Genomic DNA, 265155 nt, shown 5'->3' on the forward strand with positions numbered 1-265155 from the left:
AACAAATCCTACTTGGCTACTAACTACCTTCTTTCTCCCAGGTCTTATTTACCATTATTCGCCTATTTCCTCTGATGTTCCCTTCAAACCGTTCCTGGCTTTTGCCTAAATATGCCCCAATGTACCAGCTGCCCTTGCTAAAGCCTCCCTCTTCATGAGAAACACCTTTTCGTCAATCCCAACCTTCAGAAACCCCATTCTCCCTCAATGCCATCTGCTCCTTGCCCCTGCTTTCTTCTCCATTTCTGCAGCACTTGGTTCTACTTTCTTATGCGGGAATCAAATCTGATCTTCTATCAGATCATCTGAGTATATGGCCTAATGCTTCTACTAAAAGCAAGCTATCCATTCTGCAAGTACAATAAGAAATAGTTTTAAGTTAAAACACCAAATTTATTGCATAATATTGAACTATATGCACACACATAGAAAATAAACATTTCATATAGCTGTATATATATTTTTAATCCTGTATTTATAAAGACTGAAAAACTACCAATTTAGTCATTGGAATAGGTTTTAAAAAACAAAAAGAAAAAGCAAAAATCTACAATCCTTCATCAAGATTTGATGCTTTATCACAGTTCATAAATACTTCATTTTATATAAATATTTTCTCTAGTTACTAGGAATTTAAAATTAGACTTACATGGATTCTTTAATCATGTAGAATTTTCTTACTCCATGATAAGGAAGGTTGAGCATGTCATTATTTTTAAAATACATATATTTGATTTAAACACAATCCCCCCTAAAATCCCACTGTAAACAAACATTTCAAATGTGATAAAGGTTCATAATAAAGAATGTCCTTAAGTCTCAGCAATTAGGGAAGAGGAAAAAAATTTGAGTAAAAATTTTGAAATTGAAATAAAAATTGGGGGAAAAAGGCTGCATGCAACCACTAGAAGGAGGAAGGAGCATTGAGTCAAGAAACAAAGAATGGGATAAAATAAAGAAGAAACAAAAGGAAAATCAGGGAGGACGCAGGGTACGAAAAGGAGAAAATGAAGGGAGGAAGGAGAAAGTGGTAGACGACATAAGGTGATAGAAAAAGGGTAAGGAAATTTATTATTTCTACTTTCCTTGGACAATATAGAGACACAAAATAGTTAATGCAACTTGCTCCTTTGGAGCAAGACAGGAGTGGTGGGCCAATCAATTAACCTTATTGTCAAAGGGACAATGATGAACAAGAAACAAAATTAGGTTCAGCTGCAATGAATGCTAAGCTGCTCTGCACATCTTTAGAAGGTCTAGGAAATAGGCACAGCCATGGGAAAGTTGCTCTTCCCTCAAGAACTTTTTAAAAGCAAGATATGTTTATATAGGCTCCCATAAATTCTTAGGACTTCTGCCAGAGTGATGGACCCAGACACAGCTTTTTGGACTTGGGAGTTTCTGAAGCAGTCCTTTCCTCCTTTGGGGTAAAGGAGGGCTGCAACAAGCCAGGGGTGTTTCCAAGGGTACAAGGAAGGTGATATTCTTGCATGCGCAGATAAGAAAGGACAGATCAGTCAAAATCATTCTTATAGAGGAATGAGAAGTTAAGAGAAGGACAAGGAAGCATTGTAAGAAGAGATCAGGGCTGAGAGAGACTTTTGGGAAATGAAAGTTTAAAAATCCACTGCCATTTTATCCAGCAGAGTGCAACACATTCACAAGTGCAAGGAACACTGGGTAGTTTGGTTTGAAACAAAAATAAAAACACCTCCCATACAAGTGCCAATTTTTTACCCCATCCCCAACCCCTAATTTTTCAAAAAGGTTGTTTACTGCTATACAATCCCAGAAATACATCAACCAGGCTCAGGATTTAAAAGTCCCAATCCACTTAGACAATAAAAAAATAGAAATCACTCCCCATGATTTTCTGTATGTCTACATTGAGGAAGGAAGGGAAATCTTGGACAAGCTGAGGAGCCTCAGGCCAAACTAAACCCTTCATAGTTGTCAAGAGCCTGGGTCAGCCGTGCACTCAGAATCTCTTTGCTGCTGTACTTGGGGAGGTCAAGAAGGTTGTAACAAGTGTGGGCCACCGGCAAGTACTCCTCCCCGCTGGCTGTAGACTGGATGACAATCTGTAGGCTGGCCATGCCGTAGATGGGAATCCGATCGCTGCCTGTCAGAAACACTGGGGAGAACGAGAAATGGCATTAGCAGCTAAGCAAATGGAGAATGGATCTTGGAAGTCCTTCTAGCAACAGGAGAGGAAGGCATGACACCCTGTGGCTTGTATGAGAAGTACAACTGCATGTATTTGCCAATATGTATCCTGTGGAATGATGCCCTTAAGAAAAAAAAGGCAGGCCGGGCGCGGTGGCTCAAGCCTGTAATCCCAGCACTTTGGGAGGCCGAGGCGGGTGGATCACAAGGTCAACAGATCGAGACCATCCTGGTCAACATGGTGAAACCCCGTCTCCACTAAAAATATAAAAAATTAGCTGAGCATGGTGGTGCGTGCCTGTAATCCCAGCTACTCAGGAGACTGAGGCGGGAGAATTGCTTGAACCCTGGAGGCGGAGGTTGCGGTGAGCCGAAATTGCGCCATTGCACTCCAGCCTGGGTAACAAGAGCGAAACTCCTTCTCAAAAAAAAAAAAAAAAAAAAAGAAAAGAAAAAAAAGGCCTCAGGCAAATGTATGCCCTCATAAATTTTAGGAGATTTCACAAAATCAAAGAGGGAAGGAATTATTGTCATAGGAAAAGAGGAGCTGATCTCAGGGGAAACCAGGAAGAAGAGTGAAGTCTCTGACCTCAGGGTCTCCTCTCACCTCAAGGGCCTGATGCCTGTACCACCTCGGCTAAGGAATTCCATTTAGGATCTATTTGCTTTCCTTTCCATGTCTCCATTTTTCTTAAACCAGAAGAGCTGACCCAGACATTATGTTAGACATTTCACTCTTCTGACATGCACTGTGACTTGGCAAAACAGAGAGAGGGAGACAGAGAGAGAAAGAGAGCCACCTGTCGTCTTTCCTTGTTTTCTAGTGCTGAGTTACGTTCTCACAGTTGAACTGCTGGAAATTTCTATAAGAAAATCACTAGTTAAGAAGCACTTTCCAATAACCTGCCATTTCCTGAGGCTGTGATACATAAACTTTCTTGGTAAAATTTCCAGAATTAACAAACATTTCCATAAGTCCAATGAACAGAAAGTGCCTTTTTCTAGGAAAATCTCAAGACCATGAGAAGGCTTCCCTTGAATGTCACAGTTCTACAAGCTCACTTGGCAAACCTTAACCTGTCATTCAACTCCTCTACCACTGCTTCCCAATAGCCAATGCAACCAGGCAGAGGAGAAGTGGTTGTCTTTTTAAGAATTCTTGTTTAAGGTCTCCACTTCCTCTCATCCTTGCTCCCATGTGAGGTGCAGAATCTAGGAGTAAGTCCTCAATTACTACTGAAAGATGCTCAGTTTTATAAAGCAAAATAGACTTCCTATCAAACCCTGTGTTTTGGTTTTATAAAACTAAAATTCCATACTATGCACTGGCTAATTTCTGATGCTGATTACACACAAACACAAGCTGAGAAATATTTCAGCTATTTTTAAAAAGCTGAATTTGTTCATGTAAATCAGAATTCATTTTCCTTTCCAAAGGTATCATTACCCTTCTCAAATGTCATTCAGACAGTCACAAAGGTCTACATATTGTATGATTCAATTTATATTAAATGTCCAGAATAGGCAAATCCCACAGAAAGACTGGTAGGACAGTTGGGAAGAAATGGAGAATGACTGATAATAGGTGTGGGGTTTCTTTTTTTGAGGTTATGAACGTATTTTACAACTGACTGTGTGACAGTTTCACAACTCTCTATATACTAAAACACCACTGAAGTATACCCTTTAAATGAGTATGGTATATAAATTTTATCCCAATGAAGAAAAATCAGTGAGATGCTTCTTTTCTCCCTTTCATGAAGCCCCTCCTGTTAGGCAACAGATCTGGATTAACAATCTATATTTTGCCTGAGACATCATTAAGACAAAAAGCACATATATAGTGAATGACCTAGTCTTTACCATTTAAATGAGTGAAGCCTCAGCTGTGGAGCATATCATCCTATACTGTATGTAAGACTAAAATGTAGACAAATACCATATTGAGATTACTGATACTTACAGAGAAACTTCTTCTTCTTTTCCAATGGAAACTCATGAAATGTTTCCCAAAATAGTTTTACAGTGGGATGTGTGGCCGAGTAATCTCCCTTGTAGATAGCAGTCTGTCCAAAAAAGACAAAAAGAAAAAAATGTATCTTAGAAGAATATTATAATAGACATTATGTATCATTTGCATTTGAGGCCAAGAAATAAGTGCTGAGATACAGGACACCTGTAAATCTTACTCCACCACAGTAAGCTTGGAATGGGATCAGGCTCTGGGAACACCTCCCCAGGCTGCTGCTGCTTTGCTGGAGTTAAAGGAGTTGAAGGATCGTTTGTGCTTACCTCTTCCAGTTCTTCCCAGTTGTAGTTGCTGTTCCCCACCATCATAGCCCTCAGTTCTGAAGGCTGGAAGAGCTCAAGTACTTTGCCACCACACACCTTTAGGAAGCCACTAGAGAAGGCTGCGTACCATTCATGAACTGAGAGTTGGAAGACATAATTCACATAAGCATCCACAAATTCCTGCCTGCCAGAACACAAAAGAAATCAAATACATTTAGCTCAAAGTCTTGTAAAGCTAATGAAGTTACCCTTCTACACTGAGTTTGGGAGTGATAAAAAATGGAATTTCATAAAATTCTCTCATCAGGAGGCATCCTAAGGCATCATATAGGTTACCAGCTTTCCTCTCCTCCCTCTCCATCCCCAGCTCTAGCATTCTACCAAGTGCCTCCGGTGATGCAGATAAGCCAGGCAGGAAGGGCAGCAGGCCACACTACTGACTTTACCTCAAGTATTCCAGTTTTTATGTTAAAGTCCTGCTTAAAATTTACTATGGAAAAAAATAATAAGTCATTTTCTGCTTAAAACAAAAGTCTAAGATAACAGTTCTAGGCCACTTTCCCTATCCTCAGAAACAAATAAAGCTAAACCACTTGATATTTGTATCCTCACCTATTTTAAAAGGTTAATTTTATAACTCCTTGTTTATAAAATCTTTATCCCTGGAAAGAATCATCTCAAATAATGGCTCCATCTCACTAATAATCAAGCAAATGCAAATGAAGATGAGTGAACTGTCATTTGCACTCATCAGACTGGTGTAAGTTTAAAATGAGATAGTATCAATTTGGTGAAGGTGTAGAGAAGACAGAAACCTTACAGACAGCTGGTAGGAAGATACACTGAAATGATGGGAACCACATATAGCAACCACGAAAATAAATGAAGATCAACCAAATGAGAAGAACAAAGGCTATTTTTTCAGAGCTGCTATAGCAAGAGAGTCAGCCACTGTCACTTGTGTTGTGGCAGACTCAAAGGCAAGTAGAGGAGAGGAAAAGCTTTACAGCGGAAACAGGGAAGGTATCAGATACCCTCTGACTGGAGGATGCCAGCCTGTGGAAGCTGCAGGTGGGCTAACTAGAAGCGGGCATCCTATGTGACTGGTTAAGGGTGGGTATTTGGCTTTCTCTGGTTCCTAAGTTGGAAGTAGGAACAAAAATTAGGGAAGTTTTTGGTTATTAATCACATCCTGTCCTATTTAGGACCACCATTACAGAAGTTATCAAGAAAGAGATGGCAGTCAGGCTCCCTGCAAGTCTGACTTATAGCAGGCTAGCTTTCTGGGCTGCTTGTTGTAGAGAAGAGGTTGGTTTCCCGGGCAGGTTGCTGCAGATTGTGGGTCTCAGCTCCATTTTTATATATGCCCTGGCCATTGTTCGTAGGTGCATTCAGTCTCTCACAAGTGGAAATGTTAACTGTGAAGCTCAACATAAACATTTTTCAGGTAAAGTCTGTCAATATCTAGAGAAGTTGAAAATGTAAATACCCCTTGACTATGCTTCTGTGCTAGCAGATGGGTAATACAGAGAGACACTAACATGTAGACAAGAAGATGAGTGCAGCAAAGTTTACTGCTGCATTGTCTTGTAATATGGAGAATTTAGAGAAACAACTAAATATCCATTAACATGAGCATGGACAAGGAAAAGATGGTAGAGTCATGATGGAAACCATAAAGCAGAGCACTTTAATGGAATTAACTAAACCTATACTTAGCAAAATGAATAGAATCTCAAGAACAATGCTAAGTGAAAATCAAGTATTTGCATGTTCAGTAAAACATGACACCATTTATGTAAGCTGTGTTTTAACACTTAAAACAATGCTACTTGTAAAAGGTAGTAAGTAGCTCTGTCACATAGAGCTTGTGACCCTTAGGCAAGCTGTTTAATTTTTCCATGCCTCCATGTCCTCATTTGTAAAATGGAGAAAGTAAGGGTAGATAACTCATGAGACTGCTTTGGGATTAAATGAGTGAATACAAGACTGGTGTATAACACTTGCTTTGTGTTAGCTAGTATTATCATTTATTTATGAATATGAGATTTTGCTTATGAGTATGAAATTATACATATGATGCATACATAAGAGGTATAAGTGTTCTTTTTAAAAACAAAGACATTAATGTAAAAAGATGTTTGGTCAGGTGTGGTGGCTCAAGCCTACAATTCCAGCACTTTAGGAGGCTGAGGCAGGCAGATGGCTTGAGCCCAGCAATTTGAGACCAGCCTGGGCAACATGGTATAAGATCCGGTCTCTACAAAAAATTAGCCAGGCTTCGTGGTGCATGCCTGTAGTCCCAGCAACTCAGAAGGCTGAGGTGGGAGGTCACCTGAGCCCAGGAGCTTGAGGCTGGAGTGAGCCATGATCATGCCACTGCACTTATTCCTCAGTGACAAAGCAAGACCGCCTCAAAAAAAAAAAAAAAAAAAAAAAAAGCTGTTTTAATATACATGTTTATTATAAAAAGTAAAAAAAAAAAAACTAAAAAAATACATATCAAATTCATAAGAATCTTGTCTGTGTAAGAAAGAAGGATGGGAAGAGGGGAATGGGATTAAGGGTATGCACAAAAATAAGTTGAACAGTATCAGTAATTTTTTTCTTTTATTAAAAAACTGAAGCAAATACCTGTTGACTCTGGATCACATATACAAATGTTTGTCACATTATTCTATGTACTTTTTGTATTTTAGATTTAAAACAATTTTAAAACTTCACATCATGAAGACAGTTATTTACTACTTATCCATCACCATTATTTAATACTTCATAAAGCTGCATTTGAATTACTGCATTTCCTCTAAGCAGATACTTTTTACATGTTCACCATCCACACCAATAACTAACCAACAAATGGTGTAATACAGTGGGTAAGTGAAGTAGACAGGGGTTCAACATGTCAGCAAATACCTAAAAATGTAGATGTGGCTTTGTAATTAGGAAACAGGTAGATCCTGGAAGAGTTTTGAGGAGCTTGATAGAAAAAGGCTCGATTTCCCTGAAGAGACTATTGGTAGAAATAGCTCAATAGTCTCAGGAAGCAGCTTGAGACTGTCACCATCTAGGTGCCCAATCTTGAACCTTCTAGCTAGCAGCCTCCGGTATTCCTGTTTAGCAACACTAAACAGACTAAAGCCACCTTGTAAAACAGTATGGCAGCTTCTTATGAAGTTAAGCATACATTTACTATATAACCCAGCAATCCCACTGCTAGGTATTTTTACCCAAGATAAATAAAATCCATGCTCACAGAGAAACCTGTAGATGAATGATCACAGCATTATCCAATATTATGAAAAACTGGAAACAACACAAATGGGAGTACTACCTGATAATAAAAAGGAACAATTTACTAATACAGACAGCAACATAAATGAATCTCAAATCCACTCTGCTAGTGAAAAAGGCCAGACTCAAAAGGCTACATTCATATGATTCCATTTTCCTGACATTCTGGATAAAATGGAAATACTGAAATAGAGAACAGCTCAGTGCTCACCAGGGCTGGGTGTTGGGGAAGGGCCATGAGGGACTATCAGGGGGCAATTTACTGTTCTATATCTTGATTACTATACAGCTTACATTACTGTATTTGCTTGTGAAAGCACCCTTAAAAGGGTGACTTTTTCTCAATAAGCCAGACTTTAAAAAATAATAGTCTAGTTTAATACTAAGTTTTAAGATCTGTTGAGACAGGAATATAAAAATCTTGAAAGGTGAGCATATCCTAGATGTTTTAAGCAAGATAAGTTAGTCAAATGAATTTAACCAAAATTTGGGTTTGTTTTTTTTTTTTTTTTTTTTTTTTTAAATTTGGGTTTTTTAAAGTCTGTCACAACTTCCATACTACAGGGGTCAAGAGACCTATTTTCTGTCCCTGAATCTGCCAATTAATGGATACATGGCAACAAGATGATTTCACTGTAGTTGCTTCTAAGTTTACTATCTGTAAAATAAGAAACATCATTCCTAATCTTAAGGTGGCTGTAGCCATCAAAAGAGATGATATATGGGAGTAGAAGAAGGTGGAGAAGAAGACAGTGAGCCAGTAAGAAGATGGTGAGCAGGGTAGAGAAGACGGTGCAGGGGGGAGGGTGGAGAAGATCATCATGCGGGAAGATGGGGAAGAAGGTGGGGGAAGGTGGGGGAAGGTGCGGAAGACGTCTTTGGAAAGAGACGGTCAGGAAGAAGATCATGGGGAAGAAGATGGTGAGCAGGGGAGGAACAAGAGGGTGGGTGGAGAGGAATAGGGTGGGGGGTGGGGAAGATGAGAAGAGGGTGGGGAAGAAGAGGGTGGGGGGGGAAGAGGGTGAGGAGGGTGGGGAAGAAGAAGAGGGTGGGGAGGGTGGGGAAAAGGACAGTGCAGGGGAAAGATGAGGAAGAAGGCCGTGAATAGGGAAGGCGGGGAAGAAGATGGGCAGAACGTGGGGCATAAGACAGTGCAGGTGTGAAGGAGGGAGGGAAGAAGACGGTATGGGGGAAAGGTGTGAAAACAGATGGTGGGGAAGGAAGGGAAGCAGATAGTGTGGGGGGAAGGCCGGGAAGACAAACGTGAGCAGGGTGGGATAGATGACACATGCTTTACGCAAGCTAAGAGGGGCCCCGTGCTTGGAGGCTTGCGTTTTATCAGCCCTCCTCAAGCTTTAGTCCTTCCTACAGGCCAAAGATTCTGTAGAATCTTCTAGAACACATACCAGGACACCAAGAGCTCTGAAATTGCCTACACAAATGGCTCCAAAACTGCTTCCAGGGGCATCCTGCTGTGAAATGACCTTGCCACCAGAATATGTGGGATGGCCAAGTGGGTGTTGGGTGGACAGACAGGTAGAGCTTGTATATGCAGGCTGCTCTAGCCACACACAGGCACCCCAGATCCCCAAAGGGGTGGAATGCAGCCACCTCGTCCGTCCTCCACTGCCTGGAGAAGTATGTAGAGGAATCTAAGAGGTGATCAAATGCCAGCTATGGAGAGATGCAAATGATAGCTAAGACGTCAGTACTGGCATTTGTAGCAAGGCCTGCAAGGGGGGTGAGGGGCACACGGAAAACAGGCTAAGGCCATCTATGCAGTTCCTGAAGAAGCGCCTCGGGCAGCCAGGGACACTCCCAGTCCAGCTCAACAGGGGGTGGTACATGGGTGGACTGAGAACAGGATGTCTCTCCAACAGGCGGGTGTGGAGAGCCCTGGAGACGGCAGGGTAGCAACAGGAGGAATCTGGTGCAGTATGAGCGCACGGCTGTCAGCTGAGAGCGGGGAGCCAGTCAAATGCCGCGAAAGCCGGGGGCGGGGCCGCGGCCCACGTCAGCCCCGCGGCCGCGCGTCACCGCCGCTTGCCGCATCCGCTATATCTCTCTGGACCAGCTCGGGTGCAGGGCCTCTGCGAGAGCACTCCTAGACCTCTGCTCCTTCTCTTCTAACATGGCCGACTCGGAAAACCAGGGGCCCGCGGAGCCCAGCCAGGCAGCGGCGGCAGCTGCGGAGGCAGCGGCGGAGGAGGTAATGGCGGAAGGCGGTGCACAGGGTGGAGACTGTGACAGCGCGGCTGGTGACTCTGACGGCGCGGCTGGTCAGATGGCTGAGGAGCCCCAGACCGCTACGGAGAATGCCACAAAGCCGAAAAATGACTTTATCGAGAGCCTGCCTAATTCGGTGAAATGCCGAGTCCTGGCCCTCAAAAAGCTGCAGAAGCGATGCGATAAGATAGAAGCCAAATTTGATAAGGAATTTCAGGCTCTGGAAAGAAAGTATAATGAAATCTATAAGCCACTGCTCGCCAAGATCCAAGAGCTCACCGGCGAGATGGAGGGGTGTGCATGGACCTTGGAGGGGGAGGAGGAGGAGGAGGAAGAGTACGAGGATGAGGAGGAGGGGGAAGAGGAGGAGGAGGAGGAGGCTGCGGCAGAAGCTGCCGCGGGGTCCAAACATGACGATGCCAACGCCGAGATGCCTGATGACGCCAAGAAGTAAGGGGGGCAGAGATGGATGAAGAGAAAGCTCACGAAGAAAACAGCCTGGTTTTGTTTTTCCCAGAATATTGGTGGACTTAAAAAGGCTCAGGTTTTTGACCAAAATACAATGTGAATTTATTCTGACATTCCTAAAATAGATTAAATTGAAACAATTAGATCCTGGCCAGCTCAATTCAAATTTGACTTTAATTTTGAAGAAATATATCAAAAGGTGTTAAAGAAAACCGAATTAAACCTAAAATTATGTTTTCATGGTTTCTTCTCTGAGGACTGAGGTTTACAAAGGGTGTTAGTAGATGCGAGGTAAAGAACATCACTTTGAAACCCATTCATCACATAGCATACACTACACATGGAACACCCAAGCCAAGACTGAACACGTTCTCAATGCTTAATTCTTAAATCTTTTTACTCATGACATTTCGCAGTGCAGAGAAGGCAGAACCCAAGAAAAACGTCATCTTTGAGACTTTGCTTTTGTAATGCAGACATCAGCTTTACACTTCACAGGAGATTGACAGCATTGAGGAAGACTGCAATGGAGATCATGACACCACTGTTAATAAGGCCAGGAAAACTGCCATTTCAAGTTCTGAAAAATGTTCTGAGTATTTGAATTTAGAGAAACAACACGGTTCTAAGAAGGAGGGTATAAAACCTGTATAATACTGTCAACCTATGTATTCATTAGTTACAATCTCACATTTGTGTTTTCTTAGTAGTGTCTATTTACAAAGACATAAAAAACCCCAAATATGTTTAAGTATTAAATCATTTACCTAGCATTTTAGAAATATTAATTTACTTGAAGAGATGTAGAACGTAGCAAAATTCTGTAAAGCATGTGTATCCAGTGTTAAGTACTTTGATCCTTGTGATGTCTTTCTGTTATGTAGCTTTTAGGGTATAGCTCTGAAAATCATCAGAACTCTTCACTGAAGCTAATGTTTGGAAAAAATTATACTTGAAGAACTAATCTAAGTGTGTGCCCCTACCCCCAGCTCAGAAGTAGAAAGGGTTTAAGTTTGCTTGTATTAGCTGTGCCTTCATTATTTTGCTATGTAAATGTGACATATTAAGTATAACATGGTGCATAATCAAATTTTACTGCTTGAGGACAGACTGGCATACAGTAAGGATTTTTAGGAAGAATATATTTAATGTAAAGACTCTTAGCTTCTGTGTGGGTTTTGAATTATGTGTGAGCCAGTGATCTATAAAGAAATATAAGCTTAAAGTTGTTTACCACTGTGGTGTTAATAAAACAGTATTTTCAAAAAAAATATATAAAAGACTCAGTACTCTGCCTTATTCAAATCCCAGCTCTGCCTCCTATTAGTAATTTACCTTAGACAACTCAGCTTATATGCTCAGTGCTCAGTTTCTCCTCATCTACAAAAAGGAATAGGAACAGTCCCTTCCTCATGGGTTACTATGAAGAGCAAATGGATAAATACATATGAAGCCTGTAGAATACTGTGAATAATTCTTAGCTATTATTACTACATGAAAAATGAAGACAGTGATTGGAAATTCAGTCCTTCTCTCCTGTTACGAAATGGAGAAACGGACATCATGATACCCCTCCCTATGTTTACCATTCCTTATTATGAGAGAAGAATGTGGCCTTTAATTCAGAAACAAAGGAAATTAAATAAACGATCTTGTTTTGGTTTCCTCAATATAATATCAGGTTTTTACTATCTCCCAGAAAGGATAAAAGACTTCAATATAACATTAAAAGTATACAAAAAAAGGCTATTTCAACTTTTGTTTGCTTCATTCATTCTGAATGAAGCAGAAAGTATTTTTTTAAAAACTAGACTCCAAAGAAATAAAAAAATCAGATGCCATTTGCTTCCTTTTCCCTGAAGGGTTAAAATTACAAAGAAGCAAAATGACGTTGCTTTATCCTAGGGAATGGAAGGCAGCACTGACCTGTTGCTAATAACAACAGGTTGTTGAGTACAAACAACCTTAAGGTAATATTAATCTTCCTTATGCTCAGGCCAACCAAAAGAGAAAATCAGAATAATATATTACACAACAAGTTCTGATTATCTTAATCATATGATTATCTTAATTTAAAAAAACCTAATAAAATTGAAAATTCATTTCTTATAATCCAGGAATTAGACAGACCATCATTTTACTATTTTTCTGGGTCCAATAAAAAGCAAAAATGATTGCAACACAACTAAGAGATATACTTATTGGGAAATGATTTTACATATAGAAAACCCAAGAGAATGAACTAAAAATTCAATTTAGTAAGTTTGATGAATTGACCAGTTACCAGATAAATACACAAAAAAACAGTAACCATTTACAGGCACTAATAACGATCAAAATATATGGGAAAGGCTATCACAGTAAAAATAAGAAATCAAAATATTTATAAAAACCTGTAATAAGACATGTATATAACCTATGTGAAAATAAAAGACAAATAAATGTAACATAAGCCTTTGGATGGTAAGATTGAATATCACAAAAGTGTCAGTTCTTCCTAAATTAACTTTTAATTTCTGACAATTCTAATTAAAACTCAAACTGTATCTGGAACTTAATATAATTACCATAATGTTCACCTTAAGAACAGCTATTGGAATTTGGGAAACAGGTTAGATTTTTACCTCAGACTGTAGGCTAAAAAAAAATTTTTTTTAATATTTATCAATTACTGGACAGGAAATGGCTCAGAGTGTTATAAGACCAAAAGAAGTAACAGACATGACAACACAAAAATTAAGAAATCATAGAGTTAAAGACATAACACTGCATTTTCAAAAGGAAAACCAAACTGCGAATAAAACCCACCATAAATATGGATAGCAAAGGGTTAATAGTCTTAAACATAATGAAGAATTCATATGAATCATACAAAAATTATTTAGTCCTACTAGAGAAATACATAAAGGACATCAGGAGAGTGTCTAAAAAGAGGAAAGACTGCAAACCCTGCCTAAGGCAGACAGTGCTCACTTAGTGCTGCGTGTTCCTGAACCTGCAACACTAGGTGAGCCGGGGCTCTGCCAGGGTCTGGAGACAAGTGTTCCCAGCTACATGCTCTGGCCAGCAATCATTCTTTTGTTTACAATAAGACCTTAGTTGGGGTTTTTTTCTAGCTACCGGCTGTACCATCGTTGACCACTTCTCTAAGGATACAGGATGTTTGTGATGTCAAGTGATTTCTGCCATTTCCTAACTGGGCTAATCTTTATACTGTTTCCTGGACTGCTTATTTGATAGTTTCTCTGGCAACCCTAAAATCTGCATGTTAACATTTAGCAGGATACCCTTGCTTCAAGGTAGGTCAAACACTATCATTCATGAACCATTTTTAACTATTATAGACCAAAATTAGTCAACAAAGCACAAAATAACTGGCATAAAGAAAGGCAACATGCAATACACATTCAATCAAATCTCTGAGTATTATACAGAAAACTGGCATGCCGATGCTTACCGTGAAAAATAGCATAGCAGCTTTTTCTGCCTTAGAGTGTACATTCAATGCATACACATAGACACATTTACACATATACACATACATACATACTTTTTTAAATTGAGGTGAAATTTATATAACATAAAATTAACCATTTTAAAGGGAACAATTCAGCAGCATTTTGTACATTCACAATGCTGTGCAACCACCACCTTGGCGTTAATTCATTTTTTAAACAAATTATCTTAGAGGTAAACAGCAGTAAAATAGATCAATACTGTGTAGAATATCTAAAGTAGCCTATGTGTAAAAGAAATGCAGCATTTTTAAAGTGAGATAAAATTTCTTTTTAGTTTTTTTTTTTTTTTAAAGAATACATATAAGGACTGGGTGAAGTGGTGATAATGACATAAAAGGCAGTATAATTCATTAGCAAAATCAATTTATCAAAAATATCACAAATTCAAATGTTATATACTTTAGTTCTATTTCACCCTGAGAACTTATGAAAAAGCAATTTTAAAGGCACGAAATCCTTTATACACAAAAGATACTTGATATAGTCTTATTAAAAATGGTGGTGGGGAGAGAGAAAAAAGAGAATTAAAAAAGAACATACAAACAAGCCAAATATTCAACAGTGAAGAAACAGAAAAATACACATCCACGTAGTAGACCATACAGTCATTATTAAGGGTGTTCATGAGAACTTTGTAACAGCATTTTCAATATAAGCATTGTCTTCACTTAAGTTTAAAAATTCAGACATTCAATTTCATATGTATATAGTTATGTTTTTAACTATTCCAATTTTGCTTTTTAAAAACATTACATAGTCTGCCTGAAAGGAAAAACAGCAGAGAGTCTTCAAAGTTATTTTTCTTACTAGGAGGAAAGGAGCATGGGAACTCCTGAGCCCCAGCCTTAGTCCCTCAGAGGCCCTATGCTGATGCTCATGGAGTGGAGTCTGACTCAAATCACCTGGCTTTGAATCCTGACTCCAGTTTTGAATCCTGGATTTCTAGCTGTGTAACCTTGAGAAAGAGGCTTATGCCTGTCTGTGCCCCAGCTTCCTCATCAATAAATGGAGAGGCTTACCTGTAAAATATTTCAAATAGTGTCTGACATATGGTAAGCACTCAAGAAGTGTTACTGGCATTTTAATTTGGCTGTTCCTGTAATAGTCCAGTACAAATACAATGCAGATCTTAAAGACTGCATCCCTCAGAAACTATCCTGAAAGATAACTGAAGTCTGCCAGCAGTCCTGAAGCAGATCTTGAGGAACAAGAAGTGTTTGTCATGCATGAGTTTTATTCTCAGGTTCTCACTATGGAATCTAGATGTCCTCTGAAGCACTTAAGTCAGGCATTTCTCACTACGTGATCCTCTTACTCTACCTCTTTACCCCCCTACCCCACTCCCCAGCCCCATGTGTGTGCCATCTGTTTGTTTCTTTTTTAATATGGGAAAAACGGGAAGACAGCAATTGCATTTAATTTGATTGCATCAAATTGAGGTAAATTTTAGGGAATCTAGAATGATATGTGAGTTTTCACTAATGGTAATAACATCATGTTATAGACCATGAGAAATGCTTTACCATGAGTAGTCATGTGATATGGTATTATCCAGATGTGACTACCAGCTGGTGGGATTTGTCTATGATGCAGCCATCAGTAATCAGCCACAGATGTTCTTTTACCTGGATGCCTACAACTCATTTGACTGGGTAGTTTCTGTCCAAGGATAGAAAGCATTTGAAAACCAAATGAAATGGAATAAATTATGAATAAAGAATTGGTATTCCTCTGGCATCTTCCCCTGGGGAAGCCATGCCAGCGAATGCCTTACTGTTAATAAAAACAGCTTCAATGCCAGCAGTATCTGTGTATACAACTGCCTAAGTTAAAAGTCCAGTAGGTATACTTCTTACAGTTCTTTCATTTTCTTAGTCATATAATTTAGGACTGCCAATGACTAGATTATGGCATATAACCAAGGAAATAATGACTATAATTATCAATTTTTTATATCTTCATACAACCTTTCTTACCAGGAAGGACTTCAATGTACTTTGCTGGTAAGATTTCTATTTTGTGCAGTATAAAATGAAAAGAAAAAAAAAATCATTCATGTCTTTTTCTGGTGATCCCTAACCAAAACAGCTATGAGTCCAGCAGTAACCATGAATGGGACTGGTGTCCAGCAGTAACCATGAATGGGACTGGTCTCCATCGATGCTCTCCACTGTGTTAGGATACAATAAGAAGTCAGCAGTTTGCAACATGGAAGAAGGCCCTCACCAGAACCTAATCATGATGGCAGCCTAATCTTGGACTTCCAGCCTCCAGAATGTGATAAATACATTTGTGTTGTTTATAAGCCCCCCAGTTTATGGTACTCTTTTATAGCAGCCCAAACAAAGACAAACAGGTAACTGTGACAGCAACAGGGTCTCCTGCCTGTCACAGAGTGGCAGAGACATGTACAGCAGTGTCTAACGCAGCACAGAGGACTTCACAGTGTACTTACTGAGTACTCTGAAAAACCAAAATCTAAATTTCCACCTGGTACAGAAGCTGTTCCATACCTCTTGAACATAGTATATTGCAATCAAAATTCTTTGTCTGAAATGACAACTCAGATTTTTTGCTGGGAACAGGCCCTAGGCCTGTCATAAACAGGCCTTAAAGAAACTAGCCATAAACAAGATATCTATAGCACCGCGACATACTTGTGATGGCAGTGACGCACATTGCTGGAGGTTGTTGGTTTACTTGCCCACCCTGGGCGGAAGACGGCCCAAAGCATTCCTGAACCACAAACAATAGCATGAGCGACCCATGCCTTAATGACATGTTCCAGCTGCAGTAGATACGTGCCAGAGCCTGTTTCTTGCCACTAGTAAAGAATGCTTTGTTCCCTGCGAAGAATGCTTGTAGTTAATCTATAAACTGCAGAAATGATGATTATCACTTGCTTGCTGTCAATAAATATGTGGGTCAAATTCTGTTCAAGGCTCTCAGCTGGGAATGCTGTAGGCCCCTGATCCCACTCTGCACGCTATCATTGTGTCTGTTTCTTAACTCCTTCAGCACCGCCTGGGTTGGTGTCTCCATGACCGAGCTGGTTTTGGCAATATTTCCATCACTTTACAGAGCACCTTTCATGTTTATGTCCTCTTCTCTACTTTCTAGTATCCAAATCTCAGTAGGCTTTCAAACTTAACTCTATCCCATATCTGTCCTCCCAGATGCATCTGTCCAAGTTGATTTCTCTGAACGCCTTCAGATTCAACCACTCAATTTAGTCTTCATATTCCATTTATGGTTGCATCTGAGAACAGCTTATCACCCTAAACAAACTGTGTTATATTTTAGTATTCCTGCACATTTTCTCCCACAACTGTTGAATCAATTCAATTGTTGATTCAAAGAAATGTCTGTTGAATAAGGAGAAAGACAGAGTGACAAGGACAAGCAGATAAATAGAAAAATTCAGACTCAAAAAGAGAGCAAAAAAGACAGAGACAAGAAGTATGCTAAGAGAAATAACTTGACAAAGATATGAGGAGTAATAAGTCCCAGCAACTGCCTCAACTGCAGACTACATCACCAATTGCCTATTCCTGCACTAAGTCATTCATTTCTCCAGCCACTGTATCATACTCACAGAATGCTATGATGACTCACCAGAGAATGAGGACATTCTGAATGTTCCCCTTCCTCAGGATGTTTGCCTAGCCCATTGTTAGCTTCTAACAAATGATGCACACACATTATCTTGTCTGAAACCTAATGCAAAAGCTAAAGCATTGTTTGAAAGACTAAAGGCTATATATCTATCTACGTAAGTGCTTACACACATCTACAATGTTATAAAGCAATTCCCAAAACCAGGAGGGAAGAGAAATCAACTAGGCTAACAAATCTGCTTTATGATCTGCCATAAATTTCCCAGTTCTAAAAGCATTATCTGACTATATAGAATAAAAAGCCTGTTCTTATTAAGGAAATAAACGTCCTGAAAATAAATTATTTACTGTTAAAAGTACCAATGTTACACAGATAAAGGAAACTGCTTTTAGCCCCAGGAGATTCTTATCAAGAGTTTTGAATGCAACATCTTACTTGAGACAAGAATAGCCTCTATATTAGGTTCTAAAGCCAAGATAATTCCATCAACTGAAGCCATTTTTGTTTGGTGTCTGGTGGCTTCTGCATCATTTCACTTAACTCTGATACTATAGCTCAGTTTCTCCAAAGCTGAGGCTTCTTGGATAGTCTGGAAGGTTTACATGACAAAAAAAAAATGGTTACCGAATGCTGTATAGATCATACTAGCTTTGAGTTGTTTTTAAAAATGTCAAGGATGGAAGAAGTCTATCGATATTTTTCTTTTTTTTGAGATGAGGTCTTGCTTTGTTGCCCAGGCTGAGTGCAGAAGCACAATCATGGCTCACCGCAGCCTCCACCTCCCAAGCTCAAGCAATCCTCCCACCTTAGCCTCCTGAGGAGCTGAAACTACAGATGTGCACTGCCACACACCCAGCTATTTTTTTTTCCGTTTTTTTTTTGTTGTTTTTTTTTTTTTTTGTAGAGATTTGGTTTTGCTATCTTTCCCATGCTGGTCTGGAACTTTGGGGCTCAAGCAATTCACCCACCTTGGTCTCCCAAAGTGCTGGAATTACGGGCATGAACCACTGCACCCAGCCCATTCCTATTTTCAAAAGGAAAGATTATGGAAGAAAAACAAGATAGATCACTTACGTAGAGTGAATTTAATAAGATCTCCAAGCCAATAAAATTTCAAAATTACTTAATTTTGCATGTATACAGACAGCATCTAGTTTCTCTATATCTGTAACTTTTTTCATAGCTTAAATGAAACCTTGCTTTCCTCTCTAAAGGCTTTCAAAGGAAGACTCTCATTCTCCCATCTTTCCCACCTGCTACAAGCTGTTTTCTTAAGCCAAGAAGTTTCGTTGTTAGCCTACGTGCATCTTGAGGATGCTTAAATCCTCAAGAGTCTACATTCTAACTTACATAGCTCCTCTAAGAAAGTATGTTTTCTTTGTCCTTGTTTTTCATTTCACCACTTCGTTCTTGTTGATTCTTGTTGTAAATAACCTTAAATTCACTGGTGATTGAGGCTCACATAACGAATTAAATAAACTATTCATATAGGACATTTTTACGAGATGTATAAATTTTCTCCTCCAAACACAATCGCCTGGGTATCACACAGACATATCAAAATCTATATTCAAAATGGAACTTGTCCCATTGAACCTGCTTTATAGACTCTGTTTCCCATTAGTGTTTGAATTAGAAACTTCAGCATCATTATCACTATATGCCTCTCTCATACCATCCATCTATAATCAGACACTAGCTCTTACTGGTTATACAACCAACTCTGTATTCCCACCACCTTCATTCTGGCTTTTACCATTCTTTACCTGAGTTACCTCAAAAGCCTCCTAATGGGTCTTCCCTGCACATGGTCTCTTTCTACATGGCACCCAAAGTTACCTTTCTAAAATAAAGACCAACTGTGTTCTACTCCAAGCCCCATTCAAAGCCTTGATAATCTCCACTCTGATGTTACTACAGCCTCCCTTCATCCATACACCAGTCTCCACTCCACAAGCACCCAACATTCTCTATCATGTGTCAAACTGGAGAGTCCTGATTCACCTAGTACCTAAAATGTTTCCCCAAACTTGCATTCCGATAAAGTGATGCAGCCTCTTACCCTAGTTCCGTGGCACCTGGGCTATAACTTCTATCACATACACTGCAGTGTATCGCAATCGTGTCCATACACTGACTCTTCTCAAGTAATCCCGAGCTTCTAAGGACAGAAGTTATTCACTGTCTATACCCAGCAACATGGCTAGCACATAACAGGCACTCAGTGTTGATAAAGTAAATTGATTTTATGCAGATTAGCAAAATTTAATATAAAAGTAAGCAAAATTGGTATCTTCTTGCCTCTAAAGAGTTAACTCAGAAATTATGAGTCATCCTGAAAAATCAAATGTACCTGAATTTGTTATGAGCCATAGAGAATAATTTAAAACCTGTATTACAAATCATTCAGCAGTAAAATAACAGTGATACTATGTACCTTCATAAAATTCATTTATTCAACACATATTTTTAATATTGAGTATTTTTGTGCCAGGCACTCTATTAGATACCAGAAACTGTGCTACATGCTGGGAGTTCATTCATTCCAAAGTATTTTCCTGTAAATTATCTCACTTCATTCTCACAACCATCCCATGAAGTAGAAAGGACAGTGATTATAATCCCTATTTGGCAGATGGAAAAACTGAGATCAAACAGTTTACATAACTTGCTCAGAGTCAAAGCCAAAGAGATGCAGATCTAGAACTAAAATAGTTATCTCTTGAACTTAGGCCTGTGCTTGCTCTGCTATTAAAAACTATTTAAAATCTGTAAATTCTTGCTCTATCACCCTTACCTCCTCTGAAGAAGGTATTCATATTAAAAGGTAATTTTTATTCTGGTCTTAAAACTGCAGAAACAGGAAGCAGCAGCATCTGCAACAGTCCAAGGTCAGGACTAACCTGTTATCCTTGCACACAGTCACTTTATCTCCCCCAGGTATTAGCTTCTTCTGTTCAATCACTCCATAGCTTTCTCGGCAGATCTTTATTGAAGGCAGAAAAAAAGAAATATTTCAATTTTGTTGACCAATCATCTTTCTAGAACTCATATGACTGAGAGAGGCTTTAGGAACAAATGTAGTTTCACGACTATTACAGAAAATTAGTTGGTGAATAATGAGAACTTGAGTCAGAAAACATTAGCACATTAAAAAACATCTTTTGTTTTAGGACATGAAGTTGCCAATAAATGCAATCAAAAAGAAAATGGGCACGAACTCAAGAATATGTGTCAAGAGTAGGAAGAATTATTTCTTCAATAATTTTCCTAATTGCATAGATTAATCATTCATTCGTTTGTTCAACGCATTCACTGAACTCCTATAACACTCAAGACACTATAACTAAAATAATTTGATATAGAGAAGTCCCTTTTTTCTGTGATTTAGAGAAGAACTAATGTTCATTATCACTCTAAGCATAATAAGAGAGACAGCCACAATCCTAAACTGTGGAAATTCTTACCGTGAAGTTGAGGCAGAAAGTCTCCTCAACATCCTCCCCGGGGTAATCTAAGAGCTCTTGGAGACTCCTAATCATAGAATGGGAGAAAAGGAAAAGCCGCAAGTCAGACCCTGCAACAGTGTTTCTACTTCAGTTACATGTCCAGAGCATTTTCAGGGGGAAACTATGAAAGAAGATTCTGGAACAAACATAAATCCTGATGGACAAAAAAATCATGTACCTATACCTTGAAGAGAATTATGGCACTAGACCTATAAAACATTCTTTATTCTCTCTTCTTACTGACAAATCCTATTAGACTTGCAAGGAAATTCAGATGGATTTTTAATCTGACATACTTGTGTCCTCTTAACACTGGTGTAATTTGCATGTGTGTGTGTGTGTGTGTCTGTGTGTATACATATATACATATATATATAAATGAGAAGATGGTATTGCAGGGGCCATCCAGCCAGCTTCACTGCCTTATGCATTAGTAAAATAATCCCTCCATCACGCACACACACACACACACAAAAGCCACAAGTCACCGCATCCACTTAGAAATCTCAATGGCTTGTTAATGGAGAAGTCTCTGTATAGTAAAGACCAGGGATGTCCAATCTTTTGGCTTCCCTGGGCCATATTGGAAGAATTATCTTGGGCCACACATACACTAATTTTGGATTTTTTAGAGATGGGGAGAGGAAAAGAAGTTGTATTTGAGAGGTTATGCACTGCACAGGCATATTAAGCTGATACTTTGCATGCCAAATGTGTCCTTAAAGATATACTGTTTCTGTGTAATTCAGCATAAAATACTGCTAACTGTCCTTAACAACAGTGTAATTTTAAAAGACTGATTTCAGACACTACAAAAATTCACAAGAAAACTATCATAGTTGTTCACCTTCTCCCTAATGTTAATTGCCAAAAAAGCTTCTTTTTAAATATTTGTTTCTTCCTTGAGATTGAAGAGACATAAAAATAAGTCTAGTTTTGTTATCATTAAATGGAAAAAACATATATTGAAGAAAACAGATCTTTACTATTTTTTTCACCTAGTTGGAATGGCTTTATTATTTTACTTTAAGTTCTGGGATACAAGTGCTGAATGTACAGGTTTGTTACATAGGTATACATGTGCCATGGTGGTATGCTGCACATATCAACCTGTCATCTAGGTTATAGGCCCACATGCATTAGGTATTTGTCCTAATGCTCTCCCCTCCCCTTGCCCACCATCCCCTGACAGGCCCAGGTGTGTGATGTTTCCCTCCGTGTCCAGGTGTTCTCACTGTTCAACTCCCACTTTTGAAAAAGAACATGGGGTGTTTGGTTTTCTGTTCCTGTGATAGTTTGCTGAGGATGATGGCTTCCAGCTTCATCCATGTCCCTGCAAAGGACATAAGCTCATTCTTTTTTATGGCTACATAGTATTCCATGGTGTATATGTGCCATATTTTCTTTTTCCAGCCTATCATTGATGGGCATTTGGGTTGGTTCCATGTGTTTGCTATTGTAAATAGTGCTGCAATAAACATACGTGTGCATCCGTTTTCACAGAAGAATGATTTATTATCCTTTGGGTATATACCTAGTAATGGTATTGCTGGGTCAAATGGTATTTCTGGTTCTAGATCCTTGAGGAATCACCACACTGTCTTCCACAATAGTTGAACTAATTTACACTCCCAGTAACAGTGTGAAAACATTCCTATTTCTCCAGAGCCTCGCCAGCATCTGTTGTTTCCTGACTTTTTAATAATCGCCATTCTAACTAGCATGAGATGGTATCTTATTGTGGTTTTGATTTGCATTTCTCTAATGACCACTGATGAGCTTTTTTTCACATGTTTGTTGGCCATATGTCTTCTTTTGAGAAGCATCTGTTCATATACTTTGCCCACTTTTTAATGGGGTTGCTTTTTCATGTAAATTTGTGTAAGTTCCTTGTAGATTGCAGAATTTGAGCCATTTGTCAGATGGATAGATTACAAAAATTTTCCCCATTCTGTAGGTTGTCTGTCACTTTGATGATAGTTTCCTCTGCCGTGCAGAAGCTCTTTAGTTCAGTTAGATCCCATTTGTCAATTTTGGCTTTTGTTGCAATTGCTTTTGGTGTTTTAGTTATGAAGTCTTTGCCCATGCCTATTTCCTGAATGGTGTACTGCCTAGGTTTTCTTCTAGAGTTTTTATGGTTTTGGATTTTTACATTTCAATCTTTAATCCATCTTTAGTTAATTTTTGCATAAGGTGTAAGGAAGGGGTCCAGTTTCTGTTTTCTGCATATGGCTAGCCAGTTTTCCCAGCACCATTTACTAAATAGGGAATCCTTTCCCCATTGCTTGTTTTGGTCAGGTTTGCTGAAAATCAGATTGTAGATGTGTGGTGTTATTTCTTAGGTCTCTGTTCTGTTCCATTGATCTGTATATCTGTCTTGGTACCAGTAACAGGTTACTATAGCATTGTAGTATAGTTAGAAGTCAGGTAGCGTGATGCTTCCAGCTTTGTTCTTTTTGCTTAGGATTATCTTGGCTACATGAGCTCTTTTTTGGTTCTATATGAGTAGTTTTTTCTAATTCTGCAAGGAAAGTCAATGGTGGCTTGATGGGAATAGCACTGAATCTATAAATTACTTCGGGGAGTATGGCCATTTTCACAATATTGATTCTTCCTATCCATGAGCATGAAATTTTTTTCCATTTGTTTGTGTCCTCTTTTATTTCCTTGAGCAGTGATACACTAACACTATGATGGCTAGCTAATAAACTAAAAGAAAAAAAATTGCAACAAAAATCTCATGATGTTTTAAGGAAGTTAGTGAGTTTGTGTTGGGCTGCATTCAAAGCTGTCCTGGACCACACACAGTCCACAGGCTGAGGGGCGGACAAGCTTGGTAAAGACACTTTATTATCTGTCACCTAACTAAAGAATAAGGGGGGGAAATGTACTCTTAAAAATATGTTTATGGCAACAACAATCATATCCTAGCTCTCAAGAGAATACATTCTTATAACTAGACCTCATGCACACTTTCTTCTTTAGTGAGCTCCAGTGTTGCAATTCCATCAAGAGTTGTCTAGAAAGAAAATTCCTAGTGTGGAATTTAAATCTGCCACCAGTTAATCAGCCAAAGTCATTACTTGAAATAATATAATTCTCAGCCACATAAGCAAAGTAAGTAACACATATTTTTGTTGCTCTCTAGCCTTCTCTTTCAGTTACCAAAGAATTAACTGTCTTGGTCTCCTGTGCCATTTTTTAATATTACTTTTAAGTTTTCTCTTCCACTCTTTGTGCCCTCTCCTCCTTTACAGTTTCTCAGTATTGGTGTCCTATACCAGAGGGATACTCTGATGTAAGGAGGGTATCTTGATCAGTATCCCTTCTCTATAAAAAGATGTTCCCTCCTGTTAAAGTTGTTATTTTATATACTTGATCTGATGTGACCCAAAACTAACACAGAGAAACTCAAAAATAAAAGGGATTTTAAGAGCCAGAAATAGAATAACGTAACCTAAAAATGTGGCTCTACTACTTTGGAAACACTGTGGCAGTTCCTCAAAAGAATAAATATACAGTTACCCAGAAATTCTACTCCTAGGCATATACCAAGAGAAATGAAAACTTGCATTTGTACAAAAACTTGTGCAAAATGTTCATGGCAGCATTATTCATAATAGCCAAAAATTGGAAACAACCCTATGTCCATCAACTGATAAATGGATAATGTGTGGCACATCCACAAAATGAAACATTATTTGGCAATTTAAAAAATAAAATACTGTTGGCCTTTCACATCCACATGTCCCACATCCACAGATTCAACCAAAGGCCAATCAAAACTATCCAATTTCAGAGAGAGGTTGACTGATGGGCACAAATATACATTTTGATAGAAGAAATAAGGCCTAGTATTTGATAGATCAGTAGGATGACCATAATTTACTATAATCTATTGAATATTTCAAAATAGAATAATTTGAATGTTTCTAACATAAAGGGAAATATTTAAGGTGACAGATACCCCAGTTACACTGATTTGAACTTTACAAATTATAGAATGTATTATATTATCACATGTACCCCCCAAAATGGGTACATCTATCATGCCTCAACAACAAAAAAGGTTTAATTAAAGAAATAAAATACAGTATTTGCAGGGTATAAAACCCAAGGATATGAAAGCCAACTTTTCCAATCCATGGGTTCTTCTAGGGCCCCTGCAGGACTTGAACATATGTGGATTTTGGTATCTGCAGGGGGTCCTGGAACCCATATCCCTCAGATACCAAGAGACAAATATATTAATAACACAGGCAATGCTTCAAGCAAGTATCTGTACAGCTACATCGTAAGACAAAAAAGACTCGTATATAACTGAGTCTAACCATAGGATGCAATAAACTCATATTTGTACAAATGGTATTTTCAACCTTTAATCCTCATGCCAGAGGCAGCTACAACAGTTCCAGACACCAATCGCCTTTTAGCTTTGTACCTTCCTTCAGTGGGTGACAACTCCTTTAAGTCTTCCAAGCCAGGCTTCACGTTAAGTAACTTCTTGTAGAGAGCCAATGGAAAGTGGAGATCAACCACAGTGGAATTGTAGATAGCTAATCCACAGGTTATGCCAATCAAGTGAAACCAGTTGTGCTCTACAAAACACTTTTTAGGACATACGCAAACGTGTTAAAAAAAAAGCAATGCTTGTAGCCCTCAAACATTCTACCCAGTTCCCTCAAAATATTTTCAGAATAAAAGAATAAAGGTCTCATTAATATTTAATTAACTTCTATAGCAAAGAAACACCCTGACAAAAGTTGTTATCCCTTAAAGATGCAATGTAGACAGAGTTAGGCATTTGCACCTAGTGATACAGAGAACAGCTCATAGTCATCTAGAGCAGGGCTCTCTAACAGAACTTTCAGCCATGATGGAAACATTCTATTCTGTGCCATCTTATATGGTAGCCACTGGCTACATGTGTCTACTAGGCACAGGAAATGTGGCTAGTACAATGGAGCAAATGAATCTTTGCTGTTACTTAATTTTAAATAAACAAAATAAAAATAGCCACATGTGCCTAGTGCCTAGTGGCTACCTTTTGGTATGGTGCAGATCTAGGAAGAAAACTCTCATAGAAAAAAATGTAAATGACAGTCTGATTGAAATTAGAATGCCTGTAAAACCTTAGCTCTCCTATTGAATTTTCAAAAATAAAGTGTGCATGCATATGTGTGTGTGATCATACATTGTCATTATTATTAAAATCAGACATTATTTCTTATTGACCTTCCGCATGTCACAAAACCAATTTATCATACTGTTTCCTTTTACCGTTCTTAGATAACAAAAACTGGATCTTACCTACTAGAAATGGAAACAGGACTGATGGCTCACAAAATGCACTAAGAGATCTTGGCAACAAGTATAAATGAAAACTGGATAAACATTTTAATTACTTATAAACAGTCTGAATTATTAGCCTTGTTATGCTCCCCTTTGCAACATTAGAAGTTAGGGGATTGGTTGGACAACAAAAAGAAAGTTTCATTTAATCCATAATCCATCTGTTTAATTGTGACACCATTTGTTTACCGTATCTGAAAACCACAAGAGATTTGAATCTTGATAGTAGGTAAACATTCCATAGATGGGATTCAAAAGTTCTTTTAACAGCAAAAGAAAAAATTCCTTTGTAACACCGCCAGCATCCACTGCTTCTTCACCATCAAAGATTACCTTAAAATAATGGAACAGAATTAATGCTTCTGGGAAATCTATGGCAAATTTTATCTCTTTTTAGCAGATTCTTTTCTAAACTCAGGATAAAGGAAGGAAAGCATAACACAGAATATACACTGATACAATGAGAACTGCAAGGTGTGTCTGTTGATTACTGCTGGTAGTGTTAAGTTTTAACAAAGTATTTACAGATTCATACAATTTTTTACTAAGTGCTTCAAAGGATACAAAGTCAGTCCGAAATTTACCACATGTCCTGAGAAAGTCTACCATCTACTGGCTGGGCATGGTAGCTCATGCCTGTAATCCCAGCACTTTGGGAGGCCAAGGCAGGTGGATCACCTGAGGTCAGGAGTCACCATGCCCAATATACTGAAACCCCGTTTCTACTAAAAATACAAAAATTAGCTGGGTGTGGTGGCAGGTACCTGTAATCCCAGCTACTTAGGAGGCTGAGGCAGGAGAATCACTTGAACCCAGGAAGCAGAGGTTGCAGTGAGCCAAGATTGCACCACTGCACTCCAGTCTGGACAACAAAGAGCGAAACTCCGTCTCAAAAAAAAAAAAAAAGTCAACCATCTACTTAAGGGCAGAAAGACAAACATAAAAGAAGCAGAGAGAATACTTTTTATTTTTAAAGAGTCAAATATATTATGAGAGGTAAATATTCTGGCACATAAAAAAAACAAATGATGTTTTTATTTAACTGGAAATAACACTTTCTGAAAGAAATCACTCTCAATAGGGTTCTTGAAGTAACTGCTGCATGTAGAAGGGAAGAGAGTATTCTAATCAGATACAGACATGGGTTCTGTAAGGGACTGGAAATAGGCATGCTGGACCCATAATGGTCATTAAGAGTAACAACTGGCCAGGCACTGGTGGCTCACACCTGTAATCTTAGCACTTTGGGAGGCTGAGGTGGGTGCATCACAAGGTCAGGAGTTCAAGACCAGGCGGCCAAGATGGTGAAACCTGTCTCTACTAAAAATACAAAAATTAGCCAGGTGTGGTGGCGGGTGCCTGTAATCCCAGCAATTTGGGAGGCTGAGGCAGAGAATTACTTGAAACCAGGAGGTGGCAGTTATGGCGAGCCGAGATCGTGCCACTGCACTCCAGCCTGGGTGACAGAGTGAGACTGTCTCAAAAAAAAATAAATAAAGAGTAACAAGTACAGCAAATCAACAAATGACATGGAGTTTACTGTTTATCACATGCCAGCTCTTAAACTCTATTAACCTAATCCTCAGAACAGCCTTACGCTTAAGGTAATATTATCATCCCCATTTCAGAGATAATGACTTGGGCACAGAGCTAAAAGCAGCATTCAAGAAAGCTTATATTTGTGGCTATCTTCAAGATTGCCTAAAGCAGAACAAGAGTAAAAGTGGGACAGAGACTAGAACCTGTATTACAGAGATGCCAGCAGAATACTGTTAGAAAGCAAGAGAACTGCCTCACCTGAATTACTGATTGAAAACAGGCTACAAAAAGAAAAGCTGAATCAAAAATATAACCCAGAAGTTCTAGAAAGAACAACCACTCATACTGATGTGACTGATTCTACTTACTAGAAATTTTGGAAAGGGCAACAATATTATGAAGGCAATCAGTTCAATTTCATGCCTATTACATTTTTGAAAGTGAAACTTATAACAAGATTAGCAATAGGGATATGGATGTTGTCTGAAGGAAAAGATAAATGACTTTAAACAATTTCAAATAATTCACTAAATATTTCTGGAATACCCACTGTGTACCAAGTAGTATGACAAGCCCTGGAAATAGAGTAAGCAATAATACAAATATGCATGGCCTATGGGGATAGACAATTTTTTAAAAATAATTTCCAGGTGCTAGGTGTGCCTATCATAATAGGCCAATAGCTTCCCAGATGATTTTACTATCTTTCTATTTTCCTCTTTTACCTTCTTTCTCTTAAATCCTTGATACCCACAATCTTCCTAGGTGATACCTTAATAGTTTTAATTAGTTAAAGCTTTTGTTTTGTTGTTGTTTGCTTGTTTCTGATAGAGCTGGAACTGGTACACCACAGACAGCAGAAGGAGACAAAGAAAGCACTCTAATCTTTCAAATAATCCACTGGCATTTTTATCCAATGTTATATTGAGATGTTCTGTTTGGTATTTGACAAAAGGAGGTGATTAAATTCTTGTAAAATGAATAAAAGAAACAACGGCTGCACCCCACAATTTTAATAATATCATTGCTGCTTAATCAACACTATTAAATAAAAATTACGAAGGTATTTAGAGGAATAACCTGAAGGAACTCACTTTGAGAGGCTTTTTCAAATCAATATCAGAATGAATGCTCAGCTCTCTTAGGGCATCTCCAACAAGGTTGTTCCTGCGAACGTGAAGGACCAGGAAGGGGCTTCTGGCCAGCAGAGGCTCCAGGGTGAGAAGCATGAAGACATTCTGCAGGTTGGCTCCATTGACAGCCACCTGGAATGGCACAGTCATGAACACCATTACTCAGAGCACACGTGTGAGTGGGGAGAGCAGTCAGCTGTGCTTTTGGACTTGGGGGCACTGACTGAATCTCCATTTTGTTATTATTTTCCCTCTTAACTGCCGCCACAGATTTTCTATGTTACTTATGTTTACACAGCACACAAGTCTTTCTAATCTGGACTCATAGAAATGAACTAAAACAGTTTACGAATCATATGATCTATGACCAGGTCCAGGAAAGTGACTTAAATTAACTGATTAATTCTAAAATAATATCATGCTTGAAGAAACACGGTAGTAACTGGGTAAAAACCATGACTTTCAAAATGGCAGGAAAAGAACGCTAATAACTACTTACTAAAGAGTTATTCTTTGAAAAATGTTCATTTTTCTTGAAAACCTCTAAACTGTCAAAATCAGAGATATAGCAGTATGAAAACAAACATATACAGAGATAGTTGCATTCAGAAATGGAAAGAGACAGACAGGCAGGCAGACAGAGAGATGGAGAGGAAAAGATAAATGAAGTTATATATCTATATTTAACAATGGCAGAAATTGGAGGATTTGAGCTGCTAATTCACAAATGTTTTTGCAGCTTGTCAAAATCAATTATACTTTATAATAAAAACATGTGTTTAAAATAAATTATTTAAAAAATCTCTATAACAAGTTTTTATTCAACAAAGAATTCCCAAGTTGCATCTAATTCTCTAAGACAGGAGTCAGCAAACTGCAGCCCCACGTATCAAATCCAGCCTGCTGCCTGTTTTTGCACAACTTGTGAGCTAACAATGGTTTCCACTTTTTTTTTTTTTTTTGAGACAGAGTCTTACTCTGTTGCCCAGGCTGGAGTGCGGTAGCTCAATTTCAGCTCACTGCAACCTCCACATCCCGGGTTCAAGCAATTCTCCTGTCTCAGCCTCCTGAGTAGATGAGATTACAGGTGTGCATGACCATCCTCGGGCTAATATTTGTATTTGTGGTAGAGATGGGGTTTCACCATGTTGGCCAGGCTGGTCTCGAACTCCTGACCTCAAGTGATAAGCCCACCTTAGCCTCCCAAAGTGCTAGGATTAGCCACGGTGAGTGTGCCATGGTGCCTGGGCCAGTTTCTACATTTTTTTAATGGGTGAAAAAAATCAAAGGAAGAATACACTTTCACTGCATGTAAAAATTATATAAAATGCAAATTTCAACATACATAAAGTTTTGTTGGAATACAGCCATGCTCATTCACTTATATATTGTCTATCACTGCTTTTGTGCTAAAACAGAGTTGAATAGTTTTAACAGAGACCATATGGTCCACAAAGCTTAAAACGTTTACTAAGTGGTCCTTTCGCCAATCTGTAATCTACATAAATGTGTATTCACCTATGTGTGTTATATTCAACATGAAATTACTGAAAAGTTTCAGTTTTAAGAATTAAAATGGAATTTCAACCAAATATGTTTTTAATTAGAAAAAAATTACGAATTAATGTCTCAAATGAGAGAAACACAGTAAAAAGAGGAAATAATTTATAAAATATGATACCTGCATCTGTAGTTCAGCATCTGTCTGTAACATTTTGGTCTTGGCTTGAGCATCAAAGATGAAAGGGTAAGAACAAAGTGTTACAGTATCCTAGAATAAAGCATATTATTGGCAGTATTATAGTATCCACAGAGAGTATAGCTGGAAAAATATAAAAGCAAATTAAAAAAGAATCATATACCTGTATTATTGATGGTCTCGCCTTCTGTGTAAAGAAAAACAAAAAGTCTCTTACTTAAATCGCAAAACCTGAATTTAATCCCTCCAAAAGTAAAATACAAATAACAAAACATATAACCAATCGACTACTGGCCATAAAATTAACACTAAATTTTGAGGGAAAAGATGTTTTGATGGCCAAAAAATGAGAAAGAGAGCAAAAGCGGTTAAGAAACACTTTTTTATGACCTTTACAGGGCATGTTTCTAAGTCTCCACAATTCATAGCATTAATAGAATTCTCTTTTATAAGAAATCTAACTCCAAAACAGAAGCTTTACAATCTTGACTTCAGAGGTTAATTTTTGTTGGATAAGTGGATAATACAGATTACGTTTTATTTGTTAAATGACATTGTATCTTCCTGCACTCAAACACACACACACACACAGAGGCTGCTACTCTAGGAGAAACCAAGTATCTGGGAAAAATTTCAGGTGTTTCTAAAAAGCATTTTATCTAGTAAGCTGTCGCTGACTGGGCACTTAGACTAATGCTTTGCCTACAGAACTGATTCCATCAATATGTGAATACACCTGTGAATAAACTTTGGAGGGGACAAATGGCAAAAACGAAACCTATAACCACAATGAAGGACATCTAGGGGATATGTTATAGTTTCACTTTTTGTTAAGTTATGTAACAAACATTAACTTAACATTAATATTAAGTTCATAGAAACAAAAAGAAGTCAACAGTATAGGTCATGTTATCTGCAGCAAAAGTGCTCAAACAGAAAACCATGGATGTATTCTGAGATCTGGGAGTGCTCTATATGTTTTTTAACGATCTCCTAAACAAATATAGTTAAAACATATCAAGTTACATTTGTTTAGTAACTGCAATGGCATCATGTTATTACTTAATTATCCAGGTATAGTGAGAAAAGAGAGAAGCAGTCTTGGCATATGGATGCTGCATCTGCACCTAAGAAAAGGCCAGTGTGGCCCTGGCTTGCGGCATGAACACAGTTTAACAGCAGTTGAAGAAGAAAGAGAGCTGAGTCATCCCAGCCAGATGGGCAGTGGAACTCAAGCACCAGGGCCTGACAGCAGGCAGGCCACATCCACAATGTAACTGGGGTTTGGTTTCAGTAAGACATGTTTGATGATCACATAAAATCAATGAGGCTAATCTGAATTTTATTGCTGTTGGAGTTTTGTTTGTATTTCATTTATGAATTTAGTTTGGTTTTATAATTGTACTATATAAGTACTATATGAATAAGAAGCATATGCCTCCTTTTGTCCTTATGGATATTTAAATAAAATCATTTAAAAGCAATTTTAATTAAAATCTACCCTGCTAACCCTTTATAATTAGGTTCCTCCAGGGATCTTGGCACATTTCTCTAGACTCAGAAACACTAACCAAAGAAACAACTCCAGTCCAGTGAGACCAAGTATGAAATCCTGTATATGTAATTCGGACCTATCTTACTCACTCTCATGCCTACATATACAATTACTTTGAAGTTAGAAATCAAAATGACTAAAAACAAGAAAACAAAAACCACACCATAAAACGGCATTAAACAAAGCTAAGTCATCTTCTAGTCTAGGTACCTACAAAAGATATAAGTATCCTGGAAAAGAAAGTAGGCTTAAAACTAGTGCCAATATTCAGAATTTCCTAATCTGTTTCTCAGAAGAGACGACGCAAAGCATTATCTGCCTGTTCTCAAGGGAAAAGAAAGATCGTGACTGTGTGTTGGTCTATAAAGCAAGATAAAGTTTTGGATACTTCAAATATAAAAGTGACTGTGGAAGAAGTGATAACAGGGACTAGAAAACAGTTCTGACATTACAGAGTCCAAGCATACCTAGTATTTTTAAGTACATACTGACATTTTAGTTGGTGTAATGCAGTTATTTCAAACATCACTCAGCAGTTTTGCCTGTATTCCTTGGCTCTTTCCCGTCCCACTCCTGTTCTCTGATTCTCTCTCTCCATCCTCTTCCTGTAACCCCTACCTCGAGCCCTCCTTACACCCCTTAAATATCCACTTTCTGCAGCTCGGAGTCCCTTTCATCATCCCTCATCTGACCCCTTCCCATGCCCCAGAGGTGAAAGAATCCAGTTTTGGAAGCAGGCTGATCTCTGGACTAGAGAAGGGGAGGAGTTAAATTGAGGACAGGGTCACCGTTCTCTCAGCTGAGTGGGTTGGCTGGAAAGAAATCTAAAACTGTCTTAGTAGGAGCCACAGCCAAAGCCAGAGACATGCTGCCCAGAGTTGGTGGTCTAGAAAATGTCTCAGGTGAGCCAGCAAGGCAGGCAGGAAGATACGGAAGCCTTACAAAAATGCCAGCTCTAAAGAAGGCAAAGGATGGAGGGGGTATTCAGTCAAAAGAAACTGCAAATCTATAATAAAGGTCTGCTTATACATCCACAGATTTTTCATAAGTCTATAAGTTTTTATATTTGATATATAATTTAATTTCATTAATTGTTATTCTGTGGATGCTGAATATTTTAGAAATTATACCCACAATGGTATTTCTGTATTACATAAAATAAATCTGCATGACTTTGTGCCACTACTGCTATTCATAACCTGGAAGGATGCATATGAACTGATAAGTTTTATGATTATCTTCTGAGAGGCTACTTGTCTTGGAGTATCCATTTCTCAAAAATGAGTTTCACACACTTAAAACTAGTAAAGTACTAGTGGACCATATTTCAAGTCTCCCTACCTGAAACAGGCTGCCCTGTGACCTAAGTTCATTTTTAAAGTATATGAAATAGAAGCAGTGAATATGTAAATGGGATACAACAGAAAAATTGGGAATGTCTTTTTTTTTTTTAATATGAAGTCAACATTTCCTAAATGTGGCTGAAGGTAGGGCAGGGGGTACTACAGGCACACCTGCAGTGCTGGAGAAGAAATACAGCCTCCTCTGCCTTAGGGTCTGTCTGGTCTCACACGTGCACAATACTCAAAACTGGAGACAAAACACTGCCCAGCTGTGTCTCCTTTAACATATACAGCAAAATGTCGAGCTTTATCTAGCTTTTATTTTGGAAGGATTTACAATGTGGCACTGACTTTCCTCACTTGTGCTGCCCTCTACAGGAGCCCACCAGTCACTCACTCTGTGCTATTGTTTTTTTAGTTCAGATGATGGCAAGTTACTGATTGAGGTCAAGGAACCACTACCATCTCTTCTTTAACAGGAAAAAAAAAAAAACCAGCCACTTTAGAATGTTCCTTCTGCACACACATGTTAGATCCCTTGGGAATTTCTTTTTCACTGCTGTTTATGCGCTAAACACTCTGCAAAGGAAGAAACCATATCCATATATGTTTCCACGCCCAGTGACTGGCAGGTAACGGCACACATTAGGTGCTCAAGAACTGCTTAGTGAAAATTAGTTATTGAGGGCTTATGATATGCTAAGTACTCTGCTAAGTAAGGTCTTTCCCTGCTTTCTCCCATTTAATTTCCACAATCTGTTTTAATTCTTATTCACAAAAGAGGATACTGGGCCTACTTAAGTAACTTGTCTAAGGCCACAGCCATTAGACTAGAGTTGGGAACTGAACCCAGGTCATTTTGGCCAGATCATGTGCTCAACAATATGCTACACAGCCTCAGCTAGTACCAAGCTAAAACAGCCAAAACACACCAAAAAAAAAAAATTCATTTATTATTTAAAAGCAGTTTAAATAAACAAAAATAACATATGAAATAGCTTTAGTATTTTCAGTTAAAATCCAAAATATCAAGAAATTTAAAATTCAATTTCTAATAGCATTGTACCTCATACAACAGAAAAAATTCCACAAAAATCACAAGAGGTCACAAACTAATTTCACATAATTTTCCATATTTCTATAATAACTATTTTAGTTATTGAAGAGATGACCATCTGCTATTCAAGATCTGATAAGATATTTGTTTATCAAATGTTAAGAGAAAAGAAGTTTAAAATATTGTAAAAGTTATTTACATATCTCTATTCAGAGACTACTGTCATAATAATCTAGATTTTAACATGAGCAACTTTTTTTTCAGGGTAAAAAAGAATGCCAGTTTGTTAGACTTATTTTATTCAGGTTCAAATCACAGAAAGGGTAGATTAGAAATCAGAAGAACTGACTTTCATTGCTAATGAAATTGGTGGAAAAACAGTTTAACTTCCATTTTCTCACCTAGAAACAAATCAGTTGGCCTAAATAATTCATCAGGTTTATTTTTCCATTCATAATGTTATTATTCAGTGATTATTCATAAATTGATAAAACAGAAAAGCTTATTTTTTAATAATTCCTAAATTTGAAGGTGAAAACAGAGTTCATTACTAGCCTCCATGTTAAATTTCCCAAGTCAACCCATTTAGAACACTCTAATTCATTTATATTAAAAAGTATTTTCTTGGCCAGGCATGGTGGCTCACCCCTGTAATCCTAGCACTTTGGGAGCCCAAGCCTGGTGAATCACTTTAGCTTAGAGTTCGAGACCAGCCTGGGCAACATCACAAAACCCCATCTCTACAAAAAATACAAAAATTAGCCAAGTGTGACAGCACACACCTGTAGTCCCAGTTACTCGGGAGGCTGAGGTGCGAGGATGGCTTGAGCCTGGGATGTAGAGGTTGCAGTAAGCTGAGATGGTGCCACTGCATTACAGCCTGGGTGACAGAGCCAGACCTTGTCTCAGAAAAAAAGTATTTTGTTTTCTCAGGGTAATCATAAAAATCTTATTTAAAAATAAAACATTTTATTCATTTTTTAAGTCTGTAGAGGAAAAAAAAGCATTGTGTCTAGCACTGATCATCTATTATTTAACAAAGAAAACAATCCTGCTTATTCAGTTAGGCAAACCTATTTAAATTTTGAGAGACAACTGCTGAATTCCAAAAACCCCACAGGAAAAACATTACCCTAATATTGGTGAAAAACCTGCTACACTGGCAAGGACTCACCTCAAATATATCTGCTGCACATGGCTTCACAAAATATGTTAACTAAATTATCATTCTGTTTTCTGACCTAATTCAAATTTGCACATACTCCACAGACGAGAGATCTTAAAGAGCCCTGCATATATCCCAAGCCAGTATGCAATCAAAAGAAGCAATTCCTGCCATGCCAGTGGTGGTAGGCAGGAATCTGCTGGCCTCTGAATGGCATATCTGACATACAGTGAGACTACGCTGGGTCAGGGACGTGTGACATTTTCACACACATAGTCCTAAATCAGAAGGGGCCTACGGGGTCCAGATATCTGACATATGATGACTAAAGTAGGCTGCCAGAAGATGATAATTAGCAAATGGTCCTTCCTCAATGTCAGGGATAAATCAAGCTGCAGTAGCAATTGTGGCATACATAGCCTCATCTAAAGAGTCACTCTTGAACTCCAGCCAGTTCGTATCATATGGGAAGACACGTTATGTTGCCAGATCTTCAAAGTTTCAAGGAAAGCTAAAAATTCATATTTGTATGCGCCTTGGTTTTTTTAAAATTATGGTTTAAATTACAGTTTTAAAAAAATCCTAACATAACATGTACTGTCTTAAGCATTTGTAAGTGTACAGTTCAGCAGTGTTAAGTATATTCACATTGTTGTACAGCTGGATCTCCACACTTTCTTATCTTGCAAAACTGAAACTATACTCACTAAATAGCAACTCTGTTTTCCCCTTACTCTAGCCACTGGCAACCACCATTCTACTTTCTGTTTCTGTGAATTTGACTATTTTAGATACTCTGATTTTTTAAAAGTTGGCAATTGATAAAATGTATAACATACTGGGTAACTACTCATTTATGACTCCTTATAATGCTGATGATTATTTAAAGCACTTCAAAGTTTCTAGAATGCAAAAGGCCCATGGGATGATGAATAGGTGAGACACTGCCAACACAGTCAAAGACATATTATATAGCTCAGATGTGTTTTTCGTATCCTGATTTATACCCTGGAAAAAAAAAAGACTAAAGCTTTAAAATATGCTTTATGAATTCTTACCATTCCTGCTTGATGCAAGAACCACATGAGGTAGTCTTCCTGAATGTCCACGAGATTGGAAATCTCAGGAATGTAAAATGTATCATATTCCACATGCTTCACTTTAAGATTTACCTAATGAAGAAAAAAATACAGACAACTAAAAAATGGCTTCCCAGAGAACATCCCACTAGGACATTTACCCTACCATCTATTCACCCCCTCCCCACTAGCACCTCCCATGCTCACCTTATATAACTTCTCCAAGAGTTTGAGAGCTGCTGTAATATAATTGTTAAACAGTACGGGAATTAAGAATGTCTTTCTTCCCCTCAGTAGATAAAGGACTGCACCTTTATAGAGGTTTACCAGCTTCATGAAATATTTCGGGCATACCTGAGACCACCAGTTATCTTAGAAAGAAAGAAAAGACATATTTCAACATGTGATCTTGAGCAAGTATTTATGTCTTCTGCCTGCCAGTTAAAAAACTGATTTGTTTAGAAGATAAACATTAGTCTAAAATACATTTTCCCAAAACTGACTTTAAAACGAACCCATTAAAACATTTTTAGAGAGAGCAGCAGCTGTACCAGAATCCCTGGTGTTTCTTTTTTGTAAAGTTTGATATGATTTTTTTTTCAAAGACTCATTCTGAAGGTTAACTTAAACAAGACTACATGTGGACAAGATACACATATTTTGGGCAGGAGTGATGGCTACTGTATTAATCCAAAAAGGATTCTGTGTCCTAGTGCTTTCAGCCACCACTAAGTCCTGAAGCAGAAATGCAAAGGACAACAAGCCCTAGAAGAGCACGAACATGGCAACCATTCCCTTCTCTTTAACAGGTATCATTAGTTGAAAAACTACAATTTTTATTTCTCTCCAAATAATGCTTCCTCATAACAAGACCAGAAGATTATACCACTGGCTTATACTTTGTTGGAAATAAACTCAGCCATACTGATATACTTAAAGAATGAAATAATATTTCTGAGATTTCCTTTAAAATACTCCGAACAAAAAATAAAAAGGTGGTAAGGACAAGGGACAGATGAAGTAAAATGGGTGAAATACTGACAACTGCCTGTATTCTATTCTCTACTTTAGGGTCTTCTTTTAAATTTCAATAATTGGAAGCTAAAAATAAGTGTAAAATTGAACAATTATGTTCTCTTTGTATTGTCCTACCTGGAAAAATAAAAATTAAAAACTCAAAAACTTGAAAGGTAAGATTTCTTCTGATATTGCCATCTCTTTGTTTCACATCTACTTAGAACACCTGAGAAAATGTGCCCCAAAAGGCTTTTGATCTTAAAAAAAATTAAATACTAACATATTACTAATGCTTTCATTATTATTTCTGTTTTTCTCTCTTCTACAAAGGTGGAGGCAATATAGAAAAGCCAGGATTCCACCCTCAGGAACACAGTCTCTTCATTCATGGAAAGACCACACTCAAGTAACATCCCAGTCCATCTGGAACACAGAAGTTACTGAGCTGCAATGACACCTAACAAAATTTACCAGGGAGGAAAAAAGTAAAAAGCCAGGTGACAGACTTCCTGCACTTGATTAATAAAAACATCTCAGGCGCTACTCCCATGAAAGACACTCTCCAAATCACTGAGGAACGGAAGGTTTTTATCTCAGCAAAGTGTCCGGAGCCTGCAAAAATCAGTGTGGACTCAACTGTCCTAAAAAAGAAAAGACAAACATTTGGTAAGTCCCCACTAGGTCATTTTCTTCCTCTCCTTTTTTGAAGACCTCTGTATCACCAAAACTGTTCACTTCACTCCCACCCCCTAAATTAGACACAGGAGAAAGACAGACCAATGTACACTAATATTGAGGCCCTATTGACTAAAAGCAAATGTGGTAGAAAAAAATAGTTTAAAGTTGAATAAATTATTGTGATATTACAAAATCAAGATTATTCTGGCATGAGTCATCTCAAACAATCTAAATACTGGTTTCATTTTCAACTTGAAAATAGGGTTAACTAAAAATTAACAGCAAAGAAAGAAAGCTTTAAGTGTTAAGGATATTAAATGGTAACAAACAGATTCTTGGATCTCAATCCACTGACAGCCAGGGGTCACACCAACAAAATAAATGAGCATGAAACCACTGGTATCGAGGTTAGCAAATTCACCTAGTACTTTGCTGGGGTTTGTATCCAGCCGCAGAATGGCCATAGCCAAGGGAATAGTCAATGTTATATAATACTTGGAATCCTGGAGTAGGGGAAACTCAGGTAATATTAAATAGATTCTCATGGCTTCAACATCTGGTGGTGAACTTGACAATTGGGGAATCAGGCAACTTTCAAAGCTGTTTAAAATCTGTATAAGAAAAAAGAGTAATGAGAAATTCAGACATACTTGAGATCTAGGTAACTGAACTCTAAATTCATAAGCTATGTGATAGACTCTCAACTCTCACTCATTCGCTATGCACTGAGAACCTACTATAAGTCCGACTCTGGTCTAGACTCTCAGTACACACCCATGAAAGCAAAAGCCAAGGATCCCTGCCAGTGCAAACTGTATATTCTAGAGGGGCATTGCTGCGGAAAGATTTAAGCCAAAAGAAAGCAAAAGGTAGGTCTAATTCCCAAAGTAAATACTTTACAAAATTAAGATTTGGAGACTTTCACCTTTTCATCTTACTCTTTTTCTCCTGAAATTGAATTCATCAATACAAAAATGCATTTTTAAGAATGCACTATACAAATGTAAGGAACATACCTGTTCTAGAATCATGGAGTGCTGAGAGCTCATTAACTTCTCAAACAACACCCTAGTTGAGTTCAGGTCAATCCCAGGGATTTTGGGACTTGTTTTAAAATGTTCATCAATTCTAAACAAACAAAATCAAAAGAAAAACAAAGCAAACACTGAGATAGGGATTATAAACAAGTAAACAAAATACTGTGTTCTTACAAATCAGATTTAAATTTGACCTGGCAGATAAGATCCACAAAAATACTACACTTTGCATAAATTTCAAAATAATAAACCCAAAATAAAGAATATTATTGTTTCTCAAAGAATAAACCTCACTAGAATTCCTTTTACAAGAATTTTCCAATTTTTAAATCTGTTTTCCTTCAAGTCAAAGTACAAGGATTGTCGTATCAAGTTAAGGCTATCTTGAAGTTTATAAACAAATAATTATTTCCCTAGTTTTGTCTTATGTTTTTTTTGGCTTTTTTTCTGCATTTGTGGCTCATTGAACTAGAGGCAGATGCTGTGGCTTAATGCAAATAATATCCCCTGTGCAAACTGGTCCACTTATCAACAAATGACAGTAGAAACTCCTTGCTGAAAGCCTTTCTTACCAAGTAAGAAATTTTTAAAATAAAAATAAGATCTATGGCCGGGCGCAGTGGTTCACATCTGTAATCCCAGAACTTTGGGAGGCCAAGGTGGGTAGATCACAAGGTCAGGAGTTCAAGACCAGACTGGCCAACATGGTGAAACCCCATCTCTACTAAAAAATACAAAAATTAGCTGAGCATGGTGACTCATGCCTCTAATCCCAGCTACTTGGGAGGCTGAGGTAGGAGAACTGCTTGAACCAGGACCCCAGAGGCGGAGGTTGCAGTGAGATGAGATCGCGCAACTGCACTCCAGCCTGGGCTACAGAGCAAGACTCCATCTCAAAACAACAACAACAAAAAGATCTATAACAAATGTAGTTAATAAAGGTAACACAAAGGATACAATTATATTCACCCAAGGATTATTTTCACTGCTACTATTTTTAACTTTCTAACAACTAAATCATTTTTCTAAACTTAAATAAAATCTTAGCATTTTTGAGACTCAGAAAATATCTCATATATCCCGCTCTTGAACCTACCATGTCTATTAACTTACAAAAGAGCTACCTATTTGCAAAGCAGGCTTCTACTTTGAGTAATGGTCACATTTGGAAGATTTTAATACCCTCTGACAGCAATGTTATAATTTTTTGAAAACATAAAAGAGTTTCTAACATTTTAAAAAATCATAATTAGATGTATCGGAACCCGAATGGTCAAATAAATTGCTTGTACTTTGTTGGGTCTTTCATTGTTGTTATTGTTTTTAAAATAAATCTGCCCAAAATATGGAAATAAATTCTGGTTTCCCATATGTAACTTTCCATATGCTCAAAGGCACTTTTTGCTATGCTGTTGAGAAAAAATAAAAATGTTTTATCTATACGTATTTATTGCTTTGTAAAACTGGTCTTCATTTTGATTGGTTTCCTGTGATGCATCCTATATAAGCTGCAGGAGTAGACGTTTCTGAAATAGTACAGATGTCACTTTGAAAAAATAAATAAAAGGCTTTCCCCACAATTCTATACGAAATCCGTGATACTAAGGATAACCAACCTAACAAGTCTGGCCAAGAGCCCTTCCCAAATGTCATGAAAGCTATCCATTTAGAACAGGGTTTCTCAACCTTGGTACTATTGACTTTTAGGGCCAGAGGATTCTTTGCTGAGCAGGTGGGAATGAAGCAGCATCCCTGGGGTCTAGCCATGGGAGGCCAATAGCACATCCTTCCCCATTGTACCAACCAAAAATGTCACCAGAAATTGCGAAATGTCCTTTGGAGAACAAAATCATCCTGGTTGAGAACCCCTGTTCTAGAAGGCCAACATTAGCATAATCCAGAATATCTTTCCCTAGAGGAAAAAACTAATTATGAAATATGAAATTAATTGTGTGAGTTTATTTCAGCTGCCTTAATTATAAAAGTAAGTAACTTTATAATCTCTAAATGTAACCAAAAAGAGTTTCTGAAGTGACCTCCTACAACCTAGTTAGGGACTCATTTGAGGGGAGGAGGCAGTGAAGGTTGAATTTAGGAGTCAGCATGAGTAGATTAAGGGATACCCACCCAGATAGCTGGTAAAGTATTATTCCTGGGTATGTGTGGGTCAGTTTTCTATAAGAGATTGGCATTTGAATTAGTGACTAAGTAAAGAAAATCCATCCTCATCCAGTGTGGGTAGGTGCCACACAGTCAGCTGAAAGCACAGACAGAACAAAAAGGGAGAGGAAAGACAAATTCTTTCCCTCTCTCTTCTATAACTAGGACGTCCTTCTCCTGCCCTTACACATCAGAACTCCAGCTGCTCTGGTCTTCGCACTCCAATACCGCAGCCCCCATTCATTTATCAGGCCTTTAGCCTCAGACAGAGAGTTACACCATCAGCTTCTCTGGTTCTCAAGCTTTTGGGCTTGTACTAAGCCATGATGCTGGCTTACCTGGTTCTCCAGCTTACAGATGCCTATAGCAGAATCTTTCAACCTCCATAATTAGGTGAACCAATTCCCATAGTTAATCCCCTCTCTTGCTTTCCCTCTCTCTAGATAGACAGATCTCTCTATCTATCTATCTCTCTCTCTCTCTCTCTCTCTCTCTCTCTCTCTCTCTCTCCCCCTCCCCCCCCCCCGCCCCTCACCATTTGTTCAATTTCTCTGAAGAACGTTGACTAACACTGGGATCAAGGGGTAGGGGTGAAATTCACACACAGAAATAAAGTCTAATTAATCTTGAGATATCATTAGCCTAGTCACTGGTAGAAAAGGACTGAGAAATAATTAGGACTTGGGATCACCAAAGATCCAAACTCACAACAAGATCATTTTGCTGCATCAGGTTCCTGAGGGAAATATTTATAGAAGGGATAAGGCTAAGCAAATAAACATTCTATTTACTACTGGGAATCTCAACCTCAAATATAATTTTCTGGTGAGCTGGGCTGGGCCTAAATCCAAGGATACCATGAAGCCTCCTTAGACTTTCTCCCTAAATTCACTCCTTTTGAGAGAAAAATAATAATAAAAATTTTAAAACTATGGGAAAGCAAACCAAAGAAATCAAGATTATCTGAAGAATTAAGAATTTAATTACAACACATTTTAGAATACTCTGAATGTCTTACTGATGATTCTACCAACTCTTTCTGAGATATAGTCTCTCTCTTGGTAATCTGCTTTTCTGCTATCCAGGGATGAATCAGCATTGCTCTTCCTGATGCCTTCTCATTCTCCATTATCAGGCATTCCAATTTTTGTGCAAAGCATCAGCTTACCCATTAAATTAAGGCCAACCACCATCAAAGAGAAGAAAAGTCTTTCAAAGCCTTTGCTGAGTAAGTATTTGCATCATATGTGGGGTTTTTAGAAACTTTTTTTTTTTAATAATGGGCCTCACTATGTTGTCCAGGCTGGAGTTCGGTGGCTATTTTTACAGTCATGATCATCACATCCTAAAGCCCCAGAATCCTAGACTCAAGCAATCCTACGTTAGTCTTCCAAGTAGCTGAGACTACAGGTGCACATGTGGGTTTTTTAAGGCTCTAAGTCACTTACTTTTTTTCAAGAAAACTTCCATTCCAACAGGCTGCAGAAGATAATATCTGAACAACACCACTGCTCAAAAAAAAGAAGGGGGGAAGCCTTTAATAATTACAAACAAATGGTTAATTAAGCATCAACAGTAAAGTCATCATCTACTCTAGGATTTCATTAGTAGCAGTTCTTTCTTAGATGAGGCTTTGGAAAATGTACGTTTGTTTTATAAAAACAGTATGTCACATCTCAAAATGAAGAACTTAAGTTTTCCATTAATCATGTTAGGGAAAAAAAGAATATCAAAGGTCCTGAAAGAAAAACTCTTGTCCAAAGAATGTTCTAGAACATTTTTCTACCACCAACCATCTAAGAAGTGCCCTATCTAACACAGAATAAAACCAAAAAAGAGAAGCCAACTTGTTACTTCCTGAACACAAAAGTTATCTTTGCAAATTAGTAACTGAAAAATTATTTCTATTTTGCTGCATATCTGAGAAGGAAGCTAAAAAAATAATTGAAGTAAATGCGTATTCCCATTACCTCCTCTTATGCAGGCTCTGGGGAAATAGCTAATTCTGAGGAACCAAAGTGAAATCCGACATCAGGAAGCCTGGGCCTTTTCACCCAATGTAAGAAAAAGGGAAAGAATAACACAATATAGGGCTGAGGAGGGGATTACAGTAATTTCTCTTAATCACAGAATTCCAGTCAGGAAAGATCTTTAAAGGTCATTTATTCCATCCATTCATTTTATAAATAAGAAAACAGAGAACTAATCATAAAGTGTCGTAGTTCCCCTTGCTGGACCCCAGCTAGCCCTCATCTCCTCTCTTCTGCTTCCCTTCCAGCCTGAGCTCCTTGGCAGAGCCACCCTAAGGCTAAAGGGATTCTGAAGACTGCTACAGAGCCGCTCTAGGGCGTTTCTAATGCTCTCGCTCAAAACGTTCCTAGCTGAAGTGACTCAAAGTTTAGAGTCCTGGTCATTTAGCCCACTATAACCTATGTCATAATGCAGAAACCATTATGTATGTTTCTGGGAATAAACACAACTTAGTGCCCAGAACTTGATTTATTCTTCCCAAAAATTAGACTTTGTAGAAAAAAGTGGAGATGCCGAGGAAAGCCAATGAAAATTTGTAAAAGAAAATTATCCTTTCACTTTGATAAAAGGTCTCAATCCTACTTACTGTTTTTTTTTTCCACATGATGCTAAATTACCATCTCAATCATTTTGAATAGGAAAATGCTAGAAATTATTAAGATTAGGTAAGATAATATCTGTCTCAGATTTGGGATGTTTTAGAGCACGCATACAATAAAACCAATGGGAGTTACACAACCATAACACTAAGCTTTCTTAGCAGAATCACCAACTCAGGCTTTCATCAGTCAGGATTTTTAAGATCTTACAATGAACAGGGCAGGTTGAGGCATATACTGTGTGTGAGAATTGCGGATGCATCCACTGTGTTATTTGGAGCTAAGGAGATCAACTCTGAAATAATAACCAAAAAAACCCATGATTTTCTAAAATGTAAAACCCCATTTATATTCACAGTATCAATATGGACGTAGGGAAAATCACTAAGCTAAAAAGTTCCAATATACTTTGTGAAAACAAAAAATACAAAGACTAGCAACCACATACTTGATTGTATTTGCATTGTTGTGTTCTGAGAGTTTTTGTCTCCACATTGCTATGGTTTCATCATTTATTAAACTGGTATAATGTGCTTGGTTCATAGTCCTGAAGTCAACAGCAGGAGAAGAATTCTGGAGAATTAACAGTAAAAAAGAAGAAATTATGTAGCACAGATCTTTTCTCCTGTCCTTTCTCCCAGATTACTCTCCATTTAGTATTTCATTTATGATCTAAATGCTGTGGTGAACTGCCCAGATGCCCTCCACCCTTCAGAATACAGGCTCCTCACAGATCCCAGCTGGGCTGCTATCCAGGACTTGCCATTGGCTGTTGCTTCACTATCGCATCCAATGGCAGGCAAAGACGTGGTACAAAGGTCCAGCCCCCTTGCCTCAACTCAGGACTGGGTGAAGGGCCATCACAACCTCAGAGCTCCTCATGGGACTGGCTGAGGCCTCTATTATAACTGAACTGCATTTCAGCCTCTCCTTCTGCCCAATCCTGCCTCCTTCATCTTTCAGTAGATGTTCTTCTAGAAAGCACTCTCTCAAAAACCTTTTGAGTCTCAGTTCTGTTCCCAGAGAAATCAACTTTACAACTTTCCCAGACTTCTTTCCTCTTTGCTTTGAATCACCATAACAGCAAGGTTTTTAAGGTATTAGTCATTTGCCATAATTGTCCATCAAACTTCAACAAAATGTATTATAAGAGTCAGAGTTCCGTTATAATCTATATGACAAATAACCTATAAAAACAATGCCTCTTAATTTCTTGCTTCAAATCTATACTATTGTAAGAAAAATGGCAAAAAAAGTCAATAATGTATGTCCTTGAAAATTCCAAATCCTACCCAACACTGTGTATCTTTTATTCAGTGAGATTAAAGAAAAAAAAACAAAAAAACATAAGCACTGTCCTTTTCTAAAATTTATTTAGAAAATAAATTTATTTTAAAATTTATTTAATATGTCCTATTTTCAATTTATTTTCCCCCAGCCTGGTTCTTGATCGAGAACTAAGAAAAACTTGATGGTGCTTTATCCTCCTATCACAGTCTCTAGTAAAGAAGAAGAAGAAGAAAAGCACTCATTCATCAGCTCATGAGATCAATTTTTTTCTCCTTTGTACCTACACGTGAAAACATAACTTTCGAAGTAAATTTTCTTGGTTACTTTCCCAGAGCTGCAAGTTAAGGTATCATTATGGGAAGAAGGAGTAAAGAATGTAATGAAACAGAAAAGCCTGAGATAGTTTTTGAACCTCTGGTTATTGATAACTATGCTACTAAAATGGCCACAGATATGTACTGAGAGAACAAAATCATCTTGAAGTAGAGAGAGGAAACTCAATCCAAAGCAAACCCTGGAGTACACACACACATTGTCTACCTCATTTTAAAACCACTGTTCTTATGTAAAATTTATTTATTTCCCCCATTCAAAGGAGCAGCTGAACATCAATTCTGACACAAACCTACAATAAAATACAGACTTGGAACTTTTTTCTCATTCTTCACCATATGTCCAATAAACCGGAGATGCCTTGGGTGAAGTATAACTTCAGCACCACTTAAATAACCAAGAAAAAACATCATTCTTCCTGTCTTTAATACATACAGGGAAAAGAGGAATAACTGCTCTTGGATCAGTTTTTCTCAACTTTGGCTGGACTTTGGATCACCAAGGGAGCGTTCAATAATCCTGATGACCACGTCATACTGCAGGCGATTAAATCAGAATATCTAGAGGCATCAGTGTTTACAGAGCTCCCAGGTGATTCCAGTGGGCAGCCAAGGTTAAGAATCACTGTTCCAGGAAAAAGAAGATTATGAGATACACACACACACACACACTTACTTCTAACAATCCCAACCACATTCCCTCTTCAATCCTAACCAGGGCACAAACTAAAAGGAAAAGGAGAGGCTATGGTTTACATTCATTAAATTCCCAAGACCTAGAATCAAATGTAGCAAAGGGGTATCTGAATATAACTCCTCCCCTCCCTTCTTTCACTTAGGGCCTGACAGTCATGAATGAGTCAGGCTTTTGTAAAAATAGAGGCTGTGGCTGGGCACAGTGGCTCCTAACTCTAATCCTAGCACTTTGGGAGGCCGAGAAGGGCAGACCACTTGAGGTCAGGAGTTCAAAACCAGCCTGGCCAACATGGTAAAACCCCATCTCTACTAAAAACACAAAAAAATTACCCAGGTGTGGTGGTGCATGTTGTAATCCCAGCTATGTGGGAGGCTGAGGTAGGAAAATCGCTTGAACCCGGGAGGCAGAGGTTGCAGTGAGCTAAGATCACGTCATTGCACCCCAGCCTGGGCAACAGAGTGAGACTCTGTCTCAAAAAAGAAAAAAAGGCGGGGGGAGGCTATAACTATACAGGTGCTTTGTCTTGGTTCAGTAAGTGATACGGTAACAGGGTAAACACATGATTTGATCAGTTTAATAGTTTAAGTAAATGTGTACAGGTTTCAGTTTCAAAAGAAAGAGCAACATCTTCCTAAGTGATGTTTAGTTTCCTTTTTCTTTGTGATCTTACATTTTTCATGCATACCTACCCCTCTTTCCAGTTAAACTCTCACCTGCCCTGTCTAACAGTATGCTACTTCACTTCTTCTCATCAATGTGTTGTTTTCCAGGCCCAACAGTGTTGATTACAATAATAAAAATCAGTTACATATATCAGATACTGTATTTACAAAAGAAAACTAGTTTCATGTTCAATTTCACAGGAAAATTAAAGTTGGACAGCATTATTCAAATCAGTCTCTTGAAGAAATAAACACTTAAACTCTACTACTTATGGACAAAAACTGATTATCCTCCACAGAGTCAGTGCTTTGTGTATTTTGTTTCATTGACATCTTAAAGAAACAAATTATAATCTCAGCTTTCCTCAGGATTTCTCTGTAACACACACACTGAGGCTGGGTCTAAAAACAGGTCTAAAGCAGCAGTTCCAAATCACACCAGATGGCAGCACTAAGCCACCTTCTTCAGACACCTGACCTGGAAAATAGCTAATGATCAGCTTTAGCTGTGCAGCCTACGGCCTCAGGCTCCACCAGGACCTTTTCCAACAAAATCACAGAATCAGAATGACAAGAAGGAAAAAATTTTGTATACTTAAAGATAGCTAAGTATCAAACTAATAGAGAAAGTTTCCAAGACTGGAGGAGCCCCTGGTTTCCACAGTTGCTCATTTTTTCCAGTCAATTATGACTCCTTTATCACCACTAACAGCCCCCTTTCCTTTGCTCTTCCAGGAGAGGCTAAGGATCCATGCACCACTTGGAGCTGGTCCTGTTGACGTGCTTGCTGAATAAAAGCAGGAAGGGTGGGGAGGGAGAAGAAAGAGAGGAGAGAGAGCACAGGGGATGGAGTGCAGCACTGAAAACAAATCTGTGGGGCTTTTCTCAGACTGAATTCCCCCAGCAAGGAAGAATGGAAGGAATTCGAGCCTTGTCACAGATACCTGGATCCACACTCTACCTTCAAGCAGAAAGACAATGTTACACTGTCTTTATCCACTACAGTGATGCAGGAAACAAGAGGAGGGAAATTTTGGTGTCACGTCATGAGCCATGTGCAGATTATAAATAATAACACCTGAAAATCGTGATATCTCATACATACATACATACATGTATATTCAATCACATCAAATAAAAAAACCCACCAAGTTCTCAAATACCTAGCATTTGTTGCCACTTAACAACAAATGCTAAGGAAGGAAAGAAACGGAAAACTGAATAATGCCAAAGTAAGCAAAAACTCCCTAGGCATCCTTTACAGTGTTTTTGGAACATTCATGAATATAAATAAATAATTTCAAATTATAAATTAGAACTCCATAACACCAGGAGAATTGTTGGCACGTCAAGGGAGCCAAATGGAGACAACTTCTTCAAGATTTAGTTTGCTTATTTTAGAAATAACATAAGACTGGTAGAAACAAAGAGTTACATTGCTCTTTACTTTGTAATTACTTGTTAAAATAAATATTGGTTCACCATTATTCCTCCCGAGAAGTAAGAGTCAAAAGAAAATTTTACCTCGTATTTGGAGCAAAGTACAAAAGTTTGGTCTCCTCCAGAGAAGATCTGCTTAACGATATGATATTTAAAGCGATCTGTCAAAAAAAGAATTCCAACAGCATATTTTTCAATAACTGAAGCTTCTCCTTGATCCCTTTTTTCTGCTGTTACAGAATACACTTCAGAGTGGATACCTATCCATTTTAATTGTGTCACTGAAGTAAGAAATCTTCCCTGGCTTGCTGCTTAGGACTGTTTCTACTTCAATTAAAAATAAATATATAAAATGGTATCCTCCACTCTAACTCTACTCTGCCCCTCCCCAGCTGCCAGCTAATCCTGACCTCATTTCTCTTTTTCCTTCTAACTCTATCATGCCACTGACCTGAAATCTGAAATGGGCACTACTCTTTACAGTAACAAATAATTCAGCATGTGAGTGTGGTGGGCCCGTGCCCCTTCAGGATGAAGCTTGCTGTGAAAGGACCTCCATTTCCTGCTCCCTGCTTTACCTCCCATCACACTGTGTCCATGGTGACACTCTCTTGCTACCATGTTGCCTTTATTTCTAATACAACCCACTATTTTACATATCGGTGCCTCTTCCCTCTGCCGTCCCTGGCATACTGGATTCTTTATAAATGAGCTCACCAAGAGCATAACTTGAATGTGCTTCTGGAAGTGAACCTTGGTGGGGCTCACACCAACTCCCTCACAGCCCTCTACACCTGGCTAACTCCAAATCATCCTCAGAGGCACTTCTCAATCCTCCTCTAACCACAATACTCCTCCATGGCTTCCTCTGTGATTCCACATTACCAAGAGCGGTACTAAAATCACATCACTTACATAATTGACATTTACCTGCTTATGTTATAAAATCATTTTGGCAAACATTCAAGCACAAATTTAGGACCACAGAAGTCAGGTTATAATTTAACTTAAAAAATGTGTGGTTTCAAAATAACCTACAAAATACTTGAGTTTCTTAAATTGGTAAACTTCCTAAATAAATGCATTCCACTTGTGAATGCAATGTCTTGGAGAAAAGAAAATTTGCAAATGACAAAGAAGAGGACACAAAGCCATTATTTCGCTTTTGGGAACATCACCCAAACAAAATCTTGTTTATTTTATAGTTGCACTACATTTCAGATGCTCATATATTCATTCCAAAAATGTTTACTGAGAGACAAGTTTATGCCGGGCCCTGTGCTATATCCTAAGTTTACAAAAAGAAAAAGAGTTTGTGTGTGTCCTTGAGTTTCTTATAATCCAGTAGTAACTTATAATTGTTATTGTTTCAGACAAATTCCTGATCAAGCCATAAGTGTGTCACTTTATCGACTTCAAAAGCAAAATTCATTATTAAATTACACTTTTTTAAATGACTGTCTAGCTCCATTTCAGCCTCAGATTTATTATTTCAAGGTGAAACAGTCATTCAATATTAATGACTGCCTTACTTTGATTTCCAGTGAAACCAAGACTGCTATTTATTTTTTAAGAGAAGAAAAAGACATGGCATAAAAAGAAATCACATCATGTTATATACCAAAACACCAATAGCAAAGTAGAAGTTTGTAACACAGTACACAGGATTTAGAATGACCTAGGTTTAAATCCTGCCTCCAGAATCTATGTGACCTTGGGCAAATTACTTGACCTCCTTACAACTTGGTTCCCTTATCTCTAACATGGGGATAACAACCACTAACTATTCGGTTGTTTTGAGTGCTCTGCATGGTAATGAAACTTCACTGGGCATTCAAAATACGCTATCATTATCAGCAACAACAATAAAATGTATACACCACCACCAAGGTCTGTGCAAACAAAATAACACAGTTTGAAGGTATGTTCTCATCAAAACTCATGTTGAATTGTAGTAATCCCCAACGCTGGAGGTAGGGCATGGTGGGATGGGTTTGGGTCATGCAGCTGGTGGGATCCCTGATGAATGGCTTGGGCCATCCCCTTGGTGATAAGTGGCAATAAGTGAGCTCTTGCTCTGAGTTCATGTGAGATCTGGTGGTGTAAAGTGTATGGCACCTCCCCTCCACTCTTTCTCTTGCTCCTGCTTCTGCCATGTGAAGTGTCTGCCCTCTCTTCACCTTCTACCATGATTGTAAGATTCCTGAGGCCTCCTCAGAGGCCAAGCAGATGCCTGCCCCATGCTTCCTGTAAAGCCTGCAGGACGATGAGCCAATTAAAACTCTTTTCTTCATAAATCACCCAATATCAGGTGCTCCTTATAGCAATGCAATAACGGTCTAATACAACAATATTGCCTGCTTTATTTATTCTCTAGGAGCTCAACTGTAGAGCTTCATGCATAGTAAGTACTGAAATTATTTACTGATATTAAAAAATACCTTATCTTCATTCCCTCCAAAAGACCTCAAACTAAATAAGAGATACATATTCTGTAAACAACTGTTTTTGTCACTTAAAATAACATTACATTCCAGTGAAGATCATTCTTACCAGCTCGGGCTGTAAGCTGGCCACTGTGGGCGGCCCAGTAACCCTTGACAGGAGATGGGCACTTAACATTACAAGTGTGCCCAGTTCCTAATTGACCTCTTGCTCCACAACCAAATGCATAGATGAGTCCAGAAGAAGGCACGAAGGCTAGGGTATGTTGTCTGTGAAAAAATAATTCAACTCATCAGCATAGTTTCTACTGACGTGGGTATACACTCTGACTCTGACCTGTAACTTCCACATGAAAGCACAGTGCAGGGTGCTCCTACAGAGCCCTCCCCATGTTAACACGTGACTTTTCTTGCAACAGCTGCTCTCCGTAATACTATCCTTCTCTAACACTCTGGAGCGGGGAGGGGGGCCAGTCAGGAAAGAGCTGAATGATCTGATGCATGTGGCCTCTAAGATGAACAGAAAGAAGCAGGTAGACTCAGGCAAAACTTTCCAAGAAATTCTTTGGGACTCTCTCACTTTCCTTTCTTTATACCTTCCCCACATCCTGCTACCCTTTATCCCAAAAGAAGCCTAATGTCTCCATGTTGCTCTGCTTATCTAAAACCCTTCCTTGCCACACTCTACTAAGGTCTGACTTTCTCCACACTTCACCGTAGGCGTGCATGCAGTTAAGATCTCTTAAAATGATGGTGACTAGGTATAATCACATTCTTAAACGCTACAAAGATAAGACCCATTTCTGGGTCATAGTGAATACTGGGAAGTTTGAGGAGCACTCACCTGCCACAAGCAATCTGAGTTACTTCACTACCCATCAGCTCTAGAACTCTTCTAGGATTAACCTCATCATTCATGGAGTCATGTCCAAGTTGTCCACAGGAACCAGCACCAAAAGTAAACACACCTCCACTCTACCAAGAAACAAACAACATGTGACTTCACTGTATCTTTGAGTTTAAGGATACACCTCCAAAACCTGTACACCAAATGCCTACCACAACGATGTGCACAAGAGCACGGCATTCACTTGACACTTGGCCAAAATCACTTCGTAAGGATGTTTATTAAATAGAAAAATTATAAAAAGGGAATTTCAGACTGCATCTTTATGGAACAAAGATAGCACTGCTCAAGAGAACGTAAGCCTTCTGTAAATTTTAAAAAGAGTTTAAAAGTACAATAATGTGTTAGGAAGCAAAATTTTACAAAAGGAGAAACAAGGAGGTAGGCTAAATCATGATTTTACATGATCATTCACATATAAGAAATTAAGTCCTCTACAAATTCCTTGGTAAGTAAGCTGTTAACAGCTGTATTTCAATAACTGTGAAGGCATTTGTTAAAGTGAACCTACAACAATATTTGTTCAATATAAAAACACATTTTCATTCTCTCTAGAATGTATTTAGAAGCAAAAGTAACATGATTATTTTAAAACATTAATTAAATTGCTGTTTCATGTATTTAAATGACTTGTTTTAAAGGAACACAGGATATTGTTATATATATAAATATATATATATACACACACATATATATACTGTCCTATATTTTAAAGTTATTTATATTGAACTATTCTTAAATGTTACTAAGAGAATCTACAAGATTATCGAAGAGGATAACACAGACATATGAAAAAGTAGTCTTTTTCTATTCCTTTGGAAAGCAGCAAACCCACATTAAAGAGAGGAGTCAAGTTCAAGCCACAATACTGTAATCACATACCATCACTACACTAAAATAATTAAGCAATTCTAATCACCCATCTCATCCCCAGCACCAAAGCAGAATACTATGAGCTCCTTACCTTTGTTAGAACTGCTGTGTGTTCTTCTCCACAACTAATATAGACAACTTTTTGTGTGCGTAAGAGTTTTACATGGCATGGAGACTCTCGATCTAGAATAAAGTAAGTATCGGAATATCACTACCATTTGCCTTTGAGATGAAATATACACAACTATCTTGGCATGAATTTTGGATTCCTGATTCCTGACACATGTTCAGTTTCCTGCTTTCATCTGTACTCGAATATCCAAGACTTCTCAGTTTTAATTTACCTAAAGCCTACCTCATGGTTTCCCTACACTCTCCAACCCTACCCACTCTCCAGCTCACTCCACCCCAGACACAGTTTTCCCCGTTTCAGAAACAGTCATTTTGCCCTTGCAGCTGTTCCTTTATTTCAAACCACACATTCAACAGTGAACAAAACCAACTGACTTCATCTTCAAAATACATTTAAAATCCGACTTTACTCCCACAATCTCCAAGCTGGTCTCCCAGCTTCCCCCAAAGCCAAAGTGGATGATGCTCCTCTTCCAAACCCTCAGTGTCTTCCCCCTCACTAAAAAAAGTAGCCAAATGCTCATCCTGCCCCTTAGGACCCTGCATAACTGGACCTGCATAACCTCTCTGACCTGCATCTGTGCTACTCTTCCCCTTCTTCTCGCCAACTACATATCTTCCCACATCAGCTCCTTTGCACACCCAGTTCCCTTTGACAGGAACATTTTTCACCCAGACATGTCCCATTTCTCATCTAATTTCCTACAGGGTTCCGTTCAAACATTTTCTTATCAGAGGGGCCCTTCCTAACCATCGTATGTAAAGCAGGAAGCTGCACTCGCAAGCCTTCTGACATACTGTGGATTTACTGGTTTTATTGCACCTCCACTCACTAGAATACTGTCTCCACTGAGACAAGGATCTTCTCTGTTTTGTTCACTGCTGCTCCCTTAGTACTTCACATGGAGCTAGCACATAGTAGATCCTCAAGAAATATGTGTTAAATGAATGTGCTTTTAAACTAAACATATACATATGAAGGGCTTGCCTACCTTTTTCATCACTGAGCCCTAGCTGTCCTGCATTATTCATCCCCCAGCCAAAAACAGCTCCTGAGAGAGATAGTGCAAAGCTGTGAGCCCCTCCGGCAGCCACCTGAGCCAGCGGGATCCCCTCCAGGGACCTCACCCTCTGCGGGCTAGCTTGGGAGGGGAACTCCTTCCCTAAGCCAAGCTGCCCGTGGCTGTTCTTTCCCCAGGTGAAGAACTGGCCATCTGAAATAAGAACAGGATAACTGGTATTACCATCAAATGATACAAGCTCCACACACAAAAATAATCTAGTTATTAGGGTCATTTATCAGTTACCCCAATACCAAACCCACCCAAGAGCAAAGGAACAGAGACACATCATGCTGTCAGACTGCCAAAACCAAACTTGCAAGTGATAACAGAGAGGTAAACTGAGTCTTACTGCCTTTCAAGGGCTAACAAAATTTATACACAGAAAATATTAAATGTGTAAGTAAATTCAATTTTAAACAAGCCAATTACCAGGCTTAAGCAAGATGAACTAGCTCTGACCACACTAAGACTATGAAACCCAAGACTTCAGGAGGTCCAGCTATGATCACTTGGTCTACTCTGCAGATGATCAAGCAGGACACAGAAGTGCAAATTTACTTAGGTTTCTCCAACTCCTTTTCTTTCATTTATTTGGGAACTTGATAGTAGAATGTAGCTTGAGAGTTGGCTGTCGCTAAGAAAAACCAATCTTCTCCATGCTCAAGAACACCTAGGTATGGTCCTGTCTCCTGCTCATCTTCCCCTGTGAAAGTTTGGAGCAGCAATGATGACCACCTACTTCATCATCCACACCCTGAGAAAATGATGAGCTATGCAAAGGCCATCTGAGAACTGTCACTGTCCAATAGCCATGCACAGATCCTAATTAGTTAATTAAAAGTTTTGAGTTAGATAACATCACACAAAAAGACAAGGAGAAATGGTTTCAAAATTAACACAGCATTAGCATATGTTTAATGTTACTTTACCAGCTGCAAGAGCCAAGCAATGCCAGTTGCCACAGGAAACTTGTAATATTGTCTGCTGGTTCAGCTTTTGTATTAACCTAAAACAGAAAGGCTTTCTTTTTCAGATGAATATTCACACACAAACACAATTATCAGAAGTATTCCCAACTAAGTAAAGTATCTGTAATAAATAACAACATCTTGCCTACAAGTTTTTTAAAAATCAAATATATAATCTTACATAATGTGATTTTATTAGGTCTTTCATCAGCCTCATCTCTTAGATACTTACTGTTTAAAACAACAACAACAATAAACAGCTTTGCATTTAGACCCATAACCCAAATCCTCCATTACTTCTTACCTTGTCTTCTTCAATTCAGGACCAAATGGAAAGAGCTACAGAAGAAAGATCCTAAGAATATGGCTAGTGTCTACATGGCTTTCAAAATAAGAGTAATGCCACCACCCAAAACAAGTGAAATGTCAATTTCACTTCTGAGTATACACATACAACACGGTACATACGCACAGTGGAGTATTAATTAGCCTTAAAAGGGAAGGGAGTTCTGACACATGCTTCAACATGGATGAACCTAGAGGACATTATGCTCAATGAAATAAGCTAGTCATAAAAACTGAAACTGTCTGATTCCACTTATATGAAGTATCTATTGTAGTCAAATTCATATAAATTGATTTTGTGAGATAAAAAAGTTTTAGAGCCCCGGCGTGGTGGCTAATATTTGTAATCTTACCACTTTGGGAGGCCAAAGCAGGACAATCACTTGAAGCCAGGTATTCAAGATCAGCCTGGTCAACAAATCAAGACCCTATTTCTACAAAAAATATTAAAATCAGTTGAGTGTGGTGGCACGCACCTGCATTCCTAGCTACTTGGGAGCCTGAGGTGGGAGGATCACCTGAGTCCAGGAGTTCAAGACAGTGAACTGTGATCACACCACTGCACTCTAGCCTGGACTACAGAGTGACACCCTGTCTCAAAAAAAAACAAAGGCAAGAAAAAAGAAAGTTCCAGGGATCAGTTATACAACATTGTGAACACATTTAACACTACTGAGCTACACACTTAAAAATAGTTAAGATGGTAAATTTTATAATATATGTGTTTTACCACAATTTAAAAAAATAATAAGGGCCATGCCTCCAAAACCCAAATTTCCTAGGATGGTAAAGAGGAGGGTCACATGATTTCTCTTCAAATCTTATTTCCCTGCTTGTTCATGTGAAAGACAGAGAACACCTACTTCGTAGAGTTGCAGTGAGAATTAAATGAAAAATTCCAGTTAAAGTGCTTGGCACTGTCTAAGAGAGTTGGGTTCCCTGGAAATACCTCTTGCTCTCTATTTGAATAGTTGACAAGTTGTTATATTCACCTTCCATAAGTGTATTGTGCCATGGAAACTAAGGGGTCAGATGGATACCCCTTGGAAGAGGAGTATCTTAGAAGATAAATATCCTTTGGGGGAGAGGATAGAGGATTATTTAGATTAACACTTAGATATTGCTTTTGTTCACGTTTTATTTTCTCAGATATAAAAATGTAAAATAGAGTTCACAAACACATTAAGTACCAAACAGAAATGAACTTTTTTATTCATATAGCTGCAGGTTCATGTGCAATTTTAAGAAATAATATAGAAAAATCCCTTATATAATTGGTCCAGTTTCCCGATAGGATTTTGTAAAACTATGTAGAATATAACCAGGATATTGAGGATATTAACATTAATACAATCTGCCAATCTTAATCGTATTTCTCCAGTTTTACTTGTATTCACTTCTGGGTATTAATTTTATCATGTAAGTTCAAGTATCTACTGCCACAGTCATGTGGGAACCAAACAGTTCCAACACAAGAACTCCTCATGTTAAACTTTTATAAGCATTCCTCCTCTTCTCCTGTTCCTCATCCTTGGAACCACTAATCTATCCTCCATTTCTAAAATTTTGTTATTTAAAAAATGCCATATAAATGAAATCATACAGTAGGTAATCTTTTGGGATTGGTTTTTTTTTTTCCTCAGACTAATTCCCTGTATATTCACCAAGGTTGTATTAATCCATAGTTCGTAGAACACCACTATTTTCTAAAATTGAAAAATGCATTACTGCCAATGAGACCAGTGTTTCTCAAGTTGCTATATAGCAACAACCCTTTTTGCTATCAGGTTTATGCTCAAATTCTCCACCACCATTACCCTTGTCACAATCTGTTGTAGAAAAGAAGCACGTCAAAAGAACAAAGATAGATAATAGAGAAATTGTACCCTTGAGGTGGGGAAGAGGGGGTACATAGAGTGCAAGCACATACTGTGCTTTACCTACTTGTCTCCTTCTATCCTCCCCGTAACTCTGTAAGGTACACAATAAGTAATTCCATTTTTAAGTGAGGAAACTGAGGCTTAGAAAAGTTAAACAACTTGCCCAAGGTCATTCACCTTACATGTAACGGACCCAGTATTAGAATCCAAGGCTTGTTTGATAACAATGCTATGTTACTTTCCACAATACAAAGGTATAAATGAATGAATTTATTTCAATTAACTTATAATAGAAAACCACATATAAATCAAAGTCTTAGAAGTCATCTATAATTGGAACATGACTAATGAATATTAAGCTATTACTGTAGCACAGATTACTTCATTTTTAAAAATGAAATGCCATTAAAAACCTCAATTGTGTTTTGGTCATCAACAAATGAAATATTTTTGGCATTAATGCTATAAATATTTTCCCTAATATTACACACAACATAAAATCTAGCACTTCTTTTTTCTTACTGCAACGCTTCCTCTTGCCACAAAATTAAATCAATTTTTGGAAGAAATGAATCTAAGACGTTACCTGTCCTAAATCAGGAAATGAATCAAATCACTCTTACCTCCATGTTCCTCGTATTTAACACAGCTTTTGATTAAAGAGACAAAAATCTACGAAGGGCAAAAAGGAAGAGGAAGAAGAATATGCTATCCTTTAAAAGGGACAATAATTAGGCAGAGAGGGAGAGGCCATTTAAATTGTATTGAGCAATGTATGTGCCAGGTATTCCTAGCAGATAATACTAAAATAAATCATCCAATTATCCTGCCATTAATAGTTCACAGCTTTGTAATAAAAACAGATATTAAATAATTACAAAGCATGTGACAAGTACTACAGTTGTAGTATGTAGTACATTCATAGCATAAAAGAGTAAAAATCAAATAAATAAAATGGCAGCTCTTTGATCATTAAGAACCTTCAACAAACTGAGACATGACCCCTAAAATGTCCCTCTGCAAGTAACTTTAATATTTGGGGTGTTCTCTTAGTGGCAGCTATTAGATACTTTGACATCAAAGCTATGTTACTTTCTACAATAATTTATTTCAATTAACTTATAAGAGAAAACTATATACAAATCAAAGCCTTGGAAGTCAACCATAATTTGAACACTACTAGTGAATATAAGCTATTACTGTCATACAGATTACTTCATTTTTAAAAATGAAATGCCGTTAAAAACCTTAATTGTGTTTTGGGTTGATTTTGATTGAATAGCTAAATCATCTAAGATTTAGATTTAAGTAAATCTTTAAGAGACTCAAAACCAACTGTATTAATATTTTATTTAGCTGTTTGTAATGCTTAAGGTAATTTGGCCTATCATTAGAGTAATAGGTGAGCCTTGTGATTCTATTTTAAAGTACTTAATTGAGCAATTCAGACTTGCAATTTTCAGTTGGAGGTTAGTAAGCCTACGATGTGAAAGATGTCTTTTTTATTCATTTATTGACTGCCAGGCACTCAGCGAGCAACCAGGCTACTAGAAGAAAGTACAGTTCCCAACGGACTCACATTCTTTAACCAGAGACAGACACTTGTATAAATAATTGCAACTTTTGTGACAAGTGCTATAATAGTATAAGGCACAGAAGCGGCACAAAGGAAATAGCAATTAAATGAAGAAAACAGAAGAAAAGAAGGGAGTCTAACAAATCAACAGCAGGAAATAATATATAAAAAGACTAACATTTGAAAACCAGATTCCTCTCTGTGACATTCTTACCTGGGCACTGCCACAGAATCCTCAGTAGTCATGAGTCCTAGTTGACCATCACTCCCTGCACCCCAAGAAAACAGCTGACCCCGGTCACTGAGGGCCAGACTGTGGGACTCTCCACATGCCACATGAATGATGTGCTGATCGGCCAGAGCGCCAATTTGTTCTGAAAGAGACCAAACCAAAGGAGGAAAATGTACAACCTGGAAAAAGGAATACCACTACCATTTCACAGGATTATCTTCCTGGGCAGTTTTACTTTTTAACAAGAACCACTTAATCTGAATATTTATAGAGACCATAAATTTCACATATTTCTAAACTCTATCAATTTACATTCAGTGACCCTGGGTAACATACATAACTATAGTAGCACACATATCCCAGATGATACCTGAACCTATACAGCCATGTATATGCCTTGTGCTTCTCTATCCAGGGAGAAGCCTGAAGGTTTACTATTTGGAGATATTCCATCAAAGAGGCCTAAATGTTGTGTGGAAATGAAATATATTCCTAAAAGTAGTGGGAGTGAGTGAAACTCTGCCTGGTACAATGAGACCCTCTCCCCAACACACAAACACACCCACAATTCTAAACGGCTTTCTCCCCTCAGTTCTGGAACACAGTCATGTATGTATCCAGCCAGGAAACAGAAGGATTTCTCTCTGTGAAAACTGGCCCAAAAGAAAAGACCCACAGATAGTGACATTGGTGCATCCCTCAATGAAATGTCCAGCTTCCCACCAGTCAATAAGAATCACCCACACACACACACAGCTCCACTCACATTTTAGCCCCTCACTCTTAAATGTAAACCCTATGTATGAGGAAAACTTTAACATGAAAGGCAAGAACAACATAAACAGAAGGAAATGAACTCTGAACAAACAGATCATGCAGGGAGCAGTTTCTTAAAAGTCTTTAGAGAAATAAATGAAGATATTTCCATTCATGAACTAGAAAGAGAGTGCTATAGGAAAGTATTACTCAAACATTCAGAAAACAAACAAAAATATCTTGGAAACCAAAAATGTGGCAGCATAAATGAAAAAAAAAAAACCTTCAGAGCAGGATTGAAAGTTAGAAATGAGGAAGTTTTCTAGGAAATAGAAGAAGAAAGCAAAGAGAAAATCAGAAGGAAAAAAGATAAGAAATTAAAAGATTATTCCAAGAGGTTCAACATCCAGAGAGAGAATAAAGAAAACACAAGATTAAAATATTACAAAAAAAAAAAGAAAAAAATTCATACTGAACGGATCTATTAAGTGTCCGGAAAAATGACCAACAAAATATCTACTGTAGAACCGTCTTGAAATTTCAAAATACCAAGAAAGAGTCTACTAGTAAGAAAGTGTTTATATACAATAGAACAGTGATCAGAATGGCATCAGACTTCTCACAGGCAACACTGAAGACTGTAAGACAATGGAGTGATGCCCTTACAATTCTGAAGGAAAGTGACATCCAATCAAGAATTCAATACCCAACCAACTGTGAACGAAATATGAGGCAAAGGGGGCATAGGGCAGCTTCGGAGATGTACATCTCTCAAAGTATTTTACCTCCCATACTGCTTTTCTCAGAAAGCGACTGGAAGGTATGCTTCCAAAATAAAGAACTCAGGATTTAGGAACCAAGAATCTCACACAGACAGGAAAGAGGTGAACAACCTTTCTAGACAGCTATGCAGCATGCCTACAAAGCAAAGGTGAAGGGATGCCTCCAAAGTGAAAAAAAAAACACTATTAGTTTTAGAGCATTACGAGTTTTACAATTCTACCAGAGACACACAGGTTAGATACAGATTACTGTGGGGCGGGAGGGACTGAAGTCATTAACTTCAGGAAAAACTAAATGATTTACGAGAAAGAAAAGCAATCAAAAGCAATCATGGTACATGCAGTCATAATAACCAAACAAAAATACTTTCCATAGTTAATAACTGTCAAATTTTATTTACAAGAGTAACTATTTAGGGAAGGATCAGTGCCTGGTGGTGAGGAAGAGAAAAGGGTGGGTAGAGAATATAACAGAACTCTAATCTTTCCCAAGTGTGAAGTTTCCATATTATGTCCAATATTGAAAAATAAATCAAGAAGTAGTATTATAAGCATGTTATTAGAAACATAAAGGTAAACAGAAAAAAAAGCTAAGGAGTTGAAATGACAGCCTCTGGGATTGAGATTCAAGGATAAGGACAGATGAGGCAGGGAACTGTTATTTAACTAAACACAGTTTGCATATATCCTTCAAAATAATGACACCTTTTTTTAAAGCTAACTGAAAATATGATAATGCCAGGGAAATTACCATAATAAACAAAAAGATTCTATAATTCCTGTTCCCATTATCCATCTTCTTTAACCTCTATTCGCTGCTTACTTCCCAACTCAGCCTTGCACCAGGCACAAAGAATAGTCCTATCCTTACCTTGCAAAAATGTAAGAAACTCTATCAAAGGAGCCCAAGTGGCTCAGACTCCACTCTAACCAAATTTCCACCTGCACCAATTCCAGGACTTGGATGGCTTTTCTGTTCTCTAGGCCTGGGACCTAGTCTGATACCTCAGTCATGACTGAAGCCTGTCCCTCGGTACCTAACCTTCCTGTTACTGACCAGCAGCCTTACCTGTCTGAATATTAGTATAATGACCTAAAACAACACTAATAAGTCTCCCCATTATCCTGACAGGACATTGTTGCTCTGATCTGTCTGCCGTCTTCTTGCCCTCAATCTCTCAATAGCATCCCTCTCTTGATCTTGTCTTACTACGTCTGAATAGCCTCAAAAGGGAACATCTGGATTCCAGCAACCACTGACTCCCAGTCAGGTCAATCTCTAGGCAAACCAATTCCTGTCCCATCACTCTTCAGCCACTAAATAAGACTTCCAGCTACCCTCACCACAGTAATAAAATCTGCAGCCACAAAGGCAGAAATACTGTTCAGCAATACAAATGTTGATGGAGAAGCAAACCACTGGTTACACAAGTCTAACTTATTCTATTTCTTCCTAGCCAGAAAACTGTGCTCATCTAGCTCATGCTGGAGATCTGTCACTTTGGAGCTATAATCCCTCTTCTAGAATCTACCCTCTAGGTCTGCCCAGTGTGCAGATGAATGCCTCATTCATGCCTCTCTCTGAATACACCCCTGCCCCACTTGGGAACATTCAGGCTGCAGTGTCCTCTGATTCATTTTCACATGCAGTCTCTTCTGATTCATTCCATCAAGACTATACACTATATTTTGCAGATCATGATAGAACCTCAACCCACACATTAAAACAACTAAACACACTGAAGAAGCATTTGGCATATTTTGAGGATAAAAAAAAGTATATTTTCTCTCTGATCCTTTCACTGCAATACTTTAAGGTCTTCAGAAGTCTTTAGTAATGTTTCCAATTCTGAACAAGTCATGGTAGGTAGGGCAGCACAGCGGCCAATGTGGAGTGCTGCTTACAGCTAGTCAGCAGTTCAGCTGGACTTGCATTATTAGGGTTGGTTCTACTTGGCTCTTGAGCCCATCATAACTTTTAAGTGTTTTTTGAGTTAATGGTAAATTTGTCATTTAACCACCAAAAGATGATAACTGAGAAGGATGATATGAGTCTAGAGGGTAGATGGATGATGCAGATTCTTGAGCCTTGCAACAACCCTGTGAGGCAAGAGCACCATAGCTGTCTTAGGCTCAGAAAGAGGATGTAATTTGGCCAAGACTCACAACTAATGAGTGGTGGAACTGGGATGGACACCAGGTCTGTCTGATTTCAAAACCTATTATACTTAACTAAGCTATATTATCTTCCCTCAAGGAAGAATTAGATAGATTTTAAATTGGTAAAAGTAACCTATAAAGTGAATACCCTACTTATAAATCATGGAAAATTAACTCTCTTTCCTCATCGTCTGTTCAGATGAGAAACACATCCAATAGCTTATGGTTAATAATATCAGAGGCTGGATGGAAAGGACAGTAGTTCACCTTTATCTGAGGTTTTAATTCCAGAGTTTCAGTTACCTGCAATCAGTGCAGAGCAAAAATATTAAATGGAAATTTCCAGAAATAAGCAACTCACAAGTTTCAAATTGCACACCATTCTGAGTCATGTGATAAAATCTCTTGCTGTCCCACTCTGCCTGAGACATGACTCATCCCTTTGTCCGGTGCATCCATGCTGTATATGCTCTCTGCCTATTAGTTCCTTAGTAGCCGCCTTGGTTATCAGATTGAAAAAACGTAGTATCTGTAGCATTTGGTACTATCCAGGGTTTCAGGCATCTACTGGGGGTCTTGGAACACATCTCCTGCAGACAAGGAGGGACTACTGCATACAGTATATACAAAATTAGTGATTAACAGTTGGCACTAAGGTTTTAACTAATAAAACTATAACAAAATAAATGTAAGCAGTTGGTAGGACAAAGAGGGTTAAACTTTCACCACTTAGATGTCTCCTTTCTGCTTTTCCCCAAATTGCCTACTCTACAATTATACTTTTATTTAGTAGTAGAAAATAAGACAGAGACATACTGTAGGAAACCCAGCTCTTTGCCCTACCATTCTACACATTCTAAATCCTCACATTCACCCTAACTATGATTTCCTGTTCCCACTGAACTCTTACCCTATCTTGCCTCTCACTACTACACTCTGTTCTCCCGACTACTTTTCCTCCAAAGTACTATCAACCCAGTCTGTGGGGTGCAGCAGACTTTTACAGAAAGTCTCGGTGATGGAGGTACACTGTATCTCAGCAAACCACTCAAAACAAAATATTATAAATCCAAGTACCTCTGCAGTTCCCAAGACAGAAGACGGCCTGGTATCTAATTTTCATCCTTGAGTCTCCCCACCTCCCACAACATGACTAAGCTCTCTCTCCCTCATTTCTTTGTTTCTGTATCTAAAAGGTCCTTTTCCAAAGCCATATTCCAATTTCTTTCTTAATTAATTACTTTTGTCTAAACATTTTGGGGTATCTGGACTATTTTCATAAAAGGTATTCTATCTTGTATCTGAGCCAAGGCACTGAAACCAGAGTTAGCTTTTAAAAATTTTTAATTATCATAGAATAAACCTGACTTTTTGGTATATAAAGTTTATGAATTCAAACACATGTAACTACCACCACAGTCAAGATATAGAACAGTCCCATCACCCCAAAAATGTTCCTCATGCTATTTCTTATAGTCACACCCTCTCCTCATCCTTAACCCCTAACAACCAACAATTTGTTTTCTCTCACTACAGTTTTCAGTTTTTTATACTGTCCTGTAAATAGAATCATATAGTGTCTAACCCTTTGAAACTAGATTGTTTTACTCATAATGCCTCTGAGATTCAATTAAGTGGTTGCATGTATCAACAGTTTGTTCCTTTTTTTGGTGAGGAGTATTCCACTGTATTATGGATGAACTACAGAGCAATGTTCCCAGTTTTTAGTGATTATAAAGAGAGACACAATGAACATTCATATGCAGCTTATTGTATAACAGTAAGTTTTCCTAGTACTGGAGTAAATATTCAGGTGTGAGATTGCTAGGTCATGGGGTAAATATATGTTTAATTAATTTCTTTTTAAAAAATCTGCCAAAACATTTTCCATTAACACCAGCAATTAAGAGTTCCAGTTGCTCTGCAACCTTGTCAGCACTTGCTATTATCAGTATTTCATTTTACCCACTCTAAAAAGTATAATGGGTTTTCATCATGGTTTTAATTTGTATTTCCCTAGTGGCTAAAGATGTCACACATCTTTTCATGTGCTTATTTGCCATCTATCCTCTTTGGATAAATGTCTGTTCTAAGTTCTTGCCAATTTTTAAAATCAAATTTTTTTATTTCACTATTGTTGAGTTGTTTTCTAAATATATTCTGGATACAAGTCCTTGGTCAGATACGTGATTTGCAAATAATTTCTCCCAGCCGGTAGACAGTCTTTTCATTCTCTTAATGCACTCATAGATGAAGTCCACTTTAACAACTTTTTCATTTATGGATTATGTTTTTAGTGTCATGTCTAAGAACTCTCTGCCTAGTCTCAGGTAATGAAGAACTTCTCCTCTGCTTTCTTCTGAAAGCTTTATATTCTCACATTTTACATTGAGATCTGTGATTCGTTTTGAGTTGTTTTAAAAAGGTGTGAGATTTAGATCAAGGTTCTTTTTTTTTTTAACATACGTATGTGCAAGTGTTCACTACCCTTTGCTAAAAAACAATGAAATTCTTTCTATATGGAATCTCATTTACATTTCTATCAAAAGTCAATTAACCACATTTCTTTGGATATATTTCTGTGCTTTATTCTGTTCCACCGGACTATGTCTACACCTCTGTCAGTACCACATAGCCTGGATTACTATACCTTTACAGTAAGTCTTAAAATCAGGTAATTCCTTCAACTTTATTCTTGTTTTTCAAAATTGCTTCAGGTATTCTAGATCCTTTACTTTCCCATATAAACTTTATAATCAGCTTGTCTATAACTACAAAAAAAAAAAAGAATCCTACTGTAATTTTAGCTGAAATTGTGTTAAATCTATAAGCCAATTTGAGAACTGAAATATTTACTATGTTAAGGACTTGAATCCATGAATACAATACATGTCTCCAGTTACAGAGGTTTCTGAGTTCTTCTATCAGATTCTTGTAGTTTTCAGCATATAAATCTTATACATGTTTCTTTAAAGTTATACTAAGCATTTTATTTGTTTGGAACTACTATAAATTGTATTTTTTATTCCAGTTTCCAACTGCATATTGTTAATATATATAGTTGATTTTTGTGTACTGATCTTGAATCCTACAAATTTAACTAATAGTTTTAAAAAATTTTTCAATATAGACATTTCAATTTTCAGTGGATTTTTTTTTCTGAAAACAAAGACAGTTTTCTGTTTCTTCCGTTCCAATTTGTTTGCTTCCCCCCAGCACCTGCCCCCATTATGCTTTCCTTATTACACTGGCTACAATTTCTAGTATGATGTTGAATAGGAGTAGTGGGAGTAGACATCCTTGCCATATTCCTAATCTTAGTGCAATGGTCTGAATGTTTGAATCCCCCAAAATATATATGCTGAAATCACCCCCAAGGTGATGGTGTTAGGAAGTGCTGCTTTTGGGGAAGTGATTCGGTCAGAGGGCAAAGCCCTCTTGGTTGGCATTAGTGCCCTTATAAAAGAGACCACAGAGGAGCTAACTAGCCCCTTTCACTACATGAGGATAGAGCTAAAAAGGTGCCATCTATGAGGAAGACAGTGCTCAGCAGACACCAAATCTGTTGACACTTTGACCTTGAACTTTCCAGCCTCCAGAACTATAAGAATAAATGTTTGTTCTTTATAAGCCAATAAGTTTGTGGTGTTTTTGTTACAGTACCCCAAATGAACTAAAAGAATACAATCTTTCAACAATGTTTGATGTAGCTATAAGATTTGTTGGGAGACGTCCTTCATCAGGTTGAAAAGTTTCCTTTTACTTCTAGTGCTTTTCTCATGAGAGTTCTTACCATAAATAGATGCTGCATAATGTCAAATTCTGTTTTCTGTATCAATTGACATAATCATGTGAGTTTCTTCTTTAGACTGTTTTTCCTATTGTTTGGAGGAGATTTTATTTCATCAGTGTCATTTCTCATTTAAATGCTTGACATTTGGCAGAGAAACCAAGTGAGTCTAGAGATTTTATTTTTTTATTTATTTGTGAGTCTAGAGATTTTAGTTAATTAATTAATTTATTTATTTATTTGTGAGTCTAGAGATTTTATTTATTTATTTGTTTAGAGACAGAGTCTCACTCTGTTGCTCAGGCTGGAGTGCAGTGGTGCGATCTCGGCTCACTGCAACCTCTGCCTCCGGGGTCAAGCAATTCTGCCTCAGCCTCCTGAGTAGCAGAAAGTACAGGCATGCACCACCATGCCCAGGTTAATTTTTTGTATTTTTAGTAGAAATGGGGTTTTGCTAAAAATACAATATGTTGGCCAGCCTGGTCTCGAACTCCTGGCCTCAAGTGATCTGCCCACCTCAGTCTCCCAAAGTGCTGGGATTATAGGCATGAGCCACTGTTCCCAACGAGGGAAATTTCTTTTTAAGGCTTTAAACCCTGAATTTCATTCTTTATACTAATAGATAACCTATTTAGATTATCTATACCATCTTGGGCGAGTTTTTGATAGTCTGTGGTTTTGGAAGAATTGTCCATTTGATCCAAGCTGTTAAATGTATATAGAGAGAACATGTATGTCAGATTCCATTGCTAAGATTTTAATGTCTATAGGGCCTATAGGGTAATGATACCATCTGTTTCATTGATACTGGTAATTTGTGTTTTCTTCTTTTTTTTACTCTTTGACTCTCTTGTTAAAGGTTTATCATTTTATTGATCTTTTCAAAGAGCTAGCTTTTGGTTCTACTGATTTTCTCTATTGTTCTATTTTCAGTAACATAGATTTCTACTTTCACCATTATAACTTCTTTCCTTGTACTTACCTTTTGTTTATTATGCTCTTAATATTTTTCTTAGTTCATAAGTGAAGGCTTAAATTATTGATTGGATATTTTTCTTTCTAAATAAGATTTTAATGCCATAAAGTTCTCTCTAAGCACTGCTCTAAGCTACATCCCACAAATTTTGATATATTGTATTTTCATTTTCTTTCAGTTCAAAATATTTTTAAATTTCCCTTGAGAATTCCTCTTCGACCCACTGAATGACTCCTGGGTAAATATTGAAATTAAGGCAGAAATCAAGAAGTTACTTGAAACCAATGAGAACAAAGAAGCAATGTACCAGAATCTCTGGGATACAGCTAAAGCAGTTTTAAGAGGGAAATTTATAACACTAAATGCCCATGTCAGAAAGCTAGAAAGATCTCAAATCAATACCCTAACTAAAAGAACTAGAGAAACAAAAGCAAACAAACCCAAAAACTAGCAGAAGACAAGAAATAACTAAATATCAGAGTGGAAGTGAAGGAGATAGAGATATGCAAAACCCTTCAAAAATATCAATGAATCCAGGAGCTGGTTATTTGAAAAAATTAATAAAATAGACCACTAGCTAGACTACTAAGGAAGAAAAGAGAGAAGAATCAAATAGACACAATAAAACATGATATAAAGGGGATATCACCACTGATCTCACAGAGATACAAATTATCATCAGAGAATACTATTAACACCTCTATGCAAATAAACTAAAAAATCGAGAAGAAATGGACAAATTCCTGAAAACATACACCCTCCCAAGACTAAATCAGGAAGAAGTTGAATCCCTGAATAGACTAATTACAAGTTCTGAAATGGACCCGGTAATAAATAGCCCACCAATCAAAAAAAAAAGCCCAAGACCAGAGAGATTCACAGATGAATTCTACCAGAGGTTCAAAGAGGAGCTGGTATAATCCCTTCAGAAACTATTCCAAACAATTGAAAAGGAGGGACTTCTCCCTAATTCTATGAGGCCAGCATCATCCTGATACCAAAATCTGGTGGACACACACGGAGCTCAGGCAGCTTAGAGAGCAGGCACCCATAGCAGTGGTGGTGGCTGCCCCTCCCCCTGGGGATTCCGCTGGCTTAGGCCAATTCTAGCCCAGTGAGAATCTACACATCTCCGTGGTTCGTACCCAAGGCCCCAGTGACGTGGGCTCAGGAGTGGGACCTTCTGATCTGTGGGCTGTAGAGTTCCATGGAAAAAGCACAGTTTCCCAGGCTGGGTAGCACACTCACTAACCACCTCCCTTGGCTGTGGATGAGGGCTCCCCTGCCCCATGTGGCTGTCAGGTGAGCCCCCACACTGCTCTTCCTTCCTCTTTATGGGCGATGCCAGCTGCGTAGTCAGTTCTAATAACTAAACCTGGATACCTGGATTGCCAGTACAGGATTCACACACTGTTTTGGATTTTTTCCAACGGAGCTTCCAATCACTGCTGCTTCTAGTGGACCAACTTGGCCCCACCCCCCCACTTGACTGTTTAATCATTATATAACATTCCTCTGTATTCCTGGTCATTTTCTCTGCCTACTTTAAGCTTTACTCACTAAACCTTAATTATGATTAACATTTGAATAATATATATTTTTGTATTCTTGTAATAAACTTCCTATATCATTATTTTTGAAGTCAATTTCTTTTGCACAGTAATTTGTTGGAGTTTTTTAGAATCTAATAATCTCTGTATTTGGATTGTTTTTAGACTATTTCTATTTGATATAATTATTGATATATTTTGATTTTTACCTACTTTGTTATTATTTCCTCTGTTTCTCATGGTCTATTTCCTCTTCCTTTGTGTTAATTAATTTTAGTGTTCCATTTTAATGTATCTATTGTGTTTTCTCCTACATCACTTTGTATAGTTTTTTTAGGTGACTGCTCCAGGAATTACAATATCAATAATTATCTTTTCAGAGCTTACTTAGAATCAGTATTTTACAATGCAAAATATATTACAAGAAAGAGACCCTACCATCATATAGGTTACTCTACCATCCCCCCTTTAAGTTACAGTAATCTTAAATAATGCTTTCAACCAAAAAATATATTTTGAAGAACTCAAGAGTCTTTTATATTCCCATAAAAATCTGCTATTTCTGTTGCTCTTCTTCATTCCTGATGTGCCAGTATTCCTTCTGATATCACTTCCCTTCTGTCTGAAAAACTTCCTTTCGCTATTATTTAGTACAGGTCCCTAGCTGAATTCTCTTGACTTTTCCTTCACCTAAAACTGCCTTTATCTTCATTTATAAAGGCTATTTTTGCTGGATACAGAATTCTAAGTTTACAATTCTTTTCTTTCTATGCTCTGCTATACCACTTCCTTATGGCCTCCAGGGTTTCTGGTGTGAAATCCACAGTCATTTGAATCATTGTTTCCTTATACGTAATATGTTCTTTTTTCTGGGCTTTCAAGTATTTCCTTTGTCTTAGTTTTTAGAAGTTTAATTAGAATGTTTCTGAAGGCAGGTTTCTTTGGGCTTATCTTGCTTGGGTTCACTGGGCTTCTAGAATTTGTAGGTTTATGTCTTCTACCAACTTGGAAACTTTCCAGATTATTTTTGCACCATATCCTTTGTCCTCTCCTCCTGGGACTCCAAAGACATGAATATTAGACTTTTTGTTCTCATTCCACAGGTCCCTGAAACTCTGTTCATTTGTCTTCCCATCTTTATTATCTCCGTCATTCAGACTGCATAATTTCTACTCATCTATCTTCAACTTCGTCGACTCTTTCCTCTGTCACCTCTGTTCTGCTACTGAGGCCACGCAGCGAGCGTCTCATTTTGGTGTTGGTATTCGGTTCTTTTCCACATCATCTATTTCTTACCTAAGAATTTTGTTTCTCTATTTGTTTCACATGTATTTGGGCAAGCTTGTTGAAATATTTGTATACTAGATGCTTTAAAGTTTGTCAGATAATTCCAATATCTACATTACTCAACAATGGCATCCACTGTCTCTTCCCATGCAAATTGAAATTTTCCTGGTTTTTCCTATACTGACTAATTTTGGATTATACCATGAACATCTTCGATATTACGATACAAGACTCTGGGTGTTCTGGAGAACGTTATCAATTTAGTTTAAGTTTTCAAAGGCTTTACACTGCTTATCAGATGTGTGCTCTGTGTACACTACAGAGTGGCCAGTCTGGGTAGTCACCTATCTATTAGTTTAGTTCTCAAGATCATTTAGATTCTAAGTAGAATAAATCCATGCATGCAGAACACAGAGGTAAGCCAAATAAGTTCATGGATAACCACATGGAGTTGCTTTCATGGGCTCCTCCAGCTTTCTTAGGGATCCTTTTTAGTCCTCGAACCTGCGTACTTCTGAAGCTGCACCTGCCTCTAGGTCCAAATGGCAGGAGGGTAAGAGAGGAAAAAATGGTAAACTCACTGCCAGTTTAATGGTACTTCAAATTCTGGTCTTCTTACCCAATATACCTGCTACTATTTGTTTTTCAGAGTTATTAAATAGTCGCTCCAGGTATTCTTTCCAGGTTTTACAGTTGTATACATTCGAAGACAGGAAGGCATATACTTATCCATCCTTCCCAGAACTGGAAACTCAGGGCCAGATTTTTAAAATAAGATATTTTTCTCCCTTCTTTGTATCTTTTTAAATATCAAATAAAATCCAAAAACTGTCTTTGTTCAACTTGACTAAACGAAAAAATAAAAGGCACAACTCCCCCATGAATGTTTCATAAACTGAAAATGGGTTTAATCTTTCTGTATAACAAAGGACTGGATTCCTGGAAGTGGAAAGTATCCATGAGCATCTAACACTTCATTTAAGTTATCTGAACATATCACTCACTCACTTGCTTAATACTCAGTATTACTGACTAACTTTAAACAATCATTAAGCCAAATCTTTTCAACCAAAGAATCAGAGAGAGAAAGATTATGATAAGCATTTCTTTTCTTTTTTTCTTTTTGAGACAGTCTCACTCTGTCACCCAGGTCCTGGAGTGCAGTGGCACAATCTTGGCTCACTGTAACCTCCACCACCTGGGTTCAGGTGATCCTCCTGCCTCAGCCTCTCAAGTAGCTGGGTCTACAGGCACGCACCCACAACACCTGGCTAACTTTTGTAGTTTTAATAGAGATGCGGTTTTGCCATGTTGGCCAGGCTGGTCTCAAATGCCTGACCTCAAGTGATCTGCCTGTGCCAGTCTCCCAAAGTGCTGGGATTACAGGTGTGAGCCACCACGCCCAGCCCATAGTAGTATCACATTTCTCAGTTCAGAGACAGGTGACTTTAACCTTGGCCTTAATGTAAACACATGTAACTCCAAAACAAATATTATGAAAAATGTTTCTCAGTGTCAGGAAAAGTTCCTAATGGCTTCCCTTGGCTAGGAGAGGGAGTTTTCTAGCCCCTATACATCAGTAATAGACAGAGAGTCAAATCATGAGTGAACTCCCATTCACAATTGCTACAAACAGAATAAAATACTTAGGAATACAACTAACAAAGGCTGTGAAGGACCTCTTCAAGGAGACTATAAACCACTGCTCAAGAAAATGAGAAAGGATACAAATAGATGAAAAAACATTTCATGCTCATAGTTAGAAAAAAATTAATATTGCGAAAATGGCCATACTAACCAAAGTAATTTATACATTCAATGCTATCCCCATCAAGCTGTCATTGACTTTATTTACAGAACTGGAAAAAAAAACACTTTATACTTCATACGGAGCCAAAAATGAGCCTACATAGCCAAGACGATCCTAAGGAAAAAAAAAAAAAAAACTAAAGCAGGAGGCATCACACTACCTGACTTCAAACTATACTACAAGCCTACAGTAATTAAAACAGCATGGTACTGGTACCAAAACAGAGATATAGACCAATGGAACAGATAGAGGCCTCAGAAATAACGCCACACATCTACAACCATCTGACCTTTGACAAACCTGACAAAAACAACTATGGGGAAAGGATTCCCTATTAATAAATGGTGTTGGGAAAACTGGCTAGCCATATGCAGAAAGCTGAAACTTGATTACTTCCTTACACCTTATACAAAAATTAACTCCAGATGGATTAAAGATTTAAACATAAGACCTAATACCATAAAAACCCTAGAAAGCAACCTAGGCAATACCATTCAGGACATAGACATGGGCAAGGACTTCATCACTAAAACACCAAAAGCAATGGCATCAAAAGGCTAAAGTAGACAAATGGGATCTAATTAAACTTAAGTAAGAGCTTCTGCACAGCAAAAAAAAAAAAAAAAAAAACGATCATCAGAGTGAACAGGCAACCTACAGAATGGGAGAAACTTTTTGCAATCTCTCCATCTGACAAAGGACTAATATCCAGAATCTACAAACAACTTAAACAAATTTACAATAAAAACAACAACCCAATCAAAAAGTGGGTGAAGGATATGAACAGACACTTCTCAAAAAAAATCATTTATGCAGCCAACAAACAAGTGAAAAAAAAAAACCTTATCATCTCTGGTCATTAGAGAAATGCAAATGAAAACCACAATGAGATCCCATCTCATGTCAGTTAGAATGGCGATCATTAAAAAGTCAGGAGACAACATGCTGGAGAGGATGTGGAGAAATAGGAACGCTTTTATACTGTTGGCAGGAGTGAAAATTAGTTCAACCATGTGGAAGATGGTGTGGAGCTTCCTCAAGGATTTAGAACTAGGAATACCATTTGACCCAGCAATTCCATTACTGGCACATATACCCAAAGAATTATAAATCATTCTATTATACAGACACATGCACACATATGTTTATTGCGGCATTGTTCACAATACCAATGACTTGGAACCAACCCAAATGCCTGTCAGTGAAAGACTGGATAAAGAAAATGTGGCACATATACACCATGGAATGCTATCAGCCATAAACAAGGATGAGTTCATGTCCTTTGCAGGGACATGGATAAAGCTAGAAACCATCATTCTCAGCAAACTGACACAAAAACAGAAAACCAGATACTGCATGTTCTCAATTATAAGTGGGTGTTGAACAGTGAGAACACATGGACACAGGGAGGGGAACATCACACACCAGGGCCTGTCAGGGAATGTGGGGCTAGAGGAGGAACAGCAGGGGGTAGGGGTTAGGGGAGGGATAGCATTAGGAGAAATACCTAATGTCAATGACAGGATGATGGATGCAGCAAACCACATGGCACGTGTATACCTATGTAACAAATCTGCATGTTCTGCACACATACCCCAGAACTTAAAGTATAATTAAAAGAAAAATGTTTGAATATATTTTCTTCTTAAAGCCATAAATCTAAATTTACTATGTATGCTCTCAGATGCAATAAGCAAGACATACTGACAAAGTCAACAATAACATATGGAGCCCTGTCACAGGGAATGGGAGTGGAAAAGACTTTGGAGTTTTGAGTCACTAGCATTCTACTTATCAGAATAAGATCAGCTGCAGTGACTCAGCTATTTTCAGGAACTCAGAATTGCCAACCATGGCATGATTTAATGCTTTAAAGAGATTTTAATAAAGAACAAAAATTAGAAAACCATATGTGGGTTCTCATAGAGGAAATCCTAAAAACATAAAGGGTCTCTGCACCGGTGGTACAGTAGTATATATAATTTTGTAATAGTTAAATACATAAATCCTCTAGGTTATAATTTAAGACCCCTCTAAGGGGACTGAAATCATAATTCTCAGGTGCAAAATACTAATAGTCCCTTCAAAGTTCAGCTCACATGCTATCATGAATGCTTTATCCTTTACCAATGTTTCCTTTTCTGTAAAATGACACTACCTGCTTCTGTACAACCACAGCCTGCTTGGGTACATAAAAGAACTAGAGTGTAAGCTCCAGGGAGGCAGTTTCATATATTTTAATGCAAGCGTATGACATTAAAGAAATGCTAGAAAACACCTGTTGGCTGTATAATGTCTGTAATAATCAAAATCAAAATCAATAGAGTCAGGCTTTAAAATGTCTTCAATCACTACCGAAAAAGTCACAGACAAATTCCTATGCTATAATTCATACTAGAGGAGGGGGAAACAAACTGTTTTATTTTAAAATCACTGGGGAAGCTATGGACATTTCAAAGTATCATCATTCTTTACAGGAGAAATGGAGAATAACGGAGAAACTAAAACATTTTCCAGGCCCGCCGCGGTGGCTCCTGCCTGTAATCCCAGCACTTTGGGAGGCCGAGGCGAATGGATCATAGGTCAAGAGATCGACACCATCCTGGTCAACATGGTGAAACCCAGTCTCTACTAAAAATATAAAAAATTAGCTGGGCATGGTGGCGCGTGCCTGTAGTCCCAGCTACTCGGGAGGCTGAGGTAGGAGAATTGCCTGAACCCAGGAGGCGGAGGTTGCAGTGAGCCAAGATGGCGCCATCGCACTCCAGCCTGGGTAACAAGGGCGAAACTCCGTCAAAAAAAAAAAAAAAAAAAAAAACCATTTTCCAAGGGTATTTTATCAGAGAAGTAACAAAACCAAGACAGGTCTATTTAGAAAATATATTAATCCGTGCTAGATCCACTAACAGAAACAGAAGATTTATTCTCCACTCAGAATAAAAATCTACCCCTCCCAATTTTTACCACATGCTATTCTTAGCCACTAATACTGTTCTGCCTACTTAGAGCTCAAATATTTTAACTTTGGCCTCCTTGGAAGGCAGTCAATACCCATGGACTGACCTCAAAAAGAATAAAAACATCTGTATACTAAGTCAGAAAATACACACTGAGAAGCTGACATAGTTTAACTGTAAAATCACAACAAAATACTCACCACTCCAATTTTTTACAAAAAGAGGCTATGTAAAAGAATCTCTATATTTGACTTTGCATTTAAACTGTTTGTAATAAATATAAAAATTATCTTTGATTAAACCAAAGATACAGAGATAAGTTTAATTGCCTTTCAAAAAAATGAAGAACTGGCAAATTGAAGTTATGATGCAAATCCAACCTATTTCTCCCAAAAAAGTTATGCTCAGTGTTAGTACACTATCAGTACAAACTTTAAGGCTGGCATTTTTATAATATACCACCAACCTTAGTATTTTGAATTTTGAATTTGATCCAGCAGTTCTATTTCTACTAATACATCCTAAAGAAATAATGTATACTGCATTGCTATTAACAGGAAAAAAAATAGAAACTAGGATTGTATCCTATAAAATTAAATATGCAATCATTAAAATGGCTGACACAGATCAGTATGAATATGACCATCACAGAAAAATAATTATGAGATAATAAGTGGAAAAGTAGGTTATAAAGTGGTATTTCTGATATGACCTCATTTTAAAAATTACACTGCTGTTGAAAAAAATACTGGAAAGACATAAACCAAAGTAATACCAATGTTGGTTTTGTTCAGGGTGGTAGAATTAAAGAATATTTTTTATTTGCTTATTTTTGCTATGAGTATTTAAATTGTGAGCAATAAACACATATGTATTACTTTTGTAATATGGAATTACTTTTAATTTTTTTTTTTGAGACAAGTCTCATTCTCTCACCCAGGCTGGAGTATAGTGGTACAATCTTGGTTCACTGAAACCTCTGCCTCCCAGGTTCAAGTGAGTCTTTGTGCAGATTTCACCATGCTGGCCAGGCTGGTCTCAAAATCCTGGCCTCAGACAATCAACCGTCTCGGCCTCCCAAAGTGATGGAATTACAGGCGTCACTGCGCCCAGCCCTATTTTCAAAGTTTTTAAAAGGACTTCTTATCACTTCCCTCTCCTATTCATAATTTTTTTAATGATTCAGACCACATTCATTCAATGTGATTTAAGAAGAGGTCATTCCCAAGCCTGCAGATTGCTTTTTACTATTTTAAACTGTAGGCTATTCTGCAAACAATGTCACTACAGATTATAATACAAGACAAGATGCTTCCAGAGGGCCTTGCTAAAGATAGTTAATCCCACTCAATTTTTACAACAAATGTGAAACATTTAAAATAAGGCAAGAAAATGAAATAATAGGCACACAGATTGGAAAAGATTGCTGATTTATAGACATTATCATTTATGTAGAAAATCCTAAGACTGTATAGAAACAAGCTACTAGAGCTAATAAGAGAGCTTAACAAAGTAATTCAAGATCAATATACAAAAATAAACATATTTTTAAATACTAACAAAATAGTAGAAATTAGTTTAAAAACACCATGTGTAACATAAAAATATGAAATATGTGCAAGATCTGTATACTGAGAAGTAAAAAACACTGGTAAGAAAAATTAAAGGAGACCTAAAATATAGAGACACACCATGTTCACAAATAAAAAGATTCAAAATTGTTGAAATGTAAATTCTCCCAAATTTGATCTACAGATTCAGTACAATCCTAATGAAAATCCCAGTAGCTTTTCTTCCAAAACTGAAAAGTTGTTCTTACACTTATATGCAAAATCGAAACACCAATACTAGCCAAAAAAAAATTCTGAAAAATCAAAACAAAGGTGGAGAATTTATACTATCTGCAACTACAAACTTCCAAAATTTAGTATAAAGCTACAGTAATCAACACCGTGTAATACTAAGGCAAGACATGTAAATGAACAGATACACAGTCCACAAAAAAGACGAGTACACACAGCCAACTGTCCTCCACAAGTTCAGGATAATGCAATGGGGCGAGGGGAATACAGTCTTTTCAATAATGATGCTAAAAATTGACTATCTACATGCAAAAAAATTAACCTTGACCATTATGTCACCTACATATAAAATATTAATTTGAAGTGAATCATAGACTTAAATGTAAGACTTAAACCTAAAATTTCAAGAAGAAAACTTAGGAAAATAGTCACATGATTGTGGGTTAGGTAAAATTCTTAGGACACGAAAAGCATAAACTGTGAAAGTAAAAATTGAAAATCTGACTTCATCAAAATTAAACTTTTGATCTTCAAAAGGCAGTGTTAAGAAAATGAAAAGGAAAACCACTGATTGAAAGGAAATATTTGTAAAACATCTCTCTGATAAAAGATTTGTATACTGACTATATAAAGATAAGACAAGCAAGTTGGTTTTTTGTTTCTTTGTTTTTGTTTTTTTGAGACTGAGTTTCACTCTTGTTGCCCAGGCTAGAGTGCAATGGCGTGATCTTGGCTCACAACAACCTCCACCTCCTGGGTTCAAGCGATTTTCCTGCCTCAGCCTCCCAAGTAGCTGGGATTACAGGCACATGCCACCACGCCCAGCTAATTTTCTATTTTTAGTAGAAATGGGGTTTCTCCATGTTGGTCAGGCTGGTCTCGAACTCCCGACCTCAGGTGATCCGCCCACCTCGGCCTCCCAGAGTGCTAGGATTATAGGCGTGAGCCACCATGCCCAGCCAGAGCTTGTTTTTTTTCCAAAGAACAAATATTTGAACATATACTCTGCAAAAGATAAGATATCTGAATGGCAAAAATAAGCACAAGAAAAGCTGTTCAAGTTCATTAGTCATTAAGGAAGTGTATATCAAAACTACAATGAGATTCCACTACATACCAACTTGGATGGCCAAAATTTAAAAGACTGGCAATACCAAGTGATGGTTAGGAGCAACTAGAACTCTCATAAACTACTGGTAGTTTCTTATAAAGTTGAACATACACTTACCATATGAACCAGCAATTCACTCCTAGGAGTTTATTCACAAAAAATGAAAACATATGTCTACACAGACTTGTAATCGAATGTTCATAACACTTTTATTCAAAACAGTCCTAATCTGGAGAAAATACTCAAAGGTCTATGAACTGGTGAGTTTATCCATAAAATGGGAATACTATCCAGTAATAAAACACAAAACCTGCAGACATGTGTAACAACATAGATCAATCTCAAGAGCTTTATTCTAAGAAGCCAGACACAAATGACTACATAATATGTGATTACATTCATACAAAAGTTCTAGAAAAGTCAAAGCTATAGTGACAAAAAGCAGGGGGAACAAAAAATTTGGTGAGGATATAAAATTGACTATAAGGGGAAATGAGAAGTTTTGGGGGTGATGGAAATGCTATTATGATTGTGGTAGTAGTTACTTGATTCAATGACTGTCAAAACTCATTAAATTGTACACTTAAAACTGGTGAATCCTACTGCATGTAAATTATCTAAATAAAATTGATTTTAAAATAATAAAGCACCAACATACCAAAAAATACATGATTTATCACATACAAGATTCTTTATAAATACTATGGGTAAGAAGATAAGAAACATGTGATTCGGCACCCATGTTCCTTGACTGACGAGGAAAATAAGACATATGTACCGATGGTCAATGTTTATCACAGTAATGGAATAAAAGAAATGTGTGCTGGCTGAATGGTAGGCCATGTGAGGGACAACGAACCCAGACTGTGAGTAGGAGACAGAGAGAGTTAGGAAAGGCTTCTTGGAAGAAGTAACATCCAAGATGTGCCTTGAGTGATAATGAGCTACTCATCCATTCATCTAAAGTGACTCAAAGGCTATAACAGAAGACAGATTTAAAAATTACAGTATAGTGAGGTAAATCTAGTGACAAAATTGTGCACAGCGCATTATGAGAGAACAGAGGATGAGTCATCAAACCAGCCTAAGTGGGCCCAAGGACCGCGTCCTAGAGGCAATGCCCAGAGTGGAGTCTTTAAAGCAGTGATTCACAACCAAAAATGAGCATCAGAATCCCTTGCGAAACTTTTTCTGAACAAATATGACTGATTGAGTCCACCCTAGCCACTTGCATCAGAAAACTTCAGGAAGACCAGAAATCTGAAGTTGCCCTGGTGAATCCAATGTTAAGTTTCATCATTATATAAGAAACTAGCTTATATAGAGAGCACCCACTATATCAATAATAAGAATAGTAGCCAACACTTACTGACTGCTTTCTACATGCCAGGCACTATTTTAAGAACTTCATATACATTTTATCTCAATTAATCCCCATGATAACCCTAGGAGGAAGGCACTCTTATGAACAGATCTGCAGTTTCAAAAGATCTCTCAGGCCCTCATATACTTCTTAAGATAATTTAAAATGGCACAATCACTTTAGAGAACAATCTCAAGGTTCCTTCAGAGGCTCAACACAGAGTTACCATATAACCCAACAATTCCACTCCTAGGTATATACCTAGGAGAAATGAAAACACATATCCATACAAAAAAAAATGGTGTACAAATGTTCACAGCACCATTATTCATAATAGCCAAAAAGTTAAAACCACCCAAATGTCTACCAGTTGATAAAAGTATAAACAAAATGTGGTATGTCTATACAATGGAGTATTTTTTGGAAATAAGAAAGAATTAAGTACTGACACATGCTACAATATCGCCATCCAATATGGCCATGGAAAATGCTTTATTAAAGAAGCCAGTCACAGAAAACCACATATCATATCATCTCATTTACATGAAATGTCCAAAATAAGCAAATCTATAGAAACAGAAAGTAGATTAATGGTTGTCCAGGGCTGAAGGGGAAAAGTAAGTGACTGCTAACAGGTGTGGGGTTTCTTTTGAAAGTGATGAAAATGTTCCAAAAATTGACTGTGGTGGTGATTATACAACTCCGTAAATATACTAAGAACCATTGAACTGTACATGTTAAGTGGGTAAATCATGTGGCATGCAAATGGTATCTCAATAACTTTTACCATGAAACAAAGACGTCTCAGAGTGGAGGATGGGTCACAGGCTGTCATGGCGTGCAAGCACAATTATCTACTGCAGACAGAGTCATATTGCTTCTAATTTCAGAATACTTACAGTTTTAAGGTTACAAAAAGAAACTTCCTACAGATTTAGGTAATGGAACTAACACACTGTAGGATGTCAATATTCAACGTATTTGTGTCCCTAGCATCACTGGCATAATTCTAACCAATCTCACAAATCAGGCAAACCTGCTGCAGTAATGCAGGCCAAATTTCTAGGGGGTGACCTTTCTCCTCAGCTTCACACATGTTAAGACATGCAGATCATTACAGGCCATCAAGCAAAGACCTGATGGCAAAAACTGTGTGATCCTGTCCAGAAATGTATTCTAAATAACAGACAGATGAAGGAAAAAATCAAAGGAAAATAATTTTATAAAACAGTTTCAGCTTGATTTTATTTGTTAAAAAACAAAGACAGAGATTCCATACTCCTTAATTGGAAAGTTTTGTTTCACAACATAATCATTCATTTATTCAAAAAATACTTACTGAGGCCAGGCACGGTGGCTCACACCAGTAATCCCAGCACTTTGGGAAACCGAGGCGGGTAGATCACCTGAGGTTACGAGTTTGAGACCAGTCTGGCCAACAAGGCAAAACCCTATCTCTACAAGTTAGTCAGGGGTGGTGGTGGGTGCCTGTAATCCCAGTTACTCCAGAGGCTAAGGCAGGAGAATCACTTGAACCCAGGAGGTGGAGGTGGCAGTGAGCTGAGATCGTACCACTGCACTCCAGCCTGGGTGACAGAGCAAGACTGTGAGTCAAAAGAAAATTTGCTGAAAGCAGCACTCACTATGCACCACACAATGTTCTAGATGTTGAAGATACAAAACAGTGCCCTGATTCTCATGGAGCATAAACAAACAAAAGAGGTAGGAGAGATATTGATTGTGATTGACCGAATAATATCAGATAGAGATAAATGCTATGGGGGAAAAAAAAAAACAACCAAAGCAACGAAAGGAGATACAATGCTGCGAAGGGCAGGAAACACCGGGTAGTAAATGGAGGCATCTCTAATAAGGTGACATGTGAACAGAGGCCTGAAGGAATAAAAGCATCAGTCATGTAGGAACCAGAGGAACACAGGTCTCAGATAGTTCCCAGATTATAGAACAGCAGGGTAAACACTCTGAGGAGGGACCAATGAAGCCAAGGAACAGAGTATGCCAGGGGAAGACTCATAAGAGATGAGCTGAGAAAGCCCTGGAAGATTTGGGGGAGACAGATAATATGATCATTCTGCGGAGAGAGGGATTAAGGGAGGAAACAAGCACAACAATTAGGAATTACTGCAATGATTCAGGTGAGATTCAATGGTAATTTGGACCGGAGAGGCAGGAAGAGGTGTCAGACCCTGGATATATATTCTCAAGACAGATCCTATGTAGATGGGCATTTTCTTGATAAATTAGATGTGGAATGTGAGAGAAGAAGACAAGATAAATCAGGGTAACTCCAAGGTTTTGGACCTGAAGAATGACAAGGCCATTTACAGAGATGAAGAAAATAGGGTGAGAAACAGGTTTAAGATAGAAAAATCAGTGTGGCTTTGAATATCTTAGGTTTAAGATATCAGTTACATATCCAACTGGAGATTTTAAGCGAATATCAAGTCTGAAATACAGTAGTCGAGGCTGAAAATGATCTGTGAATCAACAGTATAAAGATGCAACTTAAAACTTTATCTTATAACCTGTTATAGTTATTCAATCTATTCCCTAGAGGATGAGTAGGCTGTTTCCGTTACTTTGCCATTAACAGCACTGCTGCAATAAGCATACTTAGAAACATGTCCTTATGCTATATACTAACATTTCTATTTGCATAAGGAAGCTTCCTAAAAATGGAACTGTTCATTCAAAAGGTATGAACATTTTAAATTTTACTAAAAACAGCCAGTTGACTGTATTACAAAAAGACTGCAGCAGCTCACACTTGCTCAATCAGAACAACCCATTTTCCTACACGAGTGATCACTAGGTATTACTCTTTTAAAAATTTCTTCCCAATGAAATGGATGTTGAAAAAGTGATATCTCATTTTAATTCCCATTTCCCTGAAAATATATGCATAAATTGGCCATTTGCAAACACTCCTTTGTAAAGAGTTGCTTATCTTTTTCTTATCAAATTAAAGGTGCTCTAGTTTATCAAAAATATGAAATCTTTGTCTGGCAATGTGTGGCAATTATTTCTCCCAGTCTATCTCTCACCTTTTGACTTCATTTACGGGATGCCTTATGCCATAGGAAATTTTAAATCTTCATGCAAACCTGCCAATCATTTATTTTATGGCTTCATGACCACCTGTCTCCCATTGAAACCCTCACGGTTCTAAACACATTCCCCTAATTCTTTTTCCTATTATTTTTATAGTTTTATCTTTTACATTCATGTCTTTCATATATCTGAAATTTAATTTAGATTCTGGAGAGAGCCAAGGAGTCTAGTTCTGTATGCCAGGTGAATAGCCCCTTATACCAACACCATTTATTAAGTAAACCATCATTTCCCACTGAAATGCCCTGTTATCATATGCCTGACTGACCTGGGCAGCCATGCAATCTTGACCAGAAATGAATACTGCATAAAAGCCTGACTAAAAATAAGTCAAAGTGCCCTAGTACTTTATATAAATATGCAAATTACACAGAGCAGTGACATATAAAATTCAGAGTCAAGAATGCTCTAAGGAAAGGGGAACAACAGAAAAGGTTGTTCAAAAGAATTCAAAGCTGGGTGCGGTGGGTCACACCTGGAATCCCAGCACTTTGGGAGGCCAAGGCAGGCAGATGACAAGTTCAAGAGATCCCGACCACCCCAGCCAACATGGTGAAACCCCATCTCTACTAAAAATACAAAAATGAGCCAGGCTGTAGTCCTTGCTACTTGGGATGCTGTAGCAGGAGAATCACTTGAACCCAGGAGGCAGAGGTTGCAGTGAGTGGAGATCCTGCCACTGCACTTCACCCTGGCAACAGAGTGAGACTCCATCTCAAAAAAAAAAAATTCAAAGTATGGCTCCTCCTTGCCCTGTGGCTCTACCTCACCAGGATGATCAGCCACAGGAAGGAACGCAAAGCAAACAAGCAAACAAACTAAAAACAGAAAAGGATGAATACACTCTGAGTCTCTGACTCCCTCCAGTCTCTCCTGTCACACAGTTGTATGGGTTAATTCCATCCACAGGCACTACAGCTCCCCTGGCTCAACACACACTATCAGTCTAAGAAGGTCTCCAGACACCGCTGTTTGGCTGGAACAGGTGTGACCTGCCAAAGCTGATGGTTCATTTAAACTGAACAAATTCAAAAATAGTGTTAGTTGTTTTCTGACCCTAAACATCTAAATCAAGGCAGTTAAATGGTAACTCATAAAGTGATTTAACAAAAGGATGGCAGTAAGGAGATGAAATAAGACTTTGTTTTGTTTTTCTTGAGTTCACAAAATGCTGAGGAAAAGGAATTCTGTGGGTACTGAGGTCCTGCCCAACCTTAGGTGAAATGTAGTGGCACCTTCTCTCCACTCAATCTATGTCCAGTGACACAGTGTAAGGGAAAGATCCCTCATTGCTCACCAGGCACTGATCCACCCATTCCTACTCCTAATCACATTTTGTCAGTTTAGAAATACCAAAACCAGCTATTTACAAGTCCTTGACCAAAGATGAGTCCCACTCTGTATGAAAAAAGTAGCACAGGCTTTATGACAAATTAGAATAAAGAAGAAAGGAGAAAGGTAGCTAGCCAATCTGAATTATACCTCTGTGACCAGTGGAAAGCCTCTAATAGCCAGAAGTACTACATGCCCATTCACCACTAACATCTCTGCACTGCAAATACTGAAGGCATTCCCCAGCACTTTTCTACTTTAAAAGCTACCCTTAGGGAATCATGAAGAACCAAAAGATGACTAAAGCACGGGCTGGCACTCATAAAGACATTGCCAAAAACGTCCAGCTTTTTTCACTGATGGCTAACCTGGTTTAATGTATCCCCATTAAACACCACTTCAAAGAAAATAAAAAATTCCATAATTAGTTCAGCCTTCTTTCCTCAACTGAAGGGAAAGAAGAATGTAACTTGTTCCTCCTGGTGAGCTCAGAACAGGTGTTATCTCCATTTTCCTACCGTTCCTTTCTCTCCAGCTTGTTTTCAACATCCTTGCTTCCAGCAGGTCCTGGAGGAGACCCAGCATTCACTGCCTGCCTGCTGCTTCCACTTCCTTGAGGGAAACCAGGTGACTTGCTGTCTAAGGGCATAATGGTCCTCACTTTGCTGCACTCCCTATTTCGACTTTGTGCCCAGACAGCCTCTGTGTATAGTCAGAATGTAGAACTTGCTGTCTCAATCAGCACAATTTACTTAATTTCATCATTATCAGCACAGTTCATATAGCATGAGGTCAATTCCAAACCAATAAATGAAAGACTCCTTTCATGTGATAAATTGATTAATCACAAATCTATTTGCAGTGGAAAATGTTAGGGGGTCTTGGAGGGTTTTTTTGTTTTTGTTGTTGTTGTTAAGGGCTCTCTGCAAGCTCTTACTAGTATGACTTTGAAAAGAAGAAAAAGAGACAGAGTCTTATAACCCTCTTCCTAGCAGTATGAACAACTCCCAAAAAGAGTCAGCAGGTTGAGATGCTGTTGAGATGTGACTTGTCCTCAGGGAAAGTTCTGACACCCCCCATTATTTTTTATTTTATTTTTTTAGAGACAGGGTCTCACTACATGGCAAAGGCTGGCCTCAAACTCCTAGGAAGCTAGGCCTACATGCATTTCAACAGTTAAGAGTATTAAAGGAGAAAATATCATGAGAGAAAATAATACTTTCAACATAACAGGCCAGTTCTTGCACCCAAAAAAACATGGCATAGTGGCAAGGCTGACCCTGGCTGGAAAAGCAGTTGGGGAATATATGCAGGCTTTAAATGAGGCCTGAAAAATCTTACACCCACACCAGTAGTCTAGAGATTTGGCAGGAAGAACAAATTTCTGCATCACTACAAAATTCCACTTCAGAACAGAAAGATGGGGCAACTGTGCTACTGACTTGGCCTAGCCTAGAACTACCTCTTCTCAGGTGACATACATTTTACTCATTGTTCCTGACACAGCTGACTTATCATTCTGTTGTTATTTGAAACTGAAAGCATAATGAGTGATACATGACCATTAAAACACACACACACACACACACACACACACACACACACAAACACACACACGCACACAGAGAGATCATGTAGGTTTAGACTCCAGAGTGATCTCTCCTTAGGCAACTGCAGAATGCAGAAAAAAAAATCACTTACATTCTTTCAGGCCATTTATATCTCTCTCCAAAGATCCACCCCCATCAGAGCTAATTGGAAGCCTAAAGTAACTGCCCAAAGATTGCAGCTGGGCTAGGAGCCGGTAGACTGCACTCTATTTACTAAGCCTACGGCAAGATCATACTACCTAACTGTTGCCAAACCACTTCAAGACTTTCAGAAGCACCACAAAGTAATCCCCAGTGTACCACAATGTCCACAGCAACCTAATTTGATTCCCTTATCTTGGCCATTTTGGACAAGAATGCTAGAGGTAATGGTAACAATTGCATAGAGAGAAGATACATCTATGCATGTCCACACGTGTATAATCAGTTTTATAAAGTTCCCAATATATGTAAGGTACTTTTCATGGGAACAATAAGGTAAAGAACTGCAAAAATTGAAAATAAAGAAAATAGACTTACCCTTTAAAACTCAGAATAAAAGTGAACACAATATGAACTTTCCCTTAACAACCCTAAATTAAAACATCTGCCTCAGCTGAATGTCCACATCATTCATCAGATCCTGTAGTATTAAGGGAATCTATAAAAGTGATCAACACAATTTATAGACTTATAGATGTATATGTTTGTATATATCTATAAATTGTATTTATTTGTAATGAATTCATTAATTTCTTAATATGCTGGAATAGCAGGATCAAAACAATTGTAATGAAAAGTGTTAACACAAATTATTATTACTATTGCACTACTACAATCATAATAGCTAGTGTTTGCTTCAGCAGCATGTATACTAAAATTGGAACAAAACAGAGATAAGCAATTATTTTTTCAAATTAAAAATAAAAATAAATAATAGCTAGTACTGTTTACTATGAGCCAAGCATCATTCCAAATATCTGATATGCAACTTATTAAATCTTCACAACTCTAATAGGTAGATATTATTAACCACATGTACAACTAAGGAAACTGAGACACACAGAGTTTAAGCAACTTCCTCAGAGTCACACAGCTAGTCCAGGCTATACTGCTTCCATAATTAGCTAATACTCTAAGATTATTCACAGTCATGATTTCAACTGCTGCAAGTCAGTTAATAATTATAATAGAAATTTTGACGCACATTTTAATAATGAATGGAAAAATGAAAGTCTACAAGGATACAAGACCATATATCTGTTGAAGAGATGTAAAATATCAGCAGACCAGATATACCCCATTCAGGCTGATAAACTACCACATTCTAGCAACCCTAGATCTATAAAAATCATAGATCATCAGCTTAGATGAAATCATCAAAATTGCCAAACTACAAAACTGCTATTGCAACACAAAAATTCAGAATTAAAGGTGGACTTACTAAAATCATTGAACATTCCTAGAACCCTGAAACCATCTCCAAAACTGCCTCTTCTCCAAAATGTTCCAATTCACTTCTCCAGGCTGGGCGCAGTGGCTCGCGCCTGTAATCCCAACACTTTGGGAGGCCAAAGCAGGTAGATCACAAGGTCTGGAGATGGAGACCATCCTGGCCAACATGGTAAAACCCTGTCTCTACTAAAATACAAAAAACTAGCTGGGCATAATGGCACACACCAGTAGTCCCAGCTACTTAGGAGGCTGAGGCAGGGGAATCACTTGAACTCAGGAGGTGGAGGTTGCAGTGAGCCAATACCATGCCACTGCCCTCCAGCTTGGCGACAGAGAGAGACTCTGTCTCAAATAAAAGAAAAGAAAAAATTTACTCCTCCAACAAGCTCAAAAACTTAAGATAAATGTGAATCTTTTAATGTGTGTCTCCTCACTGCAGGACAACACTTATTTTGACACACATGGGACCTGTGTCACCTGCTTGACACCCGCTGAACTGCATGATAGAAGCTCTTGGGGTATATCTTATATTCCCACCTAGTCTATAAATGCCCAAAGGGTGGGATCTGCACTAAATCTGTTGTGTTGTAAGAGTATCTAAAACAAATGAGGAACCTAGAAGTTCAGTCACACTCAGAAGTTTTATCTGTTGAATCAATGACTGAATAAGAAGTAAATAATCCAAGGAAATAAAGAAACAAAGAGTAAGAAGCAAACAGCAAGGCAAAATGCATCAGCCTAAAATATAAATTATCATGTGTGCTTTTTATTTGTACTCAAAAGAGCCTAAAAAAGGCAGCTGACAAACAGTAGTCAGATTTTCAAGCTAAAAAGGGAATGCTTAGTACCTTTTACCAAAGTACTTTGATCATATTTGTATTTAAACAGTAAATTAAAGAATACAAGCTTCTGGATAGGCAAGTTTATATACTTTTTCTTTCTTTAATATGTACTGAGTAGAAATTAAATGCAAACAAGAAAAACAGTTTGACAATAAAATCTTATCAGGCATTCTTAATTAGCCTGAGATTATAAAAATGTCTGTAAACAAAATTCTAGGATTATTAAACCCAAACTGTCAGTATTCAAGCATGACTCAAACTCAACTCCCTTTTCTTTTTTCCTTTACATATAACTTGGATAATAATACTGACCTACTTTACAGGGCTATCATGAGGATTAATCAGCTTAAAAATGCTAAGCACATCAGAGATAAAGAGAGCTTATATATGTATCATTAACCACTTTTATAATTAACAAATTAATTGAAACTCTTGTTTCATGATGCAAACAATTTTGCTAATTACTTAAAAGTAATACTGCAGGTTTTTAAAAGTCACAAATACCTCACACTAAGAAGTATGCTCATTAATAAGTATACATTTTCTAAAACACTGGAATATCTTTACAGACAGAAAAAATAACTTTCAATTAATTATCCCAGAATAAAATTGAACCAGAAAGGCATCTACCCAGCTATCAAAGGAGGCAGGACATCCTACTAGTTTTGATTAGAACCATTATTACCAAAATCAGAAAGGGGTGTGCAGCATCCTGAACCACCTGCCATTCCTAATAAGGAATAGATGGGGCCCTAACAAGTGCAATGTTGAGATCTGAACACTTACTATGGCACATTCTGCCTTTTATATTAGTGTTATGCCCATGGAAACATGCACTTCAATAACAGGAAGTCATTACAGGGTTCCTTCTATTTCCTTTCAGCTCAGCTGGTTTGCTTTTCAGCAAGAGCTGATTAACATGACAGAGTTATTGCGTCCTTCAGATGCCCGAGAGCAACCTGAGAAGCTAGTTGAAAGCATTATTTCTACCAGGGATAGAAGCAACCACAGTTTGAGAATTGATGCTTTTGGACGTTCTGCTTTATAAACCTCATTTATCAAACAGCAGGAGAGCTGTTACATACGGTGATGGGCATCATGGAAATGCTTAGACTGAATACAAAATGTGAATGTGAATTTGATTAAATTACCTGCAAGAGGGAAACTAACTCAGGAGGAAGTAAAAGGAACCAATCTTAGAGACGAATCAAATAGAATTGCACAGAAATGTTAGAGCTTGCTTATAAATTTTTACCCTTGGGCTTTGCTATAAGAAGGTTTCCTGGTATGTCTAAAGAGAATTTTAAAACCTAGCAGAGTCAAATTAGATTACACTAAATAACTGCCCCTACTGTCTACTCAAGATAGGGAGAAAGATTACATTTATGTAAGTTCAGATATCCCTAATAACATACAGGTTAGCTTACCCTAAAATCCCAATATTGGAAATCAGAGTACGTATGAGAAAAAGAGAACTATTCATTTAGCTGAAAAGTATTGTTTACAATGTGGCTGGGTGGGAATACAAGGGGCATGGTAAATTATTTTTTTAATTTTTTCTATGGACAACCAGCCTCCAGTTTAATAAGAGCTCAAGATTTATTTAATGTTCACTTAATCACTTTACTTATAAAAAAAATTCAGAAAAAAAAAACTCATGTTTTGTTTGCTTGTTTTATTAAAAAAAAAATGGGGAAGAAACACAAGACTTCGTAAAATTCCAGCTCTGTAATTTTATGTCTTAGAAAATTATAAAAGAAATTCATGGACAAAAACAGTAAGGAAATTAGTAACAACCCTACGATGCCTCCAATCACAAAAACTATGCTTTGCTGGGGAGGGATGAGGTACATGTTAGAATGCAAAGGCGAGCATGAATGAAGGAGAGAAAAGTCATGAGAGAGGAATGTGCAAAAGACTTATAATCCAATACCTTTTTTAAAGTTGGACATTGAGTTTAGATGGGGCTTAATACACTGCATCTAAAAAATGCTTCTGGGAATCACAGGCCTCTTTACCCTTGGCCAAATCACAAATGAGTCATGAACACACCCAAACTAGAATCCTGTGTGCTGCCTGACACTCTGGGAAAGTATCCGGGACCTATATAACCAGGAGTTTCAGAATTTGATGTGTCCTTGAAATGTCTCCTTCCTTCACAACATACACACACATACACACACACACACACAGTTGGTCACTTAAGAAACCACAGTAGTCTCAGGGTCAGCAACAGCAATAGTTAACTGTTAGATAATCTTGAGGAAAAAAAGGATCTCCAAAACCCTTAGAATCATTGAGCAGTGCTTTATATCACTGCTCTGGCACATCTACAGAATGCATCCCCAAAAAACAAATTGATGTGTCTTGCAGCTGAACCAAGTAGAGAGAGAGTGTATAATATGGTATATGATGATTGGCAGGACAGACTCGAGGTACACATTAGAAGACTTGTCCAGGTGCATCTCCAACACCACTACCTTCTTTCAACTTTCCTACCCCTCAGCAAGGTCAGATTATGTGACTCCCAGGGTCGTTTGCATTTTAACAGGAAATCAAGTTTCAATGCAATGAAAGAAATCCTCCTCCAGACTAGTGCTAGATGACCACACCCATGCTGGTGGAAGCCCTGATAGGACTAGAAATATTCACAAGTCCAATCAGCACAGTAGGTGTTGATGGACAGGCATTACTCCATTCATGGACAGCACTGCAAAGCAAGAAAAATAAACCTGTTTGCCACTTGGGTTCAAAACTCTCTAAGCCCCTTGGAGGTAGGCCACCAAAGAATTAACTTCTTCGACTTACTTCTTCACACTCTCAGAGCCTTAGAGGAAACAGTCATACACTCACTTTTTAAAATCCTTCATATTTCAAAGTCAATTGATCTAGGCAATGATACCAAGCTGAAATCACAGACCTACCCATAGCCCCCAGAAAAATCCTCTTTTAAGGAAGGGGCCTTCCGTCATGCTCCCTCCCCAAATACCACAGAAGCTACTTAGGGTTAGCATTCCTGTAGGTCAAGACCAACACAGGATACCTGTAACAAAGTCAGCCCGCCACAGACATCCCTTCCATGTCTAGCAGCTCTCCAGGTCACGGTTCTCAATAAGCAAACACAGAAAACAACCTCATTCTCTTCTTCCCACTCATTAAAAACAAACCCAAATGGTATCCAGATTTAGAGTACACCTACCAATGAAAAAGTTAAATGAAGAAAGGGAGGCACCAACCCACATAATCTTTCCATTCAAAGAGGCACTATTCCAAGCTGCTGTGGAGTTTATAATTAACAGACAAGCTTAACCAACAATAGAAATTTCTGGAATCTCTTGTAATTTACACTAGAGTCTGCCTCATTCCAAATTTAGATCACAAGCATGGGCTGGATTCCGAAGCTGAATACCAAAGCCTTCTTGGCACACCTCTAGCTTGGGTTTCTTGCAGTCACTCACCCCTGCTGGGGAGAGCGTCTGCAGGATGACTGAGGGCCAGCTGACCTAGTATGCAGACAGAGGCAGAGCGGCTGCTTTGCCAGAGCTCACTCACATCCAGAGGCCCAGCAAACACCCACCATTAGCTCCTCAGAGCTGTGTTAGGAGGCTGTGCTGCAGAAATGTCTGGTTGCACTCAGATGTATTCATTATGATGCCTTCTACAGATCTTTGCTGTTCTGTGAGGGTTTTGTTTCCTTTCCCACCTGCTACCCCAGGGTGAACCCTCACAACCAGGTTCCAAGAGCAAGGTGTGCAGTGAGGCATATCTGAGCACCTGACTCTGCTGTGAGGCTGCCTGACAGACCAACCCACAGAGAAGACAGATAAGGAGGGTAGGAAGAGGGCGGCCATCACAGGCTACTGTCAGAGGCGTGTGAACCAGAGCAACTCCACCTTAAATAGGAGATAGGTAAAATGAGGCTGAAACCTACTGTGCTGTATTCCCAGATGGGTAGGTAAGCCATTCTAAGTCACAGGATGAGACAGGAGGTCAGCACAAGATACAGGTCATAAAGACCTTGCTGATAAAACAAGTTGCAGTAAAGGAGCCAGCCAAAACCCACCAAAACCAAAATGGCCACAAAAGTGACCTCTGGTCATCCTCACTGCTACACTCCCACCAGCGCCATGACAGTTTACAAACGCCATGGTAACATCAGGAAGTTACCCTATATGGTCTAAAAAGGGGAGGCATGAATAACACACCCATTGTTTAGCATATCAACAAGAAATAACCATAAAAATGAGCAACAGCAGCCCTTGGGGCTGCTCCCTCTATGGAGCAGCCATTCTTTTATTCCTTTACTTTCTTAATAAACTTGCTTTCACTTTGCATTGCAGACTTGCCCTGAATTCTTTCTTGCAAGAGATCTAAGAACCCTTTCTTGGGGTCTGGATTGGGACCCCTTTCCTGTAACATATTTCTCTGTAACACTACCAGCTGCTTTGTGGTGTCTTTTTTATCACGTGAATCCACTTCATGAAGAGCTATCAGATTAAAACAGGAAGTCTACTCCTTTTACAGAAAAGGGAACTGTGACTCAGAAACAGAAGAAACTTGCTCAGGGCCACGCAATTATTTCCTGGTAGATAAAAACTAGATCCCAGTTCTCAAACTCCCAAGGCTTAGGCTTCTTTCCCTATAACTCCAGAGACAGTGCCAGCTTTTACAGGGGATGATGGTAAAACTGCACAGTAGCATAATTTCTGAGGCATAATGTAAAACTGCCAGATATTACATTAGAAATTTACACAGATTACTCCACCTATGAAAGAGTATTATAATTCCCTTATTTATCTATTCATTCATCCATTTATTTTTTTGAGGCAGGGTCTTGCTCTGTTGCCTAGGCTGGAGCACAATGTTGCAATCATGGCTCACTGCAGTTTCAACTTCAGGGCTCAAGCCATCATCCATCCTCAACGTCCCAAGTAACAGTAAGAACAGGTACACAGCACCATGCCCAGCTAATTTTTTTTTTTATATCTCTATGTTGCCCAGGCTGGTCCCCAACTCCTTGGCAAGCAATCCTCTGGCCTCAGCTTCCCAAAGTGATGGGATAACAGGCATGTGCCACCAGCTCAAGACTATATTCCCCACTTTAGATTGGAGAAGCGTAATGCCTCCAATAGTTTTATCTGATTCCAAAGTTCACCGTAACCTTGCTGTCTATATAGGACTAGAAAGATCTCTTCCCAGTTCCCAAAATACTTTCTTCAAAGGCTGGCTAGGATGCTACAAATCCTTCAAAGACCATTGGAGTGAAGTTCCTAAGTCCTGGGTGAATGTAGGCATTCCCACGCGAAGAGCACACTGCTGGGCCGTGACCTGCCATTAATCCCTCTGAATGCACTAGCTGTTAGACACTGGCTCTCGCCTAGGGAAACAGAGGACACACTTAGGAGTTTAATGTGAGAAACAAGTGAGTTTTAACAGGAGGAAAAGAAAAAAGACGTGGTTTTTAATCTGTTCCAATATGAAGACCATTTATAAAAGTCAAGCTTTTTCCTGCCACCTCCATGGTAGTTGTATATGATACTTCTGTATTCTATTAAAATGCATAATAAATAGGATTTACTAATTTCTGAATTAGTGGCACTTTCAACTGAAATTTTATTTTAGTAAACGACAGAATCATTTGAAAACACATAGTATTGGGTGCACTGTACATGGAAGGGTGTCCATCTGTAGATGACTCTACAAACCCCTTCCTTGAAATCCTAAGATTTCAGGGTCCACGGGGGACCTCAGCTAGAACATGGGGTACTGCCCCCAGATGAGCAGGCCTGGTGCATGTCTCAACCAGGCTTCCTGAAGGAACCTGGTGGCACAGAATGAAGAAGTGGAAGCCCATAAGGCACACTTCACATCCTTCACAATTTTGCCCAAGCCCTGCAGCCCTCTCTCCAACAGTCAACATAAAAATTAACAATTACACATTTACACTAACATTTGGGCAGGGAAACTATGGAACACAGTCACTTACGTTGGAAGGGAATAGAGAAGAGGGAGACAATGTCAGAGAAAAAATTTAATTCATACTGATGCCAAATAAAATGGTAAAATCATCTAGAAAAAACTGCAAGGTTATTCTTTAACGAAGCTTCAGTGTCTGGAAGGATCTGAATTGAATGAAAAGGACAGCAGGTAACAAAAAAAAGGCACCCACCTATGCCAGTGTGACAAACATGTGGCCACAATTTAAGACCCTACCTTGCAATTTCTCAGCAAAAGGAGACTCACTTACACATCATAGCTTCTAAGAGGACCTTATAAATCTATGCTACACATATACTGAAAGTCAAACTTAGATTCTTTAAAAGTAAAAATAGGGCCAGGAGCAGTGGCTCACATCTGTAATTCCAGCACTTTGGGAGGCCAAGACAGGCAGATTGCTTGAGCTCAAGAGTTTGAGATCAGCCTGGACATGGCAAAACTCCGTCTCTACTTAAAAAAATTCATAAAGTAGTGGGTGTGTTGGCGCATGCCTGTAGCTCTAGCTAATCAGGAGGCTGAGAATGGAAGGATGGGTACAGCCCAGGAGGCGGAGATTGTGAGTCAAGATGGCACCACTGTCCTCCAGCCTGGGCAACAGAGCCAGATCCTGTCTCAAAAAAAAGTAAAAATAGAAGGAAAAAACTCAAATCAGCAAACTTTAAGTATGTGCAGCACCTGTTATAAATCAATTAAAAGCATTCATATTTAAGAAAACCAATTAGCCCTGTACCTTTCCAGCTTATCCTCTTCTATCACCCTCTCTTCAGAATCTCACCACACTATTCAACACGCCCTGAACAAGTCTTGCACCTTTATATCCATACCACTGGGTATCAGGTGTTCAGTAAGCTTAGTCATGCTGCCACATTCATTCATACACCCAAGTGCACACGCATGAACACACTCACCAACGTTCTACTCAAACCCCAAAGGCAGAACCAATCTCCCCTCCCCTACACCTCCGGTGTATTCTTCAACTTACATCACACATACTTCCATGACAGCATTTGCCATAGGGATCACTGCAGCCACATCATCACTGTATTTCATTCATCCCTCCACTCACAACACCAATTACACTGCTTAACACAAAACATATAATAAGAGCACAGTGCAGAAACAAAGAAATGAATATAGGTAATCAGGAAGTAAAACTTCTAATCGTGATTGTGTGAGGATTACCTGTTCAAAAAACTGTCATAATTCTCAGCATTAAATTACTGGGTGATATGGTTTGGCTGTGTCCCCATCCAAATCTCACCTTGAAATCTCAAGTGTTGTGGGAGGGACCCAGTGGGAGGTAACTGAATCATGGGGGCAGGTCTTTCCCATGTTGTTCTCAAGATAGTGAATATGTCTCATGAGATCCAATATTTTTAAAAATGGGAGTCCCCTGCACAAGTTCTCTTCTCGTCTGCCACCACGTGAGACATACCTTTCACCTTCTGCCATGATTGTGAGACCTCCCCAGCCACGTGGAACTATAAATCCAATAAACCTCTTTCTTTTATAAATTGCCCAGTCTCAGGTATGTCTTAGCAGCATGAAAACTAATACACTGGGGAAAATCTATTTCTCTAACTCTGAACTAACTAGTCACCTCCCCTCCCCGGATAACTGATATTACATACGTTTGCTAACAAGATGAAAAATAAAAAGTCTTGTGGTGGCCCATGCCTGTGATCCCAGCTACTGAGGGGTCTGAGGCATGAGAATCACCTGAACCTAGGAGGTAGAGGTTACAGTGAGCTAAGATTTCAACACCGTACGCAAGCCTGGGCAACAGAGCAAGACCCTATCTCGAAAAGAAAAAGAAAGCAAAAGGAAAAGGAAAGGAAAGGTCTGTTTTTCCATCAAAAGGCTTGAATTAGACACAATGGTTCAAATCCCTGCACTGTTCAAAAGAGCCTCCCTGAAAGCTAAATACTTGGTGGAGAAAGCTCCAACCAGCTCCTCTGCCAACTTTCCATTCTCACCGAAAATCAACACAGACAAGCTGTACTCACCTGGCTTGTTTCCTTCCCTCTCATGGCCAAGCTGCCCCTTGGTGTTCAAACCACATGTGTAAACTTCCCCATCTTCCAGCAGAAACACAGAGTGGTTTCCGCCACAGGCCACTTCCTTGACACTTCTGTCAGATATGAACCCACACACCTGGGGCTCAGCCACAATTCCCTGCAGGTTGGTGCTGATACCAGGTTGGCCCAGAGACCAATATCCCCAACATAACATTGTTCTTATCTTTCAGGGAATCATGTAGCCTAGGAGAGAGTTAAAAAAAAATTTTTAATTAAAAAAAAAATAGGTCATAGAAAATCAAATAATGAATGTAACCAACTTAAGAAATAACTCTCTCCTTAATATTCTTCAGATATCTTACATCTCAAAATAAAGTATATTAATACTGTTGAAAGCAGTTACATTATAATGATGCAATTTTATACTTTAACAAAAGTTTAAAAACATGTTTAAACAAATTGCATTTATTTAAATGAATGAGTGAACAGACAGAATATGGTTTTCAGATGACTGCTAAGGAATCCTGAGTACAGGAGAGGGGTTGAAACAAACTTGGCAAACCATTAACTTAGTAACAGTTTGAAATTACTCTCAAGACTTCACCTTATCCTTTTTCTGAATGCACCATTCCTTTGAATTTTCTGCTTATTTAACTTCAAAAAAATTTTTTTAACCAATTAACTACTTTAGGTACCCTAATATTAGCTTGGTTAGTAGTATTTCACCACTTGAAGTGAAGATGACAAATGGAAGAAAAAAAAAAGTTATCTTCTCTGCCATTCCCTTTTGCCCTTGGTTCCAGATCTGAGTCAAGCTGCACTTCCTACCTGAGAGACTCTGGAATTGTTGCAGCGACAGTCAGCCTGCATCCCCCTGACATGTCTACTATACTGCATAACCTGTAGCTTTCTCCTTATATCTTTATAACTTAACTCCCCAAACAGATTTTAATCTCCTTCAACAAATAGTATAACACAGTATAACACAGGCCTCTTCTATTCAGCAAGTAATCAACTTTTAACCCATTACTGCTGACACTAGCCTAAAGTTTCAGTACCTTTTAAAAATTCATGTTTCCCTTTCATACAAACAAAAAAATCTCATCTCTCTCTACCAGTTCACACCATATGGATGGCCAGGTAATAACAAGTGTTGGTGATAATACGGGGCTATCAGAACCATCCTACATTGGCTTGTAAAAATGTCAAATGGTGCAGCTACTTTGGAAAAGAGTCTGGCAGTTCCTGAAAAGACTAAACATAGCAATACCACATGATCCAGCAATTTCACTCCTAGTTATAAACCCAAGGGAACTGCAAGACTATGTTCACACAAATACTCATAAAGGAATGTTCTCAACAGCATTATACACAATATCAAAAGGAAATAACCAAACTACCTATCAACTGATGAATGATTAAAGAAAATATGTCTATACAATGGAATATTATTTGGCTGCAATATGGATGGACTGTGAATAGATTACGCTAAATCAAAGAAGCCACTCACGAAAGTCCACAAATTAAATGATTCCACTTACATGAAATGTACCGAACAGGCAGATCTACAGAGAAAGAAAATACACTAGTCTCTGCCTAGGACTGGAGGGAAAGAGGAAAATGGAGTGACTATACCTGTTCTTTTGGAAGGTGGTGAAATGTTCTAAATTGAGGTTGTGGTGATGGATTTACAACATGCCAAATATACTAAAAACCCCTAAATTTTACACTTTAGATAAATTTTATGGTATGTGAATTATATCTCAATAAAGACTTTTAAATTGTCTTTAAATCTCCTTTCTCTTGCTAAATGTCTACTGCCTCTGCATGTCCACACCAGCAAATAAGACTTTCTTGAGTTTAATTGTGAGAATGGTCATTACCAAAGTAACAGGCACAAAAGCCTTCATGAAAGTATTTTTCCTAGAATGGAAAAGAGGAGGGAACAACCCCTAGAGTTTAACATGGGGGAGGCAGCAATGTTTTCAATATTTTATTCCTGCCTACAAAGACATAAGAGAAGAAGCTTTATGTAATGCTTTGGTCAGAAACGAAATACTGTAACTTCAAAAGTTCTTCTGACTCTTTATGAGTAAAGTTGGAAATATTAAGTCAGTGGATCTTCTGTTTGGAAAATACCCCATGCACCTCTCTGGTTTTGAAAGAAAGGTCCAGGATTTAGAGAAAAAAGGAGATGGGGAAAATCCCAAGCCTGCTTTATAAAATAGTAGATGCTCCTATTTAAGATACTAAATTAAGAGAGAGCAACTGGCCAGATTCATGCCTGTAATCCCAACACTTTGGGATGCCAAGGCAGGTGGATCACCTGAGGTCAGGAATTCCAGACCAGCCTGATCAACATAATGAAACCCCATCTCTTCTAAAAATACAAAAACTAGCCAGGCATGGCAGCAGGTGCCTGTAATCGCAGCTGCTAGGGAGACTGAGGCATGAGAATACCTTGAACTCAGGAAGTGGAGGTTGCAGTAAGCCAAGATCGCACCATTGCACTCCAACCTGGGTAACAAGGGTGAAACTCCATCTCAAAAAAAAAAAAGGCTGGGCACAGTGGCTCGCACCTGTAATCCCAGGATTTTGGGAGGCCAAGACAGGCAGATTACCTGAGCTCAGGAGTTCGTGAGCAGCCTGGGCAATACAGTGAAATCCTGTCTCTACTAAAATACAGGAAAAAAAAAATTAGCCTGGTGTGGCAACGTGCACCTATAGTCCCAGCTACTCAGGAGACTGAGGCAGAAGAATCGCTTTAACCTGGGAGGTGGAAGTTGCAGTGAGCCGAGATTAGCCATATGCACTCTAGCCTGGGCAACACAGTGAGACTCCATCTCAAAAAAGAAAAAAAAAAGAAAGAAAGAGAGAGAGACAGACTGAATGAAACCTGTATTATGGCTGCAAGTTTGGAACCTGGCCAGTAAACAGTAGATTCTCTGTGGCAGATTAATATTGAGTACAGTGGTGTCTAACACTGAGTTTGAAGTTGTTGCCTATTCTTTAACTACTTTTGAGAATCCCAAACTTCTATCAAAGACACAACACCCTTACAATAACTGTTATTTTGCCAAGCATGAAGAAAAAGAATCTTGAAAATAAGCCAGCAGAACCCCTCCTGAAAACTGACAACTGAGCAATAGTTTTGGATGAGCCACAATAGGAGAACCTAAACATTCTTCATCCCCTCAGAAATTCTGAGAAATTTATGGAAGACACGAAATGTCTAATCAGCATGGCTTTGGGCTTGAATCACTTTATCTGGATATTAAAGAAAACAGTGACCAGGCACAGTGGCTCATGTCTATAATCCCAACACCTTGGGAGGCCAAGATGAGAGGATAGCTTAAGCCCAGGAGCTTGAGACCAGTTTAGGCAACAGGGTGAGACCTTGTGTCTGCAAAAAAATAAATCAGTCAAGTGGATCAGCACACACCTGTAGTCCCAGCTACTCAGGGGGCTGGGGTGAAAGGATCATTTGAGTGCAAGAGGTCAAGGCTTCAGTGAGCTGTGACCACACCATGGCGCTCCAGCCCGAGAAACAGAGTGAGACCCATCTTAAGAACAAATAGTGCAGAAGATTGATCTTAAGTACATTCAGATTACATTTCAGTTTCCAAATAATACATTTTATTTTTTTTGAGACCAAGTCTTGCTCTGTTGCCCAGGCTGGAGTGCAGTGGTGCAATCTCAGCTCACTGCAACTCTGCCTCCCAGGTTCAAGCAATCCTCCTGCCTCAGCCTCCCAAATCGCTGGGATTACAGGCATGTGCCATGCCGCCCAGCTATTTTTTTGTTATCTTAGTAGAGAAGGGGTTTTGCCATGTTGGCCAGGCTGGTCTTGAACTCCTGACCTCAAGTAATCCACTCAAGCCTTGGCCTCCCAAAGTGCTGGGATTACAGGTGTGAGCCACACAATCTAGCCAGTTTCCAAATATACATTTCAATTATAATTCTGAATATCCTTTTCTAACCATATTTTCTTTTTTTTTTTTTGCCTAAGGAGGACAGTCAGACCTCCATTCTGCAGAGCAGTTTTGCCCATCAGATAGGACCACTTTTATTTATTTTATTTTATTTTTTATTTTTTTGCTTAGATCATCTTTCTCATTTTTTTTTGAAAGGAGAGAAGGAAAGAAAAAAAAGGAGTGAAGGAGAGGAAGAAAAAGAGGAAGAGAGAACGGAAATGTTGCTTTATTCTAAAAATGGGTATTAATAATGGCTGATCAATATATCATTTAAACCCATGAGTAGGTGTGATGCGGTCCTGACAAGAATGTATATTTTGTGTATTTAAAGCACAGAGCTCTATAGATATTTATTAAGTTTACGTGTTCCGGATCTGAGTTCAAGTCCTGGATATCCTTATTAATTTTCTGTCTCGTTGAGTCTAAATCTCTTTATAGGTCTTATGTATCTGGGTGTTAGGATCATTAGCTCTTATTGTTGCACTGATCCTTTTACCACTATATCTTTGTTGCTTTAAAATCTATTTTATCAGATGCGAGAATTGCAACTCCTGCTTTTTATTTATTTATTTATTTATTTATTTATTTTTGCTCTCCATTTAGTTGGTTAATCTTTCTCCATCACTTTGTTTTGAGTCCTTGTGTATCCTTGCATGTGAAATGGGTCTGGATATAGCATACTGTTGGGTTTTGGCTGTATCTTTTGATTGGGCGATTTAGTCAATTTAAATTTAGGATTACTGCCATTTGATGGTAACTGGCTGTTTTATCTATTCGTTGATGTAAATTCTTCTTTATGTTGATGCTCTTTACTTTTTGGTATATTTTCAGAAAGGCTAATATTGGTTGTTTCTTTCTATGTGTAATGCTTCTTTCAGAAGCTCTTGTAAAGCAGACCTAGTGGTAATAAAATCTCTGAGTACTTGCTTGTTCATAAAAGATTTTCTTTTTCCTTCAGTTGTGAAGCTTAGTTTGGCTGGATATGAAACTCTGGGCTGAAGGTCTGTTCTTTAAGGATGTTGAATATTGACCCCCACTCTCTTCTGGCTTGTAGGGTTTCTGCTGAGAGATCTGCTGTGAGTCTGATAGGTTTCCCTTTGTGGGTAACCTGACCTTTCTCTCTGGCTGCCCTTAGTATTTTCTCCTTTATTTCAGCCCTGGTGAATCTAACGATTATGTGCCTTGGGGTTGCTCTTCTTAAGGAATATCTTTGTGGTGTTCTCTGTATTACCTGGGGTTGAATATTGTCCTGCTTTGCTAGGTTGGGAAAGTTTTCCTGAATATCCTGAAGAGTATTTTCCAGCTTGGATTTATTCTCTCCGTCGCATTCAGGTACACCTATCAAACATAAATTCGGTCTTTTCACATAGTCCCATATTTCTTGGAGACTTTGCTCATTCCTTTTTATCCTTTTTTCTCTATTCTTGTCTTCTCATTTTATTTCATTAAGTTGGTCTTCAACCTCTGATATCCTTTCTTCTGCTTGATCAATTCGAGTGTTTAAACCTGTGCATACTTCTCAGAGTTCCTATATTGTATTCTTCAGTTCCATTAATTCACTTACATTCCTCTCTAGATTGTCTATTCTCATTAGGTTTTCGTCAAACCTTTTTTCAAAGTTCTTAGTTTCTTTACATTGGGCTAGAACATGTTCTTTTAACTCACAGAAGTTTCTTATTATCCACCTTCTGAAGTCTGATTCTGCTAATGGAATGCACTCGTTCTCCATCAAGTCTTGTTCCCTTGTTGATGAGGAACTGTGATCCTCTTTAGAGGGAGAGGCATTCTGATTTTGAGTATTCTCAGCCTTTTTATGCTGGTTTCTTCCCATCATTGTAAATTTATCCACCTGTCGTCTTTGTAATTACCAACTTTCAAATTAGGTCTCTGAGTGGACGTCCAAGTTGTTAATTCCCAGGGCCGAAATCTGAGCAACCCACTGTGCCAGCCAAAACAGTGGTGTTAAGACTGATGGTGATTTTCTGGCGGGAATCTCCAATCTGGCTTCCTTCTTGAGTCCGTAATAGGTGACTCTGCCTTCCCAGAGCTCCAAACGTTGGTCAGAAGGGGAACCAGTCCCGTTTACTCTGCACCAAGAGCTGCCCCACCGAGGTGTCGGCAAAACCACTGCACCAGCCACAAGAGTCACGCTGGCAATCCGTGAGGCTCCTCCACTGGGAATCTTCTGGTCCGTGAGTGACAAAAATTTGTCTGAAAGTGTGGCGTCCTCTCATTTTCTGCGCTTTCACTGGGAGCTGCAATCCCGAGATGTTAGCGATCAGCCATCTTGGATCATTCTCCCTAACCATATTTCTTAAACATGCTACTCTCTCTGTATTGAGAATCACTCTTTTAGTCCTACAGGTCAAAATATCAGGATTTCAAGACAAGATTGCAGACTTCAAAGGTGTCTTGCCTAATCTTTTTATTGGGATAGTCATTTCATCCAAATGAAAAGAGGATGGATTCTAATGGAAATGGTGAAGAGTTACTATGAATTATACTACCAGGAGAACACATCAAAGCTGAATATATCAGCCAGTCCACAGGAGAGAACTGTCAACGTATGAAGGACACAGCTAACTGGCTGTTCTGCGCAAAGTCAGCTTTTAAAATGACAAACTCCTTTCTCCCAAGGCAAATGCATGGCCAAATGGCTACAAATTAAAGATTACAACACAGAAGAAGCTAATACTTTCAACTTTTTTTGACAATAATTAAAGTACTATGGCTTTAACTCAATGACCTTAATTTGTATATAAGTTAATTTTAAAACTGCCTGATTGTAATCCTGATGTATGCTTTGAACTCTTCAGGGTTTCAGGAAAGGCATGAAAAGGCCCAAAATAAAATATAAAACTGAATCTCAATTTGCTGTCTTAACCAGAAAGTTCTGCTTCTTCCCAAGACTAAAAAAGTATTAAGATTAAATGTTATCCTTTAACTTAACTGCAAAGATTGTGGGGAGGGAAGCAGAGATAAAATGAAAAACTGGCAGGGTAGTGGTGGTGGTTGGTGGTGTAAGGATTTACATTTAAATAGATAAGCAAGATAACATAATCTAGAAATAATTTATTTTTCCCAACTTGCTCAATTGCTGTTATCCATATTAATGGCTTTTTTCATTTTTGACATTTCATAAATGTCTTATCTCTCCTACCTGTCTAGCGTTCTTAGGTGCAAGAAGGTTGTGATATGCCTTAACAGAGAAAAAAAATGTGTATTAGGTAAGTTTCTTTCATGCATGAGTTATATTATTGGCTGTGAGTTCAATGTTAATGAATCAACAAGTAAGTACATCCAAAAATGGAAAAGGAAATCTGCTGATCTGTAATATAAGGCCTCTCTGGAGACACTAAAGTAACATCCATAATGCATGATGAAGCTATAGATATGATGGAAAAGCAATTAAATCTGTGGATTCATGAGATGACAACCAATGAAAAGCAGAAATCACAGTGGAAAGCACTGATGCGAGACTGAAAGTCAAAAACACGTCACATTACACAGGGCCAAGAAAATGTTAAACCTTTTCAACTAATGTTTTATTACCAAGAAATATTGTGTATAATTATTAGTAAGAAATACATATTAAATAGGCTGTCTAGACAGAAACATACATAAAACAAGGTCAGCTGCCTGATAAAAATCTCTTGACCAGAGCCTAGAGGAACCTAACTCTGTATTTCCTCAGAAACAATGGCTCTGTATTCACGAATATGGTATTCACCTAACAACATACAGAGTATAACAAGTCCCTTCTTTGTTTATGCTTGTTTGAATTGGGTTTCTTTCACTTGCAATAAAATAAACTTTCACTTGCAAAAAAATAAACTCCTGACTGATAATATTAAAAATTACATTATTAATAATAATAGCAGGTAAGATCTAATTTGAGCTTACTCTGGGTCTGGTGCTTCACAGATATTAGCTCATTTCATCTTCTATGAGACAGGTACTGTCATTATCGTCTCTAATTTACAGATGAAGAAAGTTAGACAAACAAACAAAAAAAGATGAATTAAAGTAAAAAACAGAGACACTATGCTATGCTGTATAGTAAGGAGCTTAGAAAGCAGATAACCAAACGGCCAGATATCCCAGTGTGTCTGCAGCACTCTCCAGAGAAAACAGGGACCCTGATCAACCTGGCTATCTGATCTGCTAAGGAAGTATTTCCTAAAAGTGGATGGGTGGATCAGATTCCATAACACTTGACATTAAATTCACCCGACCAATTGCTTTGCTTAGCAAGCAACCTTAAATAACTTGGCTTCTAGGGTAAATTCTACTCCTGGGATAGAATATTGTGACCAGCTAACCAAAGCATCTCAGTCTTATCAGAATTTCTACTTCTCATTATTAATTTTGTATCCTTGGTCTATTAGCTTTTTGTAGTTTATCGGGCATGAGTCAGTCCTTGAGAGTCATCTGAGTTCTAGGTTCTTTGGCCAAGAACAATCCTGTGTAAACAGCCTGAAGTATGGCCTCATCCCTGACTGACTAGTAAAAACAATTTACCCAAAAAGATAATAAAAAGGACTACTGTTCAAGAAAACTTCAAAAATTCTTCCCAACTGAGTTACAGTAATGGAATCTTCAAGTAGTCAAATAAAAACTGCCTACCAAGAGAATTAAACAGCAACCACAAACAAGATGTATGCTTGTGAATCAACTATCAATCCTAATTATAAATATGGTCTAGGTCATCACAATGCTCTGCCAGAACTAAAGCAGAAGGCAACTAAAATCATCTAACTTTCAGGAGAGAAATTCAATGTGGAGAGAAACCAGCCATTAACACAGCTTTCACTTCAAAGTACACTCCAGTTGGACCCCTAAGTCTTGTAGCTGCTGATGTCCATGACTTTAAAGGTCTAGTTTCAGCAAGGGTCTGCATCACTGGGCGTTTTGATGTCTAAGATCCTTATACCCATTTTTCCTCATTCACTCTCCTCCTTGCTCCTCGAAGAGCAGAATCATTTTATTTTCCTTCAAAACACACTATTATGAAATGTGCTGCAAAATGTAGAACTACACTTCCCTCAGCACCTACATGAGCCCCCTTGGCTGCATCTCCTGCCTCTTATTTCCCCATGATGAAACAGCAGAAGGACCACATCTGAAGGACAACTTTCTCTCAATGTCAACCTGGCACTTTCCTGAGTCCCTCTCATCTATTCTTGGTAAGAGATTCAAGATAATCTTAGCAGGGCTTACGGGTCCAAAGGACTAAAATCCAAGCACTATGTTAGCTGTGAAACCTGGGGAAAGATGTTTACCTACTTTAACCTCATTTCTCGCCTCCAAAATTGGGAGAAGGGTGCTAGAGTATTGTGAGGATTAATGAGGAAATGCATGTAAAAGGGCTTAGCATGGTGCCTGGCCCATACTAGTAAGTGACCAGTAAATGTCAGCTGCATTAGTCAATGTTACTCCTACTCCTGGTGCTCTTCTTTGAGACCTCAGCCGACAGGCCAATTCCCAAAAGAGGCTGGGATTGTGACTCCTGTCTTCCTCACTGCAATTAGCACTAGCTGCATTCTGCCAAATCTGTACTACAGCAAAGCAGCTTCACTACCATCTGCCATAACTTTCATGAAGGGGATCTGAGGTTGCTAGGAGGATGTTTTTTCATGTGCATTTGCTTTTAAATACTGGTGAGGGCATGGGTGGAGGGCAGTGGAGTGATAAATCTCTTTTTACTACCTCTAGTGAATTGAATGCTAAAGACAACCTTCAGTTCCTAAATTTTGTCTTAGACTATGCGACTACAACACAGCAGCCTAACTCATTCCTATTCCTTTGTTTGAAAGGCTCTGAGACCTAAATAACACTCAGGCACGACTTCTAATCTCATTTAAAACAGAGATAAGCTTCCTTTCAAATAAGCTTAGAAGCAATTACCTGAATATTGTATACATGTAGAGGGTCTCTTTCAACAGTAGGAAAAGACGATGTTGAAAACCTTCAGTGCTTTTCAGGTACTTCCAAATTCGGGCTTTAAATAAATTTGGGGCCAAAACAAAAATGCAGAATCTCTGATAACAAAAAAGATTCATTTTAATGACTTGCCTTATTATCAATGTTCCTACCAAAGGGAGAAATGGTATAGAAGGCATAGAGAAGTTTTCAACAATGTGAATCCACTCCTTGCTGTGTTCTCTTTCCTCCACTTTAGCTGGACTTTGGTCCTCTGACCCCTTCAGCCAACACAGGAAACATTCCCCTCTCTCTCCTGATCATCCCCTCACAGGTGGTGCCTTAAATACCTGGTGCTGGGCTTTGTGAAGCTGGAAGAATGACATCTCTGCTGTCTGCTTAAGCTGTGGGCTGCCTTCAAAAGATACCAACCAGACTGGCAAGAATTGAAAAGTCTAACAATACTAAGTCAAGGATATAGAACAGCCAGGACCCTCATGGGCAGCTGGTGGGAATATAAACTGGCATAACCACTTGGCAAAACAAGTTGGCATTCTCTAGTGAAGATGAAGATGTGGATACCTCCCCACACAGTAATTTCACTCGTGGGCATATGACCAGCACTGTCCAACTTACTAAGCATCTATGCTGCTCCTGTACTACACTAAGAAATGGAGACACAAAGATGAGTAAAATATGGAAACTTAGAGCTTTCTGCGATAATGAAAATGCTATATATTTGCACTGTCCTTTACGGTAGCCAGTAGGTATATGTGGCTATTGAGTACTTGAAATGTGGCTAGCACAAGTGAAGAACTGAAATTTTAATATTTTAATAAAGTTTAATGTAAGTAGCCATACATGGCTAGTGGCTATCTTACTGTCCAATGAACATATGTGCCAAGATATATGTATAAGAATGTTCATTCCAGCATTATTTGAAATAGAAAAAAAAAACACATATATTCATCAATAAGAAAACAGATATGGTGTGGCACATGCGTAAAACAGAACACTGTACAGCAGTGAAAAATAAACTCCATCTATAAGCATCATTGTAACTAAATCTTAAAAAGTGTTGAGTCACAGAAGAATTCAGAGTATGATGCATTTTTACAAAGTTCAAACACAAGTATAACAAATATATTATTTGGAGATTAACAGTCATCAGTGGTAACAAAAACTATGAAGAAAAGCAAATCACAAACACAAAATACAGGGAAATGATTGTAGAGGCAGTAGGAATACCGGGAACCATCTGGAAAGGGAGGAAAGGGAGACATTTGACTATCATGGCTGATGTTCTGCTTCTGTCCTTTTATTGTTGTTCCTTAATATATATGACATGCATTATTTTATGGTCACAAACCCTTCACAATACAAAAAAATGCAAAGTACTGTAGAGGCAGTATGGCTTTTCCCGTACCTCCTCCACTAACACCCTGACCACGTGCTGACCGGGAGTTTCTCCATGAAGGAAGCAGGTTTGACTCATCTTTGTGCCTCCCATTCTCAGCAGAGTACAGGAGCACAGTAAAGGCTTGATAAATGCCTAGTGAACTGACCCCCATTCTGAGAAAACCAAAACTTTTACCATCTCAACTTGTTACCACTTTTATTTTCCAGATCATGTTAAAGATTCCCCACCCTGACTAACAATAAAACCCAGCTCACTTAACAGAGAAATACATGTCCCTGCCACCAACAAATACTATTTCTAAATGGAGTAAATGTCTAAAGCCACAGAATTATATTACCAAATTTACCATCTTATTAAAAGTCCATTTGATCTACCTCTAAGCAAGAGACTTACATTCCTAAATTCATTTTAATGGCAGCTAAGGCCTTCAGAGGCCAAGTAACTTTGGTCCTCTTAGAATTAAGTGGCTAAAGCAGAGACCGGAAACCAGGTCTCCTACTTCTTGGGCTCACCATGTTTTCTTCACTATCTTAGAGCAGCAGAAGACACTGACATTTGTTTCGGTCTCTCTCCTGGTAGCTACCCTAACCTGAATTGATTAGAGATTAAATAGGATAATGTATGTAAAGGACTCCATTTACAAGATGAGAAAACTGAGGTCCAGAAAAATTAAGTAACTCACCACAGGTCACACACTTGGCTATGGACTAGGAGCCAGAAGTATTCCACCACACCTTGCAGATCTGCAAATTAAAGAAATAATAAATAACATTAGTACAGAACTCTAGAAAGTGTCTTCATGTTATCGTAAACAAAAAGACAGGAGTTAACTTCTGAAAATAAGAATATCTTTAAATTATTCAATCTTGAATATTACCACGTATTTCATCTCAAGACAGGAGTTTGGTTAAATACCAGTAAAATAACCTCTAACTAGTTATAACGATGTCAGTCATCTCTAGAAGTAAACTAGAGATATAGATATCACCTTATAAAAATTCCTGACATTTGATAGGGAATAGTAAAAACAGAATTACTTTAAAATCTCCCTTTTTGTTAAAAAGAGAAATTTTGGGGAAATAATTTAATTTTGTCTATTTTATTTATTTTTCCATGTATCATACATATTATAGCTTGTTTTGCCACAACTGTTATGAAGATCGTCTCCTTTCATTCCTTTTTTCTTTTCTTTTTTTTTTTTTTTTTAAAAAAAAAAAAACAGAATCTGGCTCTTTCGCCCACGCTGGAGTGCAGTTGCCGGTTTCAGCTCACTGCAACCTCTGCCTCCCAGTTTCAAGCAATTCTCCTGCCTCAGCCTCCCAAGTAGTTGGGATTACAGGTGCCTGCCACCACTCCTGGCTAATTTTTGTATTTTTAGTGTTTTTCGTAGAGACAGGGTTTCACCATGTTGGTCAGACTGGTCTCAAAACCCCTGACCGCAAGTGATCTACCAATCTCGGCCTCCCAAAGTGCTGGGATTACAGGTGTGAGCCACTGCGCCAGCCCTTCCCTTTTCATTACCACATCCTCCATCATGCAAAATGAGAAGAGATTATCAGAGTGGGACCTAATGTATCTCAAAGGAAAAAATCCTGCATGGTATTAAGACATTTTTTGTCAAGCACTTTGGGAGCCCAGGTGGGTGGATAGCCTGAGCCCAGGAGTTAGACATCAGCCTGGGCGACATGTCAAAACCCCATTTCGTCTTTTGGCAAAACCAAAAACTACAAAGAATTAGCTGAGCGTGGTGGTGCACACCTGTGGTCTCAGCTATTTGGGAGGCTTAGGCAGGGGGTTTGCTTGAGCTTGGGAGGCAGAGGTTGCAATAAGCCCAGATCACACCACTGCACTCCAGCCTAGGCAACAGAGCGAGACCCCCATCTAAATAGAAAAAAAAAGGATATTATTGTCAGAACTTTATTTCTACCTCTTTATGCAGAACATCCTATTCAATCTGGAGAATATTACTTTAATTTATAAAACTGAAGCATAACTATCTTGTGTCTCCAGTAGGGGTACTACTACACTCATTAAATATAAAAATATTTTAATTGATCATACAAATCTTAAGAAATTAAAATTTGGTCTTCAGAATGAAATGCTAAAACCAATGGCTTCAACCACATAATATGGAACATTCTGAAATCCCTGTTTCTTTTTTCAAAAAAGTAAACTCCAGCTACTTACTGAACAAGTATAACTGGATGCTAGTGCTAATTTTGTTTTCATGCCAAAGGAGTTCTGCCAGAGGTTTCTAACCTGTCCTCCTTGTTTCCTGCGTTATACTTTTTACAGAAGGTTCCTAGCCTTGAAGGGGGTGCGACCACGATGTAGAATATGTAATTGAACTATTTTGCTGTAGAATATGCAATCCACATACTTTGTTTTTCTGATTTATAATGCTACTCCCTTCTTCCCCAGGGTAAAAGGGAAGTACAAAAGGTGAGTTTCACAGTAATCTGCCGACTAAAACATGATACCCTCTCTATCACTGCATTTAAAACTCATTTTATTTTTTTCTTTCTCCCTAGTCCAGAGTTGAAAAATCAGCTCACTTGATCTTATCAAATCATCAAATAAAAGGTTCTAGAAATAGCTTCCTATTTGTGGAAAGCGCCAGAAGACACATAAAAATGGAAGAGAGCTCTGAATCGTCTTTCCCAAAGCATTCTGTGCGTGATGAATGCAAGCAAAATCCTGGAAGGCTTTTCTCTGAATTTAAGGTACTTCCTAATGGGGCTGATTTGAAAGCTAATGTAAATGCAATCAGAAAGCAGCCAGAAACAGTGACAGATCAACAGCAAAGTTCCAATACTTATTCCCCGGAGCTCATGCTTCAAACACAAATTCCGTGCACAGTCGCATTTACAGCCTGTACAAGCTCACCTGTTTCAGGTTACACATGTTCCTCTCGGTCTGGTTGTCCTGGTTTGCCCACTCCACACGTTCACATATGACTCGAAGTCTCACCTGCCCCCGGACGTCCCAACCCCGACACCCCCGACGTCTCGGCGCGCGCACACACACACACACACATGTCCACATACGCGCGCGCGCGCGCGCACACACACACACACACACACACGTGTCTGCACACACCCTCGCCCCCGGCCCCGCCTAGGAGGCGGACCCAGAAGAGGCAAGCCTGCCCGGCCTCCGCGAGGTGGGTGGTGCCGAGCCCCGCCACCTCGCCGCCCCGCCGGCGCTGTCAACTCGGACGTCTTGCCCCCGTCCTCGGCGCAAACTCCTCGAGGCTGCCGAGGTTCTCCAAAATGCCGGGGCCTCACCGGCTCCCATTTCGCGTGAAAGCGTCCGCGAAACTCACTGCACAGATGTCCCTGGAACCCCAGAATTTAAATAGGGGCAGGGGGCGAGCAAGGGGAATATCCTCCTTTTGACTTTCCGCGTCGCAATTCCTCCGGGGCGGCGGGGCGGCGGGGCGGCGGGGCGGCAGGGCGGCCGGGCGGCCGAGCGCGGGTGGGAGGCGCTCCCATTTTGAAGGCTTGCCTAGCTTTTCCCGGCACTGGGCTCTCTGGCCAGAAGGCAAGCCCCCGAGGACGCCAGGGAGGCGCACGCGAGGTCCTACGGGCGCCGCGCCGCGCCCCGACCTCCCCGCGTCCCAGCCCCAGGTCGTCAATGGAGGTGCCTGCAGCCGACACCGCCGGAGCCGCGGGAGGAGCCGCAGCCGCCCCTCCGGGAGCCGCGCGCTGACGGCAGTGCCAGGGCGGCACGCGGCCCCGCGCGGTTGCAGCTCCGCGTGACCCTCTCCCTGGAACCCCGGCCCCCGCCCCGCGCACCTCGGCAGCCGCAGAACCGCAGCTTAGGACTCCGACTGTCACAGCCCCTCTCGCCGGGCTCGGGGTTTCTCCGTTTTCGGCGTCACAATAATAAGGAAGTTTCCCCGCAAGCCTGCGGGCGGCGGAATGCGCTCGGTAAATGACTTCGCACCGGGCCAATGGGCGCCGTTATGGGGAGGGCCCGCGCCAATGGTGGCCGCCGCGGGCCGGAGGCGGGGCGGGGAGGTCCGCGGGCGGGAGGAGGGGAGAGGCCCAGTCCCCAGAGCCAGGCGCCGGCAGCCGGAGGTGACAGACTCGCTGGCCCGGCGCGGGGACCGCGGTACGGGTGTGTCAGCCAAGATCCGACTGCAAGACACAGAGCGTTGGCGCTGAAATATGATTGCTTTTCACTGGTGGGGAAGAGAGCGGGACCGATCAGAGATTGCCTTTTCAGATTCTGGGCTCGGGATATTATTTATGCAGAGGTGACCGAAAGCCTTGGTCACCCGGGGGAAAGCTACAGGGTGACAGTTGAGGGAGAGTGCGCTAGTCTGCTTTACTCGCCTTCGTTGGACAGTGGGAAGCGCGGCGGCGCTGAGCTATTGGAGAGGCAGGAAAGGAGGTCCGCCGCGGCCGCCGGCGCCTCTCTGGAGAGGTGGGGATCGAAGACCCGCACGGGGCTGCGGAAGAAAGGCCGGACTGGGGGAGGCTGGAGGGTGGACGCGGGGGGAGCCTAGCAGGAGGTGTCTCAGAGCACCGGATCTTAAATCTTGTAATCTGAAAGACACCCTGTGGCCTAAACCCAGTAACGGATTTTTTTTAAAGTTTGTCCTCTTCCACTTTTCCCTAGCACCGAATCCCAGAGCTTCCTCCTCCTCCCCAAGGTCACTAGTGCTTTCATACTTCCCCTAGACCTGATCTGATCCACAGCTAATCTTTTGCAGAAAACATCAGAAGGGTGACTTCATGTGTCTGCCCCCCTTCAATGTGAAATGCAGAACACTGGCACAGTACTGCTTGAATCCAAAGGAATAACTCTCCTAATTGAAGAATTTCTATAACCTGGCATTTGAACCAGGAAGGCCCTTTGAGGATGGATTCTTTTCAAGGACATTCAAATCACCTCAGGTCTGCAATCACTTGTTCTGAGAACCTAACAGACTAACCAAGTAGAAAAGAAAGTTTCAAGGAGTAGCGTATCCTGAGGATGAGACATCGTTGGCTGACTGACAGTGTTGAGCCCTCTGTGAAATAATGCAAATTGTCCAATACTGCGAGACAAGAAAGCTAAAAAAGCAGAATCTCAGTTATCAGGTCATCTAAGAAAAAATACAGACTTTTGAAATTTGGATTACACTGGACACTTTTAGAAACACTGGAGATGACTGGGTGCAATGGCTCACACCTGTAATCCAGCACTTTGGGAGGCCTAAACTGATGGATCAGTTGAGGTCAGGAGTTCAAGACCAGCCTGGCCAACATGGTGAAACCTTGTCTCTACAAAAAGATACCAAAATTAGCCCGGCATGGTGGTATGCGCCTGTAAGTCCCAGCTACTTGGGAGACTGAGGCAGGAGAATCACTTGAACCTTGGAAGGTGGAGGTTGCAGTGAGTTGAAATGGAGCCACTGTACTCTAGCCTGCTAGGCAGAGGGAAACGCTATCTCAAAAAAGAAAAAGAACAAAGAAACACTGGGGGCAAGAGTAACACAGTTCACTCATCTTCCAGATGTGTGACAGTTTCACAAAAGTTTATTCTGTTACAAAGATATAATCCCAGTTTAGAGATGCTGTTAGCAAAGGAAGTGGTGAAAGAGCTAAAGAGGAGTCTGGTAGGAAGAAGGGTACTTGGAAAGGAGAAAGTGAGAGGTCCTATTGTTATGTGTCACATGTGAGGTTTGTAATCAATCAGTGTTTCGGTTGATATGTCTGACCCATGGCTTAAGTGTTTTTTGTATGAAATTTCATCTTGAAAAGGATAGTTATCAAAGACTCAAGCCTAGACGTGGGGTAGGAGTGATGTCTAAATAACACAAGCTCGGATACTGTAAGCTTCTTTTACCAAATAAATAGCCAAACCCTTGGAACTTACATAGAACTTACATGGAACAGTAAAGATACCAGAGTACTTCAATTTATTTTTTTTTCATTGAGCTAACATATAATGACAATTTCCTTAGCAAGCTTGTCCTGTTCCCATTATCAAAATGTCTTTAAATGGCTCCAGTATCAACAATAGTCTTGACAGCATCTATATAAACTATTTTTAAGAGACCATGTTTTACTTTTTCTTTGCATTTCTATAGCCCTGTCTTCCATCCATGTTTACATTCTTATATATTCTCTAACAAACACACCAAATACTGAATATAATGTCACCCCCTGTGAATATATCAGTAAGCAAAACAGCACAGTCTTTGTTGCCATGAAAAGGAAGACAAATGGACTGGTGTGATATAAAAAAAGGGGAGACAAACATTAATCAAATAATTGCACCAAGGAATATATACTTGCTAACCTTGATAAATTTTGTGAAAGAAAAACATTCATGTTAAAAATAAAAGGCTTAATAAATTCTAGGCTCGTGCCTGTAATCCCAGGGCTTTGGGTTACAGGCTGAGGCAAGAGGATGGCTTGAGGCCAGGAGTTTGAGACCAGTCTAGGCAACATTGTGAGACTCTGTCTCTCAAAAAAATAAAAATAGACATGGTGGTGCATGCCTGCAGTTTTAGCTACTTGGGAGGCTGAGATGAGAGAATAGCTTGAACATAAGAATTTGAGGTTGCAGTGACCTTTGATGGCACCACTGCACTCCAGACTGGGCAACAGGGGAGACTCCAAATACACACACACACACACACACAAATATATATGTAAACATATAACCATAACTTTTTTTTTAAGAGACAGGGTCTTGTTATGTTGCCCAGGCTGGCCTCAAACTCCTAGGCTCCAGCAGTTCTGCTACCTTAGTCTCCCAAGGAGCAGGGATTCAACTAACCATAACTTTTGATGGGGGACAGGACCATGTGATTCAGCTCTATCACTGGTTAGACAAGGTATGCCCAGTGGCAAGAGGATGGTGGTGCCCAGGGCTGCTTCACTTCTACCTGAACACATGCTGATTTCCTCCGTTAGTTACAGTTCACTTCTTAAAATACTTATGTCTATTTTGAAATGAAACAAATTCTCAATAGAACAGTAATACTATTTAATGATAATTGTTTTCCTTTCTTCTCTGTGTTTAATTTACTTGCCTTGCAGACAGATATTTACTTGGTAAACTTAGAAAGAGACAGATAAATTTCTGATATATTGGATGAAATCTGCAGGAAAAAAACAGGCCAGCCAGGACATTCTATCTCTCAGATACGCTATTGAAGAATAAGTATCTTTAGCTGTAGGAGGGAAAAGCACTGGCTGATTACTTGACAAGTAAAAAATATGTGTACCCTGTATGGTTATGTAATGACAAAGGTGTTTCTTGGTCCCCAACCTCCAAAAGAAGTTCTTATTTTCTCAGTCTAGTCAGTACTTAAGGGAAAAATCAGTCTATATATACCCTTTCTAAACTTATTTAAAACGGCCCTGTAACACACACCATTGATTTATTAATGTGAAATAACTTAGAAGAAAGACATCATAGGAAATCAGTATTACCATCAAATAATATTTGAATAGTATTGAATATGTTCTCCCTGTAGTACTGCTAGACAAGAAGCATCATTCCTGACTACAAAGAGCTTTCAGCCATTGTGATTATTTCTCTTTCTTCAAACTATTCATAGCTTGCATTTTTTTTCTTATCAAGCCATTTGGATGAAGCATAAGAACCTTACCTTAAGTATGAGAAACTCATTGTTTTCATATAACTTAAAATTTCTTAATGAAAACAGGATTGGATGGCTGAGAATTTTCTAAGAAAACCTTTAAGTTGAGCATTGGCTGGTCTCTGAAGATTTCATGCAAGAATGCCTTTAGGAAGTAAATATTTCATGAAGCGTCCTCTTTTTAAAAGTTCCCATAATTTTGTGCTCTTAGAAATGGCACCCAACATTATTACTGTGACTGGACTGGCAAAATAACTGTTTGGGCAAATGCAACAGAGGTCACGTTTGTCACCCTGTAGCTGCGTAGAATGCATGCATGTAACTGCCAAAAAACAGGCAGCTGTTTCACCCTTCTAGAGGCAAAGAAACATAGTCTTCCAAAATCTCCTTCCTTTGAAGTTTTACTAAATCTGGGTCTAAGGAAATTTAAAGAATTATGTTATTTCCTAGAAAAGCTAAAGTGAACCTGTGGAATTTCAAGAGGACATGCCTATAACAATATTAGACAGCTTTATAGGTTGGCCATAAAAATCTGGAAGCACAGGAAATATACCTAATAAATGGTTTGTTGTTATTACATGATATGTTTAGTGACATTACATGATATGTTCAGGGACATTACATGATATGTTAAATGTGCTCCTTGTAACAATGTTCATGTTACAAAGCATGGTGCATTGATAAAACATTTTTCTCAATCCAAGCAAAAGCAAAAGCAGCTGCCATGTGTTGCCTCCGTTGATTTCTCCGTCTGATTTTTCTGGAATAAACTATACTTTTAGCACCCCAGAAGTTAGTCATCAGGGAGTTCAATGTGTAAAATCAATATATACTGCTATATAATTTACTTAAATCTGTAAAAAATAAAATAACATCGTCTGTTTCCAGACTTTATGGCCACCTTTTTATAAAGGTCAACTGGTATTTAACTTTCTATTGACCTTCAGCATTTTGTTTTCATCCTACATGTAGGTAAAAGTCCAGTGAAATCTGCCATTATATTTACTTTTAAGTTGTCAATTAACAGATTCTTCTTGTCACAGATACTATAGATACTGTAATTGATTCTCTTTCCCTCTTTCTGTTGGCTCTCAGAAGCCTAGAGCAAAACGTGTGGCCCATCTGTACAGAATCTTAATTGCTTGCATTTTTAGAAGTAACCTAACCTCAAGGTTCATTTTAACTTTCTTATGTCATTTTCCCATTGTACTCATTTCCTTACCTACTTAAAAAAATTAAAAGCAACTTGTTTTTCTCTTCACAAATGTAATATATATTTACTATATAAAATGTGCTAAATACATATAAGAGAAAAGAAGGAAGTTAAATGATCTATCCTTTCACTGACCATATTTAGTTCTGGATAGTTTGGCATTTCCCAATGCATATGGTTACATTTTTAAAAGTGGCTTATTCTACTCATAATATTTGTCATTATTCTTTCTGAATTTAGCAGCATATATTGAACATCTTTGATAGAATCATATACTATTCTGCAACATAATTTTAAACAATTGCATGGTATACACAAAACATATATGCTGTCATTTAACCAACGTCTTCCTGTTGAATGTTTAAATTGTTTTCAGTCCTTTATCATTCTAAACAATTGTGCAACATAGCTAAACACAGTGAATATATCTAAATATTTGGCCTCACCCTTGATTATTTCTGTAAGATAAATTCCTAAAAGTGGAATTTCTAGGTCAGGTAGAATGCAGACTCTTAAGATTTTGTAGTTTGCCAATTTTCCCTAACAAAAGATGGCACCAGCCAAACACACACACAATATCTGAGTGGCTTCTGTCTATCCCCCTTGCCAGTAATTTTTTAAAAATCTTTTTTATTAATTTTTAAGTCATCTTAAGTCTTTACTGATGTATGTGAAATATAAACAAAAATGTTAAAATCTTCAAGTTAAGTAAAAAGCAATGGGCACACATCTGAACATTAGCTTAGGTAACATGTTTTTAAATATTCATATCAAAAATTACCTAAATGCCTAGATATTTATGATTAGGGTTGTTGTTCCTTTGCCAAAATTTTGTTTAGTATCATGAAATTCCCCCACTCCTCCCACATACCTGCCAAAAATAAAGGTTTCAGAAAGGAAGTTCTATACAAATTCAAACTGTGGTTCATCATTTTCATCTTCAGTACACATGCGCAAGCCAATAAAAATGAGTCAATATTTCACCAAGTTCCATAGCAAAAAAAAAAAAAAAAAGCAAAGTATCAAAATTCATCTCATCAGCAATAGGATAATAGCCAGCGAAGACATTTTATTGTCCATTTCTTAAAAAGAAAACTGAATGTCATGATTTATACTATCCATCATGGTCCAGTCACCTTCACCATCAGTCACTTCATCAATGTGTCCCGTGCTTTATATAGGAAAACAATCTACTAACCAACTACAAGATGGGCATGTACTTTGAGTTCTTTTGTAACCTGCCATGGTCGAATGTTTATGTCCCCACTAAATTCATATGTTGGAATCCTAACACTCAGGATGATGGTATTTGGAGGTATGGGACTTCTGTAGGTTATTATATCATGAGAGTGGAGCCCTTGTGACCAGAATTAGTGGCCACATGGGCAGGGTATGGTGGCTCACAACTGTAATCCCAACACTTTGGGAGGCTGAGGCAGATGGATCACAAGGTCAGGAGTTTGAGACCAGCCTGGCCAACATGGTGAAACCCCGTCTCTACTAAAAATACAAAAATTAGCTGGGTGTGGTGGTGGGTACTTGTAATCCTAGCTACTCTGGAAGCTGAGGGAGGTTGCAATGAGCCGAGATCATGCCATTGCTCTCCAGCCTGGGTGATAGGGCGAGACTCCATCTCAAAAAAGAGAAGTAGTGCCCGCAGAAGAGAGACCCTATAGAGGTAGCTAGCCCCTTCCACTATGTGAGGACACAGTGAGTAGGCACCATCTATGAACCAGGAAGAGGTCCTTACTGGACACCAAGTCTGCTGGTGCCTTGATCTTAACCTTCTCAGCCTCCAGAACTATGAGAAATAAATTTCTGTTTATAAGTTATGCAAGTCTATGGTATTTTGTTATAGTAGCCTTAACATACAAAGACACAGCCTTTATGGGTGTTAATTGGGCTATTCCATTCAAGTTATTGCCCAGATCCCTTTTGAATTAACTGGATAACATTTCAAGATAGGTGTCTTAGTACATTTTGTGCTGCTATATTAGAATACCACAGATGGGGTAATTTATAATGAACAGAAACTTACTTGCTTACAGTTCTGGAGGCGGGGAAATTCAATATCAAGGTGTTGGCATCTGGCAAAGGCCTTCTTGCTGTGTTAACAAATGGCAAAAAGGTAAAGACGGAGGAACTCTGTGTCCTCATGTAGTGGAAGAGCAGAAAAGCAAAGAGGCACAAACTCACCCTTTTTAAATGGCCTTAATCCCCGCCTGTGACAACTAAGCCCTCATGGCCTAATCACCTCTCTAAGATCCTACCTCTTAATAATGTTACACTGGTAATTCAATTTCAACATGAGCTTTGGAGGGGAGAAACGTTCAAACCATAACAGTAGGTACATAACTGTCAGCATAGAATCAACTTACATGACTTGCCCAATAACCTGGAATGGAACATGCACTCTGGGCTATGTCAGCTGTGTTCTAATTAACTGTGCTGACGTTTCTGAGGGTAAATGGCTTAGAATGTATAGTCAGTTAAATAGTTTCTCTCCAAATACATGTCTACCTGGAATCTCAGAATGTGCACTTATTTGGAAATAGGGTTGTTGCAGATGTCATTTGTTAAGATGAGTAATGCATCTACATGCCAAAGAACACCACCAGAAGTAAGGAGAGAGGCACAGAAGATTCTCCCTCAGAGCCTCCAGAAGAAACCAATATTGCTGACACCTCGATTTCAGACTTCTAGCCTCCAGAATTGTGATATAAAAAAATTCCTATTGTATTAAGCCACACAGTTTGTGGTACTTTAATATAGTAGCCCCGGCAAATTAATATAAAAGGTAAGTATGATGCTTTAAAAAGCATCAATTCTAGGCTTCAACATAGTGTAGCTATGGCATCTGTCACCAGGTTAATTGCCAGAATTGACTGACTGCTCTGGCATCTTCCTAGTCCAGAGTTCCCTTCCTCTGAGAGCTCCATGTGTGTTCTTCCCAAAGTGTCAACTCAGTCAAAAAGAATGACATTTCCAATCTGACAAAGTCTATTTTTAGTCAAGGTATGTGGGGAGCTGTACTTCCCGGCTAGAACTCTCCAATAAGCACTGATCCCTTTGCAAGCAAATGTAGGTTAGCCAAATCTGTTTTACAAAGTGCCTCCCTCCACCTGTGATTTTGTTATAGTATCTGTCAAGTCACAGCTCCATATCGGTTTCACAGAAAGCATGTAAATTTATAAGATTAAACTTATATAAGCCTTGACCTTGATGAAGTCCTAATCATTTCCAAGACAAGCCTTTATATTTTCTTTGATATTACATCAGAGCATGTACTCTAATTTATCAGAGTAGAAGCATATATATATATGAGAGAGAGAGAGAGAGAGAGAGAGAGAGAGAGAGAGAGAGAGAGAGAGAAAGAGTCTCGCCTTGTTGCCCAGGCTGAAGTGCAGTGGCACAATTTTGGCTTACTGCAACCTCCGCCTCCTTGGTTCAAGCTATTCTCTGCCTTAGCCTCCCGAGTAGCTGGGATTACAGGCACCCACCACCATGCCCAGCTAAGTTTTTGTATTTTTAGTAGACACAGGCTTTCATCATCTTGGCCAGGCTGGTCTTGAACTCCTGACCTCATGATCCACCCACCTTGGCCTCCCAAAGTGCTGGGATTACAAGCATAAGCCACCATGCCCAGCTGCTGAAAAATATTTACCTCTATTTTACTTTCTTATTAAAATATTATTTATACTATAAAGCAAGACTCTAAATGTTAAGGTAAAACTTAATGTTGTAAGGAACTTCAAACTTTCCCTCTGGGAGTTCTATAATGAGTCTGCCGAAATAAATTGACAATAGACAAATTAACAAGAGAAGGCATACAAATTTTTTTTTTTTGAGACAGAGTCTTGCTACCTGTCACCCAGGCTGGAGTGCCATGGGATGATCTCAGCTCACTCTGCTTCCCAGGTTCAAGCAATTCTCCTGCCTGTCTACTGAGTGGCTGGGGCTACAGGCATGCACCAGCATGCCCGGCTAATTTTTATTTCTTTAGTAGAGACAGGGTTTTACCATGTTGGCCAGGCTGGTCTTGAACTCCTAACCTCGTGATCTGCCCACCTCAGCCTCCCAAAGTGCTGGGATTACAGGCGCGAGCCACTGCACTCAGCTGGCATACAAATGTATTAATGTGTGCATATGCACAAGAGTCACACAAAATATGAGACTCAAGGAAGAGTCAGATGGCTGAAGTTATAATACCCTCTTTATAGGAGAGAGGGAAGTGGGGAATGTAGGCAATTTGAGAAAAAGAGTAAATGATTTTTAGGTAAAATTAACCATCCCAAAGGACAGACAGTAGCCTGAAACAAAGTTTCCCTGTGCTCTAGAGAAGGTGGCAGCAAGTTACAGGAGAGGAACAGAACTGCACTGTGAACAAAGGTTGCCCTATTATGTAGAAAAAGTCTCTCAGGCTGAAAAAAAAAAAAAAGTCTCAGAGCAGCCTCCAGAAGAATAAGAATAGCCTGTCTGGGCATGGTGATGACTTTTAATCTTCACTCGTGACTAATCTTGACTGGTTATTTGATGCAATTCTTAAGGAGGCAGTTTAAGACAGTAGCATTTATTTTAGAAGAACTTCCCTCAGTCAGATAATCTCTTTTGTTCAAATCACTCAGCATGCTAAAGCTCCATATTTTGGGATAGTGTTTTCTGAGCCTCAACACTGTCTATGGAGAGGACCCATGAAAATTAATTATACCCTTAGGAAACTCATCACGTGCAGACCTAGTCCATTCCTCTTTATATTAAAAGGAAATTTTGACATTAAAATATTTCTATCAAGCTTCAACATACTATAAAACAAAATGAAAACTATTCATTTTAATCTGTACAGAAGTAGAAAACCAGTTATCTTAATAAATTGCTTAGGGGATAAATTCTGATCCCAGGTCAGCCTCTAAAGCATCCAGTGAACTTGGCTGTACAGAATCTAAAATGCACTGAGAAGGATGTCTTTAGTGTACAGGGTTGACATCAAATTTAACTGTAGAAACATTTCAGTTATACATCAGGTGGGCAACTCTTGATGATTCCACTGAATTAAAAAAAATTGCTGTTAATTAGAAGCTACTTTTTTTTTGTCTCAACTAATCTTTGAAAAGAGATTCCCAGTGATATTATTTATTGTTATTTTAGTATTCACTTTGTGAAGATACTAGTATTTGTCATATTCAGAAAAAATCCTTTAAGAAACATAGATGAAATATTCTATAAAACACTGGAATAAAATATTTTAAAGAATATATTTTCAGGCCAGTCACAGTGGCTCATGCCTATAATCCCAGCACTTTGGGAGGCCAAGGTAAGCAGATCACTTGAGCTCAGGAGTTCAAGACCAGTGTGGGCAACATGGTGAGACCCCATCTTATTCTTTTTTTAAAAAATAAAAAGAAAGAGGGCTAGGTGTGGTGGTTCATGCCTGTAATTCCAAAACTTTGGAAAGCCGAGGTGGGTGGATCACCTGAGGTCAGGAGTTCAAGACCAGCCTGGCCAACATGGCAAAAACCCATCTCTACTAAAAATACAAAAAAAGTTAGCCAGGCATGGTGGTGGGTGCCTGTAATCTGAGGCTGAGGCAGGAAAATTGCGTGAACCAGGGAGGCAGAGGTGGCAGTGAGCCGTGATTGCGCCATTGCACTCCAGCCTGGGCAAGAAGGGTGAAACTCCATCTCAAAAAATAAAATAGGGGAAGATGGTGGAGCTGGATACCAAGTCTGTGCTGTTTGTGTGTCTGGGTAACATTTGTCGATCACCCATTGCAGAAGCAGTTTTCAGGAAACTTGTAACTGGTTAAAACATCTCAGAGAACTGGGTCATTGACAGTGGTGCTGTTTCTGACTGAAACTTGGGCCAGTCCCCAGACCCAAGAGCTGTGAGCTGCCTAAGAAATCATGGCATTCACACAGCCCATAAAGCAAGACAGATTACCAAAGAAGATTTTGCCACATTTGATTATATACTATGTATGGATGAAAGCAATCTGAGAGATTTGAATAGAAAAAATAATCAAGTTAAAACCTGCAAAGCTAAAATTGAACTACTTGGGTGTTATGATCCACACAAACAACTTATTATTGAAGATTCCTATTATAAGAATGTCTCTGACTTTGAGACAGTATACCAGCAGTGTGTCAGGTGCTGCAGAGAGTTCTTGGAGAAGGCCCACTGAAGCAGGTTCATGCCCTGCTGTGGCCAGCCTCACTAGACCCCACTCTGAGGCCCTGTGTTTCTCAGTCAGTGTGTAATAATGTTCCAGAGTCCAAAGCCCCAGCTCTTTGTTCAGTTAACTTACTGTTTCTTACCTTGAAAAATAATTGTAGATGGAAGTCAGTTGTGTTTGGTAGAAGAGTAAATAAAAACCTTTGATTCAGACAGTTTATGGGGTGTATTAAGCATTCTTAGGCTAGTTGAACATCTCACTTTGCCCCAATTACAAAAATAGTTGAACAAACAACATAAAATATAATGAAGGAAAACCTCACTTGAAGGCCCAGGTCAACATCTAAGCCCACTGAGACTTAGATCGTCGAGTCTACCTCTTCAGTAGGTGTGTATGGATGGCCTGATAGAGGACAGGTGCCCTCTGCTCCCCTGCACTACCTCTCCTTTCCCCAGGGCCTTTTATGGATTCACAGTAGCCCCTCTGTGGGAGCTCACGGTATAGATTAGAAGTGTTTTAATTTATACACACCTGTAGTGCACACTTGTATATTGAAAAGATAGAGAAGACAGAAAGATTTATGGAATCAGTCATTAGCACCTTTAATACTTCTTGATTTTGTCGAGTTTACTTCATGAGGAGGTCAGCTCATTTGTTCTCATCTGAACCACTTTGCCTCTGAAACTTAATTCCTCCAGAAAGAAGGACACTTGTATGCTAGTCTGTCTGCAGTCAGCTGAGGAATACGACTTTTGTATGCACATGTAACCCAAATGTCCAATATAAATTGGCTTATTTTTAAAAATAATTTTAAAAGTTGGGAAAAGTTTTATTTGGCATGCATAAATATTGATTATTAAGTATTCTTCATCAGCATTTAATAAATGTATAGGCAGATACAGGTAATTTTTGTATATTTTGAGATAATGTCAAAATCATATATATTTCAAAATAAACAGGGGGTTACAAAAATACAGCTAAAGATATGAAAAAAATAAAATTAAAATAATATATTTTCAGCAAATAAAATAACTCTCAACACCATAGGTTCTGCAGCCTTTTTGCAAGCTGGCTCTAGAAACACAAGAAACCCTGAAATGGGTCTAGTAAGGGAAAAAGAGAAGCAGGAATTATCAGTACCAAGCTGCAGCAAAGGAACGGGGAGTTTTCATGTGTTAACCTTTCTGTTTTCTCTTTCCCTCTTCCCTTCCTCCTTTGCCCTGCAATGTCCCATGCCATTAGAGCAGCATAGTTGACTTTCTTTTTTAATCATCTATCCTCTTCAGGAAGCTGATGAAAGTTATACATTTTCTCTTCAGAAAATGATGCATATACTCATACAATTATGAACAGCATTCTAGGAGTATTCATAGATTCTCTGCATTTAGGGATGACCTAAAACACTCCTCTTTCCTCATTATGAGCCTCTGCCTCAACCTCTTACCAAATCTTTCAATAAAAGAATCTGATAAACTCATTCGTACCCAAATACAATAAGGCTTAATAGTTGGCCATTCTCTCATGGAAGAGAATTATAATTGAAGTGACATCATCTGTAACTGTAGAATATAGCATCATTGTACTATGTGGGAGCACCATTTACACCCTAATGACTCCTTCCTGGAGACCCAAAATCAAACCTTCACATAAGGTTAACTTGATTTTGGGTACCCACCCTTGGAATCAATTCAGAGTATATAGAATTGAATTCATCTTTCCCCTAGAAAATTAATTCCACTTCATTTTTTTCTTTATTTAAATTAAGACAGTCTCCCTCTGTGGCCTAGGCTGGAGTGCAGTGGTGTGATCTCAGTTCTCTGCAACTTCTACCTCCCTGGGTTCAAGCGATTCTCCTGCCTCAACCTCCCAAGTATCTGGGGATCACAGGTGCCCACCACCACACCCAGTTAATTTTTGTATTTTTAGTAGAGATGGGGTTTCATCCTGTTGGCCAGGCTGGTACCGAACTCCTGACCTCAAGCAATGCACCCACCTCAGCTTCCCAAAGTGCTGGAATTACAGGTGTGTGCCACTGCACCTGGACTAATTCCACTTTCATTGCTTTCATAATCCAAGTTCAGAATCTTGGAATTACCTTGATCCTTCACTCTTCTCTCATGCATCATCAAACACTGTCGTTTTTTCCTGATAATGTCTTTCACATCCATCCCTTCCTCTATGTATTGGTTTCTTATTGCCTCTGTAACAAATGACTCCAAACTTAGTGGCCTAAGACAACACAAAATTTATTCTCTTACAAATTCTGGAGGCCAGAAATCTGAAGTGAGTCTTACTGGGCTAACATCAACATATTGACAAGGCTGGCTTCCCTCTGGAGACTCCAGGAGAAAATCCACTCCTTGCCTTTTCCAGCTTCTAGAAGTCACCCATATTTAATAGTTCATGGCTTTATATCCCTTTCTCCTGACTTCCACTCCTCTGATTCTTTCATGTAAAGACTCTCATGATTACACTGTGTTGACCATGATAATCCAGGATAATCTCCTCATCTCAACATCTTTAGTCATATTTGCATTTAAAACACATATGCACAGGTTCTGGGGATTAGGACATAGACATCTTGGCAGAGGGGGACACATTATTCAGCCCACTGTACTCTATAATATCCACCTTTCCTACTTCCAGTCCTTATCTGTACCACTGAACTAGTTCAACATTTCCTGAATTGGTTTTCCTGATCCCAGCCTTTCTCCAAATTCCCCATCCATTCTACATACCAGTAACAAATATTCATCAAAACTTAGTTTTTCATCCTATTCCCCACACCGATTCCAAGGCCCTGAACCTAGTTTACTTTAGCCTGGCATTGGTCACTTGTTTATTTGTTTGTTTTTTCAGACAGTCTCACTCTGTCACCCAGGCTGGAGTGCACTGGTGCCTCGGCTCACTGTAACCTCCACCCCCAGGCTCAAGTAATTCTTCTGCCTCAACCGCCCAAGCAGCTGAGATTACAGGTGTGTGCTATCACACCTGGCTAATTTTCATATTTTTTTTAGTAGAGACAGGGTTTCAGCATGTTGGCCAGGCTGGTCTCAAACTCCTGACCTAAGGTGATACACCTGCTTTGGCCTCCAAAAGTGCTCGGATTACAGGCATGAGCCACTGTGCCCAGTCCACTCTTAACAAACTAGCTCCACACTGTCCCACTACCTATATAATTATTTGTTCAGATCATACCCCCTTCTTGCCTTCAAAATTCTCCCATTATGCCAAAGTTTATATAAGTCCCACCTCTTCCATGACTTCATCTCAGCAGTTCCAAGTCACAATGTTTCTACTTTCTTTTACTTCCTACAGCATTTTTTGTTAGGGTGATGCCTGTAGCATTTATCACTTACTACTAAGTATAGGTCCTTTCTCCACCTCTTTCTCACTGTATGATCTGAGACAAGTCATTTCCCAGCCTCTGTTTCCTTGTCTATAAAACTGACAATATTTATGTTCTAATTATAGGATCAGTATGAGGGTTCAAAGAGATAACAAAGCATTTAAGATAATTAGCATGTAGTGTTACCTCCTCTCCTTTTTCTTCTCATTTCCCTTCTTTAATATATGACCGAAATCCTTTGTCATATTAAAAATTCCTTGAAGATTCTATTTATTTTTCTTTTCTTTTTTTGAGAGTCTCTCTCTGTTGCCCAGGCTGGAGTGCAGTGTTGTGGTCTCAGCTCACTGCAACCTCTACCCCCTGGGTTCAAGCGATTCTCCTGCCTCAGCCTCTCAAGTAGCTGGGACTACAGGTGCCCACCACCACACCCAGCTAATTTTTGTATTTTTAGTAGAAACGGGTTTCACCATGTTGGTAGGCTGGTCTCGAACTCCAGACCTCAAGTGATTCACCAGCTTCGGCCTCCCAAAGTGCCAAGAATATAGGCATGAGCCATAGCGTTTGGCCCATTCCAACTATTTCTTATACATTATGCCATATACATTGGAGGCTCAATAGATACTTTATCACTATTGTTATGTTGACAATTATGATAATGTAAAAGGACAATCTGATATTTTCACAACGTTGATATGGTCCTTGAGATTTTTATTTCTCATTTTTATTATATAAGTGAACTCCTTTTCTCTTAAACTGTTTATACTCCTATTAACTGTGTGGAGAGATTCATGCTTAATTCATTGTGGAAACACCTAAAGACAATGCTTGGCAAACAGCTGGGCTTCATCAAATATTAGCCGAAGGAATGAATCTTCTAGTGTTGTAGAATCTGCCTGTCACATCACCTCCTTTACCCATAATTGATAATATGAAAACTGAAGAAATTGTATTTAATGATCTCTAGAGTCGTTTGAAGCTCGAAAATTCACTCTTACTAGTAGAATACAGTGAATGGAGCCAGAAACCAATTTGACCAAGAAAAAACCTTTCTTAACTTTTGAATTGTTTCCTTAAACAATGCTGTCATTTAACATCCCATTCTGTGGTGCCAATTTATAATGTATATCTGTTTATGGAGGCAGAAAGGCAAATTTTTGCACTAATTGCTAAATATAAATTAAGTCAGCCACTATTCAGTAGCTATTATTTGCAACTATTTTTGGTATTACAAGCCTATCATACATATATATATTTTTACACTGTGTATATACACACACACACATACACACACACACAGTATAAAATATATTTTGTTCTAATGCAAAAAAATTTCAATCAAATATATATGTGGTGCTTATATAAATGTTCATTTGATTGAAAGTAATATAATAAAATGTTCTTTTAAAGAAAAATGTAAAATAAGGGTTGAAAATGTGAAAGTGCAGTTAATACAGGCTTTGGCCAGAAATAGCTAAGTGCCTGTCCTACGTCAGTAACTTCTCTCCTTAAGGTCCACAAGGAAAATACATGCACCGAGGATTAAGCAAATTAAAAAAACATTTGCTACTAGCTAAGGCTTTAACGCCAAACTTCAATGCAGAATTTTAGGGTACTAGTTTGGAACTTGAGTAAGAAGTACCTTTGCCTTAACTTCATTAGTCTAAAGGACCTTGAACCAAAACAGAGGCCTGTTTTCTCTACATCTTCCCCATAGCTTAAATCCACGTCTTAGATTTTGCTGTTCTAACATCCACTACATTCTTATGTATACCCCTACCACAACACTCTACTCTGAAAAAGCATGGCCTCAATGGTGTCCTTTAACTCTGCCAATCTGTAGCAGCAGCTCCTCCTCCTTAGAGAAGAAATTGCCATGGCTAAAAACTGGGGTGGTCGGGGGGGGACATAAATTCCTCCCTTATACCACATAGCAAAATAAATTCCATATAAATTTGAGAAATAACAACAACAGTTTCAGAAAAAAACTGAGTGAGTACAAAATTTTGTGGCGGGGAAGGCCTCTGTAAGCACGGTACTATGAAACAAAATGGAAAAGACTGACAGGCTTTATTACGTGAAACTTAAAGCAGAAAATTAAACTCTAAAAAGGTTCAAAGGCACCATCCAACTGGGAAGATAGCTGTATTCAGAGCTTTTTAAAATAAATTTGAAGAAATTCTTCAAAAAATAGCAGAAGCCTTAATTAGGTAATCACTACCACCACCCCCCGCCCCCCGCCCTACTGACACACACGCACACATTAATGGGGAGACCTATCCAGCATTTTCCGTGAATTCTTCCCTGAAGAGAAGACATTTAAATTAAAACCTTAGGGATGTGAGGAATTTCCAGGTCGGGGAAGATCATCCCTGGCAGAGGGAACAGCATGTGTGAAAGTTCTGAGGCTGGGAAGAGCTTGTCATGTCAAGGCACTGAAAGGATTGTGGGATTGCCAGAATGGCTGGAGCAGAGTGGGCAGAAGGGGTGGCAGAAGGTAAATTTAGAGAAAAGGGCAGAGACATATCATGCAGAGCCTTCTGCAGACTTTGATTTTATTGGACGTGCAATGAGAATCCACTGGAAGGTTCTATAAAGATCACTGATGCCTGGAAAGATGGCAAGGGTGGAAGAGAAGCAATAGTAGAATGAGAAAGAACAGTCAGGAGGTTATGGAGGATATTGAAGTAATCTGGGCTAGAATGCTAGTAGCTTGGGTTCAGATGATGGCTGTAGAGATGAAGAGAAGTAGATGGTGAGAAAATTTGAAGATAGAAGAGAAAACAGCTAGGAGAAGAGGGTTGGGAGTGGGAAAATCAAAGAAAAGTCCTAGATTGCTGTCTTGAGCAGCTGGTTAAGGTAGTGCTGTCCTTTAATAAGGTCAAGACGATTGAGGAAGGAACAAGTTTAGAATAGAAATCAAGATCATTCTCTAAAAGTGTTAGGCCCTTCAGGGAGTATCTGTGTTTGACTTTGCTTACCAGCATCCACCCAGCACCTAGAATACTGCCTAACAAAATAGGCATTTGTTGAATTAATGGATACAAATTGAACCAGGTTCGATGACAGTCCTGTAACATCCTAACCACTTAGCTCTTACAACAATAGAAGATTTTGTTAATTGAAATGAAATATTAAATGAATGTGGAATAAAGTTTTAAGATTCACATTTCAAATTCATGCATAAATTGATAGTGGCAAGTTAATATCTTCTACAAATATGAGCGTGCTGTAAAGCAAAGGATGTTTTCACTGAATGTCTGATGCTGTACAAGGTATTTCAGGAAGGAAAAAGTCCCAAGAACTTCACTATATTTGATGGCTCTTTGTTATTGCTGAAGCTCTTAAATTTTATTGTTGTAGAGAGTTGACCCTTAAAAGCACTGCAGCCTGGTACCAGTGACTTATTTTAGACAGGGGAGCAAAGAAGAGCAAGTGACATCATCTTTGTGTCAGCTGTTAATGCTTGTCAGCTTTGAAAAGCTAAGGAGGAGCTCTAGAATGACATTGAGACCAAATCAGTATTCAGCTTTTAAACTCCTAGGGCAGCATGGTTTTTAGCATAATCATATTAACATGCTATTTGCATATCCCAACTCTACTAGAATATGGATTATTCATTGTGTGAAAAGAAAAAATCTTATAGAGGAGGACACAGAAGTGTATCTTCACTGGTGTTCCACCAAAAGTTACTTTTCAATAGGTAACTGGCATCTAGTATCTTTACTATTCCAATAAAGGCTTTTCAAAAATTGGCACTATCATTGAAAATCAAATTTGGTCAGAGACCAGACTCAGTTATATATATCCAGAGCTGAAGCTTTGTATCTGTCTACATGAGTTTTAAAGGAAATAGTCTATAATAGCCAAGCACTTTTTAAAAATTCTGAAATCATTATATTAAATATAATTACTAATTCCATATGACCCAGCAATTCCACTTCTGGGTATTTATCCAAAAGAACTGAAAGCAAGGTCTCAAAGACAGCTTTGTAGACCCATGTTTACAGCAGCATTGTTCACAATAGCCAAAAGGGGGAAACAACTTGTGTCCATCAGCTGTTCAATGGATAAACAAAAGGTGGTATATGCATAAATGGAATATTATTTGACTTTGAAAAGGTAGTATCAAACACATGCTATCACATGGATGAACTTTGAGAACATTATGCTTAGTGAAATAGAAGTCACAAAAAGATAAACATTCTGTGATTCCACTACTATAAGTTAACGAAAGCAGTCAAATTTATGAAGACAGAAAGTGGTATGATTGTCAGGGCCTGGAGGAAGAGGAAACAGAGAGTGGTTGTTTAATGAGCACAGAGTTTCCATTTTGCAGGATGCAAGAATTCTGTAGATAGATGGTGGTGATGGTTGCACAACAATATGAATATACTTAATACCACTGAACTGTACACTTTAAAATGGTTAAGATGGTAAATTTTATGTTTTATGTATTTTACCACAATTTAAAATAACAACTATTAATTAACTTTGAGTAGAAATTTTGACCAGTATTACAATAATCTGACGTTATAAGACATTAGATAGGACACTATATTCTCCTTCCTTTACTTTCCGGATCCCTAATACTCTGAAAAGATGGAATGTGCATAAAGCTGCAACCTCTGTGCACTTCCACAGGACTTCCCCTATCCTTGTCCCTTCTTCCTATCACTCCCTCTGGAGTTGGGAATGTGGTGGGATTTTTACATCCCAGGATGCAGTGGGCCGCTTTAATTCTTTCTAGATTCTGCCCAGTTGCTTTCAGGGAGCTGCAATTTTCAAATGGCTATAGATTGATTTTGGGGGTGGAGGAGGTAAAGGTAGTTGCGGATAGGGAAACCTGTGACCTGGCTGCCTCAGAAGATAGTGCCTGCTCATTGCAGGCATGGCATAGAGGAAGAGAGAAGAGTTTCAGTTCTACTTTCAATTAAGAAGGATCATTCTGTTTCTGGCAGTAAAATTTGGGTAGTCTGTCAACTGTGTTCATTTTTCAGTTGTGTTTTGTTGCTTTTCAATGTGTTTCATTGCTTTATGATTGATGGAAATGATTTTTAGATCCTGGCAACAGACTGACAAATCCTACCATTTTTGGAGGGGAAATGTGAAATTTTCATATTTTTTGGACCATCACAGGTCTTTTCACTGGCAACTAGGAAAGGCTGTCAGGGCTGTGAGCCAGGTGCTGTTTTAAATCATTACCTTTCTCTTTATTCTTCCTACTGCTTTGTTTTGGAAAGGGCAGATTCAAGCATGGGAATCTCCTTTGGGACTATCAATGAATCTGTAGTGGAGATCTGCCTTTTCTAAGATTCATTCTCAGAGAAATTTAGAATTGCATTTCAAACCAATACAGAGGTGACAGGGTAAAGGGAAGCTCTGAACTGCTTAGGTCACCATCCTATCATGTATCCCAGAATTCCAGAAGTCAAAGTAGGCAAACAGTCCATACTTCTTGGGTCCCTAGTGACACTGACTTGTTGCAGTGTAAATAAATGGTTATATTGTGCATATTTCCAATTTCAGATTTTCAATATTCAGTTAAAATGTCATCTAATCAAGAGATTAAGCTATATAATGACTGGAATAGTGGCTGGATTCTAAACTCGATGAGCTTTATGTCACATGTGCACACAAAGAATTTTTTTGTTCTGAGATGGAGTCTTGCTCTTATTGCCCAGGAGTGCAATGGCATGATCTCAGCTCACTGCAACCTTTGCCTCCGGGGTTCAAGCAATTATCCTGCCTAAGCTTCCTGAGTAGCTAGGATTACAGACATGCACCACCTTGCCTGGCTAATTTTGTGTTTTTAGTAGAGACGGGGTTTCTCCATGTTGGTCAGGCTGGCCTTTAACTCCCAACCTCAGGTAATCCTCCTGCCTTGGCCTCCCAAAGTGCTGCGATTACAGGTGTGAGCCACCACGCCCAGCCAAGGATGTTTTTTAATGACTGATGAGTAAACCAAATTTTTTCTTCTCCAAATGGCTATGGATTTTCTTTTCTCAGTGAACACTGATCTTGAATACACTCAGAGATGTTAAAACCCAGCTGTTTCTCTTTGTGAACAAAAAGCATCTTAATTACTTTTTATAACATATACATGCCTTTCACTTTAGAAAAGTGCAACACTCAACAAATGACATTTTAATTAAAATCCAGTGAATGCTTTTTCCTGTTCTTTTTCTCCGTGTGTTGTTTTGCTCCATAGTTTCTGCAGCTGATACACAAGGGAAAAGCATCTCCAAAATAAAACTTTTCAGATAAAAGAATCAGTTAAGAGAATCATTAACCACACCAGGCATGGTAGCTGATTGGAAGACCCTCTCTCCAAATATAGTCACATTTTGAGGTACCAGGGGTTAAGACCTCAACATATGAATTTTAGGGGGACAAAGTTCAGCCCATAATACCAACTCACAGACTTGCCATGCTTTTTCATTTGGTTGCGTTCCTTGTAGATTATGGATATTAGTCTTCATCAGATGCATAGCTTGCGAATATTTTCTTCTACTCTGTGGGTTGTCTGTTTACTTTGCTAATTATTTCTTTTGATGTGCAGAAGCATTTTATTTTTTACTTTTTGTTTTTGTTGCCTTTGCTATTAAAGTCTAAGTCATGAATTCTTTGCCTACGCCAATGTCTAGAAGAGTTTTGATGTTATCCTCTCGAATTTTTATGGTTTTAGGTCTTTGATCTATCTTGGGTTGATCTTTGTATAAGGTGAGAGATGGGAATCCAGATTCATTCTTCTATATGTGGTTTGCCAGTTTTCCCAGGACCATTCATTAAGTAGGGTGTCCTTTCCCCAGTTTTTTTTTTTGTACTCTTTGTCAAAGATCAGTTGGCTGTAAATATGTGGCTTTATTTCTGGGTTCTCTAGTCTGTTCCATTTGTCTACATGCTTATTTTTATACCAGTACTATTCTGTTTTGGTAACCACAGCCTTGTAGTATAATTTGAAGTTGGGTAATGTGATACCTCCAGATTTGTTCTTTTTGCTTAGTATTGCTTTGGCAATGCAGGTTCTTTCTTGGTTCCATAAGAATTTTAGGATGTTTTTTCCTAGTTCTGTTAAGAATGATGATGGTATTTTGATGGGAATTCCGTTGAATCTGTAGATTGCTTTTGGCAGTGTCGTCAAGTTCACAATATTGATTCTACCCATTCATGAGCACAGGATTTGTTTCCATTTGTTTGTGTTATCTATTATTTCTTTCAGTAGTGTTTTGTAGTTTTTCCTTGTAGAGATCTTTCACCTCCTTTTTAAGTATATTCCCAAGTATTTTAATTTTTTTGCAACTTTGGTAAAGGGACTGAGTTTTTGATCTGAACCAACCTCAGATTGATTATTGTTGGTGTTTAGCAGTGCTGATGATTTGTGTATATTGGTGTCATTTCCTGAGACTTTACTGAATTCATTTATCAGATCTAGGAACTATATGGATGAATCTTTAGGGTTTTCTAGGTATATATAATCAGTGAACAGTGACAATGTGACTTCCTCTTTTCCAATTTGGATATCCTTTCTTTCTTTCTCTTGTCCGATTGCTCTGGATAGGACTTCTAGTACTATGTTGAATAGAAGTGGTGAAAGGGGGCATCCTTGTCATGTCTCAGTTCTCAGGTGGGATGCTTTCAACTTTTCTCCAATCAGTATGATATTGGTGGTGGGTTTGTCATATAGTTTTTATTACTTTGAGATAAGTCCCTTCTAAGCCTATTTTGTTGAGGGTTTTTATCATACAGGTGTGCTGGATTTTATCAAATGTTTTTTCTGCATCTATTGAGATGATCATATGGCTTTTATTTCTAAACCTGTTAATTTGATGTATCACATTTATTGATTTACATATGTTAGACTACCCCTGCATCCCTGATATGAAATCCACTTGATCATGACATATTATGATTTTGATGTGCTATTGGATTCGGTTAGCTAGTATTTTGTTGAGCATTTTTGTGTCTATGTTCCTCAGGGATATTGGTCTGTAGTTTTCTTTTTTGTTATGTCCTTTCCTAGTTTTGGTATTAAGGTGATGCTGGCTGGTTTAGCAGAATGATTTACAATGGATTCCCTCTTTATATTTTGGAATAGTTTCAGTAGGATTGGTACTAGTTCTTTGAATATCTGACAGAATTCAGCCATAAATCCATCTGGTCCTGAACTTTTTTTGTTCAAATTTTGTTTGTTCTTTTGGAGACCGGATCTTACTCTGTCACCCAGTCTGGAGTGCAGTAATATAATCTTGGCTCACTGAAACCTCTGCCTCCCATGTTTAAGTTAGTCTCCCACATCAGCCCCAGAGTAGCTGGGACTACAGATGAGCACCACCATGCCTGGCTAATTTTTATATTTTTTGGTAGAGATGTGGTTTCACAATGTTGGCCAGGCTGGTTTCAAACTTTTGACCCCAAGTCTTCTGCTCACCTTAGCCTCCCAAAGTGCTGGGATTACAGGCATGAGTCACTGCACCTGGCCATTTTTTGTTGGCATTTAAAAAAAAATTACCAATTCAATCTTGCTTCTTATTATTGCTTTGTTCAGGGTTTCTATTTCTTCTTGATTTAATCTAGATTTTCTAGTTTGTGCATGTAAAGGTATTCATGGAGCCTTGAATGAACTTTTGTATATCTGTGGTATCAGTTGTCATTATCTCCTTCTTTGTTTTGTTTTGCAGAGCTAGCTGAGGTTTTATTTTGGATCAAAAAAAAAAAAAAAAAAAGCAATTGAATTGTTTTGTGGCTGGAGGCATGGGCAAAGGGGATTACTGAGTAACAGCTCAGCCAGGAGACCCCCACCCAGGCAGTGCTCAAGGAAATGACAGGCAGATGCCCAGATAGAACAGCAAAGTGTGTCTACTTTGGGATATCTTCAGCTTCATCCTGGGTTCAAGCCTCACATCTGGGTGCCACTTACCAAGTACCAGCTTGGTTGGAAGATCCTCACCCAGGTGGCACAGAAGGAAATGAGAGGCAGACACCCACACAGAACAGCAAAATGGGTCTATCCAGGGGGCCAGCAGCCTTCCAAACTGAGAGCCTCAGGGGCTGACAGCATTCCAGGCTGAAGGCCCTGAGCAGATTCAGATCCACATAGCTATGCTCTCTTAACAGGTGAGTATTATTAACAAACAGGTGTTCTGCATTTTCTCATAACTAAAAAATATACCAAGTAGGCAGCTGTTACCCACTTACCATTGATTACAGACAAATGAAAAGATATTCACTAAGAGGGAGCCATGGGGGCAGGGTCAGATACCTCAAAGAACTGTTTTTACTGGTGTATGATATTTATACATTGTCTTGCCACTTTAGAATGACCCAAGTGGTTTTCCACTTAGGGGTGGGGGGTCGGATAGGTTTTCCTTGTCATCGTTCTTCCTAGCAAACAATATATTCTATTATACACTCCGTATTCATCAGTATGCATAAACTTAATGTCTCTTAACATCTTCCCCCTTTTTTAACAAAGCTAGGTAAGCAAGCAGATTTATCTTGGTGAACTATTCCTTGGAGGATTCTAGATCTGCACCTGCAGACTACACAAAGAGAAAACAGATTAATAACATAATCACAACAGCAATCATAGATCCTCCAAGTGTTTTCATCCAAATTTTAGGGCTGCCAATCTATCAGCAGCTCCCTCAAGCACCTCGGATTCTGAAATCAAAGTTAAATGTGCTTGAGAAGCTTGAAAACCTTGTTCTTTTAATTTTCTCATATCCGGTGATATTCTCATATTCCAACATGTCCTTTCCTGGTGATGTTTTATTCTCTCCCAATTATGTTCAGTCTCATTACACTTTTAAAGTTAATAAAGTCAATCTATAACTTTCCCACCACCAAAAGATATGGGGGTTTTAACACAGCTCTGAATCTAAAGAGCTTTTATTTCTTATAAACTTGCAATGAATAAGAATTAGGGCCTGATTCTCTATTCTATTTTCCTTCCCAGACTTTTATTGGTTTTAGGGCCATAGGTATTTTTCAAAGTTCTTTATATTCAGCTCTTATCATCAGCCATACTGTTTTTGATTGTGGTTCTAGTAATGCCCCATCTTCTCTGGACAATAGAGTTGTTCATCTCAGTATGTGTAAATTCTAAATAATTGTTGTTCTATATTCATAATGTTTTCAACTTAGGGGACTATTTTTTTTACCTTATCTGTATTCAGGTTTTGATGGCTGAAACACTGTTTTTTTGTTTTTTTGTTTTTTGTTTTTTTTTTGAGACGGAGTTTCGCTCTGTTACCCAGGCTGGAGTGCAATGGCGCGACTTCAGCTCACCGCAACCTCTGCCTCCTGGGTTCAGGCAATTCTCCTGCCTCAGCATCCTGAGTAGCTGGGATTACAGGCACAAGGCCACTGTGCCCAGCTAAGTTTTTTTGCATTTTTAGTAGAGACGGGGTTTCACCATGTTGACCAGGATGGTCTCGATCTCTTGACCTCGTGATCCACCTGCCTCGGCCTCCCAAAGTGCTGGGATTACAGGCTTGAGCCACCGCGCCCGGCCTAACACTGTTATTTTATTTCCTAAATTATTATAGGAAATACTAAGGCCATAGATCATACACCCATAAAGGAAGGAAATAACATATGCCCAATATGTGAAACTTTCTTTACTTCCACCCCAACTCCAGAAATACTCACTGTAATAGTGATAACTGTCATCATAATTACTATAACAGGCTGTCCTGCTTTCTTCAGATTTTCCTCCACTATTTGTGAAAGTCTTAATTTGACCCCAAGTTGGTGGTGATGTTTGGCGTGTTCTCCTTGTGGGAACAGTACTCTGCTTCGATGTTAGTCTTGCCATCTCTGTGACTGGGGGGTCCTCTGCAAGTCTCTTTTTCAGTATCTGGCTCATAGTATGGCTTTAAATGTCTGGATGGTACCCACAGCGGTTGTTGATTTGGACCTGAAGAAACAGAAGCAAATCCTCTCCCCCATGTTATTACATTACCTCTTTCCCAATTTTCTGTGAGTGGATCTTGCCACCAGATCAATTGCCCTAAGTTCTTTTCCCTGGATTGCTTTATCAAATATTGTTCAGCCCTGTTCATTGCCATGCCCTTGGCAGGCTTAAAAAATTCAAAGCCAGCAATGCCAGGTTTAACTGCATTTGTGGGGTGCTATGTTCCTTGTCCCCTCTTTGTTGTTTCCATAGCTGCTGTTTAAGGGAAAGATTCATTCGTTCCACAATGTCCAGTCCTTGAGAGTTATGAGGAATACCTGTATATGTGTGATTTCCATTGAGTAAAAAATTCTGTTAAAGATTGACTAACATATCCTAGGGCATTATCAGTTTTTATGGAGGGTGGAATACCCATAACAGCAAAACACTGTATAAGATGTCTTTTGACACAGGATGATGATTCACCAGTCTGACATGTAGCCCAGACAAAGTGAGAAAAAGTATCCAAGCAAACATATACATATGCTAATTACCCAAAAGATGAGAGGTGAGTAAAGTCCATTTGCCACAAAGTGTCTGCTTCTAGCCCCCGGGGGTTTACAACCCCTGAGTTGGGAGAAGAATTGACCAGCTGACAAGTCAGACAATTCTGAACAATCTTTTTAGCTTCTTTCCAAGTTAAGTCATGTTTTTTCCACAGCCCTGCTGCATTTAAGTGTGTCAGTGTGTGGAAATGTCGAGCATCAGATAGAACTGTAGCAACTAACCGATCTGCAGATTGATTGCCTGCCCTGAGAGGCCCTGGGAGAGCGATATGAGCCCTAACATGCATAATGTAAAAAGGATATATTCCTTTTCTAACTTCGATCTGTAATTGGTAAATAATTCTTTTAGTTGATCATCTGTGTTAAAACATAATTGGGCACATTCAATTAGACGGGTAGAATGAACAACATATGGGGAATCAGAAATTATACTTACAGATTTCTTAAAGTTTGATAATACTTCAATTACAGCTACCAATTCTGCTTTTTGGGCTGATGCATAAAAAGTTTGAATGACCTTACTCTTAGATCCCAAATAAGAAGCCTTCCCATTGCTGGGTCCATCTGTAAAAATATTTTCTGCTCCTTCAATAGGATTAGACATAGTAATTTTCAGTAATATCCAGTGGGTCAACTTCAAAAATTGAAAGAATTTACGTTTTGGATAATGATTATCTATCATGCCCATGAAATTTGCCAAATGTGTTTCCCATATAACGCTGTTAATATATGCTTGATGAATTTGAATTTTTGTTAGAGGTACTATTATTCTTTTAGGATCAAATCCATGGAGCTTCACAATTCGGGATCTTCCTATTCCAATCATAGTTGCAATCTGATCTAAATAAAGAGTAAGAGTACGAATGCTGTTGTGAGGTACAAGTAACCATTTCACTAAGTCCTGATTTTGGATAATAACCCCTGTTGGAGAATGTTGAGTAGAGAAAATCAGCAGTTTTAAAGGTTCACCAGGATTAATCCCATTTACCTGGGTGTTGTGTATTTGTTCCTCAATGAACCATAATTCTGCTTTAGTTTCCTTAGTCAATTCTCGAGGACTATTTAAGCCAGAGTTTCCTCAGAGAATAGAGAATAAACTGCTCAGAGCATAAGTTGGAATGCCCAAAGTAAGTGGTATCCAGTTACTATTCCCAAGCAATTTTTGGAAATCATTTAAAGTTTTCAATTTATCCATTCTAATAGACACTTTTTGGGGTGTTATAGTACTGTTATCCACCAACATGCCTAAATATGAATAAGGAATTGTAGTTTTAATCTTAGCTGGGGTTATTACTAACACAAAGCATTGGATGGATTTTTCTCAGATGATCATAACATCTTCTCAGAAGTTCTCTCTTTGGTGCAGCACAAAGAATGCATTCCATGAGTAAATGATAGAACACTGAGAAAAATTCTTTCTAGTAGGCTCAATAGCTTGGCCTACATAAGTTTGACAAATTATGGGGCTATTTAGCATCCCCTGTGGGGATGATATCTTTTAGCAGGTTTCTAATTATGGATGGAATGGTGGATTCAAACAGTTCACAGTCTTCATCTACCAACAGGATAGTAAAAAAGCAATCCTTTAAATCAATAACAATTAATGGCCAATTCTTTGGGATCATAGTTGGAGAAGGCAAACTGGGCTGTAAAGTTTCCATGGGTTGTAGAACAGCATTGATTGCTCTGAGGTCTGTTAACATTCTTCATTTTCCTGATTTTTTATGACAAAAACAGGAGAATTCCATGGTGAAAATGTGGGAGCAATATGTATGACCTTTTTCTAATTGTTCAGTAACTAAATTCTCTACAGCCTCCAGTTTTTCTTTAGTTAGCGGCCATTGCTCTATCTATATAGGTTTGTTTGTCATCCATTTCAAGGCAATAGGCTCTGGAGGCTTAACAATGGCCACCATCAAAAATAATATCCTAAGTCCTGGAGTGAATTTTGTCCTTTAATTTCTAAAGATTCCCTTGGGCTCTGCAAATTTTCTTCCAATCCCATCCCCAGCACATAGCCCTTATCCTGCATCATTTGGTGGCTTGGGGGACTATATGATTGTTCAGGTATTAAAACTTGAGCTCCTCATTGCTGTAACAGATCTCTTCCCCATAAATTAACGGGGATTTGTATCATTATAGGATGAATAGTTCCAGGCTGTCCCTTAGTCCCCTTGCAGGTTAAAATGTGACTGCTTTGATATACTTCAGAGGCCTGCCCTGCTCCAAGGACATTGACCTGAGCACTTTCCATGGGCCAAGAAAGTGGCCAGTGTTGGAAAACAATAAGAGAAACATCTGCTCCAGTATCTACCAATCCTTTAAATGTATTTCCCTGAATTGTAATTTCACATTTAGGACATTTACCAGTAATTTCATTTACCCAATACGCTGCTCTGTCTTGTTTGTACCTCCAAATCCTCTTGTTCTTTTAATTTCACTTTTTCCTATTTTTTCATATGGTATAACTAAAAGCTGTGCAATGCGTTCCCCAGGCTCAGCATTCCAAGGAATGGAGGAAGACACTACAATTTGAATTTTCCCTATAAAGTCTGCATCAATAACTCCTGTATGAATTCTAACTCCTTGAGCAGTAAGATTAGATCTTCCTAGAAGTAAAACCACAGTTCTGGGGAGTGAAGGGCCACAATCTCCTGTAGGGATTTTTTTGTGGTGGATCTACTGGTAAAATGCTTACTCTTTGAGAGCTGCACAAATCTACTGATGCACTCCCAACTGTGGTGGGGAACAAGCATTGTACAGGGATGAGGAAATCATTCATACTGGATAGGCCCCAGTTGGGATCAGGCCGAGGCGGGCCCCTCAACCTGTTTCCTGAAATCAGATTTTCTTCCTTTTCTACATCTGGGACATACTCCAGGCTCAGTACCCTTTTGCTTAAAAAAAGATAAATACCTTGTTTTTTGTCCTTTTCTACCTTTCTTTTAGACTTTTTTTCCCACAATTGTAACAAGCTCCAGGGAAAACCACATCCCTTTTAAGTCCAGCCATAGCTTGTGCCAGCAAAGTAGCTGTATGCAAACTTCTCCCTATTCCATCACATGTGTTAATATGATCTACTAAGTGAGCTTTCCCTTTAAGAAGCCATAAAACAGCCTGGCATTCAGAATTAGCATTATCAAATGCTAGTAAGTATAAAACAATATCCAGAGCCTGTGTCTGATATGGCCTTTCTTACGGCTTCTTGCAATTGAGCTATAAAATTGGCATATGGCTCTCTCGGCCCCCGCTTAACGGCTCCAAAGGAAGGATTTTTTTTCACTTCCTGATATGATCTCCCAGGCTCTTAAACACTTTCCTAATGTGCTCTATGACCAAATCAGCCATGGTAGCTTGTGCCTGCAAAGAAGCCCATGCACCAGTTCCTGTAAGCTGTCCCATGGCAATATTAATTGGAGGTTGAACATTAGCATTTATATTAGCCTGAATATTAGCCTTATTAGTCTACCAGGTCTTAAATTGTAAAAAGTGATAAACAAGTTCGGGTTTAAGTATCCCAGTCTATTGGAATCAGCCAGTAAGAAGTAGCCACGTTCTTTAATAATCATAGCACAAATGGAGATCCAGGCTCATATTGGCTAATGACCTGTTTAAACTCCTTCAGCAATTTGAAGGGAAAGGGCTCAAAAGCAAACTGAACTTGTCCCTGCTGATCCTGAAGGCATATAACAACTGGAAATTGCCATGCTGCTAAATCTCCCTCTTTTCTTGCTTGTGGAATTCCCGCTTGGATGGAACCGGTTACCATATTACACATGGCAACAGGAGCAGCTAATTTCATTTTCGAGGTAGTTTCCTACTCCTTTAATGGAAAAATATCAGGAGGATCTGGCCATCCCTCGACAAGATACTGAGAGGCGGGGTGACAGGCACAACTTTTCCTCGTTTGACTTCTCATCCTTTTGCTCTATAATTCTCTACATACTTCATCACACTCCCTTTCCTCTCCTGAATCCTCTCCCTCATCATCTGCCTGAAACAGCTCCAGGGCAAAATGCACCAAAGCCCAAACAGACCACACCGGAATAGAAATGTCCTTGCCTCCTTCTCTGTGTAGCTTCCTTCAAGTAGTACCCACTTTTTCCCATTCCTCTATGCTCAACCTTCCCTGCTCAGGAAACCAGGGACAAAATTCCTCAACTACATAAAAAAAAACTGTGTTAAGCTATCAGTACTAGTTTTAATTCTCCCTCTTTTAAGCAGCTGATGAAGCAAACCAGAACAAGCCTCTCATTTGCTCAATCCTTGTCCCATGTTACCCTAATATTACCGACCTCCCCCAGCTCACCCTGGGAGATTTTTTTCCAAGAGTTCTTGGGCTAATTCTGAGCTCCCCCAACTAACCCTGGGAGATTCTCCTCCTTTTTTTCCTTTTCCTCAAAAGTTCTCAGTCTAATTCCGGGTTCTCCCTAACTCACCTGGGAGATTCTTTCCAAAGTTCCCAGGCCTCTTTCAAGCTCCCCAACTGACCCTGAGGATTTTTTCCAAGAGTAGTTGGGATATCTTCAGCTTATTCTGTGGCTTGGGCAACTCTTCATCCAGGTTCAAGCCTCATATCTGGGTGCCACTTACCGAGTACCAGCTTGGTTGGGAGTCCCACACCCAGGTGGCACTGAAGGAAATTAGGGGCAGACACCCACACAGAACAGCAAAATGGGTCTATCCAGGGGGCCAGCAGCCTTCCAAACTGAGAACCTCAAGAGCTGACAGCATTCCAGGCTGAAGGCCCCTGAGCAGGTGCTGATCCACATAGTTATGCTCTCTTAACAGGTGATTATTATTAACAAACAGGTGTTCTGCATTTTCTCATAACACAAAAATATACCAAGTAGGCAGCTGTTACCCACTTACCACTGATTACAGACAAATGAAAAGGTATTCTCCACTAGGGAGCCATAGGGGGTAGGGTCAGATATCTCAAATAATTGTTTATACTGCTGTATGATATTTGTACCCTGCCACTTTGGAATGCCCCAAGTGGTTTTCCACTTGGGGGTGGGGGGTTGACTAGGTTTCCTTGCCATCATTCTTCCTAGCAAACAATATATTCTGTTATGCCCTCAGTATTGATCAATATTCATAAACTTAATATTTCTCAACAGAGGGTCCCCAGGCAGTACCTCCCCACAGTGGGCTGAGAGCTAGGGCTGAGCCTCAGGTGGGTCTCCCATTCCCTGTGCTACCCTGCACAGGGGCCTCCCTCCCAGGATCTGGGGCAGCTGCAGGAGGGGCAGGCTGGGATGGGCTACCACAGCTGTTCACTTGGGCAGGACATCAGAGGACTCGGACACCAGCTTCCCATCACAGGTCTCCATCTTCTTCACAACCAACTGGTGTGGCTGAAGGAGCTGGAGCCTGTGCCAGAGGCAAAGCTGGAGCCCAGGCATTAGCTGACGCTGAGGCTTGTGAGGCCCCCACAGGCCGAGCTCAGACAACCTGCATAGCCGCTGGTGGTCTTTGTATGTATACTTGAGTTCTGCACCCCAGACTCCAGCGGGTTCTCCTCGCCCTCCAGTAGCTTCTTGTAGGTGGCAATCTTGATGTCCAGGGCCAGCTTGATGTTCGTCAGGTCCTGGTACTCATGCAGCTGCCACACCATGTTCTGCTTGGCCCACTACAGGGCAGCCTCCAGTTCGGACAGCTTGGTGTTGGCATCCTTAATGGTCAGCTCCCCATGCTGCTCGGCATCTGCAAAGGCAGCCTCCAGGGAAGCCCTCTGGCCTTTGAGGCCCTCAATCTCAGTCTGGAGCCAGCTGATGTTCTGATTCGTCTTGGAGATCTCAGTCTTTGTACACAGCAGGTCATCTCTGTGCTTCCCAGACAGCATCTGCAGCTCCTCATACTTGATCTGGTACATGCTCTCAGCCTCTGCCTGGCTTCATTTGGCAATCTCCTGATATTGCACCTTGACTCTAGCAATGATGCTGTCCATATCTAGGGAGCAGCTGCTGTCCATGGATAGCACCACAGATGTGTCTGAGATTGGGGACTGCAGCTCCTGGGTCTCCTCTTAATACAGCTGCCCGAGGAAGTTGATCTCGTCAGTCAGCCCTTCCAGGTGAGACTGCAGCTCTACCTCGTTCATGTAAGCTTCATCCACATCCTCCATGATGAAGACAAATTCATTCTCCATCTCTGTGTACTTATGGATCTCATCCTCATACTTGTTCTTGAAGTCCTCCACCAGCCCCTGCATGTTGCCAAGCTCTTCCTTCAGCTTCAGCTTCTCCTGGTCCAGAGTCTCCAGCTGCCACCTAAGGTTGTTGATGTAGCTCTGGAACATGTTGTCCATGTTGCTCAGAGCCATCTTCTACTGCTGCAGGAGGCTCTACTTGGTCTCCAGCATCTTGTTTTGCTGCTCTAAGAACCCTACCTTGTTGATGAAGGAGGCAAACTTGCTGTTAAAGGTCTTGGTCTGCTCCTTCTCCTGTATGCACACAGCCTGCATGTTGGGGTCCACCTCCAGGTTTAGGGGGCTCAGCAGTCTCTGGCTGACTGTGATGGCAGTGATGCCTCCCATGCCACTGGCCCCACCAAAGCCTTCACCTAGGCCACCCCAGAAGCTGCTGCTGCGCACTTAGGAGAAGATCAAGGAGCTGATCAGGCACCAGGCCCACTCATGTAGGAGCAGCCGCTGAAGGCCCAGGGGCCACAGGTGGACACCTTGTAGGACTTCTGGGTCACCTTGATGGACATGGTTGAGGCAGGTGGGCTGAATCAGGTGGAGATTCCAGAAGGAATGAAGAAGCTGCTTCTTAGTCCAGTTTCATTTCTAATTGAACTTACATTGATCTTCTCTCTTTCCTTAATCTCACTAGTAGTCTGTCAATTTTGTTTATCCTTTCAGAAAAACCAGCCTTTTGTTCTGTTTATCTTTTGTATTGTTTTTTGCTTGTTTGTATCAATTTCATTTAGTTCTGCTCTGATCTTTGTTGTTTCTTTTCTTTTGCTGGGTTTGAGTTTAGTTTATTCTTGTTTCTCTAGTTCCTAGAGGTATGACATTAGGTTGTCTGTGCTCTTTCAGACAGAATTTTTAAATAAGTAAATGAATGCATGATCAATATAGTATAGTAGAATCATGGAGTTTGAGCTGAATGTGGTGGTTCATGCCTATAATCCCAGCACTTTGAGGGGCCAAAGCGGGTAGATCACTTGAGGTCAGGAGTTCAAGACCAGCCTGGCCAACATGGTAAAACCCCATCACTACTAAAAATACAAAAATTAAACTGGTGTGGTGGTAGGCACCTGTAATCCCAGCTACTGGGAGGCTGAGACAGAGGCAGGAGAATCACTTGAACCTGGGAGGCGGAGATTGCAGTGAGCACCACTGCACTCCAGCCTGGGTGACAGAGCGAGACTCCATCAAACAGAAAAGAGAAAATAAAACAGAGGAGAGGAAGGGAGGGGAGGGGAGAGAAAAGGAGGGGAGGGAATTATGGACTTTTTGGATGTAAAAGTTCAAATCCCAGCTCTGCACCTAAGGCAGCTGTGCCCCAGTTTTCTTACTTATTAAATGACAATTATAACACGTACCCTAAAGATTGTGTTGAGGATTAAATGAGCTAGTATCTTTTTAAATATTTTATTTTTTATTATTATGCTTTAAGTTCTGGGGTACATGTGCAGATTGTGCAGGTTTGTTACATAGGTATACAAGTGCCATTGTGGTGGTTTACTGCATCCATCGCCCCCATCATCTACATTAGGTATTTCCCCTAATGCTATACCTTCCCAATCCCCCCACCCCCTGCTATTCCTCCCCTAGCCCCCCAACCACCAGGCCCCCTGTGTGATGTTCCCCTCCCTGCATCCAGGTGTTCTTATTGTTCAACTCCCACTTGTGAGTGAGAACATGAGGTATTTGGTTTTCTGTTCTTGTGTTAGCTTGCTGAGAATGATGGTTTCCAGCTTCATCCATGCCCCTGCAAAGGACATGAACTCATCCTTTTTACAGCTGCATAGTATTCCATGGTATATATGTGCCACATTTTCTTTATCCAGTCTATCATTGATGGTCATTTGAGTTGGTTCCAGGTCTTTGTTATTGTGAACAGTGCCACAATAAACATATGTGTACATGTGTCTTTATAACAGAATGATTTCTACTCCTTTGGGTATATACCCAGTAATGGGATTGCTGGGTCAAATGGTATTTCTAGTTCTAGATCCTTGAGGAATTGCCACACTGTCTTCCACAATGGTTGAACTAATTTACACTCCCACCAACAGTGTAAAAGCATTCCTATTTCTCCACATCCTCTCCAGCATCTGGTGTCTCCTGATTTTTTAATGATCGCCATTCTGACTGGTGTGAGGCGGTATCTCAATGTGGCATCTGGTGTCTCCTGATTTCTTAATGATCGCCATTCTGACTGGTGTGAGGTGGTATCTCAATGTGGTTTTGATTTGCATTTCTCTAATGACCAGTGATGATGAGGGTTTTTTTCATATGTTTGTTGGCTTCATAAATATCTTCTTTTAAAAAGTGTCTGTTCATATCCTTTGCCCACTTTTTGATGGGGTTGTTTGTTTTTTTCTTGTAAAGCTGTTCAAGTTCTCCATAGATTCTGGATAGTAGCCCTTTGTCAGATGGGTAGATTGTAAAAAATTTTTCCCATTCTGTTTGTTGCTGGTTCACTCTATTGATAGTTGCTTTTGCTGTGCAGAAGCTCTTACATTTAGTTAGATCCCATTTGTCTGTTTTGGCTTTTGTTGCCATTGCTTTTATTGTTTTAGTCATGAAGTCTTTGCCCATGCCTAAGTCCTGAATGGTATTGCCTAGGTTTTCCTCTAGAGTTTTAATGGTGTTAGGCCTCATGTTTAAATCTTTAATCCATCTAGAATTAATTTTTGTATAATGTGTAAGGAAGGGATCCAGTTTTAACTTTCTGCATATGGCTAACCAGTTTTCTGAACACCATTTATTAAATAGGGAATCCTTTCCCCATTGCTTGTTTTTGTCAGGTTTGTCAAAGGTCAGATGGTTATAGATGTGTGACATTATTTCTGAGGCCACTGTTCTGTTCCATTGGTCTATATCTTTGTTTTGATTACCAGTATCATGCTGTTTTGATTACTGTAGCCCTGTAATATAGTTTGAAGTCAGGTAGCCTGATGCCTCCAGCTCGGTTTTGTTTTTATTTTTGTTTTGCTTAGGATTGTCTTGGCTATGAGGGCTCTTTTTTGGTTCCATATGAAGTTTAAGGTGTTTTTTTTTCCAATTCTGTGAAGAAAGTCATTGGTAGCTTGATGGGGATAGCATTAAGTGTATAAATTACTTTGGGCACTATGACCTAAATGAGCTAGTTATCTTAAAAGGATCTATCATAGTTCCTGGCATAGGACTCTGAATTATTAGTTCCCTTTCCTCTCTGCTTCATTCTCTTCCACTGACTACATTAATAAGACATATGGTTTAAAGTAAAGTATGAAGGAATGACTTTATATAAAGGCACAAATTTCCTGACAGTGTGCATTTTCCAATATTAAAATAGGTATATAAAAAATAATAAGCAGGTAAACTAAGAAATTTAGGGCTTCAGGAATTTCTCATTTCCTTCAGTAGAGATGCATTTTTTAGAGGCAGTCCATAGATGGGAGAGAATTAAGTGAAGGCTTATTGGAATGAGGGGCGAATAGGAGTCTCATGATTAGGACTTTCCATATTAAAAAGCTTAGCTTGTGTCCAGAAGCATGACTTCTCATGTTCCAGTTTCTGATTTATAAGCTGTAAGAGTGGAAAGAGAACAGGCTAGGGAGGCAGGAGTTTGTATCCTGGCCATGTGTGACCTGGGATGTATTATTTAACTTCTTTGAGACTCACTTTACTCCATTTATAAGTCAAAGATAATACTTGCCTCCAAGTTTGTAATGAATTACATGAGATAGAGAGATCCAAGATGGCCAATCTCTAGCAGCTCAGGCTTGTAGCTCCCAGTGAAAGCGCAGAGAACGAGAGGATGCCACACTTTCAGATGAATTTTTGTTGCTCACAGACCAGGAGATTCCCAGCGGAGGAGCCCCACGGTTGCCAGCACGACTCTTGTGACCAGCACGGTGGTTCCCGGTGCAGAGTAAATGGGACTGGGTCCCCTTTTGCTCAATGTTTGGAGCTCCGGGAAGGCAGAGTCACCCATTCAGCTGATTGAAGAAGGGATTCAGGAGGGAAGCCAGACCGGACACTCCCAGGAAGAAAAGCACCAAGATTCTTGATGCTGCTGTTGTAGCCGGCGCAGTGGGTTGCTCAGATTTTGGCGCTGGGAATTAACAAGTTGGACATCCACTCAGAGACCTAATTTGAAAGTCGGTAATTACAAAGACAACAGGTGGATAAATTTACAATGACGGGAAGAAACCAGCATAAAAAGGCTGAAAATACTCAAAATCAGAATGCCTCTCCATCTACAGAGGATCACAGTTCCTCATCAAGAAGGGAACAAGGCCTGATGGAGAAGGAGTGCGTTCCAATAACAGAATTAGGCTTCAGAAGGTGGATAATAAGAAACTTCTGTGAGTTAAAAGAACATGTTCTAGCCCATGTAAAGAAACTAAGAACCTTGAAAAAAGGTTTGATGAAATCCTAATGAGAATAGACAATTTAGAGAGGGATATAAGTGAATTAATGGAACCGAAGAAGACAATACGAGAACTCCGCAAAGTATGCACAGACTCCGCGAAGTATGCACAGGTTTTAACACTCGAATTGATCAAGCAGAAGAAAGGATATCAGAGGTCAAAGACCAACTTAATGAAATGAAATGAGAAGACAAGATTAGAGAAGAAAGAGTAAAAAGGAATGAGCAAAGTCTCCAAGAAATATGGGACTATGTGAAAAGACCTAATTTACATTTCATAGGTATACCTGAATGTCATGAAGAGAATGAATCCAAGCTGGAAAATATTCTTCAGGATATTATTCAGGAAAATTTTCCTAATAGTAAGGCAGCACAATACTCAACTCCAGGTAATACAGAGAACCCTACAAAGATATTCCTCAAGTAGAGCAACCCCAAGACACATAATGTTAGATTCACCAGGATTGAAATAAAGGAGAACATTCTAAGTGCAGCTAGAGAGAAAGGTCAGGTTACCCATAAAGGTTATCAGACTTATAGCAGATCTCTCAGCAGAAACCCTACAAACTAGAAGAGAGTGGGGGTCAATATTCAATATCCTCAAAGAAAAGAATTTTCAACCCAGAATCTCATATCCAGCCAAACTAAGCTTTATAAATGAAGAAAAAATAAAATTTTTTTCCAACAAGCAAGTACTCAGAGATTTCATTGCCACCAGGCCTGCTTTACAAGAGCTTCTGAAAGAAGCACTACACACAGAAAGGAACAACCAGTATCAGTCATCCCAAAAACTTACCAAACGGTAAAGAGTATCTCCACAATGAAGAATCTATATCAACTACTGGGCAAAATAGCCAGCTAGCATTAAATAACAATATTAAACTCACAAATATCAATATTAATCCAAAATTTAAATCAATTAAATGCCCCAATCAAAGACACAGACAGGCAAACTGAATAAAAAGTCAAAACACATCAGCACTCTGTATCCAGATCCATCTCATAAGCAAGGACACACAAAGACTCAAAACAAAAGGTTGGAGGAAGACTCACCAATCAAATGGAGAGAAAAACAAAAACAGGAGTTGTAACTTTTGTCTCTGACAAAATACATTTTAATAGTAACAAAGACTAAAAGAAACAAAGAAGGACATTACATAATGGTAAAAGGAACAATGCAACAATAGGAGTCAATGATCATAAATATATATGCACCCAATATAGGAACACCCAGATACATAAGACAAGTTCTTAATGACTTATAAAGAGACTTGGACTCCTGCACAATAATAGCAGGAGACTGACACCACATTGTTAATATTCGATGGATCAACAAGATAGAAAATTAACAGGGACATTGATGATTTGAACTCAGACCTGTAACAAGTAAACTCAGTGAATAGTTATAGAATTCTTCACCCCAGGTCCACAGAACATACATTTTTTTTATTATCATATTACACCTATTTTGAAAGTGACCACATAAATGGAAGCAAATCACTCTTCAGCATTTGCATAGCATTTCAGATTTAAATGAAATATTGATTGGCTGTTTGTTTGTTATTTTCTTTCCTTATTCCTTCCTGTCTCTGCTCTTAAGCACAATTATCCGCTTAATAAAATTAATTTATTAAATATTAAAAAGAGGTTTTAAATACCTACTTTTAGATTGCATTCCAGCCTGGGAAATAGAGCAAGACTCCTGTTCTCTCTCCCCCTTTTCTTTTTCTTTCTTTCATTAAAAAAAATATGCGGGAGGAGGACTCAAGATGGCGCTGTGAGAACAACCCAGGATTGGAGCTCTTCTCATTGAATCCGCAAACGGTGAGTCAGAGCGGCATTTCCAGACTGATCTTTGTTGCCCACAGAACGGGGAAACTCCCAAGTATAAAAAAGACACGGGATGCCAGGCAGTAGGTCTGCCTGGCGAAGCCGGCAGCCGGGGCGGCGGCGGCCAGCCCTACCCAGCAATCCCCACAGGGCGCGCTTGTCCGGGTGCCCTGTTGAACCGGCAACCTGAGACTTGAGAGGGCTGGACTTGAGACTGAACGAGACTTGGACAGTAGGCCACCCCAGGGGATTGCAGGGATTGGGATACCCAGTGGGATGAACAAAACCACGATTTCAAACTATCCTGAGCAGACGGTCCGAGACGCTCTGTGGGGGAGGGGCGTCCACCACTACCGAGGGAACCCGCCCCAACTGAGATACACGCCCACTGCTGATGCAGCCAGCCGTTGCCGAGGCAACCCACCCTAACTGAGATACATGCCCACTGCTGACGCAGCCAGCCGTTGCCGAGGCAACCCGCCCCAACTGAGATACACGCCCATTGCTGACGCAGCCAGCCGTTGCCGAGGCAACCCGTCCCTACTGAGATACACGCCCACTGCTGACGCAGCCTGCCGTTGCTGAGGCAACACGCTACAACGAAGAGACTCCGCCGCAGGGCGTGGCGGAGACCACAGCAGAGCCAGCAGGAACAGCGCGAATCACACAACAGCAGGGCGGAGCCTCGACAGCCAAACAGTGGCTAGTCTGCCTTTGAGCTGGGCAGGACACCTGATCGGACATCCGAAAATAAAGCCCAAACCCCTCAACACAGAGCATTTGAGAAAAAAAAAAAAAAAGAGTTTTTTAATGAGCTCTGTTGCAGCAGAATAAAACATAGCAGCCTAACAGCCCTGAATGAACAACAGAGTGAACAGCTCAGCAATTAAACCCCTATAAAGTACAAACTGTCTCCTCAAGCAGCTCCCTGACCCCTCTATATCCAAAAGACTGACATTAGGCAGGCATCATCCTGGGACAAAGAGAGCAGAAAAAGAAACTGGTAGCATCCCTCGCTGTGCCACAGCTACTAGAGGTGCACCCCAAGCAGGGTCTGGAGCGGACCTCAGCAGTCGTACAGCGAAGGGGCTAGACTGGTAGAAGGAAAACCAAGCAACAGAAATACTTCATCATCAACATTCTGGGTGTCCACTCAGAGACCCAAACGAAAAGTCAGCAACTACGCAGACGACCAGCGGACAAATCCACAAAGATGGGAAGAAACCAGCGCAAAAAGGAGGAAAACACCCGAAACCAGAACACCTCGCCTCCTAGAAAAGACCAAAACTCCTCACCAGCAAGGGAGCAAAGCTGGACGGAGAATGACTGTGACGAAATGACGGAATTAGACTTCAGAAAATGGATAATGAGAAACTTTTGTGAGCTAAAAGATCATGTATTAAATCAATGCAAAGAAACTAAGAACCTTGAAAAAAGATTTGAAAAAAGATTCAAGGAAATGATAACAAGAATGGATACCTTAGAGAGGAATATGAATGAATTAAAGGAGCTGAAAAACACAATACGAGAACTTCGCGAAGCATGCATAAGTTTCAATAGCCAAATTGACCAAGCAGAAGAAAGAATATCTGAAGTCGAAGACCAACTCAATGAAATAAAACGAGAAACCAAGATCAGAGAAAAAAGCGCAAAAAGGAATGAACAAAGTCTCCAAGAAATGTGGGACTATGTGAAAAGACCTAACCTACGTTTGATAGGTGTACCAGAATGTGACAAAGAGAATGAATCCAAGCTGGAAAATACTCTTCAGGACATCATCCAGGAAAATTTCCCCCATCTAGCAAGACAAGCCAACACTCAATTGCAGGAAATACAGAAAACACCACAAAGATATTCCGCAAGAAGAGCAACCCCAAGGCACATAATCGTCAGATTCAACAGGGTTGAAATAAAGGAGAGAATACTAAGGGCAGCCAGAGAGAAAGGTCGGGTCACCCACAAAGGGAAGCCCATCAGACTCACAGCAGATCTCTCGGCAGAAACACTACAAGCCAGAAGAGAGTGGGGGCCAATATTCAACAGTCTTAAAGAAAAGAACTTTCAACCCAGAATTTCATATCCAGCCAAACTGAGCTTCAGAAGTGAAGGAAAAATAAAATCCTTTGCGAACAAGCAAGTACTCAGAGATTTTGTCACCACCAGGCCTGCTTTACAAGAGCTCCTAAAAGAGGCACTACACATAGAAAGGATCAATCAGTACCAGCCATTCCAAAATCACACTGAATGCTAAAGAGCTTCAACATAATGAAGAATCTACAACAACTAACAGGCAAAACAGCCACTTAGCATCAAAATGGCAGTATCAAATTCACACATAACAATAGTAACCCTAAATGTAAATGGACTAAATGCACCAATCAAAAGACACAGACTGGCAAATTGGATAAAAATCCAAAACCCATCAGTGTGCTTTATCCAGGAAACCCATCTCACATGCAAGGATACACAAAGGCTCAAAATAAAGGGATGGAGGAAGATTTACCAAGCTAATGGAAAGCAAAAAAAAGCAGGAGTTGCAATTCTCATCTCTGATAAAATAGACTTTAAAGCAACAAAGATCAAAAGAGACAAAGAAGGCCATTACATAATGGTAAAAGGATCGATACAACAAGAAGAGCTAATGATCCTAAACATATATGGACCCAACACAGGAGCACCCAGATACATAAGGCAAGTTCTTAATGACTTACAAAAGGACTTAGACTCCCACACAATAATAGTGGGAGACTTTAACACTCCACTGTCAATACTAGACAGATCAACCAGACAGAAAATCAACAAGGATATCCAGGGCCTGAACTCAGACCTGGAGCAAGCAAACCTGGTGGACATTTACAGAACTCTCCACCCCAAATCCACAGAATACACATTCTTCTCAGCACCACATCACACCTACTCTAAAATTGACCACATAATTGGAAGTAAAGCACTGCTCAAAAATGCAAAACAACTGAAATCATAACAAACAGCCTCTCAGACCATAGTGCAATCAAGTTAGAACTCAGAATTCAGAAACAGACCCAGAACCGCACAGCTTCATGGAAACTGAACAACTGGCTCTTGAATGTTGACTGGGTAAACAACGAAATGAAGACAGAAATAAAGAAGTTCTTCGAAACCAATGAGAACGAAGACACAATGTGCCAGAACCTCTGGGACACATTTAAAGCAGTCTCTAGAGGAAAGTATATAGCAATAAGTGCCCATATGAGGAGAATGGAGAGATCCAAAATTGACACCCTATCGTCAAAATTGAAAGAGCTAGAGGAGCAAGATCAAAAAAACTCAAAACCCAGCAGAAGACAAGAAATTACTAAGATCAGAGTTGAGCTGAAGGAGATTGAGACACGAAAAACCCTTCAAAAAAAATCAATAAATCCAAGAGCTGGTTTTTTGAAAAGATCAACAAAATAGACCACTAGCTAGACTGATTAAAAATAAAAGAGAGAACAACCAAATAGATGCAATAAAAAATGATAAAGGGGAAATCACCACAGATTCCACAGAAATTCAAACCATCATCAGAGAATATTACAAACAACTCTATGCGCATAAACTAGTAAACCTGGAAGAAATGGATAAATTCCTGGACTCCTGTGTCCTCCCAAGCCTAAACCAGGAGGAAGCTGAAACTATGAATAGACCAATAACAAGGTCTGAAGTCGAGGCAGCAATTAAGAGCCTACCTCACAAAAAAAGCCCAGGTCCAGACGGGTTCACAGCCGAATTCTACCAGACACACAAGGAGGAGCTGGTACCATTCCTTCTAAAACTATTTCAAACAATCCAAAAAGAGGGAATCCTTCCCAAATCATTTTATGAGACCAACATCATCCTGATACCAAAACCCGGCAGAGACCCAACGAGAAAAGAAAACTTCAGGCCAATATCCATGATGAACATAGATGCAAAAATCTTCAATAAAATATTGGCAAGCCGATTGCAACAGCAAATCAAAAAACTTATTCATCATGATCAAGTAGGATTCATCCCGGGGATGCAAGGCTGGTTCAACATACGCAAGTCTATCAACGTAATTCACCACATAAACAGAACCAAAAACAAAAACCACATGATTATCTCAATTGACGCAGAGAAGGCATTTGACAAAATTCAACAGCCCTTTATGCTAAAAACCCTCAATAAACTCGGTATCGATGGAACGTATCTCAAAGTAATAAAAGCTATTTATGACAAACCAACAGCCAATATCATACTGAATGGGCAAAAACTGGAAGCATTCCCTTTGAAATCTGGCACTAGACAAGGATGCCCTCTGTCACCACTCCTATTCAATATAGTACTGGAAGTTCTAGCCAGAGCAATCAGGCAAGAAAAAGAAATAAAGGGTATTCAAATAGGAAAGGTGGAAGCCAAATTGTCTCTATTTGCAGACGACATGATAGTATACCTAGAAGACCCCATTGCCTCAGCCCAAAAACTCCTGAAACTGATAAACAACTTCAGCAAAGTCTCAGGATATAAAATCAATGTGCAAAAATCACAAGCATTCGTCTACACCAATAACAGACTTAAAGAAAGCCAAATCAAGAGCGAACTGCCATTCGCAATTGCTACAAAAAGAATAAAATACCTTGGAATACAACTCACAAGGAACGTAAGGGACCTCTTCAAGGAGAACTACAAACCACTGCTCAACGAAATCAGAGAGGACACAAACAGATGGAGAAACATTCCATGTTCATGGTTAGGAAGAATTAATATCGTGAAAATGGCTATACTGCCCAAAGTAATTTACAGAATCAACGCTATCCCCATCAAGCTACCATTGACTTTCTTCACAGAACTGGAAAAAACCACCATGAACTTCATATGGAACCAAAAGAGAGCCCGCATAGCCAAGTCAATTCTAAGCAAAAAGAACACAGCGGGGGGCATCACACTACCGGATTTCAAACTATACTACAAGGCTACAGTAATCAAAACAGCATGCTACTGGTACCAAAACAGAGATATAGACCAATGGAACAAAACAGAGGCACCGGAGGCAACACAACATACATACAACTATACAATCTTTGATAAACCTGACAAAAACAAGCAATGGGGCAAGGATTCCATGTTTAACAAATGGTGTTGGGAAAACTGGCTAGCCATGTGCAGAAAGCAGAAACTGGACCCCTTCCTGACACCTTACACTAAAATTAACTCCAGATGGATTAAAGACTTAAACATAAGACCTGGCACCATAAAAACCCTAGAAGGAAATCTAGGCAAAATTATCCAGGACATAGGAGTAGGCAAGGACTTCATGAACAAAACACCAAAAGCATTGGCAACAAAAGCCAAAATAGACAAATGGGACCTAATCAAACTCCACAGCTTCTGCACGGCAAAAGAAACAGTCACTAGAGTGGATCGGCAACCAACAGAATGGGAAAAAATTTTCGCAGTCTACCCATCTGACAAAGGGCTGATATCCAGAATTTACAAAGAACTCTAGCAGATTTACAGGAAAAAAACAAACAAGCCCATTCAAAAGTGGGCAAAGGATATGAACAGATACTTTACGAAAGAAGACATATATGAGGCCAACAATCATATGAAAAAATGCTCATCGTCACTGGTCATCAGAGAGATGCAAATCAAAACCACATTGAGATACCATCTCACGCCAGTTAGAATGGCGATCATTAAAAAATCTGGAGACAACAGATGCTGGAGAGGATGTGGAGAAAAAGGAACACTTTTACACTGTTGGTGGGAGTGTAAATTAGTTCAACCATTGTGGAAGACAGTGTGGCGATTCCTCAAGGCCTTAGAAATAGAAATTCCATTTGACCCAGCAATCCCATTACTGGGTATATATCCAAAAGACTATAAATCGTTCTACTATAAGGACACATGTACACGAATGTTCATTGCAGCACTGTTTACAATAGCAAAGACCTGGAATCAACCCAAATGCCCATTGATAATAGACTGGATTAGAAAAATGTGGCACATATACACCATGGAATATTATGCAGCAATCATAAATGATGAGTTCGTGTCGTTTGTAGGGACATGGATGAATCTGGAGAATATCATCCTCAGCAAACTGACACAAGAACAGAAAATGAAACACCGCATATTCTCACTCATAGGTGGGTGATGAAAAATGAGAACACATGGACACAGAAAGGGGAGTACTAAACACTGGGGTCTATTGGGGGGAAAAGGGGAGGGCCAGTGGGAGGGGGGAGGGATAGCCTGGGGAGGGATAGCCTGGGGAGAAATGGGAGGGATAGCCTGGGGAGAAATGCCAAATGTGAGTGAAGGGGAGAAGAAAAGCAAAGCACACTGCCATGTGTGTACCTACGCAACTGTCTTGCATGCTCTGCTCATGTACCCCAAAACCTATAATCCAATAAAAAATTAAAAAAAAAATATGCACAGAACTCTGAGCTAAACATGTTATATGAATTAACCCATTTAATCTTGTAAGGTGATTATTGCTCCCTATTACAAAAATGCAAACCTTTGCCCAAAAGTCTCCTAATTAGAAAAAGGCAGAGCAGAGATTTGAACTGAAACACAACACCCCTCGTGACCATTTAAATCAGAGGAAGGAAAACAAATCAGTTACTGGATTTTTTTTTTCCTGATATGGAGTCTCACTCAGTTGCCCTGGCTAGAGTGCAGTGGCATGATCATAGCTCCCTGCAGCCTGGAACTCCTGGCCTCAAGCAATCCTCCCACCACAGCCTCCTGAGTAGCTGGGACTACAGTACATGCTACCAAACCCTGCTAATTTTTATTTTTGTAGAGATGGGTTCTCACTGTGCTGCCCAGTCTGGTCTCAAACTCCTGGCCTAACGTGACCTCCAAACCTTGGCCTCCCAAACTGCTGGGATTACAAGCATGAGCTGCCATGACAGCCCCAGTTATTTTATTTATTTTATTTTATTTTTGTTTGTTTGCTTGTTTAGACACAAAGTCTTGCTCTGTCAAAAAACAATGAAATATATGAGATAACATAGGCATGGTGCATCATGCTCAATAAACAGATAAGGTTTCAATAAATCTCAACTGTCCTTCCCACCCTCTTCAGGGTGTCTTTCCTTATTTCTGTGCTGCACCCAGGCACTGTAATCTCTCACCTGGTTTCCTTAGCTCTTGTAAAGGTATTCTTTTATGAATAGTTGTTCAAATTGATGTTTCTGTGAGGGGATGAGGCTGATCCATCCTATTCTTCTATCTTGCTAGCATCACTCCTAATGGGAATATTTTTAAGACTGAACAGCTAAGGAAAAAAATCAACTCTAGCAATAGTTTATGAGTTTATAATATGGAACATAGTCCATATTCAAAAAGAAATTTTTTTTGAAGCAGGATCTCACTCTGTCACCTAGGCTGGAGTGCAATGGCACAGTCATGGCTCACTGCAGCCTCAATTTCCTGGGCTCAGCCTCAGCCTCCCTAGTAGCTGGGACCATAGTTAAGTGACACCACACTTGGCTAATCTTTGTATTTTTTGTAGAGATGGGTTTTTGCCATGTTGTCCATGCTGGTCACAAACTCCTGTACTCAAGAGATCCACCTTCCTTGGCCTCCTAAAGTGCTAGGATTACAGGTGTGAGCCATTGTACCCATCCCAAAAAATGTTTTTTAGGATAAATCAATAAATATAATTATGACACTTTTTTGGGCCTGCTGTTTAACTGAGAGCCTAAAACCCTCTGGGGGTTCTTAGATAAACAAAAAGTTTTTTTTTAAAAAATCAAGTATAATTGAAAATTAAAAAGTAAATAAAATTCCAGTCTTACATATCTAGTTACATTAATCATATCCTTCATTTACTTGTTCAACAAATTTTTGATTGGAAATTAGAGAAATGAACAAGACAAAAATCTCTATCATTAAAGAATTATGTGGGAGAAAGACTAGAAAAGCAACCATTGCAACATAGTGGATGTGGGGACAAAGGGTAGACTGTGTGGAGCATGAAGTGCATTTGAGAGGATGAGAGGATGTGTTTCTCAAAGAATGATCAGGAGTTAGCAATAGTAATAGTGACAGAGGCAGACAAATCCTAGGCAGATAGGCAGACAAATCCTAGGCAGATAGAGGTGGATCTTCAGTGAAACCCCACCATCAAGCCAAAAACAGCTTGAAACCTGAGACCTGAAGTGAGAACTTCTTTTCTCGTTTGCCTGTTCTTTCCTAATTGGTTCTTTCTAAATAATGCTTTTTAACCAATCAAATATTACTTTTTCCAATGCTACCTATGGCCCACTGCTCCCCATTCTGTGCCCATAAAAGCCCCGGACCCAGCCACACTGGAGAGAGAAATCACCCAACTTCGGGTGGTTGACTATCCATGTGTCCTCTCTCTGCTAAGACCTGTTTCGTTGCTGAATAAAATTCTTCTCCACCTGCCTCACCCTTTGAGTGTCAGTATATCCTCATTCTTCTTGGACATGGGACAAGAGCTTGGGACTCACCAAATGTGGGTACAGAAAAGGTTGTAACATCATGCCCACTGGTGAAAGATAGCCACCCCAAGCAACAGAAGCAGTGGTGGGGCCAAGCCAGCTCTGGAGCTGCAGGCCAGGGCAGAACAATGGGCTGACAGAGTTGTTAACACACTGCCATCCATTAGGTGGCAGACAGAGGAACTAAAAGAGCTAAGTAGAATGCTGTTACATCCCCTCTGGGGTTTCAGAGGCATGGGCACCCTGCCTGGGCATCACTGTGTTCCTGTTGTCTGGATGCTGGAGTCCAACACAGGAGTGGCTTGCAATGCACCTGGTCCAGCCTCAAGCACCACATGGAGCCCACTTCTGTGCCAGCACTTAGAATGGCCAACCAGGCCCTGCACTCATTTGCTCACATACTCCCTCCTGCCAGGGGCTGAGCACACAGTTGTGGCAACCTCTGGATCTGTGCCAGGGTGCCACTGGGCACAGCATGGTGGGTGGAGTGGATGGGGCATCCCCTGTGGTGAACTGGGCCCAAGAAAATCCTGGGCAAGGGCATTGCTGGCCAGGTGTCACTGGCTGACAAATGACAGAGAAAAATCCTGTGTCAGTTGTAGAGTAGGGGAAAGAGAGTACTAGCACAGCTAACTCTAGAGAACAAGACACTTTTGGAGTAAAGCATGTGGCTGCAATGAGTATGAGTCATAGTGAATGATGAGACTAGAAAGGGAAAGCCTTTCCATCCTGAAAAGGCTTTCATCCAAGGGCTTTCCAATCCTAAAATCCCTTGGATGCTTTGCTAGAGTTGGACATTATTCTGAAGATAATGAGACTACACAAAATGATTTTTAAGCCATTCAGTGAAACGATCAGTTCTATTCTATATTTGTATATGTATATGTACTTGTATATGCACACACACACACACACACACCTGTATAAATATATCAGTGCTGGCAATATAAAGAATGAATTTCCACCAAAAACATTTGGTGACAGAGGTTGTTTTAGGAATCTAGATGATTAGTAAAAACCTAAGTTAATACAAGGTAGCAGTGATGAAGAAGAGACCCATATAAGTGAAATTTAGGAGGTAAATTTGACTGTATTTATGACTACTTTTTGAGTCCATGTGATGAGCCAGGCTAACTACTAAGGAGATAGAAAAAAAAATAACAGCTCTTAACATTAAGCAACTTCTAGTCCAGTGATGAATGCAAACAGTTAAACCACTACAAGTCAATAGGGAAATCATTATGATAGAGTATAATCAGGTACTATGGTTGCCTAGCAAAGATGTGATTAACTCAACCTAGGGAAAGAAAGGTAAAGGAATGGAAAGATAAGGTAGGGAGGGGAGACAAAAGAAGAGGTGGGTGCTTTGAGATGAAGTGAATCTGGAAGGGATACATGGAGGAAGGAGGAGATGTATGGTCATTTTGCAGAACTGCAAATAGCTTGTTATATGTAATATAAGGTACATAAGAGCATGTGGTGAGAAATAATGCTGAAGAAACTAAGAATAGAAAAGATCCCAGCACTTTGGGAAGCCAAGGCAGAAGAACTGTTTAAGGACAGGATTTTTAGACCAGCCTGGGCTGAACAGAGTGAGACTCTCACACTACTGAAGGAAAAAAAAAAAGTAGAAAGGGCTTGGTGCCATGCAGAGGAATTTGAAATTACTTTGAAAGCTGAAGAATCATGGCAGACAGGCAACAGGATCTAATTGGTGTCTGAGGAAGATGGTTGTGGTGATAGAGTAGAAGATAGATTGGAGAAGTAGAAGATAGTAGAAGATAGACTGGAGAAGCTGGATCAGTAATAATAATAGGTTTGAGTGCAAGTAAGGGATTAAATGAAGCCTAGGATAAAGAGGTAGAATTTATAGGACTTGTGGCTGATCTGATGGGGAAGTTTTAGAAAAAGGAGGTAGCTGTTACCACAGTGATTATTTTCACATAATAGGCTCTCATAAACGCTGATAGAATGTAAATAAATTCCTTCTTTTCTTTGAATGGATTTGTTTCCACCAACAAATTCTTTCAAAATAAGAGTATTTGTTTCTTTTAATGCTGCTAAAGGGTGTGGTTTTAGAGCTATTAGGGTTTACTTCCATTTTATTCATGTCTTAATCCATTATCGCAAATGTTTGCACAAAGTTTTTGGACAGCTAAACAGGCGCTAATATTCAGAATGATTGGTTTGCACAAAGGCACCTGGGGTTTAGCAGCTCCAGGACACCTCCTATGTAACAGTTGCTCCTACCTGGGATGCTTCATTTTTCACTGAGGGATATTGGAGAATGGCAAGATGTTTTATGAGGCTAGAAAGATTTTAAATACCATGCCAAGGAGTTATAGTCTGGAAAGCAAACATCAACAAAGCAAAAATAACTGTGGGTCCTTCGTCATACTTTTACAACTTCTAACATCATCAATTTCAAAGCTCCTTTAACTCTTCTTCTGACCCCTCTCACAAAATCCAACCCAATTATCAATTGGAGACCACCATGGATATTATATATCTAATTGGTCAATCCAGTCTAGTCTCTCATCTAGATAACATTACCAGCTTACTAGCTTCTCATTGGAGCTTAACAGGTCACCAATTTCATATAGAGTAACATTCACTATAATTTTCCTCTCTCCTCATCACATCAAACTTAACCAAGAATAGAATATTCCTGCCCAATATCTGCATCCCTACTTCAGCAACCATTGTCATACAAAACAGTAAGTAAATTTTAATTTACTTCAGGTTATATAAAAATTCTTCATATCCACTTGAAATATTTTATTAATAGAATATGCCAATATTGTTTTCAATAAATATACAAAATACCTTTTTAAAAGAACCTTTTATATCAAATCATACCAGTTAATGATAATTAGTCATAAAAACATACAACCTAATTCCATTCATTTAATCAAATTCTCACTCATAGCATACCAACAGCCACAAAATTTCTCCATGTTAAACAAATCAGATGTTTTTAAGATATCTCAAACTACCCCCATAATAACCTGCAAAACTTCCATGCTATCATACTCAACTACAGTTAAATGAAGTCAGTTAATTAAATTTTTGATTTCACACTCCAAAATGTTGGTTTATGCCATACAATTTCTATACTGAAGTTCCCCTGACTGATAATTGTTTTATTTAGTTTAATTCTAGATGTAATCCTATGTTTGGCTCTCCATAAACGTTAGCTTGAGTAAACCTGGAAATTAACACTCTACCTGAAAATCATCCAAAATCAACAAAAGCAGCAGCACATTTTAGTATACTTGCTATACTTAACAAGGCCTGATTACTGGCCCAATAAATAGAATGTGAGCCCCGCACCTCAATCACCATAATTCTGACTCTACCCATGGAGCTAGGCCTTATCTGTTTTTTCAGTTAAATGCCAAGGTATCCCACTTACTTCTTCATATCCTCCTCTAACACGTCAAAAATTTTCCCCAGTCTCAACCAATTCTTCCCATCATTTTCTCTGCCTATTTTCCATTATGAAACCCCTTAACTTTATCTGGCAGCTGAGAAGCTTTAATCAAATTCAACTGGGGAAAACTGTAAGCCTCAGTTGCTCACAAAGACTAAATAGCAGTCATTATTGTTTAAAGCCCAACTTTGATTAACCTCAATTGTTTTGTTTACCTCATCTTCACAGTTATTTTATTCTTCATTGAAAATTACGTGCCTGCTACCAAGACACAGCCTCTTGTCCCTTAATCTATAATTGGTATTGCCAGGATACCATTTTAAATCCTTAGGAGATGTTTGCCATTAACAAGGTTTCTTCCTAACGGTCTTATTTTGAAGAATTTATTAAGCACCACATGGTCATTTTAACAATTTCATTATTACCCCCTTACCAAATATTTCTCACAAATAGGAATCTGTTAGCAAATACTAATTGCATTTCTAACACCATAGGTTTATTAAAGGCAAGGATCCTAAGGTTCTCCTATTTTCCTTCTTAATTGTTTTCATGAATTTCATCCTTTACTAACCCCGAAATAATTTTCACTCTCTTTTCCCATGTCATTCTTTTAAGAGTTCAGGACACTTGAGAAAAATATTATTGTCAAATGTGACAAGTTTATGCTGAGTGTTTTTAGTTATTTCAATTACTCTGTTTCAACAACTCTGTTGTTTACAAGCAACAAAGACCCTTTCAAGTTAGCATATGTGGAAGAATAAGCAGACTAGGAATTCATGGAAGTTCAAGAACTGAGGCTGGATATTGGTTTCAGATTCAAACTTATTCTAGAAACCTTAGATGCAGGAGTTAAAGAATCTTTCCTCACAAACTCTGCTGTTAGTGTCACTCAGCTCTACGCTGTTTGTCTACTATTTTGTGCTAATAAACTTCTGTCTACTTATAATTTCTATTTCCCCATAATTATATTATACGTGGTCCATTGTGGACTCTTAATCTTGGGTTCTGTCTCATAGATTTTTAGCTAAAGCATTCACCAGTAATAGACAAATTCACTTTTGTTCCTTAGGTCCAATTCATTAGAAAAATTCATTTGGTCAAATTAATTTTTTTGAATCTGGCCTTAGAGGGTAAAGATTACTCTCTCACGTAAAGATGAGCTGTTCCTGAGACAGATGGTTAATCCAGTCCAATAGATGTGGTTGGATGGTAGGGAAACAGGGAAGACATCACTACATACCAAATATGGCTTCTGAAACAACAGGGCCCATTAGTAGGTCAGTTTTCCTTGGGGGAGGTTATGGACAGGGCAAGCACATGAAAAAGGTGTCCAGTAATTACAGATGAGACAAAATGTAACCCTATTCTTTGTTTAATGCTTATCTCAATTTCATCAGATTTTATTATGCTACTGTGTATTAAGTAATAAAACTGTTTAAGAGAAGAATGTAACAACTATAAATTCTTTAAAAGGTTATTTACAGTGTCTGTGAAAAATCCATAGCTAACATCATCCTTAATGGTGAAAGACAATGTCATTCTCCTAAGATCCAGAACAAGACAGAATGTTTGTTCTCATCATTTTTGTGCAACATTTTTCTGAAGTTTCTAGAAAGGGAAATCAGGCAAGAAAATAGAATAAAAGGCATCTAAATTGGAAATGAAGAAACTATTTCATTTGAAGATGACTTGATTTTCATATAGAAAATACTAAGAAATCTAGTAAAAAAAACAAACAAACCAATGCACAAGTTCTGCAAGATTTCAGGATACAAGATCTGTGTGTAAAAATTAGGTATATTTCTACATAGTAGCAATACAGAAATTGAAAATGAAATAAAAAAAAAATCCGTCTACAATGACATCCAAAAGAAAAACATACTTAAGAAAAAATTTAACAAAAAGTGTAGAACTCATACTATAAAAACTACGAATCATTGTTAGAGAAATTTTATAAGACCTAGATAAATGGGAAGACATCCACTGCCCATGGATCAGAGGACTTTATAATATAAAAATGGGAATACTCTCTACCAAAAGTCCAGTTGGCTTCTTTTCAAAAATTGACAAGATGATCCTAAAATTCATATGAAATTTAAAGGGACCCAAAGTAGCCAAACAATGTCATAGAAAAAAAGAACAAAATGAGAGGACTCATACTTTCCAAATTCAAAACTTACTATAAAACTACAGTATTAAAGACAATGTGGTACTGGCATATGTACATATATATGGATCAATGGAATATATTTGAGAGTCCAGAATAAACTCTCACATTTACAGTCAACTGGTTTTCAACTAGGATCCCAAGATTATGTATTAGTAATAAAGTAAAGGATAATCTTTTCAATAAATGGTGCTAGCATATACAAAAATTAACTCAAGATGGATTAAAGATTTAAAAATGTAAGACCTCAAACTGTAAAAGTCCTAGAAGGAAACCTAGGAAAAACTTCTGGACATTGGCCTAGGCAAAAAATAAATGAGTAAGATCTCAAAAGCAAATGCAGTGAAACAAAAATTGAGAAATGGTACTTAATTAAACCAAAGAGCTTCTGCACAGCAAAAGAAATAATCACCCAAGTAAACAGACAACCTACAAAATGAGAGGAAATATTTTCAGAGTATGCATCTGATGGAGAACTATATCCAGAATCTATAGGAAACAACGAAATCAACAAGCAAAAAACAAATAACCGCATTAAAAGGTGGGCAAAAGACATGAACAGACACTTCTCGAAAGAAGACATTCAGGCAGCCAACAAACATGAAAAACTGCCCAACATCACTAATCATCACAGAAATGCAAATTAAAGCTACAATGAGATACCATCTCACATCAGTTAGAATGGCTATTAAAAAATCAAGAAATGACAGATATGAACAAGGATGCAGAAAAAAGGGAATGCTTATACACTATTAATGGCAATGTAAATTAGTTCAGCCCCTGTGGAGAGCGATTTGGAAATTTCTCAAAGAACTAAAAATTACTCTTCAACCCAGCAACCACACTACTAGGTACCTACCCAAAGTAAAAGAAATCATTCTATCAAAAAGACACCTGAACTTATATGTTTATTGCAACACTATTCACAATGGTAAAGCCATGGAATCACCCTAAGTGCCTATCAATGGTGAATTGGATAAAGAAAATGTGAGCTGGGTGTGGTGGCCCATGCCTGTAACCCCAGCACTGTGGGAGGCCGAGGTGGGCAAATCACTTGAGGTCAGGAATTCAATACCAGCCTGGATAACCTAGTGAAACCCCATCTCCACTAAAATACAAAAATTAGCCAGGCATGGTGATGCATGCCTGTAATCCCAGCTACTAGGGAGGCTGAGTGTGGGAAACAAATTCACTCATCCAAACCCAAAGAATGGACTCAGAGACACAAAGAACAATGGAAAGGAGACTTTTAATGGCAGTCTTGCAAGATAGGATGTCTGCTAGACAGGCACATCCAGAGTAGTCACAGTACGTAATTTACCTCCTAGCACACAAGTCCCTCCCCCAGTTCCTCATTGGTCGAGTACTATGGGGTTATAATCTTCCCAGAGGTCACCTAAGTTTCATTGTCCCCTTATACGATCATACCCCATTCCTCTTTCCTGCTTAAGTTTTGATTTCCCAATAAGGAAACTTTCTCCCCTACTCCTTTTTTTTTGAGACGGAGTTTCCACTCTAGTTGCCCAGGCTGGAGTGCAATGGTGAAATCTTGGCGCACCACAACCTCCGCCTCCTGGGTTCAAGCAATTCTCCTGCCTCAGCCTCCCGAGTAGCTAGTATCACAGGCATGCACCACCACCAAGCCCGGCTAATTTTTTTGTATTTTTAGTAGAGACGAGGTTTCTCCATGTTGGTCAGGCCAGTCTTGAACTCCCTACCTCAGGTGATCTCGCCTCGGCTTGCCAAAGTGATGGGATTACAGGTGTGAGCCACCAGGCCCGGCCTCTTTCCTTTTAGGGATTGATACATCCTCTACATCCTGTTTGTGTATCCTGTCTAGGTGCATGAGCCATGAGGTTGGTCACATCCACAGGCTGGCTGCCAGTACTTAGATTTCTATGCCTTGAAAATGGACCATTCAAAATGTTTTCTCACACTGAGGCAGGATAATCACTTGAACCTTAGAGGCAGAGATTTCAGTGAGCTGAGATCAGGATACTACACTCCAGTCTGGGTGACAGAGGGAGACTCCATCTCAGAAAAAAAAAAAAAAGTGGTACATATACACCATGGAATCATGGAATACTACACAGCCATAAAAGAGAAAGAAATCATGTCCTTTGCATCAACATGGATGCAACTGGAGGCCATTTTCCTAAGTGAATTAATGCAGAAACAGAAAATCAAATACCACATGCTCTCACTTATATGTGGGAAATAGACAATGGGTTCACAGGGACATAAAGATGAAAACAATGTGTATTTGGGGACTCCGTAAAGGGGAAAGCACAAAGAAGAGGAAGGGCTGAAAAACTACTTATTGGGTACTATGTTCACTATTTGGATGACAGGTTCAATAGAAGTTCAAACCCCAGCATGCATTATGCAACATTCCCATGCAGCAAACCTGTATATATACTCCATGAATCTAAAATAGTGCTTCTTAAAAAAAGATACTATTAAGTAAAAAAAAAGTAAGGAATGTGTGAGATTTATAATATAATGCAATTTATTAAAACCCCACAAAAATGGTGCTAGGACAAATTTCATCCATATGCAAGAGAATAAGATTTTATTTCTACCTTATTGCATGTAAAAAACTTCACTGACGATGGTTCTAAGGAATAAATGTGAGAGATAAAACCATGAAACTCTTAAAAGAAAATATAGGCGTAAATATTTGTGAACTTGGATTAGGCAATAGTTTCTTAGATACGAAACCAAAAGCACAAGCAAACAAAGAAAATAATAGAAAAACTGTGCTGCAAAGAACACCATTAAGAAAGTGAAAAGACCCACAGAATGAGCGAAAATACTTGCAAACCATATGTCTGATAGTGGAATTGTACCCAGAATATATAGAACTCAATAATAAAAAGATAACCCAATTGAAAAATGTGCAGAGGATCTAAACAGACACTTCTCCAAAGAAGACAAACAAATGGCCAATAAACAGATGAACAAAAGATGCTCAATATCATTGGCTCTCAGGGAAATGCAAATTAAAAGCACATGGAGATACCATATCATACACACTGAGATGACCATAATCAAAGAGACAAGATAACAACAAGTCCTTGCAAAAATGTGGAAGAATTAAAAATCCTCATATATTTCTGGTAGAGGTAAAATGGTGTAGCTGCTTTGGAAAACAATCTGGAAATTTCTTAAGACATTAAACTCAGAGTTATATGGTCACCAATTCTAATCCTAGGTATATATTCAGGTGAAATAAAAACATGTACATATAAACAAAAAAATTTGCTCTCATAGTAACATTATTCATAATAGGCAAAAATTGGAAACAACCCAAATGTCTATCAACTGATCAATGGATGAATAAAATATAGTATATCTACACAATGGGATATTATTTGGCAATAAAAAGGAATGAAGTACTGATACATGCTAAAACATGTATAAACCTTTAAAATATTATGCTAAATGTGGCTGAGCACAGTGGCTCATACCTGTAATCCCAGCACTTTGGGAGGCCGAGGCAGGCAGATCATTTGAGGCCAGGAATTCTAGACGTCTGGCTAACATGGTGTAACCCCATCTCTATTAACACTACAAAACTTAGCCAGACATGGTGGTGTGCGCCTATAGGCCTAGCTACTCGGGAGGCTGAGGCACACGAATGGCTTGAACCCTACAGGTGGTGGTTGCAGTTAGCCAAGAACATGCAACTGCATTCCAGCCTGAGTGACAGAGCGAGATTCTATCTCAAAAAACAAAACAAAACAAACAAACATTATGCTAAATGTAGGAAGTCAGTCACAAAAGATCACATATTGTCTGATTTCAGGTATAGGAAGTATCCAGAATAGGCAAATCAGTACAGAGAAAGTAGATTTGTGGTTGCCTAGGGCTGGGAATGGGGTGAGACTGGGGAAATGGGGAGTAAGTGCTAATAGGTATGGGATTTCTTTTTGAGGTAATGAAAATGTTCCAAGGTGAATCTTGGTGATGATTGTGCAACTCTGAATATACTAAAAACCATTAAATTTTACACTGTAAGTGGGTGAATTATATGGTGTATGAGTTTATCCTAATAAAGCTATTCAAACAAATTTATAAGTATAAATTGCTTTGATATTTCTTATGATAATGCAGTGATTACCTACATGTTATACTTTCTATCCAAAAAATTGTTAGACAATTCTTATACCAATACCCTAGTAAAGAGTAAAAATTAAGAATTGGAATTTCACTAGAGTAGTGACATTTTATCAGATAAGACCAACTAGTTTAATAAAATTTTCTACCATTTCATTATTAAACATAATATTGTCTTCAACATTGCATTATATTATATATTGTATTATAAAAGTTTGGGATGAAAGAAAGAAAAGAAGGTAAAGGAACTACTGAAACATGGTTTCTTCAATGTCTGTTGCAGAATTTCAATTACAGACTAAGAAACAGTTTTTAAAAATCACCTTAGCCTAGGAACTATGTCACATATTCTAGGAGAATGTGACATGTTATTGAAGAATAATAACTCAGGGAGCCTATTATTTTAATAATAACAAGGTCCAAACTGAAACTCAATGACAGACACTACTTAAATACATTAGATTCATCTGGGGTTAACAATGCCCAGTGAGTTTCAATTTGTATAATGCATGAAAACAAAAATAAAAACAATCACCTGCACAATTGAGCCATATGATTTCATTAAAACAGGTTACACATGTATGAAAGGACTAGATTAGCCAGGCATGGTGGTGCACATCTGCAGTCCCAGCTTCCCCAGGAGTCTGAAGCAGGAGGATCACTTAAACCCAAGAGGTAGAGGCTGTAGTGAGCCATGATTGCACCACTGCATGGCTTAAACCCTAGGGGTGGAGGTTGCAGTTAGCCAAGATCATGCCACTGTATTCCAGTCTGGGTGACAGAGCGAGACTCTGTTTCAAAAAAAAAAAAAAGTCGCATTATCTTCAAGCATATGAAAAGAGAAAGAGAAACCAGCCTGGGTGACAGACCAAGACCTTGTCTTTAAAAAAGGAAAGAAGGGGCTGGGCACGGTGGCTCACGCCTGTAATCCCAGCACTTTGGGAGGCCCAGGCAGGTGGATCACCTGAGGTCGGGCGTTCAAGACCAGTCTGACCAACATGGAGAAATCCTGTGTCTACCAAAAATAAAAAATAACAAATTTTTTAAAAATGAGCCAGGTGTGGTGGTGCATGCCTGTAATCCCAGCTACTCGGGAAGCTGAGGCAGGAGAATCGCTTGAACCTGGAGGGTGGAGGTTATGGTGAGCCAAGATCACACCATTGCACTCCAGCCTGGGCAACAAGAGTGAAACTCCATCTCAAAAAAAAAAGAAGAAGAAGGGAGGGAGGGATGAAACAAAGGACTAGAAAAAGCATATAAAAGAATCATTATTACTTGATGACACTGACTTCAACACTACTAGATTTGGTAGACAATAATATTCAAGTTCTCCTTTTTCCTGGCACATGGATAGCACTATCCTACCTCACTGAAGTTAGATACAGCCTTATAACTGTTTTGACCAATAAAAGTGCAGTGTTAAATGACATGTACTTCTTAAGTTCCTTTCCTTCTGCCAAGGTAACCAGCAATATCCTAGCTGGTGGAACTTCTGTTAGACTGTGCTTCTCAGTACAGACAACATAGAGCAGAGGCCCTAATCATTCTGTGATTGATATGGATTACACCAATCCATATGAATTTGCAATATCTCTAGTTAAAAATTTGTGAAATACTGGAAATTTCAAGTAATTCAACTTAACAGCATAAACATGAAATACATTTGTTCTTTTAAGCCACTAAGATTTAGTGACTTTTTTTTTACTGTAGTATACATAGTCTATACTATTAATAAGTGATTTTTTTTCCTTAAAGAGCAATGAAGTCTCTTCTAAAATATTTGGTTGAGATTCACATTTATACCACTATCAAAGAGGATAGAAATATAAAGAACACTTGAATGATCACATCTTCATATTAGGATAATTTAACATTGGATTTTAGTTCAGAATTATTCCTGAAAAACATTTTTTTTTGTTCAGATTTAAAAGCTCTTTATAGTCGAGTTATCTTCAAGCATATGAAAAGAGAAAATATATTTTTTTCTTGGAGCCATCATTACTTTACAAATGAAACAGATGTGATGGTGTATATCTTTAGTCCCAGCTATTCGGGAGGCTGAGGTAGGAAGATCCTTTGAGCCCAGGAGTTTGAGACCAGCCTGGGCAACACAGTGAGACCCTGTCTCTAAAAAAGAAAAAAAATTATCATACATAATTCCCTAATCATTAAGAATTCTTGAAATGCTGAGGTGGTAGGATCACTCGAGCCCAGGAGGGTGAGACTGCAGTGAGCTGTGATTGTGCTACACTTCAGCCTGGGTGACAGAGCAAGAACCTATCTCAAAAAAAAAAAAAAAAAAAAAGAATTCTCAAAAGGAATGGTTTCCTTTAAAAAATTAAACAAATTTAAGTATGTGTTGTAAAGTCTATTAAGGAATGTATGAAACCTCCCTTTAAATCCTTGTAAATTTGGTAGAATAACCAAAACGTTTTTTATTTTATTTAGAAAAAAATTTTATTTTAAATTTTTGTGGGTACATAGTAGGTGCATATATTTATGACTTGGGTACACAAGATGTTTCAATACAGGCATGTAATGTGAAAAAAAAACGTTTTATACCAAGCCGGGGGGGCTGGAAGAGTAGTGGTATGGATGGGACTGTGTCCCCCTACCATTCATATATTGCAGTCCTAACCCTCAGTGCCTCAGAGTATGAGTCTATTTGGAGATAGCACTTTTAAAGAGGTATGAAATGAAAGTAAAATGAGGTTATATGGGTGGATCCTGATTCAATACGACAGGTGTCCTCATAAAAAGAGGAAATTGGGACACATACATGTACAGAGAGATCACCATGTGAAGTCAACAGAGAGACAGGCATCTATATATAAGCCAAGGAGAGAAGCCTTAGAAGAAACCAACCCTGCCAACGCATTGATACCTAGCCTCAAGGATTGTGAGAAAACAAATGTCTGTTGTTCAAGCCATCCAGTCTGTGGTACTTTGTTATAGCAGCCCTAGCAAACTGATAGGCAGCTGTCGCCACCATACTCCATGGTGTACAGTGCCATCTTAAAGAGCATCACAGTGTGAAAGGGGTCTTTAGTAGCTGGATCTAGCGACGGAAGGAAATGTTGTGCTTGAACTGCACAGTTCCTTTACTATGATGCAGAACAATTTGAAAGAATAATTTAAGAACATCCCATTGATGGTGTTAGATTTCTAACGCCACAAAACAAGTAAATATCCATCGAATCACCTGTTCCATTTCAATATAGTTCTCCCTTAAAGGACATGTGGGTTGAAAAAAGAGGCTGAGAGTTAGGACTCACAGCTTTAACACCAACATAAGCCTATTCTTTGATTATAAAGTATGACTAATAACCAAGGACATTATCTTCCTGTCAGAGGGTTTTTGAAGAGTGATCTAGCTGTGAGCCAAATGCACAATGTCGCAGAAACATTTCTGCTGCTATTCGAGCTTCATCCCCCTGAGGAGCTAAATGCAGATCGCCCATCTACTTAAGGCTTTAATATTCAGCACTATGGATTTCAGAGCTACATCTTGTTTTTATAAATAATTTTGCAGCTAAAACACTAAAAATGTCAGAAGATCACCATTTTAAAGTCTTTCAATATTTTTTTTTCACTCTCAATACCACTACCACCATTTTTCTTTTTTTTTTTTTTAATTTTTTATTGCATTTTAGGTTTGGGGGAGTCTTTCAATTTTTATATGTAATTTCTAAGAAGGCCAAATAACAGAATTAAACAATTTCCATTTAGACCACAGAGGAACACTTGGTCTCTCTTTTATTTGGCCTTCAATAAAACCTCATCCCCACATGCTACTTATTAATTACATGGAGGAAAATAGTAATTTACAGTAGTGACAACTTGCAGCTACCACTTTAATAAAATGATCAGAGTTCGCATAATCAGTAATACCTCGTGGTAGGATGCATTAAAAATGACACAGTGTTACTTCTGTGGTATCTTGGCAATAGTGCATAACTTAAAAAATGCATAACCTGAATATAATAATGAAGAAATATCAGACATATCCAAATTGATGAATGGACTTGCTGCAAGTGGACTTCCCATAATGCCTCAGAATGTCAATTCAAGGTCACGAAAGACAAAAAAAAAGACCAATGAACTGTTTCAGATTACAAAAGATGAATGAGACATGATGACTAAAAGCCATGTTTCATTCTGGATTGGATCTTGGACCAGAAATCCTTTTCCTTTTGCTATAAAAATACATCAATGAAACAACTGGTGAAAATTAAATTCATAAGTTATACAACAATACTGTATGAATATTAATTTCCCAATTTTGATAACTGTCCTGTGGTGAAATAAGAGAATATATTTTGTTTTTGTTTTTGTTTTGTTTTGTTTTGAAGTGTAAATGAACCTCATGTCTGCAAGTTACTGTCAGTTTTTAAAAATCTAGATACAAAAAGCAATTAAGAAATCCAGATGAAAGTATATAAGAATTCTTGGTTGTATTTTTATAACTTTAGTTTATGTTTTAAAAATATATAATCTCAGGCAAAAAAAGAATTTAGAAGACAGATTTGATAGAGTACTTCTTCTAGCACCTCCACCCTAACTTATATTACTCAAAATTATAATCAGATTAGGAGTTTATAGGTTTTGAATTTCTCTAAATTGAAAAAGAAATACTCATTGTGCTTTTCTTTTCACAGGTAGCTAAATTCCAGCAGATTCTATGACTGTGTGATATTTTTTTCTGTTGGCAAGTTAAGAGGAACAACATTTTATGCTAGACATATTACATTAATATTATAAATTATGTGCCAGTCACTGTGCTAGATTTAGGGATATAGAAATAAAATACACACAGTTTGTGACCTAAAGGATCTTCTAGATTAGTATAGGAGATAGACATATAAATGAATACTTTCAAAGAAGTAGTAAGTGTTATAAGTGAGTGAGTGAGTGTGTGTGTTGCAGGAGAGGGGGCGGCGGGTAGTTTACTATTGTATACGAGGGATTGATGGGCAATTCCCAAGAAGCAGGGAAAAGGAAGGAGTTAGAAAAATCTTCCTAAGAGAGACTGTGTTTGAATTGGGTCTTAAAAGCTGAATAGTGGTTTAGATGGACAAATGGAGTAAAGATATGAACAAAGGACATGGAGCTACGAAACAGGCTATTATGGGGACAGTAAATAATTCAGAATGGCTGAATTCAAGATGGGAAGTGACCACAGTGAGAGAAGATGCTGGAGACAGGCAGGGGCCAGTTTCTGGAGGGCCTAATAAGCCATTGTGCCAGAAGCTTTTGCACAATCCTAGAGAAATCATCTGGGAGCTCTTGGCCACTTGAGTGCATCTGTGAACAACTAATTTGTTAAACTATCACATGCAAAGCAAGCTACATTGAGGTAGGTCATCCTAGTCCCATGATTTGTGTTTATTGTAATAAGGGAATGGAACCAAGAATGGGATACTCTCCCATATTTATATCTTATATTAGACATAAGAAACATTTACATTCTTTCTACTCTGTAATATTTCTGTAAGAGATTTCAGGAGTGCTGTGGTTTGAATATGTTCTCCAAATTTCTTGTATTGGAAACTTAACTACCAAATTCATATATTGATTGGCGGTGGGGCCTTTGAGAGGTAACTGGGATTAGATAAGGTCACTCGAGTAGGAACCCCATGATGGGACTGGTGGCTTTATAAGAAGAGGAAGAGAGACCTGAGCTGACACACTTGCTCCTGTCCTCCTGCCATGGGATGCCCTTCATCATGTGATTGGATGTGGGTGAAAAAATAAAGTCTACCATGACTTCAGACCTGGGCCCAGATGATTCAGTGTATGGTGGTGTCATTTACCAAGTTTAAGAAAGAGGAAGGAGAATTTATGGGGAAGTGTAGGTGAGTGGATAGTAAGTTTAAGAGGATCATTCTGATTTAGTCACCTTATATAACATTTTTCAGTTGGTGAATTCTCTAAGTTGGTGACTGAAGTACTTTTCAGTAAGATCTTTACATTAAAAGAAAATGTCCCCAGTGACTAAACCAAACTCAAACTACTCAAATATTTCCATTGCAATGAAATCAAGAAGAAAGCAGTGCAGAGTGGGAATCCCAGGGCAGTGCCCCAGGTGCTGGCAGGCCAGGTGTAAGTTCAAGATTGGGCTCTGAGTCAGCCAAAGATGCCTGACAGGCTTAGAAAACTAGGAAAAGCAAAATTTCAAAAACCTGGAATTGTGACCACAGTTTCAGCAAAAATACTAGGGACTCAATTTACTTTCATCTAGTCATAATTCTGGTAAAAAATCATCCTATTTTTTTATATGCAATAACTGTTGTGTAAGCTACATTGCTGGAGAGTCAAATCAAGTTGTAGTTGTCAAATTCCTGACTCTCCTCAACTATGGAAAACACAGCTTTCTGTAATAAAAGAGCTTTTAAAATAGCCACCATCTTCCTCATCTGAATAAAAAAAATACTTATTTTAGAGTTTCATTTCCTTTTACACTATGGACTAGTTGATTGCTCCAATCTGAAGAGTCATTGAAAACACACACAAAGTAAAACACCATTGATTACTATTTTGAGAATCACTTCAGTTGTTTTCTAAGGCACCATAATCCACTAGCTTAAACACGGATAATAAAAAAGTCATATAGGATCACACATTTCAAGGATGTAAACTTGCTGTCTTGATTTTTTATCCTTTTCTGAGAGTATTGACAGTTTGGGGCTTTTTTTTTTCCCTTTGGAGACGTAGTCTCACTCTGTCGCCCAGGCTGGAGTACAGTGGTGCCATCCTGGCTCACTGCAACCTCCACCTCCCAGGTTGGAGCAATTCTCCTGCGTCAGCCTCCCAAGTAGCTGGGATTACAGGCCCACACCACCATGCCTGGCTAATTTTTTTATATTTTTAGTAGAGATGGGGTTGCACCATGTTGGTCAGGCTGATCTCAAACTCCTGACCTCATGATCCGTCCTCCTCTGCCTCCCAAAGTGCTGGGATTACAGGCATGAGCCACCGTGCCCAGCTGAGTATGAGGCTTTCAAAATCATGTTAATGCCATGAAAAACTCCATTCATAACTTTCATTTAAAAAATTGGAAAAGGAAATGGTAGACTTCTGGGGAAAAAAAGTCTTGCAATATTAGATCATTTTAGTCACAAGAACTAAGAGAGGGAAGAGGACTGGGAAGTTTCTTTCTAGAAAAAAGCAAACAAAACTGTTAGACTCATAGAAGATGCCACTGGGTACTTACAGTGTTTAAGATCATTCTAGAACAGAATTTTTCAGCCTGGTCACTGTTGACATTTTTGGCCAGGTAATTCTTTGTGGTGAGGGGCTGCTCTGTGCATGGTAAGATGCTTGGTGGCATCCCTGGCCTCTGCCCAGGAGCACCACCCCAGTTGTAACCATAAAAAATCCATCTACACATCGCCAAATATTCCTGGGGTCCAAAATCATTCCTGTTCAAAAACCAGTGTTCTGAAGTCTTGCTACTAAAAATGTGGTCTGCAATTCAACAGCAGCAGCCGGAAGCTATTAAGAAATAAGAATTTTAAGCCTCCTATTCAGTATGATCCTAGTCATAATGAGTCAGAATTTGCTTTTTATCAAGATTCCCAGGTGATTCACATGCATATTCAAGTTTGAAAAGCACTGTCAGATGATATGGATCATATTTATCCATTAGCAGAAGGGTAGTGGGGAAGAAGGAGGAATGGGAGGTGGAAAGAGGGAGGAAGGGAGTTAAAAAAAAAGATAGAAGATAAGAAACCTGGTTGATATAGGAGATACACAGTACTTTAAAACCAAGCATAAATAACTTTTGTTTTTGTGAAATTTTGGACAAAGTTTCAGTGAGAATGATAAAGAAGTAACTTTTATTATTGGGATTTTAAAGGGAAAAAAATCAGAAAATTAGAGATAAAGAAGTTAGGACTGTATATACAGTTAGCCACAACTTTAAATCACTGAGGCCTAGATTAGAACTGTGACTATTAAGATCAAAGTGCTGAAAGCCAGAGGATTGTGAAGAAACACATTGTAAGAAATGGTGACCAGCTGGATGTGAAAGAGAAATCACAAAGGCTTTAGGCATGCTGTTTCTCGCATGGTCACCTTCCAAGCTAGTCTGCATCAGGCCAAGGAAAAACTTGAGAAAGGGCAGGAGATAGTACTATGAGTACCACTAAATCACTCACATAGGTCTCCCGTCACATCGTTTTGCCTTCTTTTATTCCTTCAATTTTATTTATAAAATCTGAATTTTCCATGGTATGTGATGGTTAATAATGTGTCAACTTGATTGAACTGAAGGATGCAAAGCATTGTTCCTGGGTGTGTCTGTGAGGGTGTTGCCAAAGGAGATTAACATTTCAGTCAGTGGACTGGGAAAAGCAGACTCATCCTCAGTGTGGGTGGGCACCATCCAATCAGCTGCCAGCATGGGTAAAATAAAGCAGGCAGAAGGTAGAATGAGCAGGCCTACTGAGTTTTCCAGACTTCATCTTTCTACCATGCCGGATGCTCCCTGCCCTTGAACATCAGACTCCAAGTTCTTTGGCTTTTGGACTCTTGGACTCACATCAATGGTTTTGCTAGGGACTCTCAGGCCTTCGGCCACAGACTGAAGGCTGAACTGTCGGCTTCCCCAATTTTGAGGTTTTGGGTCTCAGACTGGCTTCCTGGCTCCTCAGCCTCTTGCTGGACTTCACCCTGTGATTGTGTGAGTCAATTCTCCTTAATAAATTAGCTTTCATATATTCATCTATCCCATTAGTTCTGTCCCTCTAGAGAACCCTGACTAATACATATGGTATTAGTACAAGAGGTAAGTTATCTTGCCTCTTCCTCAAGCTCTCCTTTGAATCCTTGCAAAAAGAAAACTCCCCACATTGTTTATCTAAATATTACAACTCTACGTCCAGCAGATGATTGTTTTCCTGAGTGCTTCTTAGTACTTCTACTCTTTATTGTTTTCAGTAATTCTGATCAGGACCTTTTATTTTCTATTAAAATGGGCCAATGTGATGGTTAATTTTATGTGACATCTTGACTGAGCCGAGGGATGCCCATTTAGTAGCTGGTAACACATTATTTGTGTGTGTGTCTGTGAGGGTGTTTCTGGAAGAGATTAGCATTTTAATTTGTAGATTGAGTAAGGAAGATTTGCCCTTACTTAATGTGAATGGACATCATCCAATCCTATGAGGTACTGAATAGAACAAAAAGGTGGAAGAAGGGTGCATTTGCTTCCCATTTGAGCTGCGACAGCCATATATACCCCACTACCCTCAGACACTGGTGCTCTGGGTTCTAGAACCTTTGAGCTCTGATCTGGACCTACACCATTGGCTCCCCTGGTTCTCAGGACTTTAGACTCAAACTGAGTTACATTACCAGCTTTATCCAGATGGTTTTCCAGCTTGCAAAGGGCAGATTATGGAACGTCGAGGCCTCCGTAATTGTGTAAGTCAATTCCTATAATCTCCTGTTTTATAAATATATCTATAGAGATATTTCTTATTGCAACTGTTCCAGGCCACTATTCTTTACTATATATAAATCACTATTCTAAGTGATTCACATATTTTATTCAATGCTCACATCTACACTCTGGGGTAGTTTACCACTCAGGGTTCAGTGTAGAAAAAGAAATCATTCTAGGAATTTCCAGGATATAGGAATTTTAATATACAGAAGTATGTGTTTATAAATTCATTAAAATGGCTGGAAGAGCAGAAACAGGGGGCTGCTTCTGGAGTTTTGGTGTTAAGCTCATGCCCTCATATCTATGACCAAGAAGAAAGCTACTGCAACCACTGCTGTGGCTGTGCTGCCCTGTGCTAAGAAGACACTGTCCCTTGCATAGAGTGCAGCATTCATCCAACCCATGCAAACCCTGTGTCTGTCAGAGCCTGCATGCCAACTCTCCCTGCTGCAGGAAACTCACCTCTGCCTCCCTTTCAAATTTCATGTGTGTGTATCTAACTGGCAGAGTCTACTTCATAGCCAGAACCCTATCTATAAGGGAGTCTGGAAAATGTACCTGTTTGTTTTCCAGCTTCTTCAAATAGGAGGGTTGAGCAAGCAACAGCTCATCTCCAGATGGAGGTTGAGAGAGCAACAGCTGCCCCAGATTTCAAACTGAGTTGGAAAGAAGTGCAATTTTTTCTTGATTTCATTTGTTCTAAATAGACAAATTAATATCACATGGAGTGGCTTATCTGGATATCTTCTTGTGACATATTCATAGTTTTAGTGACCTCTTTTCTTATTTTTAAAGTTTATATTTCAAAATATGTATAAATAGGATATTCTAGAGAACAAAATAGTGGTGATGACTCCCATTAAGAAACACTATTGGCTGCACATGGTGGCTCCCATTAAGAAACACTATTGGCTGCACACAGTGGCCTGTAACCCAGAACTTTGGGAGGCTGAGATGGGAGAACAGCTTGAGGCCAGTTCATCTAACCTCAACATAGCACAACCCCTGTCTCTACCAAAAAAAATTTTTAAATATTATTCCTGCCAGGCTCAGTGGGTCATGCCTATAATCCTAGTACTTTAGGGGGCTGAGGAGGGCAGATCACCTGAGGTGAGGAGTTTAAGACCAGCCTGGCCAACGTGGTGAAACCCCATCTCCATCACAAATACAAAAAAATTTAGCTGGGCACTGTGGTGCATGCCTGTGGTCCCAGCTGTTTGGAAAGCTGAGGCCAGGAGAATTGCTTGAACCAGGGAGGTGGAGGTTGCAGTGAGCCAAGATAGCACCACTATACTCCAGCCCAGGCAACAGAGGGAAACTCTGTCTCAAAAAGAATAATAAAAAAAAAAATACTGTTCCTCTTTCCATATATTCATGTGTTAATCATGTTGAACTTTTAGGCTTAATTTCAAACTTGGCCATTTTTGTGATCAGTTTTGAAATATTACAGAAGCCATTTAAAATGCATATTAATATGCAGCCCTACAACATCTACTCAAGTCCATATTATTCCCTTTACCTGAGCTGTAATATGATATTGATGGCTCATCATACTCACCTCTGCCTAGCAAACTTTTATATTCTACTTGCAAAGTTAAAATTGTTTTTGTGGATTAAAAAAAGATTATAAAAGGAGATAAAATGGGTGTCTCCTGAGGTCTCAGTAAATAATTTGTTGGGGCTGTCAGACCCTTACTGACACTCCCCTAACCCTTCCTTAGGCCTTAGGCCTTAGGCACAGCCTTCTTTGTGAGCTTCATGCACAGTATAAGTTCAACAAATGTTGAATTAATACATAAAATAATGTAAATCTGAATTTTTTATTTAACTGTATCCTGTGCTGTTTACTCCACCTAAGATTATAAACATCTTGAAAATAGAGATAGTTTTTTTTTTTTGGAGACAGAGACTTGCTCTGTTGCCCAGGCTGGAGTGCAGTGGCAGAATCTCGGCTCACTGCAACCTCCACCTCCTGGGTTTAAGCAATTCTCTTGCCTCAGCCTCCTGAGTGACTAGGGTTACAGGCTCCACCACCATGCCCAGCTAATTTTTTGTATTTTTAGTAGAGATGGGGTTTCATCACGTTGGCCATGCTAGGATGGTCTTGAACTCCTCAGGTGATCCACCTACCTTTGGCTTCCCAAAGTGCTGGGATTACAGGTGTGAGCCACCATGCTCAGCCAAAATAGCATCTTATATGCCTTTATACCCCTCTTCTTCACCTCCTAAAATAATATGAGAATACAGGAAGTGATCAATATTTACTGAACTGAATCAATAGTTTTGAAATAAAGTATACTTTTAACAATTATGAACTGGTAATGTTTATATTTTGAAACTACTTTATTAAAGAAAAAATTTTAAATAGAAAAACATTTAAATAACAATTCAACAACATTTCAACCAGCTAAAGAGAACCAACTTTTCTTTTTTTTTTTTTAGAGACAGTTTCTTGCTCTGTTGCCCCAGCTGGAGTGCAGTGGTGCCCTCATATGTTCCCATAACCTCGAACTCCTGGACTCAAGTGATCCTCCTTCCTCAGCCTCCTGAATAGATAGTACTACAGGCACCACCACAGTCAGAGAATTTTTTTATTTTGTGTAGAAATGGGGTCTTGCTAAGTTGCTCAGGCTAGTGTTGAGCTCCTAGCCTTAAGCAATCCTCCTGCCTTGTGCAGGATTGTAGGTATAAGCCACAGCACTCAGACAACATTTTGGTTGTTATTTGTTTTTCTCCCCTATGCTAAAGTTCTTGGTTTAAAAATATAATTATAATCATTGTCCATTTGTTTTTTGTGTCCTGCTTGTTTTTCACTTATTATACTTTTCTGTGTTGTTTATAAGTTTTTATTTTTAAATGTTTATAATGGTGCATGCCTGCCACATAGTGGACATTCAATAAATTAATAAATGAATATTTTATTCATGTATTCATAAATATTAAGAATTAAATTTTTAAAATATTTACTTTTTTGATAGATGTGAAATGGAAACTTCTTTGATTTTTTTTTTAAAACATTAAGTTAACTTTTATTTATTGAAGAGTAAAATGGTATACTAACAAACCTTATCTAATAGAGAGATAACACCAGAAGTCTTGTGAATGTGATTATCAGCTAAGTGACTGGTTGAAGACAGGATATAAATCACTGGATAAATTTTTGTGGAAAGACAGAATAAATTGATAAGGCCCTTTAATAAAGGAATGGAAATGAAGCATTGCCCTTGAGAGAAAGAGCACTCTGTAATTCCTGTAGCCACCACCCTTTGTCAAAGAGGAACAGGGTTGTGACAAGGGTCCCATGAGCTTGGACCTAGAACTCCCTTCAGCTTGTCTCTTGCTTGACTTTGGAGAGCAGACTAGGCATGCCATAGAGGCCAGAGACAAATTTGACAATGGGAATATGCAAAAATTCATATCCTGGCCCCACTCATTGATCTCAAGCCATTAGTTCCACAGTTTCTCTTGGCCTCTCATTTCTAAAAAGATGTCCAAGTATTCCTGTTACCACCTTGAGAGACGTGGCTGCTGGCATCAGTAGGTGAAAGGTTGTCTTGCTGACTGAGACGGAATGTCCCTGGCCAACACCTTCTTTTCTGGTTGTAGAGGACAGCATCCCCAAAAGCAAAGGGATGGGGGGAGGATAGTCCAGCAGGTGACCATGTAGAACCTCATGCTATAAATGGTTTTGGATTTCCAGAGATGGAATGAGTCTCCCCCAGCACAGAGCAGTTGCAGGTCATACCCCCAGGGCCTGACTGGTTTTATCAATCTGGCTGTTTGGGGTCAGTACAAAGGACACCCTCACCATCTGTATCGCACATATACACAGATGGTGATGATTCTGCTATACAGCAATTGGAGTGAAACTACAGTCTTGCTTTTGCATAGCAACATTTCACTTTTGGCTCTGAGGGGCAAGATGCTTGTTGGCCGCTGGTCCAATCACTCATGCCTTTTATACCACAACAGTGCAGAAATGACTGGATGAAGTCCCACATCACCTTGGTGCTGCTGTCCCAGTGGTAATGGTAAATGCTACCAGTCAGGCCCTCAGCTACAAACACATTCAGCTTCTGTTAGTAAACAAAGTGCAGGATGGCCAAGGTCACCTCAGCAATGAGAATGAAAAAGGACATAAGGAGGCACCTGTTTATCTTGATAGAGCCTATGCAGCTCAGGAAGGCAACCACCGTGATAACAAAGCCCATAATGAAAGCACATTGCTCAGCGTGAGGAAGGGGAGCTTGTGGAAGAGCACTCCCTAGCTGTTGTGGATCAGTGGGCACATCCCCCAAAGTGTAGCAGCCACAGAACCAAAAGAGCAAGTTGTGCACAGTTGTGTATGATGGCTCACGCCTGGAATCCCAGCGCTTTGGGAGGCTGAGGCAGGGGGACTGCATGAGCCCAGGAGTTCAAGACCAGCCTGAGCAACATAGTGAGACCCTGACACTACAAAAATATTTTTAAAAATTAGCCAGGTGTGGTGACGCATGTATGTGCCTATGGTCCCAGCTACTCAGAAGGCTCAGGTGGGAGGATTGTTTGAGGCCAGAAGGTCAAGGCTGTAGTGGCCTATGATGGAGCCACTTCACTTCAGCCTGAGAGACAGAGCAAGATCTCTCTAGAAAGAATGAGAGAGAGAGAGAGAGAGAGAGAGAGAGAGAGAGAGAGAGACAAAAGAAAGGAAAGGAAAGAAAAGAAAAAACAGGACATAATTCCTGTTTTGGCCTTTTGCAGGCACTGGTCCTCAGTCCTTCAGACAGAATTTGTGATTATCCTGCAAATGGCCAAAACAAGGCTGGTTACATTCGCGTCTAGGGTTATTTTGGAACTTTGATTTTTGAAACTAGCATTACTACTTTAATATTGAGGATAATTTTTTAACGTGTTTATTGATCAACTGCATTTTCTCTTTTGTGAATTTTTCTTTTGAAATATTTTGTCCATTTATCTATTGGAAAAACTTGGTTTTAATAAGCTCATTATAATTGCAATTTAATAAGACTTTCATGATTTTTATTTTTAAAATAAGTGTTGGGCTGGGCACAGTGACTCATGCCGGTAATCCTAGCACTTTGGTGAGACACTGATCACCACCTGTGAGTGATCCTGACTCAAGGACGGATGAATGAATGCACTCTCACACCTATTTCAGTGATTCGAGTGGGGTAGGGTTGGTCGTTGGCTGCTTTCAGAAGGCAAACTGCAGCCAATCGACCAAGACTCCCTCTCCATCCTCACATTTATTCAGTATGAATTTCATAGCAGAGGTTTTAAGTCAACATGCTGTGGATAATTAACATGGTTAAAAGAGTGGTTTTATGAATGATAACAGCTTTAGGTTCTGGGGCCCAGAATAAACACCATTAACAAGTAATTCCCCTTTCACCTCCCTTGAGAGGGTCATCCAGCACGAAGTTACATGAGTAAACAGAGTAGAGACAAAGTGATGGGGGGTAAACAAATTAAACTGGGAAAAGCCTCTTATTGTCCCTATCTTTTCCCTCACATAATGGACTGGCCGCCTGCAGCCTGTTCCAATAAAACCTTTCGGCCTTCCAATTGGTTTGAGACTATAATTTATAATTTTCCCTAATATTTCCCTAATAGTTTGCCAGCCACCCTGAGTGAATCGCAACACTTTGGGAGGCCAAGGTGGGTGAATTGCTTGAGCACAGGAGTTCCAGACCAGCCTGGGAAACATGAAACACCATCTCTACAAAAAAAAAAAAAAAAAAAAAAAAAATACAAAAATTAGCTGGGCATGGTGTCATGCACCCATAGTCCTAGCTACCCAGGAGGCTGAGGTGTGAGGATTGCTGGAGCCTGGGAGGTGGAGGCTGCAGTGGCCCACAACTGCACCACTATACTCCACCCTGGGTGACACAGAGATAATCTGTCTCAGTAAAATAAAATAAAGTAAGTGTCATCAAATTAAGAAACAATTGGCAAAACAAAAGTAAATCTTTGTGATCACATAGAGAAAAGATCAAGCAGAGGTAAATGTTAGTTCAAATACTAAATGATGCCATCTAGTGGAAAATTTATTTTGACTCATTTCTCTGAATTATGGGTTCACAAATTTTAATGCCCCCAAATTTGGAATTTATGGGTTTTGTTAAAATACATAGTCCAGCCCCTCTAACTCCATATGTGTGATAATCCAAGAATTGTGTTTCAATAGTATCCATATTGTAATTAGGAAAATTCCATTTCACTTAAAAAGAATGTCCCAGAAGTACCTCGTGCTTTCCCTTTTCATCAGAATGTTTACCAGTTTCACCATAATAAATAATTTTATTGCTAAAAACATTTTTTTAATCTGTTAGTCCCTGTGCTAATTGTTTTACTTATATTGTTTTATTTAGCCTGCTCAAATGCCTAAGTTAGATACTGTATTTCACAAGTGAGAAGGCTGAGGGGGAGAACTTAAGTATCTTCTCCAAGGTCACACAGCTAAAATTGTACCTGAACCCAGAAACCATCAGGCTATTGTTCACAGGCCTATGTGACAGGAAAGGTCATAGTCATATGAATAGTGAAAAGGGACTAACTTTAAAAGACCAGTTCCAGTCCCATGAGCCTATATACTGTCACCTACATTTAGCTTAGTATACTATAGGCAAAAATGAATCATTATTTCTTCATTACCGAGGGCTATTTAGGGGCATTTTGCTTTGATATGTTGCAACTTAATATGCACATGGTAAGACAGTCACACATTCAGATATTCCTTAAATATTGGTGTTATAAATTTGGGATGTCTTCAATACTTTGTTGTTACTCTCTATTCTTCCCCTAAATAAAATAAACTGAACTGCTTTAAACCCTCTATGTGGAGGCAAGCTGAAACTAATTTATTTATAACTGGTTAGAAAACCCCCAGCTGATAGAGATCTGCAGCCAAGCTAGGTGAAGCTTAAGCATGGGTGCCTTCCCAGACTCCACAAGGGCCAAGGGTTGGGCCCACTCAGGCTGGCAGAAGTCAAGTGCTGTTTCCCCTTAAGCAGAAACTTATCTTTCCTACAGCTCACCCCCTCCCTTGAGCCCAAAGTATCAACTGACTTCAACTGAAAAATTAATTCCTGCTACTGCCCTAGTCAGAAACAGCGTGAAGGAGACCTAGGAACTTTGAGAGTATGTCGGTGATAACTGCCCTATTCTCTAGTCTATTACTGACTCTAATAATGGAAAGTTATAACTATGAAGGATTTCTTTGTGCGGGAAGGAAGGCTTGGTAACCAGAGACTTTCATTATCTTTTAAATATCTACCCAGTAGAAAGAAGTGTTTCCTTTTTGGTATCTTATAAGCTACATTAGTCTTAGAAATCTTCAGAGTGTTAGTGAACAAAGAACATCAAAGAATTAACTTAAAAAAAAAAAAAGGATGGCCCAAAAAACAAATAAACAAAAAATTAGGATGAACACAAAAATTTCTCAATTTATTTCTACACTGGAGTGGAAAATAAATTTGAAAATATAAAAATATTTTTGTATTCTTTACTTCCACCCCCAGGAACTCAAAATGTTAAATGATAATGCCCCGTAATGCAAAAAAAAGTTCAGACTGATATTCAGCAGTACAGAAGGAAAAAATTTATGACTAACAAAGAATCTTGGAGTCTTCTCACATGGAAAAACTAGATGAAATAAAACTAAAAATAGACAACATTAATGGAGCATTTTAATTTGTGCCGGGCACTTTTGTAAATGTTCCTTGAATGCACAATCCCATTTATCCTCTACCTTGAGGGTCTCAAGGTAGGTACAATCATTCTTATTATTATACAAATGAGGAAAATAAGCAGTTAAGTCATTTGCTGAAGTCATCCAGCTACTAAATTGTGGACGGGGAACCAAGGTGTCAGGCCCCAGAGCCCAAGTTCCCATCTACTAGGCCGTAAGAAAGACACCTAAATGGCGTCACTTCCTCAGAGTCGGAAGCAAACTTGGGATACAAATTAACTGAATGGATCACCCATTTGACTAACAGACATCTGCCTGATCACACAGTTTTTTTAGACTCCTTGTGGCCTCCAAGTTCATTTATAGAAGTAAATTAGTTGTGCTTTATTATGCAAATACTTCACAATGACTGGGTCTTGGGCGGGAAGAATTTATATATTTTGGAGGGTCAGAGACCTAGGCCATTCCTTTCAGGTTCACAGTTTTTTGTGTTTTTTTTTTTTTTTTTTTTTTGAGCCCGAGTTTCGCTCTTGTTACCCAGGCTGGAGTGCAATGGAGCGATCCCGGCTCACCACAACCTCCGCCTCTTAGGTTCAGGCAATTCTCCCGCCTCAGCCTCCTGAGTAGCTGGGATTACAGGCACGCGCCACCGTGCCCAGCTAATTTTTTGTATTTTCAGTAGAGACGGGGTTTCACCATGTTGACCAGGATGGTCTCGATCTCTTGACCTCGTGATCCACCCGCCTCGGCCTCCCAAAGTGCTGGGATTACAGGCGGGAGCCACCGCGAAAAAGCCAAACAAGATTACAGAAACTAATGGTGTAGTGAATATGTACATGAAACAAATGAACGCTTTCAATAAAGCCAATACGATAGTGTGTTTGAAACTTCACCTGGCGGTAACCACGTAGGTCCAAGCCTAACTCCCCACAACTCTGAGGTCCTGCCACTGGCTTCCTAGCACCCCTGCGACAGGACCCCGTGAAAACCCAGATACCTCGACTTAAACACTGGTTTAGTTTGTAGTCGGGTAAGGCGGTGGGGCACCCATCTGAGGCCTCTGCCCTTGGGGCTGTCGTCCCCGCGGGATAGACGCCCGCGGGAAAACCAGTCAGGGCAGGAGTACCCTCGGAACCAAAGCTCCCGCTTCGCCTACTCCCCGGTAGCGTTTCCCGGAGCACCAGGGGGCGGGGGCTGGCTGGCTGGGCTGGCCGGGAGGGTAGCCAGGAGCTCGGTCCCGGCTGGCAGAGATGCAGTGAGGCCCAGTCTCGGGCTGCTTGACCATGCTGAGCGGAACGCGCGGCCGGCTAGCCTCAGAACTGCGGAGAACATGCACGCAGCCGTCCGCAGTCGCTCGTAGGTGCCTGCACGCGTCGGGCTCGCGGCCTTCGGCCGACCAGAACAAGAGGACGGAGAAGACGCCCCGTACCTTCGATCCCGCGCTCCTGGAGTTCCTGGTGTGCCCGCTTTCCAAGAAGCCGCTCAGGTGACTCGCTGGTTTGGGCCCTTCCTTCGCAGCTTCCGGGTTGGGGGAAAGGGAGCGGTGGGCCGCGGCCTCCCGCAGCCACTGGGGCCTTGTAGGTCAGGCAGGTACTCTCCGCTGCCATTTTCTGGACTCTGGCCCCGCAGGACCGGGAGACCGGAGGCCAGGGGAGCCGCGTCCCACATCTGCCCGACCACATCGCCAGACTACGGGAATGGCTTGAAGCGTTTTAGGTTCGCCACCGGCTGCGCAATGCAATCACCCGGGGACCGTTTTAAAAATGCCGATTCCCCGACAGCCCCCAAGACCAGCAGACTCGGAATGTCCGAGGGATGAGACCTGAACATTTGTATTTTTTTTTTTTTCTTTTTTCCTGTTAAGAGACAGGGTGCTCCTTACGTTGCCCAGGCTGGCCTAGAACTCCGGCTTCAGCCTCCTAAGGAGCTGGGGGATACAGGCGCCGCCCCCACTCCCAGCTTATTTGTGTGTTCTTAAACGACCCCGAAATGATTTCTAAGGTATAACCAGGTTTATGAACCACTGCGATTCAGGACAAGGCCAAAGCCTTCTGGTTTTTAAGCCAAGATGATGAAAAGTATTGTTGTACCCTCCAGATTCTTGTGAAGGTGTCGTGTACAACTGGTGCCTGACAATCTTAAGCATTTCACCTGTGTGTGCTGCCCAGTGGCTCTTAGTTGTGGACTAGCAGGTTTCGTAGAAACCTCTTTAACCTAGTTTTTGGGAAAACAGCTCTACAGTTTCCAAGCTACCAGAATTGAATATCAACAACATTAACACTAGTATTACAAATCGCATAAACTAAACACCAAAATGTTATCAGGGACTATCTTTGAATGGTAGATTGCTAGCAGTTTTTTCATATTTCTTTTTTTCCCATAATATTATTCAATTTTCTCAAACCTTGAAATTACTTGATTTGCCTTTATAACTAGCTCACCGCAGACTCACTGCTTTCCAGTGTTTTCTCATTTCTGCCCTCTCACCTTTTCCAGTTATTTCCTTCTAATGGATTAGTTAAGTTTCTCTATTTAGCATTTATTCTAAAATGAAGAAGTTGATTTTTCTCTAGTGTTTGTTCCAGTAGTAAATTTACAGAGATGGTTTGAGGGTTGACCGAAGTAGTGAAGGAATATTTGGGTAAGAGGGGGATCTTTTCTGACTACTATAAAAACGAAATTAAGGAATAACTTGTGAATAAGGCGAAAAAGAGAATATGAGAGAAACCGACTAAAATGGGAATAATTATAGATTCTAAGAGAATTTTTTTTAAGATAAAAGGTTGAATTGGCTATTGTTGCTTTTAGAATTGAAGAAGACTACTCTGGGATTAACTAACTCTATACCGAGAATTGGATAAATGGTGGTATTTGTTGAAAATCAGGCTCTTCAAGCATTTTATTTTTCACAATTCATTTTGTTCTTTTTTTTTTTCAACCTCAGATATGAAGCATCAACAAATGAATTGATTAATGAAGAATTGGGAATAGCTTATCCAATCATTGATGGGATTCCTAATATGATACCGCAGGCAGCTAGGATGACGCATCAAAGTAAGAAGCAAGAAGAACTGGAGCAGCGCTAGTTCATAATTAAAAAAAATAAAAAAAACCCAACAGCTGACTTTTCTTAATACCGTATACCTTTTAAAACATAGTGGAGGGTAATAATTGGAAGAGAAGAATGTTTATGTCTCTTCCTACGTTGACTGTTCTTATTCCACTGGTTTCTTTAGCAGGACTGTTCTACTCGGCCTCTGTGGAAGAAAACTTCCCACAGGGCTGCACTAGCACAGCCAGCCTTTGCTTTTACAGTTTGCTCTTGCCTATTTCCATACCAGTGTATGTATTCTTCCACCTTTGGACTTGGATGGGTATTAAACTCTTCAGGCATAATTGATGTAACTAGTGTCAATATGCTATATTTATTAATAATAGCTCTTGGGCATCTATCTCTGAAAGCTCAACTGGATGGAAGTTTGCAGGAAAGAGGCTTTGCTTTGTGTATATCAGGCTTAGGACTGTGGGAGACTTAAGTTGCAGATGCTTCTTTTGTTGTACTCTTGCTCTGCCCTTGTGTTTTGCAGGCTCTGACTTATAACTGCTGTATCAGAGAAAACATTTTGACAGTGTCTTGTTGGAGATGAACATCCCCAATTGTCATGTCATGAGTATTTCTTATTCTGTTCATCTAAAAGTTATTGAAATTTTGTTTTGCTTGTTTGTTAAGTTTAAGGTCTTTGGTAAAGTCACATGTTAGGAATGACTGAAATAATTCTAAAGGAGTGATGTTGAAATACTCTCTCTAAGGGAGACAAATGCATTTGAACAAGTGTGATATAAAACCATATCATCAAATAGAAATTTCAGGTACTTAACAGAAATTAAGTTTGTAAAATTACCTTCATTTCTTTGACATTAACTGCTTATATTAGCAATAAAGATGTTGACACTTTACCATAAAAGATGAAATAAACCAGTTTGCAGTAGTCATTTGTTTGGTCACAGAAGTGTGATTGATACAAAGGGAAGTTGTAAAACTGCACTAAACATAGGCTGTGTTTAGAGAGGTACTTCCTCTCTAGAATCATTTCCCAGGAAAGTGAGGGGTCGAAGACTTGCAAGTAGTAGTTTGTACCCTTTTGAGCTTACAGCCACATTTTGAGCCACATTTCAGTTTATTTTCCCAGGAGACTGAATAACACTACAACGGGCATGAGCATCAACACATGAATAGCTCCTGATTTTCCAGAACTTTCAACAAGACTCATGGAGCATTGAACAATACTTTTAAAGTATAGTGTAAGTGTTTCAGTAGTTAACCCAAAGAAACCTAAAAACTGAATACAAACTTTATTTTTATTGGAATCTTATTTTAACAGAAACTTTAAACAGTGATTCTAACATGTTAGATGTGTTTTCTGTTGAGTTAATTCAAAGTGTACTGTAGTACAGACATTTTTAAATTACCCTATGGCAACATGCAGATAACCTGGAAGACTACAGGTTCCCAGTTATTTCCTGAAGAGTTGTTCTTTTCAGTTAACCCTAAATCTCACACTTAACCAGTCAGCAAAAATGAAATAATTCTTAAAAACCAGTAGATACTATGTCTCAGGAAGTCAATTCAATTTCAGCTTTTGAAAGTTCAGCGTTTTACCTGACAAGCATATCCTGGGGGAGTTTAGTATTTAACACCATCCTCTCACTAATAGAATTTATTTAGCAATTAGTTATATAGTACAAACATATACCAGATACAATTATGAGCACAGTGCTGCTGTCTTCCTTAATCTTATTACCCTAAGGAGTAGATAATACTAGCATCATTTTACAGATAAGGAAACAAGCACAGAGAGATTAAGTGACTTACCCAAGATAAATAGCAATAATTGGACTGAAATATAAACTAGCCATGGGGCTTCAGTCTTTTCTTAACTACCATGCATGTGCCACTTTATTTTGTGCTATTTGGCCCTTTCTATTTATAAGAAAAACAGTAATCAAAATGCTTAGTTTCTAATTCCTATTCTAGACTAGGTGACCACCCCCCCAAACTTTTTTTTTGAGACACGGTTTTTACTCTGTTGTCCAGATTGGAGTGCAGTGGCATGGTATGATCATGGCTTACTGTAGCTTCAACCTGGGTTCAAGCGATTTTCCCACCTCTGCCTCCCAAGTAGCCAGGACACATGCCACCATGCCCGGCTAATTTTTTTTTTTTTTTTTTTTGGTATTTTTTTGTAGAGATGGGGTTTCACCATATTGTCTAGGCTGGTCTCAATTCCTGGGCTCAAGCGATCCACCCACCTCAGCCTCTCAAAGTACTAGGATTACAGGACTGAGCCACTGCACCCAGCCAGTACCCTTCTTTTTGCTTAGGGCACCATATGCTTTATTCTAGCACTTAACTTGGTGCTGCAATTGCCTGGTTTTGGTCTCCTGTCTGTACAGTAAATGCTGAACATTTAAAGTCTAATGTTTAGCACAGAGTAATCAGTAAGTACCTCCTGAGTGAGCAGATGGCTCTGATAAGCCTTTTAACTTCAGCCAAGTTACTTAGCATTCTCGGCCTCATTTTTAGAGAAATCCTTATCCTTGTTTCATAAAATTGTGAGGATCAAATACAATTTTATATGTGAAGGTACTTTGCAAAGAACTAATAAGTGATACTTCTAGAGACCATGTGAGGAACTTTGTGGACCCATCTGCCAGTGAAACAAGCCTAACCAGTGAAAAAATATAAACAAAACAATTTAAATAGTCTGGAAATTGTCCTAAGGGCATACAGCTCATTAAATGAAGAAATATTCAAGGAAGTCTACTAAAACAGTAAGAACAGCAAGTTTGTGGCATTTGACCTACAAACCACTTGTATTCTCCTCCCTCTTAGCTGGGCAATAGCCACTCCAGGAGCCTGTAACATATGACATATTTAGTATTAATATCACAAAGGAAATTGAGGTAAGCAAAGCTGTATTTGCAGTATGAAGATGATACCAAATAGTAACTTGAATTCATAGGAATACATGAAGAGAACCAGAAGAGATAAATAAGATTAATGTAATGAATGCTATAATATATACTTGCTCTCCTTTCATTTCTCAGTTTAAGAGACATCAGATTATATAAAATAATTTAAGTATTGGGTTTGTAACATACAGATGTGATTGCAGAACAATAGCACAGCAAGAGGGAAAAGGGAATCGAGCAGTTGATATGTGGCTGTATAAAAGTAATGCTTCTGTATCTTTTTTTTTTTTTTTTGAGACGGAGTTTCGCTATTGTTACCCAGACTGGAGTGCAATGGCACGATCTCGGCTCACTGCAACCTCCGCCTTCTGGGTTCAAGCAATTCTCCTGCCTCAGCCTCCCGAGTAGCTGGGACTACAGGTGCGCACCACCATGCCCAGCTAACTTTTGTATTTTTAGTAGAGACGGGGTTTTACCTTGTTGACCAATATGGTCGCAATCTCTTGACCTCGTGATCCACCTGCCTTGGCCTCCCAAAGTGCTGGGATTATAGGCCTGAGCCACTGCGCCCAGCCGATGCTTCTATATCTTATCAACACTTTGTTTTTTGAGATGGAGTCTCACTGTCTCAGGCTGGAGTGCAGTGGCATGATCTCTGCTCACTGCAACCTCTGCCTCCTGGGTTCAAGTGATTCTCCTACCTTAGCCTCCCCAGTAGCTGGGATTACAGGGGTGCATCACCACATCTGGCTAATTTTTGTATTTTTAGAAGAGATGGTGTTTCACCATGTTGGCCAGGCTGGTCCCAAACTCCTGACCTGAAGTGATCCACCCTCCTCAGCTTCCCAAAATGCTGGGATTACAGGTGTGAGCCACCACACCCACACTCTTATAAAGGGATCAGCAGTTTTAAAAGACCTGTTAAGACTTCATACACTGCTGGTGAGAATATAAAATATTGCAGCTTCTTTGGAAAACAGCAGGACCACAAAAGGTCAAATGTAGAGTTGCCACATGACCCAGCAATTTCACTCCTATGTATATTACTCAAGAGAAGTGAGAACTTAAGTACTCAGGACAGCTGCTATGCAAATGTTCGTAGCAGCATTATTTAGAATAGCCAAAAAGTAGAAACAACACAAACATCCATAAACTGATAAATGAATAGATAAAATGTGATAGGAAGATAATGAAATAATATTTGGCAATATAAAGTAATAAAATACTGATATATGTTAGACTATGGATGAACTTTGAAAACATTATACTAAGTCACAGAATCCAGTTGCAAAAGGTCATATAGTTTGATTTCATTTACATGAAATGTTTGTAATAATCAAATCTCTAGAGACAGTAGATTAGTAGCTGCATAGAGCTGGAGAAGAGGGGGAGATTGTGCAGCTGTGGCTAAAAGGTACCAGGTTTCTCTTTGGGGTGATAAAAATATTCTAAAATTGACTATGGTGGTACTTTGGGAGCCCAAGGTGGGAGGATTGCTTGAGCCCAGGAGTTTGAGACCAGCCTGAGCAAATAGGGAGACCCTGTCTCTACAAAAAATAAAAAAATTTAACTGCTGTGGTGGTGTGCGCCTGTGGTCTCAGCTACTCAGGAGGCTGAGATGGGAGGATCCAGCCCAGGAGGTCAAGGATGTAGTGAGCCATGATCATGCCACTGTACTCCAGCCTCGGCAACAGAGCAGGACCTTGTCTAAAAAAAAAAAAGAAAAAAAAAAAGAAACCAAAACAGAAAAATTGACTATGGTGATGCTTGCACAATTCTGTGAAGACACTAAAAACCATTGAGTTGTATACCATATATGACTGAGTTACATGCTATGTGAATTATATCTCAATGAAGTTATTACAGGAAAAAATTTAAAAAGCAGTATCTCAGTGTCCAGCCTAAGACCTCTGGCAGGTCACTTGCCAGAGGTCAAATGCTGGTTAGAGGCATGGCCAAAAGTGAATGCAGGTCTTAAACCTAAATTTTGTCCACCACATTCTGCCATATTTCATAGTGGCCCTGTGAAATACGACACCCGTATTGGGAATTCAACAGGTTTCTAGTGTTCTTTTCCCAAGCTTCTCACTAGCAAATCATCCTGGCTTCCTGTCTGTTCACAGGGACACAAGCTGCCCATTGTGTACCTCATGTTGCACGCCATGGCTTTGACCCCACCATTTACATTTGTTGCCCTGTAAACTCACCACAAGGAACACTTATTCCTACATTGATGAATTTTTCCCCACTTCTCCTCCTGGATAATTCGCTGACTTGACAATGCCAGGGGACCTACTGCTTCCTTAGAGACTCTTAACAAGATTCTTTTTTTTTTTTTTTAATTGCATTTTAGGTTTTGGGGTACATGTGCAGAACATGCAATATAGTTGCATAGGTACGTGGCAGTGTGATTTGCTGTCTTCCTCCCCTTCACCCACATCTGGCATTTCTCCCCATGCTATCCCTTCCCAGCTCCCACCCCCCACTGTCCCTCCCCTATTCCCCCCAATAGACCCCAGTGTGTAGTGCTCCCCTCCCTGTGTCCATGTGTTCTCATTGTTCATCACCTGCCTATGAGTGAGAATATGCGGTATTTCATTTTCTGTTCTTGTGTCAGTTTGCTGAGAATGATGTTCTCCAGATGTATCCATGTCCCTACAAAAGATGCAAACTCATCGTTTTTGATTGCTGCATAATATTCCATGGTGTATATGTGCCACATTTTTCCAGTCCAGTCTATCATGGATAGGCATTTGGGTTGGTTCCAGGTCTTTGCTATTGTAAACAGTGCTGCAATGAACATTCATGTGCATGTGTCCTTATAGTAGAACGATTTATACCCAGTAATGGGATTGCTGGGTCAAATGGAATTTCTATTTCTAGGTCTTTGAGGAATCGCCACACTGTCTTCCACAATGGTTGAACTAATTTACATTCTCACCAGCAGTGTAAAAGTGTTCCTATTTCTCCACATCCTCTACAGCCTCTGTTGTCTCCAGATTTTTTAATGATCGCCATTCTAACTGGCATGAGATGGTATCTCAATGTAGTTTTGATTTGCATTTCTCTGATGACCAGTGATGATGAGCATTTTTTCATATGTTTGTTGGCCTCATGTATGTCTTCTTTTGTAAAGTGTCTGTTCATATCCTTTGCCCACTTTTGAATGGGCTTGTTTGTTTTTTTCTTGTAAATCTGTTTGAGTTCTTTGTAAATTCTGGATATCAGCCCTTTGTCAGATGGGTAAACTGCAAAAATTTTTTCCCATTCTGTTGGTTGCCGATTCACTCTAGTGTCTGTTTCTTTTGCCATGCAGAAGCTGTGGAGGTTGATTAGGTCCCATTTGTCTATTTTGGCTTTTGCTGCAAATGCTTTTGGTATTTGGTCATGAAGTCCTTGCCTACTCCTATGTCCTGAATGGTTTTGCCTAGATTTTCTTCTAGGGTTTTATGGTGCCAGGTCTTATGTTTAAGTCTTTAATCCATCTGGAGTTAATTTTGGTGTAAGGTGTCAGGAAGGGGTCCAGTTTCTGCTTTCTGCACATGGCTAGCCAGCTTTCCCAACACCATTTATTAAACAGGGAATCCTTTCCCCATTGCTTGTTTTTGTCAGGTTTATCAAAGATTGTGTGGTTGTAGATATGTTGTGTTGTCTCCGATGCCTCTGTTCTGTTCCATTGGTCTATGTCTCTGTTTTGGTACCAGCACCATGCTGTTTTGATTACTGTAGCCTTGTAGTATAGTTTGAAGTCCAGTAGTGTGATGCCTCCTGCTGTGTTCTTTTTGCTTAAAATTGACTTGGCTATGCAGGCTCCCTTTTGGTTCCATATGAAGTTCAAGGTGGTTTTTTTCAGTTCTGTGAAGAAAGTCAATGATAGCTTGATGGGGATAGTGTTGAGTCTGTAAATTACTTTGGGCAGTATGGCCATTTCACGATATTGATTCTTCCTAACCATGAACATGGAATGTTTCTCCATCTGTTTGTGTCCTCTCTTATTTCATTGAGCAGTGGTTTGTAGTTCTCCTTGAAGAGGTCCCTTATGTTCCTTGTTAGTTGTATTCCTAGGTATTTTATTCTCTTTGTAGCAATTGTGAATGGCAGTTCGTTCTTGATTTGGCTCTCTTTAAGTCTCTTATTGGTGTATAGGAATGCTTGTGATTTTTGCACATTGATTTTATATCCTGAGACTTTGCTGAAGTTGCTTATCAGTTTCAGGAGTTTTTGGGCTGAGATGATGGGGCCTATCATGTCGTCTCCAAATAGAGACAATTTGGCTTCCTCCTTTCCTATGTGTATACCCTTTATTTCTTTTTCTTGCCTGATTGCTCTGGCTAGAACTTCCAGTACTATATTGAACAGGAGTGGTGAGAGAGGGCATCCTTGTCTAGTGCCAGATTTCAAAGGGAATGCTTCCAGTTTTTGCCCATTCAGTATGATACTGGCTGTTGGTTTGTCATAAATAGCTTTTATTATTTTGAGATATGTTCCATTAATACCGAGTTTATTGAGGGTTTTTAGCATAAAGGGCTGTTGAATTTTGTCAAATGCCTTCTCTGCATCAATTGAGATAATCATGTGGTTTTTGTTTTTGGTTCTGTTTATGTGGTGAATTACGTTGATAGACTTGCGTATGTTGAACCAGCCTTGCATCCCCTAGATGAATCCTACTTGATCATGGTGGATAATCTTTTTGATGTGCTGTTGCACTCAGCTTGCCAGTATTTTATTGAAGATTTTTGTGTCTATGTTCATCATGGATATTGGCCTGAAGTTTTCTTTTCTTGTTGAGTCTCTGCCGGGTTTTGGTATCAGGATGATGTTGGTCTCATAAAATGATTTGGGAAGGATTCCCTCTTTTTGGATTATTTGGAATAGTTTCAGAAGGAATGGTAACAGTTCCTCTTTGTGTGTCTGATAGAATTTGGCTGTGAACCCATCTGGACCTGGGCTTTTTTGTGTGTGGTAGGCTCTTAATTGCTGCCTCAACTTCAGACCTTGTTATTGGTCTATTCATAGTTTCAGCTTCCTCCTGGCTTAGGCTTGGGAGTGTCCAGGAATTTATCCATTTCTTCCAGGTTTACTCGTTTATGTGTATAGAGTTGTTTGTAATAATCTCTTATGATGGTTTGAATTTCTGTGGAATCTGTGGTGATTTCCCCTTTATCGTTTTTTATTGCATCTATTTGGTTATTCTCTTTTCTTTTTTATCAATCTGGCTAATGGTCTGTCTATTTTGATGATCGTTTCTAAAAACCACCTCTTGGATTTATTGATTTTTTGAAGGGTTTTTCGTGTCTCTATCTCCTTCAGTTCTGCTCTGATCTTAGTTATTTCTCGTCTTCTGCTAGGTTTTGAGTTTTTTTTATCTTGCTCCTCCAATTTTGACGTTAGGGTGTCAATTTTGGATCTCTCCACTCTTCTCATGTGGGCACTTATTGCTATATATTTTCCTCTAGAGACTGCTTTAAATGTGTCCCAGAGATTCTGGTATGTTGTGTCTTCATTCTCGTTGGTTTCGAAGAACTTCTTTATTTCTGCCTTCATTTCATTGTTTATCCAGTCAACATTCAAGAGCCAGTTGTTCAGTTTCCATGAAGCTGTGTGGTTCTGGGTTGGTTTCTGAATTCTGAGTTCTAACTTGATTGCACTATGGTCTGAGAGACTATTTGTTATGATTTCAGTTGTTTTGCATTTGCTGAGGAGTTTACTTCCAATTATGTGGTTAATTTTAGAGTAGGTTTGATGTGGTGCTGAGAAGAATGTATATTCTGTGGATTTGGGGTGGAGAGTTCTGTAAATGTCTATCAGGTTTGCTTGTTCCAGGTCTGAGTTCAAGTCCTGGATATCCTTATTAATTTTCTGTCTGGTTGATCTGTCTAATATTGACAGTGGAGTGTTAAAGTCTCCCACTCTTATTGTGTGGGAGTCTAAGTCTCTTTGTAAGTCATTAAGGACTTGCCTTATATATCTGGGCGCTCCTGTATTGGGTCCATATATATTTAGGATTGTTAGTTCTTCTTGTTGTATTGATCCTTTTACCATTATGTAATGTCCTTGTTTGTCTCTTTTGATCTTTGTTGCTTTAAAGTCTATTTTATCAGAGACGAGAATTGCAACTTCTGCTTTTTTTTGCTCTCCATTTGCTTGGTAAATCTTCCTCCATCCCTTTATTTTGAGCCTTTGTGTATCCTTGCATGTGAGATGGGTTTCCTGGATACAGCACACCAATGGGCTTTGGCTTTTTATCCAATTTGCCAGTCTGTGTCTTTTGATTGGTGCATTTAGCCCATTTACATTTAGGGTTAATATTGTTATGTGTGAATTTGATACTGCCATTTTGATGCTAGCTGACTGTTTTGCCCATTAGTTGATGCAGATTCTTCATTTTGTTGATGCTCTTTAGCATTTGGTTTGTTTTTAGAATGGCTGGTACTGGTTGTTCCTTTCTATGTGTAGTGCCTTTTTCAGGAGCTCTTATAAAGCAGGCCTGGTGGTGAGAAAATCTCTGAGTACTTGCTTGTTCACTAAGGATTTTATTTTTCCTTCACTTATGAAGCGCAGTTTGGCTGGATATGAGATTCTAGGTTGAAAGTTCTTTTCTTTAAGGATGTTGAATATTGGCCCCCACTCTCTTCTGGCTTGTAGGGTTTCTGCCGAGAGATCTGCTGTGAGTCTGATTGGCTTCCCTTTGTGGGTTAACCGACCTTTCTCTCTGGCAGCCCTTAGCATATTCTCCTTCATTTCAACCCTGGTGAATCTGACGATTATGTACCTTGGGGTTGCTCTTCTTGCGGAATATCTTTGTCGTGTTCTCTGTATTTCCTGGACTTCAATATTGGCCTGCCTTGCTAGGTTGGGGAAATTTTCCTGGATAATATCCTGAAGAGTATTTTCCAGCTTGGATTCATTTTCTTCGTCACATTCAGGTACACCTATCAAACATAGATTAGGTTTCTTCACATAGTCCCACATTTCTTGGAGACTTTGTTCATTCCTTTTTGTGCTTTTTTCTCTAATCTTGCCTTCTCGTTTTATTTCATTGAGTTGATCTTCGACTTCTGATATCCTTTCTTTTGCTTGGTCAATTCGGCTGTTGAAACTTGTGTATGCTTCGCGAAGTTCTCGTGTTGTGTTTTTCAGCTCCTTCAATTCACTCATATTCCTCTCTAAGTTGTCCATTCTTGTTATCATTTCCTCAAATCTTTTTTCAAGGTTCTTAGTTTCTTTGCATTGAGTTAGAACATGTTCTTTTAGCTCACAGAAGTTTCTCATTACCCACCTTCTGAAGTCTGATTCTGTCATTTCATCACACTCATTCTCCGTCCAGCTTTGTTCCCTTTCTGGTGAGGAGTTGTGGTCCCTTGTAGGAGGCGAGGTGTTCTGGTTTTGGGTGTTTTCCTCCTTTTTGCGCTGGTTTCTTCCCATCTTTGTGGATTTATCCACCTGCCATCTGTGTAGTTGCTGATTTTCCGATTGGGTCTCTGAGTGGACGTCCAGATTGTTGATGATGAAGTATTTCTGTTTCTTAGTTTTCCTTCTAACAGTCTGGCCCCTCTGCTGTAGAACTACTGAGGTCCACTCCAGGCCCTGCTTGCCTGGGGTACACCTGTAGCAGCTGTGGAACAGTGAGGGTTGCTACCAGTTTCTTCTTCTGCTATCTTTGTCCCTGAATGATGCCCGCCAAATGTCAGTCTGATCAGTCCTTTGTGAGGTGACTCTTTGGATATAGGGGGTCAGGGAGCTGCTTAAGGAGACTGTCTGAACTTTATAGGAGCTCAAGTGCTGAGCTGTGAGCTCCGTTGTTCATTCAGGGCTGCTAGGCAGGTACATTTGTCTACTGCTGCAGAACTCATAAAGCCCCTTTATTTTTTCCTCAGGTGCTCTGTCCTGGGGAGTTAGGGCTTTATTTATGAGTATCTGTTGCACTGTCCTTCCCAGCAAGGAGGCAGTCTAATCACTGCCTGCCTGTAGTGGCTATGCTGAGCTGTCGTGGGCTCCACCCTGTTGCCGTGGGCTCCCCACTGCTGCTGTGGGCTTCCCCCCTACTGCTGTGGGCTCTGCCCTGCTGTGGTGTGTAATTCCCTGTAGTCCTGTTTATATGGGTGTGGTTAGAGCTGCTGTGGTGATGATGGCCCGCCTCTGTAGTGGCAGACTCTCTCTGTTATGGCGGGTTGCCTCGGCAATGGCAGGCTGCATCAGCAATGGCAGTGTATCTCCGTAGGGGGTGAGTACCTCGGTAATGGCTGATGCCCCTACCCCTCCAAGCTGCACCGTCCTGGGTTCAGCTGTGCTTGCCGTGAAACTCTCAATCCTGAGTGTTTCCAATTGCTGTTTTGTTTGTTTTTGTCGGGGTGGGACCCTTTGAGCCTTATCACCTGGCTCCCTGCCTCAGAGCCCCCCTTTTTTTTTTTTTTTAAGTTGAACGGTTGACTCTCTCCCAGGTGTTTCAGTCACCTGCTGAAAGGGCGCCGGAATCTGTGTGATTTCCTGTGCAGTGACCCATTGCGCCTGCTGGAACCACATTGCTACCCGGGAATCTCCTGGCCTGGCTTTCTGTTTAAGTCCCATTTAATCAGATGAATGTGCTAATCTGCCTTCCAAAATCTCCAATTGCCGGTTTAACAGGGCAACCAAACCAGTGTATTTTGTACGGAGTGCCGCTGTGCTGCGGCCCTGGTCCAAACAGCTGCGCCGGCCCAAACAGTCGCGCTGGTGGCCCATGGGGCTCCTACACCTGGGAATCTCCTGGTCTGTGGGCAATAAAGATACGTCTTGACATGTGGCGTCCACTCACCATCTGCGGTTTCACTGGGAGCTGCAATCCTGAGTTGGTCCTATAGCGCCATCTTCTCCTGTGATGTTAATTCTTGCTCTGCCTTCAGTTACCAGCTCACGTGTCTTTTTCTTAGGAGAACCTTTAGTGACCCCGGGTCCCTTGTTATATCAACAAGATTCTCTTTTTAAGTGCCCTCAATTGCATCACTAACAAATCATCTTTACCCTGTTAATGAGATCCTTCCCACCAGCTCTAAATGAGAAATTCCCATCATGAGGGAGCAAAAACTTGCCTATTGTGACCTACTCTTTATTTGCAGCCAATCCTGCAAAGGGGATTTTAAGGAGTCCCCTCTGAACTTGAGACTGCATCTATAAGATGAAAATGATGATACCTACTTCCAGACAAAGTGAGAGTTTTAAGTTAGGTAGAAAATGTGAAACTATCTAGGAGAGCCAAGAGCTACAGTAGATTCTCCCTACTGTGTGTAGCAGTGGAGAAAGGCCTGTCTGGTATTCCAAGTTTTGTCCCTCTTAATGAAATGCTCCATTTGGAGGCGATTGTTGTCATCTGCATTTACCACTAGATGGCACTTTTGGTTAACTCATGGGACCACTGGCAATTGAGCCCTCAGGAGCAGAAAGAGAATAGGTAGTTTCCACCAGAATAAATGCAATGACAGCTGAAGTGAATCCTGAAAAATGAATAGGAATAACCAAGACAGAGGAGGAGGCAGAATTGAAGAGAGGAGGTAAGGAAGAGGGAGAGATAGTGGTGCAATTGGCAGAAGGTTCCAGGCAAAAGAAAAAGCATATGTGAAAACAGAAAAGACACTGGCCCATTCAGGGAACTGAAATAGAATCACGGACTGCTTAATGTTTCTGTTAACAACAGACCACATATACAATGGTAGTCCCATAAGATTATAATATGAGGAGCTGAAAATTCTCATCATCTAGTAGCATCATAACTGTCGCAATGTTGTAAAGTAATTGCTTTATTTTTAAAGTAAATTAATGTAGCCTAAGTGTACAGTGTTTATAAAGTCTCCACATTCACTCACCACTTACCTCACTGACTCGCTCATAGAGTAACTTCCAGTCTGGCAAGCTCCATTCATGGTACCATTTTTTATCTTTTATACCATGTTTTTACTGTACCGCTTCTATTTTTAGATACACAATATTGACCATTGTGTTACAACTGCCTACAGTGTTCAGTATATTACCATGCTGTACAGGTTTGTGGCATTATGCAAACAACACAGAGTGTACTTACAAACATGGTATGTAGGTATACTCTGATGTTTGCACAGTAACAAAATCGCCCAAAACAGTAGGAGATGAGGCTGGAGCTGTACACAGGGCACATCAAGAAGGATGTGGGAGGTGTAATAATAGTGTCAGTAAAATTAGACTTTATTGCCTGACTTTTTAATTGTTTGAATTTGTGCAAGACTCCTTACATGGAGTCAGAGCAACAGTAGGTAATAATTGTCCTATGTGAAGAATAAAGGAGGAAGCAAAAAGGCTCCAGTCAGTTGAAAAGATTTCCTTTAAAAGGCCTCCTCAGGAGTTTTATGTGGGGCTGTGTCTCTGTGGAGAGGGATTGGGAGCTGGGGCACTGAGCAGAATAAACACCTCACATGACCAGAATGGTTGCTCCAATAATAGAGAACCCCTTTTGAGGTAGTGATGCATGGAGGGACTTGGAGCTTGCTATTGGTGGAGTTCTCTGGGCCAAACAGCAAATTAAAAATAACTTGTAAAAGTCAAAGCTGAGATTCACAGTTGTATAAGCTGTCACCTGGAATGCCTTAGAAACTGTGAGGTGGCTGTATGAACAGGTAGACCTCATCTATCAACTTAAAGAGGAGACACTTCAGGCCCAGCTGCTCTATTGGTTATTAGGCCAATTCAGTGGTCTTATTCATTAACTGAAGTGCACCCAAAACAAAGATCTAGCCAATCAAGTCTTTGTGCCTGGAGAGACTGGACAGTTTGACCCTTAAGTTGGAAGATTCAACTGTCCTGCTCTTCAAAGCAGACACACTGCTCTGCATGGCTATCACCACATTGGGGTTTCTCAAAACCATTCAAATTCCTAAGCACTTCATGCCTCATGCTGGTTCATCAAATATCAGGCCCTTCATGGAGAAGAGAGGCTATATCCTAATGCCAGAGCAGAAGTCAGCATCTAGTATCACAGATGTCCCTCTCAGCCAATGGCTCCTTGGAAGCAACCATACCAGTGGTCTTCAGGAACAACCCCCCAGGACTGACTCACCCAAAAGCAGACCTTGGAGAATAGTCAGACTTCTTCCAGAGCCTGAAATTTCTTCAGTAATGTCTGGGGCAACCTAATGGGCTTAGAAACTTGCTCCTGAAGAGTCAGCAACAAGAAGTTTCTGAAAAATCAAGTTATTCAAAGTGACGCCATTTTACCACCAGTTCTTTCTACATTGACTTGAAAAGGTGGAAGATCTAGAGCTTTCTGATCAAGATGAGAAGGATCTATATGGCTGGCTGGTGGCTCCCCAGGAATCCTATAAGCTGGAAAAGCCTGAGAATGGTAGTTGTGAAACCAGTGAGAAATGTAGTAAGTTTTGTTCCTGTCCTACAATGTGTGAATAATTGGCTTGTCAAAACCAACTCCTATACCAACTGTTGGGGCAAACAGCCCAATGGCATGGAGGCTAAAAAAGCCTGGGCAATGTGAAGTGCCTCAATGACTACTTGGAGGCCAAGAAACTGTCTACCCTCAGCATTGTTTCTGAGGATTGACTTGTCCAAAACCATCAGGATCCATGTAAAATAGAAGACACATGCAGAGCCAATGAGCCCTGCACAAGCTTTGCAGTGTGTATGATAATTGAGAAGGAAGGTCTGTATAAGTGGCTTCTAAAGAAAGATGGACAAAAAAATGGGATGCCTGTGGAACCCAAAACTGAGCCTGAGAAGCATCAATTCCCTGAATATGTGGCCCTGTCCTTCCAGAAAAGAACAAGCTAAGGCACCAAAGGCAATGGCTCCTTCTAGAATTGCTAATTCCTTCCAAGTCATAAACAACAGTCCCTTGTCAGAGTGGCTCATTGGGCCCCCATATAAGGAAGGAAGTCCCAAGGAAGTGCCTAGTACTGAGGACAGGGCTGGCCAACAAAAGCTTAAAAGCCCCACAGTCCCTTACTGGTGTCCCTGTAATACAGGTGACTAGGTCCTGCCAGGAAAGATGGGTACCCTCAGCCAGTGATCCTCTGGAGAAGACAAGTGGCAACTTCAGAAGGGCCCAGGAAGTATTACTTAATCCACCCCTATAGGAGGAACACAACTTCCTCTAAGACCATGATAGCTACCCTGCAGTTTGTGATCTCTTTGCCTGTATGAAGCTTAAAAGTCAATAAAGAGTAGTAGTTCTATCAAACTCCCCTACAGATGTGAAGGAACAGACAAGAGTTCAGCAGCTGTTCTGCAGATTATCACATAGCCACGAGCTGCGTGACTGCGGCTTGCCAAATCATTGCGTTTCTGGGTCTGATCAATTAGCTTAGTCCCTTTGCTGCCTAATTTTGAACTAGTGAAGCAAAATAAGTCATCAGATTATTATGAGTTACTATTTAAAAGAAAAATGCTATTTGATGCTGAGGTGATTCAGTTTGTTCCTTTTTACAGAAGTATTAATTCACTCCCACACTAGAAATGTAGCACCTTGGTAGAGCGTTTCACAAGCCTCTCAGGCTCCTTAAATTGGGTTCTTACAAAGTACATTAAAACACTGTAGTTTTAAAAAGGAAGTATTTCTGTAATTGAAGTGTATTGTATTCTAAAGCTAGTAAACTTCCCTAACTTTTAATTGCCCTTTAGCTGCTTCTCTTGCTGTGGGTTTTCTTCTATTAGGGGCTCAAACAATTTTTCTCTTCTATTAATACATAATATATTTTACACACAAAAAAATCTTGCCAGTAGTGATTACCAAAACATGTAAAAATAACCTTGGTAATTTTTGACATTAATTACCAAACATTTTAGCCTACATGTTAATTTTACAGTATTTTTCTTCACTTGAAAGAAACTGAGCTACTACGAATTTTGTCTTTATTCCTTTTTCTAAATCAAGCTTGTCCTACCCACAGCCCACAGGCCCCAGGATGGCTTTGAATTCGGCCCAACACAAATTTGTAAATTTTCTTAAAACATCATGAGATTTTTTTTTTGTGATTCTTTTTTTTTTTTTTCAGCTCATTAGCTATTATTAGTGTATTTTATGTGTGGCCCAAGACAGTTCTTCTTCCCATGTGGCCAAGGGAAGCAAAAAGATTCTAAATGTTACTAGAGTATCCCCTGCTCTTAATGTTATTAGAGTATCCAGTGAGCTCTTTTAGAAGGGCTCTGTATTAAGACCATTTTCAAGGTAGTTTTAGTAGACTCTTGCAAAATATTCTATAGATCTATATAGGGTTTAAAAGTGCCCCAGGGCTGACTAAGAACAAATAGGCAAGACATGTTGGAAATGTAGTATGGTAGTTGAACCACTCACTATCCTAGGGATTATTGGTGCATCCTCTGTAAATGGAAGCTGAGCTTGATCCCTCGTGTTTTTAACTAGGGATAAAGTTGTCTTCTCACTGCAAGCACAGCATACTTGTACCTCCAAAAGTACAATGCAGTGACATTTTAGTTATCAGGCTGTTTTCAACACTGGTACCTTGGGGTGTTCACTGAAGCTTTATGAAAACTGCTGATGTTTTCTCAGTATCCTCAAACTCATGCCCATGCTTAAAAAAGTCTGCAGGAGAGAAATGGGGTTTATGTTTTAAAATTCTCTAAGATATCTTTACCACTTTCCAGACTTTGAAACTATGAAGCTTTTAAACTGCCTATGTTATTGGAAATACTTTTGGGAAAATGTCATGGTCCCACAATGTCACTGTCATATAGCTTCACTAAAGTTCTTTGAATCACAGCTGAAAAGAGCTTTGTATTATTCTTTACGCTCTACCCAGATATCATTTAGAACTATTACAGTAATAAGGTGATGGGTAAAAACAACTTAAGAGCCTTTCCAGTATCTTTAGTTGAAGCTAACTTTGTAGTTTCTTTCTGGGGCCTAACACACTATATTTTATGTTATCAAAATGTAATTTACATAAATCACTATGTTAATGAGCACAGAAAACATTCTTTTGCATGGATGGATTTTGTACCTAACTCCATTCAAAGCATAACAGCCATTTAAATAAAAAAGCTTCCTCAGAAGCTTCTCCCAGTGACTCTCACCATTGCCACCTGTCCCTTGAAGAGAGGCTCGGAAATGTATGATTTTAAAAGACTGAGCACAATACCACTATCATATAGGGAATCTGTGCCAAAAGAAGGGGAGAATAGATATTAGGTAAATAATTACAACTTCAAAAAAATACTTCTAAGCGAAAGGGTCTCTCTTCAGGCCAAGTCATATAAACATCTGTGTGAGACACACAGCTTAATCTTTATTATAATTGATACAGCTTACATGCAATTATAGTTATTCCAAAAGAGCTGGTAAACACACTGAGTAGTGAATGACACTTTTATGTTAATTTTTGAATGATTTTATTTTTGAAAAATATTTCCCAAAAGAGGTAAGGAATATGATGTAGGCACAGGGGTGTCCAAGGAAGAGAATATAGTCATGGGTTCTTAGTTTCTGTTTCTGGTTAGGCAAGTAAAGCCTCTTTTTCATCTCTCCTTCCCATATATCACTAGAGACAGAAACAAAAAACCATGGCTTCAGGCTGTTTAAGGCCTGAAACAAAACAAAGCAGAGTAACAACAAGAACAATAACAACAACAACGACAACAACAACAAAATAAGGGCAAGCTTGCTGGTCAGCCAAATCCTCTGTTGTTGTTGATGGCTACTTGAAGCGCTTCTTCCACCCTTTCCATTGTAGAATACTTAGGGAGGAAGAGAACACTGAAACATGTCAGTGCTCTCATAGGTTCTCTTTCATTCCAATTTTCAGGACAGCAAAACGTTATTTTCATATTCTTTAAATCTTTGATTTGTATTCTGTCAGTTCCTGTAAGAAATACTAAAAAGAGGAATAAAATAAGGCAATCTGTTTTACATAGAGACCAAAATCTCTTTACAGATAAAAAAAATCTATTCACAAAACTATTGTGAGCCCATGTGCAGTGTCCTACATTTGACAGTACATCGTAAATTATATTAGGACAATGTTCGCCACATAATCACTGCCCTCAAGCAGCTTAAAGTCTGACTGGGAATATTAGATTCTTGTGAAGAAAAAAACACATAATAGCAAGAGAAAAGCTGTAAGGTATACAACAGCCCAGTCAATGCTGTGCTTAAGAACAGGGAGAGAAAGCCAGGTAAGATGACTGAGGGGACTTCCAAGAGTTCAGAATTATGCCAGGCCTTTAAGTATGGAAAGGTTTAGAAAGGCAACAAGGAGGTAGGTGAGGTTCAAGGCAGAAGAAAGAACTTTAGAGAAAGACCTGGAGGTGGAAGATGCAAGGTGAGCTCTGAAGTGTTCAGACAATAGGATTGTTTGGTTGCAACAAAAATTTCCTCTAAGAGTTAAGACTAGAAAGGTAGGCTGGGCTTCTGTTAAGTCTGAATATCATCTAACATGTTATCTACAAAAATAAAAATAGAAGATAAATGTTTCTCAAAAGTAAGGAAATAGAAAATGAGAGTCGTTAAGCTTAGTTAAAGATACAAGTAAAATAGCTGTGTACAGTAATAGCAAGCATAGTATTAATAATATAGCAACAGTAAAAATTAGCCAAATAAACTATCTTAGTTAATCCCACAAAGGGTGAATAAGTGAATGATGACAGGGCTACAGAAAGAAGGCTTGATATTTTAGCTTGGATGAAGAAACAAAAATTTTAAAAGCATTAAGAAGGGATGAAATCACAGGAGAAAACATTGCTTATATATATTAACATTTGTTTTTTGATATTGGGACACAGAGGATGTTCAACTGGACTAGGCATATCTCTGACACTATCATTTATTGCAAATGGTACCTATCATAAAGGAAATTTTTATCCCATTAAAAAAACACACAATTACAGATCTATTCCTTGATATAATATACTTACCAAGGAATTTTTTCTTTTCCTCCAGAGTCAATTTGTGGAATGCCTCCCAAAACATCACTATGGTGGGATGTGAACTGTCATATTCTGGTTTATAATGTGCATTCTAGAGAAAATACAAAAAGAAAAGTTACTGAGGAAATAGAAAGAAAAACTGAATTTAATTAACTTAGACTTTATGATGTACCTTTTCAAATGTTTTCCAATCGTAATATGTATTTCCAACAATCACATCCTTCAGTTCTTCAGGATGAAATAATTTGATAATGTCCTCTTCACACATTTTGTAAAATCCTCTCCGAAATTCTTCATAAACCACCTTTACAGAGTCATTGAAAATGTAATCTATATACTTAGAAACATAGTCTCTCCTATAATAAAACAAAATGTTATTTTCACTTAATGCAGTATCCTGAACAAAACAGTTAGGGGCTAAAAATAAAAGCCAGAACACCTAACAGTTTTTGAGAACTTACCATGTGCCATGGACTGTCATTGTTACTACTTAGAGATTATCTAATGTAATTTTTATAAAAACTCCATCATATGCTGCTCATAACATATATAACTTAAATGTGAAAACATAAAAAGATTAAAGTCAAAGAAGGGAAAAAGATATAGTATGCAAACACCAACCAAAATGAATCCGGTGTAGCTATACTAAAATCAGACAAACACAACTAGGAAAGAAAAGTACATTTCCTAATGACAACTGGGTCACATTATCAGGAAGGTAAAAAAATTCTAAAATTTGTTACATGCTTAGTAAAACAACTTCAACATATAAGAATTAGTAACTTAACAAAACTTAAACAGTCATATCCACATGTATAGTATAGATGCTAATATACCTCTTCTAGTAACTAGCAGAAAAGCTGCTGGGAGCAGTGGCTCACGCTTGTAATCCCAGCACTTTGGGAAGCCCAGGTAGGCTGATCACAAGGTCAAGAGATGGAGAATATCCTGGCCAGCATGGTGAAACCCTGTCTCTACTAAGAATAGAAAAATTAGCTGGGCGTGGTGGCTCCTGCCTGTAGTCCCAGCTACTGGGGAGGCTGAGTTAGGAGAATTGATTGAACTGGGGAGGCAGAGGTTCCAGTGAACTGAGATTGCACCACTGCACTCTAGCCTGGCGACAGAGTGAGACTCTGTCTCAAAAAACAACAACAAAAAAAAGAAAGCAGACAAATTTTAAGGACCGAGAAGATTCAAATATAATAAATGATCCAAGAAACCTACTTAGAATACTGTAGCAAGATCTCTACATAGAAAACTACATAACTTTTTTTCAAGAGTGACTAAACAAATGGAGATTCTATATTCATAAAGACTTATTATTTTAAGATGTTGCCAGGTGCGATGGCTGGTGCCTGTAATCTCAGCACTTTGGGAGGCTAAAGCAGGCAAATCACCTGAGGTCAGGAGTTCAAGACCAATCTGGCTAACATGATGAAACCCCACTTCTACTAAAAATACAAAAACTAGCTAGACATAGTGGTGTGCGCCTGTAATCCCAGCTACTCTGGAGGCTGAGGCAGGAGAATTGCCTGAACCTGGGAGGCAGAGGCTGCAGTGAGCAGAGATCGTGCCATTGCACTCCAGCTTGGGCAACAAGAGTGAAACTCTGTCTCAAAAAAAAAAAAAAAAAAAAACTTTCAACTTCCCAAAATTGATCTATATAGATTTAATATAATCAGTTTTTTTTTTTTTTTTTTTTGAGATGGAGTCTTGCTCGGTCATTGGGGTGGAGTGCAATGGCGTGATCTCAGCTCACTGCCACCTCCATCTCCCGGGTTCAAGCAATTCTCCTGCCTCAGCCTCCCTAGTAGCTGGGACTACAGGTGCATGCCACCACGCCCAGTTAAGTTTTGTATTTTTAGTAGAGACGGGGTTTCACCATGTTGGCCAGGATAGTCTTGAGCTCTTGACCTTGTGATCCGCCCACCTGGGCCTCCCAAAGTGCTAGGATTACAGGTGTGAGCCACCACACCTGGCACAATCACAGTTAAATGAAAAAAATAAAACCTGATTCATATCTTGCATCTTACTAAAAAATCAATTAAAGTGGATTATAGATCTAAATATGAGAAATAAAATAAGCTTCTAGAAGAAAATATAGGGGAATATATTCATAGCCATAGGATAGGGAAGTATTCAGAAAACAGAAAAACACTAAGCATTAAGGAACACTAAGGAAAATATTGATAAAGAAGACCCCATTATGTACTAAACATTTTCAAACTCTTTGGCATACATGTGGCATCATCCATATCAATATCCAAATGAATTTCAGGTAGGAGGGTTGATCCTGCTCTGCATGGGGCAAGGGGCAACCACAAGGCACTGAGCACTTCTCCCAGTTACATACCAACAGAAATGCCTGCACATAAACAAAACACATGTACAAGAATGTTCACCATAGCATTATGCATAATGGTACAAAACCTGAAATACTACAGAAATATAAACTGTGATGTATTCATACAATATACAACTATACAGATGGAAATGTTCTATTTCTTGATCTGGCTAGTAATTACAAAGGCATGCTTGCTTTGTGAAATTCGCTAAACTGTGCATTTATGATTTGTGCAATTTTCTGTTTTATAGGTTACACTTCAATACGAAGTTTTTAAAAAAGATTAGGAAATCATGGAAAAAGATGTGACATAGGCCAGCATGCCTCCTAGTGATCTCTTTGCCACTTTGACCAACTATCAAGGGGAGGTTCTATAATCCCAAACTCCATGGCTTTAAATGGCATTCTATAAGATATTGGGAAGTCAAAATACCATAGTAATGTTTTCAACAAATACTTAAACTGTGTGCCTGCAATGTACCAGGCACCACTGTAGACTACTCAAGGTACTGAATATACAGTGATGAAGAATACAGACCAAGCCCCTAACACATTTACTATCATGGGGAAAAAAAAGAGAAATAAATAAGCAAACAGACTCTAAGGGTAGGTGATGTGTGATATGAAAAGAAAAAGTTAAAGCAGAGTGAATGGATGAAGAGAGACAGATGTTGGTGTTCTAATTTCGGACAGGAAGAAAAGGAAAGGTCTCTCTGAGAAAGCCATTTCCATTCTTTACCACAATATAAACTCCATGATATATATGTAAAAACACATACAACACACACCAAATTCTCTGCCTTTGTGAAAAATGATTAATGAGAATGAAAAATTACAAGAGCTAAAAGGAATTTTTAGAGCTCAGTGAAATAAAAATAGTATATATACAAACCAAATATTTTATTTATTTGTACCTACTTATTAGTTTGGTTGACAATTATGTTTCTTCCATTAGGAATTAAGTCCGTGTCATTTCTGTCCCAGTGTACCTGTAACCACAATGAACTCAGATAATATCTCCAACATAATTTTGAACAATTTATCATCAACAAAAACACTTTGGAACATGCTACCTTTTCTAAAGAATTTTTAAAAATGTGTATTTTTGCCACAAAAGATAGCAAGGAGTATACGAACAAAAAATTATACCCTATCATACTGAATAAAAATGAACTTTTTCTAAGCTTGAGTTCTCTTATTGTAACTGATCAAGTTAAACAAATTAATTGGAAAACTGCCATATCTCGGTATTCACTTCCTATTGTGTAGACCCAGTATGGTAGATTTACAAAAATGGCCATAAATTCTTCCCATCCTGGTTCTCCTGACCTTTTGCCTAGTGACTTGCAACACTTCCAATCACGCAGGGAGGCTATCTCTTCAGCCACTGAATCTGGGCATGGCCATGTGAAGTACTTTAGCCAATGGGACCTAACAGAAGCAGAAGCTTGTGTGCTGGAGCTTGCTATCTCTTCCTCTCTGTACCCCTAAGGCCACCATATGAAGAATAGACTGCAGTCTTGCTTCAAAAGCCTCAGCTAGCTTATTGGAGAATGAGAGACCACAGGGAACCGAGACAAGCTGTTCCAGTTGATACCCTTTAACCCAACCAGCCTCTGCCAGCTACTAGGCATGTGAATGACACCACTGTAGAACATCCAGCCCAGTTAAGTTGGCCTAGTTTGGAAACCTACAAAATTGTATTTGTTGTTTAGGCCACTAGGTTTTAGGGCTGGCTGTTATATAGTAAAATCTAACTGATGCACCCAGATCATGATGAAGAACGATACCCACTAATTCAGGTTTTTTAAGTAAAAGTTGACATGTTTGGTTAAATATGTTGAGGATTAATCAGATTAAAATTAATCTGTTATCTGCTTTTATTGTTACTCACATTAAAATAGATGTAAAATACTTCTTCAAAGTTATCACCTTCATCATCCAGAATTGTTTGTAAATTCCTAAGGAAAAAATAATCTTGCCTTTAAAAAGGTAATAACCATGATCACTAGACATATCATCTAAAATAAAGAATGTATAGCTATTCTGAAGGTTGGAGGTCAGGTATAGTTCACAGCACCTCTTTCTCTGCATACTGATAGTCTAAACAGAGCCAGACCTCAACTAAACATGTCAAATTTAGGAAGTTTATCTGCAATTCTGCAGGCTGCCTACTTTACAGCTCTCTTCCCTTTACCCTAAATTCCTTACCTAATGATTGTAGGTTTCTATTCAGAAAAAGATTCATAACATGTTCACTAATACAGAAAACTCATTCAAACTTGAATAGTGTTACCTTTATTGAAGTTTTTGAACTTTACAGAATAGGTCTCCTATTAAATATCAGGTATCAGTAACTCTGAGGAGTGGGTGGGTCAAATGACCTCTGCATCTCTTGTCCCAATATGATCAAGCTTAAGAAACACCTGAAATTAGACTACCTTAACAGTTTCAGGGCATTTGTGAGAATAGAGGTCACATCGAAATGGACAGTAGCCAATTTTTAAATATTTCCATCCTGTCATTCTATGATGCTTTATACATGTGTTGAAGTAACATGTCTTGTATTTTCTCATTCACTCCAATATTTATTCAACAAATATTTAAGCAACCCCTACTGTAGAGGGCACAGGGGATGTAAAGTTGAGACTAAGATACTACTGCCAATAAACTCTGGAACTTGAAGGTGAGGTATACTGATAGGAGTTCCACCTACAATACAGTGTGAGATATGTGGGGACAGAACTATGGAAATCACACAGGTATAGGCTTAAAAGAGCACAGCCCACTAAGGCAGTACCTAGTGGAGTCATGGGGGTGAGGCTGCTCTAGAGACCCCAGAAGAGCCACTAGTGTGCAATTCTTGCCTGAGGGAGAACCACAAGCACTCAACACTAATGTGTAAGAGCTTCCAGGTGGGCTGTGCCCAACAAAGCCATGGGGATTGCGCTGCCTAGAAACTTAGGAGCCCGACCCCAACCCTAGTGTGTCCTGAAGGTCAAAGATTGTTCTCTAGCCTTAAGATTAAATGCTGTATGCCATGTTGGGTTTTGGACTTTGTTGGGACCTATTACCCCTTTCTTCGTTCCTATTACTCCCTTTTGAATTGGGAATGTCTATCCTCTGCCTTTTCCATCATTGTATTTTATTTAATTAATTTATTTTGAGACAGTCTCACTCTGTGGCCCAGGTTGGAGTGCAAAGGTGTGATCTGGGCTCACTGCAATCTCCACCTCCCAAGTTCAAACGATGCTCATGCTTCAGCCTCTTAACTGGAATCACAGGCACATGCCAAATCTTTAAGTTCGGTTTCTTTTCTAATAATAAATTCCACTTTAAATAATTTTCCTTGCTTGCATTTTGGTATAAGCAGTCAAGAAAAGCCATAGTACTCCTTTACTACTTTGCTTAGAGATTTCTTCTGCCAAATATCTTATTTTGTTGTTAAAAATCTTACTTTCCACAAAATACTAGGATACAACACAATTCAGCCATATTCTTTGCCACTTGAGGTAATAACAAAGATCACCTCTCTTCCAATTTCCAATGTGTTCCTCACTTCCATCTGAGACCTCTTCAGAATTGCCTTTATAGTCTGTTTCTACTAACGTGCTGATCACGACCACTTAGCTAATCTTTAAGAAGACTGGGGATTTCACTACAGGTCTCCTCTTCTTCTGAGCTCTTGCCAGAACTGCTCTATAGGGCAATACAGGATTTTTCTAGCATGCATCTCAAAACTCTTCCACTACCAACTCATTACCCAGTTCCAAGGTTGCTTCCAACATCCCACTTCTTGGTACCAATTTCTCTTACTCCATTTAGGCTGCTATAACAAAATACCTTAGACTGAGTAATTTATAAATAGAAATTTATTGCTCACGGTTCTGGAGGCTTAGAAGTCCAAGATCAAAGTGCCAGCAGATTTAGTGTCTGAATCTAAAGAAAATGGGTGATGACCCATTCCTTTTCAATGGTGCCTTCTATGTGTCCTCTTATGGTGGAAGGGGCAAACAGGCGCCCTTGAGCATTGGACCTCTTTCATAAGGGAATGAATTCCACTCATAAAGGCTCTACACTGGGGATTAGGCTTCAAAATATGAATTTTGGGGGAATACATTCAGACCCCCATAGCACCTTGTCTTTTACATTTTTCTAATACCCTCTTGATGAAGAGAAGTTCCTTAATCTTATCATAGTTAAATTTATTAATCTTTTCTTTAATACTGGTGTACTGCATATCTTCTTTAAGAAATCTCAAAAGATAATTCTTCTATATTTTCATGATTTTTGCATTTAATATCTAAATCCTTCATCTACATGGACTTGACTGTCATATATGGCATAAAACAAGGATCCACTTCTATTTTTTCCCTAGGTAGATATCATTTTTTTCCAGCTTCATTTATTAAGTAGTACTCCTATTCCCCTTGATCAAATATGTCACTTCTAATAAAGTTCCATATAGTCATGGGTTCGTTTCTGAGATTTCTCTTCTGTTCTATTGGAAAACCTGCACCAATATCATACTGTCCTAATTAATACAGTTTTCTAATAATTCATGATAGCTGATAGACCAAGTTCTCCATCTTTATTTGTCTAAAGAATTATTCCTGGCTATTCTTGGCCCTTTGTTGTCCGTCCATATAAATTTTAGAACCAGGTTGTCAAGTTTAATAAAAAGCTTCCTGGGATTAAAATTAGAGTTTTACTGAATACAGAGATCAGTGGATCTGAGCCAGTAGAGCAATTCTTGGGAATCCTTGGGCCTTTATAGAGTTAATGAGGTCAAAACTATTTTTATAACATTATTAAGATGTTACTTGCTTCTTTCCACATTCTGTTGTGACAAGAGAAGAGTTTTCTGCCGGGTGCGGTGGTTCACACCTGTAATCCCAGCACTTTGGGAGACTGAGGGGGTGGATCACAAGGTCAGGAGTTCAGGACCAGCCTGGCCAAGATGGTGAAACCCTGTCTCTATTAAGAATACAAAAAATGTTAGCAGAGTGTGGTGGTGGGCTCTTGTAATCTCAGCTACTCGGGAGGCTCAGGCAGAGAACTGCTTGAAATCGGGAGGTGGAGACTGCAGTGAGCCAAGATTGCACCACTGCACTCCAGCCTGGGCAACAGAGCGAGACTCTGCCTCAAAATATATACATACATACATAATAATAAGAGTTTTCAAGAGGCTATATGATATTGTGGAATTCTCTGATAGGTAACAGAATGAATATCTGTATATTCCTGTGTTTAAAATATTTAATTTCTAATCTTGTAAATATTGACAGATGTAACCAACCTAAGTAAAAGCCTTTTGGAGTCCTCAATAATTTTTAAGAGCATCTTAAGACCTAAAAGTTTGAGAAACAATGATACGAATTTAAAGATCTTTTAGTTCATGTATATTGTTATTAAGTTTATTAAGTCTTTTGAGGCATAAGCATTATTTGGGTTATCTTCAATGTTTCCAGTAAAATAATGACTAATTTATCTCTTTCTTTCTAAATATTGCGCTTTTGATATTTTTTTCTTTTTGTCTTATTAGTATAGTTGGTATAATGATTGACAGATTCTGGAGCCAGACTGTGTTCAAATCATGGTTCTGCCATTATGGGGCCTTGAGCAAGTTACCTAACCTCTCTGTGTTTTACTTTCTGAATCTGTAAAAGAGGGATGATAATAATACTAAAATCATATTATTGTTCTTATTTATTTTTTTTAATTGAGACAGGGTCTTCTTCTGTTGTCTAGGCTGGAGTGCAGTGGTATAATCATGGCTCACTGCAGCTTCGACCTCCTGGGCTCAATCTCTCCACCCACCTCAGCCTCCTGAGTAGCTGGGACCACAGGCATGTGCCACCATGCCTGGCTAATTTTTTTTTTTTTTTTTTTGGAGAGATGAGTTCTCGATATGTTGGCCAGGCTGGTCTCAAACTCCTGGGTTCAAGCAATCCAACTGCCTAGGCCTCCCAAAGTGCTAGGATTACAGAGATAAGCCATCATACCTGGCCTGTTCTTACTCTTTAAAAAAAAAATCTCTGTAGTATTCCATTGCATAAGTATACCAAAAATATATCATTCCCTTATTGAAGGACATTTAGGGAGTCTTTATATTACAAACTATAAATACAGTGTATTTTAGCTTTAAATTAGCATACACTGATCCTTGCACAGTTAGGTATTTCTGAAAGTTAAACGTCTAGAAGTAGAATTGTTGAATCAATAAGGCAAACACGTTTTGATTTTGATAAATCCTGCCACACTGTTCTCTGAAAAGGAGTACCAATTTATATTTCCACTAATAATACTTGAAATTAGAATAAAACTTTTCAAGCCCTTGCTATACCACATAGCATCAACACTTCAAAGCACTGTCAATTTGAAGTATAAATTAGCTTCTCCTTCTAATATGGCATTCTATGAGCACTGGTGAGATTGAAGACATTTTTATTTAGGAGGCATTTCTATTGCGTCTTTCCCAAGTTGCCTTCTTTGATACTTTATCAATATTTCTTATGGATGTGTAGGAATGCTATACACAGCAGGGATATTAAAACCCTTCTGCTGTTGCCATTTTTTTGTGAGGTGGTGGCTTGTCTTTTAACTTAGAAATGAGTTTCCATTTTAAAGGTGATAACATGAAATAGCATTTAATACAACCATCACTAGCAGATTTGGCACCAAGGTGCAACCTGTGCTCTGTGCATGACTGCTTCTACACAGAAAAAGTTGAAAGATTAGTGCAAACATTGAAGACTAGTTATGGAAATAATCAACACTTCTTAATAGAAAATGAACTGTTATCCAACAATTCTTGTCAAAGTTAAAACTGGTCTAAAGTACCTAAAATGCTGCTGTTGAACATGAAAATATTATGAAGTGTGTGAATTTAAATATTTGCCTAAATATATGTTAGACAGGGTCCTTTCTTAGGAACTACATTGACTTACTTTCCCAAATCAGGACTGAGTTCTTTTAAGTCTTCTAATGATGGCATTTGGTCCAAAAGTTTCTTAAAGAGTGCCAGTGGGAAAGGGAGGTTGGCAACACTGCAATTGAACAGGGAAAGTCCACATAGCACCCCAAAGAAGAAGTATCTTTTCTTCTCAAATTTAGGCTGAAAAGCAGAAAAAAGTCTTAAGGTATTATGAGTTTTATCAGTACAATAAAAAATTTATATTAAATAAATCTTTGTTCCTCTTTCATAAAATCAAATCTCAAATTGAAAAATTTAAAGCTCAAAATAGGAATATTTAGGGTTTATATTAGGTTGGTGTAAAAGTAATTGTAGTTTTTGCCATTAAAAGTAAAGGCAAGGCCTGGTGTGGTGGCTCATGCCTGTAATCCCAGCAATCTGGGAGGCTGAGGCAGGTTGACAGTTTGAGACCAACCTCACCAACATGGAGAAACCCTGTCTCTACTAAAAATACAAAAATTGGCCAGGCATAATGATGCATGCCTGTAATCCCAGCCACTCAGGAGGCTGAGGCAGGAGAACTGCTTAAACCCGGGAGGCGGAGGTTGCAGTGAGCAGAGATCGTGCCACTGCACCCTAGCCTGGGCAACAAAGCAAGACTCTGTCTCCAAAAAAAAAAAAAGTAAAAGAAAAAGACTGCAGTTAATTTTGCACCAACCTAATATTTGGCCATTAAGTCAATTTAAATCTCTGCCACTTTCATGCTTGTAATCCCAACACTTTAGGGGCTGAGGTGGGCAGATCACCTGAGGTCAGGAGTTTGAGACCAGCCTGGCCAAAGTGGTGAAACCTCGTCTCTACTAAAAACACAAAAATTAGCCAAGTGTGGTGGTGGAAGCCTGTAATCCCAGCTACTATAATCGTCAGGTTGAGGTGGGAGGATATCTTAAGCCTGGGAGGTGGAGGTTCCAGTGAGCTAAGATCATACCACTGCACTCCAGCCTGGATGACAGAGTGAGATTCCATCACAAAAAAAAAAAAAAAAAAAAAAAAGAAGACGTTTGAACTGGACAGAGCCCACCACAGCTCAGTAAGGCTGCTGCAGGCAGATTGCCGCACTAGATTCCCTCCTCACTGGGCAGGGCATCTCTGAGAAAAGGCAGCAGCCTGTCAGGGACTTACAAATAAAGCCCCACCTTCCTGGGACAGAGCACCTGAGAAAAGGGGCAGCTGTGGGCACAACTTCAGCAGACTTAAACATTCCTGACTGGCTGCTCTGAAGAGAGCAGTGTCCCAGCACAGCATTTGAGCTCTGATAAGGAACAGACTGCCTTTTCAAGTGGATCCCTGACCCCATGGTATCCTGACTGTGAGACACTTGACAGTATAGGCCAACAGACACCTCATACAGGACAGCTCTGGCTGGCATCTAGTGGGTACCTCTCTGGGACAAAGCTACCAGAGGAAGAAACAGACAGCAATATTTGCTGTTCTGCAGTCTCCACCAGTGATACCCATGTAAGCAGGGTCTAGAATGGACTTCCAGCAACTCCAGCAGACCTGCAGCAGAGGGGCCTGACTGTTGGAAGGAAAACTAACAAAAAAAAAAAGAAATAGTTTCAACATCAACAAAAAGGACACCCATTCAGAGACCCCATCCAAAGGTCACCAACTTTAGAGACCAAAGATAGATAAATCCACCGGGAGAAACCAGTGCAAAAGGTTGAAAATTCCAAAAACCAGAATGCCTCTTCTCCTCCAAGGGATAACAACTCCTCTCCAGCAAGGGAACAAAACTGGATGGGGAATGAGTTTGACAAATTGACAGAAGTAGGCTTCAGAAGGTAGGTAATAACAAACTCCTCTGAACTAAAAGAGCATGTTCTACCCAATGCAAGGAAGCTAAGAACCCTGAAAAAAACAGACGAATTGCTAACTAGAATAGCCAGTTTAGAGAAAAACATAAACAACCTGATGGAACTGAAAAGCATAGCACAAGAACTTCATGAGGCACAGACAAGTTTAAATAGCTGAACTGATCAAATGGAAGAAAGAATATCAGAGACTGAAGATCAACTTAATGAAATAAAGTGAGAAAACAAGATTAGAGTAAAAAGAGAGAAAAGAAATGAACGAAGCCTCCAAGGAGTATGGAATTATGTGAAAAGACCAAATCTACATTTGATCCATGTACCTGAAAGCAATGGGGAGAACGAAAACAAGTTGGAAAACACTCTTCAGGATATTATCCAGAAAAACTTCCCCAACATAGCAAGGCAGGCCAACATTCAAATTCACGAAATACAAATAACACCACAAAGATACTCCTCAAGAAGAGCAACCCCAAGATACGTAATTGTCAGATTCACCAGGGTTGAAATGAAGGAAAAAATGCTAAGGGCAGCCAAAGGAAAAGGTCGGGTCACCCACAAAGGGAAGCCCATCAGACTCACAGCGAATCTCTCAGTAGAAACCCTACGAGCCAGAAAACAGTGGGGTCCAATATTCAACATTCTTAAAGAAAAAAAATTTTCAGCTCAGAAATTCATATCCAGCCAAACTAAGCTACATAAGCGAAGGAGAAATAAAATCCTTTACAGACAAGCAAATGCTGAAAGATTTTGTCACCACCAGGCCTGCCCTACAAGAGCTCCTGAAGGAAGCACTAAACATGAAAAAGAACAACCAGTACCAGCCACTGCAAAAACATAGCAAATTGTAAAGACCATCAATGCTATGAAGAAACTGCATCCATTAATGGGCAAAATAACCAGCTAGTATCATAATGACAGGATCAAAGTCGCACTTAACAATATTAACCTGAAATGTAAATGGGCTAAATGCCCCAGTGAAAAAACACAGACTGGCAAATTGGATAAAGAGTCAAGACCCATTGGTGTGCTGTATTCACCTCACATGCAAAGATACACATATACTCAAAATAAAGAGATGGAGGAATATTTATCAAGCAAATGGAAAGCAAAAAAAAAAACCCAGAGGTTGCAATCCTAGTCTCTGATAAAACAGATTTTAAAAAAACATAGATCAAAAGAGACAAAGAAGGGTATCCCATAATGGTAAAGGGATCAATGCAACAAGAAAACCTAACTATCCCAAATATATATGCACCCAATACAGGAGCACCCAGATTCATAAAGCAAGTTCTTAAAGACCTACAAAGAGACTAAGACTCCCACACAGTAACAGTAGGGGACTATAACACCCCACTGTCAATATTAGACAGTTCACCAAGACAGAAAATTAACAAGGATATCCAGGACTTGAACTCAGCTCTGGACCAAGTGGACCTAATAAACATCTAGAAAACTCTCTACCCCAAATCAACAGAATATACATTCTTCTCACCACCACATCGCCTTTATTCTAAAATTGACCATATAATTGGAAGTAAAACATTCCTCAGCAAATGTAAAAGAATGGAAGTCATAACCAACAGTCTCTCAGACCATAGTAAAATCAAATTAGATATTAAGATTAAGAAACTCACTCAAAACCACACAGCTACATGGAAACTGAACAACCTGCTCCTGAATGACTACTGGATAATGAAATGAAGGCTGAAATATAGATATTCTTTGAAACCAATGATAATGAAGACACAACATACCAGACTCTCTAGGACACATTTAAAGCAGTGTGTAGAGGGAAATTTATAGCACTAACTGTCCATAAGAGAAAGCAGGAAAGATCTAAAATCAACATCTTAACATCACAATTAAAAAACTAGAGAAGAGGAAACAAATTCAAAAGCTAGCAGAAGACAAGAAATAACCAAGATCAGAGCAGAACTGAAAAAGATAGACATGAAAAACCATTCAAAAAATGAATCCAGGAGCTGGTTTTTTGAAAAGGTCAACAAAATAGACTACTAGCCAGACTAATAAAGAAGAAAAGAGAGAAGAATCAAATAGATGCAATAGAAAATAATAAAGGAGATATCACCACTGATCCCACAGAAATACAAACTACCATCAGAGAATACTATAAATACCTCTACTCAAATGAACTAGAAAATCGAAAAGAAATGGATAAATTCCTGAATACTTACACCCTCCCAAGACTAAACCAGGAAGAAGCCAAATCCTTGAATAGACCAATAACAAGTTCTAAAATTAAGGTAGCAATTAATAGCCTACAACCAAAAAAAGTCCAGGACCAGATGGTTTCACAGCCGAATTCTACTAGAGGTACAAAGAGGAGCTAGTACTATTCCTTCTGAAACTATTCCAAACAACAGAAACAGAAGGAAACCTTCCTAATTCATTTTATTTGGACAACATCATCCTGATACCAAATCCTGGCAGAGACACAACAAAAAAAGGAAACTTCAGGCCAGTATCCTTGATGAACATCAATGTGAAAATCCTCAATAAAATACTGGCAAACTGAATCCAGCAGAACATCAAAAAGCTTATCCACAACGATCAAGTCAGCTTGATTCCTGGGATGCATGGCTGGTCCAACATACACAAATTAATAAACGTAATCCATCACATAAAGAACCAAAGACAAACACCACATGATTATCTCAATAGATGTAGAAAAGGGCTTTGACAAAATTCAACAGCCCTTCATGCTAAAGACAAGCAATAAACTAGGTATTGATGGAGTGTGTATCAAAATAATAAGAGCTATTTATGACAAACCTACAGCCACTATCATACTGAATGGGCAAAAAACTGGAAGCATTCCCTTTGAAAACCAGCACAAGGATGTCCTCTCTCACCACTCCTATTCAATATAGCATTGGAGGTTCTGGCCAGGGCAATCAGGCAAGAGAAAGAAAGGGTATTCAATAAGGAAATGAAGAAGTCAAATTGTCTCTATTTGCAGACGACATGATTGTATATTTAGAAGACCCCATCGTTTCAGCCCAAAATCTAATTAAACTGATAAGCAACTTCGGCAAAGTCTCAGGATACAAAATCAATGTGCCAAACCCACAAGCATTCCTATACACCAATAACAGACTTAAAGAGAGCCAAATCAAGAACGAACTGCCATTCATAATTGCTACAAAGAGAATAAAATACCTAGGAATACAACTAACAAGGATGTGAAGGACCTCTTCAATAAGAACCACAAAGCACTGCTCAGTGAAATAAGAGAGGACACAAACAAATGGAAAAACATTCCACACTTATGGTTAGGAATAATCAATATCGTGAAAATGGCCATACTGCCCAAAGTAATTTATACATTCAGTGCTATCCCCATCAAGCTACCTACTTTCTTCACAGAATCGGAAAAAAAAAATACTTTAAATTTCATATGGAACCAAAAGAGAGCCTGCATAGTCAAGACAATCCTAAGCAAAAGAACAAAGCTGGAGGCATCACACTACCTGACTTCAAACTATACTACAAGGGTACAGTAATCAAAACAGCATGGTACTGGTACCAAAACAGATATATAGACCAATGGAACAGACAAAGGCCTCAGAAATAACGCCACACATCTACAACCATCTGATATTTGACAAACCTGACAAAAACAAGCAATATGGAAAGGATTCCCTATTTAATAAATGGTGTGGGGAAAACTGGTTAGCCATATGTGGAAAACTGGTTAGCCATATGCAGAAAGCTGAAACTGGATCCCTTCCTTACACCTTATACAAAAATTAACTCAAGATGGATTAAAGACTTATACATAAGACCTAAAACCATAAAAACACTAGAAGAAAACCTAGGCAATACCATTCAGGACACAGGCATGGGCGAAGACTTCAAGACTAAAATACCAAAAGCATTGGCAACAAAAGCCAAAATAGTCAAATGGGATCTAATTAAACTAAAGAGCTTCTTCACAGCCAAAGAAACTATCATCAGTGTGAATAGGAAGCCTACAGAATGGGAGAGAATTTTTGCAATTTCTCCATCTGACAAAGGGCTAATATCCAGAATCTACAAAAAACTTAATTAAATTTACAAGAAAAAAACAAACCACCCCATCAGAAAGTGGGAAAAGGATATGAACAGACACTTCTCCAAAGGAGACATTTATGCAGCCAATAAACATATGAAAAAAAGATCATCATCACTGGTCATTACAGAAATGCAAATCAAAACCATAATGAGATATCATCTCATGCCAGTTAGAATGGCGATTATTAAAAAGTCAGAGACAACAGATGCTGGAGAGGATGTGGAGAAACAGGAATGCTTTTACATTGTTGGGACTGTAAATTTGTTCAACCATTGTGGAAGACAGTGTGGCAATTCCTCAAGGATCTAGAACTAGAAATGCCATTTGACCCAGCAATCCCATTACTGGGTATATACCCAAAGGAATATAAATCATTATATTATAAAGACACATGCACACATATGTTTATTGAGGCACTGTTCACAATAGCAAAGACCTGGAACCAACCCACATGTCCACGAACGATAGACTGGATAAAGAAAATGTGGCACATATATGCCATAGAATACTATGCAGCCATCAAAAAGGATGAGTTCACGTCCTTTGCAGGGACATGGATGAAGTTGGAAACCATCATTCTCAGCAAACTAACACAAGAACAGAAAACCAAACACCTCATGTTCTCACTCATAAGTGGGAGTTGAACAATGAGAACACATGGACACAGGTAAGGGAACATCACACACTGGGGTGTGTCAGGGGGTGGGGGTCTCTAAGGGAGAAAGAGCATTAAGAGAAACACCTAATGTGATGCAGCAAACCACCATGGCATGTGTATACCTAAGTAACAAACCTGCACATTCTGCACATGTACCCCAGAACTTAAAGTATAATTAAAAAAAAAATTCCTGCCAGTTTTGGTTCCTAAAAGTGTACCAGCAATAAAAACACATTAGGCTCAGTAATACTTATAAACAGTTTTTACAATTTCTTTCCACAGCCTTTGTCTTCAAATTCATTGGGAAAACAGAACTGACATGAAGAATGAGTATCTAAAAAAGACAGTGTTTCTTTTTATCCTTGAATCACATAAATGATCAAAAAGTACATTGCTTGAGTTTTATGTGGATGGACAGATATGGGAACCTAGGAAAAGAAAATTTCATTTTAAAGAAAATAGTCACCTTATTAGAATTAAAGATTATCTCCACAATTATATCAATAACTCCTCTCCTAACATGAAATAGTCTAGACAATCTAATTTTCTATGGTATATAATGTACTTTTTCTGTCACACAATACCTTAAGCAAAGAAAAGGGAACTTACCTTGACAGGAAACCACATGCAGGAAGCCCCTTCAGGATACATGAACAATCCATATTCTGGCTGGGTCATTTCTTCAAACAGACAGTAGAAGAACTCTGTCTTGACTCCTCCGAGGTCATACCCAATTTCTCCACTAAATGAAACCTGAGGAAACACAGCAAATAATACATCACATCCAAGGCTCCATACTGCTGTGCATTTGGATCTCATTTAATGATAGTAAACAGCTAACATTAATTGTGGATCCAAGTATTTGGTAGGCACTGAGGTAAGTATCTTACATTATCATATTTAACCTCTATATTAATTCTGTGAGATAATGAGGCCTTGAGAATTTAAATAACTTTTCTAAGTTTATACAACAGCTAGATGGTACAACCTAATTTTTTTGTTTGTTTGTTTTGTTTTTTGAGATGAGAGTCCCACTCTGTTGTCCAGGCTGGAGTACAATGGCCTGATCTCAGCTCCCTGGAACATCCACCTCCCGGATTTAAGCGACCCTGCTGCCTCAGCCTCACAAGTAGCTGGGGTTACAGATGTATACCATCAAGCCCAGATAATTTTTTTGTATTTTAAGTAGAGACAGAATTTCAATGTGTTGGCCAGGTTGCTAACTCCTGACCTCAAGTGATCTGCCCACCTCAGACTCCCAAAGTGCTGGAATTAAAGGCATGAGCCACCTTGACCTGTCTACAGCTTAGATTTAATCCTATGTCAGTCAAATCCCAGAGCCTAAAGTTTTTATCACTAAATTGACCTCAACTGTCATCACAATTAAAGTCATCAGATCCAAGTATAATGAAAATAAACAGAAAGAAGTCATAAAAAACTGTCGGTTGTGGTGGCTCACACTTGTAATCCTAGCATTTTGGGAGGCTGTGGTGGACAAATTATGTGAGATTAGGAGTTCATGACCAGTCTGGCCAACATGGTGAAACCCCATCTCTACTAAAAATAGAAAAATTAGCTGGGTGTGGTGGTGCATACCTATAATCCCAGCTACTTGGGAGGCTGAGGCAGGATAATCACTTGAAACCGGGAAATGAAGGTTGCAATAAGCTGAGGTCACACCACTGCACTTCAGCCTGGGCGACAGTAAGGCTGTCTCAAAAAAAAAAAAGCAAAGAAAATAAATCATAAAAACCAGGATGTTCAAAAAACCAGAGCACACATAAGTGTTTTCTGAAGTGACTATTTGCTTCCTGAGGAGGCTGCATCCCTACTGCTGACACCAATCCCTCCCAAGAGGATGCTATTATAACCCTTCAGTTACCCCTCCATTCCTGCCTTTTCTTGGAATTCTTCGCTTCTGTTTATAAACATGTTAAGGTCCCCCTTATTCTTTAAAGGAAAAAAAAACCCAACACATTGTCTCCAATACAGACACACAGCTCCTTCTACTCTTGCCAAACAGCAGAGATATATGCCAAACTTCCAAACCCACTTCTCCACTTAAATGGTTCTCTCCAAGAGGACCAAGAACTGTAAATCCCCAAGCTCCAAGGATATCTTATCTCCTTGATGTCGTTAACTCATTTTCCACTTCTAATCATGGCCTTTTTATTGACACACGTTTCTCCCTTGCTTTCTTGTATAAAGCACTCTTTACAGTTGTATTTCTCTCTTCTTTTGCCTGCTGGCTTAATTTCTATAAACAGACTTGCAGACAGTTCTATTCTGGCACTACTGTCCATTCTCTCTGTTCTTTCCCTGGATGCTCATTTTCTCCTTAAACGTTACCACTTGTAGGTATATAACCTTCAGATCCAGTGCATTTTCTCTCCTGATTGACAGTCACTTCCAAAGTCCTGTTCAACATTTCTACCCAGATGTTCTACTACCATCCCCACAAAGCTCCTCTTATCCGCCTCTTTATTTAGATGCATGCCTCTTACATTCCTCACAGTGAAATAGTGAAATATTTAAAATCTCTGTAGAAAGATCAGGTGTCAAACCCTTCCCCCTCTTCTTACTATGGACAAGCTGCCCGATCTCATAAAGCCTCAGTTTTCCCACAAGATAAGCAGAAAGATTACAGGAGTCATACATATAAAATGCCTCACACAGTACCTGCAAATGGTAAATGCTCACTTAGTGTTACCTGAATTTAAAAACTGGATGAATGATATAAAAGTGGAACTCAAATAACTGAGTGGACTGATTGACTGGTGAAGGACAGAATCACATAACAAGTTCTCTAATGAAAATTTCATCTCCTTCAGACGGAATCTCACTCTGGTGCCCAGGCTGGAGTGCAGTGGTGCAATCTTGACTCACTGCAACCTCTGCCTTCTCAGTTCAAGCGATTCTCGTGCCTTGGCCTCCCAAGTAGCTGGGATTACAGGTGCCTGCCACCATGCCCAGCTAATCTTTGTATTTTTAGTACAGATAGAGTTTTACCACGTTGGTTAGGTTGGTTTTGAACTCCTGACCTCAGGTGATCTGCCCACCTCGGCCTCCTCAAGTGCTAGGATTACAGGCATGAGCCACTGCGTCTGGCTGCAATATACTTTTAAATCAGTATCTTGAGACTTAGTAAAGTCAATCTTTCTTTAATCTGGGTAGAAGTGATAAACTAGGATCTCCAATCAAAAATATTCTATTTACTAAATATTATCAGGCCAATCTTTATCTGTCTTGAATAAGCGGAAAGTCTAGTATCTGATGGCTGGGCCTATCCTGGCTCTGATGCTTATCAGTTGGGTTAGTCTTGGGTAAGTTACCTAATAGTTCTGTACCTCAGTTTCCCCATCTGTAAAGTGAGGGAAAAACAGAACCTACCCCATAGTGTTGTTGAAAGGGTTAAACAAATATGTATAAAGGACTTAACAACAGTTCTTGGCACAAGGACAGCACTCAAAATATCTACTGGTCATTATTATTTGTTATCAAATATTTACTAATAAGGCAAATTATATGGTAATTAAACCAAAAACCATTTAAGGGGCTTCTAAACATGGTCAAATCTACAATTAGACCCCCCAAAATAACCATAGGAATTAAAGAGAAAGTCCTCTCTTCTACAAAGCAATTTAGGTTATTTTTTTTTTTTGAGACAGAGTCTCACTGTCGCCCAGGCTGGAGTGCAGTGGCTGATCTCAGCTCACTGCAACCTCTGCTTCCTGGGTTCAAGTGATTCTCAATGTCTCAGCCTCCTGAGTAGATGGGATTACAGGCGTTCGCCACCATACATGGCTAATTTTTGTATTTTTAGTAGAGATAGGGAGTCATCATGTTGACCAGGCTGGTCTTGAATTCCTGACCTCAGGTGATCCACCCGTTTTAGCCTCCCAAAGTGCTGAGATTACAGGTGTGAGCCACTATGTCTGGCCCAAGTTAGGTTACTGCATAAGAACAGAAACAACCCCTTAATTCTCTATGCTAACCCCATCTTGCTAAAACCCTTCAAGTTTGGTGCTAGCCAGGCTAGGCCAGACCTCAGAACGGACTTGACCTCTTATGGCCAACACTGAACTATCTACCTGAGCAGGGTGGGGGGAGAACAACCAATTTGTTTGCTGCTCCTTAGCCCAAACATACTGAGTGAGTGCCCACAGCTACCACCCAAAACTCAAAGGTAACCAGGGAATTAGAGGAACCCCAAAATAAACTTCATCTGTGGCAAAGGAAGATAACTTCCTCTCTATGAAACCCTTTGTTACATTCTTTTGTTTTTCTTTTCTCAGTAGCAAAAATATTAAGTAAGAATTATACTTTACCCATAACTCTTTCCTCAGGTCTTCATTCTCAAATTGACTTAGCTGATTCAAAACATCCTCAATCAAGTGATTCCTTCTGACTGTTAGATCAAACGTGGGCAGCAAAGCAAATTCAGATTCTCTTTCTTCCTCAACTGCTGCCCACCTAAAATAAGCTTTATGTTTTTTACCCTAAGAAAAGAGAAATATTACACTTCATTTTACCATTGGCCCTAAGTACAAATTGGTAAAGCAGAATAAACTGGTTCTGCTTATAAGTACAGGTTACATTTATGAAAAGAACCTTATATTCACCACTAAAGATAAATGATAAAATTCAGTCTCAGTGAGCAGAGAAAACAAGAGGCCTAAAGAACCAAAGCCTTTGTGGAGCCAATCTGGATGAGGAAGTAAGTTACCAACTGGAGGTTTTATCAGACCACTTTCTTGTATACACACAATTACTAATGCTTAAGACACCAAAGCTACTTATCATTAACAGGCTAAGAGATTTATTGGTATCCACTGAAACACTGCACTGCAACATGATGCTCTCATTCAGAAGAGAAGTTCAGATGTTTAGAAAGCAAATAGTCTGCAGGAAAAATCCAGCTATGAGAGACCTCTCCAAAAAGCTTATTCCAGGGAAAAAAACCAAGACAAGAGATTTTAAGGGAAAATTTACCTATGAAGTTTATCAAACAGAGACAGCGTTGTGGGGGGGGGTGGAGAGGGAGGGACAGACAGATATAATGTTCATTCTGAAACCAAATGGCAATTTTTAGGTCATTAAAGTCTATGGCTCTTAGCAGAAAAAGGAGTAGTTAAATATTTACTTCTATGAAATTATCTCTGGAACCTTGTTATAAAATCAGGAGAGAATAGGTTATAAGAGTTGAAGGAAAACCAAGTTCTTATATCTTTTTTCTTTGATTTCCCTTTGTTAAATATTTCATTACAGTCATACTCAGAACTCATAAATCAATTTCCCATTTTTATTATGGTAAATGCATTATATAAACTATCTCTTTTAAGGACATATATCTTCATATTACACAAACATATAACACATGACTGCATATGTAAAAGTGATAATAATACCCAACCCTTTGGGTATTTTGTGTGAGGCAGTTTTAAATGCTTTACCAATATTAAGACATTTAAACCTTATAGAAATGCAATGACACAGGGATTATCTGATACAATTCCTTGGGAATTTTCAGTTGCCTAATTTTACTACTTCAGTAGTATAAGTAATTTCAGGAATCCTCTGCCACCTCTATTCCTGCTACTGTATCTTTTCATTAGATTGAGCCTCCTTATATATTGGTGCTACTCCTAATCAAGCCCAAGTTTATTATACCTCTTTGAATATTACCCAGAATACTACAGGCTGCCACTGTCAACTTCAGGTAAAAACCCAACAACTGGGCCAGTTGTCCAAGCTCCATCCCTTGCTACCAAGGCCCTAATTTGCCTCAAGATAAAGATGATCCAAATTATGACACTCTGCCTTGCTTTCTTCATTAGAGTGTAAGCTCTTTGAATGCCAGAACCATTGGTTTCACTGGTGGGTGGCTCTCTTATCACCCCCAAAATACTGCATGATTAAGAAGGCACTTAGCATGTGATTTATGCTAATGAAGACAAACAAATAGGCATACATACCTGTATTTTTACAAGTGTGTCTGTACGTAGTAGTTTAATTTTTGACAGATTATTAAAGATAAATGGAAAGTGACTGAATATGACACAGCATCCTACATTTTCTAAAGTATCCTAAAAATGGAAATGACAATATTTCTGATGAGTTAAAGGACAGAGAAACCTTACACTTTACCTTATAGCCTTACACCCCTAATGGCTTAAGGTCTCAGTACTGCCAGTGAAAGCAGTCCAAATTACCAGTCCATAGTTTTAGTAGAAAATGTATTTTATAAGTATCAATGAAAGGTATACAAACAGAATGTTCAGTGCCCATTTAATTTAGCAATTATAAACTTCAGATGCTTTCCCAAAGTCTGTTCTGCAGAAACCTGAGTTTCTGCTATGTGAATTAGAATTCTGCTATGTGGTTGCATTTGGTAAATGGGAAATGATGTAAATGGGTAGCTGGTTAGCTCATACATGAGTTTTGCTGGGAAAGAGTTGATGTGCTAGAAGGAGAATTATAACCTTCACCTTCAGAGAAAGGAAAAGATTTCAGATCAGCTGCTACCTTGGCAGCGGGAGCCCTTCAACTGTATTTTCAGAAAATAAAGGAGTGCTTATGCCCAAGACAAACTTCCCACAGGGTCTTGGCTCTTGGCTCCTGATGAGTCTCACTGCCTTCCATAGCCACTTTAAGGGTATCAGAGTTCCACTAGTCCTTCTCTAATTACAGTGTAGATAGATTTCAACCCTTTCATTTTTGTGCATTTCTCATACTCCCACAGTCATCCCCCAAGGTGTCAACTACTTTTCTGCTGGAACTCTGACTACAAAATTGCATAGATTTTGAGGAGTCTTAACATTTCCCATAAGCCCTGCTATCTCTATTGTGCAATTTTGCAGAGGACAAAAAATGCCTGTTATTAACTCATTGATTATCAATTTACCCATTTAAACATGTTATACTTACCACAGTCATTTTCCACAAGTACCTTCTGCATACTTCTACAAAAAAATCGAGACGGTACAGGAGTTCATCTACTTGGAAAATACTTTCAGGCAGTAGACATTTCATCTGGTTTACCTTAAATAAAATATGACTTGTGAGAAAATGGTCGTTAATTAGATTATCCAATTAAATTGTAAATGAAACACTCTTATAATGACCAGAAAAAAATTCTATCCAATTCCTCCATTTGCCAAAGCCCCAAATTTTTGTGGACATAAAGAGAATCTAAATTTTAATAGTAGAGACTGATGATAGAATGATAAACTTCTAGTTATTTTTAATTCATAGGAAAATGTTAAAGAACTTTCAATGCAAAGAAAAAAAACAGTGCAATATCCTAAAGTACTCTGAGGCCAAGGTCTTCATGTCTTAGTCTTCAGAACTTAGCAATATGCAACTTATGGATGTTCACTCTGCTGAGGCATTTGTGAAACATTCCCCTACTGAGAGGAAATTTTCCAACCATCCATCCCATGATATGATCAGGGTTATTATGACAGACACATGAATGCCCTGGCATGTCAGTGAAGACAATGAATAATAATGACACTAGACACTTTGGACATTTGTGACTGTTAGTATTTGACCTGGATGGGTATTGTCCTAGAATAAATTACTCTCAGGTGGTTTTCTAAAAACTCTTCTTGGTTCTATGCACTGAAACCACGTGTCTAGAATGTTCTTATTGACTCTCGTCCAAACTTCAACTGATCCAGGCCTCCCAGTACAGGTTTCTCACCCGAAGCCTGGTGAGACTGTTTCACCCTGTAACTATGGCCCTCTAGACCTGATGATCTTGGCTTTGCATCATCATTATTAGCCTCAAGGTCCCCAGAGTCACAGAGAAAGTGGGTGCTTCATCTTCATGGTTCCTGGTGGCCCCCTGCTGAGGTGGGGTCCTGACAAATATCAAATATTCTGACATCACCTGTTAAGGTCAAAGGACAAAGCAGGATCCCCTGAAGATTTCTTTTGTTGCTACTTCAGTATTTCTTATGATTCTCTTTGTAAGTGGCAAAAACTTTTAGAATACACCTTCCCAGAGCTCTTCAATAAATTTCTCAATTTTTCCAGTTCTGTGACAAAGGTCAATGGTAGCTTGATGGGGATAGCACTGAATCTATAAATTGCTTTGGGCAGTATGGCCATTTTCACGATACTGATTCTTTGTAACTATGAGCATGAAATGTTTTTCCATCTGTTTGTGCCCTCTCATTTCCTTGAGCAGTGGTTTGTAGTTTTCCTTGAAGAGGTCCTTTGCATCCTTTGTTAGTTGTATTCCTAGGTATTTTATTCTTTCTGTGGCAGTTCTGAATGGGAGTTCGCTCATGATTTGGCTCTTTGTTATTGGTGTATAGGAATGCTTGTGATTTTTGCACATTGATTTTGTATCCTGAGACTTTGCTGAAGTTGCTTATCATCTTGAGATTTTGGGCTGAGACGATGGGGTCTTCTAAATATACAATCATGTCATCTGCAAATAGAGACAATTTGACTTCCTCTTTTCCTAACTGAATACCCTTTATTATGGAACCAAAAAAGAGCCCACACAGCCAAGACAATCCTAAGCAAAAAGAACAAAGCTGGAGGCATCACACTACCTGACTTCAAACTATACTACAAGGCTACAGTAATCAAAACAGCATGGTACTGGTACCAAAACAGGGATATAGACCAATGGAACAGAAAAGAGGCTTCAGAAGTAACACCACACATCTACAACCATCTGATATTTGATAAACCTGACAAAAACAAGCAATATGGAAAGGATTCCCTATTTAATAGATGGTGTTGGGAAAACTGGCTAGCCATGTGCAGAAAGCTGAAACTGGACCCCCCTTACATCTTATACAAAAATTAACTCCAGATGGATTAAAGATTTAAACATAAGACCTAACACTATAGGCGAGGTGTGATGGCTCATGCCTGTAATCCCAGAACTTTGGGAGGCTGAGGGAGGCGGATCACCTGAGGTCAGGAGTTCAAGAACAGCGTGGGCAACATGGTGAGACCCTGTCTCTATAAAAAATAATAAATTAATTAATAAAAATAAAGAAAATAATAATAAAAGACCTAACACCATAAAAACCCTAGTAGAAAACCTAGGCAATACCATTCAGGACATAGGCATAGGCAAGGACTTCATGACTAAAATACCAAAAGCAATGGCAACAAAAGCCAAAATAGACAAATGGGATCTAATTAAACTTAAGAGCTTCTGCACAGCAAAAGAAAGAAGCATTAGAGTGAACCAGCAACCAAGAGAATGGGAAAAAATTTTTGCAATCTACCCATCCGACAAAGGGCTAATATCCAGAATCTACAAGGAACTAAAACAAATTTTCAAGTAAAAAACAACCCCATCAAAAAGTGGGCGAAGGATATAAACAGACACTTTTCAAAAGAAGACACTTAAGTGACCAACAAACATATGAAAAAATGCTCATCATCACTGGTCATTAGAGAAATGCAAATCAAAACAACATTGAGATACCATCTCACGCCAGTTAGAATGGTGATCATTAAAAAGCTGGAGACAACAGATGCTGGAGAGGATGCAAAGAAATAGGAATGCTTTTACACTGTTAGTGGGAGTGTAAATTAGTTCAACCATTGTGGAAGACAGTGTGGCAATTCCTCAAGGATCTAGAATGAGAAATACCATTTGACCCAGCAATCCCATTACTGGGTAATATACCCAAAGGATTATAAATCATTCTATTATAAAGACACTTGCACACATATGTTCACTGCGGCACTGTCTACAATAGCAAAGACCTGGAACCAACCCAAATGCCCATCAATGATAGACTAGACAAAGAAAATGTGGCACATATACACCATGGAATACTATGCAGCCTCAAAAAGGATGAGTTCATGTCCTTTGCAGGGACATGAATAAATCTGGAAACCATCATTCTCAGTAAACTAACACAAGAACAAAAAACCAAACACCGCATGTTCTCACTCATAGGTGGGTGCTGAACAATGAGAACACACAGACATAGGGAAGGGAATATCATGCACTGGGGTCTGTTGAGGGGTGAGGGGCTGGGGTGGGACAGCAGGGGATGGGGAGACTGGGGAGGGATAACACTGGGAGAAATACCTAATGCAGGTGATGGGGGGGATGGAGGCAGCAAATCACCCTGGTATGTGTATACTTATGTAACAATCCTGCAAGATCTGCCATGTACCCCAGAACTTAAAGTATAATAAAAAAAATTCTCAATTTTTCAAAACACAAATTATTTTCCACTAACCTTTCCCTTTTGTAAAATAACCTTTTAAAATAGTTGAAAATACCCATTGTTTATAATGGTGTGGCAGATTTTTTTCTTCAGCAGTATGATATATTAGGTACCCTGATCCACTGAAAAGACGTAGAAATATAGGAAAAGCTGTAACAAACATTTTTAAAGGAATTACTGATTTTTTAGGTCGATATGGAATCATCAGGTCAATAACTAAGTGAAAGTGGCATTTGCCTTGAGAGTATCTGCCCTACCTGGTGAACATGAACTTCAATTTTCAATGGTTGGGGCTTTGGGGAAAGGAGACAAATCCCAGACTGTTCAAATTAGGGAAAGCTTATTTATTTCTAGTTCATCCTCACCTGAAGTTATCCCCATAAGTCTGTGATCCAAAAGGGTTAAACCTTCAGGTGAGGATGAACTAGAAATAAACAAGCTCTTTCCTCCACTGCTATATTGGTCACTTTACCTCCACCTTGATCCCAGGACCATAAGGCAAACTGTTCCAAGTTCAAATGGTGCTGAGCTAGGGAAAAATTATCCCCCACAGAATCTGTAATTACAAAAGCGCTCTCCTTCAACTTTGCCACCAAATTCATATCACCTAAAGATCTAAAAAGCTTCAAGCAAAAAATTTAAAGTACTACCAAACTGGGGGTATCTCCAGGAGCCTGGCAGAAGAAAATTCTCCATGAAGAAACCTAGCCCTCAGAAAATTCCAAAATATAAATTCCAAGAAAAATGGACAGCTCTCATACATACACAAATCACAAAACATGTGATAATAAAGATACCAGGAGGAAGATTCAGCAGAAATTGACCTGTAAAGACTCCAGATACCTGAGTTATAAGGCATATATATTCAGATAAATAAAAGAAAAGGGTGAAAAGAATGAAGAAATTATAAATAATGAGCAAGAAATTAATTTAAAGAACAAATCAGAGCATGTAAAAGTGAAAACCATTAATATTTGAAATAAAAACTTAAAAGGCAGGCTGGGCATGGTGGTTCACGACTGTAGTCCCAGCACTTTGGGAGGCTAAGGCGGGTGGATCATTTAGATTTAATATGTGGAACAACTTCTAAAAGGAGGTAATATCCTTAACCTACAAAGATTATTTTCAAAAACCTAATAGAAGGCCAGGTGCAGTGGCTCATACCTATAATCCCAGCACTTTGGGAGACCAAGGAGGGAAAATCACTAGAGGTCAGGATTTGTTCGAGACCAGCCGGGGCAACAGGGTAAAAACCTCATCTCTACTAAAAACATAGAAATTTGCCAGGCAGGATGGTGCATGCCTATATTCCTAGCTACTTAGAAAGCTGAGGCACAGTGATAGCTTGAACCCAGGAGGCAGAAGCTGCAGTAAGCCAAGATCATGCCACTGTACTCCAGTCTAAACAACAGGGTGAGACTGTCTCAAAAAAAAAAAAAAAAAGCCTATAGAGCCAGTGTGGTAGTTCACCCGAGCAATCCTTGCACTTCGGGAGACCAAGACCAAGGCAGGAGAATCACTTAAGGCCAGGAGCTCAAGACCAGCCTGGACAACATAGTTAGGCCCTGTCTCTCCAAAAATGAAAAAATTAGCTGGGCATGGTGGGGCATGTCTGTACTCCCAGCTACTCAGGAGGCTGAGGTAAGAGAATCACTTGAGTCCAGGAGTTCAAGGCTGCAATGAGCCATGAGCACCACTGCACTCCAGCATGGGCACAGGGTGAGACTTCCACTGAAAAAACCAACAACAAAAAACCCCTGCAAGTTAATGATACTAAAAGCATTTCCTTTGGAAACTAAGAATACTCCCTGAAAAAAACTTTCCTTTAAAATCACAAACAAGTACCTACTGTTACCCCACTTCCATTTAACATCACATTAGAAGCCCTAGCTAGAGCAAGATTTAAAAAAAAGTAATAAAATGTATATGGACTGGAAAGAGAAAACATTATCAAAAATTCAAAAGAAACTATAGGTAAATACTAGATATAACATGAGGATTTGGCAAGTTTGCTGAATATAAGAATCAATATTCAGGCCAAGTGCAGTGGCTCATGCCTATAATCCCAGCACCTTGGGAGGCAGAGGCAGGCAGATCACTTGAGGCCAGGAGTTTGAGACCAACTTGGCCAACATGGTGAAACCCTGTTTCTACTAAAAATACAAAAATTAGCCAGGCGTGGTGGTACGCACCTGTAATCCCAGCTACTTGGGAGGCTGAGGCAGAAGAATTGCTTGAACCCAGGAGGTGGAGGTTGCAGTGAGCAGAGATCACACCACTGCATTCCAGCCTGGGCAACAGAGGGCAACTCTAGCTCAAAAAGAAAATCAATATTCAAAAATCGATGCATTCCTATACACCAATAATAGGATAACATAGTTTTTAAGACACTATAATAGTCTGACAAATGTTAAGACAACTAATAAATGGAGAAACAGATGCTATGAAGATTCACAACAATAAAGATGTCAATATAATAAAAGACAAATATAGATAAACAGTTAAATATATATTCAATGTAACTCCAATCAAATTCCTAATAAGACTCTGTGTGTGTGTGTGTGTGTGTGTGTATATGTGTGTGTGTATCTGTGTGTGTGTTTGTGTATAACTTGACAAGGCAATTTAGAAATATATGTGGTAAATTTTTAGCAAAATTTATATGTCAAAAATATTCAAGATGCACTTCAAAAACAAGGCTGGGGTACTTCTCTTACTAGATATGAATGATCAATGTACAGCCATTCAAAAGGACCCATGATACAGCAGAGAGCCCAAAACTGAATCCCACACATGGAAACTTGATTCACACCAGTTTGCATTGCCTATCAATGGAGAAAAGGTACCATTTCAATAAGTGCTGCTAGGGTAACTTTTTCATATTAAAAATAATAAAAATTAATTTACCAAGTAAGTTTCCAATTGTATTAACCACTAAATTGTGAAGTGCAAAGCTAAAGTCAGTATTTCCTTTAGACCTAGATAAGAGTGTCCTCTGCCCCAGGATCATGGTTCTTACCATGGCTCTCCTCCAGCCAAGCCTCTTTTCCCAGAATAAGGGGTCTGCAAGGCCAGGAGGACCTGTCTATTTTCAGCCCACACATCCTCTTCCAGACTGGGCTGCATATACTCAAGACCTGGGATTCCATGTTCAAAAGGTTACAAGCCTGCTTCTGGCACAGGTCTCTTCCCCTGCTTGGTCTCTGGAGAGTGGACCCTCCAGCCTCAGGGTTGGCTAAGGAGGGTCTGTGGTGGAAGGTGGGATGGAACTCAGACATATGGGCTGAGGGGTCCACATATGAGCATGTGACACCCCTTGTGGTGTGGGACAAAACCAAGGCAGAAAAAGACCAGAGAGCTGCATTTATGCCACCACTTTTCAATGCAGAATTTTAAGGAGATTGAGATTTCTAAATTCAAACATGTCCTCCCCTGTCATTATGAAGGTTTACTTGTAAAAGGAGGACAGTATATTTTATTTCATTTTAACAGTCTGTTAGGTTTTTAATCTTTTAAATATTAGACATATGGTATATAGGCCTCCATTTGTATTCTTCCTCTGGCCTTGGCTATTGTCCTCTTAGAAGACTATCTAGGGCAGCTTTGGAGACCTAATCCAGCCCTCTGCTATTTTTATAGTCTTACTGGAAGATAGCCATGCCCATTCATTTTTGTATTGCCTGTGGCTGTTTTATGCTACTCCTGAAGAGCCGAGTAACTGCAGTTCTGACAGAAACCACATGCCTAATAAAGCCTAAAATATTTACTATCTGGTCCTTTCCAGGAAAAAACTGCTGACCCATGATTTAGGGTAATAATTGACAACATTTACGGGAGAAAAAAGTTTAAAACAAGACACAAGGAGTAAAATTATATAAAGAAATGGACAAACTTATCTACATTAAAATTAAGACTGTGTTTGCAAAAAACACCATAAAGCAAAAGACAAGCTATAACTGAGATACAATATTTGCAAAACATATCACTGACAAAGAAGTAGAATCCAAAATAAAATATTTCCTACAAGCGGTAAGAAGTCAAATATTGGCCGGGTACAGTGGCTTATACCTGTAATACCAGGACTTTGAGAGGCTGAAGTGGGTGAATCATTTGAGCTCAGGAGTTTGAGACCAGCCTGGGCAACATGGTGAAACCCCATCTCTACAAAAAATACAAAAATTAGCCAGGTGTGGTGGCTTGCACACATAGTCCAAGCTACTCTGGAGGCTGAGGTGAGAGGATTACTGGAGCCCAGCAGGCATTGGTTGCAGTGAGCCGAGATTGTGCCACTGCACTCCAGCCTGGATGACAGAGGGAGAACCTGTCTCAAACAAAACAAAACAAAACCCTTTATGGGGGAAAAGAAGTTTAAAACAAGATACAAGGAGTAAAAGTTATAAATAAATGGAGTGACAAATTTATCTATAATAAAATTAAGAATGTGAGTTTCTCAAAAGATACCATAAAGCAAAAGACTGGGATACAATATTTGCAACACATATCATTGAAAAAGGAGTAGTATCCAAAATAAATGAATTCTGTAATCAGTAAGAAAAAGTGAAACATCATTTAAATGAACAAAAGTGAAGGATAGGCATACCACAGAAGAGAAAACAAATATTTCAATTATAAACATAAATATATGCTCTAGTGCATCTGAACCAGCAAAATACAATTAAAATCATAATTTGGTATCATTTCATATCAAAAACATTTTCAAAATCTTAAAGTCAGACATGGAGCAACAAGAATTCCTATCATCTCTTGGAGAAAATTTAAATTGATCCGACTGCCTTTGAAGAGTTTATTACTACCAGTAAAGAACAACACACACATATCCATAACTTATCAATTCTAGAATTAGGTGTGAAAACCAGAACCAACTCTTGACACATGAAGACTGAGAGATATGTACAAAAATGTTTATAGCACCATGTTTTCTCATAGAGGAATCCCCAACAAGACACACACACACACACACAAAAAAAAAAAAACCAAAAAAAAAAATTGCAAACAGCATATATATATATGTATATATACATATGTGTATATATATGTATATATGTATATATATACATATATATCCATCAATATTGGAATGGATAAGCAAAATATGGTATATTCATACAATGAACTATAATGCAGAGTGAAAACTAATGAAATACAGCCATAAGCATTAATCTGAATCAATCTATAAAACAATGTTGAGTATAAGAAGCATGTATTCCATTCACCTAAATTTTGAAAAAGCAAAATTAAACAACATAATTTCTAGAGATACATATACATAGTTCTAAAATAGTAAGAGCAAGGGAATGATTATCCCAAAATCCAGGATCACAGCTACCTCTGGGAGATGGAGGGGTTGTAATCCATGAGGGGTACACAGGCATTTCTAAAGTACTGGAAATGTTTTACTTTTTTAACATGGGTAGTAAGGACATTAATCTTTATTTTATTATATTTCTTTGAATTCTACAGAGTATTATATATATTATCCTTTCATACATATGATGTAATTCACAAAAAACAACATTAAAAAAATAGCAATAGAAACTTTGTATGTCTCATATGAGTCTGCTTAAGATCCAAGCCAGTTGAAAGCAAGGGAATTTTTATTGCTAAAGTCATGGAGGTTTCTAAAGGAACTCTTACCCTGTGCAGCTTCTTCAACATTTCTAGGAGAGCCTGAACATTACCGTTCTCCTCAGCATTCTCATTCCAGTAATCCAACTGGCATATGACAGCTGTTTTAAACATCTGGACTAATTTGCTGAAAGTGGATTCTTGCAGAGTTGCCCAATACTCTTCTGAGGAATACAAAGAAAGTAAATTTTTTTAAAAATGAGTTTTATTTATTTATTTATTGAGATGCAGTCTTGCCCTGTTGACTAGGCTGGAGGGCAGTGGCATGATCTCGGCTCACTACAACCTCTGCCTCCCAGGTTCAATCGATTCTCCTGCCTCAGCCTCCCAAGTGGCTGGAATTACAGGAACCCACCACCATGCCCGGCTAATTTTTGTATTTTTAGTAGAGACAGGGTTTCACTATGTTGGCCAGGCTGGTCTTAAACTCCTGACCTCAGCTTCCCAAAGTGCTGGGATTACAGGCATGAGCCACTGCGCCCAGCCTATTGTGTATATTTGAGCTCTACAAAATGTAATGGGATACATATAAATAGTAAAATTGTTACTATAGTGAAGCAAATTAAAATTTTTTTGTAGGCCTGGCACAGTGGCTCACACCTGTAATCCCAGCACTTTAGGAGGCTGAGGTGGGTAGATTGTCTGAGCTCAGAGTTTGAGGTCTGCCTGGGCAACATGGAGAAACTCAGTTTCTACTAAAAGTACAAAAAATTAGCTGGGCATGGTGGCACATGTCTATTGGGAGACTGAGGTGGGAGAATCACTTGAGACTGGAAGGTGGAGGCTGCAGTGAGCTCCAACCTGGAGTAAGTAAGACCCCATCTCAAAAAATATAATTATTTTTGTAACAAGAATAGCTAAAATCTACTTATTTAATAACAAAAAAAACCCTAATATAATGTGTTATTAATGATAGTCCTCATCTTGTCTTGTCTATAGGATCTCTAAACTTGTTGATCCTACACATCTGCTTCTTTGTGTACATCTGCTTCCTCTGACCTACATCTCCCCATTTCCTTTCTACCCCCATCCACTAGTAACCACTATTGTATCATCTATCTCTGCATATTTGTCCTTTACAAAGAAGGTAAATTTAATTATCATGTAATTTCACTTAGATTCTTGAAGGTAAAAAGTAAGCAATACGTTTGGAAACACATAAAATATTTTAGCATGTATTACAATTACAAAAGCACACTTGTGATAAACTTTTCACTGAATAAATACAATTACTATTACAAGTTTATAATTTAACTTCCTGGTCGCTTGAGCCCAGGAGTTCAAGAGCTACAATTGTACCACTGCACTCCAGCTAGGTAACAGAGTGAGGCACTGTTTCTATTAAAAAATACTACTAATAATTTAACATCCTGAAAAAGTTCCTTTACAGCTAAAAGAACTACAAACTTGATGTAATTAATTTGTGAAAAAGTATGAACAAAATAAATCACATTCTTTGCCCAGATGAAATAGTATATGTGTAAAAAATTAAAAATTGTTCATGATCGCACAACTTTCTTTTTGTGCTCCTTGTCTGAGATTTTGAACTCTTAGAAAACATATTTTGGGATTTTAAAAAAACAAAAATCATTTTAAAGTAGCTTTTTATCACTTACAATGTTACCCAGATTTAATAAAACATAAAGAATGGACTTCCTTGAGCTGAATATGGTATGCATGTCAAAAATCCCATTAAACTCTTTTCATGGCCCTAGAACTAACTTGCAGTGTACTGGAAATATAGGGATAGGAGGAAACAGACTATCTGGATGTGTGACAGTGGACAGAAGACAACTGACCTGGATTCTTCCTATCTTTTTTATTTTGAGACAGAGTCTCTGTCACCAGGCTGGAGTGCAGTGGTGCAGTCATAGCTCACTGTAATCTTAAACCCCTGTGCTCAAGCAACCAGGATGTTAAATCTAAACTTGCAATAGCAATTGTATTTTTTCACTGAAAAGTTTATTACAACTGTGCTTTTGCTATTATGATATATACAAATACCCATGTACCCTTTACCTTAGAGTCAGCAAAAATAACTATGTTGCCATTTGTATTTCTGTTCATGTACAGATTATATTTTATTTTAGCTGAACTACTTGAAAATAAGTTGAAGACATGAGATTTCACTCATAATATTTTACCATTCATCTAAGAACATAGAATCCGGCTGGGCACGTGGTATACTGTCCTATTCTTTCAACTTCTTATTCCACATGGTATACTGTACTATTCTTTCAACTTCTCTGTGAAATTCCTTACAGTGAAAAGTTGGGGACTAAGGAAATCATGACCAAGCCATGTGTGTATCCTTTCCAAGGAATCTAAAAAGGTACTAGAATAATCTATTTTAGATGAATCATGGTAATTAATTACAGTATCTTTAGAGTATCTAACAATAAGTACGAAAAAAATGAATATATTTATAATTATCTAAGTTTTGCCATAACTTTACTAGGCATGTCTTTTCATTGAGAAAATCATCAATCTTACCCAGAACCAGTGAAGACTGGTCACTCATTTTACAAACAGCCTTTGCAAATGCAACTACAATGCTCTCCCAGTTGTTAGAATTATGCATCACAGGACATTCTGGGAGAAGGAAGAAAACTTCTAAAGCTTCTTGGTATGGAGAATGAAATGGAAGTCTTTTGAGCAGATTATCTTTGAGGCAGGTGGTTATCTGTGGTCAGAAAGGAACAGGGAAAAGGCATTCAAAATTCAGTAGAAACGGTGCAACTTATGGTACTAAGACAAAGTGTAGAGGCTGGAATTCATTCTAGTACTAAATAAGAATAATCATTTAGTTTTTCTAAAACCTCTGTTTACATCCTTTCTAACCTAGCCTCCCAAATATTGGTGGTATTTAGGATATACAACAAGTATTCTTTCCATTCAGTTGCTGGGGTGAATGAAGGAGATCAAGAGAAAAATCACGTGTGCAAGAGTTACACTGGATGAACAATGGATTCAGAACTAATAGCCTTCTCAATAATAAGCACCATTTTCTACCCTCTAGTTTACAGTATCACACTTTGGGTTTCTTTCTTAAGAGTAAGAATGCATCAGAACCCCAAAAAGCAAAACAAAATAAAACAAAACAAACTAAAAGAAAAAAGATAAAAATCCAACAATTTCAAAAATAAAATTTAACATGATTCTCATTATCTTCCCATAAGAGCAACTGTCTCTATCACAAACTCTAATTTCTAGCCCCTCCAATCTCCTTGTAGTTTCCCCAATTCAGAATGTAACTGTTTAGGAAAAATTGGAATGGAATTCTGAATTTTTGTTATGTGTGCTTAGATCACAGTAATCATTTGTTTAAAATCTCACTATGAAGATAAGCTAGTATTTATGGAGTACTTATTACTTGTCAATTATTATGCTAAATTATGCACATATAATAATTAGATCATTTAACCCTTATTGTTTCTCCACAACATAGATTATATTAATCCCATTTTACAGATGAGAAATATGTGATTCGGAGAAATTAAGTGATTTGCTCAAGGTTACACAGCTAAGTGGGACTTTCTCTAGATCTTTCTGACTCCAAAGCCCAAATTCTTAATCATTATATTATGAGATAGTGGCTAAATGATATCTCTAAATATACAAATTCTTATAATTATTTTTATATTAAAATATTATATTGAATTCTACAATGAAGTTCAGTCTTTGGAGTTACATATACCTAATAACTCTATTTCAACATCTTATTAGTACCCGTTTTCTACCTCCTTGCTCATTATCAGACACAATAAACCTCCTCACCTACTCAAAACCTTTAGAATTACTGTGGTACCCTCAAGCCAGTCCTATTGTTTTACACACTGTGCTTTGGCATACACTTTTCTAGCTGCCTGGAATGCCCTTCCTTGTGTGAGCACCTGGTAAGATCCTAATTCCTCTGGGCAACTTGTTTTGAGAAAATAGAGCTAACCATTCACTGTCCTAATAATGACTCAATTCATCCAAAAATATTATACACAGACTACGTTCTGAGCTAGACACTAGTGAAGACAGTAAACTGTAAAACACACCAGGTCTTTGCACTAATGTATGCATGTATGTATCTGTCTCCCTTACTATACCATGAGCTTCTAAAGGACAGGGGGCATGTCTCTTTCATTTTTCATCAAGAGTCATCAATACAGTGTCCAGCACATATCACGTATTCAAATGTTGGTTAAATAAATGAACACATGCCAAAGGTCTGAGAGTCCATATCACAGAACCTCAAAATAGAAAGAAATATTACAGGTCTTCTGTTCTAATTATCTTATTCTGAAACAATGAGGTCAAGGATGCGCTATGATCATTTCATTTACGTACCATATGTCTTTTTTTCTAACACAATCAAGGTATAATTAGTAAACAGGCAGAGCCCTTAATAATGAACTGACAGATGCTTTCCTTCACAGATGCACAAAAGGGCTTCTAGTTTTCGTAATCTTTCCACAGTTGTATTCAGTAGCAATGACTCAGAATCTTACAGAAAGAAAGTTTAAAATACTCCTAACAAGAGGATTTTAAACAAACCAAAGAAAATGACCACTAACAAATGTTGATGAAACAGTCCACAGCGTAGTTCCTGGGTTGTTGATAACAGGTAGCAATAAGTGCTACAGAGTCCCAATAAAGGTACAGAATTAGGGGACCATTTCACCTCAGACCCCCAGTGGGGCTGTGGTTCTGCCAAAGTTAAGAGAACTGAACTTTCCATCTTCCCTTGAAAGAAAGGAGTATATGAGAAAACCTGCAGCTGAAATAGAGAATGCTTATTGTGGCAGACAGAGCAAGTATGGGAGCTGAAAGAAGGAAGGGTGAGAGATTAAAGATTGCAAGGGAAAAAGAAGAGAGCTACAAATACAGAGACAGACTAGAAAAAATGGGGGGGTGGCTAGAGGGAGGAAGGAAGGGAGAGAGAAAAAAACTACAGTGAGACCCAGAGAGAAAAAGATGGAGAGAAGAACAGAAAGTAGTATCCCTATATCAACCAGAATAATAGAAAAATAATGAAGACTACATTAAGAAAGGCTAAATTAATAAAGGAAGCATGTTTGGAGCACCTGCAAGAAGAAAACCTATAGACAGTAGTAACAGTGCTGAAATGGGAAACAATCATCTCATAAAGAACAAGAACATTCTAGAACCTACAGAAAAGTGGAATGAAAAAAACAGAGAGAAAGAATCCAGGCAGGGATATTCATATCAGAAAAAAACTGTTCTCATTTCTACATTTACACTTAAAAGGATTGCACATAAAATGTTCTTATTCTAGTGTGCCAATCTCAACAAATCCTTAATCATCTTTCTAAAGCCCTGAGTTGGAAAATTTCCTCTAGGAATGTGTATGCATATATGTGTATTTGTGTTTGTGTACAGACACATTACTTAGAATATTTGTAACCTGTGTGACTACTACACCAACTATTTCACGCTAAAAGGGCAAACACCTAAATGTTATCTGAGTCTAACTTAATCTGAATATGCTACAAGGTCTTGGAGAATCCCTTAACACAAAACATTTCTTCTGAAATTTTGAGTTCTTATAAGAAATATTCTGGTAGATTTTCTTTCTCGACATAATAATCTGAAGATACCGTGTTAGTAATCCAGTCCTTTTGGATTAACTCCTTGAAGATGTTCCTTGCTTTACTTAAGTCCAAATAAACAGGCAACATTTCTGTAGTTCTTCTGTAGAAGACAAATTTAGTATTTTGTTAGATTATCTCTCTAGATGTAAAGCTGCTTGTAGAGCTTGCCTCATTTCAATAAAATTACCTTTTTTCTCAAGTGTATAATAACTGTAACAAATTATCTAAATACAAATGCAATTTAAAGTGTAGTAGACAACATGATTTTTTCTAAAATACAAAAAAAAAATCAAGGCTGCATTAACTATATATACTATAAGACTTTAACTCATGCTATCTATAATAGATTAAAAAAATAAATATTTCCCAGTTTAAAAAAATAGCCACAGAGGGAGGCTGAGACAGGAGGATCACTTGAGCTTGCAAGGTCAAGGCTGCAGTGAGTTGTGAACATGCCACTGTACTCCAGCCTGGGTGACAGAGCAAGACCCTGAGGACAGGAAAGGGAAGAAGAGGGGGAGAGGAATGGGGAGGAGAGGGCAAGGGGGAGGGGAAGGGAAGGGAAAAGAAAGAGAGAGAGAGAGAGAGAGAGGGAGGGAGGGAGGAAGAAAGGCAGGGAGGAAGGACGGAAGCGAAGGAGAAAGGAAGGGAGGGAGAAAGGAAGGGAGGGAGGGGGAAGGAAGGGAGGGAATGGGGAAGGAAGGGAGGGAATGAGGAAGGAAGAGAGGTGAGGGAAGGGAGGGAGGAAGGAAGGGAGAGAGAAAAAAGGAAAGGAAAGGAAAAGGAAGGAACAAATGAATCACGGAAAAAAGATAAAGGTTTTCCCCATTTCTGAAAAAAGACATCCATTTCTTCCAGTTACATGGACTGAAAAGTAGGGACTAAAAGAGGGGGCTTCTGAGCAATAATTTCTTAGTACTTCAATATAAAGTTATTAATGAAATGTTTAATTATCTTCTCATGGAAGACCTCCTAACAGAAGGTCATGCAGCCATTAAAATTATGCTACTGGCTGGGTGTGGTAGCTCACACCTATAATCTCAACACTTTGGGAGGCTGAGGTGGGAGGATTGCTTGAGGCCAAGGAGTTCAAGACCAGCCTGGGCAACATAGCAAAGCTGCTGTCTCTGCAAAAGTTAAAAAAAAATAGCAGGAGGTGGTGACAAATGGCTGTAGTTCCAGCTATGTGGAAGGGTAAGGTGGGAGCACTGCTTGAGCCCAAGAGTTTGAGGCTGCAGTGAATCATGATACTGTAACTCCAGCCTGGGTGACAGAGTGAGAACTTGTCTTAAAAAAAAAAATTACCAAAAAAGAATAAAATGCAAAATGGGCAAACATTAAGTAGAAAACAATGTAAAAACAATATGACCCAGCTGGGCATGGTGGCTTACACCTGAAATTCCAGAACCTGGGGAGGCTGAGGCTGGTAGATTACCTGACCTTAGGAGTTCAAGGCCAGCCTGGCCTTGAAATTGTGTGTACTTTTGACATTTTCTACAGCAACATGGTAAAACTCCAGCTCTACAAAAAATACAAAAATTAGCTGGGTGTAGTGTCATGTGTCTGAAGTCCCGTTACTCAGGAGGCTAAGGTGGGACAATTGCTTAAGCCTGGGAGGTAGAGGTTGCAATGAGCCAAGATCACACCACTGCACTCCAGCGTGGGCAACGACAGGACAAGACCCTGTCTCAAAAAAACAAAAGCAAAAAACAGTAGGATCTCAATTTTTGTAAAAGAATACATTTGCATGAAAAAATACATACATATACATAAATGCTAGCTATTACTCTTAAGTGATGGATTATGAAGATTTCAACTTTCTTTTTATTGTGTATACTTTTGACATTTTCTACAGCAAGCATATACTTGCTTTTGTTAAAAAACAATTTTTAAAAAGAGATGAACATACAGCTAATTATTTTACCCTCCAATCATTTTTCATCCTCTTTTACAGTACTCTTAATAGAATTTTAATTTATTAAATATGTTACCTTTTCCTTAAAAAACTTCCAGATAGACAAGCAGGAGATGAAAATATCTCTTGGATTTCCCTATATTAGTAATAAGACATTGGTTAAACCAAATCACATGGTATACAGACATACAGACTCTTTATAGCATGAGACATGATAAATACAACATTTTATAATTATCCTTCCAATCTCTCCATTTGTCTCCTATCCGTATGCATATTATATTGGTATCTAAAAGTCCATTCTGTTTGGTAAATATCAAAATTTCAGCAGCAAGCATGGAAAATAAAAAAGTTTATACATACTCAGAGATGCCTCAGATAAAGAGGAAAGGCTTGATTTATGGTCAGTACTTTCTTGGACAAGTAAAACAATTCCACCCTACCAACTATGCAAGCCCTATTTATTTGTATTCCACTGAAGTAGAAACAAAATAAATTACCAGAAATTAAATAAGGGAAGGAGTATGCTCAGTTTAATCTTAGAATTAGTTGTACAAATAGTTCTTAATTATTTATGCCCTGAAAATTATGATGCAACTTTTTGTAAAACTATTTTCCAGAATTAGAAAGCCATATCTAAAAATATCTCTAAAAGATGCTGTTTGTAAGAATAGGTATAATCACCGGGCATGGTGGCTCATTTCTGTAATCCCAGCACTTTGGGAGGCCAAGGTGGGCAGATCACGAGGTCAGGAGTTCAAAACCAGTCTGACCAACATGGTGAAACCCCATCTCTATTAAAAATACAAAAAGTAGCTGGGCATGGTGGTGAGTGTTTGTAATCCCCGCTACTCAGGAGGCTGAGGCAGGAGAATCGCTTGAACCCAGAAGGAAGAGGTTGCAGTGAGCTGAGAAAGCGCCATTACACTCCAGCCTGGGAAACAAATGAGACTCCATCTCAAAAAAAAAAAAGAATAGGTATAATCTTTACAGACTGTAGGAGTGCTATGGTTTAGAGAAGAATGACAGAAATTGTTCAGTGAAGAATAGGAGGTACACAAACTAATGGCTCCAGGATCAAATGGAACTGGGAAACACTATAGACTGTATTTTCTTGTCAGAGATTCACAATATACATGAACAGAGGCCTGGAGAAGCCCTACAGTAAAGAAAGCTGTCCTCATGGAGCTTACATGCTAGTTGTAATGATTACAGCTTACATGTTAGTTTTATATGTCTACTTGGCTAGTCTATGGTACCAAGGTATTTGGTCAAACATTATTCTACATGTTTCTGTGAAGGTATATTTTTAGATGAGATTAACACTTAAAACAGTAAACTGGGTAAAGTACTTGAACAAGTGAATAAAAATAAAGTACCTTCTATAATGTGGGTGGGCCTCCTCCAGTTGAAGGTCTTAAGAGAAAAGGCTGAGGTTGCCCAAGGAAGAGGGAATTCTGCTTTTAGACTGCCTTCAGACTTGAGCTACAACAATAACTCTTCCCCAAGTCTCCAGCCTGCTAGCCTGTCCTACAGTTTTTGGACTTGCCAGCCCCTATAATCTTATGAGTCAATGCCTTAAAATAATCTCTCTCTCTGTCCTCTCTCTCTCCCCTCCATAAATAGATGGATAGACAGACATGATAGAGACAGAGACAGAAATACACACATATCCTATTGGTTTCTTTCTCTGGAAAACCCTGTCTACAAAATCTCATATTGCTGTGCAGAACTAGTTTGAGAAATGATACTTGAGAGTGATTTATAAGCAGACAATCAGACCATGGGGAGTACCTTTTGGTGCTCTGCCACCGTTTAGTCTCCACATCAGCAATCCATCTCTTTATAGTCCCTTCATTCAGTGTCAAAATTGTCCTCCTCAGATTAACATAAGAATTCTGTAAACAAACAGGAAAGTAAATAAATTTAGACATATCAGGGATAGGTATCCAACTTTTAGGTATACCCTAGAGGGTAAAACTAACTTTTAAACATGGGTAGTATAGTCCTGGGACAATCATAAAGTGATACTCAACCAAAAAGTAATCAATCATTTGCTTGGTTGCCATTTTCTTGTCCAAATGGGCTTAGACTGAAAGTAAATTTCTCTGAGGGCCTCAACACTCAGCACTTTATACAAATACAATCAAATTAAACTGAACATCAGACAGCCTTGAATGGAAGAGAAGATCCTGAAAGTGTTGTGTGCAGAAGGGTGAGGAACTCAATTTCTCTTGGTGAAGTAGGGCAGGAAAGTTATGGACTTTTTATTTGCAGGCCCATGAACCTTGGGTTTTTCTTAGTACTGGCCTGCAAAGCCATTTTCAGAATCTGTCACTCTGTGGTTTGCAAAGATACTGACCAAGTATCATTGGCAAGTAGCCCCCAAAAGGTATGTAGAGTCTACAGAAGTCACACTGATTAGACATTCACCACGAACAAATCTGCTGGTTTATGTGGGAAAATACTGATGTAGTTTAGGCAATAAAGGGTCAATAATGTCCAGCTATTCCCCAGAAAGTCAGCCTAGTAATCTGATGATTTTGGCATTCACCAAGCCTGGATGCTAGAACCCTTAGCTTTGCTTAAAATACCAAGTTATAGAACACCTGGAGATCTATTTTTACCTCTTTCTTTATCCAGAGTAAAATGCTTTGATTCTCTCCAGCAATCATTATTAGCTCCTTTTCTGAGGTATGGCTTTCTGAAAGGGATGCACAAAAAGTAAGAATTTTGAAGGTCATGTGGCACAAACATGCATATTCAATTTAAGTAACTTCAGATTCTACTTTTTGTTTTGTTTTGAGATAGAGTCTTGCTCTGTCTGACTCCCTGGTCCAAGCAATTCTCCTGCCTCAGCCTCCTGAGTAGCTGGAATTAACATGCACATGCCACCCCACCTGGCTAATTTTTGTATTTTTAGTAGAGATGGGGTTTCACCATGTTGGCCAGGCTGGTCTTGAACTCCTGACCTTATGATCCATCCACCTCGGCCTCCCAAAGTGCTGGCATTACAGAAGTGAGCCACTGCACCTAGCCCAGATTCTCCTTAAACACAGTCATTTTATTTTCTTAATAGACAAAACTTAGTACATTTTCCACCAACTAAGAAACTGAAATACAAACATTTTGGAGTAAAGTCTAGTTGGTAAACATAGGTAATTCACAAGGTGAACATGTGACATCAGTTTTATATAAATGTTTATATATAAAATGCAAATATTTGATTTGCTAAATGCCACCAGTTTAATTCAACTCCCATTACTAAAAACCATGTTTTCAAGATTTAACCAGTGACTGCTGGCTGTAAAGAATATAAGTACTTTAAGCCCATGTAACTGATTACAAGGAATCAAACATAATACATGCTGCTTAAGAAAATAACTCTACTGTTCATTTTCCCACAAGAAATGAGTAAATTTTGTTACTTGAGGTCACCACTAAGCTTTCAGAAACAAGTAACAGACATGCTCCAAGGTGCTTCTGTAGTGGAGTGTTTCAGAGCTCAGACTCTGAGATCACATAGGGCACGGGTTGAACTCCAGACAAACCACTTACTGGCCACGAGTAAGTGGCTAACACTTTTCTCTACAAGTCTCTTTATCCTCCAGTAAAACAGGAGTGACAGAATATACCTCCCAGAATCATTAAAAGGATTGGTGAGATAATACAAGTAAGTGCTGAGCACATTTCAGTGCCAGGTATATGTTGACTGCTCATCATTCAGAGGGTTTTACATGACTGTGGGTCAACCTAACCAGGGCAACCAGTCACCACAGAACTAGTAAGTCTTGCAAACTGGAATGAGAGCTGCATATGCCTCTGAATCCATAGTCTATTTTACTTTGTTATCATTTAAATTCACATTACGCCTAATCTGAAGGAGTAATACAGAATAATTATTTTGTCTTGATAAATTAGACTGACTCTTGAATTGTTTACCAGTAAAAAAAAATAAAACCAATATTTAGAGAAACTCCCTTCATAGTCATATACTGCTTCCTTTTTGCCACATTACCCAGTTAGAAAAATCGTTTTCTCTAGAAAAGATACTATGCCAAATCCTATACAATTTACCAAATTTGAGGTCTTCATTTGATGATACTTTCATGGGAAGCGGTATCAGCTGGTCACGTGTTCCACCATTTCCCAGTTGTCCTTCTTTTCCAGAACCAAAGGAAAAGACCTTTCCCAAATCAGAAACATAGGCAAGTGTGTGCCACCTATTAAACAAAAGCATATATGTTCAATTCTTAATTACACACTATGATGAGAGCGTTTAGCAATACAGTACATTGCCAAAACTATGTTACCCAGTGAGAGTGAAACTAAACATCTCTTAAAGGATGAAAACTATCTGGAAACCAAGAAATCAACATGTACCTGAAAAGACTTTGGAACCCAAAGGCCACTCATGACCATGTCATACTTTGGCAAATGGTGTTCCCTTTGTTGGGATAAAGCACCTCCCCTTGCCCTCTGCTCATTTTTCAAAACTCACTTTGAGTCATCACCTCTTGAAAGCCATCTCTCCTGGAAGACAGAGTTGAGCTCCCACTTAATTTCTCAAAGACCTTTACCACACTTATTTTCCTATTAATTTGCTTGTTGGTATCTCCCACTATACTGGTGTGTAGCAAGAAATCTGGCCTTGCTCAGAGGTGTCTGGCCAGTGTCCAGTTCCTGGGAGGTAACTTCTAAACCCACAGAATTTCCCAAGTGATAGAGAAGAGTCTTTCTTATGCATGGCAGGGTCCTGGGAGAGAACTCCCGTGGCCTGTGATATTAACCAGACCCACAGGAGGGCAGTGCTGGAGATTAAGTTCAACTACCTGCACAATGATTTAACCAGCCATGCCTAAGCAATAAACTCCCAATAAAAACCCTCAATTTAGGCTGGGTGTGGTGACTCATGCCTATAATCCCAGCACTTTGGAAGGCCAAGGCAGTAGGATACTTTGAGCCCAGAAGTTTAAGACCAGCCTGGCCAATGTAAGGAGACCCTATCTCTACAACAAAGTTAAAATTTAGCTGGTCATGGTGGCACCTGTGGTCCCAGCTACTCAGGAAGCTGAGGCAGGAGGACTGCTTGAGCCTGGGAGGTCAAGGCTGCAGTAAGCTAAGATCGCACCACTGCAGTCCAGCCTGGGCGACAGAGTGAGACCCTGTCTCAAAAAACAAAAACAAATCTCCACTTGGGTGAATTTTTCTGACTGGATGGCAAATTCTGTGTGTCCTGTCACATTATCAGGCCAGAAGAGGTAACACCATCCACCTGCTCCAAGGGGAGATGACAGCCACAAGCTCAGCATTTGGAGCCCTCTTAGACCCTGCCCTTATGTTTCTTCCTTTGACTGGTACTAATTCGCATCCTTCTCTGGTAATAAATGTGACTGTAGGCATAATAGCTTTCAGTAAGTTCATGTGTCTTTCCAGTGAATTGTCCTGTTAGTAGGGGTATTGCCCTGATGTGCATTGAGACAGATCTCCAACTCACCTCCTTCTCTTGTAATACATGCTACTCAAAGGATTGTGTGTAATGAAGAATCCAAAGAGGTGATAAGGCTGCTCTGGTTGAGAGATACTGAATGAGGTATCGATATTAAAGAGAACATTTCTTTGGTGAAGAGACTCATATTCTGATAATTTGGGCTACCTTAATATTACCCATTTATGTAATTTTACTCCACGATCATAAAAAATGCCCACAGACTGAAAGTATGTAGGCTAGTTTTTTATAAGAATGGTTTAGTAAACAAAAATTAATCCAATATTCAGATACAGTCTGAATTTTGCTCCATGTTTAGTGAGGAAAAAACTGCCCAAAAAATAAGTGCTTATGGGGGAAGATATTTTTTAACCCCACCAACTCCCAACATCCCACTGGAAAGAAGTGGACTGATAGATCTGATGATCAAAAAAATTAAATAGTGATGTGGTGGCTCACCCCTGTAATCCCAACATTTTGGGAGGCCAAGGCAGGCAGACCCCCTGAGGTCAGGAGTTCAAGACCAGCCTGGCCAACATGGTAAAATCTCATCTCTACTAAAAATATAAAAATTAGTTGGTTGTGACAGTGTGTGCCTGTAATCCCAGCTACTCAAGAGGCTGAGGCGGAAGAATCACTTGAGCCTGGGAGGCAGAGGTTGCAGTGAGCTGACATTGCATCACTGCATTCCAGCCTGGGTGACAGAGCAAGACTCCATCTTAAAAACAAAAAAACAAAACAAAAATTTAACTAAACCAAGGAATTTGAGCAAGACATTTTACCTTTATTTTTTTAAAAAAGAGCTGTGAAAATTAAACGTCTTAGGAATATTTCGCTCAAACCACCACTGACTCTGTCTTATACTCTACCATGATCAGGGCAGGCTACAATGAAAGAATTCTGGTAATTAAAAAGTATGTTGGCTGCCAGGCATTGTCAGAGAGGATGCTTACATTAATGAATAATCCTTTGTGATCTGCGCTTATTTTTTCCAAATAAACAATTAATGACGTATTTTTCTTAAAGACAAAAGTGTACTTGAATAGTTACAAAGGTGTTTCGCTAAGGAGACAACAGAAAGTAAACTGTATTTGCTCACTACAAAAAAAAATACTCAAAGAAAACAACCACGTATAGTAAAAGACATATTAGGTTTTTATAATATAAATTAAGCATTTTCACTGATTTGAAAATGTTTGATTCTTTTATCTCAAAGAAACTGATAGAAATTTTATTAAATTACTATCTAGTTTATTGCATTCATTTTATCAATTTCATTGACACTTTACAATTTACCTTCCACATGCTATCTGAGTCACTCTATTCCCAGCAAGCTCAGCCACCAAACAGGGTCTTAGCTCATTCTGTGTTGAATTGTGACCAAGTTGCCCATGTTTTCCAGCACCAAAAGTAAACAGCAGCCCATCCTAAGGAAAGAGAATGTCGTATCAGATGCTAGAGAAATATAATAAAAAAGTAGTATTCACTGATGCAAAGAGATAAAAAGCACTGTCAAAGCTTTTTATTTAGATAAAAGCTCCTAAATATAAGAAAGACAGTGCTACATGTAGGAAGTGATGATCTTTCTTCCCTGGGAAACACTAACTTCCCATACAAAACAGGTGTATTGTAAAAATACAGCCAAAAAGAGACAAGGGTACACCCACCTGTGTGAGCAGGGCAGTGTGAGAGCCACCACAGGCGAGAAATTCAACTTTCTGATTGTCTAGTGCTTCAATAAGGGAAGGAGAATCTTTACCTATGTAAGGAAAAGAACAGCTAAAGTGACCAAAATGAAATGCTGAGTTTCACACTGGAGTTACCCGGACTGCTGCTTCTCAGTCCAGCAACAACAATTCTCATGATATTCTGACAAGAAAGGCTCTACATTGCTATGTTTAGGACCAAGTTCTACACCTCAGGGTGAAGGTGGGACAGTGTTCAAAATGGTCACACTTACGGGCACCCCCTGTGAAAGGGTCAAACCACTTCCCAAAGCCCGTTCTCAATTCTACTGGACTTGATTCACTTTAATTGCAGCCCACTAGATATTTCCAATCTCCATCTAGAATTATTTTAATGAACATAGCAATTCTTTTTTTCTTCCAAATTATCTGCTACAGTGTCACCACCTCTTACTACCTCTTTTTTCCTTTATGATTATTTTCCTGTCAAAGCACTCAGAGATTCAGCCAAAGTAGTTTAATGGCCCGTTATTCTCTCCTCTCCTTTGAATATTTTTCTAACACTGACTTATGGGCTAGTCTATGTAATAAGCATTGCACTGTGTCAGGGAGAAACAAGTATCTAACCTGTGATCCAGGGTAATGCATAGATTACCATAGCTGGGTAAAGCAGCAGAATTTGTTACACCTGAAAACTCAGTTTTTGGGCTCAAGAGAAATTTTGCCATCAGCTTTGTTCAATAATGGAAATTACATGTTTCTTCATGGGTGTTTTTGTGTGTATACATATTTAATTGATACCTTACAGAATAAGATCAGGATATATGATTTCTTAAACAGGATTTTAGTATTCTTTTGTAATAATACACTAACAGACTTTAAGTGCAAAAGCTTTGAAGGTCATTTCATCCAAACTTGTCACTTTACAAAAAAAGAAAATGAGAGCCAGGTGGGGTGGCTCACATCTGTAATCCCAGCACTTTTGGAGGCTGAGGCAGGTGGATCATGAGGTCAGGAGTTCAAGACCAGCCTGCCCATCTCTACTAAAATACAAAACATTAGCCAGGCATGGTGGCAGGCACCTGCAATCCCAGCTACTGGGTAGGCTGAGGCAGGATAATCGCTTGGAACCAGGAGGTGGAGGTTGCAGTGAGCCAAGATCATGCCACTGTAGCACTCCAGCCTGGGCAACAAGGGGGAAAATTCCATCTAAAGGGAAAAAAAAGGAGGCCTAGAGAAAAGTTTAGTGACTGGGCAAGGCTTGCAGTTAGTAAACTACAAAGCAGGAATCAGAATCCAAGTTCTCATCCCTAATTCAATGCCCTTTTCCATCTCACATACAGCCCTGACTCAATTATAGTAACAACTTCCACACTATGCATGTCTCTTGGCCTTATTCTGCCCTGAAGACAGAGAGGTAGTCAGGAAAAGCAGTGCAAAGAAAAGTGAAGATGTGAACTATTTTTGACAGGGAGAGGCATTAAATCCACCCCTTATCTAACAAGGATATTTGTTGATAATAGGAATCTGAGAATGTGTTCCATACTCTCAGTGTGGTCCAGGCCTAGTTGTCCAAATTCATTTTTTCCCCATGAATAAATGTTGCCAGACATGGATAAGGCCATGCTGTGGGCTTCTCCGGCAGAAATCTGAGCCAAGGGTATTCCTGCGAGGTGCTCCACAATCTGCGGTGCGGTGGTTGAGGGAAATTTCCTTCCAACTCCGAGCTGCCCATGTAGGTTCTGTCCCCAGGCAAAAAGCTCACCACCTTGACATAAACAAAGTAAATGCAGTTTTATTCAGTTTAAAATGCAGCAGACTTACCCTAGAGCATTATGCATACTCTACCTAGTATAGTATCACAATTTTGTACCTTTTCACTGATGGGACTCTCAGATCCCCTATGTCTGACTCAGAAAAACATAGAATCTTTTCTCTAGCAGTGACAGTTACACTTCTTTATCCCTCACCTCAAAGGGTGAAGGTGAATGAAACTATATGAACATATTAAAATCAAATTCAAGAAATATTTACTTTAAAGCACTCAGACAATGGGTCCATGAAAAACAGAAGCAATTTACCTCTGAAAAAATAAAATCCAGAACTACTGTTTTCTCTATCTCCCCACCTTTCACATGCCTAAAGAGCTCAAACAACTGTAAAATTCATTTGAAATTACAAGATCTCAAATAAACAACTGTAAAATTCATTTGAAATTACAGTATCTTGAATGAGTTTCTTCTTCTATTAATTGAATATATGGAGCACATTTTTTAGGGAGAGTTCTTAGATGTTATTTGATAGAGCTGACGATATCTAATAGAGTCTAAAAAAGACACCAGAGAATTAAGGTTTACTGAGCACCTCTTTGCAAGATATTATGGAGGATCTGGTGGGAAGCAGAGCCTCTCATTCACACAGAATTTTCATGCACCTGTCAACCACCAGGAATACAATGATGAGCATGACCAGTTTCTTTTCTTGTTTCCCCAACTTTTATTCTTTCTGTACTGTGATTTACTAGTAATAAACTCTGAATACCCCTTTACCCTTGTACATACACGCCTCTAGACCCTGGGCTTCCTTTTTTTTTTTTTTGAGATGCCGAGTTTCGCTCTTGTTACCTAGGCTGGAGTGCAATGGCGCGATCTCGGCTCACTGCAACCTCCGCCTTCTGGGTTCAGGCAATTCTCCTGCCTCAGCCTCCCGAGTAGCTGGGATTACAGGCACGCACCACCATGCCCAGCTAATTTTTTGTATTTTTAGTAGAGACGGGGTTTTACCATGTTGACCAGGATGGTCTTGATCTCTTGACCTCGTGATCCACCTGCCTCGGCCTCCCAAAGTGCTGGGATTACAGGCATGAGCCACCGCGCCTGGCCAGACCCTGGGCTTCTTAAAGGCAGGGTGTGTGTGTTTCATCTTCATAATCCAAACACAGTAGATAAAATGAAATATTTGTTCATAAATTAATGAAGTCAAATTATCAATTTTTTCCAATACAAGTTCATACTATCAAATCTCAAAGGCCTTGCAGTGAAGGTCAAATACTAATTATTAACTTCCCTTGAATCCCAGCTTCTATTCAGTTTAAGAACATGTTTGTATCTGTCCTATATATTAGCAAAAATTCCCTTGATTCCGAATTCCCCGTCTATCACCCTACTTCTATTTTAATTATTCCTTTCACAGTAAGTTTCTTTTTTCTTTTTTTCAGACAGGTTCTCACTCAGTTATCCAGCCTGTAGTGTCATGGCATGATTATGGCTCACTGCAGCCTCAAACTCCTGAGCTCAAGGGATCCTCCTGCCTCAGCCTCCCAAGTAGCTGGGACTACAGGTGTGTACCACCATGCCCAGCTAATTTTTAAGTTTTTTTTTTTTTGTAAAGATGAGGTCTCCCTATGTTGCCCAAGCTGGTCTCAAATTCCTGGCTACAAGTGATCCTCCTGCCTCAGCGTCCCAAAGTGCTGGGATTACAGGCATGAGCCACCAAGCCTAGCCTCATAATCAGATGTCTTTAGGATATAATTCATATTCACTGCTCCCATTTCCACCATGACAGTGTCTGATAGAAAATGATAAATACTACAGGACTAGGGAGAATCCCTGAATTTAAAAGGCAGTGTTAAGACATATCAGAGGCCTGCAACCTGGCCACAAAATCAGACCCAGGAGATTCTGAGCCGGAAGAGTGGAAGCTGGAAGAATGTTAGGAAAAGGGAATAAGTTTCTGGGAAAGGGTGGCCCCAGGCCTGGACCAGATTCCATAGTAAATAGTTTTGATTATTCAGAAAATTTTCACTGTTTTGTACTTGAAAAATAAGAACATAAAACCAAATTTAGGAGTAGTAATTATGGAAACCTGAACATTTTATAGATCCAAGAATTCTCTCATTTTGTATTTGCTTTAAGAATATATTTCTTATTCTTAAATATACAAAACTATATTTCTGTCCTGTTACAAAGTGAAGTATAGACATTCTACTGGCTCCACATACACACACATGTATTACTTCTAAAAACTATTGTTATTCTAGAAAAATACCTTTTGAGAGTGCAAGAGAATGATAATCTCCACATGTGATCTGGATTATTTTTTTTTCTTGTAAAATGCTTTCAAACCTGATGAAAAAAATACATTTTATGTTAATCACCATAATGAAAGTAACAATATGGATTTTACAATTATTAATGGTATTTAATTAGAAATAAAGCGCAAGAAAAAACTTTAAATTTCATGCATCACATTCAGTACATCTAAAATTATTTTTTAAATACTATATGTTTTAATTAGTGGTTTAAGAAAAAATAATATGCATTACATAATTATAATAAAATGACTAAAATATTCTATGCAAACAATGATTTTATGATGCAGGAATAAATGCAAGATGAAAATGAGTTCTAATTCATAGAATCTACTAGGGAAAAGTCTCACAAATCATTTCATGATATACGTATTTTTTTCTAGGTTAAAAACTTTTATTTCTGGAAATTTAACTCATAGGATTATTGTGAGGATCATATGAGTTAACGAATGTGAAAATCCAATTTAGGGCTAGACAGACTATTTAATCAATATCTTTAAATGCCAAAACAACACATTACACTTGCCCTGGGAAACATGGATTTTACTCGTCAGTTTTGAATTTATCATTTACTTAAGATGCTACTATATAAAGCAGGGACAAGAATCAGATATGGTAACATTTTCCTACAAAAATTATTGTCTTTTATTTAAAATTAAAATAATTAATAAAATTAATAAAAGAAAAAAGTTCCCTACCTTAGATGTTTCATGCTATAGTTGTCATACTCAAATGGTTTTCCATCTGATGATAGAATCAGCATGTGGTCTGCTCCCAGGTCCATGGAATGTATTTTCATGTTTTTTCCTAACTTAATGCACTCTACAGAGCAAATTCAACCAGGAACGATGATTATTTTTATTATTACGCACTGTATTACTGATTTCATTATAATACACTTAAAAGATCTGGGAAAAATTTCAACTAGACAAGGTTTGACTTACCATGAATTTCTCTTAAGAAAATTCAGGTAGGCAAAGCAAATTAAGAATGACAATTGTCTTGACAGATTTTTTTTAATTTGAAAAAATATTGATTTATACTTTGTTTTAAATGGAACATGCCCTTAAAGTATCCAATTAAAGATCTGCTTTTAGATTCTTGTTTATTAAGTGAAGACAAACTAAATTTGAAATGACACAAATGAAAAGTTCTCTAAAAAATATTACTTTAGGACAACATAACTCATTTCAAGAACAATACATTGTGTATTCTGAAACATATTCCTTTTTCCCAAAAAGCAAATAATAGTAATAAACACCTCCCAACAGTTTCCAGTAGAAGCCAATGCCTGTATTCTTAAAAGGAAAGATTATGTTTGGGGGACTATTTTTAAAGGGGATGTGGTTGAATACACTTTTCATTAGCATTAGTGCACATTTGGTCCTTTTTAAAAGTTAAGAGATTTTAAACTGTCCTCTACTTAAAATGTACTCTTATTTAATTTGTTCACAAAAATTAAACTAGGTAGTTTTGGGCCCTTGTCTCATCTTCAGTGACAATGAAATAGAATCTATTCCTGTAAAAGTCTCACAGCACAAACCATATTACAAATGCTAGGAGAACTAAAACAGTTTGGTAATAAGAAATCGCCCAACAGACTTTCTTTTAAAGAGACTCAGCATTTCGAATCAGTTGAAAAATAGGAGGTATTAAGAAATGGTAATGGGACATTGGCTGGGCATTTGGAAAAACAAATAAATAAATCTAGCCCCCTACCTACCTCAGTACTTAAATTCCAAGCGTACAAAAAATTTTAACTTAAAAAAAAAAATCTTAAAATTACTAGAGATGAGTACTTTTTAAAAAATCTTGGGAGTGTAGGTAGCTTTCCAACCTAACATAAAATCCATAAGCCTACTTAACAGAAAAAAATCGATAATTACCCAAAAAACTGTGCACAATAAAAAATAACATTCCATGAAAGGCAAAGTGAGAAAAATATTACAACATGTACGAGGAGCAGAAGACTATTCTTATTCAGTATTCAAATATCCCTTCCATACCAATAAGTAAAAGATTTAACAACTCAATTTTCAAAAAGCCAGGCAAAGATAAACAAGCAGTTTACTGAAAAAGGAATGCAAATGCCCAGTAGAAAACCGCAAAGATGTTAGAGTTAAATGCAAAACAAACCCACAGCAAGATACCAATTTCTTCACTTCACAGACGGTAAAATTTTAGTGTGGGCATTCATTTTCCCCCACCTCGATGAGAATGTGGGAGAAGTGCAACTGAAGGTAAAATCCCATCACTGAAAACGGCTCCCAAAGTTGGAGCAGTGACTACTTTCTCAGGAGTTAGTGGGAGATGTGGGAGCGGGGGGCGGGGGGCGGGGGGCCAACTTGAACAGAAACCTGTGGAAAAGCCAGACTGGCTAAAAGGATGAAGATGCTGCCCGCAGGTTCTGCGCCAACCGCGTTGCTGAGTGCAGGATTCGCTGGTTGCCAGCATCCCGCGCACCCCGCGCCCGACAAAGACCAGGGTAAAAGAGAGCTCAGGTGCGCTGTCAGCGAAACGACCCGAGCCAGACTCGCGAGTGCGGCCTTCTGGGCTCTCTCCCCTCAGGCGCGGATCCCCGGTCGCCCGCCCCTCACGGCCCTCACACACCAGCCCCACTCACTCGGCGTCCGGAGGCCGTCGCTCCCCGGGAGCAGCTGATGAACCTGGACGCCCGCCCCGCCGCGCTCCAGGAACGCCAGGCGCCCTGACGAGCAGCAAATCTGACGCGTCGCCTCGACACTCCGGAGCAGCGCGCGGCGGAGGCCGGCGGTGCTGGGGAAGAGCCAGAGCTGCGCGCCTGGAGATTTCGCGGGCTGGGACGCGGCGGCCTGGCCCGCGACCGAGCGCCTGTCTCGCCGCGACTTTCTTCCCGACCTCCGCTCCATAGCTGCTTTGCTGGGTCCCCGGCCCAGAGGCGAGAGGACAGAACTCGACGTCCCGGGACTGGGCGCGCCCACTGCTCTGGGCGTCGCGCGACAGAGCGGGAACCGGTTGCACGCAGCTGCGTGGCGTCGGGGAACCGCAGCCTCCGCTACTGCGCCCCTGCTGTTTGGGGGCGTGGCCAGCAGCTCGATTCGGAAACGAAACAGTTTGTTGTTTTTAGGGGGCGGAATTGAAAAGGAAAAGGAAACTGGGATGAGAGTGACTGGGCAGGCGGCCAAAGGCAACAGGTCGATGGCTAGAGTAAAGGCCGTTGGCTGAACTGAGAAAGTATCACGGGCGGGCAACCACCACCTGAACTCCCGGACGGAATTGCTTTCAAGGAAACGCTGCCGTTCCGCTAGGAGGCACCCTGACACACGCATTTCCAGAGGGAGGGATAACGGAAGTCAAAGTTTGTTAAGCGTTGTGCGCCAGGCTCAAACCGGGATGAAACTAAGGAGAGCTGTGCAGTCAGCCCCCCCAAGCCCCCTCCCTGACCCCCCCCGACAGCCCGCCCCGCTATACATACACCTGGGAGCCTGGCAACAGTGATGTGCTTTAAGCCTTTTCTAGAATGTCGTATTAATGGAACCATACCTAAGTGGTGGTTTATGTCTGGCTTTTAAAACAGCACAATGCTTTGAGATTCATCCTATTGTTTCATTAGTAATTCCTTTGTGTTATTGCTGAATGGTTATCATGTGGATATGCCACAATTTATTTATCCATTCACCAATTGATGGGCCTGTCAGTTACAGGGAACAGGAGAAAACTTCCCCTTTGCCCTCTGAAGGGTCACTGGAAATAACTAACAAGTCCGGGCCTGGGCTCCTGCTTGTAACCCCAGCACTTTGTGAGGCCGAGGCAGGAGAATCTCTTCTTTGTGAAGTGTGTAATCAAATCTTTTGACCATTTATTTATTAGCTAGCTTGACTTATTATCTAAGAGGTCTTTATATATTTGAGTTCTTCGTATGTTTCATACCATATTCTTTATTAGCTATACATTTTGAAATGTTTTCTACCTATCTGTGGCTTGCCTCTTCATTTTAAGTGTCTTTTGAAACATGGAAGTTTTAAATTTTGATGTCATTTATCCATTTTTTTCTTTTACATAGTTCATACCTTTTTTGTCCTACTTAGGAGATTTTTGCTAAACTAAGATTATAACATTTCCTCATTTGTTACCTTCTAGAACTTTTAAAATTTTTTGGTCTTCATTATATTTAAAATGAATTATTCTTTATAGTATTGATAGATGCTGGAGGCAGATAAGTGAGGGTACCCAGAGAATCTCTGACCTGCCCCACAGCTTTTGTGCATCTGAGGAATACTGGGGAGGGTCTTGTCTGGGTATGCCGGCAAGGGACTGGGGCCTGCCTGCACTGGGAGAATGGGGTGCAACCACAGGGAATTCAGCCTTATAAAGCAGGGAGGAGCCTCTTTGGCTTGTGTATGGTGGCTTGGTATTCAGTCTGTGAGGTGGGAGCCTGTTGGCAGGACCATCCCCCCTTTGTTTTCTTGCTGAGAACTTTCTTTTAATAAATGTGTCAGCGTTTAGGGGAGGATGTTTACAGCTCCTGAAGTGCCAGTGGCTGTGCTACTGTGTGCTTTTTTAGTTTTGCTGTCTATAGGCACTTGTGTTAACCAGCTCAATTAGACCCTCTACCTTGTCACAAAGACAGAGGGCTTTCTGTATCCCGGTTCATGCCTTGGTGTACCAGAAGAATTGGATCACACATAGGCGTGGAGAATGAGGGCAAGGTTTTATTGAGTGGAAGTAGCTCTCAGCAGATTGGGGAGCCAGAAGGGAGATGGTTTTCTCCTAGAGCCGAGCGCCTGAGCAGCCTGGGCTCTCTTCTGATTGCCCTAGACAAACTCCACATTGTCCCACTGATCGATAGCCTGCTGGCATGCTGGTGCCTTTAGAATGGTTCTTGCCACACAGTACCTACTACAAGTAATTATTCAATGAAGTAATGAATACCTTAACATTCAGATTTTTCAAATAAATTATTCGGAAGTTTGCTAAAATAAAAACTATACAGATATTCCTAAATATAATATATATATATATAGCAAGGTCAGGGATATAGGAAATGTTGCTTTACAAAATATTGTTTTATTAAAAATATTATTTTTGGCTCACACCTGTAATCCCAGCACTTGGGAGGCAAGGCAGGAGGATTGCTCGAGCCCAGGATTTCAAGACCAGCCTGGGCAACATAGTGAGACCTTGTCTCTTAAGAAAAAAATTATTCTTGATTCATTACTTATTATTTAGCCAACCATTTTTCAATTAATTCTCTTTTTTTGAAATTGTAAATTGGCAATTTATAATTGTATACATTTATGGGGAACAAAATGATCTTATAATTTATGAATAACAATTTGGAATAATTAAGTTAAGCTAGTTCGTACATCCATCACCTCAAATACTTAACAATTTCTGTGGTGAAAACATTCGAAATTTACTCTTAGTATTTTGAAATGTACAATACTGTATTGTTAAGTATATTTACCACACTGTGCAATTGAACTCAAAAAAAAAAAAAAGAACAGGCCGGCTCATGCATCGAGGCAGGCAGATCACGAGGTCAGGAGATCAATACCATCCTGGCCAATATGATGAAACCCCGTTTCTACTAAAAATACAAAAATTAGCTGGGCATGGTGGTACATGCCTACAGTTCCAGCTGCTCGGGAGGCTGAGGTAGGAGAATTGCTTGAACCCCAGAGGCAGAAGTTGCAGTGAGCCAAGATTATGCCACTGCATTCCAGCCTGGCAACAGAGCAAGACTCCATCTCAAAAAAAGAAAGAAAGAAAGAATATATTCATCTTGTTACCAGATTAAGTGTTTTGATGGCAAGGTGTTCAGGTTCTTGGCACATAGAACAAAGACCTTGAACAAAAGTGGCAAAGGAGTGAATTTATGAGAGTGGAAGATAGCGTAGGATCAAAGGCAAAAGTACACTCGGCAGGGTGGGAGCAGGCTCAAGCAAGTGATTCAAGAGCTCTGGTAGCAAAGTCATCTGGGGCGTAAGTGCCCTCTAGAGTTTTCTTATTGGTTACATACTATGTAAATGAAGGAGTGGATAGTGACCAATTAGAGGCTGAGGTGAACTGCCCCCATGGCCAATCCAAGACTGGTGTGGTTTGGTGCCTTATGCAAATGAAGGTCCTAGAATGGACCAATCATTAGTCAGAGTGCAGATTTGGCCTGTGGCCAATCGGAGGCTGATGTGGTTTGGCACCTTATGCAAATGAAGGTCCTGGAATGAACCAATCATAGGTCAGTATGCAGACTCTTCAGCTCCTGGGAGTCTATCCAAGTGATCCTTAGATTCCCTATGTCTGGACTCTATTCTCCTGTGTCATTTTCCCCTTGAGAGACATGTTCCCTAGAAATCTTTACGGGAGGCAGAGATACTGAAGGTCTTTTCTTCTATAACTGCTTCCTGCTGATTTAGCACACTGGCCCTACCTACTGGGGACCACAGAACTCTTGCCCTGCTTTGTCTTGTGGAGACAAGGTAAACTTTTGATGGCCAGAGGTGGTGTCTTTATGTGGCACTGGCTAGAAACCTTGTCACGCAATCATCTGAAGCTAAATGGTTTCTAGGCAAGAGAAAATGAACTTACTTGGTTAAAAGGTTTAGCAAACATGGTCCAAAGACCAGGGCCAGTATAACCATTAGTAATGGGCTGGCTAGGGGATGGAGCCATGATTCCCAGCCCAGCAACCTTGATCAAGAGCCCCATGATTCCAACAGCTGTTGTCGTATCTTAGTGGCCTGGTCAGCTAGTTTTTAGATGCCATCCTTTAATATTCCTGATTGGTTGACATAGAAACAGCATTCTTTCTCTAGGAAAAGACATAATAAGCCTCCCTTCTGAGTGGTTAGGCTATCTAATACTTTTCTATTTTGCAAAGTGACCACTGCCAGGGAGCCTATTTGATTTTGTATGATGACAATACTTAGAGCAATGTTATCTAAAATTTCCATGAAATCTTTGCACAAGTGCTGGTAGTAGGATAGGGAGGTTGCCAGCAGTCAATATCTCAGCCTTTGTGCTGATGTGCCTGGGGGCAGTAGCTAGACTTCAAAAATGGTGTGATTCATTATTCCACATCCAGTTTGGTCCTCCCCATTTAGCACAAAGCTGCTGCCACCTGTAAACCAGTTATCCTCAGGGTCTGCAAGAGGCTGATCTAAAACATCAGCCTGGTTCACATATCTGTGTGCAATGATCTGTTCACAGGAATGATTGGTTATTGTGCCCTTAGGTAGCAGTGTGGCTGGTGATATGGTTTGGCTGTGTTCCTATCCAAATCTCATCTTGAATTGTAGCTCCCATAATTTCCATGTGTTGTGGGGAGGGACCCTGTTCCCAGAACCAAGTTGGGTCTGGCTGCATTTTCTTAAGGCCCAAAAAGGAGAAGCAGACAAACTAGGAAATAATGGAATTTACTGATATAACTGGATACAGGGAGAAGGCTGGAGATAATTCCAGCAGACCAACTCAAACTGTTCGAATTTTCTTAGTGCTTATATAGGTTGGGGTTATGTGCCTAAGTGCATTGTAGCATTTGCCAAGTGTATTTGTAAGTAATTTTGTTTCAACTGAAGGTCAGAGGCAAAAAATCCTTGCTAAGTTTGATTAAAAGGGTCCCAGTACAGTCAAGGCCTGTCTACTATGGTACCAGAAAGATGATTTCTATCTTATCTCTGTTACAGCTTGGTCCAGAGAGCTACCTTAGATTCTCTAATGAATCTACTCAAACAGCTGCCACTGTTACCTTGAACTGTCTCCAATTCCATTGACCCAAGGTGGGTCCTGGCACTAGGAATGTAAGACTGTCTCTATTATTTTGACTTGCTCCCGGTTAGGGAGAAGTCAATGCAAG

The 265155-nt window shown here is 39.1% G+C and overlaps 6 protein-coding genes and 4 pseudogenes across 16 annotated transcripts; 6 read left to right on the plus strand and 4 right to left on the minus strand.

Moving 5' to 3' along the window:
* Positions 1-372: 372 nt before the first annotated feature.
* Positions 373-111313, minus strand: HERC3 (HECT and RLD domain containing E3 ubiquitin protein ligase 3). Of its 10 annotated transcripts, none has more exons than XM_017970420.4 (27): positions 111200-111313; positions 108085-108145; positions 105968-106101; positions 96075-96329; positions 59360-59519; positions 55306-55382; positions 54305-54526; positions 53272-53363; positions 52245-52375; positions 51510-51670; positions 49041-49117; positions 44984-45108; positions 43354-43413; positions 39725-39836; positions 39130-39319; positions 37221-37384; positions 36993-37106; positions 30978-31001; positions 30797-30886; positions 29077-29247; positions 26633-26776; positions 25533-25699; positions 21050-21116; positions 20486-20568; positions 4459-4642; positions 4130-4232; positions 373-2134 (listed from the first exon to the last, which is right to left on the minus strand). In XM_017970420.4, exons 4-27 carry the CDS (start codon positions 96298-96300, stop codon positions 1926-1928), a joined length of 3153 nt encoding a protein of 1050 aa, XP_017825909.1. In that variant the 5' UTR covers positions 96301-96329; positions 105968-106101; positions 108085-108145; positions 111200-111313; the 3' UTR covers positions 373-1925. The 10 variants fall into 10 exon arrangements, with proteins under 10 accessions (XP_017825909.1, XP_017825910.1, XP_002745644.1 ...); XM_017970421.4 differs by having other exon boundaries at positions 110289-111313; XM_002745598.6 differs by lacking the exon at positions 105968-106101.
* Positions 9810-11717, plus strand: NAP1L5 (nucleosome assembly protein 1 like 5). Its single transcript, XM_008992991.4, has one exon. The coding sequence runs from the start codon at positions 9884-9886 to the stop codon at positions 10430-10432; it is 549 nt and encodes a 182-aa protein (XP_008991239.2). The 5' UTR covers positions 9810-9883; the 3' UTR covers positions 10433-11717.
* A 52-nt stretch (positions 111314-111365) lies between the features above and the next one.
* LOC144581791 (uncharacterized) lies at positions 111366-116273 on the plus strand. Its single transcript, XM_078366861.1, has 2 exons — positions 111366-111833; positions 112123-116273. The coding sequence occupies exons 1-2, from the start codon at positions 111370-111372 to the stop codon at positions 112211-112213; spliced, it is 555 nt and encodes a 184-aa protein (XP_078222987.1). The 5' UTR covers positions 111366-111369; the 3' UTR covers positions 112214-116273.
* Positions 116274-121907: 5634 nt separating this feature from the next.
* LOC100409455 (low molecular weight phosphotyrosine protein phosphatase pseudogene) lies at positions 121908-122414 on the plus strand (annotated as a pseudogene).
* A 16292-nt stretch (positions 122415-138706) lies between these two features.
* On the minus strand, positions 138707-144683 carry LOC118152248 (keratin, type II cytoskeletal 8 pseudogene; annotated as a pseudogene).
* Positions 144684-180852: 36169 nt separating this feature from the next.
* On the minus strand, positions 180853-181763 carry LOC144581793 (leukocyte surface antigen CD53 pseudogene; annotated as a pseudogene).
* Positions 181764-186129: 4366 nt separating this feature from the next.
* On the plus strand, positions 186130-188916 carry PYURF (PIGY upstream open reading frame). 2 transcript variants are annotated; one of them, XM_078366862.1, is made up of 2 exons: positions 186130-186426; positions 187885-188916. In XM_078366862.1, exons 1-2 carry the CDS (start codon positions 186224-186226, stop codon positions 188024-188026), a joined length of 345 nt encoding a protein of 114 aa, XP_078222988.1. In that variant the 5' UTR covers positions 186130-186223; the 3' UTR covers positions 188027-188916. The 2 variants fall into 2 exon arrangements, with proteins under 2 accessions (XP_078222988.1, XP_054109137.1); XM_054253162.2 differs by having other exon boundaries at positions 186130-186421; positions 187880-188916.
* On the plus strand, positions 187880-188588 carry PIGY (phosphatidylinositol glycan anchor biosynthesis class Y). Its single transcript, XM_078366863.1, has one exon. It carries the CDS (start codon positions 188125-188127, stop codon positions 188338-188340), a length of 216 nt encoding a protein of 71 aa, XP_078222989.1. The 5' UTR covers positions 187880-188124; the 3' UTR covers positions 188341-188588.
* A 10198-nt stretch (positions 188917-199114) lies between the features above and the next one.
* Positions 199115-203042, plus strand: LOC100394334 (nuclear receptor coactivator 4 pseudogene; annotated as a pseudogene).
* A 2211-nt stretch (positions 203043-205253) lies between these two features.
* HERC5 (HECT and RLD domain containing E3 ubiquitin protein ligase 5) lies at positions 205254-260362 on the minus strand. Its single transcript, XM_002745602.7, has 23 exons — positions 259945-260362; positions 258020-258143; positions 257279-257355; positions 254778-254999; positions 253214-253305; positions 252843-252973; positions 250136-250281; positions 248686-248762; positions 247853-247956; positions 246135-246194; positions 244150-244243; positions 241034-241223; positions 238550-238704; positions 229605-229718; positions 228653-228763; positions 227006-227176; positions 223287-223430; positions 216105-216271; positions 211049-211115; positions 210073-210143; positions 206983-207166; positions 206799-206901; positions 205254-205759 (listed from the first exon to the last, which is right to left on the minus strand). The coding sequence occupies exons 1-23, from the start codon at positions 260207-260209 to the stop codon at positions 205554-205556; spliced, it is 3075 nt and encodes a 1024-aa protein (XP_002745648.4). The 5' UTR covers positions 260210-260362; the 3' UTR covers positions 205254-205553.
* Positions 260363-265155: the final 4793 nt, after the last annotated feature.

The sequence above is a fragment of the Callithrix jacchus genome, chromosome 3, assembly GCF_049354715.1.
Source record: "Callithrix jacchus isolate 240 chromosome 3, calJac240_pri, whole genome shotgun sequence".
NCBI classification, from domain to species: Eukaryota; Metazoa; Chordata; class Mammalia; order Primates; family Cebidae; genus Callithrix; species Callithrix jacchus.

Bases quoted from the DNA above. Each gene is read 5' to 3' on its own strand.
- HERC5 (XM_002745602.7), bottom strand. From the start codon at position 260,209: ATGGAGCGGAGGTCGGGAAGAAAGTCGCGGCGAGACAGGCGCTCGGTC. The intron at 257,356-258,019 runs GTAGGGAACTTT...TTTTTTCATCAG, and splicing joins TATAGCATGAAACATCTAAG to GTTTGAAAGCATTTTACAAG. The intron at 210,144-211,048 runs GTGAGTAACAAT...TTGTGGTTACAG, and splicing joins TATTTTACATCTATTTTAAT to GTACACTGGGACAGAAATGA.
- HERC3 (XM_002745598.6), bottom strand. From the start codon at position 96,300: ATGTTATGTTGGGGATATTGGTCTCTGGGCCAACCTGGTATCAGCACC. The intron at 45,109-49,040 runs GTAAAATTTTCT...TTAATTCTCCAG, and splicing joins TACTTTGCTCCAAATACGAG to AATTCTTCTCCTGCTGTTGA. The intron at 30,887-30,977 runs GTATATGATTCT...GCTTTATTCTAG, and splicing joins CGAGACCATCAATAATACAG to GATACTGTAACACTTTGTTC.
- PYURF (XM_078366862.1), top strand. From the start codon at position 186,224: ATGCTGAGCGGAACGCGCGGCCGGCTAGCCTCAGAACTGCGGAGAACA. The intron at 186,427-187,884 runs GTGACTCGCTGG...TTTCAACCTCAG, and splicing joins CTTTCCAAGAAGCCGCTCAG to ATATGAAGCATCAACAAATG.
- PIGY (XM_078366863.1), top strand. From the start codon at position 188,125: ATGTTTATGTCTCTTCCTACGTTGACTGTTCTTATTCCACTGGTTTCT.
- LOC144581791 (XM_078366861.1), top strand. From the start codon at position 111,370: ATGGGGAGGGCCCGCGCCAATGGTGGCCGCCGCGGGCCGGAGGCGGGG. The intron at 111,834-112,122 runs GTGGGGATCGAA...AATCTTTTGCAG, and splicing joins GCCGGCGCCTCTCTGGAGAG to AAAACATCAGAAGGGTGACT.
- NAP1L5 (XM_008992991.4), top strand. From the start codon at position 9,884: ATGGCCGACTCGGAAAACCAGGGGCCCGCGGAGCCCAGCCAGGCAGCG.